The sequence below is a fragment of the Anser anser genome (assembly GCF_964211835.1).
Source record: "Anser anser genome assembly, chromosome: 7".
In the NCBI taxonomy this organism is placed as follows: domain Eukaryota; kingdom Metazoa; phylum Chordata; class Aves; order Anseriformes; family Anatidae; genus Anser; species Anser anser.
This window is the reverse complement of record NC_139727.1, coordinates 22,889,869-23,178,226: the sequence shown is the minus strand read 5'-3', so window position 1 is coordinate 23,178,226 and position 288,358 is coordinate 22,889,869. Positions and strand designations below refer to the sequence as shown.

The 288,358-nt window shown below is 42.0% G+C and overlaps 6 protein-coding genes and 1 long non-coding RNA gene across 28 annotated transcripts; 5 read left to right on the top strand and 2 right to left on the bottom strand.

The window, feature by feature from the left end:
* The first annotated feature begins 51,131 nt into the window (after positions 1 to 51,131).
* ERCC6 (ERCC excision repair 6, chromatin remodeling factor) lies at positions 51,132 to 101,285 on the top strand. Of its 8 annotated transcripts, none has more exons than XM_083843157.1 (22): positions 52,212 to 52,327; positions 52,872 to 52,967; positions 53,354 to 53,787; positions 56,193 to 56,313; positions 58,561 to 58,669; positions 60,579 to 61,305; positions 71,115 to 71,240; positions 75,634 to 75,792; positions 79,521 to 79,656; positions 86,400 to 86,570; positions 87,040 to 87,216; positions 88,556 to 88,672; positions 89,457 to 89,552; positions 91,330 to 91,548; positions 92,375 to 92,485; positions 92,991 to 93,110; positions 94,187 to 94,281; positions 96,142 to 96,287; positions 96,372 to 97,100; positions 97,706 to 97,907; positions 98,251 to 98,329; positions 98,703 to 101,285. In XM_083843157.1, the coding sequence occupies exons 3-22, from the start codon at positions 53,357 to 53,359 to the stop codon at positions 99,135 to 99,137; spliced, it is 4,506 nt and encodes a 1,501-aa protein (XP_083699283.1). In that variant the 5' UTR covers positions 52,212 to 52,327; positions 52,872 to 52,967; positions 53,354 to 53,356; the 3' UTR covers positions 99,138 to 101,285. The 8 variants fall into 8 exon arrangements, with proteins under 8 accessions (XP_083699277.1, XP_083699276.1, XP_083699283.1 ...); XM_083843153.1 differs by having other exon boundaries at positions 52,872 to 52,973; XM_083843155.1 differs by lacking the exon at positions 52,212 to 52,327 and adding an exon at positions 52,357 to 52,669 and having other exon boundaries at positions 52,872 to 52,973.
* A 2,044-nt stretch (positions 101,286 to 103,329) lies between these two features.
* Positions 103,330 to 106,628, bottom strand: LOC310902142. The gene is made up of 3 exons (XR_014586515.1): positions 106,495 to 106,628; positions 105,944 to 106,101; positions 103,330 to 103,735 (listed from the first exon to the last, which is right to left on the bottom strand). It is a non-coding gene; the product is annotated as an uncharacterized lncRNA (long non-coding RNA).
* Positions 106,629 to 106,747: 119 nt separating this feature from the next.
* On the top strand, positions 106,748 to 112,561 carry LOC310902141 (bone morphogenetic protein 2-like). Its single transcript, XM_083843171.1, has 4 exons — positions 106,748 to 107,243; positions 107,995 to 108,111; positions 109,344 to 109,545; positions 111,221 to 112,561. Exons 1-4 carry the CDS (start codon positions 106,755 to 106,757, stop codon positions 111,664 to 111,666), a joined length of 1,254 nt encoding a protein of 417 aa, XP_083699297.1. The 5' UTR covers positions 106,748 to 106,754; the 3' UTR covers positions 111,667 to 112,561.
* Positions 112,562 to 124,392: 11,831 nt separating this feature from the next.
* On the top strand, positions 124,393 to 145,267 carry DRGX (dorsal root ganglia homeobox). Of its 3 annotated transcripts, none has more exons than XM_083844536.1 (7): positions 124,393 to 124,433; positions 126,763 to 126,879; positions 128,507 to 128,604; positions 128,807 to 128,908; positions 131,481 to 131,653; positions 131,863 to 131,975; positions 142,011 to 145,267. In XM_083844536.1, exons 2-7 carry the CDS (start codon positions 126,846 to 126,848, stop codon positions 142,271 to 142,273), a joined length of 783 nt encoding a protein of 260 aa, XP_083700662.1. In that variant the 5' UTR covers positions 124,393 to 124,433; positions 126,763 to 126,845; the 3' UTR covers positions 142,274 to 145,267. The 3 variants fall into 3 exon arrangements, with proteins under 3 accessions (XP_083700662.1, XP_083700661.1, XP_083700663.1); XM_083844535.1 differs by lacking the exon at positions 124,393 to 124,433 and adding an exon at positions 125,504 to 126,164; XM_083844537.1 differs by lacking the exons at positions 124,393 to 124,433; positions 126,763 to 126,879 and adding an exon at positions 127,892 to 128,224.
* A 10,493-nt stretch (positions 145,268 to 155,760) lies between these two features.
* On the bottom strand, positions 155,761 to 268,763 carry LOC310902209 (cardiac-enriched FHL2-interacting protein). Of its 8 annotated transcripts, none has more exons than XM_083843367.1 (4): positions 185,902 to 187,525; positions 175,140 to 175,306; positions 164,258 to 164,423; positions 155,761 to 162,459 (listed from the first exon to the last, which is right to left on the bottom strand). In XM_083843367.1, exon 4 carries the CDS (start codon positions 162,281 to 162,283, stop codon positions 157,640 to 157,642), a length of 4,644 nt encoding a protein of 1,547 aa, XP_083699493.1. In that variant the 5' UTR covers positions 162,284 to 162,459; positions 164,258 to 164,423; positions 175,140 to 175,306; positions 185,902 to 187,525; the 3' UTR covers positions 155,761 to 157,639. The 8 variants fall into 8 exon arrangements, 5 of the variants coding, with proteins under 5 accessions (XP_083699493.1, XP_083699494.1, XP_083699497.1 ...); XR_014586560.1 differs by lacking the exons at positions 155,761 to 162,459; positions 164,258 to 164,423; positions 175,140 to 175,306; positions 185,902 to 187,525 and adding exons at positions 253,332 to 258,789; positions 260,995 to 261,153; positions 262,842 to 262,938; positions 268,352 to 268,763; XM_083843368.1 differs by lacking the exon at positions 185,902 to 187,525 and having other exon boundaries at positions 175,140 to 176,760.
* TMEM273 (transmembrane protein 273) lies at positions 203,323 to 227,130 on the top strand. 4 transcript variants are annotated; one of them, XM_083843406.1, is made up of 7 exons: positions 203,323 to 204,045; positions 207,264 to 207,372; positions 212,295 to 212,345; positions 213,167 to 213,277; positions 213,875 to 213,899; positions 224,723 to 224,749; positions 225,407 to 227,130. In XM_083843406.1, exons 2-7 carry the CDS (start codon positions 207,318 to 207,320, stop codon positions 225,450 to 225,452), a joined length of 315 nt encoding a protein of 104 aa, XP_083699532.1. In that variant the 5' UTR covers positions 203,323 to 204,045; positions 207,264 to 207,317; the 3' UTR covers positions 225,453 to 227,130. The 4 variants fall into 4 exon arrangements, with proteins under 4 accessions (XP_083699532.1, XP_083699531.1, XP_083699533.1 ...); XM_083843405.1 differs by lacking the exon at positions 203,323 to 204,045 and adding an exon at positions 205,756 to 206,994; XM_083843404.1 differs by lacking the exon at positions 203,323 to 204,045 and having other exon boundaries at positions 207,020 to 207,372.
* Positions 247,123 to 283,845, top strand: VSTM4 (V-set and transmembrane domain containing 4). 3 transcript variants are annotated; one of them, XM_083843401.1, is made up of 8 exons: positions 247,123 to 247,619; positions 252,927 to 253,325; positions 259,402 to 259,470; positions 261,012 to 261,119; positions 264,256 to 264,289; positions 269,763 to 269,869; positions 270,703 to 270,764; positions 270,987 to 276,173. In XM_083843401.1, exons 1-8 carry the CDS (start codon positions 247,565 to 247,567, stop codon positions 271,044 to 271,046), a joined length of 894 nt encoding a protein of 297 aa, XP_083699527.1. In that variant the 5' UTR covers positions 247,123 to 247,564; the 3' UTR covers positions 271,047 to 276,173. The 3 variants fall into 3 exon arrangements, with proteins under 3 accessions (XP_083699527.1, XP_083699528.1, XP_083699526.1); XM_083843402.1 differs by lacking the exon at positions 270,987 to 276,173 and adding an exon at positions 278,001 to 281,242 and having other exon boundaries at positions 247,126 to 247,619; XM_083843400.1 differs by lacking the exon at positions 270,987 to 276,173 and adding an exon at positions 281,249 to 283,845 and having other exon boundaries at positions 247,146 to 247,619.
* Positions 283,846 to 288,358: the final 4,513 nt, after the last annotated feature.

Below are 288,358 nucleotides of genomic sequence, written 5' to 3'. Positions count from 1 at the left end.
GGGAAGGAGCCTGCCATGACCTTCCCACCCCAGCGATGGAGCCTCCAGGGCACCATTATCTACCTGTGGACTGTGTCCTGAATTTAGACCACACATACCCTGCTCACTCTACAGTCCTAGCACATGTCCCTGACATCGCAGTAAGGCCTGCTGGGGAGATCTCTAGCCATCATAAAATGCTAAGAATCATGAATATATCCCCCCCACATGAAACCCTGATATGTTCCCTGCATAGGTCCTTCCACTCCACACTAATTCTTACAATTGTTATTTATAAAACTCTGTTACTTCCTGCCTGATCTGACTGGAGAACGAGGAGACCCTCCTGTGTGCTTTGCCAAGTGTTCATACAGTTCCTGGCCTTGAAGTTTCAAGTCATTTGAGCAATTCTTAATTTGATCCATAATAAATCCAGTTTGGGTTGGCAGAGCATGGCAAATACTCCCTGAGCTTTCCTGCTACCCACGGGGCTGAACTGAAAGAAAACCCACAATCTGAGGAGAAGAAAAAAATGCAAAGCTTGCTTTTGGGCAGTAGAGAGAGCAGGATCTATTTTGGGACTAACTCAATGAGAAATTTGTTTATAAGGCTCTGGGGAGGAACAGAAGTTATGTGCTATAAACCAAAATAGGTCCTTAACCCTCTTCCCAAGTAGTGGGTATTTGAAGGCTCCTTCAGCAAGGAAACACATACTTGGAGACAAACCATAGGAGCAAGAGTAAAAAGAAAAATAACAGAGCTCTGCCCACCCACCCCCTTAGCAATCTCTGTGAGACACCCAGCGCCCCAGGGCAACGGTTAGGAGATTGACCAAACGGACTTTAGTCGGGGGAAAGCTTTGGCAGTGTAAACACTACTGTGGCTTGAAATACAGACCTACAGGGTTGAGCTTGAACAAGAGGCTGTTGGTGCCTTGAAATCCTGGTTTCCATATTTCCAGAGTGACTGGGGCTGGCTACCTCCCATCCTGAAGGAGATTCACGCAGGGTACCTGCATGGCGCTGTCATCTGAAGATCTGGCTATCAGCTATTTTGGCAAGCAGACTATGCTATGATTTACGATGTCAAATATTTGCTATAGAGAATACAGTGAGGTCTTCACAAGGGAAGCTGAAAGTTTCATCGAGGTCTTTATAAAGGCTGGGTTTTTAGCTTCCTTACTGCATTTGTTTCTCCCTGAAACCTCATAAAGCAACAAGCTGGCAAGTATACACCCACAAGAAGTCTACACACATTAACGTATCCTGTTCTATATTACTTGGACTACAGAGACTCCATTGCTAAGTTCTATATCATATGCCCTCTTTCTGTTACAGATCAGATCATATCCTCAAGGGAGCTTCACAACTGCTCGCAAGATTATGTCAAATAGTTTGCCCCTCCAAAAAAATAAAAAATAAAAATAAATAAAAAGCTCTTAATGACACCATAATGAAAGATCTTATTCTGAAAATGCTGAAACATTTCATGTTGACATGTTAAAATTCTGTTTACAAAATGGAAATTTTCATTTTAAATGACCTAGACTTAGAAAAAAGAGGTGGAAAGTTTTAACATAAGCAAACTAACTCAAGAGCAACTTTGTTGCAGTTAGATCTCAAGTCTGATTGAAATTAAAATTTTTCCTTTTTTTCCCCTCACTGTATCTGCTCACAATACTCACAATGGCTTAGCTGAGTCCCTGCATCAGAAAACCAACTTGCTGCTCCAGCCCTGTGATATTCATCCTTCAGCTATCAGTGAGGTTGGTGTTCTGATGAAGTTACAGGTACTTCAGGGAGTGAGGTCACAGCCAACCTTTGTGAAGACCCAGGGATGTCACAGAACAGTGCTCTCATGATATACCATACCCGATCCTCTTTCTTTTTCACCAGAGCTCAGCTATGGGTGGGAAATACACTGAGTGCCAGAGGTATGCAGAATACTGGAAGGATCCCAAAGAGCTTCATTTTTCATCAGGCTGCACTAAGGTCAATCCCAGCATCGCTGTCAGCTCCCTTTTCCTGGCTCTAGGAGGGTTGCAAGAGGAGCCATCTCAGTTGATCACTGCCCAAATCACATTCAAGAGCCCATAGAAAAGCAACAAAACTTTGGTAGGAAGCTGAACAGCATCATCTTAAAATTCTTTTACTGGCCTTTTTTTACTCCCTATTCAGCATAGTCCCAATGGCCTTCGCACACTGCCTTAAATAATCCCCCACTATAATAAAGGTTCCTTTCCATTACTCTAGCGATAGCCTGTCAATTGGCTATGGCTCAGGAAAAGCAGGGGCTGGACACCCTCCAAATCTGCTGAACAGAGCACCAAGACACTGATTACAAGAGATGACTCCTCATAGCCTCTCCTTCAAAAGGACAGAGGCATCTGTGTGAGGGATCACACAGAAGGGTCTTACAGTCCCAGAACTGGAAGAGTTTGCACTCTGAGGTCCCTTTTCAGCCCCATCAATTACCCTTCATTACAGGGGCGATGATTCTCTGCAAAATCTGATCTGCCTCTTGTGAAAACCAGAGCTGCAGCAGCTCACTCCAGAATGAATTTCCACTTTACTGTGTTTCACTTAGCCCTGCAGAACCAAACACATAAAAATAATTGTGCTGGTGAGTTAGCCAGCCCAAGAGCAGACAACCTGGAGTCTATTCCTGCTTATGCACTGGCATGAGAATTGTCTGTTCAGTTTCGGTCTGGAAGAATGAGGAAAACCTGCCTCAGGAAACTGGCACATGTGGGTATAAGTTGTCTGTGCTCTTTTGTTGGTAACCTCTTTGTGCAAGCAATCAACCTGCTTGACTTTCAGCTCTATTTGCCTGGCAGGTGGTTGGAAAGGACCATATTTTCTTCCCAGTAAAGGGGACACAGGTGATTTGGGCTTCCTGGGAGCCATCCTCGCTGCCTCACTTTTCCAGGCATAACCTGAAAGCAGCCTCGATACCCTAGCCTCTCCCATCTGGAAAAGCCATAGAAGGCTCTGCAGGAAAACCAGCCACCCCACACAGAGGGAGTTGGTCACTAAGAGCTTGCAAGTCACAGGACCTGCCATTCCTGCTGCCCCTCCTTGGCTATATTAAAGAAGGCCGCGTCTGTCTGCTCCTCTGCATGCACTCTGCACTTGGCTGCTGGCAAGTTACCAGTTGAAGCTGTGGTGGGAAAGCCTGAAATTCCTCCTTTCCATCTACATTTCCCCTTTGGTTTCTCATGCTCTCCAGACAGCCACTCCTACAGCTTTCCTTCCCTTTTGCCCCGACCCGCTCAGCACCCCGCGAGGTGGTGACGGCACTCAGCCAGACACACTGAACCTGAAGGCTCCCCCCCTTGCCCAGCAGTCGCACAGGGAGGGAGGCAGTATTTATCACCACTCCATCGGCCTCGGCCAGACACTCGTGCCATTAAGATGTCAAAACAGGTTTCTCTCTGGAAATCCAACAGCCCTGCAGACTTACCCTCACAGGCAGCAGCCCCAGTTGGACATCTGTTCCCTTTCAACCTCACACGTGCACTTAAAATGCCGGTACTGTCCACTTCTTCAGGGCTTAGGCTCCTATTAAAGCTGCCTTCAGCATGATTCATTGTTATCTCCCGGTGTTGATCTGATTTATGGATTGGCCTGTGTTAATTAAGGTCATAAAATTGGGAGCAGGAAAAGGCTTCCAGCGCTGCGGTGCTGTTTAACGTTGTGTTATTTTCCAGCCCCTATGTTATTTTACAGGGAATGGGAGATGGCAAAGCTGACAATCTGTGGTCAGCAATGAGACTTCAGTGGGATGAGCTGTCCTCAGCCTCAGGAGAGGAGGCAAGACACCAGGAAGGTGAAATCATCTCTGCTCATCACTGATTTGCAGACACCAGTGAATTGATAGTCCAAGCTGTTGTTACTCAGATTAGCCTTGTGACTACAGCCTCAGCTGAGACTGGAGCTCCGTTGAGTTAGGCACTGTACAAACATCTTGTAAAGATTATCCCTGCCCTATGAAATTTGCTATCTGAGCACATGAGAGCCCATGGGTTCTCTGCAGTCTCCCCTCCTCTGAGACTGCAGTGCACCAAAGACCATTTTGGTCAGCTTAGGAGTGACCAGCAAAGCAACCCTGGCCAAACACAGCTCCACGCGGGTTCCTGCTGCGCTCCCAGGGCACGGTGGACTCTGAGCTGCCGTGGCACAACTGTTACTCCTTCCTGAGCCACACAGGTTCACACTCGCTCAAGTATCTAAACTGGTACAGTAGCACAAACCTGGCTGATGGACATTTGGCCTCCTGCTACATATGAAATGGACAGATAAATGCACACAAAAAGAATTGCTATGTATTTCTAGTTGTTTCACTAACATGTTATAATTTATATCTATTGTACTTTCACGAAAGTCAGTTAACATTAATTAAAACATACTTGCACTCACTGGGAGTGCAGGTTTACTTCTGTCATGTGAACCTGACTTTCCCAGAAAGCATGATGTCTTCCTCTGTTTACTTTCCTCTTCTAGCCAATTTCATTACAAAGTTCCCATGAACTGGCTCAGAAATTCATGTATTGTGGCCATATTAGCCACTAGGGACTTCCTAAGCATATTCGTGTTACAATTTTATTTTAACATCAAACTTGACCACTGTAAATCTGCTATGGTTCCACCGCCAGCTACAGCAAAAATGTTTGCTTGATGCAAGCATGATGCAATCATATATAATTCCAGTGCTATAAACAAATGCTTTATGTCCCAAAATAAAAATTAAACAATGCTAAATATTTCTATTTGTAATTTGTGAAATTTATTTTGTTTTTAAATCAAAAGCAGCATATAAATAAACTTAATTCTTCTGTTAAGTGTTTGCTGACTTTATCAGAGTAGGAAAACTAAACATGATAAATACTTCATCGCATGAAGTCTTTATTTAAAGAGCCTATATCTTTAAAAAAAAGGTACAATTTATAGACTTGTTGAAGGAATTTCTGGGCGAGCTTCTGTGACCTTTGTTATGCATGAGGTCAGATTGATTATCATAATGGTCCCTTCTGGCCATGAGCTATGAATCTGTTAATTTTAGCTCAATATCCTCTTTCTCTGAGGGCGAAGCTGACTGAAATGATATCACATTTTCCACTTTAGGACTAAAGGCACACATACGGTCACTACAATCGAGCTGGTGTGCACTGCTGTATTATCACACACTAACTTCTGTGTATATCTGAATCTTTACTCAGCTAGTTGGTAAATCACGTTGTCCTTATTGGAACATGAATTATTACTGATAGCCCAGATGATCCTATCCTCCAAAAACTAGGGCATTTAAAAACAATTAAATATTCACCTTCCTTCTGACACAAATGTATAAGTTCCTGTTCTGGAGTTTCATTTGTATTTAATTCGTATATTACCATGGTTTCTTTCTATATTTTAACAGGACCCAAAATTCTCTCAGTCACCCCATTCCCATAAGTGGAACTTTAAAAAAAAGAGTAAACAAATACAATGGCACTTAGCAGTGCTGCAGAAAGCATTACAACTGCAGGTTATCAGAAAACAGATAGAACAATATTGCAATTTAAGCACACCAATGTATTTCATGGCAGCAAGACTTCTCCGTGGCCAAGTAAAAGCCACAAATTTCATTTCCAGATTCAGCTGTTCATATGATACAATGCTAAAAAAATTATTTTTCAACACAGATAATCCACTGGCAGTTAGCTGAGAGCTGACTATTCCATTTCAGGCTCATTAAGCTGAAATCAAAACATTTCATCTTGGCCAGCTGAACAGAAGCATTCTGCATTAAGTCAACTTAATATTCCTTTGCCTTTGGCCCTGGTGCTTCCCAGCTGTTGTGCAAAATGGGGTGCAGCATGCTGAATGCTTTGCAGACTGCACCCCTCATCCACTTTCAGGTTTTTGACTCTGCATTTTCCCTAATAGTAATTTCTGCGGGAAACAAGTTAATTATTTGGTCTCTTTCTCCCAGCTTTGAATGAAAACTAATATTGATATATAAGTATTTCTCTTGAGAGAAAATATCCAATTTTTGCACAGTGTCTATCCAAGATGTTGAACTTGGATAGGGAAAAGCTTTGGTGAAAGCAGAGAGGAGGTTTTTATCCCAGCAAAATTATATAATATTTAATACTGATCAGTTCCCCAATCTACTCCTCTGCAGGGACATACAAAGAGCTGTGCTGGTACAAAGGAAGGGAGATGGAGGATATGTTGGGGGCAGAAAAGAGTGGCATGAAGCCAGGGCAACTTAATCCACTCATGATACTACAGCCTCAGCAAAAGAAGGTCAAAACAGGGTTTACAACAGAAACGCAGACACAACATGATGATGGGGAGACAATCTGCTCTCCATAATATTCCTATTATCCTAAGCAAACAGAGGACAAGAATGAAATGTACCACAGGGCTGTTCTGTTGTGTTTGTGTAAGAATGCTATTTTAATTCACTTTCACCGGTGCCTTTAAGTCAATACTTTTTTATAGCTACATTCTCACGTGAAATCTATATCCTGGCAATTTGAATCAAGATTGCCCCAGGTCAGACACCTGTAAAGCTGAACTGCAACAGGAAAGAATGGCACTTTTGTATTAATAGGCAAGAGACAATTCAGAGTCATAGTTTTTTCCTGTTGTACCTTTAGGAGGCAGAAAGACAGAGTTGTCATGTGGTTACATATGTCCATATCATTACACAATTTTTCATGAACTTTCCTCTTTCACTCGTCTCCATACCCACTTGTACAGAGGCAACTCAAGGTGATAGATTCCAGGGCAACAGGGCAAAAAATCAACTTCATGCTAAACATGTCTACAAACACATTTGTAGATTCAATCAGTTTTTAAAGACTTATGCTCCAGGTTCTTTCCCTTCTCCAAAATTTGGTCTCCAAGACTTATCTGGTGGGATTCCTGTGGCTTAGTCACTGAAAGCTGCAATCAGGCAGGGGTTTGAGAGGAAGGAAGAGGCTGGTCATCTCCAGTTTATGCCAATACAAAACTACTGTAGATGTCCACAACACCCAGTAGAAGTCTGCCTTTATATTTAAAAAGCCCTGCACTTTGACCTAATGATCCACAATTCAAAACATGTGCAGTGAATTCCTAACCATCTTCATCCCATCCAGTCCTTAAAGGATGCTCTTATGCACCCTGAGCCCCTAGATGTTTTAACAGCCAAAGTTAGGAATGCAGAAATTAGCCTTAGTGATGTCCCTTTACATCTGCCACCATCCCTGATATGTGTGGTGAAAGCTGGGAGACCTCACTCATGAGCAACAGCAAATGGGTTGGGGTGGCTGAGTGGGTTGTCCTTCCCCATCTTCCCCACTTTCCCACCCCCTCCTTCTCTCAGAGGTTGCAGCCACTGCAGTAGGAGTGGCTTAACTGCTCATGAAACTCTTCCTGAAGCACTACAGTTTACTGTCTGGTGCCTTAAAGTCTTTTCCAGATGCACTGGAAACAGCCTCCAATAGAGGGATGAGACAAACAGCTGAAGACAGCAATTTGACCACCCATTCCAGCTGAACCCGTGGGTGCCTATGCCTTGAGACCCACCCCAAAGCTGTTCAGCTTTGCTCAGAGGCAGGGGCATCCCAACAGACAGCCCAGCAGTGCTTTAGTTCGAACAACAGCTCTTGAAAGAGCAGACAGGAAGGTGGCCCAGTGAAGTGCCAGTGACACCCTCCTGGTTGTGCATCTTCCAGAAAAAGCTAATGCTAATGGTTTGCAGGAAGAAGCTGCAGGGGAGTGAGAGGCTGCTGCTCAATCTGTACATCTTTGTAGCAGCTTTGAGGGCGCCTTCTCTTGCAACCAATGGCTAGGATCCTCTGAGCAACTCCACTACAATTCACAGGAGAATTACTAATTCTCTGGAAGCACTAAAGTGTTACTAAAGAGATCTTAAGGCATAAAATATCTATCAGCCTTAATTCAAACAAAAAATGCTGTATGTTAGTACATAAGCTGAAGCCCTGTTATTTTCCCCGTGCTAAGCGCCTCTTAACTGAAATCTATGATCATTTTTTTCCAGGCCCCTCTCCAGCCCACGACCCAAAGATTAGCGTTGCATGTAGTAATGTGTCGTTAGCATGCAACACTGTGTGGTAGGGATTGCCCGTGATCATTCCACCAATTCCCTCTGTGGCCTGGTCTTCTTACAGAGGCAAAAGGGTCTTGCCAGAGCTAATTAAAATTAAATAAGAAGAAATTTTTCCAGAGGCCTCCCTCCACAAATTACAAGTCATATATACAACACTCAATTTTGCAGCCCATAATCACATTAGTAATGCCACTGAAGTGAACAGAGCTCCTTGGGTGAGTAAGAGTTACTTGTAAAAAATTGTACTTCAGATTTGGTTACAGCCTAAGCTGGACTCAGTCCAAACTGAGAGCTTCATACACCCTACTCCTATTCATAATTTTGGGGCAAAGTTCAAAGGACAAAGTTCATCCTTTTAAGAAGTGAAACCAACTCCATATCTGATGAACATTGCTTTCTATTTAAAGATATGTGAAGTGTTTCTAGCAACTTGATGCCACTGATGCCTTATGATTACAATTTTAAAATGCACACTGTTTTTGCAGCTGACTGATCAGAAGTGAAATAAAACCAAGGTATCTCTTCAAGGATGAGTCTTTTGGGCTGCACTGGATGGCATGCACACACAGCTCCATGAGAAACAGTCAGAGGTACATCTGCTGAACAGAACAGGACAGAGCCAGCTCTGGCACCAAATACTATTTGGCATAGTTCAAGTCCATGGAAACGATCAAGCTGGGATGTTCAAGCTAAAATGAGAACTGGACACCTTGTTTTCAGTGCAAATTTCAGACAGCAGAGCGTCCCAGGGCTGTGGGTTCAATGCTTGAAGCAAAGGCTTCTATAGGCAAAAATCTTCTAAAGGCAGGATGCCTGTGGCATGTTTTGGGCCTGCACAGAGGAGTCATTCATAACACCAGAAGACATTCCACAGCATTTCAGTTGAAAATGGGACACTCATCTGGAGTTTGCTGACCCACTGAACTCCTTTCCTGGGCTTTGGCAGGCACCCCAGCAGCCCAGTAGTTCTCCTGCGCCACACCACTGCATATGGAGATGCCGGGGAGGTGAACAGGATGCTGTGATATAAACACAAGCCCTGTGGGCAAGATTCCATCTCCCTGAAGACCTTAAGTCCCATCCCCGTCATAAGGCTTAGAAACCTTCTGACAGGGCTAACTGGCTGGCACTGTTGTCAGCAGTGGCTGAAACAGGTCAGAAAGGAGCACTTGGCTGTTTTATGGTGTGTTGTGGGGAGGAACTAGAGATACAAGATAACTCAGAGTGGTATTAAAAGCTAAAGGTAGTACAACATTACACAGAAAAATATTTTAAAGTGTGATTTTCATGAGAGCATAAAGGAGTTAAGTACCAAAGTCACACAAGCAGTGGGTCTTCTGGGAGCTGGCATCCTGCTCCTTTGGGATCTTTTTGTTCAAAGACAATGCTGAAATAACTGGGCCATCATGGCCAATACCAGTGATTGTACAGAAACCAAACCACAAGGTTTCAGACTGACTTGAGCCACACAGTTAGTCTGCACAATGAATGCCTGCATACACCACACATATCCACAAAGGGTCAGAGCTGAAGGGCCCCTGGAGAGTCATGAAACACTCCCCTGCTCACACGGACATTTGACTTTTGGTCTTAATTCATGTGCTCTTGGGCTAGGCCTGGTTGCTCTCTGAGGGAGAAACCCAGCACTGGCTCACACTGAAGGGAACCAGGCCCCCACAGTGTGGTCTCCCCTTCAGCACGAATTACACGTTATGCTACAGTTTTGGCATTCCTTGGTGGTTTGCCATACTGACATCGTATGGGAGCTACACATAGTTTCAGAAGAGAAGGGCTTTCCCCCACCAGAGGCAGACAGAATGGCCAGTCGGAGTTTCCAGAAAACATACTACCAGGAGTGTCCTTCCCACACCCCAAAAGTCCTCCGTGATATTGCTACCTCCAGCAGAGCAAACTGACCAGCAAACAATAAGTAAAAGTTTACTTCCTATGAAGGATCTTTGGAAGTCCTTTGGGACTACAGTACAGATCAGGACAATATAAGTCTTAGGGACAGCAAGTGCAGGAAGCAATGAAACAATGTTCATTTTTTAATTATTTTTTAATAAAATGAATTCCATATTGTATTGCAATATTTCTATGAGACTGCTCTTCAGCCACTCATGGCCCTTAGCACACCCTCTTCACCTTCCCTGGGGGCACCTGACATTTTTAACATCAGCAAATTTGAACGTGATTTATTCAGTTTCTTAAATATAGCGCTTACCTAGTTATAAAATACTGCCCCAATTCTTTTATATACAATAACCATTGTGCTTACGATGACTTAAGCCATGCATATTATTTTTTTTAAAGAATTATATTTACATGGAATGTTTAAGAAAAGAATTTGCCAGATTCCGGAAGTACACCTTCCTTTAGAACAGGAAGGAGATCATTAATTTTTACCTTAAAACCCAACAAGTGTAATGGTTTATTATCCAGAGGGAAACCAGTGAGAGAGTTTCTTTTCAACTTGATGAGGTAGGTGTTTATATTAAGAGATTGTTCTGAAACCCTGGTGCCACCAGAGAGTAACAACACTCAGATCTTACCTCAAGCTCAAAGCATTTTAACGATGAAGTCAGTCATATCAGGGGGAACACCTGAGGCACAAAGAAAGACAGCGACTTACTCAAATCCACCTCAGAGGTCAGTAGCAAAGCTGAGCTTAAAATCAAGGCTCCAGTCCCTCTCTTCTACTTGTCTAACCATGATTCTTTCCTCACTTTCAAAGCATCAGTCAGAAAGCCTTTTTCTATAGTGATTAACTCCTCCTTAATGGACTGAGCTTTAGGGATTTACTCTGTCATACTGTGAGGTTCTAGTATGCATTGTCCCTGGATTTTGAGCTCAGTACAAGGAGATTTGAAGAGATTGCCCGTAACTCAGAATTTGACAGCATTTTGGAAAGTCCTATTTAGAAATAAAGAGGAGAGGACAATAAAAAAGATCTATGGCCTTGCTGACACAGAACCACAATTTGCTCACGTCTATTCATGTCTCCCAAGTGACCCTATTTCTGGAAATGCCCAACAAGAAGTACAGGGATCTGAGGAGGGTGATATAACAAGGAGTGCATTTTTCAAAATAATTTCCGAATTAGTTATTGAAAAGGTGAACTGACCAAACTCCAACACAAATCAAGACTAAGAACCCATTCCTCTTCAGCCCTTGAGGATCCAGCCCACCATTAGGAGACTTGTGCCACTGCAAATACCTTCTTTCTGCCAATAAAGCCTTAAGTGTGCTGTCAGTGATCTTTTGACTCATGTGAGTAGCATGACACCAACATTGATATCCTGGCCACGTAATGATTAGGGAAGTGCTGTCTAGCCCCTTCCACATTCCTGCTGGTGATTCAGTTCCCTTCATACCCCTCCTTTGCTGCACAACCTTGCTGGTAAATAGGCTACCCTGCTATGTCCCACAGGTGGGGCTGCATTTCAACAGTGGCAAAAGTAATTCCTGAACATAATTGTTTTCTTTTATTTCCAGGCTTCAAAGCAATTTGGGATCCCTCAGAAGCTGGGAAAATATTGCTCCTTCTATAGAATGTTACTTCTCCTGTAGACATGCACGTACGTACCCCTAGGACCCAATGGCAAACACAGTGGGAACGTCAGTCCTAGAGCTGAACTCCAGCTGCATTCATCACCTCATCTGTTATTTGATGGACTTTTGCCAATGGGCATTGTCCGCATGATAAAAAAGGAAAACAAGGAAGAAAAAAAAAAAAAAAGAAAAAAAAAAAAAAAAAAGAAAACAACTTTCCAGCTAGTATTTTAAGGTTGTGAATAATATGCCATTTCCAAGAAAGGAAAAGTACAGTCTTTTTGAGCATGTGTTTTGGCTCTAGTTGGACATGGAGAAGGTGTGCCCACATATGACTGATCTTCCAGTATGGTCATTGCGTTTAGTCAGTGGGGAGGGTGGGAGAAGGGGGGAGCTGCAGTCTCTTGGGCCACATCTTCTCCCTTGGCAAATCTTCCCCTCTGGGAGAATGCAGCAAAAAGATAAGGAGTAGGGAAGAAGATTTGATGACAGTGTCTCCTTCACATCCAGATATCATGACTTTAAATGATCTCCAGCTGATATGTGCCAGTGAAAGCAAGCTCCATGCTGGCAGTGACCCACCCTGCACGAGATTCCTTGTGTCACCACTAACATCCATTCACTGCTGGGAAATGGGTTGTGCAGCCCCTAGTCCCTACACTCAACTCTCAGACATCACTTTTAGAGAAGCTTTCCCCTGCCTTTAGGGCAAAATTGAACTTATAGCCCAAACACTTTCCTGGATGCTTGTGTTCACTAAAAGCAGCACCTTGACAGATTTTTTCCATTGTGAACACCCCTCACAATTTGTCACCTCGTACCAGTGAGTGGGCTGTCTTGAATCTGGTACTGGGCATGTGCATGCAGTTACAGACAAGAGCCTGCACCCTGGACTAGATGAGAACAAGTCCAGAGAGCAGGGGCAAGTAAGATCAAACATACATTAAACTAGTGAGGTATAATAGCCACCAGGCAGAGCTGAAGCCGCAGAGCAATATCTGCCTTCTTTTTCCCCCATCCAAACTGAGGAATTCTTGTCCAAGCAGAATTCAGATTCTGGGCAGAGACTAATCCATATTCATGACCCTCTGGGCTGGGGCAGAGTGAAGCAAGCTGCCAGATGCAGGGTGGAGGCAATTCCAAATGAGCTGCTCTGGGCCTCAAGGCCCCACAACTGTGCCACGGAGGTGCATGCGCTCACCTAGAGCTGCTGCTGCGAGCATGGTCACCCCTGGGCTCCCCGGGATCTAGAGAGCTGGAGGAGCACCCTCTCTTCTGCACTACAGAGCAAGTTGCTTGGGAGCTCTGAACCACTCCGTTGTACTTCTTCACAGGGTGGGAGACGGAGCTTGGTAAATGGAGGGGGGCTTAAAATGGGCATTGCCCTTAAACGTTGCTCCCATACCCTGTTACTAAACCAAGAAACGCTTTCCCTTACCACGGTCCAGTTTTGACTCACTGTGGAACCAGAGGAAAGAATGTCTGTGCTTTCACTGGCAGATCCTTGAGAAACCACTGGGAAATACGTTTTCATAAATACATGCATTTTTCACAAAAGTGATAGGAACGTCTCCATCTAGTGGTCTGCCCAGGGAAGCCTGACTTCAGGCTCTAGCTTGCTCTCCAGGCAAAGTCCACTCTGTTTCATGTACTTTGGCTTCTCCAGCTGTACATCGATACAGCAACATTTCCCAAACTTCCAGGGGGTCCCGCTAATGTCGGAGAAAGGCCTGGAGATTCTTGGCTGGATGCTCAGCTGTGAGCCGCAGTCCAGATTCCACCCACTCGGCTTAGCCAGAGTAGAAGGGGATCAAATTGTCATCCCAACATCTGTTTAGAATCCAGCAAGAAGGACACTACAGTGTCACACACATGCACACACATCCTTGCGCAGATATAATGCCTACAAGTGTCAGGCCGTGGTGACATCCCAGTGCTTTCAAAAGGGGGAGGTGTGGGTGAGGGGGAAATTTACCTGTCCATTAACCTCTAACTACGATTCGCTTGGTTCTAATTAACAGTGAGTACAGCAATAACGCCAGCATTAATGCATTTATCTCCTTAGCATCCCTAAGAGGCAAGGGCAGTACTGTCAGCCTCGTTTTACAGGGGGGGAACCAAGGGCCAAGAGTAGCCACAGTCAAGCCACACAGCAGACCAGAAGAGGTGAGTGTAGGCCCTTCATGCCTCAGCCTAGCCCGCTTGCTGGCTTCACTTTTACCGATATCCCCGGAGCCTGCCAGAGGGTCCAGAGCAAAGCTGCAGCCCAGTATAAATAGAGCAATACAGCTTAATTCCCCAAGCTTTGTGTAAAGCAGTATCTCAGCCAGGGGACGCACTCGGATACCTCAACAGGAGAGCTTTGTGTTGTCACCAAGTACAGTGACGGATTGCCTGCTAGAAGGTAGATTTCATCCTGCATGGCAGATGGGGAACAAGCCATAAAGATAGCTCACAAGAGTGCAGAGGGGAGAAGGGGCCAGGTCCTCCTGCTGACCAGGCAAAGCGCATCGCCTGCCGCACTGTCTTGGCCCCAAAACTAAGCATTTTGAGGGGCAGCCAAAAGGGGAGAGTGGAAATGGACAGGGAGGTACAAAAAATGGCAGGGACTTCACACAATGTAAGCAGACACGTTTAAGATGGAAAAAGCAGCTCTAATCAAACGGAGCTCTGAATTTCCCTCTAGACACAGGGTATTAAAAATAATCCCAGCTGAACTTTACCCACCTCTCTCACAGCATCTTCCAGCAGCTTCAAAAATAAACAGCTCTGTCTGGGTGGAGCTGCAGCCGTAGAGGATTACAGGCACTGGGCTAACCCGACATGAGTGCAGGGACCGTGAACAGCGCTTCCCTGGCCCAGCTGTATGGGGGGTTCTGCCATGTACAGTTTGTGACTGCAAAGGCAACGGTCCCGAGGATAAGACACAGTGAAATGAAGCACGAGGAAAGGGCTGTGAGGCTACTCGCTGCTCCTCACAGCCAGCCCAGGCTGCAGGCTCACTCCTGCCCCAGCCCCAGCGCATCATGCCTTCCCACCCCGCTATGGGGCACCTCCGGCCAGTGCTGGGGAACACTTCATCCTCCCCTAGGACATTGGCCTTGTTTGTTCTTGCTCCAAAACCCACCTCCTGCAGAAGCCGCCTCTGCTCTGCTCCCACATGCCCACATGCTCCCCTTCACACAGCGTTTCCAGAGCTCCCCCATCACGCCGGCACTCACAGCTCCCCGCAGCCCTCAGTCTCACACCTCCCTCCTTCCCATGCACACATGCCCATGAGCTGTCCTCGTGCCCCCAGCCTCACAAAGTCACACTCATCCCCCTTTCCCTGCAATCTTCACCTCATGGTGCCACTTTGCCTCGAAGCCACGGACAGTGCACACTTGCTCACTCCCTGCACACCTCTGTTTCTTCCTTCTCTCCTCTTCCCAGGTTTTGGCATCTTGTGCAGGTAGGTTTTATGGTAATCCTGTGTTTTTCCAGCAGTGGTGCTCCCCTTCATCCCACCCCAGCACCCACATGGGGCAGCACCTCGCCAGGTGTCCCAAGAAGAGGTGGCTTTGGACCTTACCCACAGTACCCCATGATACAACCTCCACATTACAAGCTGCCAGGAAACACACACATCACATTTTAAGAGGCTTTAGCACAAGTTGAATAAATCCCAGTGCCCCTGGGGTTCTTTTACCCACAGGCTCTCCAAGCCCGGTATGAACATTTCACCAGCAGGGCTGTGGTGCTGTGACATCAGGAGGACAAGGGTGCCTGGCGGAGTCAGGGCCAGGATGGGGCACAGGCTTGCTGGAAGACCCAGGGCCTCTCAAAGACAACATTTAACCACAAAACAGTTGTGACAGGTTTTGCATCTCTCCTCTGGAGTTGGGCCAGCAGCACATTCAGGCTACGTCTGGCTGGGTGGGAGTTGGGGAGCACAAAACGGGAGCTGTATTGGCGCCAGGGAAGAGGACGCAGCTTTGGGTGTGAAACAGTTCCTGCCTGGCTCCTGAGTGGCTCATGCTTCAATCTCTACTCTTAAGCTATCTGAGGTTATTCAGGTAAACACAATTTCCTGCATTAGGCTCCACTGATCTTCAGACACCAGAAAGCTTTTCACTTCTCAACAATTTCTCTCCCAGGAACTGCAAGATCTAAGAGTACCTGGCAGATGACAAATTAGCCCATCCCGGGCTAGCACACTGCTCTCCATCAGTTGTCTTGCTGTTCCCCTCTCAGTCCAAAGACTGGAATCCCTTCCACCCTCGAGCCCTGCCAACTCCTAACACTGTACAGAAATGCCCAGGGGAGGTGGGAAGCACTGTCTCCAGCAGACTCCAAGTCTCTAGCAAGTTCCGAATTTTTAAAGGTGTTAACCTTGTTTGAAAGGGGAAGCAAGCAACAGGGCTAGGCTGCAGCAGAAATAATCAGACTGGGTGGGAATTACAGCTCCTTTTGGCTGGGCCACACAATCCACTCAGCAACAAAACCTTTGTTAATCTCCCACATATTTCCTGCCGTAACATTAATTGTTGGGTATTATTCAGGGGAGGCAGCAGGCATTTGGTAGGAATTCTATTCTGATCGAGCAATGGCCAGCACTCCCTCATTGTGCACAAACAATGCCTTTTTGGAAAGCTCCTTTCAAAGGGACTTGGCCAAAAGATTGTTTTCTAAACTGCCCTCCAGGCCAATTTTGACTGCTCTAATTCAGGCAAGACTCAGGCACTCACCCACTCAATATGTCATTGCAGATATCACCTTTTATCTCTCTCAGATTCTGCTCAGGCAAATTCTCATTGATTTCTGTCCTCTGGTACATCCTTCTCCCTTCTCAGAGGGGAAATCAAAGCTTACTGTTGTTCTCAGGTGTGCCTAGGCAGCCTATGCCCTGCTCGAACTCAAGCTGCCAGGCAGCAATCCCCAAGGAGGCATCAGTTGGATGTGCAGCCACATGCTCCCACCCTGGTCTGCCTTGGGTTCACAGTGGGGGACTTTTTGCAGGGGAATCCCCCAAAGGAGGCTGCAGATGCTTCTCCTTCCAGGCTGCCCAAGTGCTGTGGGGGACAGGAACTAGGCCAGAAACCTTCCTGCTTCTAGAAGAGGTTTCCCCAGCACAGACATGGTGAGAACACAGCTGGGCTAGCAAGACTGACCCAGCACAAGCATGCATGGATGTGCCAGGCCCGGCAGTATTTTCCCTTGGTATTTTTAGAAATGTCTTTCTGGCATGAGTGAGGAGCTTTTCGGATGGGACAGAAGGGGCATGGGAAAAAGCAGGCTTACACATGAGAGAGAGCCCTCAGGCGGCATCTGACATGGGGCTTGGAGAATGTGGCAGAGAATGAAAATCTAACACTGGCGAGTTCACGAAGCAACAGAAAACCACCACTCACTAACAATCAGTTCCTTCAAGTCCAAGGCCTCACAGATGTTCCTGAGCCTGTCAGTCCTGCCAGCTGTATTCTGATGTGACAAACCCAAATTTTTAACATACCAGTGTGCTTTCCCCACCTTTCCTATACGGGTTGCTCATTGTTCTCTCACTCCTTGTGACAGGCTATTGCTCCTTGCCAGGCAGTGTTCAGTAGATGTTAAAGAGTCACCAGTTTCCTGAAAACTGTAGCGAAGACTGTGAAACTAAAGAACACGTGCTGCACAATAAGTCATAAAGCATGTGTGAAAAATAGTTGACACAGAAGCTGCCATGGAAACCAGTGCTACCAGAGAACACACAGTCACAGAGCTCCCATTAAAGGCTGCAAAGCTGAACTCCAACTCTAATCACTAAGGCAGAATATATTAAATTTACCCTCATGTCCCATTCAGCCTTCACAGCAGGTTAGCTGAAAACTGTAACCGTTTCCGTTAGCAGTGCTGGATGCTAGTTATTAGTAATTAAATTACCAGAAATCTTCTTATAGAGAAATTCTTTTCATCTTGCGTACCCCAGAAACTGTTTTTACTGACTCGGCACAGCTCTTCTCCCAGCAAGCGAGCCTGTTTCAAACAGACTGCATGGTTTCCCAGGTTTGGGTCGTATTCTACTTGGTTGCCCCCCAGCTTCCCCCAGCAAAAACACCCGGCAAGTGAGAAAAAGCCCAAGGTGGAGTAAGAAACATGGTGAAACTAGATTAGGCTGGTCAGGCAAGACAGCGAGCGACATCCTGAAAACTACACAACGCCCTGCAAGTATCACAGGCATCTCCCACACCACGATCAGCTGCGGTCGTTAGATATTAGTTAGAAGGAGGTAAGTGACATCAAAATATTTGCATATGTACACAGCCTTTAACATCCAACAGGCAGAGGAGAAGTGTGGGAGGCTTTTGGCTGGTGCTGCCATCTGTAGTGGAGAAGAAGCCCTACAGGCTGTCCTCATTCCCAAACCTGGAAGATTTCTCGGATGGCCTCGTTGGCTGGGTTTCGGACATGGCTGTTGCATATTCTGAAGCGATGGGGATATACCAGAATTTATCACCCACGGCAGCAATTATAGATGAGAACAACACCGAGCTATTTGGTGTGGTCTGGATCTAGACGCGAGATTCTATTTATTCGCTCTGCCATTTGCTTCAAAAGATTTTGATGTATCCAAGGGCCAGAGCCATGCATTTAGCATATTTTTTGTGCTCTCTCTCAAGGCCTGGTCTTTATCTCAGTGACTTCAGAGAGCTTCAAGACTGCACTGGTTCAGTCTATGAGGAAAGCCAGCTTTTTTGCTGACTCTACAAACTTATAACAAGGCTTTTACTGACCTATAAAGGAAGCGTCTAGGCTAGACTTGTCAAAAATAGGGCACCAGCAAACTAATTTCACCTTATTTTTAATCCACCTAAATACCATAGGTTAGAAAGTTCATCTCGTACTCAGATGTTTATAGGGATCTTATTTTGCTCAAGAGGTTATAGAAACAGAAATGGTGGAGGAGAAAATAAAATCCTGACGAAGAAAAATTAGGACTGACTAAGAAACCCTGATGAAGAAAAATTAGGACTAGTTAAAAATTTGTAAAAATTCTTTTTTCTGGACAAAAGTTAGATCTTTGAGTAAGTGGTATTTTCTGAGTATGTGAAAAATGTGTGCTTTCTGCAGAAAACAAAGTGTTTGTCATAACATTTTGACTGAAAAGAAAGTTGGTCTGCAGGATTCTTTTAGCTAACATTTTTTGGTTTATAGGTGAAAAACAGACTTGTTCCAGAGGGAGAAGCAAGAGGAAGAGGAATGGTCAGGTAGGGAGGAGTCCAATTACAGCTCTGCAAGAAAAGAATTAAAAATAAACTAGAGAATGCCCCACTACATATGAGAAAGGATGACAGATCCTGAAAAGGGAAAGAAATGTGAAAAACTAAAATTAAAGCACAGGTTCAGATTTAATGAGGCTCTTAAGAATGACAGTGTTCTTATAAGAGTCAGAATAAGGTCTTTGGCCAATGCTAAGGCCTTTTTTACACATTCGAGATCAGAACTCAATTTTCCCACAGTGCTGTTCACAGTACATACCTTGTTATTATGCTCCAGCATATCAAACTACAATACATAAAGCTTTTAATGACATGTGGAAGGTGAAAGCTTATATAAAAGAGACGTGCATGACAGTCATGATGGGAAAATAACAATATTTGCCATTAAACAAATAGCCCTCAATGCATAAATATTGTGATATGAGATCAAATTGCAGTTCATCAGCTTGGGAAGAAACATTCATGACATTCATGCAGCTTTCTCTTAGATTCACTGAAATCCAAAGTACTGCTGCTGACTCCAGGTTAGCCTAGATTTGTTTCTTCAAATGAAGGACATGAATGTTATGGCACCAAAGAAAGCAATATCTCTTCATTTGCTCTTTCCTCATATGAGAAGATGGGGAAAAGGTTGTATTTTTGAAATTATCCATTTAATGTTAAAATACTTCCACTCATGCTGCCAGTACCTATATAGAGCATATGACATCAGGTCTACTGGTGTCAATTCAGTGGAGCAAATTTACACGTAGGGAAATTATGATCCAAACTGATTCAGACCTCAGCACCTTTTTTCCTATGAGATGGACCTCAGAATGCCAGTTTTATCTCCCAACCTTGACAAAAGCAGCTTAAAGGCTTTCCCATCACACTCAGAGTGAGAGCTGATAAGGCTCAAAATCCAGAAATTGCTTACTTTACAACTCTAAGTCCCTTTCAAGCTGACCTTCTGCCCTGAAAGCCTAAAATCCCTCACCAACAACTATATTTAGGCAACTGAAGAGCTGGAACATCTGGTAATAATAACAGCAGTCTCACTTGGAAATGACATTTATATACCATTGTATAGAAAGCATCACAACACTGCAAAAACTTTGGAAAATCCCCTTTGTAGATTTCAGACTGGAAAATTACCTGCTAGACAATTTGTGTGTCACCAGAGGTGCAGAGTGACAATCATGTACAGGAATAATCCAAATATACAAAAAAATTTTAAACAAAGCTCAGCAATATGATCTGGCATAATAATAATAATAATTTTTAAAGTATTTTTTAAAAAGCATCTGAAACTTTATTTAACCAGAATGTCTTTCATGATCTTTCGAAGACGTATTTCAACACTTCTAGCACTGAAAATACAAAGCCATCAGCAATTAACCAATGCCTGAGAAAGGAAATAAAACTGACGGGTATTTTCACCTCCCAAGCTGAGCAGCATGTGAAAAAACAAACAAGCAGCCTTCAGGATCTCATGGTACTTTCTTTTGATTGCTTCCTTTTAAAGGGGGCTGCAAAGCTAAATGGAGCTCTGGGTCAATATTAGCAGCATTCATTGTTTGCCCTGCCTGCTCTTCATCACAGCTTGCCTAGGGCTATGCATGTTCAATACATAAATAAGCAAAATAACTAATCTCAGATAAAAGTTCTTTGTAGATATCCAGAATTCTGTTGGTCTACATTCTGATTCTTTGAGAATCCTAACAATGTTTTGGCAGTGTTGAAAAATAATAATTAAAAAGTCTATTTCATACAGCTGTGGCAGCAGAAGTTAAGGTGGGATCTAGTGTGACCAAACACTAGATGCTCAGGAATGCAAGCTGGGTGCAGACATTGTCTGCTGGACCTCTAACATCCTTGATAAAAATTTGTTAGGCTTTCTTTGCTATGCTGTCCTGTACCAGCAGTAGGTGATGATTGGCTGCTCCTCTAGACAGGACATCATATCAGTTGGCTCTCAAATGCAAGAGCATCCTTCTTCAGGTGAGGGCTAATGGCTGTATCTGAGATACTCAAACAGATTTACATCTCTGGCCCTGCCTGCTTGCAGTCATAGCAACCCATATGGTAATTAGGTGCCCATTACACTAGTGCACTAGTACTATTTCCTACACTAGTGGGAACATCCTAAGTTTAGCAGCACAGTATCAACACAGAGGGCAAACAGTGTTAAGACTGTGCGATTAGTTAGCATTTGCAAAAGTCAGCACACAGGCACTTTAACGTAGCAATATGTACCACATCTGAAGGTAAAGGCTGTGCTCCTCAGTCCAACAGGATGTCCACACTGATAACTAGGATTAACTTCAAGGTCACTGTTAAACTATGATCCAGTGACAAGCTGAGCTGGAAACCCCTATCTATATCCTTTGTCCAAGGCAGTCATGGGAGTTTTGCTGAATTCCCACATGTGAAGTTAGTACCATCCCCAATCTTGGTGCTCTCTGCTGTATTTGGAATTTACTCAGGAATGCAGGACCTCAGGCCAAGAAGATCCCCTGCAACTTCACCATCCCGGGTTCTCACTCCCAACCCCGCTGTACCTCACTTCTTTCACCACCCCACAGGCAGCAGCAAGTCTGGGAGGCTAAGTGCAAGACATTCATAATTGCTTCCTAGAGGACAGCACAGACACCTTGGTGACTGTGTAGTGTCTGCGTGCTTGTTACATGCCTGGCAAGTGCTGAGGTCAAACGCAGTTCCTGCTGCCTCTCTGATTTCAGCTCTCGACTCACTTAAAAACCCAAAGCTGTATCATGTAGCACACGTTCGTTAATTTGAAAATTAACTTCTGGGGGACAAAAGATGAAATAAAGTAGGGAAGGGAAGAAGGACGGGGAAAGGGAAAGGAAATTGCTTTACTGGACCACATTTTATTAATTTTTGTGCTGTCTCTTTTTCAGCTGGCCAAATAATTGTCAAGGCTGTTGCAAATCCCACAGAGGAGGTTGGGGAGCCTGGAGTGATGTGCACTTGTCACAACTCACCCAGCAACAAAGAGTTCCCAAGCACTGGACTCTGAGCCAGCCGGCAGGACACTTTATGACTCCACTAACAAAACCAATAATTAGACTTACAGAGAATGACAGCTATGAAAAATAAACAGCAACAAAGATTAAAGACTCCAAAGCTGCCCAACCAATGGGAGCCAAAGTTTATGTACTCAGACCTCTTAGAGCTCCCCTGTGGTCTTTTGGCAATTTGATTTAATTCAGTCTGTACTTCCAACAAATAATTTTAAAATTAAATGAAAAAAAAAAAAAAGGAAAAAAAAAAAGGAAAAAAAAAAAAAAAGAACAACCCAAACACCACAATACTTTTGTCCAGTATTCACGTTTAGTTGATTACAGCTCTACAGCTTCCAGGAAATCTTGGAAAGCTTTAATAGTCAGACAACTGTTACTGGATCCATTAATTCCTCTTTTTTTTTTTGCAGATGTTTTTTCCTTCACTTATAGCACAACAGGACTCACCACTTCCAGTCATAGTCAGCTAGGAAGATGGGAGTCCCCTGTCCCTGTGGGAAATGAACATACACACGGCCAACATACAGGACTCCACACATGTAAGGGAGGAAGAACTATTCCTGGTCCCGCCTCCAGCACCACTAAAGAAGTAAGAGAAGGATTTAAACACACATTTTCTGGCACCAAGGGTGCTAGCCCACAGTTAGCAATAGCTTTGAATTTTCATGCAGCAAATTGCATATTGACTTTCATCCTCCCAGCCATGTTTTATGGATAAACACCAGTCACTCAATGTTGGATTGAGAAGTTTCACCTACCTGCACTCCCCCAGATCCTCCTTCAATAAATTTTGAAATATCTATCAGTATACCATTCTCCACTAGATATCAAAAATTCTTGATCTGTTTTGAGAACAATGTCAAAAGGTACTTGTTTTTTTTTTTGTTTTGTTTTGTTTTGTTTTTTGTACTAATAGTTTAAGAGAAGGGAACTCCAATGCAATGGATCTGACGAAGGAAATTTAAGAAATGAAAACCCTGAATGATTTTTTTGTTTAACTGGAATACATAGTATCTGTGTGACTCTATAGTAAATTGGTGGTATTTAAATGATTGCTCATTTTATGATAGAATGTACTTTTTTATATACTTTTTCTTATCTCTTCCTGCAAAGGAGATTCTCCACCCTTCCTTGTACCTTTGGTGATTTCAGGAACTTACTTGTGAGGATCTTAATTCTAGAGAAATATTTTATCACGAGACCTTTCTCTCTCTCTCTCTCTCTCTCTCTCTCTTTTTTTTTTTTTTATTCTCGTAATTTCCTTTTACTTAACTCTGGGTTTTCACACAATGAAAGGACAACAAGAAGACAAAAAAAAAAAATTATGTTGTCTTCCTGGTATTCTGTATACGGAAGATACCTTTCTACTTTCTAGATAACTTGGCAGTACTCAGAAGGCTTGCTGCTTAGATGCCAGCATACACACACACACAGCTACTCTTTACATAATGGACCCAGCCCCTGTGTGTGGCCAGCTCCAGGCCAGCACAGGCTCAATGGTGGCTCTTAGGATTCCCACCATCCCTTGATTCTTACAAATTTATGTGTCTGATCCATTTGGTTAATGTTTCTTATAAACACATTTCAGATTCTGGTCAGTTTGTGAGCAAATTGCACTGACCTGTTTTTTTAATCCTTTGGTATATCATCAGTCTCCTGAATCACAGAGCATTATACTAGCTACAGAGGGCAGAAATCAACAAGCAAACTCATGAGAAATTTTATCAAAACTTATTTAGCATGGATATTCAAGCAAATAAGGCTATGCTTTAAAAAGTGTGGTTTTCTTTCACCAGAAAAACAGGACTTAGGTGTTTATAGGTCTACCAAAGCAACTTCAGTAGCACAGTGACTGCAGCAGTTTTCTGGGACATTGATTTAATACATAAAATATCTTAATAAACCAACACCATTTCCTGAAACACCTGCTCTTGGCTGCTTCCCATCCAAGTTTTGGCGGGATTGACTCTTGCTTAGCATTGAGATCAGATGAGATAATAGCCCAAAGCAGTATGCTGAGAATTCAAGGGAAAAATCAACCAACATCATCAAAAGCCCTAAATTCTCATTCAAGTCGACACTGGTGGCCTGCATGCCCTTTGGAAGTAATTAGTGTATAGTTGTTGGCAAGGCACTTAAGAAAACACCTTTTGTCCTTCAATTCATTTTTATCAGGAAAATAACCAGAAGAGGAATGAGTTTCAGTTGTTCCAAGTCACTTATCTTTTTCCAGATTAAAATGGAATAAAAAGTGAAACAGTCATTTTTTTGCAGCTCTTTGAAGGCTGCTCCATGCAGCAGGAAACAACGCCATCATTTTGAGGCAATGTTACAATAATCAAGTCCCTCACTATAGGAATGACTTGCATATAAGTATCACATTACATTCTCCTTCATATATTATATTCCTTACACCTAATCAATTCCACTGTGACCTCAATACAATTTGTAGAATCCCTTACTATTTGTTGGTGGGAGGGAAGGGCCACAGTCTCTGGGGATTGCTTTGTAGGCCATTAGAATACACATCAAGTGGTAACATTTAGGAACTATTGCAATCAGTCTTTATAAATTCCACACTAATTGCTGAGCTGCCATTGAACGTGCTGCATGCCAGCAGTTCCCCGTAATAGGCTTCTTCACATGAGGAGTGAGAGAGATCTGGCAGTAAGTGGTAGTAGTGTCAGTGGCTTTCCTGAGTAATTTCCTGAGTTCCTACAGAAAATGAACCTGTAAGACAGCTGTCTTAAAGTTCAAGAGACGTAATCAGACACAGATGTGAAACAAGGCCAGCTCTTTGGGCTCAGTGAAAGGAATACATCATTTTGAAGACACTCTTCCATCGACAGCTAATTAGTTCCAATAAAATTGGGTGTGTGCTGTTCGTCAGGGCTCTGAAAAGTGGTTCACTCCCTAGCACATAGACAACAAAACATTCTGCCTGACCCACCTGTGCTGTTTTGGGGGAAAAACTGCTCAAGCTGTGATTAATTTTTAAAGGTGTCTATCAAAACAACTATTTATTGCTCATGAGAACTATCTCCACCACTCTTTCTAACTACATCAGTCCTCCTCTGGCCACTAGGTACAGCCCAGTCCTGCTGCTGCTTCCTGTGTGGATTTTCAAAGGCCAGACATAGCTGAGATAAGCAAGTCCAGTCCCAAGTTTTCTGAAAAGCCACCTTCACCTCTCCCAGAGATGGTGCACTGCTGAGTCAAATCAAAACCCCTTGGAAGACAGGGCACCAGGGTCAGAAACACCACTCTAACAAGGTCAAGCAGGCAGCTGCAGGGTCTTCCACAAGGGTCAGCTGAGAATTGCTTCTCCTTGTCTTAAGAAAATCTGCTATCCAGCATTTAATCAGGAAAATCAGAGGCTTGGAATGAGGGGAGAAAGGAGGACGGAAAGGACTGGTTAGAACTCTTTGGTATTTTATGGTGGAATTATTTTGTAGATAGGACCAACAATGTTCTATTTCCAGTTGCTCTCCAGCTGTCTATGTGGATTCCATTTGTCTTTTCAACCATCCTGACAATGATATTGTAAAACAAATGGAGAGCCAGAGACACAGGACAGGGAGCTGAGTCCCTCATATCACACATTTGAACACGCACTTCAGCTAATTCCACTAGCAGGCACCACTAACAGTGAAACATTAATAATCTTCATGCAAACTGGCTGTCCTCCAATGAAAGCCACCTGCAAGAGCAGTAGAGGAGAGGCTCAGACAAACAGAATACACAGCGTCATACTTGGGAGACCCCTGCTGTCAAAAAACAGTGCTTATGACCTCAGATAGAGGGTCTGCAAGCAATTCAAGTGTCTGAGACAAGTGTTGCCCACAGAATTTGATTTCTGACTCTCTATGCATGGAATGCTAATATAGCTGTAGCAGTAAGACTCATTATGATTGGGCTTTAAGCTCCTTTATATTAGTACTTCGGAAAAACATTGCTCTTCAAGAGCTGGATGGACGAAGCTTTTACAGAATGCCCAGAGGAACTTATTCTCTCAAGCAATTCTGATACTGAAGCAGTGTAGGAGGGAAACAGATTTTTTTTTCCCCTGGTTTAATTTGAGCAGAAATTCACTGGCCTAAAAGGAGTGATCACTGGAGATCACTGATCACTGATCATATGGGTAGTGAAAGATGATGTATGATAATAAGGATACAGAGCATCCTTCTGGATCCATGTAATAGAAGGTAAAGGTAAAAAGTTTCAATAAAAACAACAAAAAAAAGTAATAAGTTTCAATAAAAAAGGTAATAAGTTTCAATAAAAAATTGTTATATAAAAAAACAGACTGCCACTTGTTTTGCATAACCACCATACGTAGAAGAGAAGAAATAAAAAAACTGTAACAGAAAGATTTCGAGGAAACATCTGAGAGGAGTAACTGTAATGGTAGAAAAGCTCTCAAAAAGATGGCAAAGGAAACTGTGAAATCCTTATTAGAAGAGGTTTGAACAGCAGTTTAGCCAAATACTTTGAAGGGAGATGAAGGCAAACTTGATCCAGTATACAACCTGAGAGAGAAAACACAGCATTTTCATGCAAGCACTCAGTTGGTACACGGGAAGTTCAGATCCCGCTGCCATTGAACTAAGACCAAGCACAAATACCCAATGATCCAGATGTTTAGATTCTACACATACATGAGCACCACGTTTTCACTTGAAATGATACTCAGAAAGTTAAAACTTTCATCCAACAAAAATTTCCCTAAATTTGGTACACCTACAAGATAACTTGGTTGCTACAATATTTTTTCTGAAAAGTTTACGGACAGCTCTAGATTAAAGTTTGGCATAGAGTTCTGCACCAAAACTGATAGCTTGTTTTCATTGGGGTGTTTTTTATTTTGCCTTTTCTGTCGTTTTGTTCTGCTTGTTGCTCATCCTTAATTGAAAGGAGCAAAGATTTTTTCTAAGACTTGTTAGATCAAGAGAGAGAATTCCACTGAATATGAAGATTAAGGCATTTGGCTTTGTGCTAGGACACATCATTGGTTTGATTCTAGTAGTATGAGCAGATTGAAGGTGCTTAGTTAATATTTACAGAATGGTCTACTCCTTTGAAAAATTCCTGAATTAATCCTGTAATGCTCCACCTTTCTATGAAACTTACTTTGACATAAGAAAATTACTTTGATATAACCCCATAAAAATGTCTCTTCCTTACTAGAATAACCATAGCCTTGAATAAATATAATGAATTCGTACTTGGAGAAGAGATTAAACTTAGGTGTTTTGCTCTTGTTCAACCAGCACATTTTTCCGCAGCATTCCCCCTCCTCCCCTGCCTGTAGGTATAGGGTGGGATCTCTTTGCTGGGTTCTCTATTCACCAAGGAAAGGCACTGTTCAGGCACAGCACCCTGACGTTCTGATCTTTTCACTGCAGAGATAAATAAGAGCAGAAGCTGCTGGCATTCCCTCCACTCAGTACTGCACTCCCTGAGGAGTCTAGAAGCAAGCCAGGTCAGAAGAGAGAAGCTGTGGTCATTGCAGGTCATGGGTGTACTTGGTTTCTGGCTTCCTCCCAGAGCAATACCTTTTCTTGGACAAGAGCTTATTTTGCGTTCTGAAAGTATTTTCAACAGCACCATTTCCTTTTTCAAGTTATTTTTTGCCCAGCCCTTTGGGAAACAGTAGCATGCCGGCCAGCATGTGTGCGTGAGCGCGTGCATGCCTGGTCTGACACCACCGCCCAGGACAGCCTCAGAGCTTTCCCTGCAGCTTCCGATCTCTGCAGTCCCTGTTAGGTTTTGAGTAGCTGCTGAGTGCCTAGGCAGCTGCAGACATAACTAGTGGTAACACAAACAACTGCTGCTTTAGCAGGTCTAGGCCTCTCCTTCAAACCATAATTTTTTCAAACATCACATACAGTTTATTGCACTGTAAAGTTAAATCATGCAGAATACTTGTTGCAGTGATTGAAAGAAAAGCAGTGGTACTACCAACACAGGGCAGGCCTGTCTGGCATTCACAATATTGCTGTGTGTTCACACAGACCACATACACAAAGGGACACAGCACACCTTAGCCTTTCCCAGAGGTCAAACCACAGATACCACGCAGGGAGTGCAGAGAAGAGCTACATGCCCATCTGACATCTTTAATCTAGGATCTGCAGGTCCATTGCCATGCTCAAGCACCAGAGGATCCAGTTGGCATCAGCTGTGATAACTGGATCCCATCCTTTCCAATTCTGGTTGAGACACTAGACTTAGTAAACAGTCTCAAATCTTCCAGATGACAATAGTATTGGGTCACAGCTGAACACTTCTCCATTTAGGAAACAGAAGATTGAACAGCACTCTGGTTCCCTCAGCAACAGAAACCCAGGACATTTCCTTCAGCCCCATGCTCCATTTTCTCACGGGATGTTTACCCATGTGCTGCCACATCTAGTGCTGTACTGCAGGTACACGGGGGCTTGTCAGGATCCAATTGCAGAATGAACTCAAGGAGCAGACTGCAGCCACATGGTGTTTCTGGAGGCAAAGCATGGCTCAGTGCGTAGGAGCAAATGGTTCTGATTAATCTTACTTTAAAATGACATGGCTTACCTGTCCCTTTTAAATATTTTCCATGCCAGAAAAATCACAGTTTTACATGAGACATCACATTCTGTATTTGAAAATGCCTCTCCTCATATTATTTTCTGTCAGCATAGGGCTAGATCAGTCAATGTTTTCCATGGCTGTTGGACTGAACTTAAAATGCCAGGGATAATGACTTAGCTACTGCCCTCTGAACAATGATCTGTTTCCCTTTTAGAAAATAAAGAGAAAAACTGAGCCTAAATCCAAAAGTTCATATTGATCCAACTTTGACAAGTATAACGAGGCTTTTAGGTCAAGCAGCAGGATGAGCAGGGCCACTGTGGCATATATTCAGCATTCTACTGTTGGAAAATGTAAGTTTTTTGAACTCTAGATTTTCTGTTGAAAAAGTCGTTAGTAGGACTGACCGTGGAGAAAGGAGGGAAGCATGAAGGGAGTCGAGGAGAAACATTTCACTTCAAAAAATTCCCTGCACCCACTTGGTTCCTCATATCCCGTTTTCTCCAATGGACGCCGTTATCTACCCAACTATCTGTCAATTCACTTTAGTCAGAGACACTGTGCACTGCAGCTTCCCTTATTCTTCCCAGCCAAAAGGACCAGTTTAATGTAAAGCTGGAAGTATGATAGAACTCTTTCATATACTTTCCTGGTGGTTTATGTGTGTAGCACTAGTCTGAGTCACTGTACTGAAGAAGGATTGCATAGCCTGCATCAGTTCAGGACCCTGCATGGTCTCTATCTCTGGCTCTGTTGTGTCACAAATGCCCTTATCAGAGACCTTTCCCTGGACACAGCCCTTTTTCCAACCGCCTCTCAACTGCAGCTCAGTTGTGCTTTTTTTCTGTTCTTGACTCTACCTTAAATGTGTACAAGTATTTCCAAACTGTGAAGAGCGACTACAGCAAAGGCTACACAGGTGACTGAGCTTGGTTCTTCAGATACTCAGAGTGCCCCAGCCCAGCCAGACCAATGGAGAAGAGTGCAACAACTTCATCAAACGAGCCATGTAGAAGTACTGCACCTCTTTGACTGAGCCCATCCCTAGAAAGGACAAGTCCCACAAATGGCTTTAATTTCCTATGTCTGTGGGCAGCTTCTCAACAAAATTAAAATAAATAAATAAATATATATATAGATAAATAAATAGATTTGGTTTTCTTCAGAAAGAGTGGGTGGGCAAAGTGAGGAAAATATAATTTTAGGAAACCAGTCTTCAGGACCACTGCAGAATCTGCGATCCATTAAGCTTTCTAAAAGGAACCACTTCCACAACATTATACACCTTCTGGAGAAGGAGTTTTCCCCACCATGCAGACTGCTCACAGGTAAATATTGTACCTCCTTCACTTCCCAACCTCCCTGCCTCTGCATCCACACTGCTGCACAGGGAGCAAGGGGAAGGGCTGTTAAGTGACAGAAGAGGTCACACTTCTACTCACAGACCCTCCTGAAGTGGCTGGCACTTCTAAGTATCTGAGGAACAGTGAATTCCTTCTGCTTGATAAAAATTTCTTTAGCAACTGCTTTACTCGTATACTCAAGTGTACAGTAGAGGGTGGCCTTACTTTGACAAATGCTTTCCCGCAGCACTCCCAAAGCTTCTCTGCCCAGATTTATGTTCGTTCTGTAAAATAAATACAACAACGTGCACCTCTAATAGTTGTTCTGTGTTTCAGTGAAGGTATAGTTCTCCACAAATGGAGATGGTCAGATTATTATATATCTGGTGTGATCTGGGGAGTAATGCAATGTTAAATGGCTTAATTATCTGGAAGAAAGCAAGCTCTGCTTAACAAAGCTGTTTTTGCAGGCTTGCTATAATCTATAATTCACCCAAATAATTGGCAGATAAATGATCTATAGCAGCCAAGTAATTCTGTTCATTCCCATCTGAGTAGTAAAAAGAAATTAAAGATTAAACAAAAAATGTGAATCTGTAGGTGGCAGTAAATCTGTCTTGTGTGTTGTTACAGGATCTGAGCTAGCAGAGCCCATGGAGACCAGGGACACTCTATACTGGGTAGGACGTGCCAGGGCAAACTGTGGTTGGGCTGACACTTCACGTAGATACAACACTACCCTCAAGAATGAGGAGGTGGCAGAAAATAAAACACCAGTCTTAAATAGATGGCTTCACACTCTTGCTTGTGTATGGCTGCCTGGAAGGTAGAGCTGTGTAGCCTCCTCAGCCTGACCATGTAGGCTATCACGTGAAGTTCTGTAGAGATTGGGCTTTATGGAAAGAAGGATGTGCCCCCATGCCCCACAACTAGATTCCAATAAGAGAAGCTTTTAGTCTTCCTTGAAGACTAAGATGAGGAAAAAGTATGTCAAAGGAAAATAAAACCATCTTCATTTTAGTGAAGCCTTTTTCTTAGGGCTACCACCCACTCGGCTTCAGGGAAATAAACACTACAAAGTGGACACGCAGCCTCCAGTACCCAGACACTGATGGGGTGCTCTGGGATGTATTAAACTCTCTGACAAAGAACAGCAGCACCAGTGAACTTACAAGGTAACAGCAAAAATAGACAGAGCTAAGCACTGGTTGTATGTGCTGTTCAGACAACCAGGGCTGGGGTTCCCTTTCTGGCACAAATCCAAGCCTTAGAAAAATGCTGCTGCTAGATGCAACCCCAAGACAGCTGTCAACACCACACCATCTAGCTTATGTTGCTAACATCTGCCTCTGAACAGGCGACCTGAGCCTCTATAAACTCTGGCGAATCTAGATGCTGACCAACTTTGTGCCTAGGACCAACCTGCAGTTACAGTTTAAGAGAAGCACTAATGTGCTTGTCGGGCTAAGAGCAGAGTTTGCCATTACCAAGGCTCCATGATTTAAATTCACAAGCAAGACTTGACACTGCAAAGAATTTCCTCTCTTTGCATAAATTATCTTGTATTTGTGATCCTTGAATCATTTCAATTACCTCTAGCACATCACCAGGGAATCAGGTGTATGTGAACCTTTTGGGCATATAACCAAGTAGGAAAAAAAAAAAAAAAAAGGCAGGAAAACCAAATTGATTTCATTGCGATCTATTACTTTTGCAGCCAAATGGAAACTAAGGTATTCATCTACATGCCTCCTCTGAGGTTTTCAGTTGGCCTAGACGACCTCAGACCGCTCTCTAGAGAAGCCCATTCCAGGGTTACAATGGTGCAATCCAGCTATCTCCATTTGTTCCCACACACGCTGTTCAAAGCAATGCTTCTCCCTGTTCATAGCAGCTTTCACAATGGAGGAACAAAGCATCATGGATGTGATGTGCACTTTCAACATGTTAGTATTTGTTTTGAAGAAAAATCTGCACAAGAAACCTCAAACACTTCCTAAATAAGTTGCGACTCTGTTCTCTCCGCATCTGGTTTACACTTGCTTTCATTCCAACTGATTTCAAGTTAAGCCTCCTGGTTATTAACCAGAACAAATTGCTCTCGTGTTTCTTTCAGCTCGGTAATCAGAGGAAGATTTCATACCCATAAAAATGCATTAGATCGTTGTGATAACACTTTTGGGGGAAGGGGAGTTAACAAGAAACTCCTGCCAGCTTGAACACAGTGGATACTTTCTCCTGAGCTAACACAGGAGGATGTGTTCCACATCTCCACTAGAGTGATTCAAGCTAGTGCTGTCCACATAAACCACCACCAACACATGAGGAAACATCCTGTCATACTTCCTAGCTTTGCATTAAACAGGTCCTTCTGACAAGGAAAAGTAAAGGAAGGAAGTTGCAGCTCGCATGCCCTTGATCATAAGTAAATCAAGAGGCAGCTGGGAAGTTAATCTCAGCTGTAGCATTTGCAGAGTATTGTCTTTGATGCAACACATCCCTCCCCTGTGATATACTGCTTTCCTGTCAAGCAGCTGTGAGTCCTTTAAAATATTGCTTTTCTAAGGGTGATGTACACAGACAACAGGTAGCTATTTGAAGCACATATTGGTATGTTTAACTCCGAGGAGGCCTGAAAGCTGTGCCTGTTCTATATAACCACGTGCAAGACTGGAGCCCAGAGGTAGCTCCTGCGGCACTCATGTCAGGTGGAATTTTGCTGGCAGCCTCAGGGTGAGCAAGATCAGGTATCTGGAGGCTCCAGGTACAGTTCCTTGAGCAACTAAACCAATCTCCAGGCTCACTGTTGCTGAAAGAGTGAAAGGGTCTCTCCACAGATCATTTTCACCTAGATTGGTGACATGAATCGGGTCATGGATGGACCCATGAAACAGCAGAATGAGTAGAAGAAAGCGGATGGGATAACACAGCTGGGCACAAGAGCAGGGGATGCACAATACCTCCCAGTAAAAGTGTGTTAGCTGAAATACCGTCAGAGAGGACTTCATGAAATTTGGTAAAACTGGGGAGCAGTTGCATAGCAGCCAGCGTAAGCCCAGGCTGCTGAAGAAAAAGAAAAAACAAACAAACAAAAAAACAAAAAAAACCAACAAAACAGGCCAATACAGTAGCAAAATACCATTTTCCTCTGCTAGGCCAGGCAATTGGGTGTCTGTGGGACAGACTGGGCCAGCTTGCTGATCTAGCAACTCTGCATCCAGCTGACCCACCCCGACCACTGGCTGCAGCACCAGCACTGCTCCCACAAGGAGGGTGCAGACACCCAGTCAGCAGCAGAGGCATGCACGACGGCACCTTTTTCACCCAGAGCACAACTCTCAATTATCTCAAGTCAGCTGCGAACCTCTATCTCGAATGCAAGGGTCTAAAGGCCAAGGAAGGAACTATTTCTGCTTTGATTTACCTACCACCTGGTTGTATTAGTTTGTCACAATCTGATTATTTAAGGCCTCGGTAAGTTTAAGAGCATGCTTTGTTCTTATTTGGCAGTAGGTGTAGAAACGTGCTCCGTTCCTGTTTGGTACTGTAATGCCACGGGGTCGTCATTGTGTAATTTAAGAGTTACACGTTGTCAGGCTGCCAGCAGCACACTGTACATGGGGGACGGTGTTTTTTTGTTGTTTAACCATTGTTTAAGTTTAAATAAAATCTTAATTGCAAATGGAAAAAGATCTGCCTAGTTAATCAGGCCAGGTCTGCTCTGAAGAGAGTTTCCGAAGCCTGTTCTGAGTTTTATAATTGGGTAGTTCAACTCAGTTCAGAAAAAAAAGCACCAGAATTAACAATATGAAAGGGTTTGCCTCAAACTGTTCCCAAACTTCCAATTCAAGCCACAAAATCAGCTGGAGAGCACCATCTGTTGGTCAGAAAGTTGCTGTATTGCCATTTTATATGCCTCAAATTGAAACACAACTCCCTCCACTGCCCGAAGCCATGGTGTCCTCAAGCAGTTCCCCTAGCTAAGCAGAGCCAGGTCATGCCCAGCTGTGCCACAGCCCTGCAGGGGGCAGGAAGGCAGAAGGACCGGCCACAGCTATAGACCCCATGCAGAAGCAGCTCATTTACACCTAAGGAAGAGGTTTGGGCTTCAACGAATGTGACCCAAGGGCCAGCAGCTGAGGGAAGGACAGCCCAGGCAGTCGCCATGGTTCATTTCTATGTTATTTTTCCGCCCTGGTGCCCACATATGGGTTTGGTGACTTCATGGCACAGTCACACTACTGGTGTTCTCCTGTTCTGGCTTTACACAGCTGCTGGCCCCTCACCCAATTTCCATCCCACAGAGGAGCAAACATCCCAGACCAGTGATACCGATGTCAGGCTGCCACCCGGCCACCTTCTGCACAGTACTGAGCAAATTCTGTGCCCTTCTGTGAGAAAAAGCTTCTGTGTTTTTCTACCCTATGCATACAACAGCATTTTCCTATCTGGCTCAACACAGACATGGGAAGAGCAGGCTGTTATTTATCAGCACCTGTATTTTTGTGACACTCCATGAATGACCACATAAGCTGGCTAGGTTTTTCTGAATGTCTATTTTTGACAACAGAATCATGTTTCTGAGGATTCCTACTCCAAACTGGTCTTATCTTTAGACTACCTCTATTTAGATGCCTAATTTTAGATTTCAGATGTTGGCCCATGAATCCTAGTTTTAACCATGAAAAACAACTCCCTCAGGAACACTTTTATGAGAGCTGGCCAAAACTTTTGGCCACAGAAACAGGAAAGAAATATTAAGTAGTTTTTCACTACTTTTGCCTAATTGCAATTTGTATTTATTAGAAATGCCATGAAGGCCCCAAAAGAAAATTAATGCTGTCCTTGTAACAAGGGAGGCTGGCCCAGGTTAAGTCCAGCAACACAGACCACCACCACACTCGGCAGCACTGTGCTCCCCCTAAAATAGCTCCTTAGAGCTCAATCAGGATGAAAGGCCTCCTTCAGCTTCCACTACCAGCAAGGTCAGGACCTGGCTACGGTACAAACATAACGGGGGAGCACAGCCCTGCAGCAAAGGTACTGCTGCAGGTAACCTGATTGCAGTTTTCCAAAGTGACAGCAAAGGTTCAGATCCCCAACAGCCTCCAGCAAGGCTCTTAAATTCCCAAGAAGTGAGTCACAGGGGGACGCTCTCTACCATATGCATGCCTCTTTGGAGCATTTCCAGCTCCAGTAGTTTTCCAGAGACTTTTTGCAGAAGTTGTACAGCGTAAAGTGGGATAAATAAAAGTTATTAGTGATAACTATGAACTAAAATATCAGTGACAGCAGTGATTCAAAAAGCCAGCTTTGTTTCTGTTTGAACTAAAATGAGTTTCCTGAGAAAGAGAAACACTCTTCTGGTCAAATCGGTATATTTCATACATATTTTTTCTAGAAGGAAATCTGTTAGGACATTTTTTTTATTATTATTTTTTTCTTTTTTGGCAGCGAAGGAAGGGGATTGATTCATAGCTAAATTCTGAATGGATACAAACATTTTACTTCAGAGCAACCAAAATCTGGATCACAAGCAGAACATTTCAGCTCAAATCAAACACTGGCTGAGAAAGTAAACTTAACAGTGGCAACAGCTGTAGCCCCAGAACCTCTGGAAATGTCTGTCCAGCAGAGCAAATTTCCTGATCTAAAATGTTTATATGAAACAATACAAAGCTAACTGGATTCTGGGTGGGGGCTCCTCTTCTGTCACAACTCATCTTTGTGATCCCCATGCAAACTGGCCCAAGATCTCCTTTCAACCAGGACACAGTAAGAGATGTGGCAGTACAAAAATGGAACGGAGGCTGGTGGTAAACTTTAACAAGTGCTCAAATAAGTTCCTACCAATAAGCTAAGTCCTACTACAAATTTCTGTAGTAGGAGACAATTAAATCAGAAACAAAATTTATGGCTGACAAATAGCTCGCTGCAATTAGCAGAAAGATAAATCAGCCTGTCAGCTAATCCACAGGAGGTAGGCGAGGGAACCTCAGGCAGACAGCACCCTGTCTGAGCTGCTTAAGGGGAATTCTCCTGGGGGAGGGCGGGCAGGTCTGAGGTCTCAGAGCCCAGTGCGTAAATTGGAAAATAATGAAGCTGGTCTGCTGCGATTGCTAGAGAGGTGACAGCGCTGAAAAACAAAGGGATTCTGGAGCCTGAATTAGGGCAGTGGGACAGATCAGCTTGCACATACGGCGAGGGGTTGGGTTACTTGTAATTGCTCCTGTGAAGAGTGGGTGGTTTGCAAGTGTTATGACAGCTGCAGAGCAGAGGATGTCTCTGCTATGAGACAATACAAAGCTGGACCAGAAAGCAGGGAGGCACAAGTCACTGAACTTGGTAACACAGGGCAAGTACTTTGTCCCAAGGCACTTGCAACTGTGCTGGGACTCCAGAAGCAGTTATGTTTGCCAGCACTTAAGCTCATCCACTCAATCCCTCTTTGCATCTAAGCAGCACACACTGACTCTACACAGACAAAGAAATAAACCGTGGGGTAGCTAATAGGTCCATTCGCTGCACAAATCTATGCATTAACCATATGAGTGGGACTTTTTCTTCTCACAACTTGCAGTGCTGGGCTGGGAGACAGTGATTTTTTAATCTTAATTTATTGTCTTTATTTGGTTTTCATCCTCATCACTTGAAGGCAGAAAGGCTTTAATTGCATGTTCTTAACATGACAGGTTGTCTTGCCAATATAATCAGTATTCAGAATTTCCGGGAACTGCACAGCTAATTACAACATGATTTTAACCTCTAAATGACTGACGCACTACCTCACCTTTAACTCCATCTTTACATCTTTTATCTAGCAATGCATTTGGCAACCAGTCCCTCTCCTTAACTTGTCTGCATTTTCCATTCAAGTTACTTAATATGAATGAGTCAACAGCAGGGCAGCTAGCGCATTCCTACCCTAAAAGCTCCCCCGCACACAAGAGCTAGCCTTAAATCTCTCTGCTTTAAAACAGCTCTATATCTGCACATTGGTTTGGGCACAGTCTTCAAAAAGCTTCCTCTCCCATCCCAATAAACTGGGCGCTGGTGCCTTGCAAATGCACACACAGGCAGCCTGGCACTCTGCCCTCGGCCGAAACACCAGCAGGCTCCTGGGCTGGGGCAGGCCAGCTGGCAGTGCTGTGCAGCCTGCGGCGGGCCTCTGCTTGTCCCCGCACCGCTGCTGCTACCACCCGCTGCTCGGCCAGCCCCAAACAGCCCCTCTGCTCGGCCAGCATCTCAGCCCCACTCCCCCTAGCAGCATCCCAGCGTGCTGGTTTCATTCCCACTGGCGTCAACAGCCAAAACCCTTTGGAAATACTCACAGTGGGTGAGTACGTGGTGTGAGTAGGGCACATTTTTGCCCTCTGATTTTATTCTGCTCCATCCAATTTAGCCTGTGCAGTGGTTAATCTCCTAAACTCTGTTAGGGTACTACTCGGTTTGCCTGTTCTGAGGAGACTGGCAATTGAAAAATGGAATTGATCAAAAGGGGCAAAAGTTATCCTGAAGTGCACGTTGGCTGATAGCTTTCCCTCAGCCAGAGGGAAGCAGGACAGCATTTTTAACACAGAGAGAAAGATGAAACACCAGTTTTGACACTGCAGCAACAAATGCTCTTCCACAATGCTTTCCATCCCAAGGGCTGGTAAGATTCCTGCTACAGAAATGAAGTGGAGACCCTTACCCCCACCTTCTTGTCCCAGGGCCCAGGATTCCCAGCGCTTGATGCCTGGGTGACTGTTTCCTATAAGGCACCGTTTGGCCAGACTTTGTTCAACACCATCCTGATCCCTGTGGTCATTTCCCCTAGGATATAAGCCCATTACAAACCCTAATTACAGAGCCCACTTTAGCTCAGACTGGACAGACACAAGTTTTCCAACAGAGGAGGCCTCTCCTTTCAGTCCTGGGGGAACTGGCCTAGACAACCACTGCCACAAAACGAGCAGAGACAGATTGTGCCTTTAAGGCCTGGGACCATATTCTCCACCAGGTCACTCATGCAAACACTGTGTGGAAGGGAAGGTGAGCAGGGAACCTGCAGCCTCAGGGCCATGTCTGTACAGCGGTGTGGCCATTTCTCCCCCCTACCCACCCCATCCCACAATTATTCAATGGTGGCTCACCAGGTGTGTTAGAAAAAACTATTTGACCCTCACTGAGGAAAAATCCCCTTGCCTCTGATTTAACAGATCTAACATTTTCAGCACAGAGATTCAGGCTCTTTGTCCATTTTACATTTCCACTTAGTTCTTTGAGAGTTTACCTATGTAAAGGCTGAGAAATTTGAGAAATTAACTTCCACTGTAACCCAGTATGTACAAAACAGGCTCCACTAAGAGCCATGGGAGCACTGTTACTGATTTTGCTTGGGCCATCATTCCACACTTTTTTCTATTGACAGAGGAGAGAGAAAGCCCCCACTTTTTCCCCTGCCCCCATTCTCACTAGTGCTTACATGTTCTCCAAATCTACAGCACAATTTGCACGGGAAATTCTTTGTTATTTTTCCTTTCCTGTAGTAGCACAGATTTGACATGCAACAACCTTGGCCTTTTTGATGTCAGATATGACTCATGAGATAGACACTGGCTTTACTGATTAATCTTACTTATGCACATGTCTTATTTCTCCCTTATGACTTGCCAAGAGCATTTATTTCTGCTACACTAGGAACAAAATCTCAGCAATGTCTCCGGAGCATTACATATTGCAGACTCTGTCTCTTTGGCCCTCTGCATTAATTTTCTTCAAATGACACCAAGGGGCCAATATGTTAAGTTTGCACTATTGGTCTGACAAAATTTTGGCTTCTATTTATAATCGTTTGTGTAAAATGCATCAGTTTGGGTTAGCTTAGACCTATTGTGGAGGGAATTGGTCTAGCACAGATCATTCTAAAATTGCTTTCACTTTCTGTACTTGCTGAGGTTTGTGTTTTTGATACGGTGCAAATTGTATCAGGGATACTGACAACTCTCTGATGTGCAATTGGAGGTGTACACTAGAAGGCTCTATTAATACTAGCTTTGGTCTCCTCTCCTTCTTAAGAGGATTTCTTTATAGAATTAGGTATTGATCCTGCCCTGGTTATTGAGGTGGATTCACAGCTGCATGACTCCATGGCCTATTGGCATAAACAGCCTAAAATCAGATGAATACTATAAGCAACAATATAAGAGATGCAAGAAGGGCAATTTCAATTACAGATGTGGGGAAAAAATCACAGAAAGGATAGTCAAACATTGTGGCAGGGATCTAGAGGGGCCCAGGAATCTCCATCCCTGGGGATATTCAAGGCTCAACTGGACATGGCTCGGATCTAATAATATGCTTTGAGCGTAGATAACCTTCAGAAATCCCTTCCAGCCTCAGCTATTCTGTATTATGAGAAGGGCCCCTTAGTTAAATACAAACTGGAGTGTATTAGGCAGTGTATAACACCTCTGTTCCACAACCGCGCTCAGTCTTTGTAGTTTTGTCATGTCTGAGGAAGGCCCATCAGATGTGCAATCTTTATAAACATGTGCCATCATACAGAACAGGGAAGACCCAACTCCCCAGATTTGCAAGTCATACACCAATGCACATACCAATTCCTACTCCTATGAACCACAGGTTACACACCTCAGAAGGCTCTGCACACCTCTGCACTACAGCTGGACAGTGCTGGGCTGAGTGACCAACGAATACAAGAGCACCCTCTGCCTCAAGAGCCTCTGCTGGCCTCTAGGCAGATGAGGTCTTCAGGCACCAGCACAGCCCTGCAGCCAGTCACACAACATAAACCCCAGCACAGGAGTCAGGCCTGAACCACTTGTATGCTGCACAGAGGCTGGCGATTCCCCACTGCCTGAGTAAGACTGCTCTGGAGCAAAGCAGTGCCAGGCTTTATTCAGATTAGAAGAAAGACAGGGTAAAAGAAACAGATTTGGCAAATATGCTGTATTTAAAGATAATATTTGTTCTATTTTTCTTAAGCATCCAGGTACAAAAATCTAAGATCACTCCTTACACAGTCTTCTCCCAGGTTTGGGAATATCCTATTTGTATATGACCCATGCTGCAGGGCTTCTGACGTTTCTTTAGGCTAACTAAACTCTAATAAATTTAGCTGTCATGAAGTTCTTTGATATTTAGTCTAAGCTTTGTTTTTGTTTCACTTTGTCGTAACACTTCTGATTATAAATGAATGCTGTCCCCAGATATTCTACAGGGAGAAGGACTGTAAAGCAGTGTGCTTTTATCCAAAACATTAGGAGAACACCAAAGTTCCCTAACAGATAGAGGTACAGGTTGGATCCGATTCAATAACAGAAAAAAATCCTCTCCTGCTTACATGGTTGTTTCTGGATATGTCGAAACAAGTCTTGCAAGCTTCCTCTTGTTGCCAGAGCTGTGAGGAATTGCAGTCAAGTAGATCAGATTGCTCATCTTGTGGACACTTCCAGGACAATTTATTCAGACCATTCCTGGAAGAAACTTGGAAGCCTGCTGAATGCTGGCAAAGTCATACTGGTGTCAGCAGCCTACCCACGGACACTTTCTCTCCAATACTTCTGTACAGTGCATGTGAAGTGCTGCCATCTGCGCTAATCCAGCAGTGCTGGGAGCACTGTGTTTCCAGCACTGCCGGATTCCCTGATGGTAGGGAAAAAGTTGTGCCATGCTACCATTCCATTACACAGAAAGGATACAAATAAAACATCAGATAAAAACCTTGGGCTCGGTAAGCCAATCCCAGATCTACTTTCAATTATTCTTGCTACAAGATGTAGGAATGGTGAAGAGTTGTGCCAAAGTCCTGAATGGACTGAATAAAGACTTATATTTTAATACAGAACTTAACGGCTTACAGTTCCTACTATGTGGCCAGACAGAAAGCAGAGCAATATCTTTTGTATCCAACTAATCAAAGATGCTACTCTGCCTTGCTTTACTTAACCAAATAGCAAAATACAAACCAGAGCTCCTACCTCCTAGAGGTATAAGACTGTATACCCTACTGTTTATCGGGAATTAAACAAAGTAAATCTAAGTTAAAAACATGGGACTATTCACTAAGGAATCTTGATCTAAAGCTTTGTCTTTTGATCACTTCACAAGTAACTAAGAAAAGAAACTGAAGAAGTAAGTGATTGATCCATGTTCAGAAAAAATATTGTATTTATACATACAGCAAGAAAATATAGCCACACTAGAACTCTCCCTTGCAAAAATATACTGACATGGACAGGGTACCCAACACCTCACCCCTTCCTCTTTCTTGCTACATCATAAATAATATTTGGCAGCTTTTGGTATTTAGGAAATAAAAGCTTTTATACGTGTGCTTATGAAAAGCCCAACAAATTTTTGGAACTTTTAACTGGATCTTGCCATAAAGAAAAACCTCTTAGCAGAGACTCTATAGAGCCTGGATCTACTCCAGTGAAGTCTATGGAAGGTTGCTTATAGAGTTTAACTATCCGGGATCAAATCTAAAAAGATTCATTCACACAAAGAGCCTCAGTGAAGCCAAATAACTAGGCTTAATCTAGGCTGCCCTGAGATATTTCATTATAGATGTGACCAATTCCCTTTGAAGATAAGGGGATACTTTAGCTGATGGACTCTATTTTGCTTTTGGCTAGATCTGTGTAAATCTGGACTAATGACATTGACTTCATAACAATCTCAACCCAGATTTACAGTGATGTCACCAGGAGTGGCATATGAGCCCTGGTGGATTGAAAACGAACACTGAACCTTTGAAATGAAACAGAATCATAGAGTAACAAATGGGAAGATATTTTCTCAATTGCACTTGTGATTATTTTTAATTTGTAGTTAATTATTAATGTAGCCACTAAAGTCTAAGCATTCAAATAAATCAGCATAATTTATGTGGGGAGGTAACCATAGCTAATTAACTCCAATTGTTGGTGTGTTTTTCTTTCCTGGGTAACCAAGGCCCCTAATGCCTGGGTGAGCCAGAAAGTCTGGTCTGCTTTGATATTATTTAGATATTTGGAATTTGTAGCATATTGAAAGGCCCACATTTTCCTCATTATAGGTCTTTACAACTCAAAAACATCCAAAAATGAGGTGCATGGAAAATTCTGCTTTTTCTTAGGTAGACTCCTAATATTTTTTTCCAAATTGTTTGAATTTTTGAACAAAAAAAAGCACCAAAAACATATGGAAAGAGAAAACTTTAGATGTAAAATGTACATATCCTTGAAAAGTCTCTTCTTCAGAGAGAAAAGCATTTCTGAGATACCTTTTTTCCACCAGATTTGTAATGCCAAATTATTAAGCCAACAGCGAATATGTTAGGGTTATGCCATACTTCTGAATGTTATTTAATGTACCATTAAGAAATCACTTGAGTTCCTGGCAAACTCTACTCATTCCTTTACAAAAGTTTAAGGCTTAGGGGGACCATTATCATAATCTAATCTGATCTTCCACTAAACAGAGAGTCGAGCATTGAGAGGGAATATTTTGTGGATATCATTAGTAGTGAGGCTTTGTATATCCAGTCTGGACATTGAAGACTGCCTAGTGCCATTTGGAAGTTGTACTATTCTTCTACTCTTAACCTACCAAACTAAATTGGTGGTGATTCTTACAGTAAATTTATTTACTCAGTCATCTTAGGAAATTAGACGATAGGGAGCTAGAATTATACAACAGAATAGCCATTTACCTCATGGATGATCTTCACCTTTTCACCCCACTCTAACTTGAATCAGATACTGCCTGCCATTAGATCATTGCCTCTAGAGGCACTTGATGGAGGTATGGTACCTTTTAAACCTCCCAATACATGTAGTTAAACCTCTAGACTGAGTGAGATCCCTCACTGAGGCTCACCTTGGGTCATTATGGCACAGAAGGCAGTCTACAAGGGCATTACTATTTCATCAGAGGTGTCAGTAGCCAGGACATTTACCCAGATCCTATTTCAGCCTCCAACAGACTCTTTGCCTCAGAAGATGTCATTGTGTCAGGAGATCCAGGGAAAAATCCAGAGCTGAGGAGAAAGCCAGCCTTAGAACAGATCACACAGGGGCGATACCAAACACATTCTATCACAGACAAAAATATTAGCAAGCCATTGTAAAGCAGCAAGATAGAAGATGTTTACCAATTATTCCTACAACTGATATTCTGGGCCTAGCCTGTAATCATGAGCTTTACAACAGTTTAATCAGCCTCTTGGCCTCATCCTTCTAATTCCAACTTCATGCCCCCAGATTTATTTTAAACAGTCCAGCTGAAATGATTTTCTTGGCCTGTTATTTGACCATGTCATGTACATTAAACCTGAGCCAAAGTCAGATCCAGTTCCAGACTGGTTTTAGGCCCAAAGAATGCTTGTGCTTTCATTAGACAGAACATTAACAACTAATAACAATGCAATAGTTTGCAATAACTAGTGAGCTATTCAAAAACACAGTCACAGATGAGGCAAAAGAAGGAACTAATCCTCTTGCTGATATGGGCTTAGAATTGATATAGTATGAAAACAGTTTGATCATCAGAGACATGCAGACTGATCCAAAATGCAGCAGGGTTTGTTTGGCACCAAGCTTCCAACTTTGACTTCTTCCTAATGAAAATCAGCATTGTATATATTTCTGTATCTTTCCCCTAGCTTACATAAACTGATTTTAACCAATTTAAAGAACAAAACCCTCTCAAACTACCAAAGTTCAGGGGCCTCTGTTTTTGCAGCTCCAACATTTTTACTAACTCCTACTTTGTGACATTTTAATTATTCACAGCACCAGGGCTCTGCAAGAGGAACATGCGGTGTATTCTCCATTCACTCATTCATTAGTTTTAATTAAACCCTTTAATTTTATTTATGCTGTCATGGACTGATTAACAATTTGCAGCACAAACCAGGAAGTTTTAAACAGCACCTTGAGAAATCTTCCTTGCTCTAAACAGAGATCTGCTGTAACTACAGATCTGCAGGATTGTGTTCTGAAAGGGAAAAGGAACCACATCAGCAGCTTTCCCAGCGCAATTTTCTTTTAGCTGTTTAACAAAACATATCTCAAGGCCTTGAGGTGCGAATCACAAATGATGAGGTGTCCAAGGAGTTCCACAGAATGAAACTGCAGACAGGTGCTGTGCAAGCTCCTTTATTAGAAGCAGTGGATGGCTGAGTTGGCGCAGCAGGATGCGTCAGGAACAGTGGATGAAGCCCCACTTCAGCAGAGACTCAGGACATTTTAAGCGTTGCCAAAAGGACAAAGAGCACTGCCTGGAACTTGTTAAAGGATAAATTCAGACAACAACATAAGACACTCTAAACAGGATCTTGATAGCTGTAACTTACACATTTTATTATTCTTTTAAATTCCTGCCATCCATTTGAAGAGTCTGTAACTTGCACCTTCTGACAACAGACCTGTCTCTTAAGACCTCCACTGTAGTGATCTTAGAGCACCTGGGCCCATCAACATGTATGCTATACCTCACTACAATTCAAAGACTTAAATCCACTGAAAAGAGCCACCCATATACCTCCGCACTGCCCTGCTCAGCAATTAATTCTGGTCCCCAGATCCCGTAGCAGCCCTTCTTTCAGTCTTCACATCTGTTCTCCCCTCTCTGGCCACATTTCCTTCTCACAGCTGCTTCTGTTCCCATTTGTGCACCTCAGCTCTGCCTCTCTTGCTTCTTCAATGGTGTTTCATCTCTGCTACCTGCCTGGAAAATACTACCTCACGGCACTTCTTTCCCCCTTTCCCTGCCAGGAGTAGCTGTGTTCTCCAGCTGAGGGAAGGGGATATAAATGTAGGAGAACAAAAAAAAAGCATCTCCATTGAACAGAGCTTAGCAGATAGTTTAGCTCCTGGGATTTTCCAACAAAGCTACTTCCCTTCTCTATGAACCATCTTTACTCCTGTGAGAATAATGCGTGAGGGAAAGGAGACGCAATCATACTCCCTCCCCACCTTGGTGGAATTAACTTGTAGGATTTTTAGCTACCTTACTTTACTTTACTCCCTTACTTTAGAAATGCAACTCTCCACTCGGCAAAATACATGCCTTATACCCCACTACGTTACACCCACCGCTGTGAAGCCCTCAGATGAGTATTTAAATTTTTGTACGGTCCTTTCAATCGGCCTAGCAGTATGTAGTGTACAGACGAGGAAGCAGTCCTACTATGGGTGAGGAAGCCATGCACTATCTACCTCTTACATGGTACAGAATCTGTGCTGTAACCGGAGGAGCTAATAGGATGAAAGGGGAGAGGGAAAGCCTCCTTAGGGACCACAACAATCCCCACCTACCCACCTCCATTAAGTCAATCACTATAATTTTGCGTAGAGTCTTGCAATTAGGGAGAAATAAATACAGAGCGAGGCACAGACATCTCATCTTCTTGGCCTCTGCTTTGAGTACAAACCGAGGCCAGACAGGGAGATCGGTTTGAGTGTGTCAGTGTAAAGTGAACTAAAACAACACAAGTCTTTATCCTCTGGCACAGCCTTCAAAATCCGCTCACACAAGAATTCAGCAACGAGCTATTTATAGAGGCTGAACTACCTCCAGGCCCTCTGCATACGGCTCTCCCGGGAGCGCCCAGCTAAGACAAAGCAGAGCAGGGCGAGCTGAATCTGCCTGCCTCATCATGAAGGTTGAATTTCACTCTGGCCGAGAGCATTCTGGGCAACAAATGAGGCCTCCCATAATGTATTCCAATAAAAACAGAGGCTTTAAAAAGAAATCAGTGTTTTGTTCCTTTCCAAGAGACATAAATCGTTGCAAATTGCGCTATTTTAGAAGCCTTTGTGATTTCTTTTAGGCGATGACTCCCTCTAGTGTCAAAGCAGGCAGATGGATGGCCTCTATTGGGTCTGTCTCCCAGCCTGGTTTTGGAGGTGACAGAGTTACCTGAATATCTATACCCTTCTCTTCCTGACACCATTTGAGAGTTCAAACATGGTCTCAGCATGTACTTAAAACTAATATATGTTTTCTTTTTATACAGGGCCTTAAAAAGTGCTGAGAGCTATAAAAGATAGAGAGCAAAGACAAAACATGAACCAGTGACCTGGCTGCAAGCTCAGGAATGTTCCTCTACAAGCTGATTTGGCTAGGAAGTCACTTGTTCTCTTCCCCTGCAGAAACATGCAGCCCAGATAAGCAAAAAGATGGAGTTTTCCTAAAAATCTGTTATTCTCAAGAACTTTATTTTTATGTCCCGCAATGGACATATATTCCAGCAATGCCTGGTGGTAACATATCCAGGAGGAAATACAGATGAGCAATTTAACTAGGGTAAAGTAGTAGGAGAAACCTTGACTTCTGGAATTTGTTAGGAGCAGATTTCTGCTATTTATTTCTTAAATACACCACAGTAGGAAGAGGAGGGAGAAAAAAAAAGAAAAAAAAGAAAAAAAAAAACAATAAAAAGATTAAAAAGTTGTATTTCTCTGCAATATAAAAAGCAAAAACTACTGTTGCTTGCCAACTACACAATTATTTTCAAAGGGCTTAGCAGCTCTCTTAAGTTGATATATTAGCTTTATTACACTGGCGTGGCTCTGAGAGATACTTGCCACTCAACTTGCTGGTACAAAGAGATCCAGATGCTTTATTACTGTGGATGGAATTCCCATTTCTGCCAATGCTGCCAGCAATTCTGTGTCCTCCTGAGAAGTAATGCAGCCCCTAAATCATTTATTATCTATTTCCATCACAACTCCAGTGTTAGCATTTTGTTTTAAAAGTGTCAGTGGGCCTCAGTGTACAGCATTTTCACCGCTAGAACAGAAACCTCCTAAGGTGTTGGCTCAGACCCACAGCTGATAGTTCATCGAGAAAGGACTGAAAACTAGAGAAGCTAAATCAATATGCACTAAAATCTGCCACTGACATCTGTTTTTTAAAAGAACTGTGCTGCCTTTGTGCACTAGGATACTCCATACCTGCCTAACCGAACCCTTTAGCATAGTGTTGGGATTTTCAGCTTTTAAAAGTTGTCTTAGGAAGGACAAGTGTTCCCAGGTGATCATCTCAGCTGCAGTGGCAGCATTTCTAGGAACACGCACAGCACAGATAACTGCTCAGAGAAGTTCCAGCTGGAACCATGGGTGTCCATGCCACTGAAGACCTCTAAGCAAGTAAGGGAAAGTTTGTCCCTCTGAAATTCAGCGTCAATATTTTACAAAGTTGCATTTGAGATTTCTGTTAAAATTCCATTTGAGTTTTTCCCTCTACTATTATTTAAAAGGCCAACCTCTCATTTAAGCACACTTTTTTTTCTTTTTTTTTTTCTTTTTTAAAATCTGCTGTGTTTCAGGCTACTTGAAGTGTGTTTTTCATAGCAAGGGGAATTAGTCCCTAGATTAACTTACCAAGACTTGTAGCGGATTTTCTGCTGTTCAGTGTATTGAAATCAAAATGTCATGTCTTGCTAAGCCACGTGTGCTACCTCCACTCCAAGACACAGGCTTGATGTAGGAATTACTGAGTGAGAATTTTTACTGTGTGTCATAGAAGAGGTCAGAAAAAATGATCTAATGGTCCCATCTGGCCTTAGGCTCTATGAATCTATGAATAAATGAAAATCTTAGGCCTAAGCACTCTGGGACAAGGAAGGTCTTTAAATATTTAGCAAAGCACTGCCACCACTGGGACTGCTCCATAAATAGGAGTAGCAGTCGCATGCCTGAGGCTCAGCTATCTCAGATCACCTTAATGCATGTATACAGTTGTGTGATGACAGCTCAAAGAAGATGTTCAAATGCTGGGGTCACGTAATTCTGAAAATATAAAGGTTCAGGTTAACTTTTTATTGGCTGGTCAGTCAAGCCTTTCTGTGTGGTGGCTCCTTTGCTATTAATTGTAGTTCATGTACAGGATTTCCTCAGAACAAAATAAATATCATGTCCTGTCCCAAAGTCCTTCCTTAGTCTTCAGTTTAGCAAAATATATACTGAAATCTGTGAAGGAAAGGCCTAATTAAAAAATCAAGAATGATGATTTGGCCAAGTGTCAGCAGGGCACACCCTTAACAGCATAACCAGGCCACTTAGGGACCTGAGAGGACCATCGCCTGCTAGGAACCAGGGGTTTATACACAGCAGGTTATTACTGGGTATGTTAGGTACATTGCTGGAACATGTATATAGGCTGGGTGGTGAGTGGGTGGAGAGCAGCCCTGTGGAGAAGGGCTTGGGGGTACTAGTGAATCAGAAGCTCAGCATGAACCAGCAACAAACACTTGCAGCCCAGAAAGCCCGCCATATCCTGGGCTGCATGGCCAGCATGGCCAGCAGGGCGAGGGAGGGGATTCTCCCCCTCTGCTCTGCTCTCATGAGACCCCATCTGGAGCCCTGCGTTCAGCTCTGGGGCCCCCAGCACAAGAAGAACGTGGACCTGTTGGAGTGGCTCCAGAGGAGGGTCACAAAGATGACTGAAGGGCTGGAGCACCTCTCCTATGAAGAAAGGCTGAGAAAGTGGGGATTATTTTGCCTAGAGAAGAGAAGGCTCTGGTGAAACCTCATAGAGGCCTTCTAGTACTTAAAAGGGACCTACAGGAAAGCTGGGGAGGGACTTGGGGAGTGTAGTGATAGGACAAGGGATAATGGTTTTAAACTATAAAAGGCTAGGTTTAGATTAGATATAAGGAAGAAAATCCTTACTCAGAGAGTGGTGAGGCACTGGACCAGGTTGCCCAGAGAAGCTGTGGATGCCCCATCCCTGAAGGTGCTCAAGGCCAGGTTGGATGGGGCTTTGGGCAACCTGGTCTGGCAGGACGTGTCTCTACCCAATGCAGGGGGATTGGAACTAGAAGGTCTTTAAGGTCCCTTTCAACCAAAACTATTTTATTATTCTATGATTCTATGTTTCTTATAGTATTCCCATGCCATGACTCTCAGGATAACATTTTAGAATAGGAAACTGAATAAAAATGATAGAATAAAAATTAAACCACTGCCCCTTTCCATCTCATCATTGACAATAGACTACAGAACCTGTTTTTTCATTACCCAGTTCAGAATCACAGAAAAAAATTGCTTCCTTTCCAAGTTGTTATTCTGTTTGAGCTTTCTTGGAAGCCTAGTTGCTGGTCCTCACAGACCACCAGAAGTGACAGCTGAGCACTGAGCTCTTGCTTTACAAACTCTGCCAGGATCCTTTCCAGCCAGTAATCCTGCAAAGCTGACAGAAAGGAAGGAGGTCCACACAGTCTAATTTGCCAGCCGTACCAGTTCAAGTAAAAAAGCCTAATTACTGTATATCAAAAGCTGCCAGAACCAGCTCCAGCAAGGATTAAGTGTCATCATTAATGCTTTCATGCTAGAGGGGTGAAGATTTGGACTACATTAACAATATTTTAAAAACTAACCAAACAAGCAGAACTTGTCCAGCCCAAAAAAAACACACTGCCAGTGTAGCAGTAGAGTACACTGCAGAGTAGCTGCACTGCAGCTAGCAGTCGTCTACATGTAAAAAAAAAAAAAAAAAAAAAAAAAAAAGAAGGTAGATACAATGGAATGCTATAATAAAATACTGAGAAACATGGATTCATGGGACTCCACCTGCGACTATGTGAAAGGATTAGAAACCACACATGTATGTAGCTGACAGCAGAACTGAACTTGCGGTTCATGGGAGGATAATTTTCTCTGTGAAAATGACTACATAGGAAATATAACTTCAAAGCCATTCTGTTATATAATACAGATTTTGTAGTTTTTTAAAAACCTTTTTAGAGGACAGCTCCAGGAAATAGTTGAGGTTGGGAACACATTAAAACTATAGATCTCACCTGTTTAGGCAGAACTATGTGTTAAGGTAAGAGAAAGAAAGGCATAGTGTTGTAAATGCACCAAGGATGAACCACCACAGAATGAACTTCAAAGGTCTATAGGAATCTATCCTTTCTATGACTTTAATGGAACCACATTGATTTTCAGCTGCTGGGAGACTTGGTTTCGGCAGACTTCAGTCAAACAGACTACATACACACCACCTGGGAGCATGACTCAGTTTGCAAAAGACTAGTTGCACAACAGGTTTATTAATATGCTTATTATTTATATGTCATTGCCAGCGTATATGGCATTTCACAGACAGATGACAGTGATCAGTCTCTGCCTGAAAGGCCTGCTACATTTTTATACCATGGTTTCAGAGCACTCTCACAAAGACCATATATCCCCTCACTTACAGAGCATAATAGTGCTCTCGATGAGCAAGCTCTACCAGGGATGTTTGGAGTCCTAGTCAGGACAACAGCATAACTGTTTTGTTCTGCAAGTACCTGCCTCAAAGCCATAGTATTTAATGTTGGATTATAGCCTCCCGCTTCTGGACTTAATACTAAGAACATCAGCAATCCGTTAATATATAACAAAATCTTTACTCATTTTCCTCTCAAGCTTGAGAAAGAAGCAGCTCTTCATTTGAAAATTCCTCTCCTGGCAAATAATACAACACTCTTATTTTATTATTCCACGACAACTTGTCTTTCCCCCCTCACTAATCAGTTTCTGGAGAACTGAGCCTACCCCTCCATAATGCAGTTTAGTTTTGACAACAGTTTGATGTTGCTCTGTCCTTAAATGTCCCCCGGTTGCTGCCTTTCTCACTCTGCTGGAAGACTTTGCACTCCACATTTTCAGTTGTTTCAGCAATTACAAAACATCATTCCTTGTATTTAGAACACGGCAACAAAGGTTAAAAATAAGCCTCCTCATTCAAGTCTTTAAATGCTAAGTAAACAATTTTTGCGGTAGTAGCATATTTCAGAGCAAAAGAAACAAAGGAGTATTTAAATTAAGCACTTTTTTTTTTTTCCTGCTGACCTTTCAGGTCTTGGCCTTATAGACCTTAAACGACCAGTTCTGTCGAATTCCGGAGAATTCCGGAGATTGGGAACAGGATGGAATAAGGGAATAGAAGGATGGGAAAGGAACATCTTCAGTCAAGGTCTTGTAATCTTTGTTCAGGATAAAGCCAGGCCAACAACAACTTTGAGAGTTATTCATTCAAGAGAGTTATTCATTCAAGCTTGACACCAGTGGCTACTAAAGGAAATGGTTTAATTTCACATAGAGCGGGCACGTGGAAACTCAGTAGGATGTAATATTTTTTTTATGCAGCTGTCAGTGCTGGTGATTTATGAGAAAAAGCAACAGAACTCCTACTCTTGGAGCTAATGTGTAGGGACTCTGTGGGTGTGTTAGATATGCGACAAATTTGTCAAAAATGTTTCAAGGACATTTGAAATGCTTGAATCACTCGGCACTTCATTTATCAACAGAGTTTTACCACAGCAGTGGTAAAACGCAGCTCCATCAACACGCTGTAGAAACATGGTTGAGAAAATGTCAGACAACAATTGCCTATAGAGACTAGGACTTTCCCAGTACAAGAGACATCATGGAGCCACTAGAGAGTGCCCAGCGAAGGGCCGTGAAGGAGATGGCTGAAGGACTGGAGTATCTCCTGTGAGGAAAGGCTGAGAGCTGGGACTGCTTCGCCGCGAGAAGAGAAGGCTCAAGGGTGACCTTATCAATGTGTGCACCCTAAAGAAAGGGTGTAACGAAGACAAAACCCAAAGTCTAATGAATATCTTCTCTCCCTGTACATCCTATGTCCTTAAGCATTCATGATTAAACATTACGTCATCATGCACAAACATGACTTTTGCTACTCCTCTAAACTACTGTAACATTTCTACAACCCAATCTTGACAATCTTCTACACGCAGGGTGACCAATTGGTAAGAACCAGGATTTGTTTGGATCAAAGGTGCACTATAAATGCATTTCCAGTACCAGACAAGCTTTCTTTCCCTGCTGGTGTGTAGCATTTTGTTGAAGTTAAGTGTGGGAAGGATAAGGCATTGTGACTTACTTTTACCCACACCTGAAAAATTTACAAAATTTTTCTTTAAACATCTGCATCATTTCAAGTCACTGCAAAGAGACGACACTAAGTACACACAGAGCAGGGCAACTAACGGGCAGCCGAAGAAAGAAATTCTGTGGTCGATCTGAATGGCAAATTGTTCCCTGAAGCTGAGTTCAGCTCTTAACTGCTTCAGTATGTATTTACCAAAAAAATAAATATCCAAATCTACTACGTATTTGTCCTTTCTCAGTTGGCCCAAGGCTGAGAGGAAAATAAGTATAAAAATAAATGAGTAAATCGGTCCTGCTGGCCAAAAGAGGAGGAGCTGGGTGCAGGTCCCTCATGGCACTGCGGTGGGGAGTCTGAAGGAAGGGGAAGAATGGACAGAAAGCCCAACGAGCCCCCCAAAAGGTTTTTATTTTCTGCTTTTGTCACTGCCAGAGGATCAGGGAGAAAACGGAAGGGCACGAGGAAGATAAAGGACACCTTCCCCCTACTAAGGCTTTCTACCCCCCCAGCTCCCTGCCGGGGCAGGCCCGGCAGCGCGGCGCAGGCGCGGCCGGCTGAGGAAGTGACGGCAGAACGGCGGCAGTGGGCGGCTGGCGGTGGCGGAGCGGCGGCGGCGGGGGAGGTGAGCGCTGCGCCGGGGGGTAGGGGGGAGCCCGGCGGGGGCGGCGGGGCCGGGCCCCGGGGCCGGTAGGAAGAAGCGGGGGGAGGCCGCGGAAGGCCGCCTGCATGGGTAAGGTCTGCGCGCAGTTGAGCGCGCCCTGCGCCCGCCCGGAGCTGAGCACAAACGCGTCCTGGCGCAGGCTGGAGGGCTGCGAGCGGCGGCAGCGCCGGGCGCCCCGGTCCCTGTGCCGAGGTGTGCCGTCGCCTCTGCGGGCTGCTGCTGCTCCGGGCCGGGTCCTCGGGCTGCAGCCTGCGGCGGCTGTCAGCGGTGCTGGGCTGGCAAGTGCCCTGGTCGGATGTTCAGGTACCTCTGTCTTCCCTTGGCTGCGTTTCCTTGTGTTGCAGCACTGGAGGTTTCTCTCTTCTCCAGTCGCTTTCTTTGGCTTCTCCCTCGTGGTTTCTTGTCTTGTCAAAAGGTAAGAGGCTGTGCCCCAGAGATGGACGTGGGTTTCTGGCTGTATTCTTACCATCAGCAAACAGAGAAACACAACCGCTTTTCCATTTAGGTTTGACGCGTCTCCACGTCTGCCTCCAAGAGTCAACTTGACTGTTTTGCCATTCCGTCCCGCTGAAAACTTACGTCAGGCTGTTTCACATACTCAGTAAATGTCAGTGGGGTTGTTGTTGTTTGCTTCTTGGTTGGTTGGTGTTTTTTTAAACTAGAGTCTTATCCTGTTTTGAACGCTTATATTTTTGGTTTTGGGGTATGTTACGTTGCACGTGTTTTGTTGTAGTCTTCTGGAGCATGACCGTTCAGGCAAGACTCAGTTCACTCTCTGATAACGAAGTAGTAGTTGCAGGCAAACTTCTTAATACAAGCATTTTCCAGGACTATTCCATGTTGTACTCTTATTTAAGAAGTTTAAGAATTTCTCAGAAAGAAATATGCATATTGTTTTGCTTCTATTTGGTCGTAACCTTTGTGAGAAAGTGTGCAAATATTCTTATGACAATGTGGTTCTTATCATTCTTTGTTGCCTTTGAACAGAGGATGCCAACAGAAAACAGCCACCTAGCAGACAATATTCAAGAACAAGACAGTGGTACTACTGTAAGCAATAATCACCTCCATAATGCTGAAGAATCAGGAACTGAACAAGAAAATGGCGTGTGCAACAGTGACCTGGGTAATAGTTCTGGAATTCACAACTCTCCCAGCCAACCATCCACTTCTATGGCGGTTCCTTTGGAGGTGCCCAGAAGAGGACAACCCCTGTTACATATCAACAGGCAGCAGATTCAGTCCATTTCTTATAGCGCACAGGCTGCTGAACTCAAAGGTTTAGGAGTTGATGTCTATGACCAGGATGTATTGGAGCAAGGAGTTCTTCAGCAAGTAGATAATGCAATTAATGAAGCTAACAAAGCAACAAAAATAGCTGATGCTGAGAAGGAGTATCAGTCGGTGCTGGATGACTTAAGGTAAGTTTTGTGTCTTTACTTAATGTTCTTTTCTGTTACTGGCAATCAAATGAGGCCCAATATCTCATGTTTTAAAAAATCAGAGCATAAACAGGTGTTTTCAAAGCACTAGAGCACATGTACTTTTCTGAATCATCCACCTTTTGGAAGAAAAAAACACACATCAGAACAGTGAAGCATAGCTCTTATTTGACTCGTTCAGTCATGCATCAAGGCAGTAGAGACATATGACATAGAGCGCATCTCCTTTTTCTGCTTTGTTGCCTACCTTGCCAAGATACATGTCTGTTTCCTGGCCAGTGGAGAGCTGCATTATACTCTGTTATTCAAAGTTATATTCAGAGAAGTACCACTTCTTCAGTCCTGCATGCTTCATGTGGTTACCCGCTTCTGGTTGCTTTCTGTAACTTGTTACAGTTATTTTCCATAGCTTGGATGAATTGGTAACATCAGTGTACTGCATCTAAGACAACCTTACAACAAATGTTTGCACAAAGTACTTAAGGACACCTTCAAATAATCAAATGCTTAACTAGGAGCCACAAGTCTAATAAGATTATCCAGTTACTGAAAGAGGGATGCACAGCACTGTTACTTGGTATTGTCTTGATTTTCTTTAAAAAGTGTCATATAATTTTTTTCTTACCCCTCTATTTTGAAATTCCATGTACAGTCTTAAAATTAGATTTACATGAGGATGCAAATGGTTTGCACAGACCTGCAGAACCACTGCTGTAGAAGAGTGCAAGTCTAAAAGTTGATTTTGAGGAAAAAAAGCAGAGATATAGCTGACTTGTTGAATAGAGGGACCAACAGAAGTGAAAATGTGAGTAGAGCATGACAGAGTTGATCAGAGTCCTCTAACGCTGAGTGGTTTTTTTTTGAGTAGTTGGTATAGAGTTCATAGTAGAAGCAAAATTTGTGTGAATGTTATCTCATAATGTAAGTAGATGAAGGAGAAGAAAAAAGTTGGAGTTAAATCCCACAGTTCTGTTAAATAACGCTTTGTGGAAGAGGATAGTAGCAGTAAGTGGTAAGAGACCTTTGGGCCAAGGAAGCAAAGGCCAATAGGTCGGACACCATCTGCAAAAGGATGCTGCACCTAAAAGCAAAAAAAAAAAAAAAAAAAAAAAAAAAAAAAAAAAAAAGGACTGAGAAGGGGAATGGGATGGTTCAGTAGTGTTGAAGGGGAATGGAAGGCTGAAGGTGTGCAGACAGCACTGATAGCTGGCAGAACGCATCTCCTAGGACATCAGTGGTAGAGTCCAGATTAAAGCTGAAGAGGTAAGTGATCTAACAATTAAGGAAGCTATATAGTGCATTTCTTTGCATACAAGGGGAATTACGGCTGCTTTACAGGTGTTGTTAAGTTTTCTATGATGTTTTTCATAATGCTTTGAGATGCTTATTTGTATATCTTTATTAAATATTCTGCTGTTTCAGTCAACAAGCACAGGTTTATTGCTTCTGACAGTGGGGCGGTACCTCATTCTTGCAAACAAATTCAGCAGCAGTAACAGATTATACTAGATTTTAGTATGTGGTTCAACCGGAATTTCCTATTGTATGGAGAGAGATGGAAAATGGTTGTGCATAAATAAAAAAAAAAAAGTTTAATGTACATGTGCTGTTAATTCTTTCAGCTAGTTTGTCTTCCGGAAACTGTATAGGTAAAACAAATGGGCTTCCTATATAACAGCGTGGAACTATTAAAACAGGTTTCCAAAACGAAAACACATTATTTCCCATTTAGATTATTTAATGGTATCATAGAATCATGTAGGCTGGAAAAGACCTTCATGGTCATCAAGTTCAATCATCCATCTGACCTACTGAGTCCCATTACTAAACCATGTCTTTCAGTGCTACATCCACAGTGTCAGGACAATGCACGGAGTGGAGGGAGCAAGCTCCAGATCCATCTACTGAGTTCAAAAATTCATTTAATATTAAGTCCTCTCATCGAGAACTTATCTAAGAGCAGATACTACACTTGATCTTAACTGATCCTGCGCCACTTCCATCCCTGGCACTTGTCCCTGCAACCTGTGTTTTATTGCGTTGTATTTTGTTTATCTTTAATGATGAAATCAACCACTGTCACTTCCTTGCGAGCATTATCATATTTGTAACTTTGAATACTAAATATTGCAGTGGTTTGTCCTTTCTTTTGAAATTTTAGTGTAAGCAAAACTTTGTTTATGAATATTTAATGATGTGAAGTTTTTAAAGTGTTCAGTATTTCTAGTGATGTTTAACTATAAGATGCTTATTTAGAAACTTACCTTTAGTCTTTTTTAAATCTTCCCTTGAACATTCTGGAATTTCTGAACTGTCTGAATTGCAGATGTTCTATTTTTCCTTAGTAGAGCTGAACAGTACATTGCAATCTTTTTGTTTTTCAGATCATGCACATCATCTCTGAAACAAATAAATAAAATTATTGAGCAACTTTCACCTCAAGCTGCCAACAACAAAGATATAAACAGAAAACTAGATTCTGTGAAACGGCAAAAATATAACAAGGTGATTAGATTACATTAATTTCCTGCTGACAATACTTACATTTGACTTAAGTTTTGGCTTATGTGATATACTTCCTTTTTAATGATAGATGATCAGAGTCAATCAAAAATTGCTGTTCCTTCCCTTTGTACGTGGTTTAATTTTCTACCAAAAAATGTAAATAAGTAAAGATGTGAAAGAGAGAGAGTTCTTTTTGGGGGGGTGGGGCAGGGTGGGAGTGATTGTAAATTTCAGATCAAGCTGTAAAGCTGATGTTCCAGGGCTTGCTTGGATTTCTGATTTGCATTAATTTTAATTAATCCTTCCCAGTAGTATTTAGAGAAATAGCAATGCATTGTTAGGGTATGATGTAGTTGATCTAAATCTCTGCTCCCGTGGTCTTCGTCCCCCATCTTCCTTTCCCTAAGTCCTCTCTCACTGTCTGTATCTTTCCTGTACAATACACATCATTCCCCTCTGTGAGCTGTTCTGACTTACTGACTTGGCAGAAGCTGCTCTAGCTTTCTCCTGCCAGAATAGTAAGTCAAAGGAGCTTGTAGAGCAACCTAGCAGGCATCAGTGTAATGTAAGCAGTAGACCTATACAGCTGTGAATAGGAAGGAGACTTGAGAGAAGGGGAACTTGTCCTGGTCAGGAATATAGCTCTTAGATCTGCTCACTGTCTCATGGAAATGCACCCTAATAATTTCTCTAATGACCACCTAACTGAAAAGCTTTCAGACACTTCTTCCCACTCTCAGGCCATCTGCCACTGACTCCATTCAGTGTTTTTTTTATATTTTATTATTCTTTTGATCATTTCAGAAACTTGGATAATGTAGTGCTCACAACTTGTCCATTAAAGAGAGTGAGGGGGGACTGTACTGAATAGTGGTGCAGGACTAGAAATGAGTAGCTGGTAGTAGCAGAAAGAGATGCATTAAACTGCACTTAACCTCTGAAGTGTTATCAAGTAATTGTACGCTATTTTCTTGTTTTCATATTACTTGAGTAATTTATGCAAGTGTTAGTTGCAGATGAAGTTCATATCTCGTTGGAAATCCATTGCTAGCCATCTCTAATGGCGTTTGAACGATAACTATCAATCCCTGTATGAAAACTAAAATCTGTAAAAGTGGTTCCAGTAACCTCACGAGTCTGGTTAAATTACAGTGTGTTTGAAGGCAGGCACTGTATTTGAAGCTGGTCTCCGACAACTTGCATGTGGAAGTGACTTTTAGTACTTGTCCTTTCGTAGTATATTGTAGTATAGAAGAATACACTTACACTTTGTGGTTTGAAAAGTACTACATAAGGGCATGGGAAGGCTAGTGATTCTTTATTCACACACAAAAAAGTACTCTTTGTGCTGTGAACTTCTTTTTTTTACCTCAATTATGTGCCTATGTAGGTGAGGAAATATTTTGGGAGTGGAGTTACACATGTGGAAAGTTGCATTGGCTATGTCTTTGTTTTACTGTTTGGAATTTCTTGTTTATAAATGAAAGTTAGCAATACCAAGGAATTGCAACATTGCTAGTAAATACCCGGTTGAGGATATTGCAATCAGATAAAAGGTGTAGCAGAAGAGCTAGGTATGAATCATTTTCTTAGTGTTAATGAGCTGTGCTTTTTAAGACATCTGTAATGTTGAATTTTTCACTTATTTTTCAAAAATATCTAACTTTGTGGGTTTTGCTGTTAAATTAGCTGTGATCGTTCATGAATTAACTATAGAAATGTATATTGACTGATGGATTTACATTTTCCGTTTCTAAGCAAACATTCTAAAACTTCTGGGATGATAAATAAATCTTATTAAATCTTACAGCTGATTTTAGTGGCTGATTACCCAGTAATCCAGTCTTGCAAATCATGAACAAATTATTTGATATTCTCTGCATATCTCGCAAGTGCAATTAATGGGCTTCCTTTGCTAGTATCAACATAGTTATAAAATGACTTTGAAAGATGGACATAAAAATGCGTAACGAACATGTGAAATCTGTGTGTTAAATAATCTGATCATACTGCATGTGTATTCAAAGGTAAGTTACTCACAAAATTGTTTGTGTTCTATGAGTCAATGCCCTACAGACACATGGTGACAATTTTTTGCACTTTTTTTAAAATTGAATACTTTGAACATTTGAATATGACTTTCTGTTGGAAAATACTGCAAATATTCTAACTTAAGTATTGTTTAAAAGGATAGCAGGTCTATGAATCAGACTAAAAATTAAATGATGTATCTAATTCTCATTTAAGGAGCAGCAGCTAAAGAAGATCAACGCAAAACAAAAACGTCTCCAAGCAATTCTTGGTGGAACAGAGATTCTTGATAAAATAAATGAGATTGAATTTGAGGATGATGAAGGTATGGGAGAAAGCAGGAAGTCCTCTTTTACTTTGGTGTAATGCCTTTTGTTGTTTGAAGGTAACTTGCAAGATCCTTGTCAATAAGGACATAAATTTCAGTGGTTTGTTTTCAAAGAGAGACTTAAGAACGCTTATTCTCTGCACCTGCAGAATTGCAGATCTTGGCATATTCATGTGGGGAGTTTTAAAAAATGGATGTTAATCCATGTTCAGCTCAGTAGGGATGGCTGATGCACATTAGAGTATTGGGCTTAATAAATTGGAAATCTTAACATTTTTTTCACAGCTAATTTGATAAAGATGACTAACATCATGATTGAATTACATTTTATATGCTGTATGCTATCAGTCAGCATTAACAAAATTGTTTTTTCTTATTGTTGGGAAACAGCATTAGAAATGGAGGGAGGAAGTGTTTCATTTTTTTCAGGCTGCATTACATTTAGGAATAAAATAAAAGAAAGAACTTCTTCCAGAACAATATATTTGTTCTCTCAGTGTTTCTTATGCAAACGATTTTCACTGTTTACTTTCTCACTGCCCTCTGCAAACTGAGCTTGGATTTTGTAACTCCAGCTTGGCTCTATCTTGCCCACCACTGTTATCTGCAGTATTCGGCAGGGCAAGCTTGGACACATACAGTGTTGTTGCCCTGTACATTTACCCCCCTTCAGCTATCCTGTTGCAGAGGTGTAACACCTGTCTGCTGTGTGTCCACCGCAGATGTGGATTCCAGATCTCACAGAGCTCTTTTTTTCTCTCCTGGCTCAACAAAACTTACTGGGTGTGAAAACCTCAGTAAAGTTTCTTAGCAGAAAATCATCTTAAGCCTTTTTTCTTGTAGCAGGCTCATGCAGTAAGACTCAGGCACCCAGTGTGCTGAAATGTAGTTAGAAAATGAATGGAGTCCATGACAGAAGAAGTGGGGTTCAGCAGTTCCAGGGATTCAAGAAACTGAGGGGCTGGAAAGGAAGGGGTTTCGTACCTGATGCATTATTGTTACTCATTAAACATGCTTTGGTGATAAATATGGTGTTTTTAATGGGACAGTAGCATGCCATGCTGATGATTCTGGTATAGCTACTCTGGAATTTTAGACCTTTAACACATTTCAGGCTGGAATTTCCCTTCAGCTTCTTGAATTCAAGAGATTTCATTCCTCTATAACCATATGCTTCAGATACCAGTTATAACTTCAGTTAACTGTGTTAATAAGTATAGTAACTGTGTATGCAGTTTAACTGAAGCGTTCTTTTATGGCAATGCAATATGCAGCCAATCTGACTTTTAACGTCGTAATCCTAACGTTAGCCTATTAGTATTGTAAAGTAGGAAGATAGTGTGTTGTTGGTTGATTGGTTTGTTTGTTTGTTTTGAAGCATGTGGGAAGACAATCTTTTATGTCTACCTTAACATTTGTGTCTCTGTCCTGGTATGGTTAATGGAAATGTCAAATTTCAAGTTTATGAATAGGACTGAAAAGTCAGTAATAAAAATAGAAATGGACAGCGTTGCTCTGTATGCAGTCTGTGGTTTCTTGCAGTGAACATGATATGTTGAATTGAAAGCATAGGGACACATTAGAGTTCATGTGGTGTTGAGGGTTATTCATTTATGGTTGGTTTTGCTGCTGCTGTGGTAGTTCCAACGGTATTAGCATTTTGATAGTGGGTGTAATGTTTCCTATAAGAATTTTTAGAAGAAGTTTGAAGTTTAAAAAAAAAAGTCCTTTGGCTTTCTGTTTTATTGCTTTCTGGCTTTTTTGAACTTCTTCTATTGTATGTTAGCTTGGAGTTGTGTATAAAAACGGAATCGGTTTAAAGTTTGAAAAAAAAAGTTGTTACTGTGTTTGAGTTATTCAGGACACGTGAAAGGTATGGTGGATGTTCTGATTTTTTTTGTTCCAGAACCTGGTCCATCGTCTCTTGGCAGCATGCTTATGCCCGTTCAGGAAACAGAGTGGGAGGAACTTATTCGTACTGGCCAGATGACCCCTTTTGGAACTAAAATACCTCAGAAGCCAGAGAGGAAGGCACAACGATTAATGCTAAATGAAGCATCTGATTTCGAGAAGTATTTAGCAGACCAAGCTAAGTTGTCATCTGAGAGAAAGAAGTTATCCCTTCACAAAGGAGCAAAGAAGAAAGTTCAAGCCAAAAATGTTCAGTGCATAGCTCCCACGTCTACTACAAAGGAAAAAAAGGGTAAATCCCTGTCAAAAACAGATAAGCGGTTAAAAAAACACTTGAAGAAACTTCAGAAGCATGCCCTTCAGATTCAGTCAAAAGCAGGGATTCCAAAAGAAAAGAAATATCCTGAGACCAAGAAGTTGAAGCGTGAACAGGAGGACGATAGTGGAGAGTCTGAGTATGTACCTGATGAGGAGCTCTTTGATCCAGAAGAAGTCGAAGAGGAGGAAGAATGGGTACCTTCTCATGCTAATAATGATTCTGATTATGAACTCAAGAATTTGTCAAGAAAGGGAAAATATTTGGTGAAGAGAGATTCTAAAGAAGCTGAAGAGGATGCTGACTACTTTCCAAGTTCTGAGGAGGAAGAGCCTACAATAGGGAAGCGCAAAGTAAAGAGATGGAGAGATGATGGAGATGAAGACTATTATAAACAGAGACTAAGGTTAGTCCTAGACGTTTTATTAGTAACATTAACAAATGATATTGCACATGTGAAAGGCAGTCTATAATACACAGGTAGGAATTGGAGTAAGGAAAAGGAGAAGGTCAGAAGGATCATAGCCTTCCAAAAAGGAATCAGGCTTACCTCTTAATTATAATGACTTTGCTATTTAATTTTTCTGATTGTTATAGGGTCCTTCAAAAATAAGTTATTTCAGTATTCGATTTGTTTGTTATTTGCAGAGCTGTGAATGTGCCAACAACAAAGTGTATATATAAAGCGACATTTACTTGGCAGCGTTACTGTTTACTTAAGTGGTACTTTTGTCTGCAGGTCTTTATATCTACTTTTCAAATATACATGATTTGTTCTGTTTGATAGGCAAAATTACATGGAGACTGACCTTTCAGAGGGAGAGCACTTTTACAGTGTGAGAGAAATCTTTGGCTTGGTTTGGGATGAGGTGGTTTTTTTTTTTTTTCAGCTTTAGTTAACAGCTAGTCAAGAAGAAATTCCTTGAACAAGTCATGATTATGTACTATTTTTGTAGAATCCATTCGTTTATTGAAATATGAGGCAAATATGTATAGTGTATCTGGCTAACAGGTTTTTTGAACATCAGTATAAAATGGATCTTGAATTTAAACTTGTGAAAATTCATACTAGAAAGGACATCATCTGCATTATTTGATTAGCAAGTGATATTTCTTGCATAGTTTAGGTAAGTAGTAAATGGATATTCATATTGCTATGACTCAAATCTAAGAAGAGCTGCCCTGTTTGACAGTGATTTTTACCTCTTCTTGCTCTTAATGAGGGTGATGTCCTTATCTAAAGAGGTAGTGGAAATAGTAGTAGTAGTTTTCTCTTGCTACAATAACCTCAGGTTGTAAACTGTGTAAGATTTATAAGGTAAGTCAGCATCTTCTATTAAATAGACTAGTATAATTAGGTGGTTAAGTGTAGCTAAAATGTCAGGAACACAAGTTACTTCTGAAAATGGCAGTTGAAACACCAGCTGCTTATCTGTAGTTTATGAAATTTATATAGCCTGGGTGTCAATGGTTTCTCTGTAGCTACAGTGTGCGGATGAGATGTCTTCTCTATGGATAGCATAGCTGTTGAGTTCCTAACAATAAGACTGCAATGTTTCCATTTTCACTACTGCTCGGAAAACATTTTTAAGGGCCAACAAAGTGATGTGTAGTTTGTTAAGCTCTTAAAATGCTAACTAGACATGCCAGTAAAGTTAAGGAATAGTTTCTACACACTGGGAGCCAAAAGATCAAGATCAACTAAAACAAATAAAACTATTTTAGTGTTCTCTAACTGCTGGCATGTTATCTCTTTTCTGCTGTAACTGTTGAGCTTCATATAATGAATGTCAGCCTGTTGATAGCATGCTTACTTTTAATTCGTTGCTTTTTGTGAATGTCCTTCAAGTAGTTTATAGCCCTTCATAAAAGCATAGATTCCAAGCTGAAAACAGGTGTCCTACAGTGAAAGGAACAATAGATATTAGGGCTGTTGGTGCAGAGTGACTGATGTAGTGAAAAGGCATAGCATAATGCCTAGTTAACGGTTGGGAGACTTAAATTTTACTTCTGTAAAAATATAAAACCCTACAGAGTTAAATGAAGCTGTATCAGAGAAGCAGATGTATAAATATCTATCTTTTCATGTTGTGAGAGCCTGAGCTGCTTGGAGGAAGAGGTATATTCTGATAGCAGAAGTACTTGCTTCAGAATTGTTCCTGGTGACAGAACTGTAAGTAGGAAGAGCCCAACTTGACTTTCACATCTGAGATTACTAAGGCAGATCAGGAGCTGAGATGAGGTGTTAGTATCCTGGGATTGCCAGCCTGCTTTTCAAAGTTAAAGCATAGTTTTATTGCTCTTGAATAGAAGATTTCAACAGGACCCTAATCTGAACAGTGTCCATAGGGTCAAAAAGAAATGTGTTTTTATTCGATGCATTAAAAAAAAAATTAATTGTATTTAATTGGTAAAATATTTACTATTTTATTGAATAAAACTATGTTCTTCACATTTGAATTAGACCAATATTAAATCATTTTTAATTCAGTGTTTTCATCAAGAGTAATTTATTTTGATTGAAAGTTTTAATATGACTCTCAGTTTAAATTCATTCAAACACGTTTTTTAATAACGTTAAGATTGTGACAATTTATCCTTAGCAAAGTCATATCGTAGACTACATTTCTTTTGGTTACTAAAGTTACAATAAAAGCCTAAATGAATTTTAGAAATATCAATAACTGTAATTGCCACCAAAACACTACATCTCTTAAAAATTTCATAGCTACAGTTATTGTGGCTGTTAAGCTGCAGCTGTCCACATTGACGTTTTTATGCTGACACCCCCAGGTAATCTTCATTATGGGAAATGCCATGAGAAAATAAAGTGTAGTGAATTAAGAAACATATTAAGAATGCTATAGAAATTCTGTCATTTGCTTACATTTATGTCTTATTTCACATCAGTTTTACTTTTGAATGCAAATGAATGGGTGAGATTATGGTATATTTTACCCCTGAGATAGGCAAGGGAAAGTCCTTTAGGATTACTTTAGTCCTCCGAACATCTAGTCTTGTGCTTGGCGCTGAATAAAGTCCTACACTCCTAAAGATTGAAAATGAGTTTCCTTAACATTAAAACTTTTCAGGGATGGGACTTGAAGAGATTGGTCTGTGTCAAGGGGAAAATACGGTGATGTTGTTAAAGCATGATAATTAGCTAACTGCAGGACTGCTCAGCTTCTCCAGAAGAGACTGACTGCTTCCAGAAGAGGAGCTGGTGCAGCTGCAGGAAGCAGGGCGGGCAGGAGAGCGCCCCGTTCCTTGCTTGCCTCCTAAAGGCAACTTGCAGCAGTCAGCCTAGTTGTTGCTCAAAGCAAGGCGTGATCAGTGGAAAGGGAAAAGGCTAGCTTTTCACTAGCTTTACAGTACACATACTTAGTAATTTAAATTCTCTTCCCTTGCATGGGTCTTGCCTTTGTTTGCTTACCATTACTGGAGCAGCAATGGTGTGCAGAGACACAGGGAAAAATCAGAGGATCACAGAATGGTCTTTAACATCCCTTCCAACCCAAACCACCCACTTCCAACCCCCCTGCCACAGACAGGGACACCTCCCACTAGATCAGGTTGCTCAAAGCCCCATTCAGCCTCACCTGAAACACTTCCTTGCCTTAAACACATCCACAGCTTCTCTGGGCAACCTGTGGACAACTACAGTGTCTCACCACCCTCTGAGTGAAGAATTTCTTCCCTATATCTACTCTAAATCTCCTCTCTTTTAGCTTAAAGCCATTACTCCTTGCCCTATCACCACACTCCCTGACGAAGAGTCCCTCCCCAGCTTTCCTGTAGCCCCCGTTAGGCACTGGAAGGCTGCTGTAAGGTCTCCCTGGAGCCTCTCTTCTCCAGGCTGAACAACCCCAAATCCCTCAGCCTATCCTCACAAGAGAGGTGCTCCAGCCCCTTGATCATTTTTGTGGCCCTCCTCTGGACTCGTTCTAATATGTCCCTGTCCTCCTTGTGCTGGGGGCCCCAGAGCTGAAGGCTCCAGGTGGGGTCTCACAAGAGCAGAGCAGAGGGGGAGAATCCCCTCCCTCGCCCTGCTGGCCGCGCTGCCGTGTGGTTGACCATACCACACAGCTTGCTGCCATCAGCAGACTTGCTGAGGGTGCGCTCAGTCTCACTGTCCATGTCACCAGCAAAGGTGTTAAACGGTGCTGGTCCCAGTGCTGACCCCTGAGGAGCACCACTTGTCACTGACCTCCACCTGACAACTGAGCTGTTGACTGCAACTCTTTGAGTATGACCATCTGGCCAATTCCTTACCCACCAGGTAGTCTGTCCATCAAATCCCTGTCTCTCCAATTTAGAGACAAGTATATCATCTGGGGGACAGTGTCAAATGCTTTGCACAAGTCCCGGAGGATGATGCCAGTTGCTCTTCCCCTATCAACCAGTGCTGTACCCCCATCGTAGAAGGACACCAGATTTGTCAGATTATTCTTTGTATTATTCTTATTGTCAGATTATTCTTTCGAGGTTTTACAGCTGTGGAAGCTGCAAACGACACAGGTTTTTTACATATTAATCAACATTCTGCTTTGCTGTATTAAAATGGAAAGTGTAAATATAATCAAATAATTTTAGGTCTTTATATGTAGTTAACGTGTTACACTGTTAACATCGCTAATACAATAGCTGCATGAGACAATAGCTTGGAAATAAAAAAAAAATAGCTATCCTAAGGTCACTGTTCCCATAGCAGCTGCCAGTATGTATAAGCCCACTGCTTCAGGGAAGGAATTATATCTCACATTGGGGGAGATAAGTGCTATATCTATGTTTTCTTGTGTATTTTGTATAGTTTTTGGAGTACTTTTATCTGAATAGCTCTTCATTCAAGTGCTGTCAAGTGCTGCGAGGAAAGGCTAGAAAAGCTGCTTCTTTCCATGTCTCCCAAGTGACATTCAAGCAGCTGAGTTGCTGGAAGTTGTGGCTATCAGTGCACAAAATAGTTGATAAAAAGAATCAAACAAAAATAAAATTAGCTAAAAAAATAAGTTGTGTTTTTCTCAAGTCAGATCAGTTTTCGTATGGTAGCTGTCTTTGAAGTATCCGTATCACTGAATCTCTCATTGTTTCAGAGTTATAAATTTAAAAAGGATTAAATATTACCTTTTGTGGAAGACATTTTCTTAGAGCATCCTAACTGCTCTTTAAAATGACAAATCCAAGACACAAATGAAGATATATTTTGGCTCACTCACTGAGTACACCTTTCATTCTAAGCTCAAGTGTGTAATTGTCTACATCAGTCTTAATTTACTTTCAGAGACTTGTGGTACTAACTGCATTTATTTCATCTGTTAGGACGTACCAATTAAATCCACCCATACAGACCATAAAAAGTTAGATCAGAAAAGTAATGCTGAATGCTTCAATTTAGCAAATTAGAATAATCTGTAAGGGGTTCTTAGCTGTCTAAAATAGAAAACATATTGTGCTTCAAAAATGCAAACTATATTAAACACTCAGCTTGGTTCCTGACTGTATTTTAAAAAGAAAAAAAATCAAATTGTGTTCATTACTGTTTTGGATGCAGAATTTCTTTCTAGGGTATTGCAATAAGTGGGAAATGGGCTTAGTATCTGAATGCAATCTTACAGTAAGGAAGATTTAATTGTATGATATATGGCTTTGATACTGTACTTGCAGGATGAAATTGTACTTACATTAGTGACCCATGGACAGCATAAAAGTAAATTTCTCAAGGGTCATGCTTCTGTTCTCAAGAGACTTTGGTGATACAATGAAACCTGTGTTTCCTGATTGTTAGGCACGTTAATGAAATTTAACTGAGATTCATAAGGATATTTTTAATTTTGTCAATATATTACGTAGTAATTAAGTCAAATTATGAGCTACTGCTGTTTCTCCCTCTAAAGTTTGACTTAAGGGAAAGGGTACAGGAGCAGACGGGCCAACTGGTATAGCAAATACTGTCTTCCCATTTCTTTGCCCATTTAGAATATTTTCACTTTCCTAAAGAAAATAGTGAAATGTTACTGTAAAATAGCTTAATACAATATCTTGTATCAAGTTCACAGCTTTTCAGAAACTGAATAACTTCTTCAAACTGCAGTTTATTATAGTGGTGGTAAAAAAAAAATGCTGCTTTCTCTTTAAACTTAGGGGAAAATATCAAAAACCTCCAGACCTTTAAAAGAGATGCAATAGCAGTCTTTAATTCTACAGTTTGTGTTATTACACATTTCAGTAAAGTAACAAATACAATGTGTATAAAAAATGAAAATTTGGGTCAGAATTTATTAGTTCAAATTCTAGATATACTTATTTTCTAGGTATCTAATGATTTCAAGAGATATCTTGACATTGGCCAAAATTACTGCAGAAAATGTTGGTGGAATTCCTGAACGGCTTTGAGCTTTTTTTTAACCTGAAGAAGTTTCTTCTTGGTTGTTTGTGGATCATTTTTTCTAACATACACTAGAGGGCAATCTGCTTCTTCCCAGGGGAGACTGAAGCTCTAGCGTTGGCTGGTGGCGATTCTGACATACGGAATTAGAGGCAGGCTCTTGTACAAAATACTGCTTTGCTTGTCAGTTGTATTTGATTTGAATTTAATATGGATTCTTAACCCAGCTGTCACTTCAGAAGCTTTGTGATTTGAAATTGTTTTCGTCGTAGTGTGATAAGTAGGTGTTTTCTTTCTTGTTTTGAGTCTTATCTTAACGCAGTCAGATAAAGTAACCCAGTTCTGACACGTGTCAGTTGTTTCTGGAGCTCAGAACAATAATTGATAACAACTTCATAGTACTGGACAAAAATAAATGTGTTTTTATGCTGTGCCTCTAGAATGTATCAGCCTTTTTGGATGAGTTAGCCCGTGAGCATGAATGCTGTTTTCCTAAATCAAGGACTACCAGACTGCTAGTCTAAGAGAGAGATTTTCGTTCCTATGCTAGGCTATTTATGTAAAAGTATTTGTGGTGAAAAATTTCTTACACTTTTAGTAAGTTTTTTTTTTACTACTTCACTGGGTACATGATTTCATGTAATGAAATAACAACCTGAGAGCTTACAAATAAATATTTGCAACTCAGTCTCTAATCAGAAAACTGTCAACAGTTCCTCATATTTTTCCCTGCATATGCTGCTTTTGCATATGCTCCATCACAATTTTTACTTCTGAAGGTGACTGAACGTAAGAGATCAAAACACATTGCTGTAAAGCTGGCTCTCTGAACTTGTCCAGTATTGTGTTTTCCTAGTTAATTCCTCAGTGTAATTTTTTTTGCAGTTATTGTAACTTTCATGTATTTGGAGATGGTGGTATTCATTTTCACTTCATAAAACAGCACCACGGTTCCACGTTTGGAACTGCTTCCATAAAGGCAGGCTGTAAGTATTTTCCCAAGATATTGGTATAAAGCTGATTTAGAAGGCTACCGTAACTACCTTTATCCCATGAGAAAGTATGTGATTGCTGTTTGTGTATCCAGCGTTGAATTTCTTCCCTGTTCCTAATCCGAGGTTTTTATACAAATTTGAGGGACACGGAAGCCTTTAAGTGAAGCACCTGAAAGTTTTGTCAAAGTAAGTGGTCAGAAAGAGAGAGAAACTTACTAATGCTGCCCCTAGGGAAAACACAGCTTGAGGTTAAGTCTTGCTATGAGCTCACAGGTCCTGCGGGAGACGACTATGAATGACCTAAGACGAGCCTCTTTTACGGTTTTCACCTTATTTAATACTGGAAAATGCAGAATAATGTCCCTAGGAAGGCAGGCACCACTGTTTTCCTTGCCCCCAAATCTGCTTATTTGTTAAAATAAATAAATAAAATACAAGGGGAAAACTAGTCCTTCATTTTCATTTCGTTTTTTCTTTCAGTCACTAATCAAATTTTATCTTAAACTGTTTTAACTGGGAGGGTTTTTCGCTCATGGAGAAGGCATTTCTCATATCAGCTGGAGGGTGTCACAGTACTGTACGTGTCATTGTGCCAATAGTGTCTGCTCTTAATGTGATAGAGATGGGTAGCATGGGTGAAGTCTTAAAGACTTAGAGCAATGTGTGGAATGTTTCATAGTGTCTTCTGGATTATTTTGCCAAGTTTGAAGTGCAAAATACCAAGAAAGAGCAGCAGTTTTATGGGCAGTTGTTTGAGAAGTTCTAATGGTAACTTGTGTCTCCATCCTTTTGGGTGGTTAGGTCAGGATATAAATCAAGGTAATGACAGTGTGTTTAAATTTTGTTTCTGCAGCTGATGATACTGCCAGCTATGGGACAGAAATTAACCAACGGCTTTAAGATTGTTTCTTTTTTCCTGACATAGATAAAATTGGACCAACAGCTTTGAAAACGCTCACTTAACCCATAACCTTAAAGTGCATTGTGTTGTGTAGCAAGGCTGAAATTAAAATACTCTTTACATCTCCATTGATGCAGTTTATGTCCTTTCAAGTATTCAGCTTTGAAGATTATATACATTTTTTCTCTCCCTAAAAATATGTACTTCTTTTTTGCATATATTTTACAGAAAAATCAGAATTAATAACTTTAAAAAAAAGGTAGTGAATCTCCTCACTTTTTAAAATAGCTCATAAATCCTTCTTTCCAGAAGATGGATTTTTCTTTAAGAACTCTGATAGTTCATTTACCTTGCCATCCTTCTGCTGCTACAGCTGTCCAGCCAACAGCAGGAGCCTAGGCCGTTTTTGTAATGGGTAAATGGGAGAGGTAAGTTGTTACCAGGAGGGAAACAGGACTGTGCACTCAGCTGTAATGTTTGCCATTTGGAAACTGGAGGTGTACTGGAAAACTGCGGCATCCCACTAAGCCCTCCTCCATCTAGATATTGCAGGATTGTTCTGGAGTGTATTCTCCAGGGTTTCTTCAATGTGGAGTTAAGACTGGACAGATGAGCTTCTCATCCCATCAGTGCTATTTATAGTTCTTTGGGACCTGAACAATTTCCATCCTTATATTTTATGTTTGAGATGCTTTTCGACTGTCAAGGCTTCTCTTTCTTCTTCAGCCTCATTCAGGCTAACACCTTTATGTGTGAATTAATTATAAATATGGGAAAAGTATTCAAATAATGATGGCTTAAATTGGAGTGCACACTTGATTTGAAAGTATTTTGGCTGGTTTGGGAAGGATGAGGCTGTTCACTTGGGAGAGGGTTTCAGTTAGAAGAAATTTTACTGGTCCATATATCTCGGGTATCTGAAAGGAGGTACACAAATCATTTCATCCTTACAGATGCAACGAACTTTTTATTAGATGAAATCTGTCTGCTTGCAGAGCAGTAGCACAAGGACATTTTCCATCTGTTCTATAACTTACACTTTCTGTAGGGATTTTGTCAGGTTATACAATGTGTTTGTATTGTCTGCAGTGAATACACTTTCACGGGAGAATTCCAGCAAAATCCAAGTTGTCTGTGAAGTGCTGTTGGTGGTTTGGTATTTACTTGTTTTGGTACTGCAGTCATTTCCTCCCAGCTGGCAGTAAGCATGCACTTTGCTATTACAGGTAGATGGGTTTTTGGGGGTCGCTAAAACAAATGCATCTTGGACGTTGAAGATCCTTTGGTACCCATTCTAAAAGGGGGCACAGGGTGGGAAGGCAATTCTGTAGCCTGCCTAGAGTCCAAATACAGCCGTCAGGCTGCATACCATAAATCACTCTGTAATTTCAAAATGTTAAAATACTCAGTGACTACTTAACAGCTTTTAGAGCACATCATCCCTAAGACAGTGATGTTTCCAGCTGAGTCCTCTGTATACAATTATATGTTGCTAAACATTTCTCTAGGTGAAAGAAACCATTTTAAATATTTGTTTAAATTGAGAAAAATAACTTCAAAGTACTTCAGCTTTATTGCTTTTTTTGTTGTTCTATTGTTGATTTTGATGTTTTTTTTTTTAAATGGAGGTTTAGGAATTTAAGGTAGCCAGTTTCTTTTAATGGTGCTGTTGATTATATTGTATTTAGTATTTCTGTCTGTAGATGATTGTAACTAGCTATAAAACTCTGAAAGCTTTTAACTAATCAGGATTGCATGAACATTTTCATGTAAAATATTTTGAGTTGCATAACTCTGTCCTCCAATGGATTATTATTTCAGATCATCACATCTGAGAGTGTGTGTATATATATATATTTAATTTATTGTTTTCTACTCAATGCAAAATTCTGTGTAGTATTCACATAGGTTTTTTTCTATTCCGTGTGTAACTCTAGGAGGTGGCAAAAAGAACGCCTGAAGGACAAAGAACATCAGGTCTCTGAGGAAGTTTCTGATGAAAGCGACACTGAATTTGAAGAGGGTTTCAAAGTTCCAGGATTTCTCTTCAAAAAGCTTTTTAAGTATGCATTGTATACTTTATTTTAATGTTAAGTTGCCCTATGCTGTTAGTAATGATATTAGTAACAGTGATGCTGATTTCCAGATACCCTTTGCTGCAACTTCTGGTACAACTGTTTCTGTTAAAAAAGCTGCAGGAGCAAACCTCAGAGGTTATTTATTGTAAGCACAAAATGCAGCTTTATGAAAATAGAGTTAATAAGTGACTTGTGAGCATTGTGTTTATTAGCCAAACTAAGGATTGAGAAGCTCTCCTCGTCTCTTTTTGTAAACTTTTTATTAGCTTTCTTTTAATCTGTGTGCAGAGTGATAGGAGAATCACTTTACTTTGAAGATGCAGTGTTGGCAAATTGTGATAAATGAAAGCAAGGAATATAGGTGTTTCTGTGATTGGGTAGAGAGTGATTGAAATTTTCTGCCAGCAAAAAATATAGTCAACTTTTTTTATGAGTAGTTCTATGATCATATTATAAGATCTTTAAAACATTACTGTGGTGTCCAATGACGCTTTCAAGCAACTCATCTTGATCTCAAAAAGCTGTATACAAGAGGCAGCCCAAATAAGTTAGCAGCTGACAAGTTAACTTTATCCATAATCTTTCCCTAACTTTCAAGCATCATTGGCTTGTATTCATTTTTGTTGGCAACATTTCACACAGAAGGAAAACCATCTCCTCTTTCAAAAGCTAACTCTGAAGTCTTATAATTAGTCCAGTAGAAAGCTATGGTTTCTAACAGGCACGCATGGAGTCCCTTCCAACAGGACCACTTAGTCTTAACCTCAGAGAAATTATTACTGTTGTCCTGCAATTCTTCAGAAGGAAAGCACTAGCTCTGAAATGGAATTGAATTAATGACTTGGTTGCCAGGACCATACACAGCCAATATGTGGTTTCCAGTTGTTTATGCGAAGGTACTGCAGGAGTAATCATCCTGAGAACGGATGTGTGGTCTGAGCAACCCAAAGGGAATCGAAATAAGGCAGACAACTAGAAATTAATCTTAGAGATATCAGCCTCACTAATGAAGGGTATCCCTGTAAGCATGAGTCAGTTGGCAAAACTTCCTAAGTGGTTAGAAAGATCAATTGAGTTGAATGATTTTTCTGACTTCTAACTTAAATGCTGAAATCTCCAGCGTAGGAAGGCCCATAGTCGATAGGCATTAAACTTTTGAGTTCTGAACAAGTTTAGTAGAAAACATGGAAGTATATTGACCCAAGCAGGAGGTGTATAGCTCTATTCTGTTAAGTGACCTTTCTGCTTATTTGAATGGAAATCCAAAGAAGTTATATCACAGTAGAAACAGTAGATCTTTAAGTTTGTTGTCGTGGTGGTTTGGTTTTGTTTTTTATTAATGCACTTCTCTCTGCTTTGAGGAACATTCATCAAGATGTACTTAGCTAGTATCAGTGGTGCTACTATGGAGCAGAACTAAACACAGTGAGCAAGACTGACTTAAAAGCATTGCCTTACACTGTCTGCACTTAGCCTGAGAGAAGTCTGTGCAAACATGAAACAAGCTTTCTTCCTTACATGCTTTCAGTGCATGATTTCCCTAACATGACTACTGCAATGCAATTTTGTCTCAGCAGCAATGCAAATAAACACTGTTAGCTACAGTGGTAAATTTTGAGGGATGCATCAGAGGGTAATTGCTGATGTGAAATGCAATGCAAACATAACTGTCTAGAAAACTGGGCAACATTTTTCTTCGACTGTATTTTTTCAGTGAAAAACAAAAAAAGTCTAATGAAAGCATAAGATTAAAGAGAATTGATTATCTCTCCATATAACTGTAAAAAATTATTTGGGAGAAACTTTTTAAAGTTTTTCTTAACCTTTTCAATTGTTGCAATTTTTGCATGCTTAGATGTTTTTACAAAGAATTGGCATAGCAAATCACCTTTATGTGTTCCTCACAAGCTAATATTAATGTTTTTCTGTGTACTTTCATAGCCATTTAAATTAATGTTCTGTCCCTGAAAAAAAAAAAAAAGAGCTTTAGAAATGTATTTACAGGACGTTATTTAAAAGTATGTTCCTGTTTTTGTTTGTTCCATGTTCTAAGATACTTATCTCTGGCCTTAGCATACAGCATTCTTGTGTAGGAAAGGTTCTGGGAGTTGAAATCATCTATGTAGCTTCATGAATGCTGTTTAGTATCATATCCAGTAAACAGAAAATAAAAATCTATGCAATTAAAGTTTCATATTTAAGTAGATGCTTGAAATCTCGTGTAGGGCATTGTTCCTGTGTAGGGAGTGGAAAGACACCATAGGTGGATACTGTATTTCCTTAATGATGAGTAATATTCAGAGCTATTGAAGTATGAAAGGTTAGAAGAAGAAGAAGAAAAAAGTCTTAAATTACTCTTCAGGCTTGTTTGGAAAGCCTATGGAAGTTTGTCTTAGTGCATGAGATTGACTTAGGAAAGGGAAGCACTTTGTGACCCAGAATGACTGAGAATTTCATTTCATTGCAGAAAGTTGTGTGATTTTTTTGCTATTATCTTTCCATCCTTTAAAAAAATAAAGCTTTTGCTTTTTTTAATCTCCAGGGTCCAAAGGTTTTCCTGGTAAATTTTAATCTATTATTGTGCCTGTTTAAACCTGTTACGGTTAGTAATAGCTAATAATTTGCTCTTCACATTTTGTTCATCTGAATCTGTTTGGTGAAAGCGCCTGTGTCTTCTCTATTTTTAGATATCCTTGGAGCAGAATTTCTCCCAAACTTTATAAACGGTATTCTCTTTCTTTTTGAGAAGAAAGGGGAAGATGGAGAAAAATGCTTATAAATGCAGCTGACTTTTAAACACTAGATGTAATCCTAAGAAATAATACAAAATAACATCAGGAAATTATTGAGTAGTTGTCCTCTGAAGATATATGCTGAAAATTAGTCTGGAGTAGCTTCTGACTCAAATTAAGATTCTTTTTTTCTACATTTTTTCAATATTTCCATAAGAAAATGTTCTGACCTTCATAAAATATTGTAACAAGTAGCATCTTCACCTGGTTATGGCCAATCCTGAAAACAATTTTGTAGTTGTTTAATTTAGATTCCTGCGTTCATTAAGGTGAATTCATCCCTAATAAAGGGATTTTTAAGGGCTTCTTGGTATAATGCATTTGAGATATCAGCAGTTAGAATGATGTCTGAACCATTAGATGTGTTCTTTGATCATCTTTTTCTAACTACTCAGGCTGTTTGTTTGTTTCCTTTCAGCATTCATCTAAATCCATACAGATCACAACATAAATTGATTTTAATAGGGCTTTGTAGATACTGGTGTCATTAGCTGTCAATACTCCTAAACATTCTTTGTTGAAAGAAAAACACTTGAAATATGCATACAAGAGAATGCCCCCAAAATGACCAATTCCTATTTTACAAAAAAAAATATGTTTTGCTCTTTGCTGTGCTTGGCACTCCAGCAATGCATGCCATCAAGAAAATAATACTGGTAACCTTGGTCTTCTAAATTACAAGACACAGAAATGCTGAAACATGGATTTTCTTTGAAATTATTTAAATATGCTGTTGCTTCACTTTTTTGTTGTTTTCAATTTCACCCCCTTCCCTTTTCCAAAAGGTTCTATTCCTGCTGCTGGCACTATTTCGTATCATTGTAAAAAAGCATGTTTTAAAATTATTCTCAGTCCAGCACCCTACCTCCACCTTTTTAGCTTGCCGTTGTAAATGTTGGTTTCTAATCTACTGCTTTTAACTAGAATGTATTTAACATTGTTGCTTGTACAATTTCCAGTGGGTGACTGGGAATAGAAACTACCCTGATATTCTCACACGATAACACACTGCAGCATCCTGTTCACTGGAATAGCTTCTATTGTTTTGCCTTCCTAAACGTTTTGCCTTGTTGACTTATTTATTCATTAAAAGAGATTAAATGTTATTAAATGAATTTACGTAAAAAGAAAGCGTAGTGTGACAGATGTGATCAGTTTCGAGAGTGGAGAGTGAAGTCAAGCTGTAAGTCAAGCTTCTCCTTCAGTTTAAGGTATATGTTCCAAATAATATAATTCATGAGACCCATGCATGTCTCCTCGTCTGAAAAGATAATTATGCTTTGTTAAGAGTAGCTTTCCAAGTTACTTTTAACACTTAAAATATACATGAAATAAAATACCCTCTAATTACCATGACTATCAGTTTAATTAGAAATGTTTTAGCATTGCATAAAGAATGAAAGTCACATGTAATGTTTGAGCACATCAAAAATGTATGACCTAGTAAATACAGCACTCATGTAAAACATACATCCAGCATGTTACTGTAACTAGTATAAGAACCTTGCCAAATGATTAATTCATGAGTACTTTCTGTTACGATCTGTATTATCAAACATTTGCCATCTTCTTTTCCTTGTTTTTAGGTACCAGCAGACAGGTGTTAGGTGGCTCTGGGAATTGCACTGCCAGCAGGCAGGAGGAATTCTGGGAGATGAGATGGGATTGGGCAAGACCATCCAGATAATTGCCTTCTTGGCAGGTCTGAGCTACAGCAAGATCAGGACTCGTGGTTCAAATTACAGGCAAGTGCTCCTCTGCAGACTGTCAGTCTGTGGAGCTCAATTAATATTTCATCAGATGTATTGCTGGTGGAGGAGGGTCCTGTGAATTATTAATGACATTTCAATTACAATATTCCTTTAATTCTTTTAGTGGGGGACATCAAAGGAAAAATTTTACGAGACAATGGAGCTGTAGGGCAGGAAAAATTAAACATGTAACACTTTTAATGAATTCCAGGCATTGATGCTTCATTTTGCAGATGAGCCGCACTAGATATTTTGGGTCAATACAGTGTCTAAGGTTAGCTTCCACAAATGGATTGTTTACAAACTCAATTACATTAATATCAATAGTTTACACAATATGGAATTTTAAATTAGATGTAATACCTTTAGTTTCATTTATTAAATTTTACATTAAAATATTTGTTCTGGCAAGACACCAGGTGAATGCTTTACAGGAAGCAGCAAGCTGATTTGCGATGAAAGTTAGAGTTTCTGATCGGCAGGGAATTATCTATGCCAGAAAAATAGTAGTAGTAATAAAAACTGTAACTTACACAGAGGAATTTCCATCTTTGTTGTTTTCAAAACTATATTCAAGTGACTGGCTTACAAAAGCTATCATATTCTTTTTTTATTATTGAACAATACTATGAAATTCTTTCTTTATAGGTGAAATTACCGGAAAGGATACTTGTTGGCATTCTTGGATTTACAAATGCATGCATGAATAATACTTGAATTTTCTAGTTTTGGTAGCTCTTTATCTGATGTGAATTATGACATGCAATTAAGCAAATATTGCAGTACTATACTGAACAAAAATGTTAACTATATATAGAGGGACATTCAGATTATGTTCAGCATGTACTTGAATTGTAAAATAATGCTTTAAAGAGAAAACATTACTGTCTTTTGGAAGAATTGTATTCTCCATTTGCTTTCAATTGTAGCCTTTCTATACAAAACTGCCATGTTGTACTCCATCACTCAAGCCAGTTGATTTACTTTGATATGACTGCCTGTTTTAAGGATGCTGCTCTACAGATGACTTTGTGCAGGTATATTACCTGCCCTAGTTGGAGGCCCACTGAGTTGATAAAATTCCTTCAGGAACACCTCTCGACATGGTTACACAGTTAGAGTCACTAGGACAGTGCAGTGAGACTACAATGAATCTTTGAAGAGGCCAAAATATAATTAAACCCCTACGTTGCAATGTTCTTTCTGCACATGAAAGCATGCGTTCTGTTCTTTCTGGTGCATCTAATTAGCAAGTCCACCACCAGAGTAACTCCATGGAAGAAAACAAGCTTTTTTATTATTATTATGAAACTTTTTATTCTCATTTTGCCTGTGTGTCTAAACAATTTGGTCTTTGCATGTTCAAGTAATTTCCACAGCTGCACTCTGAACTAGGAAAGTACTAACACTAGGTGGTTAGCTTCTGTCTGACAGTTGTGTAGTCTAGTAAGCAGAAGACCTCCTGGTCAGTGTGGTTGAGAAGCAGGCTTTTGTTAAGAGTGGGCATAGTTGTGTTGTTAACATGTCCAAGGGACTTGATACCTCATTGCCTTGATGTGTAGAGGGAGCTAGTGTACTGCTGTATGAATCTGGCACTGCAGCCTTTCCTGTAGTTTCTCTCTGCCTCAGCTCTCATTCTGTAAAATGGAGACGGTCATAGTGTCGTTACTGTGCAGAAGAGCAAAGATTGTTGTATTTGGTAGCACTTGGCTATTAAGACAATAGGGCCATTTTGGAACGTTCGAAATACACGGCTATATTTTTTATTCATGAAATTTTCTGCAGAAATATCCTTCAAAATAAAGGAGTAGAAATTTCCTTTTGTAAACTGATTCTGATTCTGAGATTTATAGAGGGAAATGTCTTCTATTGAACAAGTTGAGGTAGGTGCAGGAAGCAAGGGGACTTTCACACCAATGGTCTGTTCACAAGAACAAAACACCAGCAAGCTTCGCATAACCCATTTCTAGCTGTATTTAGATTGAAATCTGTTGCTGAAACCTGATGAACAGCTTATGGGTCCATGAGCTTGAGTGCTTTTTTCCAGGTACATTATTGTGTCTAATGAAGAGATCGCCCTTCACTAGACCCTCTTTCATTTATATGAGAGATCAGATGAGAAACTCTGCCATAAAGTTTAGACATGGATTGCTTACTCATATGTGCTCTTCAAGATACTGAGATATATAAACATTAAGGCTTGATATGTACTATGAGTGACAGAGAGATTGATTTCCACAATACTGATACTGAAGTAAATATGACACAATACTGACACAATACTGAAGTAAAAGTCTATTGCCCCTGATTTTTTTTATTACTATTTTTTTGCTCATGTTGCTTGTTCTTTGAGTACTTGTAAACACAGAAGGTTTACAACTTTCTTTTTCTTGGTAGTAAGTTGCAGGAGTAAATCTTATGTGCAACTTTAGGTAAATCCAGTTAAATAAGAGCTAATAAAGAATACTAGCTATGAATTTGGCTTTTATAAATTAGAAGCAACAGAAGAAGATTTGAGTATTTTTTGCGTTTCCAACTTTTAACCTCCCCTTGGATTGCTGGGATTTCTCATCTTTAATTAGACTTTGGAAAGCTTTTATATAATACTTTTTTTGATGATTAGAGAGATGAACAACATCCAGGTTGTCCTGCGCATGTATAAGCTTTTAATAATCAAGATTATTTCTAAATGTCAGCAGTTTCTGAAGGTGCTAACAGTTTTGTTTTGTTTTTTAAAGCAGAGCATTGCAGGTGTTTGGGATTTTTTTCTTTATTGCTGTATGTACGTGATCTTTAATTTAAACTGTGATCGTTCGAAATGCTTGTTTACTACCACTTGAATAGTGCATAGTTGGCTCGTGACTATTTTGTATCATATGAAGACACAGACCAGGATGTGGTAATTGTAGCTATTGCCTTTGTTTCCAAAGTCATTTTGTTCTAGTTTTTAAGCAGCAAGTATTTTTGAAAAATAACCAAGCTTATATTTTTGTTCCTGCTCTAATATACTTCCTGCATGGTTGATGGTATTTGTTCCTGATGGTAATATTTCTTGTTTGGCTGTCATGCAAGAGATTTTGTCCTCTTTTTAACCGTAAAAGTGTCTCTGAAATTTACATACAGAAAGACTTTATTTCAAACATTTCCTCAGTGAATCTCAGAAACAGTTGTCTGAGTATGAGCAGGAAATGGATGAGATGGTTTTAGCCCAGCTCTGACCTCAACTTATTTGGATGTTACATTCTGTTTCTTTATAGTCCTTGTATTATCTTGTGATCTGTAAATTGTGATGATAATAGTATAGTATATTATCACCATGAAGCAAAACACGTGTGAGACCATATGTGCACTTTTTTTGGGTGTAGAAGTAATAAAATGGTTGTTAATAATTTCTTTTTCTCTTAAAGAAATATAGTCACCAAAACCTGATTTGTATTACCATGGGATGCAGTATGAAGTTCCCTTATGCCTTATTGTTTGGAGCTTTTCTGTTTCTGTGTTTATGTTGATAGATTTTATCCATTAACTGCTCACTGCATTCAATAGATAGGCTGTTCTAGCTTTTTCCTTGTTATCTACCTCTGGAAAAAATTATAGAAAAAGAGTGCCAGTTAATTTCCGTAGCTCTTGTATTCCACTCGAATAATCAAGTGTGTCAGATTATTTTAACATAGGGTATTTATTTCATGTTGAAGGTTTGGTTTTTGCTTGTGTGCTTTTAGGTACCAGGGATTGGGTCCAACAGTCATTGTTTGTCCAGCTACTGTGATGCATCAGTGGGTAAAAGAATTCCACACTTGGTGGCCTCCATTTAGGGTCGCCATTCTCCATGAAACTGGTTCTTACACCAACAAAAAGGTAATAATTGACATACATTTTGTAATTCCAGAAACTTGTATTTTTATGTGCTAGCCAAAAAAAAAAAAAAAGAGTATCCTCTGTTCCTGAATGTTTCTGTGCAAGCTTGTGATCTTCCTCTAATTGTTTTAAAAAGTTACAAAATTCACTGCCTTGTACAGATTTGTTAGGAAACAGGACAAAACGGGAATTGTCATTCCTGGAGTACAATTACATTATAATACATAATAATGTTACTTGAACAAGTTAAACGTAACAGGTTTGTTGTTCAGAGCACTTTGCTTGTGCTGAAATCCACGCTGCCATGACTAGACTGCTTGTAAACCAGATTGCAAGTAGTTCAAGCTTGCTATGGGGCCCTTGCAGGGTTAGACATAGCTCAGCTTTTTATGGAATTGAAGTGCATAATTGTTTTAACATGTTATTTTCCTTTAAAAGTCTATCCATTTATAGTAGCCAACATAGTATGATACCTAATATACTTTTACAGTGGTGCTCGTGTACTAGTAACTGCCGTACATGATTTGGTGTGAGAAGGTTTTTAGTCTTTCTGCTGAAGGTAGACAAGTCAACAGTAGAGTTGGTAACTGAGAGAGCCTCTCTGAAAGAACAGAAAAGCTTCAGAAGACTTCTTGAGTTTAATGAGAACTTTACTGCTTTATCTCAATTTCCATAAGGCTTTCCTTGCCTACTGGTTATTTAAAAGCATGTAGTTTCTGCTAGCCGCCTTTACAGTTCAGTGAAAATTTAAGCCCATTTATTCTGTAAATAAATAAATAAAATAATTGGATGCAATCTGTAGTTTAGATACTTAAACCAGAAAGATGCTATGTATCCTCAATTCTCTGAATTCATTGTGGAGAGCCCTCTATACTATTGATTAGTTTGCAAAGCTTCTCTGTAAATTTCCATGAAGTTTCTCTTCACTATGTCTCACTGTCACTCAAAGACATGATCCATCTATTCTTAATGTCCACGTTATAATTATGAAGCAGTTTGCAGTATTATCAGCTGCTTTTGCTGCAGCTGATCAATGTAGGAACCTATTAGTATACATATATGCTTCTAGTACTGGTGAATTCTTTCCTTGCACATTCGTGATATTGATAAATATTTAATACTTTCTGTTTGCACAGGCAAACTAATTTCTTTTCAGTTGACCAATATGTCAGTTAATATCACCTGGTCTCCTTTAATGATAGTGTTACTTTGTTGGTTTTATTTTCCTCAAGCAGTGCTTTTTCCGGCTTTTAATTCTATTGGCCAATGTCTTTATATGCATGTTCTTATTCCATTTCTGAAGTTGAAGCTTCAGACAAGTCGGGATTTTCAACCCTTGGTACCTTGCTTGAAGAAAAACAAGGAAAGCTTTTTATTTTTTTCTCTTGGCCTCATATTTCAGGTACTTAACTGGATTTGCAAGATTCAGCAAAGCATTTTTTTAATTTCTCTTTAAATGTTTATTGAATTTCTTGTAATAACATTAAAATGATATGGTGCTTAATTGCACTTGATTAAACATATCGTGAGGTAATCGATGCAGTTACAGCGCATGGCAAAAAAGGAATAGCACACTCTAATGTGCTAATGGCTTCCTGATATTCAATTAACTTGGTATGTCTTCAAGCCCTAAAAGTCTGTTGACCTCAATAACATGCTTGCACATCTTCCTAAATAAAATTAGTGTGCATGTATTTTGGGGGTATTTGTCAATTAAAGAACTTGACAAACTGAATCTAATTTTTTCCGTCTGTGGGAATAGTCAGGTTTTCATAACTTTACCTCCCCATTGTGCTCCTACAAATACCTACTCAGTAACTTAAAGAATTTGGATACCATACGATCACTTTAGATAGGTTCGGTTCTCTTATCCTGCCCTTTTGACAACTGCAACAGGATGCTTTAAATGAGAGTCACTGCTAATGGGGTCATCACCTCATGCACATTTATTCAGTTATTTCTTAACCAAAAGAGGCAAGGCTTATGACTAAAGTAAATTAAAAAAATAGGATCATTAAATGATCTATGTCAGAAAAGACCTTCAAGATCAAGACCTTCAGGTTGAAGGTTGGACCTTCAAGTCCAACCATCACCCTGATCTACTGAGTCCCCTTGCTAAATCATATCTCGTACTGTCACATCCACATGTCTCTTAAATACCTCCAGGAATAATTCCCTGGGCATCCTGTTCCAATGCTTGACCACCCTTGCCATGAAGAAATTCTTCCTAATATTCAGTCTAAACCTTCCTGGTGCAACTTGAGACCATTTCATCATGTCCTGTCACTTGTCACTGAGAAAAGAGACTGACACCCTCCTTGCTGCAAATACTTTCCCATCCTAGTAGTCGTCTTCAGAGATAGCTTGAGGCCATCTGGAAGAAATGTAACACTTGATTTTATTTTATTTTTTTCTGCTTGTGGTCACAGAAGATCGTTTGGTTCTTCTGTGATGGTTAATGTGTGTAAGTTTAAAGTGGAGAGAAGAATCAAACTGAAGTAGTAGTCCTCCACCATGAAGTCAGCTTTCAGTTTGAGTATGGTACAGCAATTGTGGCTGAGTCCTTTGGTGATGTTTTATACTATTAACCTCTCGCAGTAGTTTACACTCAAACCTGATGTAGCTTAAAAGTGACTTGCAAATACCAAGTGCTCTGACGCCTCTAAGAATGTGAGAAAATAAAGAAGTAAATCCAGCTTCTTGGATTTACACAAAGACAACATGAACTTCAGTTATCTTGGCTTAACATCTCAAATGTGGGAGGTGGCTGCATTGCTAAGATCAAGGCTGAATTTTTAATATCTTGATCTTTAGAACAAGTATCATTGTGGTTAATTATTCTTTCTGGTGGTAATCAGATTCAATCTGTAAAGCCTTAACTACTTATTTATTCTAGCCAAATGCTGGACAAAATGCAGCCCTCAAAAGCAATTGTCTCTTCATGATGCTTGCACCTATGGAGCCATCTGTTTGAAGATGACTTTGCACACCGTAGATTTTAAGCCTTCTACCCTCACAGTGGAGTACATAATCTACATGCAAAGAAAATAAACTCAAGAGATTACAGTTCTTGGCATGACTGGATATAGAACCTTTATTTTAGCCAAAGACTCTCTTTCTGTGTTACAGATCAAACTTGGATAAACTTTTTATTATGCCACAACAAATAACATTCCTCCTAAATATGTAGTAAGTGCTCTAGCTTTTTTTATTGCAACATTTACATTATTAAACATTGTAATGTGTTCTTGTGAAGCTTCTTCGTGGTGCCATTTAGATTGTTTTGTTGGGGGCAGGGAAATGATAAAGAGGTTTTATAGGTTGAATTTATGGATCTCTGGACTTAATGGTTGGTTATGAGATAGTGAAAAGGCTGCTGAACAATGCATTTTTGATTGACAAATTATATATAGTTGTGTAAGTGACCAGGTAGGTATCATCTTGGTGAGTTCACACGTGCCTTAAAGGCATCTGAAAGTTTAGAGAATTTCATGGCTATCGTTAGTTAAGTTCTTTAAGTTCAGTCTTACGTGCGTGTTTCTATTTAAGAATATTACCATTATAATGCATAATGAGTACAGGTTCCCTTAATTATTCTTTTAAAAGGACTACTTTAGCTGCTAAAAAGATAAATATTATTTCTCTATGCGTTAACAATTGTGGGTTTGTATCTACAGCAAGGTAATCAACAGGAAGAAAAGGTTTGCTTAAAGGCTTGTCTGTAGAAAACATCAGTGAATTTTTTTAGCCTTAAGAAATGGTACTTGCTGAAAATCTTTTAGCCTTTGTATGTTGCGTGTGTCACAGTGAAGATGGAGCAACACAATCTATGTAATGACCACAATGTTAGGTGAAAATACTGTCTGTAAATTGCAAAGGCCTAAACTATTGTGCTGAACAAATCTGTAAGATCAGCCTTATTCCATTCATTTGCATGTTCCTGTGTTCATTAGGAACACTAGGTCTTCTTTTTAAAGACCAGAGTTCAGAATTTCAAAGCTCAACAACAGCTGTGTTCTTTTGTCATTAGTAGGATTTGTCTCTAATCTGAACTTATTTTTATTTTTTTTTAGTTTAACAGCGTATGCCCTGAAATACTTCATTGAAGTGTATCCCTAAGAGAGAAAAATAATAATAAAATAAAATTTCTGAGTCTAAACAAATGGTAATTGTGAATTAAAGACTACGTCATAAAATATTGCAAATTCTGAAGTGACATGGTATTAAACAGCATGTCCAATATTAAATCCATTATCATATTTTAAAAGATCTGTAATTATTCCAATAACTGCAACTAAAGCTAAAGCACCCTCTATCAAAGTCTCTAGTACAATAAAATGATAGTTAATAGGTGTTGTAGTGTGAGTTGTTAAAATTGTGGTGTTGTATTTCTTCATTGTCAGCACAAATCCTTGTTTATTAAAAATTTAGCTTGAAGGAAACTTTAATTAATTACAGGTTCAGTAAATCCTGACTAGGATTCTGCTGTGGTGTGTTTACAGTGAATGGCCTTCATGTGCCTGCGTTTCACTTCTGTTCTTTCTGCTACCTGACAGCGTGATTTATGGCTGTTGTTTTCTGCTAGTCCACTGCTTGCCCTCTAGGAGGGATTGGTCTCTTGAGCCTCCATAATAACAGCAGCACTTTCACAAAACATCTTTTAATGACAACAGTGTAGCATTCTGTAAGTCAGGCTAATTGCAGACATACCCTATTAATTGCAAAAACTAGGAGAGGTTACATATTTTACAAGCTTTTAATTTGAAATCGCCCGAGATGATTTGTCTTAAGTGTTTGGGTAGAGATGCCTACGATATTCTATGATAGGCCATCGCCGAGGCTCCAGGACACTGTTGCAGACTGTGGGCAATGCACCAGCTCGAATTAAGGTTTAGATGTTCACACCTGCCTAGAACTCCTGCTATGTCTGTAATACATTTTGTTGTAAAGGTTGCATATCCTCTTGAGAATCACAGCATTGACATTAGATGATGTGTCATGTTTTTACCGGGAGATGATAATCAGAAAGTAAAAGTTTTTGCACAGTTAAATGCAGAAAAACATTTTGAATCTTGGGTTATGTCTCTGAGCAAGAAGTCATGGTAAGAAATTTTACAAGATCATGTACTCTTAACACCATATGATTCTTTCAGAAATAGTTTTTTTTTTCATTTAAAGCACTTCTAATAAGTGTTCTTAATGTTTTTGAATATGCAAATATTTTAGGAATGTGATTTTTTCATTGTTGTCGTTCTTTCCTTTAGCAAATTCTGCAGTGGTTCTACTTTAAAAAAAAATAAATATTTATTTATTTATTTATTTTCTTTTTACACTCACTGTACTTGTTTAATACAGAATTGCCCCCCAGCTCATCTTCTGCTTTTGCCCCTGCATGCTGATACGGCGTACATTAAATCAGTGATAAAACTCCCATTCATTTTGCTCAGGTCCTATGTCATGGACTAATACGTGCAGCTCTTGGAAAACTACTGAATAAATAGTCAATGTACTCTAGCAGTGAATTCATGTGTAAAATAGGGTATGAAATTCATGAAACTGTAAATACGGAATGGGCTTGAGCTTCCACAGATTTTAAGGTAGTTTTGACATCCTCTGACTAAAAGCAGGGATTAATTCTGGGTGCAGCTTGACTATTTTGAGAGTAATCTAAAGCAAAAGTTTAGAATTGGTGGTTACCAGTTTATATATCTTTCACACATATGGGATTGATGCTTTTATTTTTTATTGGCAATAAGGTAGCAGCTAACAATAGTCCTATTTTCCTGTTTGCTGTGTAAACACAATATAGCAGAAAGGAAGATTATCTTCATAGTTAGGATGCCCCTCTGGGAAAAAGGAAATTTGGTTTTGTTTTCCCTTCCCTATGTAAGCTTCAGTGACCTCATTTATGTCCTGATATGCAAAGATGCTTAAGCACCTAATTCCAGTTGATTTCTGTAGCAGTTAAGCACCTTGATCCAAGTAACCGAATCCATCCAAATAAATAAATAAATACAAATTGGTCTGTGCTCTTTCCCTTCCTGTATAGCAGAAGATAATATCAATCTTCTATTAGATTTATATGTTGAGGACAAATGCAGGAAAGATGCAGTTCTCGAATACTGTGGATGCTGTGAAAGTATTCAAGGAAGGTGATGTAGACTGCTCCTGCCCTAGGTAATTCACAGCTAAAAAGGCTAGTTAAAGACATGGGGAAAGGATATAGCTTACAAGAGAAGCATGCAATTTGGTGGTTAAATAAGAAATTATTAATTCTATTAATGAAAAGAGTAGGACAGAATTTAGGATTAACCAGATAATTTTTTGTGATTGTTTTTGTTTTTCACTTTATTTATTTCTAACATTCTATTATATCTTGGATGCAGTACACAAAGGTAGATTTGTGATGTGAGTATAGGAGAACTTGAAGAAACTAGTTATTTTGATCAAATTTCATGTTTGAGTTTCATACGCTGCCTTTGGAAACAAAAATACTGATTGCTTCTTACCAGGCTTCAGGTCAAATTCTGATCTGTTATACCACAATATTCAGGTGCTTCATTCTTTTATAGATAAGTTGAGAGTCCTATGATCAGTTTATTTTACAGTGATTTTCTTTGCGAAATAAATTATTTGCTCTTTCAAAACTTTTTAAGCATACCTTGGACAGCAAACCTGTACTTCTGCAAGTCTGAATTTTCAGTCTTGCTCTGTTACTGACAGCATGCACTTTTTGCTTTTAGGTGAAACTAATTCGTGAAATTGCTTCATGCCATGGAATTTTAATTACCTCTTATTCATACATTCGACTGATGCAGGATAACATCCACAGCTATGACTGGCATTATGTGATTTTGGATGAGGGTCACAAAATCCGAAATCCAAATGCTGCAGTAACACTTGCGTGCAAGCAGGTACTTTATCAAAAACAGGTGAAAGATTTTCAGTGTGGCGGGGAGGAGGGCCAAGATCTAATAGCCTTATTAAGTTAGCATAAAAGCACACATTTGACCATTAAGTTAGAATAAAGCATAAATCACAATGTTCTATATTTGACTATTTAATTTACTTAATATTTTAAATGAGTTTACATCATTCATAGAGATTTGTAGAGAAAAACATCAGAAATGTTAAATGGAGTAGGAATTTACCATTAGGAACAAATGTTAAATTAATGTTAGTCTTTATTTTCTGCTAACAGTTTGTGGGCAATATATTACAGAAGGTTGTGTATTTCAGTAGCATGGGACCATATATTATAACATGAGAATTCATTGGTGGTAGAATTGAGAATCCTCTGAAGCAGGAATCACGTTATACCATAAGCCATGAAAATGACTTACTTCTGTCTTTGTTTTAATTTTGCTTTGTTTTAATTACTAGTTCCGCACACCCCATCGCATCATCTTGTCTGGTTCTCCTATGCAAAATAACCTAAAGGAGCTCTGGTCCCTCTTTGACTTTGTATTCCCAGGGAAACTGGGAACGCTACCTGTGTTCATGGAGCAATTTTCTGTTCCAATAACCATGGGAGGATACTCCAATGCCTCTCCTGTGCAGGTAAGTGCATCAAATATATCAGTTCAGTAGAAAAAATGTTATGTTGTTAAGAAACTGACTTTTAAATGTACCTCATGATTTACATTCTAGACACTTTTTCAGTAGAGTCACATGTATATGTTTTATTTATGCGTATGTGAAAAAAAATATTCAACTAAATGAGACCATTTCTTCCATAGAGAGGCGTAGCATATACACAGTTGTTTCTTGTCAAGAAAGTTGAAAAAAATATAAGTACTCTCTGATATAAAGTAAAGTTATGCAAGTTGGGGGAGTGGAGGCCTAATCTCATATTTTGATATATTTTAATAGAACTTTCCTCCTTGATTTCAAGCTTCAGCAAATTGTTTCAGATGCTATTGAGGAATGCTTAAAACAGAAAGCTATTTTCATTTTTTAAAACAAAAATAGGTATCAGAAGTCTGAAAGTATATAAACTAATTTGAAAACAAAAATTTTTTGGAATATCTTCTGAATAAATGTTCCTATTAATATTTGCACTTACGGTTCTCTATAACTTCGTAAACACATTTCAAGCTGCCTAATAGATAAATCATATAGTAATCTGTAGACTAAAGTTGTATATAAATGCTAACAAATTTGCTTTCTATTAAATATTATTTTTAATGTTTTGCACATACGCATTTCTAAAGTTTTTTCTTTGAGCTTAAGTGCCTCCCTTGTCCGAAGCTTAGTAATTTAAAATTGGACAGCTAATTTGTTTTTTTACATATCAATAATTTATTGTATTCTTTGTTTTGCTTTAAGAGAAATGAAGGTATTTTTAGCCATTATGTACAGTTAATACCCATCTCACACATCCATTACCCATTATAGAACCATATGCTCCATTTGAGGCCAGAGTGACCTTTAGTTTCTGTGATCATGGAGATTTTCTTGTACCGATTTTTTTTTAATAGTCTCAAGCGGACACTAATCTTCACTTATTGTCTAGTAACCACCATTGCTTCAGGCCTTTTTTTTTTTTTTTTTTTTGATCTTTGGTATGTATTAGCACTTATTCATGTGTGGTTTTGGTTCTGTGCAAGTTTATACTCAGGTCAGTTTTTAAAAGAAATCTTATTTCTGGTCTCAGATTCCACTAACTCACTAAAGATAAATGAGTGGTATCTGAGAAAGAGTTATTTATTCAGTGTTATTGTTGCTATCATGAATTTATTGCAATTCATGTTGTATTGAGTAAATAACTGTAGGTCTGCATAAATCATAAAGCATCTCATTTTATGAGGACTTTCCTATTACTAATTATTGAATTTTGCTTTTTGCTAAAATTAATATCAAGAACCAAAGTAGTTTTTGCTTTTTCTTCCTTTTTCAGGTAAAAACTGCATACAAATGTGCATGTGTGTTACGGGACACCATAAACCCCTACTTGCTGAGAAGAATGAAGGCTGATGTTAAAATGAGCCTTTCGCTTCCAGATAAAAATGAACAGGTTTGCTTATCGTTACTATTAAATCTGAGCCCTCTTCCTCCCCCAAATCCAGTCTCTCAAGAACATTTGTCAATAATTTGTGCTAGTAACAGTTGAAATGCTATTTTAACTGTAGATAACCAAATTTTGAATTTCCATATTCTTTAAAGAGTCTGGGCTACTGTTAAGAATGCAATCATAAGCAGATCAAACAAATTATGTTTTTGTTCTTGTCAGTCACAGGGACCTATGTAAGTTTGACATAAAGCATAATATTGTGTGCCTTTCAGGATGTAAATACGTGATTTTTTTTCCATTTTAACTCATCAAACCACCTGAAAAATCATTTTAAGCTCACACTCAAATGCTAGTGACAGTACAGGTTACATGTACTAACCTGTTGTTTTCACAGGAAGTTCTGAAAATTTGCAATTTGTAAGGGACAAATTTGTAAGGCACCGTGAGAAGTGTTTCCTATAAAAGTAGCTTTGAGAGAATGTCAGCACTGCACAGTTACCTCATTAAAACTGAAAAATGGCAGCTCCTCCAAAACTAAAATTTGAGAGGAAAAAACAACTGGGAAGTGGCACAGAAAATATGATGAAACCCATCTCAGTGTTTGTATTCATTCTCTAAAATTCTAACAAATGTTTATTTCTAGTGGTGTCTATACATTATCTGTTAATTCAGTATTTCAGTATGTTAGATGTTTCTGTGAGGTTTATTTGTAGCATTGTAAAACTTTAAAACTTGCTTAGTCTGGAGTTTACAGGTTGGGCTTGAGCTGTTTGTTTTGTTTTGGTAGGTCCTCTTTTGTCGTTTGACAGATGAGCAGCGTCAAGTCTATCAAAATTTCATTGACTCTAAAGAAGTCTACCAGATTCTCAATGGAGACATGCAGGTTGGTATTAATTAAGGTTGATGACAGGTAGAGATTGATGGATTAAGTCATGGATTGACTTCCACATTCTTTTAGCTGGATTCTGAACAGAAAGGAAAACACATTCATCTCAGTTCTGCTTTTGTGGATGTTTGCTTTTTTTCTTAGAACTGTTTCATGGAATACATAGAGTTAGTGGTTCCTATGTAATGGCATGACCAGGTAAAAGTAGGAATGGAATGGGCTTCAGGATATGTTTGTGGTCATGGGAACGAATTACAGCTTGTTAGATGACCTGCAGTAGTTAACTGTATGCATGCTTTCATCCAATTGCAAATGCAAAGCAAAGGAAGAGTAATTTGCCCTGAAAGTACACAACAGGTATGGTAACTTCTTGATGCAACAGTTGATGATTTCAGTCTTAGTATATACCAGAGCAAATAGTAAACATCCTTGTTATTGTCTTCATAGTCACTTCAACATAGTTTGACTCAATCCTCACAACGCAGATGTTGAAATTGCTGTGGCAAGGATGACAGCAGTAATAGAAATACAGTTTCAAATGCCTGCTGTTGCCTGTGTAGAAGGTCTGCTATTCCTTGTTACTCTTACATTTCACACATTTGGTCCGTTTGACATTTGTATACGTGCAGTGGACACTTTTCACTCCCATTTTAGCTGTAGGGCACAGATATATTTTTTTGTAATAAGAATATTTTGTTGTTGTTGTTATAATGCATTATTTACTACATTTACTTGTCTTGTGAGCTGTGAAATCTTTTCTCCCCTCATCCTCAGTGGCTCCAGCCAGTTGCATGGTCATTACAACCTTGTATATTGCAGTGCCAAACAAAGCAGATATTTACCTGACCCTTTTTTTGACTTTTTTTTCCAGATCTTGCAATGGTACAGGGGACAAGTTTCATTGAGTGGCTAGCAATTTTAGTTATCACAATGAAAATTATTTTAAGGAGCTTGATCTTCAAGAGGCAGCTTATACAAGACTATCTGCAGAAATTTGCTAAGGTGTTACAAAATAGGCTCTCATATTTTCTGGAGATTTGAAAATTTTGTACAGTGAATGTCAGTGCTTTTGTTGGATGTTTTTTTGACGTCACCTGTGAATCCCAGCTGAAAAAACAAAACCTCACTGTTGTACAGATAGACCATAGATTATGTGCTGGCTCATCCAATTTTTAGTGATGGAAGATTGATTCTTTCAAACCTTTTTTTTTTATGAGTGTCCATTCTATCAGATGAATTAATAACACTTGTAATATTATCGAATAAATAACTGAATAGAACTCTTCTAACATGGCATCAAACGTGATGGTTTTCAACATCATGTGTTTGTTTAAATGTGTTCACTCACCTGTTCTTTGTTACATGCATTCTGGTGGGTATGCTTCCTAGTAAGAATTTTAATATGTTCCTTTAATAGAACAAACTTGATAGATTTTTTTTTTTTTGAATAGGAAAAGTCTGACCGTGAGCTGCAGCTAGGGACTGCTTCTGCTAATGTGGAAATTGTTGCAGAATACACTTAACCTTGTCATCAGAATAGGTTCACTGTTATATATTTTCATTGACCTTCTCTTGTACTGCTTTTTCCCAAGAAGTTCCATGATACAAGTGTTGGCATCCATTGGTCTCTCTAAAGAGCAAACCCCTATTAAAAACACTCTTCTTGATGATGATTAGATTAATACGTTATTATTTTTCTTGTTCTTAGCCACAATTCACATAGCTACAAGTATTTGTCAAGAAATAAAAATATTCTTTCTCCTGTATTCTTTAGGTTTTCTCAGGATTAGTAGCTTTGCGGAAGATTTGCAACCACCCTGACCTCTTCTCTGGTGGTCCCAGGATTTTGAAGGGTGTACCAGATGCTGAAGTGGAGGAAGCAGATCAGTTTGGATTTTGGAAACGCTCTGGAAAAATGATAGTGGTAGAGTCTTTGCTGAAAATATGGCACAAGCAAGGTCATAGAGTGTTGTTTTTCACTCAGTCAAGACAAGTAAGAGGACCTAATTGTTTTTAGTTTAGTTGTTAGTAAAACTGAAAAAGTGTGTATTTCTTCCAACAAGGCTTGTAATTAAAAACAGAGTTGTTCTTTTTTTTGGTGTCCTTCTCATAAAATTAATATTATGTTATTGGGAGAAAAAAAAGCGTAATGTCTTTGGAATAACTGGAGATCATCAGTTCCATAGCTCATAAGCTTTACTGGAATGACAGTGTTGTGGCAAGTGTTGCCCAAATTGAATATACTGGGCCAAAGCTTCCATCTTCTATATAGCTTCTAGCTATATAGAAGCTTCTAGCTTATATATAAAAGCTTCTAGCTTATATATAATACCAGGCTGAAGCAGTGGTGATGTATTTATTGTCCCTTCTGAACAACTTCAGGATAGAACTGGTAGTCTGTTACATCTAATCCTGAGAATTGCATCTTTTGGGCCAGTAGCATAGCCAGTGACCTTCATTCATTTTCCCTGTATATTCATGATTTTGTCTTGGTTCTGTGGATTCCCTGGAATGCTGCACCACTTACTTATTTAAATTATCTTGAGACCACAGCTCATGGTTTCCCACACCAAGTACAAACATTCCAGTCTTGTATTCAGCAATGAAATAACTATTCTTTTCTTTACCCCAATTACATATGTTGATGAATTTTCCGCTCACTTTATATTCACAAGTTGTTGGTTATTTTTCTTGTTTATTTGATTGGCACTGTGATTCTTGTGACTTAATTCTCATGACAGAAATTCTCATGACTTAATCAGAGAGTTGCATAGCCTTCACATCTGGATTTTATTAACTTTTTTTTCCCATCACAACAGATGTTGCAGATCCTTGAAGCCTTTGTGAGAGGCAGAAGCTATTCCTACCTCAGGATGGATGGCACCACAACAATAGCTTCCAGACAGCCCCTTATAACAAGATATAATGAGGTGAGATGTTGTATCCCATGTGCTAATTAGTGGGTATAATACCTAGGCTTACCTTGAGTTCTTGGCACTCCTTTTTGATCTGTTTTTAGAATCATAGATTCATAATATCCTGAGTTGCAAGGGACCCACTAGGATCAAAAAACATACTGCTTCAGGTTTGAGACACAAAACTGGGGAGTTCGGTCAAATGAAACCACTTTCTTAGTGTAAGGGGAAAAGCGTCATCTTTTTTTTCATACAAGTTGGGTTTTCTGCTAAGAAAAAAGGAAAAAGAAAAAGGGTTGAAGGAAGAAAAAAGAATTTTTGTTGGGCAACAGTAAATGAAATCTAGATCAAACTACTTTTATTTGTCAAAAGAGATATTAAATAAATGAGGAAACTTCTTCTTCTTCTTCTTGGCTCCCTTTGGATTTTTGCAAATAATAATAATAAAAGAATCCAGGAAATAATGAAAATGATCTCGTGCTTTGGTAATTCTTTTAGTAAATCCTATCTTGCATTATAGGACAAATCCATATTTATTTTTCTTCTGACAACTCGTGTTGGTGGTATTGGAGTTAACTTAACTGGTGCTGACCGGGTTATTATTTATGATCCTGACTGGAATCCCAGTACAGACACACAGGTAAGTTTGGTCCATTGCATTCCATTTACTAGCTAAGTTGAAATAAAACTGAAGGTGATATGACGTCTATAGCGTTAAAGCAGTATGTTGCTCTTCCCTAAGTTGCTGTTGCCAGCAGTGGTCAATTAGGGGACAGCTCCACATTATGATTGCTCTTGTGGCAAAGCCAATTTAAGCGGTTCCCACCACATCCCCTTTATGCTGTTAGGTCTTACCACTCTTCAGTATTGTCGATTCATATAATCAGAGTTTAGCAAAACAAACAGTTGAAATGGACTGGAGGTTTTTGTATTTTTTTTTCCCAAATAAATAAACAGACTAGATGTTTCTCAAGGAAGAGTACAACTGTTCAGCTGTTGAACAGGCATGACTGTTTGTGGTGGCAATGCAGGGTAAGAAAAGGAGAACAAATAAATGTTGCTTAAATTGGGTTTGTCAATCAATAATGATATGTAGCTGTGTCCTTAGGAGAAGCTGCTTTTAAGCCAACACTTTAACGGAATTGTTCTTTATTTGATGATGCTACGAGACTCTGCATTATCAGATCCCTTAACAGTATGTGGAGCTTACACATACTTTTTTGAGAGTTAAAAGTGATTTCTGGTGGAAATCCTGCATAACTCTGAGATCTGCAAGTGTGCAGTCTGACCTAGAGTGGTCTGTTTTAGTGGTTGGTTCAAGATGTTCAGTAAAAGCTTTCAGTTGAGAAAAAGGAGTAAAATTCAAAGGAAATATATATAAGTAGATCTCTTTCGGAACAAGCTTGTATAAAGTATATATCTGGGATATATACTCAGAACTCAGACGTGAGTTCTAATTTTAAGATACTAATTTATTCTTTGAGATTCCAAATAGAATTCTTGGTACAATTGGATTCTTGTCTTTCTACATAGGTAAACTTTCTAAATTGTTTTCCTCTCCTTCTGAATTAGTTGTCCTAATGCTGTAGAAATACCACAGCTATTAACTTTTTGAACTATTTGTTAAATGTCCAAACTAGGTTTGAAACAGTGGTATCCCTGTCAAATACTTGTCTAGGAGGCTAATGTCTGGTAACCAAACCTTTTGGGTTTCAGGCTCGGGAACGTGCTTGGAGAATAGGCCAAAAGAAACAAGTGACCGTGTACAGGCTTCTCACCGCAGGTACTATTGAAGAGAAGATATACCACAGGTCAGTCAAAATGATTCCTTGAATACAGACCTGTGCTCAAGAAAATGTTTGCAGCTAATCTGAGGTTGTGTAACAGTTAAACACCTGTGTATGTGCTCACACGGAATATAACCCCCAACTTTGGTCATGATAGTCATGGAAAACTTTACAATTTCTGCTGAGAAATAGGCTTTCAATATTATACACACTGTGATACTGCCTCTCTGGCTCCGAGACCCCACATGCTAAATACTCCTCGTAAATCTGTTCAGGCAGCTGTGTCCCACCCATTTAGAATTCACTGTAAATTAGAGTATGAGGCATAGACAAGAAAAATGAGCTGCTTATTCAGAACATGAGACTTGAAGAGTCTGAGGTGCAATTTGAAATCAACAATTTTTTTGTTATCCAGAGGATATGTAAGGATGTATGCGGTATGTATGTGTGTTTGCTACTCTTCAAGCCAATTTGATTTTATTCCCAAATTGTTCCAAAATGCAAGAATTAAACCTCCAGAACTGCCAGTCATGATTGTTATTTATTCCAAAATATAGCTAAAGCCTTAAAGTGCTTGCATTTCTGAATCAATTAAATCTTTTTGTTTGCTCTCCATTCAGCTTTCTTAGTAGTTAGCTTCACTCGTATGAATTCCAAATGAACAACATACATGGGAGTCCTCTGGCTAGGCATTGCTATTTAGAACAGGAGTATCCTCTTTGAAAATGCAGATGAATGGAAAGCTCTAAATAATGAAGTACCAGCACTTATTGAGTTCATTTTTTTTTTCTCTGCTTTACCACATTGACACAAAGCATCCGCTGTTGGTTGGCTTGCATCCCTCTGGCATACACGTGTTTGAGCAACACTGACCACATCAAGGAAGTGGGTTCTAAGGGTCAGGACAGCCGTCAGAAATAAAATTAATTTCCAGACCAGTCAGTGGACTTCATGCTTTAAGCAAGTTGTCTTTTCCCCTTGCCTTGTTTTCCTCCTCGCAAATATTTGATCGCCCTTGCAGGAAGCTATGAAGCTCAATTAATTCTGGAAAACTAAAAAGATGGGTGCATTACAGTACCTGGTACCTATATTTGAACATAGTTTTTGCCAGTTGGATTTTAAAATAGCTTCCCTGTTTAAGGCCAGCAGAGCTAAAACAATAATAAACATTTTCTGAGAAGTGATTCCCATCCCTTTTTGGGGATGCATTTTTTTTGTAGAGGAAAACAATGCTTATTGTAATCAAAAGTTACATAGTATAAACATGGCATAAAAGTTGATCTACCAATACTAGCAGACTTTTTGCAGCTTAATTCCCTCAGAATTTGTTTTGTTCAGTCCTCTATAAATGGGCTGTTTTTTCTCTTCCTTGCAACCCCAATTCTCCTTTCTCTTTTCACTGGTTATCATCCAGTCCTCACCATCAGACTGTGAACTACACTGCTGCTCTTGATTCCTTCAACCAACTGAACTATGAAAATGTCATTTTAACAAGAAATTGTTTTTCACTGAAAGAGCTTTTGGATAGTTTTATTGTGATATATGCAAGCTTTTCAATTTTAATGGACAAAAAAAAATCTAGCTGTGAAGTTATTTATTGCTTAGTTAATGGATGCCTCACAGGACATTTCAAGATGGTGGTTACCTGTTGTGTTATGGGATTGTTGTGAAACAGTAAATCCCCGTGTTTAACAATTTAGTTGGTTGTTTGAAAGTTACTAACTCAAGATTGTCTTTTGGAAACTAACATCATCTTCCCACTGCTTAATCATTCTGCAGGGTAACATTAGTGCTTATACAGTTTTCTTTTTAAGTACTATATTCAGTACTTAAACATAGCTAGACATTGTTTCATGCACAAAGTACTTTTTTTTCTTTTTTTAGACAAATCTTCAAACAGTTTTTAACAAACAGAGTGCTGAAAGACCCTAAGCAGAGGCGCTTTTTCAAATCCAATGATCTTTATGAGCTTTTTACTCTGAGCAGCCCAGATGTGTCTCAGGGGACAGAAACAAGTGCAATTTTTGCAGGTACACTCTTTTCTAATCTCTTTAATAGAAAAAAAAATGTTTGAAGTGTTTGATAAATTGATATTAATTTTATTCATCCCTCAGGTACTGGTTCAGATGTTCAAGTCCCAAAACACCAACTGAAACGGAAACATGAAAAGCCATCTGATGGTGACACTTTGAAAGGTGGTCTCCATCTTGGAAGAAGCAGTTCACCAAAGTACAGCAAGTCATCCAATTCCTACTCAACCAGCCACATGACAAATTCTTCTAAAGCGACAGAAACAAGTGAGGAAACCAAAGGAAATTTGGAAACCTTTAATCAAAATAGCTTTGCAAAAGATAACACACAGGCTGCTACTAATATAAATTTATCAGATAAAAACAAGGAGGAAAACTTGGAAACAGATGACAAATGTATGTCTCAGTCATTGCCAGGTGATGCAGGGTCTTCAGAGAATGCCAACTCTCTAAACAGCATGGTGACTGATGAAATACACGGAGCAGCTAATGTAAATATCAAGGGAGATCTTACCCTTGCATGTAGCGCAGCTGGCTCTTGGGAAAAGCAGGTTGCTAAAACTGAAGATGGGCAATTGGATAATAATCATTATAAATGTACCTCAAAAACAAAGCATAGAGTGGATGTGCTGTCACATGAGAGCCACAAAGATAAGTCTAAGAAGAAACATCACAAAGATGCCAGGTTTGAAGGGGAGCGTATTCCTCATCTAGTGAAACAAAAGCGCTACAGAAAGGAGGACAGTGAAGAGAAGGAGGAAGATCCAAAGAAAAATGATGATTATGTCTTGGAGAAACTATTCAAAAAATCAGGTAACTGTTCAATAGTGCCAGACTATTTAAACAGAGGTATACAAAGCTTATGCAAATGAGGAAGGGAGTCATTCTGTTACTGTGGTGGTTAGAGTTAGAATACAAAATGTATTGTATCTGTTCTGTTACTCTAGTGACATGTTAAAATGTTCATTGTTGAAATGCTCAGGTCATGAATTGTACTCATTACCTTGGCACAAACAGACAGCCTTCCAGAAACTCTTTTGAATGTGAAAGTAATACAGTGGTTCTTCTGGAAATAAGCGAGTAACCAACCTTCATTTAGACAAGAGTTTCACTTCTGTCTGTCCTGTCCATAACAATAGTAATGATCAATTTACCCACATAATTGCTAAGTCTTTTGTGAATAATGACCTCATCAGCACACCAGAAGTGGTTTGCTGTCAAATTGATTGCTCAACTGATAGAAGGGGGATCTCTTACTAGAAATGACTATACTGAAGTGCTGAATATGATCGATCTGAAAATGAAAAAAAAAAAGTGATTGTGGCTTTCACTTAAATGGTAAATATTTAATTTTACAAATTAATGTGTAAATTAGCAGGTGTCCTCCTTCACCCTTTTTTGTGTGCTCTGTTTGGTAGGAGTGCACAGCGTTATGAAGCATGATGCCATTATGGAAGCTTCCAGTGCAGATTATGTGCTGGTAGAAGCAGAAGCAAACAGAGTGGCCCAGGATGCCCTGAGAGCCTTAAAAGTCTCTCGACAGCGATGTTTAGGAGCTGCTTCTGGTGTGCCAACCTGGACAGGCACAAGTGGGCTTTCAGGTGCACCAGTAGGAACAAAGTAAGTTCACTTCTCAGACTGCTTACCCAAAAATCAAAGAGTTCCTTAGAATGCTGTAGATTTAAAAAAAAAAAAAAAATTTGCACCTGGTATTTGTAGTAACATGCATCAATGTCGAGTTTCATTTTTTATGTTTAATAAAGACAAAATAATGTATTACTAGGTTAGGAAGTAGTCCATCCTGAGGTACAAAGAAGGCATTCCTGTTGCATGGTAGAGGAGAGAGAGGTTGGCAGAGCACTCTCGAGAACCCTAGAATGCAAACCCAATTGGTGGCTTTGGCAAAAGAATCTTAATCATTTTGAGAGGGATGTTTATGGAGTTAATTCTTTTGCGTGTTTAGGAGTCGGTTTGGTCAAAAAAGAAACCCTATGCTGCTTTCTTCGCGTTCTACTTGTGCGTCACCTGGGAGGAAGAATAAGGTAAGAGACAAAAGCTAGTATTTCTCTTTTAATAGCTGATCTATGTGAAGTTCTGATTCATGCAACAAATCTGATTTATACTGTAGGTGTGTGTCACATGCCTATTTGTCACATGATTATGTATACTTCTAGAATTTTTAGTGTCTCAAGAATGTGATTTTTCATTTTTTGGTATAGCATCTTGATAAGGTCTAATCAGGTACAACAAACTGCAGCATGCTCTGAGATGAGAATTATACTGCCTCTTTATTGTGTATTTCAGATGTACAGCTTCTGTGTACTCACGTGTGTTGTTTAAGTCTAAATGGCAGGCGGATTTTGTTCAACAGATTCAGTGTATCTCAAAATCCATAGTCTGTATGTTTATTTGCAGGATGCGGATACAATAAAGAAAGAAAATGTAAAGAGTAGTAGTTCCAGTGCGCACTTTGATGGAAAATCAGAAATGGGAGAATCGTCATCCAGTGCACTAGAGTCTTCATCCTTATTAGCTAAGATGAGGGCAAGAAACCACCTTATTTTACCACAAAGGACAGAGAGTGAGGGAGATGAGAATTTTCATCAAGCACCCGCTCCAGCCACAGGTTCAACAGAGTACGATGAATTGCTGGTGGATGTGCGGAACTTCATAGCATTCCAGGCCCGTGTGGATGGTGAGGCTAGTACTCAGGAAATACTGCAGGAATTTGACTCCAAACTGCCTGCGGCACAGTCTTGCGTCTTTAGAGAACTTCTGCGCAATCTCTGCACCTTCCATAGGAGCCCTAATGGTGAGGGTGTCTGGAGACTGAAGCCAGAATTCCGCTGACCTCTGTCGAGAGAAGGCACCTATCTGCGCTTGGCCAATACTCTGCTTTCAGAGACTTGGTGTTTGTCTCTTGAAATGAGAAATTATTTCATGTTTGTGATTTAATAATTGACTTGAGCGGACAGTGAAGCAGCATTCGTTGCAGGCTTAGATCTGACTTCATTTCTGATTTAAGCTATTTATATGAAAGTGCCATCTACCTCATAGGTGAAACAATACAAAATATCAGCACCTTTTCTTTAAAAGAAATCTTAATATAAACAGGATGAAGAACACCTACTGACATTTTACTGCAATAAAAACCATGGATGTTGCCGTGGGCTATAAGACTTTTATTTGATTTCTGTGAAATTCCAAGAACTACTTTCTCAATTTTCTATATGTTACTTGAGTAGTCATTAGGCACATAGTGTACCATCCAAATTAAATAAATAAATAAAGATAGTGGTCAGCATGAGAGATTCACTTGTACTGACAAAGGTATCTAAATCATTAAGCTTTCATTACTAGTGAAAATTTGCTTTTAATGTTGCTGCTTTCATTGTTGCCAGCATCTAACAAATGAGTGTAACTTACATCACTAATTAACTTGGAAAATAATTTTTTTGCCACAAAGGTTTAATCACAGAAATGGAAAGTCTGGCAGGATATTGAGACGACTGAAAGTTGCTAATTATGGAAAACTGATTAGATTATGGAAAACTCATTTACCTCGTAATCATTGATTTGGTCACAGTCCTGTACACAGTTAGCAGTTGCTTGGTACAGTACTTCTTACCAGTGGGGTAGCAGTAACTATTGTGTTTGTCACAGGTTGTGGACTGATAATTGAGATCCCATGAAACGTTTGCAGGTCTCATTGTAATTGACACTGAAATTTTTCCAGTTCCCTGTTAGCACTTAGTCTTCATCAAAGTACGAGATTGTGAAATGTTATTTGGTCAGAGAGGGAACGATTTCACTGTATTTTGCTGCACATAATCACTTGTGGTTAGGCAGAGTCATAATAGGAGCATACACAGAAGTCACAGGTCATACCTATTCTGTAGATAGGGAAAAATCTTGGTCTTCCTGCCAGTCAGACAAGCTCTAAGTCAATACCTGTTTTTTTCCAAGGAAGGAAACAGTGGATTATTTGTAGCAAACCCAAGTACTATGCTGGGTCTGTCTTCAGAGTGCTGGTGTGCTAGGTGAAGAAATCTTGAGGGAAGAAAAAAAGGTTATGAGAGCAAAATGATGGTCTTACACATTTTTGCAGCAACATTAAACTACTGTGTGATTTAAACTAGCAACAGTTAAATGTGCCTAATGCCCTTCCTGTCTCTAAACTATTGAGAAAAGGGAAACCTGAGTTACCTTTATTTTATTTTGTACAGTATGAAATTATCTTGTTTATTTCAAGTACAAATATCGAAAGGTGAACGGTGAAGCAAGAGTACAAATTGGGTTCCTTTGTGCTAAAGAAAGGTGGTCTTTAAGATGGCTTCCAATGGCTTTTCTTCCTTTTGCTCTGTGTTAAAGGTTCTGTGAATATTTGTAAAAAAGTGGCCCCTCACTGTTTCAAAAACTGGTTAGTTATCTTTTCACAGACTGGGATCGGAGAGGACAGACAGTAGAAGAATCTGATTTTCTTCCTGATGGTATTTGAAAGTGGGACTGTTGCACCTTTTCCTGACATCTTTTTCTGTTTCCATTTGTATTTATTTATATTCTTTCTTTCAGGGGAAAGATGAAACCAAGAATCTAAATTGCAATCACAAAACAAAAAATGCTTAGAAAATTGTAGATCTGTTGATATGACTTAAAATGGATTAGTAAAAGAGTAAAACCACCCCAGTCTTGCTTTTCTCTCCAAAGCTACAGGGGATTTCAGTTGGATTTGTGTAACATTCCTCCCCACACACACACACATCCTTATCCATGTCCCAGGAACAATCCAGGAATTCCGCTGACAAAGCTGCTGTTGTCACCTTAGTTGTCAGTTCTGGTGTCCTGTTTTATTTACTACTTTCAGTCTTAAAGACATAGTTTCTGTACTAAGGAAAGTTTGGAACTTCTTACTGATGATCTGTTGATGTAAATGGACTTGCATGTGCTTTTATAAACCCTTGGCTTTTACGGACTTATTAAAAAAAGCAAAAGCAAAAATCTGTTCTAGAAGTCTTCCTGTGTTGTGGGGAGGATGGAGTGGGGGAGACATCTTTTCCTGCAGTGTGGCTCTGTGACTAAATGATTCTAATTATCTTTAAGTACAATTCCATTTTTCATACAACTTCAAATTATGCATCCTAGCAACTAGATTTTTCCAGTACTAGTGGATATTTAAAAGACTGAATGAATATTGGTATAACACTCAATTATATGTGTATTTTTAAGTGATTCATTTTTAAAAAAAAAAAAGTGTAAGATTAAAGGTCTACAGACTGATTTTTTTGGTGAAAGTCATTCTGGAATAGCTGAGGCACATTTACAGTAGAAGGGTTATTTAGAATAATCCTCCTCTTATTCTAGAATAGGTGTTTTATCTCTTTTGTTGTTATTTCTTTAATTTACCTGTGTAACATGAATTCCCTTCATATCTTTACAGAAGATCTGAAGCAGTTCCTGACTAATATGATGTAGTCAATGCGTTTACCATCAAATAGTTTATAAATATGTAATATTTTCAAAAGCTTGTACTTCTACCTTTTCAGTTTTCAAGTATTCAATGCTGCAGTCAGGAGTTGTTAGTTTATTTATGTTATATTTTTTCTTACCTCAACAAAAAGGAGATAAAGATCAAAATACAGATGTTAATTTAGGAATGAAGTTGAAATCATTAAATCTTATTAAGGAAAGCCATTTCAGCATGCAACAGCATAATCTTCAGTAACAAACAAACAAAAAAAGCTACACTACAAGGAACTACTGAAAATTTATTTCCTGTAAAGACACTGAAAGCCGCTATGCACCATGGTACTCCAAAATTGTCGTGCATTTGCATGCATGACATGTCATGCCAATGTAGATAATGTGACTTACTAACTACACAACTCAGCAGGGGAAAAATAAATAAAAGGCTAGAAAGCTAAATAGCAAAAACTTAGATTGTTCCATAAGCAGTTGTGGGGACTGTGTACACACTTTCCTGGATAAAATGTTCCATATTGGTATCTCAACCGCAGAAGTTAAAACTTATAATTATTCTCCTTCGTATTTCAGGCCATAAGTATCTGTAAGGGAGGTGAGCTCTAGTGTTTTTTTATGATGTTTTGCTTACCTCTCTTTCAAGTATTTATTCTCATTTTTTCATTCTTTTGCTGAACAGTTGAGTAGGTTGACTGTACAAAAGTTTCTTGGTGTAAGAACTAATGCCCCACCAAACAAGAAAGGTTAGCAAGATGCTGAATGCATAGGATAGAAATGGTAATTAAAAATGGAGAAGAGTATTTTTAAATACTTAACTTAATGCTCTCTCAGCCTCTTCTCGGAGGGCTACACCACGTGGAGGACTGAGTCTACTACAGCTAATACATGTTATCCTTGGAAGTAAAGTGAGATGCTGCATGTACGTGATTGAAATAGTCATTGTTAATTTTTCTCTAATTTCTGTGTGCTCATGGATACTGCTGTATGGAAAGGACAATTACAGGTGAGTTGTGTTCCTGGAAAGAGAGTCTGTTGCACAAGTTTTTTTGTTTGTTTTCAGGAAGAATAATCGTATGGGCTCCACTTTTGGCTGAACTTCAGATAAAATTTGAGATGTTCAAAAAAAAACAAAAAAACAAAAACGTGGAGATAGCTGATGGCAACACTTTTGGTAGCCATTTGAAGACACTTTCACGTCTTGGTTTCCTATTCTTGGTAATTCCAACATAAAAAGCTAAGTAGGAAGTACTCTTGGTCATACTGATGTTAATCTGCAGTTGAAGCGGGATGGATGTGTGTGTGTTATTTACCTGTTAACTCTGATGGTGAATGAATACTGCCAGGATCAATAATTCCCCATTATTAGTATGTAAGGAAAAAAAAAACAAAAAACTTTAGGAGGAAGAATGTTTGGCATTTGCTAAGATTGCACAGACATATAAGATCTGTTCAGTACACCATGATACCATTGTATAACTGAAACCAAGAAAGGAAGCCTCATAACAGCATTGGTGAAGAAGTAGGGAATTTTCCAATGTATTTTAAAATACTACATACTGAGATCTTTTTATATGAGATCTTTTTATTGATTTTTTTTTTAAAGTCACACTTTCTCAGTGGAGGAAAAAAAAATGCCCAGGCAGGCATCATACAAGTAGAAAAAGCAGTGTGAAAGTTACTGTTACAGGTTGTGTCCCTCAAGGAAAGCTGTCACAAGAAGCAGCATTTATGCAACTAATTTGACAAGTCTTTGAGAAAACAGCAACTTACGTTTTTCAAAATGGTAACACTTTGCTCCAACAGTTATCTAGCATGATGCAGTTTCTCATGTTGATTGTAGCTGTGCTTTCTCAGATGATACATAAAGATGGTGAAAAGATGAGATGTTAAGAGACCCTGTAGAAATTTTATCCAAACTTGGCTCACTCCCGATGTATTGTCCAAGAAATTACTTCAACCACCAGGAAAATCTAGGAAGGAATAAAATTTGGTAGCATAGTCACTGAGATAGTTTAAAATGTGGCGTAATCTGTTTGGTTTTGTAGGAGCAGGGAGATCTGGATTCTACTGCTATAAACTGCCGAGTGACTTTGGATGAGATACTTTACTGCCCACTGCATTGGCTTCATCTGATTGATGCAGTCTTTAGGGGAAGGCAAGAAATCTTTCACATCCTTTGGAAATGGTTCAGGAAATGATTGCAGAATACAAAGAAGTCCTAGCTGGAATAACAAAGGTAATATGGCATCTTATTGTCTGGATCATGAATTCAGCAACTGTAGTTCACACAAAACTATCATACAAAATGCTGACAGTACAGTTTTTGGAGGGCTTGAGTAGGACACATGCCTTGGAGTCAGGATGTGCTGGCAAGTCTGCACTTGGGAGTTTTTCTCCCCCTTGGGAGAGGTATTTATATATTAGATACATGGCAAAACCTCTCTGCTACTTAGGTCCATTTATAATTTCCCTGTTCCAACATTCAAGCTAAATGCTGAATGCACATTTACTGACTCAGTGGCTCTCTCCATCTATCCATTCCTCAAGGGACTGCTATTCTAGGCTCTGAGGTGACGTCAGCGCTCCTACTTCACACGGTATCGCTGATGTGGTACAGTTCCGTTCCTTAGCTGACACTGAGAAGATGAAGTTTTCCTTAGTAATTCTAAACTTTGGTTGGTGGCCCTAGTTTTGCTCCTCTACTAAGATCGGAAGTAAAGGGGAGTCTAAACCCGCCCACACAAAGGTCATTCCTCTTTTCCTTTCAAAATGCGTATAAGGCAGCTGCTATGAAGCAAGTAAAACAACTTGGTGTTCCTGCTCCCTGCCTGCAAAAGCCACAGGGAAGACTGCAGTGTATTATGCTGTGCTCAGGGCATGGAAAATTACCCTTTTTATCCAGAAAGAAGAGATTATTGTGAGTCACTCAACCAGGAACTACAGAACCTAGACAGAGAAGTGTCAGGCAGCTGTGCTGAGAAAGATACAACTTCCAAGCTGCTCTATCCACTGGTTATGAAAATTAAACAAATACTGGTAACTTACAGAAGAGAGGGAAGTATATTCAGAGCCGAGCTCTTTATTTCTGGATGTCTGGGTTGGACTTACATTTAAATCTAAATTTGCTAAGGCTCTGAAATATGCAATGAAGACTTCCAAGTAAACTTTGCTCTGCCCACCAGCAATACACAGGATAACCACACTGTTTCAGTATTGACGTCCCATATTAATTGTAATGTCATCACAGATGAAACAACAGGCCACATAATAAATCCCACTGCTCTTACCCATAAGCTATGCCTGTAAGTCAGACAATTTTGAACTCTGCAGACCCTCCAAGCTGTTTATCCAGTCGCTTGAGAGAGGGAGAAGGAAGAACAATGCCAATGCTGAAATCTTTAGAGAATCCACCTATAATTTTATGTTGTTAACTATCTATCATAGTTCCCTACAGATTCCCCACTTTTCCCGGGCTCCCAGAGCCACACTGCTCACAACATGTAAGTTGAGAGAACGTACTATTTTTATGATACAGTATAGGGAGGTTGAAGCCTTGCACTAATTGCAAACTAGTATGTAGTATCATCAGTGGAGCTATGACCAACTCTTCTATAAGGCTTACATAAGTGGTGAGTCATACAGTCTTACGAAAGAATAGGGAGCGAGGCTTTCATTATGTTGTTTGCCTAATCAGAAATGTGAAAATAAAAGAACACAGCACTCAGTGGGTTATCTTTGGCTAACAGTAGGCTGGAATTTCTGCAGTTGCACTACTATGATTGAGGCATTTCATTGTTTGTGGTCCCAGCTTATATTAAACAGAGAGGATTTTTTCATAAATCTTTGCCTCTAGGGCAGAGTTAAGGTTGTTTGGGAACCCTAGCTATGCGTTTCCAGGCATTAATGTCTAGAAGCAGCACCACGGGAGTAGAAATGGAGGTACATGCCTAGGGAGGATACTAGGAGTAAATGAAGAGGCCCAAGGGCAGGGTAGGGTTTGTGAGGATGAGCATGTAAAGAAGCAGTGGAGTGGAAGCTGAACTATTAGGATGACTGAAAAACTGTCTAGTGATGATTTCTTGCATCTTACTAGTCTTTTTTCCATGCTCTCACGCAAGTAGTTGCAATAAATGGTATTTCAACCACCACCGCTGTTACCCATGAGCCGAGATACCTACAGACCATAGCAGACAACTGGAGAGTTCTGAGGATCAAAGTTGGCTGTAGCTTTTCGTGCAGTAATAGCGCTCTTTAAACTGGCCTGGTTAACCCATTGCAACTTCTCATTTTCCTCTGTCAGCCCTCTGCACTTCATGTGGTGAACTGGACCAGCAACCTGGCAGAAAATAAATAAATAAATAAATAAAGCATAGCAGCAATAACTATCCATTTTTTTCCAAACATTTGGCTGCAGCAATCGCTGAAGACTGGAAGGAGTGACAGCAGGAAGGAGTCTGGAGCTGAAGAGCCACACCACTAACTGGCTCGGGAGCTTCAGAGCAGCAAAAGGTGAGTGTAGCAGAGCTGTTTGGATGATCCAGGTTGTACCTTTTTATTATTATTATTTTAAATGGGTAATTTGGGAGTGGGTGGGGAGCCTAATTAGCGCAGCTACAGCCTCTTTGACACCACCTCCTTCCCCCGTGGGCCCGTATTCTTGCTCAGTGCCAGCGCTCCCATCCCACGTAGCCTAAGCAGGGAAGGCCAGACCTCTCCACCTGCCCCATACCTTTCCTCTCCTTTCTGCCTGGAAGGGGAGCGATGGCCCAGGCGGCACAACCACCACCGGCAGCGCGGGGCGAGCCCTCAGCGAGGTAAAATCGCCCCGGGGCGGCCGCTGGGCGGGCTCGGGCTGCCCGTGCCGAGGGCGGGGGAGAGGCAGCGCCGCGGGCGGGCGGCCCTCCGCCGCTACCGCCCCCGCGGCCGTGCCCCGCGGAGCCGTTCGGGGCCTCGACGGCCCGGGCGAGGCGTGGGGCCCGTCCGCCGGCCATGGCGGGCCCTCGGCCGTGGCTGGGCCTGGCCTGGCTGCTGGGCATGGCGGCGGCGAGCGCCCTGCCCCTGGCCGCCGGCCCGCGGGACGAGGTGCTGGCCGCGGCGCTGCAGCGGCTGCGGGAGGTCTTCGACATCGAGGAGCTGCCCCCCGACGTGCTGCCCCGCAAGAAGCCGCCGCAGTTCATGGTGGATCTCTTCAACAAGGTGGCCGACGCCAACGGCATCACCCGCGCCCCCGGCCTGCTGGAGGGCGACGTGGTGCGCAGCTTCGAGGACCGGGACGGGCCGGGGGCGCCGGGGGGCGGCGGGGCCGTGGCCCGAGGGGCGCCTCGGGAAGGGTCTTGCGAGGTTCGGCTGCACCAGCAGCGCTTCTACTTCGACATCAGCGCCATCGAGAGGGGCGAGCAGATGCTGAAGGCCGAGTTCCGAGTTTTCAAGCTGAAGAGGAAGCGCGTGGCCAGGTCCGAGGGGCAGCACTTCTGCAAAGTAAGTGGGGAGGCGACCGGCCGGTTACGCGTTTACTTCGGTTTTGTCGTTAATAATACTGGGAGAAAACGAGAAAGGAATGGCGAGCGGAACCACTTACTACATAAACCTGCTTTATTTTTATTAGATTATTGTCCTCAGTGTGGAATAACACGTTCTCTTTGCCTCAAGCATGTGAAGAAGTAGCGGCAGGGGTTTGGCTTGGCACTGTTCTGGCCTTTTGTCCCTGTGGCAGTCAGCTATCCCTAAAGATGCCCTTGTCAGACCTATTTCAAGCCGCACCATGCTTTTCTGGGGTTAGATATTTTGAAATTCAGATGAAAATTTGACTGCTTGTCTCTTAAAATACTGCTACTACTAATAGCAGCATAGGATTCGTGGGAAGATAAGGTTTTATAGAGGACTCTTGTTAATGAGTGTATCTGTACCTTTGGCAAAGGGCAAACGTGCAGAGTAAGGGAAGATTTTGACAGTATCAGATGTTCCAAGGAGAAAAGCAAGGGACAATTGGGTTCTTCTTCTATAGTGTCAAACATCCTACTAATTGTTTTAAACAGTCCAGTGTCCTGCCTCTGTACACATCTCAAAGTAGGTGTACGGACTGATACTTGTTTTTCTGTTGAACTACCTAACAACAACTTTTTGGTATGATGTGACAAAAAAAAAAAGTGTATAGTCTTGATCCTTCTTGTTTTGCTGGAAAAACAATTACCGTCACCTCTTACTGTAATATTGTATTGTTCTTTTCAAGGTGGAATTGTACGAACTCTTGGAGGGTGGAAGTAAGCCACAAAAAAAACATCTCATTGCATCAAGATTATTGTCTCTGTACACAGAAGGCTGGGAAGTATTCAACGTCACACAGACAGTAAGCAGCGATTTCTGTCTTCAGTTTTTAGTTCTAAATCTTCTGCTACAGCAGCAGTCAGCTCATAACTCCAGCATTGCCCTCAGTGCTGGGTTATGTGCTCAATTCAAATGGAAGGACAGCAGAAGTGGGAGAAGCTTTCTCTCTGTCTACTTCTGAAATACACATGGTGCTGCCTGGATTAAAGAAGTGTTTATTTGCTGCTAGCACCACAGACATGATGAGAATTGAGTAACCCAAACCTAGTCAATAGGAGAGACATCAGGCCAAGTATGTCAGTGTGATTAAAGCATGTTAGTCTGTAGGCTGTCAAAGGAGATGGCATTGATTGTGGGGTAAGAGTAGGTTTTAATTTCTCTCTTTTTATCCTTGTCAAATTATCGCAGAGCAGAAGTACAGTGTACTTTAACATTGTGTTTCTGGAATTTATAATGGTTGGAATACTTTTTGTTTTAACTTTGTCTGAAGAATTCAGTAATTGCTAGTTTGAAGATTTGTTTTGTAGATATCCATAAACTATATCAATATTTGAATGCTTTTCCATAGCAAAAACACAAATAAGGTTTAAAATAGCTTCTGAGGTTTAAATCTTGTATTCTGACCATGGTTTTAGTTGCCTAAGCTTTATAATCAGATAGAACAGCATGCTCGAATGATTGGTTTAAGTTGCATCGTAGTTCATAATAGCCTTGCTTGAGAGGGGCCTGGCCTTATCTATTGGGCTGTAGCTGTAACAATTAGATTAAGTAAATTTGCTTCAAATATGTTTTTCTTCTTTTTTTTTCTTCTTTTCTTTTCTTAAATTTTCTTCAAATGCCACGTTTGTGTTAAGATTTAAATGAGTTTTAATAGTATGAAAAGTCTGGAGAGTTCATATTATTCTGTTAATAAGATTACTAGGAAAAATAAGGTTCTGGCTAAAGTCAGAGGATTTATTTCAATGTTAATTTTAACTCCTAGACTCATCTATTCAGTAGTAAATTTCCCTAAAATTAATTATTTTCATATAAATGCATCTTTGGAGAATGTATATGGTATTTTTAAATGCTGAATTATTGGTTTAAATATTTAACTCAATTCAGCCTTTACTATACAGTTACCTCGCTTATATGATAATAAATGTTCTTACACTCCCATGGACTGTTCCCTTTTCTTAATACAAATGATCCTTAATCATAATGCAGTAGTAAGATTATTGAAACAATATTTTCTCATTTTGTTTTCATTACCAGGTTTCCAAGTGGGTCGGAAACAGCAACTCCAACCACGGCTTTTTGATAACTGCAACACATGCATTCAGCAATAAAATTGAGCACAACCTGGTTACATTTGCGAAGAGCCAAGGCAATTTGCAGGAGAGTAGAAATGCTCTCCTTGTCCTCTTCACCAACAGTAATAAACGAAGGTCTTCCAGCTTTGTACCCTCTTCCACAAGTAAGTTCACACAACAGCAGTTCTATTTTAGGATATGAGCTGTTATCTTCTGTTACCTTCTGTTGCCTCATGTATACCTCATCTCAGTATTTATGCTCAGGGTTGAGCCTGGTGGAAGTTCATCTTTATCACCGACCAGAGTTTGCTTTGATAGTTCTTGCTTGTAGTTCACCTGACATAACTTCTAAGTCACCTCTACTCAAAGAAGTTGTGTTTTCAGGAAATACTCAAAGCCTAGAGGGAGCCTGGTTTATTTTGTTTGTAGAGAGGTGGGAGTTCTCACTCTTTTATAATTATTATTTATTTTACCTTTGTGGTGAAGTTTGCACGAAAATTGTAGTTTTTTGGCTTAGGCTGAAAAAACTCAGTGACCTGGAAAACTGTGAAAATGCTGGTAAAGCAACTGTTAGTACAGTTATTAAGTGCAGTTTTCAAGAGTAGAAGAGGTTGTTAGGTAAGCAATTTAAACCTTTCTGTCCTTGGCTTGGTTTTTAAGGACCTGTTTAACTTCATTGACTAATTAGCATTGTGACTAAAGGCTTTTTTCCATCAAAGACAACGCCCTCTTCCATTAAATTACAAAACACTAGTTTTACCTCTCCCACTGGTCTTCTAGTAAAACCAGCTAAGGCTGTGTTTTAGAGTCTGAGATAAATGTGAGGAGCAAAAGCTGGAAGGAGGAGGAAAATAATGATTGTTTTGGGTTTGGAGGGTCTGTTTGGTAAATCATTGCATTTGCACATTAGAAAGAAACTAGGTAGGACTTGTGTCAATATGAAGAACTAGATGGTGAAACGGATACCAAAAAGAAGTAGGCTGGACTGTTCATTTTTGTTCTCAACAGGAAACTATTGTAGTGGAATCCTAAATCCCAATTTAATCAATGTCAACCTCTGTTGTATGTGATACTATGCCAGAATCAAAAAACCGATTACTCTTTCTCAATGAGAAAACTCTGTAAACCTACCTGTTGCTTGTGATCAGTGCATCTACAAAGATTTGTTCTAGCAGCCTATATGTCAGTGGTTTTCAGCCTGTGTTTATGGATGTTGAGGTCTCCATGAATATTTATCAAGGGTTCTCAGAAGATACCTTAAGAAAGCAAACCAATTGTCATGGAGCTACATTCTCTAGCAGAGTTCTCTAAGCCTAGTTTTATTTTTTCAGATCTGAAAATTGAAGGAAAAAAAAATTTTTCAAAAATACTCCCTTACAGGAAAGCACCATTTTGCAAGTGTATGGGTAGTTACTGGGAGAACACCAGAGAGAGAAAACACCTGTGATCTCCGCCCTTTGTTAGCACTTCTCAGCACGTGTGATGTAGGAGTAGCCATACAAAGGCCATTAATTACATTCTGACCACAGATAGCCCTGAAAGGGGCCTGTGAAGTTTAGAGAATATAAACTTAAGTATATCAGTAAGCTTTTATGTTTCTGTTGAATTTAGACCTTTTAGGCCACAAAAGGAACAGAGATTCAGCAGTTTCTGAAATGTGTCTGAAATGGCAATTGAATACACACCTCTTCCAGTACTTTCACAATTTGTCATTTTAAAATCTGCTCTGAAGGCTTTGATGTAAATTTCTGAAATAGGTTTTCTTGCAGAATGCTGTACTTAAAGAATAAATGAACTTACTGTGAAAAAGATTAACGCACAACTTCCTTTCTGAACCAGAGCTGAGCCCTGCCAAAAATGACGCTTTGTTAGGTGTGCCTCATGAACCTCAGATCATTGAAAACAACAATGCAAGCAGGAGGAGGGGACCTCGGGCTGCAGCAGCATCTTCTACCAAAAGCCAGGTTACAGCATGTCATCGGAGGGAACTCTACGTTGACTTCCATGCTATTGGCTGGTCAGGGTGGATAATTTACCCAAGTGGATACAATGCATTTTACTGCAGAGGATCTTGTCTTTTCCCCTTGGGGGAAAGTCAAAATGCAACAAACCATGCCACTGTTCAGTCCATAGTCCATACGCTTAAATTGTCTCAAGATGTCAGCACGCCCTGCTGTGTTCCGGATGAACTGAAATCCCTCAATCTCCTCTACTTTGATGACAAAGAGAATGTGGTCCTTAAGAATTACAAAGACATGGTGGCAACAAGCTGTGGTTGTCATTAACAGAACATTTTTTGGTACATATTTGGCATGCACTTGGATTCAGTTTCCCATTTGCCACTGAAGATACCAAGGTAAATGGCATTTCAGATTATGGCTCGGGAGAGCCGGAAGCTCACCAGTGCTTCAAACCCTTCTCTCTCCGTGGCAGTGCAGAAAGGAGTTCAACACTGGCTTTCCAAGAGCTATCGGCTTCTAGTGAGTATGCTGACCTGCATGGAAAGCTCTGTGCCTGTAAACCAGAGGAAACCATTAGAAACAATTTGTTATGTGAAAGAGTCCGAACACATTAAGATCCTGTCCTGTATGTGGAGACTCGGAATATCCTAAGTAATAGGTATGTCATCCTGCCTCAATCCACTGTGGAGGTGCAAGTCTCTTAGTAACATAACCTTATTTAGCTTTGGCTGTTCATGATCCAGTGGGGATGTATGTTCCTACACAGAGCTTTGAGGGTAAGTGTTTGCCCAGAGCTAACCTCAGAGGCCTCTTCTGAGTAATGCATAAACTACAGATGGTAATGCACTTCTTCCCCCTTTTCCATCTGCAGTTCTGCCAAATGCAGGGACCTCCTTGTAAGTCCTTCTGGGACTTGCTAGTGCTAGGCAATCCAAGGGAAACAGGTCAGTATATATCTGGGCATCAGCAAACTTGGCTTCTGACTCAGTGCTGCAGCTCTGTATGATGGAGGGTCAGCCAGTCCCATTCTGAGTCAAAATTCTTCCACCATGGTTTGCTGTGGCTGTTACGCTCTCTGACAGCAGAGGTTTCCCTTGAGTGTGCATTGTACAGTGAGTGGCTGTACAATGGGATCCTAAGCTTGGGCTGGAACTTCCCTAGTTCAGTTGGATGGAAAAAAAAAAGATCAAACCTCGGAGGTCTGAGAACATGCTGGATGCTGCCCTGGTCCTGCGCCAAAGGCAAGTTTGATGGAAAGTACTCAACCGATTCCCTTTCGTTCTTCCTTAAAGCATAGGACACAGGCTTAGAAGGGGTTCCCTGAGGTCTTCAGGTCTTGCTACTACTTAATGCAGGCAAACAGCCTGCAGTTCTTCAGTCAACTCACTGAGTTGTAACTTAAGCCTGTTCAGGTTTCTTGTCTCTATTAATCCTTGAAGGAGGCCAACATCTCGCAGAACTTAGATAGAAACTTCATGGAGAATATTTTTACTCCGATATGATACATGTTAAAAAAAAAAATAATAACAGAAAAAATATTTATGTAAATGTTTTTTCTTTGTGTAAATACTGATGACTGTAATTAAGAAAATTATTTAAAAACAATACTTGGAGTATATTAACTTAATCTGTAATACAAAACATTAATTTTCAAATAAAATTATGCAGTGTAACATTGCATTTGTGTGTGTGTGTCTGTACTGTATTTGAACCACCTTCCCAAAGGTGGACCCAAAGGTCCATGAATAAATGCTTTGCCAGAAGAGAGGACATTCTCAGTGGCCTTGATGGGCACTGAATCAAGACCTCTGACTCCATGTCAGGAGTAGAACAAATAAACAGAAGCGTTTCCCTTCAGGCAGGATCCAGTAGTTATTTCTGATGTGAAATTGGCATTGAAGCTTCTTGTAACTCTCACTGTAGTTAGGTGCAGATACTAAAGCTCTTCAGGGTTCTTCATACATGGTGTTTGTAACAAAACCTGCCTGAAGTAGGTCTTGACCTTCATACCTGAGATGCTTTCAGTTTTCTTGGTCTGTAAGGCCTTATTTGTGGGTATGTTGTGATATCTTGTGATGCCTTTATTAACATTTCAGTAAATTAGAAAGCTAAGATGAAATAAATGCTGTTATTCACATTATAATATATGGATGGGAAGACTGTACCCCCTATGTGTAGACCAGGCACGTACTTACCAGAACTACAGCCTGGAATGGGTGGGGTAGAGGGCCCTGAGCAAGACAAGAATTTAGTCAGGATGGCATGCATGAGTCAGTGTGGAGAGAAGGGTTTTCTCCTGCCTAGTTACTTCTGTTAATAAAACATTGCAGAGGTTGTTTTAAGTGGCCAGCGGGGCTTAGATACTGATGTCAGAACAGCTCTGAGAGTGACCAAGAACAGAACTGCCGCTCTGAGAGCAGCAGTAAAGGCGAAAGTGCTCAGTCCAGACTAGAACAGGCAGTGGAGCGTTCAGGAAGCTCATTTCTGTTGGGGACAAAAGGCTCGATTCCCCCAAGCTAAGGGAAATAAGCTGTGATGATGGGGTTCCTGTGTTTCCCTCCAGCAGACTGCGGGATGAACTGTGGGCGTATGAGCTATACAGTGCAGGCACAGGGAATCCAGTAGAAATGAAGGTTTCAAATGGACTGTGCGTACCCAGCATGACAGGACAAATGTGTTTATGCTTTCTGCAGAGCAACTTTTCGTTGCCACTGCCATGCTGACCACATCGCTGCATGTTCAGAATTCCTAGAGAAAAAGCCAAATCTTCCTAAGTAAGATTTGTGGTTGTTTGTTTGTTTCTTTTTTTAAAAAAAAAAAAAGTTTATAGTAAGCCTAGTAAGGTGGAATAAAAGTCTGATAGCAGGCTGGTGCTGCCTGCTGCATTAGCCGCTTTCAGCTATTGGATTCAGTGCCACTGGCAAAGGCACCTTGGAAAGAGAAAAGGGTCATAATCTGGCTTTACTGGTTTATTTCCCAGGTTGCTCTTTTGCATTACTTCCATTTCACCACAAAGTATCTGTGGCATTTTAAGTCTGTAGGAACCACACCTTGGGAGTGGGAAAACACACCTATAGTGAGAGTCCAGACAAGGGTGTTTCTGAATGGTGACTTCAGCTGTTGTTATCTATGCTTGTTTTAGTAGGGACCCTAGGAACTGAAGCCAGCAGTTTTCACTGCCAAGTAACACTGGGAGAAGGACTGTATGTGGAACAAACTGGCTGGGGCAGCTTCGGCATACAACATGCTCCAGTCTTCTGTCCATAACCTGACAAATGTTTATAGAACCATAAGCTGCATAGCAGCTGCATCATAGCAGCAAGCTTTCATTGCTCAGTTCAGAGAATTATCCTTTTTTTTTTTTTCCAGGATATCCTAATGAGTTTCCTTGTGTTTCAGATGCTAGGAAAAAAGGACAAATTTTCCATTGAAATGAAGGTAAAATTGATAAATAAATGATGGCCACACTGAATATTAGTTAACACAGTGCTGCACCACAATAGGTTAAATATGCACAGTCAAGCTAGGAGCGCTCAGTAGTTTTGCACACATTAAATTATTATTTTTTTCTGCGCCACTCAACATAGTCTCATTATGCCCCATTAAACCCTGATAATTAAAACAAAATATATTGGAATTGTTTATCCTGGACTTTGTAAGGAAATGAGGTTCATAATAATGCCAGGGGAAAAAATTTACACTGCACCGAAACTTGTAATTAGAATAACAATTAAGCATAAGTATTCTGCTGCTTTTTTTTAAAATATATATATATTTTTTTTTTATTTAAGGGTGCATTTTCTTGCTATTAGTCAACAGAAATAAATAAGAATTCTGGAAAAGAAATGCAACAAGCAGAACATGGCATGTTTAGGTGGCATGCCAAAAAGCAACAGCTTCAAAGGGAGTGTAGCTAGTCTTCAGAATGGACTGTCTGGAGCAGGACTGGTGGCACAGATTGTGTTGTTACTTCACATTACATCGCAGCAGCACCAAGAGAGAGCAAGATTGGGAGCAAAATTCTCTGATAAACACTGTACCGGTACTGATGAGGAGCATATCTGCCCCTGACAAGCTCACCTTGTAAAGAGCTGAAATAAAATGGAATGACTGCAGGTTTTATATGCAGGGTGCTATACCTCACTCGCCCAAATTCAGAGGTATGCAGAGGAGAGCCCTGCACTGAAAGAGTGAGAGCCTGGCAGCATCGCCACTGCCGCCAACTCCAGGCCTCACCAAAGGCACGGTGACAGCACACGTAGGGCTGTCTGCACTGGTTCAGCTGGTGGCTGGAAGCAGTCCCCACTTTGCCATTCTTCGTGGTGCATCTGTATGGCATCCAGCTCTGCAGCTTGAGGTTTGCTGGCTTGGGTCTCTGACAGACCATTGGGCTCTGCATCCTCTCAGTTGCACGGCATCAATGTGATTCTCCTCTGGTAAATAACACAACTTGTGTTTTACTTCCACAGGCATGTGGAAAGCAGGATTTCAGAGGCAGAAATAGATCATGAGATCCATTCCTGAGACGATGCCTAGGAAGTAAATGCAACCACATGCTAAAGCTGCAGGGTTGGGCTTGATGCCATGGCACAGAGTTCCAGATTTGGAACTGAAGAGGTCCGGGTGAGTGAGGTGCACACAGTCATGCTCGTTATTGTGTGGCATGGGGAGGGCACCAAACCCGGCCCAGTCACCTCTGTGGTGGGATGTTAAGCAGGATCTGGGTATGTTCTAGGGGAGAGCTAATGGTAAAGAACACAAATCCATAAGAGATCAGATTTCCACAGTTCTCTGTAGAACAAGTGGTTCCACAAGTGGGATTTTCTACAAGTGGGATTTCTGTGGTGCTCCTGTCATGAGGAATAGAGGAAGGTGCTTCTTGGCACTGAAGCAAGAGAGGGGTATGCTGTGCTGGGGGTGTCCTGTGGATGATGAGGCAGAAGGGATTGGCCTGGAGGAACTGGTCAGGAATGGTTTCCTTTGTGAGGGCAAGATAACTGAAATGTGCCTGGCCTGAGGAATCCGGAGCACAGCGGTGCTGCATGCAGCTGCTAGGCCTCTGCTCTGCAGGCCTTTAACATGATATGAGGCACCCGGTTAGGAGTGAGCTGAGTTGTCTCTGCTTCGCTTGGGGTGTTTACTATGGGCCCGTTCTCCTTGTAGGAAAAGTGGCATTTCTGTGTTTACTTAAAAGATCTCCAGAAGTAGTACGTGGTTCGTAGTCCTGGAGCTTGTCTCCTGAAAGGAGAGGAGCAGAGCTGGGTGCCTGGGCGTTTCCACAGGTACTGAACACTCCAGATCATCTCCAGTCCAGCTCCATTAAGATCCTATGTGCACCATTTTACAAATACATACATGCAAATACTTCACATGTGGGCTCGTTTTTATACACACCCGTGGGTATATTACATTCCTGTTTGCACAGAGGCAGCCTTCCTCCTGGTTCATGGACCAGGATGGTGTTACTTATCTGAGGTGGGGTGCTCAGGGCTGATTCGAGAACATTGCCACTTCCAAGGGAAGCATTTCAATGGCTTTGAAGAAAACTATGTCACACCTAGGCCATTTCTCCCCTTCTGGTGTTGAGTGTAGCTCACCTTCAAGGAGAGTAGTTAGCAGGTGTGAAATGACCTGTTGTGAATGAGACTATTGTGCCTTAAAGCAGCTAATTGAACGTTTTCTTTCTTCTTACTGGCTTTATTGCTAGAAGCCATTCAGAGAACAAGAAGGACTGCTAACTTCTTGTTGTCACAAGGATGCGTGCAGTTATAGATTCATGCAGATATTAACTGCCCTAATTCAGAGCTAGATCACAGCCTGCTTTAGTTGTGGAAAACAAAAGCTTTGCGTCTAAGTGGGAAAATGACCTGTTTCTGAGAAGTGATTGACCTTTAACTGACACCAGTGATGCTGTAAATCCAGGCCTCATGACACAAAGCAGTGTTATGGCATAAGTCCCAGTATACTGGTTCGGATCGGCTCACAGAAATCGTGCTTGGTTAACTTTGAACTATCAGGTTAGACAGAATCATCAGGCGGTGTAAAACCAGTGTCTATAGCTGCAAGTCAGTATAGGTTCTGTTCCGTGTCTTCCAGGTCGCTTGAAAGGAGTCATTTGTTCCCTCTCAGGTGCAAGACTTTGCATTTCTTGAACTGAGCGTGGTGCTTGCTGCTTCCCATCCTGAGTAACTTTACATTTCCTAGATGTGGTATTTAGTTTTAGCACTGGGTTTTGACAGAGTTTCTCCGCTTATTTTCTTACAAAGATTTTGTCTTGTTAAAAACAAACAAACAAAAAATAAACAAACCTCACTTTTCTTTTAAGATTATGGCAATGCAAAACCATTTCTAAATTCTCAAGACTCTATAGAAATCCACTGTTCCTGAGTGAACCTATTTACGTTTATGTATTACCCTGGGAATTTCACACAGGTCAGCTTGGTAATTGCCTAGCTTGTGAAATGAAAGTAGTTGACTTATTTTATTTTCAGTTGGTACTGTACAATTATGCAAAATTTTGCTTTCTGTTTTTCTGGTGGAAAATGGGTCAGCAAATAACTAATACATCCATATCACTTCTGAGATGTCTTGAGGTCTCCTAGGATTATTTCTCCCAGAATATAATAATCTCCTGCTTCCAAATATCATTTATAGTTATTATTGTAGTAAGTCTTTCTGACTCACAAGGGTACATTTTGTGAGGTGCTGCATATTCAGCCCTTGTTTTACACTCGTAGAGTCGAACCCAAGACTGATTTCCGGTTGGTACAACCCTGGCAACGAGCTGTCCCCAAGTGATGTTTTCAAACAGGCCTTAGAGCCTTGGGAGCTCAAAATTGCTGTGCAGGTGGATGGGAGTCAGAGGTTGCACACCGTGTCCATTTCCAGCTGCCCACCAGCTCCCTCCTCTGGAGGATGCTGCAACCACTGATGTTCTGCACATGAGGCAGGTCCACAGCCACCAAGTTTCCATCTGGTTCCTCCTACTGGTTTACAGACGTGTACAGAAGCAGCTCAGAAGCTGTTCAAAGACAGCAGTCTTTGGTGAGTGGACAGGACAGAGCACGGCATGGGGTCACACCTGAGGGCACCACTGGCTTTGTGACTCCACACCTTCCAGCCTCACTGCTTTCCTCCTGGGCGCAGGTACCTGAGGCTGTTCAGGGTCAAGCAGTCAAATCAGCTGTCATAATTTTCGCTTCACAAAAAGCTAAAAGAAGCACTTTACACATTGAAATGTTCCAGAGTTCCATAATAATTTATTTTATTTCAACAACATTATTTTTACATTTGTAATTTGAAGTGATTTTAGCATTTTCTTCATTGCAAGTGCCTTTTGGACATTTGCAAAAGTTTTATGAATTTTGGAACAAAATGTCAAAAGGGCTTTTTTCTTTTTTTTTTCTTTTTTTTTTCTGTGAACAGTTTCAGTGTTCAGAGATCAACATTAAATCTTCAAAAAGAAAATAAAAATATTTTGAGCAGGTTTCTACTAATTTTGGGCTGCAAAAGAGATGCATTCTAACATTTGTGATTGCAAATCAAATGCACCTATAAAATGTGAATGTAAAGTTTGAAAATATAAATGTAATTTGCTCAGGACAGGCCAAGAAAATAAACCTAAATTTAAATAAATAAATAAATGATGGATGGTTTGAACATTGCAAATCCTAAATAAACTCCAGAGAATGTCAGGCAGTGTAAATAAACTGATTAACAGCAAGACCATGGGCATTCCACTTCTCCTCTTGTTTCTCAGATGGCAGCCCATGCATATATCACTTCCTTCTTGAGCAAGGCCAGCCGTAGGTACAAGAAGTCCATCAGCTGCCCAGAGCTTTGTGCTCCTCAGGGTTACCCAGCCTTGCCTTTTTCACCACACACTGTCTTGAGATCAGCACATCTTTGTAACTTCTGTGCGCTATTTATCTATACATAAGACCACAAATTAGTTTATACCTCTTTCATTGATAGGTAGTGACCTTGCAAGTACCATGATGTGTGATAACTTGTTCCTGTTTAAAGCTCTGCCTGAAGCCTTTCAGACTTATTTCTTATGTAGACCAAGTGCTACAAAGTGCCTAAAACTGTGAAAGGACCTGGATTTTAGGGTAAGAAACTGAGACAGAGGGCACAGAAGGGGTGGAGGGAGGGCTTTGTGGTCCTGATTTAAGAAAATATGTTGGGAAAGATAAGATTCATTAAACTAGAGCTGAAAGATGGCGTGGATGGTCTCTCAAGCTGAATTTTTTTTAGAATGCTGTAGGACCCTGCCTCTAAATTTTGCATGGCACTGCATTGCCTAATTCATAAGCTCAAAGAACAAATTATGATTTCCTCCTTTCCTTCATTCATGTAATATTCAGCTTGTTTAAATGGTTCCATCTCATTCTCTGAGTCAACAAATCTCTGGATATCAGTGAATACCATTATCAGTGTTTCAGCAACGCCTTTCCTTAGAAATGTCTAGTGCAGAGCATCCAGATCATTGGAAATAACTCCAGAGGGATTTGGATGGAGAAAGGCCTAGTCCTAGTTTCCCATGAAATCAACTACTAAATATTAGAGCAGGAATGAACTTGGCTTGAACTTGAGAATGGTTAGAAGGGTAGGGCTGAAGGACTGAGGAGGTGTTACATATAAACTGTCACCCATCCATCATGAGAAGAAGAAAAAGGGGGAGAGGAATTTCATCGAATAAGCACAAGGGTTTACCTTGTTGATATTGAAATGAAGATTTGGCTTTATCCCACTTGTCGAGGAACAAGGCCATGACAGCAGCAAAATACCTAAGTATCATAAACACAGTGCTGGGCCATCTCCATACTAACCTAAAGATCTAAGGCAAGGTTATTCTGACAGAAGTCCAATTATCCTGTCCTGTTCACATAAGGAGTCATGGAGAAGTAAAGAGACCATGTCTCTGGAAAGATGTTTTCAGGGTGTTTGTAAGTCACAGATAGTTTCTTGACAATAGTCAGCATCTTTGAAAAGCAGGTATTTGTTTTATGGGCTTTACATGGATCAGGATATACTTAAGAATATTATATTCCTGTTCTTAAAAGCACTTCTTTTAAACAAAGCAGGAATAAACAACAGTATGAGTGATGTATATATAGGTCAAAGGCCAGTTCTTTCCAAACATCTGAAAAATTACAGATAAATTGTCAAGTTCATGGTAAAATAAGGACGTGTCTTTCAATTTTTAACTCTGACCTCCATAGCTTTCAATCTTCTATTAGTTCTGTGTACCTTTTGGGATAGGAAATCACTTTTCTGCCTTTGACCAGGGTAAATAGTATCAATAATCATGTCATCCATATTTATGTAAAATCTGTCGAATTTTAAAAAACAATGGATTCTAGCAAGCCAGAGCAGCAGCTTCTAGGGAAAAACAAAAAACAAAACAAAACGAAAAATTTTTTTCTAAAGCCAAGGTCAAATGATTAAGATACTGACCTATACACTCTGAGTCCACTGCTCTCTTCTGCAGTATTTGTCCATTATGGACAACTTGAGGAAAGTGTCAGTCTTTCTGTACCTCATTTTCCTACCTTCAAGTATTGCTACTACATTTTTTCACTCTTATAGCTGTTCCCTTGGAAGTCTTTTCTCACAAATCTTGATTAGAAGACTCATTTTAGTGGGAAAGAGCACATCTGGGAAGAAGCATCTTCATATGATGTTTCCAAAAAACAAACAAACAAAAAAAAAAGAAAAACAGACAGTCCCCCTGAAAACCGGTGTTGTTTTGCCTCAACAAATCCCGGCATAGTTCCAGCCTCACTGAGTCACTTCAAACGGTAACAAGCACAGGGACCAGGCACAGGTTGGGTGAAGGCACAGCCCCACGTAGAGAACTGTTGCTATTGAATGGGCCTCCTGGCAGACAAATCATCTGTGCCTCTAGAGATGCCTCAGAGTATTTTCTTGTTCTCTGTGTAGTGTGAAGGCAAAGCATGGGTTATGGGCTGCCTTCTGCATGTTTTTACGGTGCTGGCCATGGGGTATAGTTCTGGGCAGAACTGAAAGACAGTGCACAGTTCTCTCAGATACAGTAATGGCATGGAGGAGGGAGGGTTGGGAGAAGGTGTGATAATGTTGGTGTGACCAGCATTGAATGAGTATAATACTTGTGGAGACATAAACCAGGGAGGTCATGGAATCAGGCCTGGCACACTGAATGACTTCTTGGTGGTATGGAATTTCAGCTAATATCCTTCCCTCCCATCCGCTTCCTCTGCCATGTTCTGAAATTTCTATCTAAGTCCATTGATTGCTCAACCCTGTCCCACACCTTGATTAGAGACTTTCCTCTTCTGTGTTGCGTGTTCCCATACCTAAGGATCATGTAGTTTCAGTCCAGACTGAAGCTCTCAAATGAGAAAAAATATATCCATCATATGCGCTCCCCATTAGAGGGAAAAAAAAAAAAAAGGAAGAAAAAAAAAAGCTTACTTTCATTATAAGTGGGACCAGGAACGTAAAAGTTCAATTACCAGAATGCATTTGCTTTGTACATTTTAAACCTGCCATAGCTAGTATAACCGGCACATGCAGTTCTGTCTAATTGCTGCTTTCCAGCTTGGCCTAATTGATGCTCTGATTTGCAGTCACCTACCTCTACATGAGCCTGTGTTTCATTACATTTTACCCTTGCTCCCGAAATCCTAAAATCCCCATGGGGAGAAATAGATTACAGCAATACAGAGCTTTTGTGTGTGAACTGACAATTCTTTCTCCCCTATACTTTTCTTCATCTACATGTGAACAATGAAAACACAGTGGGCTGACTAAGGGATGTATTTGTTACACTCAAATGCTCCTTATTTAGGCAGGCATAACTCTTCTTGAACTCAGTAGGAGTTTTAAACTCTGAATGAAAACGGCAGTGGGATAAAATCAGCTCAGAGATATTTTAATAACCTAATTGGGATGTTTATGTTACAAAACTGTGTTATTCAATCTCTAGTCATAACTAGAAAGAAAGTTACTTGCTGAAGAACGTGTCGGTATTTTCCGTGGAGAATGATTTAAATAAAACCTTTAGAAATATGGAAATCTCATGGTTTTAGCTTTAAATAAGCATTTCAATCATAATTTTTTAAAGAAAAAAACCACCTAATGTCTCCTGCAGCTTTGATTTCAAACACGTCACATTCTTCATTAAAGCAATCATTGTTAAAACAGAGGGACATAAAGCAACATAGGATTTATTCCTTCATTAAACTGATGATCCGTATATGAAGCCAATTAACATTATGAGTCTGGTGAACATCAAGTGTAAAGAGGTTACAGAAAATTAAAAGCAGTCACCTTGGTCTTTAGATAAAGAAAGAACACTTTTACATTATAAATTATAAGAGTGTCCAAGCGGGACAAATCGGCAAATTTGGTTAATTGGAAAATACATTTTACTGCACATGAATTAGGGTAAAATAACCTTTTAGCTGCTAGCTTTTTTTGTGGTCAGGTATTGAGAATCATGGGAAAGGAAGTGTTTGGACATGGAAAGACAAGAGAGCCATTTCATCAAACTTGAGCTATTCAGACTTTCTTGAGTGTTACAAACGATCCCCTCAAAGCTGAGAGCTCTGAAGGAAAACGTCCATTCAGTTCCTGCGCTGATCAGCCCAGTGCTGGGTTTTACTGTCACGGGAGGAAAATGAGAAGAGATGTGTTTGTGTATGCAGCACAGGACAGTTTTACTGTAAGACAGACACAATCACCAAAACATCCATCCAGAATTATACCGGGCTTCTCCTTGCAGACCTGTTACCTAATACTGACAATAGCAATGACGACGGTGATGATAAGCGTCAAAGCCTGGGGCAGACTTTAACAACTTTGCAAAGAAGGGGTTTTCTGGCTGAAATACAGTAGCTCACCTCTGTGTGTTATTTCCTGCTTCGGACCGCTTTTAATGCTGCCCTTTGGTAGCGAGGAGAGAGGAGCTACCAGAGGAACGCTGCCCACGACTCGAAGCGGTTTCTAGTTATTTTCGGGGGTCCCAGCTTCGCAGGAAAGCGTTTATAAAAGGGGGGCACGGAGAGAGGCAGCGGCGGCGCTGACAGCGCTCCTGCCCGCGGGGAAGGGGCTTTCCCCGTGCTACACCCCGGCGGGCCGGGCCATGCCGTGCCGTACCGTGCCGAACCGTGCCGAGCAGGACAATGTCGTGCCGGACAATGCTGGGCCGGACAATGCCGGGCAGGACGATGCCGGGCCGGACAATGCCGGGCCGTGCCATGCCGTGCAGTGCCGGACAATGCCGTGCCGGACAGTGCCGAGCCGAGCCGAGCCGAGCCGAGCCGAGCTGAGCCGAGCCGTGCCGGGCGCGGAGCTCTCCCGGGTGCTGAACCGCGCCGCAGCCGCCGCCCCCGGGCTCCGGCCTCCGGCGAGCGGCAGAGCCCAGCCTCCGAAGCGGCAACTTTTAATTATCGTCAACCCCGCGCCTCGTGCATTAAAATTAAAGAGGCACCGAGGTGGCGAGAGGTGGGGGATTTTATATTGCTTGGTTATCTCCTTGTTTTGCAGCTGCTGCTCCTTGGGAGAAAGTTGAGCCGACCGGCTCCCTGTCCTCCTGCTTCTATTTAAAAAGCAGCACTTGGAGCACTTCCCCGGGCTCCATTTCCCCCTCGCTGCCTCCCGTAATGCGCTGAACTTGCAGGCTTCAAACTGCCGGAGAAAGTGAGTCTTGGAGCCAAAAGAGCAATGCAGCCCCCTGACTAGAGCAAGGCCTGAGAGTGCCGTAATGAAGTTATTATTATTTTATTAGGGGTTCTTATGATAAAACACTCACTTTCACTCTCTCCGCGACGTCAGAGGAAGGAAAAGGCACGTCTGTCTCCGTGCAAAGGGATCCTGCGGTACTGGCCCTGCATGGATATTAAAGGCTGGGATGCAGAGGCTGGCAGGGGAGATCCAGGCGGTACCTCTGGGTTATGTTCTTCTTTTTAAGGTTAATTGACCTAAAGCATGTGCTGCTATTTTAAGGAGTGTGGTCAGATTCAGAACATTGGTCTTGCGTGGTGCTGCTGTAAAAGCCGGCTCGATTCATAGCAGACTTCGCAGTTCAGAGACTTGCCTGGATGGTAAGTCAATAGTATTTGTTGTCAAACAGTGATTTCCCTAAAAGCCCTTATGTATGTGTATACATATAAATATATATAAGCATGTATGAATGTAGCTTTCTAAACCTATTACTGGTATGCTAAAATTGTAGGTGAATGGGTAAGATAAGATCAGATCTGTTTGGCTCTTTGCTTTTGCCTTGTTTTGCTAAAATAATTCTTTACAAGACTGAAACATAATTTCAGCGTGACTATATATTAAAATTAGGGGGGATTAAAAAATTAGGGGGATTTCTACATCTATGCCTAGTGTGACAGGCAGACAGAGCAGGTGATATTTCTAGAGCCTATTAGTGTTTATTTAATGAGATCATATACGCAGAACAACTTTCCAAAGACATCGTCTCTTTAAAATCTCTATCCATTTCTGCACCTGTATCGTCTGTATCCATCTCCTTTGCTCTGGTATGAACGTGCTACCTCTTTAAACTCCCATCAGATCTAAGAGAGCCTGTGTAGATTTGCTCGCCCTTCCTGCACAGAACATTACAATGTTTATAAAATATTAAATTTGTGTAGTCTGCCGGAGAAGCAATTGTTCCAAAATAAAATCAGCAGTCTAGACGAAACATAGACACCAGAACTTATCAACAGTTGTCTGACTTACATCTTCTGATGCATCTTGAGTGGGTCATAATACCAACTTTATTTTCAGTGGTGCATAAATTAATTACACGCATTTAATAACCAAAATATCATTATATTCCCCCTTTAATATCATAAAGGCTTTACGCCAGGGAAGCACTTAATGTGCAGGGGGCCATAACAGGCTATTATCCTTGTGTAATGCTATTACAGAACCAATTATGCGCCATTATACTTGCTTTTTTTGCAGTTTATGTGATTTGATCCAATCCCGCGTCCCTGACTTGAAAATTTCATCTGGGTACTTTAAAGTCTAATTTTCACCCGGGCTGAGGCAAGGGCCATCTCTCTCCGCTGAGCCTATGCCTCGGATGCATTTTAAAAGTAATTGCAAAGGGTCCCGCCGCATATCATTTGCAGACGGGAAGCGAGCATAAATCCAGAGACCCCTCGCTGTGAACAAAATCAAACTTTGCTGCCGTACGATCGCTTGGAAAGGCAAGGCGTGTGCAGAGCGGCCCCCCAAAACCCATCCAGCGGCAATTAGCCGCCGCTTTGTCAGCGCCGGGGTCCAGGCAGGGCTGGCACGGCTCGGCACGGCTCGGCACGGAGCAGCACGGCACGGCACGGCACGGAGCGCTGCATCCCCCCCCGGCCCCGCAGCCCCGGGGCACCCCGGATTTGGGGGGGCGCCGGGGGCCGCCGAGCCCCGGAGCGCGAACGCTCGGAAAAGAATGGGATTTTGTTGCTGCTCCTCGCATTCCTGGTGTTTGCTGAGAAATGACGGGTTTTTTTCTTTTCATCTTTTTTTTTTTTTTTTTTTTCTCCTCTACACACCACGTGGGCCATTTGTAGGGCCCAATAGACCTATCCAAGTTACTCACTGTAGACAGCGCTGGAAATAATCAGATTAAGGCCAATTATGCGTGAGATTATAAAGGCAAGTGCTGAGAGGCAGAGCATGCTGTAGACAGATATAAAGACATCTGGCCACTTCCAGAACTCCACAGAGCCCTTCTGTCTCTGCAGCCAACAACTCACAGCGCCTTATTCCAGTGCAAAATACCCCCAAACCTTACTGGTGATTTTTACTTCTGTTCGGTTTAGGTATGGATTGCTATTTTTATTTGCCTTCTGGATTTTCTTACATGACTGCATAGAAATTTGAATAGTTTGTTGTTGTTGTTGCCGAAGACATTGGTTTCCAACCCGAACGCAGCTCCCAGCATGTTGGATGCTTTTAAAAGAAGACAGCTTTTAGGTTTTATTGCTGTTTCATTTAGGCAAAATAGTTTAGATTTTTTTAAAGCAATTCATTCTTAGCTGTAAGATTATTTTTTTTATTATTTTATGTAATGTAATTATTTGCTCTGGAAGTAAATACTTGATATATACATAGATAGATGTGTAGATAGAAGAACGGGAGATAGATGATCAGCTATCTGGAGGGGAAAAGAAAAAGAAAAGAGGAAAAAAGAAAAGAGGAAAAGAAAAAAATAAAAAGAAGCAACAAACTTTTACTGGTTCTGGTCACTGTGCACCTACCATGGAGTTTTCTGCCTTTGGCTTTTGTAGCGCGCTGCACGCAGCGTTAGGCACGACTTTCTCGGCCTCCTCTGGGACGGGCTCTGGGCTCGTCAGGGAGTTTCTCGGGGTGCTTTCTCCTGGTTCCTCACCTTTCTTTTCTCTCCCTCTCTGTCTCCAGGTCTGCAGGAGACCCCTCGGCGCTGTCTGGCAGGGAAGCCCCTCGCAGCGCTGGGCAGCGGGCGGCAGCCCGGCCGCGGGGCCATGTTCTACTTCCACTGCCCCCCGCAGCTGGAGGGTGAGTGCGGCTGGGGGCTGGGGGTCCAAGTCGCAGGGGTGCAGGGGCTGGGGGCGAGGGATGCTCAGCACTGGCCTGGCACGGGCAGCTGCCTGCCGGGAGGAGAGCGGAGCTGTACGGAGGCGCCTCATCTTTTTCCAAGGGCAAACACAACCCTACTCCCCCCCTCCCCGCGCGCCCAGCTTTCCCCTCTTGTCACAGGGCGGAAAGAAGGATTGCATGATTTTTTTTTTTTCTTTTTAATTTGATTCCTGTTGGAAAGGCCTTGTTTTTACACCCCCCCGCCCTCGTTTTGCCACCTGCCTCCCCTCTGTGGATAGCGATCCCGCAGTTGAGCCTCGGGCGACGAAAGAGATGCTTTTCTCCCCTCCCAGCACAGATGTTGGTGTCATGGCTGTAATCGGGACACTTTCAGGACGTGGTCACGCCTCCTCCCTCCAGCCAAAGGGACCGCATAAATCTTTAATGTTATTTTACAAACATTCTGCGGGAGGATGGGGAAAGACGAGAGGCACGGCTGAAAAAAAAAAAAAAAGAGAGAAAAAAAACATTTGGGAGGGTTCTTCCTTGTGTTTTTGACCGGGGGCTTTTGTTTAATGTTTCTTGTGTTTTTGTTTCTTTCCTTTTCTTTTAAAAAACCGGCAGCCTGCGGGCTTTCCCCGGGTCCCCCCCGCATGTTTCTCGGCCGCGCACCTTCAGCCCTGCCCCGGGGCCGTGCCGGGCCAGGTCTGTGACCCCCAGTCCCTCCTGCCCGCCGTCCAGAAAAGGTTTTTTCCCTCCGAAGCGCTGCCAGGAGCCGCGGCGCTGCCGCCCCGTGTGCCCCCGCAGGAGCCTGGCGCTGCCCGGGGGGAGCCGGCCCCGCGAAGCCGCCCCGGCCGGGGCCGGGGTCCCTGCGGTCCCCGCCGTGCTGCCGGGCTCCTGAGCGCCTTTCTTCGTTAGTTTTTGGCCGAGAGCTTTGCAAACGTGCTTTTGTTCGCTCGGTCGGTTGTGGGGTTTGGTTTAGGTGGTTTTTTTTTTTTTTTTTCCTGGAGCCCGGTTTTGGCTGCGGGCGGTGGAGGGTGACACCGCCCGGCGTGGGGCATCCCAAGTGAAAACTGGCACAAATCCCAAACCGCCTCCTCTGCCCCCTGAACCAACCAAACCCCAGAGGCGGCTCCAGAAGGGCCCTTTACCGGGCAGCCTTTGGGCGGCTTGGGGCACCCCGGGGAGACCCGGAGAGAAGCGAGGGGGCTCCGGGGTCACCGGGACAGTGTTTTTATCCGGTGCTGAGCATCGCCCGGGGCCGCAGGGAGCCGTCCGTCCGTGCGAGGAGGGGTTAGGGCCGTTCTCCCGGTGATGCTGCGGGGTGAGCACGGCGTCGAGGCGCCCCCGGTCGCCGAGCGGCCGCGGCGGGGGGAGCGGGGCCGGGGTCTGGGGGGCTCCCGCCGGGCAGCTCTGCGGGCTCGGTCCTGGGGACCCTCAGCGGTGGTTTTGTGGGCTTGGGGACTTGTCCGATCCTGTTTGCTCGGTGGGCTGGGGGGACGGGGACAGGGACAGGGGAATGGCCAGGTGCCGGGGCAGCGCTGCCGCCCCCCTTGTCCGCTCCTCAGCCGCCCCGGCTGCCCCTAACGCGGCTCTCGGCCCGCAGGCGCGGCCCCCTTCGGAGCTCACTCCGCCGGCGACTTCGACGACGGGTTCCTGCGGAGGAAGCAGCGCCGCAACCGCACCACCTTCACCCTGCAGCAGGTAGGAGCCTGCCCCCCGAGCTGCCCCCCGGGCTGCCCCCGAGCTGCCCCCTGAGCTGTCCCCCTGCCAGCCCTCTGCCCGGTCCCCCGCATAAACCCTGGGTCTGCCGGCCACAAGCTCCCCGGTACGGCTGCCCCCAGCCCGCGGCTCCCCCTGCCCGCCTCCCGTGCCCTGACATCTTCGCTTTCCTTCCCTCCACCAGCTCGAAGCCCTGGAAGCAGTTTTTGCTCAAACCCACTACCCCGATGTGTTCACTAGGGAAGAGCTGGCGATGAAAATCAACCTCACGGAGGCCAGGGTGCAGGTAAACATTCCGGGGAATTATTTAACTCTCGGGTATTCAAACTGGCAAACTTTTTTTTTTTTTTTTTTGACATCAAGACTGCAGAGTGCACATTTGGCCAAAGAACGCAAATGAAGACGATCTGTCATTTTCATGATGCACTTTAATAACATCAACATAATGTGGAATATTAGATTAGGTTGATTAATCGGTCATTCATAATTAACTAGTGATAATGTTCTACACTAATTTGTCCGCGTCTCCAAGGTACTAAATTACATCAATGCACATCCATTTCCTTGCTTTTGGAGGGGGGTGTGTGTGGAGAAAAGAGCTGAGACGTGATTCTCCAAAGCAACTATGACCACTGTCAAGCAGGGGGGTTAGTCAACTGCGGGGAGCCCAGCTGCTAGCAAGAAATTGCTGCACCTCCTCAACTTTTCTCCCTTTTGCCTACTTTCCAAACACTTAATTTAGATGGCTAAAATGCTTGTAGAACAATTCTTACACCTTTAATATGATCCAATAAATGCCATTGTCCATGATCGCTCCCCCCTTCACCACACCTTCCTTCCTTCTTTACTTCCTTCCCTCCCTGTTTTTTTCTCCCTTTTTTTGACCCAGGTGTGCGTTTGTTTTCCATACTTAGAGATTAACTTTGTGTAAGTGCTTACAAGCTCTGCTCAGAACAGCAGTCCTGCAGTTGTAAGAGATGGATTCATATAACTCTGCAGGCATCCACCGCTGATTTGCAAGCCATTTTTTGAACACGATTATGTATTCATTTTATTTATGGGACTTTTCTGCATGCTGTTTCTGTGTTTTTTTTTTTTTATTTAGGTGCTCGGGGTTAAGACTATGCAAAGATCTAATTGTAAGAAATATAATAGCTTGCCTTTTGTTCCCTAGGGTCATGTTAGTATCTCTTAAAACCCAATGGCTGAAGAGAGATAATGGAATTCACTGCAGTAAATTGGGGATTGTAAACAAATTATTTCTCCTATAATCAGATTATGCGATCCTGATTATTAAATCTGAACATGAATCATTGGTCATATGTGGGCAAATTAAACTGATTATTATTTGGAAATGAAAATCTCCTTTTGCCAGTGCATTGTAGGTACTGGCTTAAAAAAATAATAAAAAATGCCATTTTAGCTATTGGTGCCTAAAGACTGAACTGCAAATTGAGATAAATGGGACAATTATTGAGCATTCAGAAGTGGAAGATCATAACTTCTTCCTGAAAGGTGCAAGGGTGAGATAGGGGTGGTGACAATTAGATTGCTGAGGACTGGTGTTTAGCCTTGTTGTTGGCTATTATGCAAACAGACAATAGATGCAAGCATTTGTTTAGCCTGCTTTCATGCAGGGACATGGGGAAACACAGAGGATGGGAGATATGTTTACATTTATACCCCTTGCTCATTCAAATATGATTAATGTGCTATAAAGCAGAGTCTTAATCGAAGATGATGTTGTCAAACAATAACTAAATAGGGAAATAAACGACTTCATCATGCTCTTTCCTCAGAAGCAGGCGAACTGTCAGTGCAAAGTCATTAAAATATGATAATGAAAAATAGCTCAATTAAATGTTGTTATAGCTGTGACCTTCATTCAATTAAGACGCAAGGAAGTGTCTGCATTTTGCTTTGCATTTAACTGCTCTAAATTTAGAATATAGATAAAATCATTATTCAACGTTTGCTGATACATGCAATTAAAAGGCAGCTAACTAAAATGGAGTTGTAGGAGGAGAATAATAATAATAACAATCTTGCCTATACTTGAAGTCATGTATTAAAACGTGGATTTCTTGACCTCAAGACAGGCTCAGCTTTTTCCACCTAAAATAAGATGCTTTCAGAGCATCAGCCCCAAGGTAAATGAAAAAAGTGTTTGGACTCAAAGTCAGGCAGCAAAATCAAGAGCATGAAAATTTCTATTGCGTAACAGGGAAAAATAAGGTTTGGAAAGTGGTGTGTATTAAAATGCAGGATGATCTTCCTGAAAGAGTATCTACCTCTTTTTGAGTCATCTAAATGCAGAGTGGACAAATACATCAGAGGAATAACAGCAAGTATCAAGCCTCTCCAGGGAATGGGATGGCTGAGATGCCCTAGTATGTACTTCTCATTTCTGACCTCCCTGACTCTAGCAGGAGCTCACCTAAAGACTTCCATATGGTTTTGCCAGGGTGCTTAGATACATATTTAAGTACTTCCCAGGATAGAAGGATTTTAGACATGTTAAAACATAGAATTCAGTGAGAATGAAATGTGTGTAAAGGCAAGCACGCGTTTAAATATTTTGCTAACTGGCACAGTAACATCAAAGATTTTTTTTCTCTTAAATATCTCTTTTGACTGTCTTTAGACATTCCTGGCTTGTTTTCCAGACACAGAAATATTCCGGATAGAAATATTAATATTAAGGCTCAGCTAGAATAACAACAGGGACACAAAATCAGAGGAAATTCTAGCCAAACTTCAAAATGACTGATCTCACTAGAGTAACAGTTCAGCAACAGTTGACTTGTTTTGCATACGGCTAAATGTGGTATTCAGCCTGGATTGCTCTCCTGCTCTAGGTGTGGTTCCAAAATCGAAGAGCTAAATGGAGGAAAACAGAGAGGGGGACTTCCGACCAAGAGGGCTCTAAGGAAGCAATGGCTGAGGTGGCACCTCCTGTCAGGAATTTAAATTCCCCTTCTCCAGCAGATCAAACCAGGAATAAAAAAGAGAGCCTGGAGATCCAGCAGAGGTAAGAGTAACACATGCCGTCAACTGCCTCTCTTTGGGGCAAGCATGCATCATATATATGTACATACGTACAGACTTGACTGATGCTAAGCTTTGACCTAGACAGTATCGTTTTCAGGCACAGCTCTGAGCATGTTTGTGTATATGCACATATGTTGTCTTTGGAGTCAGCTAGTTCTGTTTTGAAAGTTGTTTTCTCTTCCACATCAGCCTGAGCCGAGCAGTCGGTCCCACAGGACCTTTCTTCCCCTCCTGCCTGCCAGGGACTCTTCTCAACACGGCCACCTACGCACAAGCTTTATCTCACGTCGCCTCTCTAAAAGGTAAGTCACTTTGTTTAACTTCAGATATAAACTCAAAGAGCAGATTGTTCATGTTGAGTGGTATGCTCTCCCCTAAGCCAGCGGAGAAGCCTCTGGGAAATGTTGGATCCTTCTTTCTGTTGTGATGGGTGATAATTGCATTGACTGATGCTGCAGGTACAGAAGCTAGTCTCCTCTGGTAGATCGTAGTGTGGTTTGTGGTGAAGTTCTGTCGTTTTAGTCAGTTACTTTTAGTGAGATCAGGTTTTGTCTCAATTTGCAAGCCAGGTGGGGTTTGGTCCTTTAGAGTTTTCTTTGCATGAGCTTTTTTTAAGAGTCAAATTTATTCTAATAAATTAGTTATACACGTCCTTTTGCATTATACATTACCTGGCACCGTTGCTGATGCCTCATCCACTCTTTGCATGCAGTTTCCTTTGCAGTATGTTTTTGCACAACGCTAGACCTTTCTTTTCTTGACCAGTCAGTCCCCTCTGAGATCTTGAACACAGAGTGTATGAGGGGACAGGGGAGCATACAAAGCAATTCCACATTACCTTGGACCCAGGCAACAGGAAACTTGCATCCAGTGTCCATATCCTTTCAGGTTGCCAAAAAGCAGCAGTATGCATCTTTTAAAAATAAATCACCAGCTGATCCATTAGCTGTTCCTAGTCTAACAATTTCTTAGACTAAGGGTGTAGGCAGGATGAATTCAATTTATAGATTTATAGGATGTAAGGTCTCATAGCTCTGCCAAGCGCAAAGTGGCATATACCTTTGCTCTATGCCCCAGTGCAGTGCAATATATTGTGAGGAAAATTTCCTCATTTAGGACCTCCCGCTCTGAAAATTAAAGTCTTCTAAAATCTCTATGTTCCCTGCCATACCACATGCTCCTTGAGAGTATTTTCAATTAAATCAGTACAGTCAAGGTATAGTTCTGAAGCAAATGCTTGGAAGTGCTGAGATTTGCATTAAGTCCAGCATCTTGTCCCTGTTCTCCCCTTCTTCATGTCCTTCCAAAAAAAGCAGAAGACACAGCATAAGGCAGGTGCCAGTTAGGTAGGCGTAGGACCTGTGATTTTGAACCAAGAAAGGCCACAGAGGTGTGATCTGAGCCCTAGAACTTAAAGGATGATTGTCAACCTAAACCCTGTAAGCATGCAGTGGCTGTTGGACTGCGCAAAGCCCCTTGATCTCTGCCCTGTGACCGTGAGCTCCTGGGGCAGAGACTTTCAGCTTCTCCCACTGGACAGGAACAGCCTCTCGGGAATAGATACAGGTGGAATTCTGGGGGCAAACAGGTTAGTCACTTGCAAATACAGTCCTGGGAAGGTTGAAGGGTGTGGAAGTAGGACTGTGTTCAGTGAATAATTTCAGGTGGAAGTAAGGGCTGCTTTTTTCCTTAAAATTTACAGTTTAATTTGTTATCACTTTTCATGTTTAAATTTAGCTAAATTTTAAGAAAAATAATGCCAATAAATTGAAGCTCAGCAAAATGAAGTGAAAATGAACAAATGAAAAAGTTGTCACGAGTATTTTAAAAGTTTTATTTATTTGGAAGACTTCCCGACATTGTTTTCTGTGATTGTACAGCTTGGCCACCAAATTGAGAAATTAATAATTTGCTCCTTTCTGCATGATAGCAGTTTTACAGCTAAGGGCAGGAAAAATCCTATTCCTGAATCTCAGGCAGAGATGATCATTAGATAGTTGCCCAGACTAAGAGACATTCCCTGAAAAACTGGTCCTAAATGAAAATACAGATTTTTTATAATTTGACTAGAGATGGACAGTTATCAGGTGCATGTATATTCTCTTGATGAATGTTCTCAGCTATACATGCAGTTTCTTGCTAAGATGCCTGGTTTACATTTCCTGTGTGAAACTAGAAATCTCTGGATATATGCAAGGAAATGGGGATATTGGTGTGTATTGAGCTTTTAAGAAATCCAGTTACAGATTTTCATATCTGCATATCCAACTACCATGAGCTTTGTGGAGCTGCATATGCCTGTCGGCATGTTGTTATGCTTGCACGGAACTGGTATATTGAGCTGCTCCTTTCTTCTGCAGCTAGGTCTCAGTAATGTCAAAGTTTGGCTTTAGCGTTACGAGGGAAGAATTTTAGTGTTGTTCTGTAAGGTGGCAAGTTTGATTTATACAAGTAGGGAATAACTGTGTCATCTTTCTTGTGGTATTTACATGTGGAATACGGTCTCCTCTTTCCTTGGCTCATCTCCATAAGTTCCCCTTTCCCTGTTTCTCCAAGATCAATTCACCTGGGCTGGGACAGGGGCTGTGCACGGCAGACCTGTGCTTCAATCTCATTAATTGGCAGTGACAAACAGGACTGTTTCTAAAGTGCTGCAGAGACCAGAAGGAGTACAGACATGATTCACATACTGTTTGCTTTGGTATGGAAACACCAAATGAGTGGCGGTCCATCTAAACTATGCATTTGAGAGCACAGCCAAGCTCGCACGTAGGCCTGAAGGAAGAGATAATGGTTGTAGGAAGGAAGGAAAGGACAGGGAGAGACTCAGTGTTCACAAAGCCTTTATATGACCTTCTTCGTCTCACTCAGTTCAGTTAGTTTGATTCTCCCTTCTCATTTCCCCCTTTAAGGTAGGGGCAGATATGTACAACTTCAGGTCCATCGAAGAAAATCTAACCCTACATTTAGGCGGACATTACTTGGTGTCCTTACGTATCTTAATGAAGTCTCCTAAGCATCTCCCTTGAGAATCTAGTCTCATTTTGCAACTGAAATGCTGACAGAGCTCTGCCACAGTGAATCTGAGAGTGTAGGACTTTAAGCAACACAAAATCCTATCAAACTCAACACAGGACATAACGTTCCAAGCTGTTGGGTTTTTTGGATTACTTAAATTCAACAAGTAGTAAGATTTTTCCAAGATTTTTCACATTTTATTGAGGAGTTAAATGACCAAGAGCTCTTTCTGGCATCTCTCTTGTGCTGACCACAGTTTGAAACTACCAGGAATTCTTTGTGCTTTTGAAAGCAAAATAATTCCTCCAGAATCAAAGCACCATTTCACTACCCGTGAATGCATGACCCTACTTACTTCTATGCAAATTTCAAACGAAATGCTGACAAAGAGGTCCTCTGTGTGAATCCTGTAAATAGATACATATTCTCTCCATTGGGAGAACAATCCTGGCCAGTAAAGGGAACTGCATTCTCCAGTAAGACCGTAAAGGTTGTCTGCAAACAAAAGGCACTCTCAGGACGCCATATACCACTGGGAAGTTTAGGTTATTTTCTTTTGAGGAGATAAGATGTGCTTTGTTGGGCTTGTGAGCCAACACTTTGTTGGTGTCAGTGAGTAATATTTGACTGATGCTTTAGAAGGAGACAATTAAAATCAATACAGTGCATAACAAGTGATGATAGTGATGTAACTAATTAACAATTATTTTATGCTCTCAGGAACAATTTTCATTCTGCCACCTGAGAATTCTCTGTCTTCTGTAAAGAAACTAATACCTCTCTTTCTCTTTCTCTGACTTTGATTGCTTGGCTCCAGCCCCAGATTTCCAAGGCTGCATAAAGTGGCTAGGGCACATGCTATCTGGATCTAATTCATAATCTAAGGATATGATAAGCATAGTTTCCCAGATGAAGTCAGTCTAGTAAAGACAAGAAATCTCATGACAGCCTAGCACAGGGCAACAGGTTTGCTTTTGGACAGCCTTTGCTTTGGCGTGGCTCTGCAACCCTTCAGCAGGCAGCGCTCATCTGAGTCCCATGGGTGTCAATTGTAGGTAACTTCTGGATATTGCTGGAGCATGAGATTGGATCTGCTCTGGTGACTGAGCAGAAAACTCTTCTCCCTAAGTAATACGTCCCATGAACCCTGCTATCTCTAAAACTGAGATTTTTTTTTTTCTTCAAATGGCTGGTGTTACCACCATAAGATGTTCTGTGAAGAAAGCAGTCCAGCAATACAATAGAGATTACAACAGTAACTCAGAGCATAGACTGTTTCTGAGAAGGGTATATCACCATTGGGCAGTTTTTCTCTGTTGCTGTTCAAGATTCTCTATTCGATAATACAACAGACTTCTTTCTTCCCTTAGGTGTCCTCTCCCTTTCTGAAGTTTAGCACATCAGAGGCTGCTTTCAGTAGCAAGAGTCTCTGAACTACCATATTACCTCACTATATATATTTTTCAGGAAATGCAATTTCTCATTTGAAAAATTAGCATAAGATCGTAATTTTGTTGGGATACCTGGCTTCTTACTTCAATGTTTTAGTTCTTCACCACTGGCCATAGTCAGGAAGAAGTTTGGCTTATACAGAAGAAATTTCTGTTGTTCATTACTGTATGAAATTGTCCTAATTTGACAACTATGCTACTTCATTGTGGTGACTTTGACATTTCCATGATCTCCAAGATGAATCACTTACTGTAAACCATGCATCTGCAGTCCATTTAGTAGATTTAATTGCAGACCTCAAATATGAAGGGAAAATACTTGTTTTATTTATGGGCTATATAACAATAGAGTCATCAGGAGAAGCTAGTGTTCTGTGCAGAGAGAGACCTCAAAGTACCTTCTTAATGGATGACAGCATGAATGCAATTCATTAATGTAGAAGATGTTATTAATGGGTGTAAACAAGAATCTCCGGTTTTTAGCGGAAGTGTTCTACCATTCTGGTGGCTGAAGCCAAAAATGTATCTGTTTCATTCCGCTGAAATTTCCCCAGACCCTGTGATTCAAAGTGCAGTGTATGAGAAGAAAAATAATTACACTTGCCAGTGAATTACTTTCATAATTCACCCACAGCTCTGCTCTGTGCAAGTTATAGCTCCGTTGGTTTTCACGGCACCTCCACACCGCTCGCTGCTAGAAAAGCAGGACTGCATTATGCCCATCAAAGTGGATATTCCAGGGCACCATTGATTAGGCTCTTTTCTGGTTTGTTGCTGCTGTGGTTGCTGTTGTTCATATTAGGGAGGCTTAATTGCAGTATCCAGGGCAAAAACAAACAAACAAAAAAAGACAACTAGAGCTGTCCATCCATTACATTTCATTTTCTATTATGGAAAGATGAAGAGAATTTGCCCAACATCATTTGGTTAGAGAAAGACTGAGAAAGAAGTGTTCAAGGACCTGACTTACCCTCGAACTGGTGTTTACTGAATTGAAGCACCAAAACTCTGCAGGTCCTTTGTTTTCTTTGTCATTCAGTAGTACTTGATTATGGACTTACTGACTTTTCTCAACATGTGACCTCGGTAAATTCTTGTAACACAGCAAGTATAGCAAGCATGTTCTGTTTGGCCAATGCATTTTCCCTAGTTCACCTGCCTCTGTGACTTTAGGGAATATAAAACATACTAGTTCAGTGCAGATACTCAGACCTTGAGCAAGTTGCTTTGATTCCTGTACTATAAGTCCTCAACTCTGGCACTGCTGTACTTCACAGGTAGATTTTTTTCTCCTTTACCACAAATGATAGAGAATATGCTGATAGTGGGAGCGTCTGAGAGTCATATGAAGAAGATTGGTGCTGGCCTGTTCCTCCAGTCCAAATCCTGATTAGATGAGCAGAACTTAGCTGAGCAGGGCTTCCCATTGACCTCTTTTAGAGTGACACATAAGCAGCATTTAGGGTCAGATCATGTGTTTGGGAAAGGCTGTTGGTATGGATGGAAAGAATGGTAAAGGGTTGCAGAGCTAAGAGTATTCAAAGAACTGGTTTTGTTCTTCCAGCACTTATGGGCTTTACTGCCAGCTTTCCTGTCCAAACAGGCAAGGTTCTGGCTTCTGATTTTTTTTTATTTTTTTTTTAATTTTTTTTTGGAACTGTACTGATGGCATAAATAAAGGATGATGAAATCCACCATTTCCAGTGTCAAGTTATTCATACAAAAACGCTCCAGCTAGAGCTAGCTCCTTGTTTGCATTGGGCACATAGAGTTCACAAGCCAAGGAGATATAAAACTATAACATTTGGACTCTGCTGTCAGTTCTGCAGTGCTCTTCCAGCTTCTGGGCAGCACAGGATGCCTTCCACACTTAGCTAGCTTAAGCACTAGGAGGAACCATCTAGCACAACTTTAGCAGCCTTGGGGCTACTCTAAATTACACTGGGAGCATCTGGTGCCTCCCCATTTCAGTATTTAAGCTCATGCCTCTCTTGTTCTTCTGAGCCTCTTGATTCAGAGCTCAAAAGGTTTGGATAAAGCCACCTTTGTTTTTCCTGCTTGTGCCTCAGGCTTTAATAGACAAAATGTTGGCATCATATATGAAGAGCAAGAGGGAGATCCCCTTGGAATCAGCCCTCCCTGGTAAGTGGCACTGTGAACTCAAGGTTTTTGTTGACCTTCCAACCCTTGTGAAAATGACTTCAGAGTTTCTGAGGAATTAGAGCTCAAGCAAACCACTGTGACTACAGGAAACTTTATTTAAATCAAGCATAATATTTTCACTGCAAAGAAAACAGCATACAATGTCAGGTGAGGATTTTTAAATCCAAATTTTTCTTCACTTCCCTCCATGTTTAGCTTGCTGTTCATCTGTTCACATCAAATGCTGATATGCACAAATACTGAAAGAGGCAATGAACTGAGGTTTTGCGTTTTGGAAAGACCATCTATTAAATCCTTTAAACTGTTGAGTTGAAATAAAAAATAGATATTTTAAATACCCCACTCTAATCTGAAACTGAACCTTGGAACTGCACAAAAGGGTCCACAACCAAAATTGTAGATCAAATATCATTACAATTGAAATGTGATGTTGGCAGAGACAAGACAGAACTAATTTAATTTTTCCTGTCAGTCTCTGTAGTAGATCAATTAAACTGCCAAGTGGATCAAATATTTCAGACTGTATTTATTACATTAAGTATTTATGTTCAGGCTGAGCATTTAAAGTATGATCTCATATAGGAATACGAGGAGGTTCAGATCAATTCAGCAGAATTTGCTCTAAGTTAATGGAAATCTAATTGTGTATTTTAATTTTGTGTACAATAGGCAGTAAGTTCCTGAAAGAAAGAAAACAGTTCCTTGTCTGTACTGTAGCAATCTGATCCAAATCCCATTAAAGAGATATCAGGCTGTGAGACGTTAGCAGAAGCCGGATCAGGCTCTAAGGCTAAAGGTCTAACCCTCACTGATCTTGATGTGAGTTAGGTGCTTAAACTCTTCTGAGGGTACTAAGTAAGTAGGAACAATTCCTTCCTTCCCCACTGTGAGGTCAGGGCTACTGCAATAAGATGTAAAAAAAACCACTGATGTCTGCTACATGTGGATGCATCTTTCTTGGGTCACATCCCTGTCCATTGTGGGCTGACTGATTGGCAGGTGGAGACCTTGGGCTGCTGATTCTCATGTCGTTTGTCCTGGCTTTTGTGCCAACAAAGTCGAATAGATTTCACTGGATTTACTGCCTGCAGACATGGGCAATTGCGAAGTAGTTTCAACCCTCCTTTTGCATTCACAGGAAACAATACTAAATCCTAGTCTTTTGTACTCTCGCAGGACCCTGGAGCAAATGACGCTAGTTACTCTACATTTTTTCAGGTGGGAGCTGTTGTTTGCCATTCTTCTAACTTCAGTGAAAATGCAAGGAATGGTTTATGAGTGAATTAATGCTAGAGATATCCTGGTTTCCACCACAGGTAACTCTGCACCCTCAGGTTGCAGAGCCACAGGGTACTATCAGGTCTAATTATTAAGCAAAGAGCTTAGATTGGTACTGAAGACTGTTAAATATTTTATCCCCCTGTAACAATGGAATGAAAATTATTCTTGGGGCCTGGAGTTGATTTCTGCTCTTTAGAAAAGGCGAAGGCTCTTATCTACCTCTCCCCACTGCCTGCTTAGCAGGCAACGTGCTCGTTTCTGGTGGAGTCTCACTCTGTGTAAGAGAGCAGCAGTGCAAAGACAGCAGATGCGCAGGGAGGCCTCTATGTCCCCCATTACAGAACCTGACCTTAAGGTAGTGGGGCTTAATAGCAGTGAAAAAGATGGACTTTCTGCAGCTGAAAGACCTGCAAACTGCAGGGGTTCTGACGTGCCAATCCTCCTCTCCTCCCTCTTGTTAAAACAGTGGCCATCTAGCATCCCTGAAGTGGCTGCATTTCAACAGGACAAAAATGACTAAATGAGCATGGTTGTTGGTGGCAAGAACTATACATTGTGTTACTCAGTGGATTTTGTTATATGTCCTCCCTTTTGTAATGCTTAAACAGCCACAAAATTCAGGTTTGAGTTTCCTAGTTCTAAAATCAAAAAATGGAGGATACCATTCAAGTAGTAAAATTTGCTTGTGTGATTCATTCATATGCCTAAACCTGTGGAAGTGTTGTTGTGCTTATCAGATGCTTTATCAGGGGAGTATTACAAGAGTAACTATATAACTTTTCAGTTATATTAATAACTTTTCCCTTGTAGTATCTTTTTTTTTTTTTTTTAATACAGGGAGTATTTTCTCCTGAAACTTACCTGCAGAGTTTTGATTTCTGACAATTGTTGTTGAGAAGTCTTGCCAACATCCTAAAAACAAACAACTCTGCTTTTGTCCCTACCAAGTGGGTGCTGACCCATTGCTATCGAGAGCAGAAGTGTAAGAGAAAGACTACCTTCTCCCTGCAGGCTATTAGTACTATCACTTAGTCATGAGCCATTTAACTCAAATATTAACTGCAGAAATTAAAGCAAGTCCTTGGCTTGGAAAGAGCAGAGGAAGACATTGTGTCGTGTCAGGTTGTGTGCGGCCCCACTGTTGCCTGCTGGGGGGTTGCGTATCAGCAAAGGATGGGCTTCTGCCAGGGGCATAGAAGAGGATGTGGAGTTCGTGTGGCCGCTGAGACACCTGGATGTCCCCCAACATTTCTCACCAGAGAGCAAATCAAAGTGGTAGCTCAGCTGCCCTGCCCTGCCTCTCCTCCTCACTCTGACACATTCTGCTCTGTTCAACAGATGCATCTAAGCAAGGTGACTAGGGTGGCTTCTTGGATGGACTGCATGCCCTGTCTGGGGCTCACCCCGGACTTCCGGGAGTCCCAGCATTATCACAGATGAGCCAGAGTGGTTCAGCTCAGGCAGGTAGCTGGTGGAAGGAGGACTGCCCCTGGCAGTGGGGTGCATGCAGTACTTTTGGTTTAAAAAAACCCATTTCACACTCTTTCCAGTGCTTTGTTGCCTGCTTGAGACAGCCCATGTATCTTAGATGCCAGGTTGGAGATGGTCTGGCCTATCCCTCCTGATGGGACTCTAAGCCGTCTCAGCAGCAGCAGCAGCTTTAGGCGGCCTTGGTTCACTTTTGGAGGCCCTCCTCTTCGAGGCATCATCCCTAAGCAGCACAGAGTTTGGCTGGTGAAGATAGAACAGACTCATGCAGGTAGATGTGATGCCAGTAGCTGGCAGGGCCTCGCCAGGAAAAAGGCTGTCTCATCTTACAGTGAGATAGGAGAAGGCCATTAGTTCCTGCGTAACAACCGGGATATTTTCACATTTTTCTCTGCAGTAATCTTTCAGGTGCAGATAAGTGGTGGAAGCCCCATACTCACCCAACGAATGCTGCTGCCCAGATTGATCAGACTTGTGGAGCTGGAGGGCAGGAGATACCTCCAGCATGAGGCTAATCATGCTGCAGAGCAGCAGCTTGGGGTGGGAACTGGGGACAAGTTCAGCCTTCCTTGTGGGGAGATCTCATGTGATACAAGTTTCACCACTCGCTTCTGAGCCTGCTTGCCCTCACTTGCTCTATTTGTCACCCTGGATGGCTCACAATGTAGGATCCTTCTCAGTGGGCCTCAGCAGAGCAGGATTTGGCATCCACATACCCACCAAAGGTCAAATGGAGATGGGGCTTTTGCCATTTGAGACCCCAACCCCATCTCTGTCCTCTGTAGGTTGACCACTGAGGGAAAGGCACCACACGGTGTGATGCCAGCAGGTGTGGGTCACCCCACCGAGGTCAGAGAACAACCCCCACAAGGATGCCCTGCTGGTGGGGCCATCCCTTCCCCAGCAATGACACTGCCTTGTCTCCTTCCTCCCCAGGGAGCCCGCTGTGCTCGTGCTGCGTTCCGGACCCCATGGGCCTCTCCTTCCTGCCCACCTATGGCTGCCAAAGCAACCGCACCGCCAGCGTGGCTGCACTGCGTATGAAGGCCCGGGAGCACTCGGAGGCCGTGCTGCAGTCTGCCAACCTCCTGCCCGCCGCCGGCAGCCCTGCGCCTCCTGCCAAACCCGGCCCAGAGGGCAGCCAGGACAAGCAGCCCTCTCCAGCCAAGGAGCACATGGAAGGGGAGAAGAGCGTATGAGGCCGGACCGACACCGGCCCCGTGGCCTGAGGCAAGGAACCCACCGCCAGGGCTTTGCCACCAGGGGAACTGCAGTGTGGCCGTGCCCCAGCAGGATGTCACAGGGCCACCAGGGACCTGGCAAGTCCGAGTGGCCTCTCTGGCTGCCTTTCATGCACTTCTGCTTCTTTTGTGCCGCTGTAGGTTCGTTCTCCTGATTTATCGGCACTATCTGTGTTTGGAAATACTCTTGAAACTGTTTTTAGCTCCTCTTCCACATCCCAGGAATGCTGAAATGCCCGGGACCCTGGTTTCCTCCTGCACATCTCATCTCGCTCCCCAGGGCCATGTATCTCAGCAGCAGGGCCAACCCCAGACCTTTCTGGGGCTGTATCCCATGTGGGTTGGAACCATCTTCACCTGGTTTTGACCTTCCCAAAAGCAAGCATTACCCTTGTAGGGGTCAGGGCTCCTCCTCGGGGGGCCACCACCACCAGTAACCCACCATGCAGCATGAGATGGGGGGCTGGCAGCAGGGCAGCGCTACCAGATACGGGTTCTGGGGCAGCAGAGGCTTCCAGGCACTATTTACCCCCACCCTACACAGGTGAATGAATGTGCAGGTATACACCAGCCTTGCCTGATGTTTTCTGACAGCTTTTGACTTCAACCAAATCTATCCCAGGCAAGCCAGGTGTAAGAGAAGCAAAAATAGAACAAAACTCTTCATATTTTTTCCTTTTCCCTTCCTTTCCCTGAAAGTCAAACTTTCCATGGAGTAGATTACTGGGAAATTGCAGAGATCAGCTTACCCATGAATAAAATCCTTGCACTTGTCTCTATGTGAACATTAGTCTTGACATTCCCTGGGTTAGACTTAAAAGACACACAACTCCAGAGCAGCGCTCAGAGCTTCAAACGGTAATGCTGGCATTTTAATGGAGAGTGCAGTTATGTCTAGATCTGCACAAAGCTGGGGATGTTTTAGTGTCATTCTCTTGGAAAGAAAGACTGGAAAACAAAATCATCCTGCATTGCAATACTGCAAATATGTCCTTGCATGTCGTGTTTTTAATAAAGAGGAAATAAAGCTTGGAAGGATATTCCTTTATGCCATCCAAAATCAGACTCTTTCATTCACTGAAGGCTGGTTGGAATAACTCTAGATCTGAAAATATCTTAATTATTATACAGTGGACACAGTGCAAAGGAGAAATTGATGCCTCAGGAAATGCGCTTTTATCTCTGACCCAAAACTTCCCAAAGGAAAGTTGAGTAAGATCAGATGCTCCAAGGCAGGTGTTGTATCCGGGGTGCCCCACATTTCTTCCACGCGTAATGCAGATGCAGATTTAAGCTTGGTGATATGGACTTGCTTTTCTCAGTTGCCTTTTGCAGATTCCATAGAATTGTCCACAGACGTCCCTGGAGAAAAGGATGAAACCACTGCTCTGAGACTTGATCAACTAATGTGGAGGCCAGTGAAAAGATTCCTGTCAGCTCCGAAGGTCTTCTGAGCAGGTCTTTTGTGAGAACAGTGCTCAGGTCTGTCCTGCTTCTAACAAGAGTCCATTACAGTCCTAGGAGAGGTGGTTTTTATCCCAGAGGTTGATTTTGGCAGAGATCCTCTCCTAGCAGAGCCCGTAGGTTCCATTTAGCATTTCAGGTCTTTCTGCCACTCCCCATTCAGGGCTGACTCCATGGGTTGTGCCAAAGATCTCCTGCAATCCATGGTGCACACCTTTTTGTGCTGGGTTGCACTCAGCTTCTCATGGAGCCTGAGCTTGATGATGTGCTTGGAAAGGCAGCTCCAAGCAAGGTGGGCAGCAAAAATTTTGCCCCCCTACCCAAGTGATCTCAGCCCACAAATGTCACAGAGCCTGGGACTACTCCCGGGCTCACAGGAGCCTCTGGTGGTGCACACCTACCTTTCTCCAGGCAGGGTTTGGTGTCAGGTCCCATTCAAAGTGTGGAAGCCCTGGTCTTCAAGGGATGGCTTGACGGCACCAAGTACCTTCATTGTGCTGGGAGTGAAGGGTGCCAGGCATCCCCCCAGGGTGGGATTCATTTCCTCTGGACACGAGCCATCAGGGAGGGCAGCGCTGCATCTGTCCTCGGGCCCAAGTACAACAAAAAGCCAGAGAGGACCCACATCTGTCAAACGGAGTCATTTTGCTTTACATGTGTCACACCGTGTGCTTTTTTTTCTGGCAATCCTGAACTTGCAGGAGTGAACATGCAGCAATCTGTGTTCTTTTAGTGTGTTCTAGCTTCAGGAGCTGCACTGCTGAACTGTAAATGGAGACTGTTTCCCTGACTGCAAATTATGGCTTAGTTTGAACGACAGCAACAACCTTTTTCTTCCACCAAAATAAATAGATTGCTATGTGCTTTGTTGCAGTGGGCAGTTGGAGAAGAGAGAATCACTGGTTTCTTAGTGATTGTCCCAGTCATAATTTGTTTTTGAGATTTCCATGGCCCCCAAAAAAAGATTAGAAAAAATAATTCCACTCCAAAGAGGCAGGCCCAACTTCATTTCAACATAATTACCTTGCATTCAGTTGAACTTCAGCCCTTCTGTACACTAACTCTTCAATCTAATTGTTTGATTAAACTCGTATTTCCTCCAGAAAGGTACATAAATAAGTGAATTGTTGAGCAAATTAAGAATACTTAACAGCATTGCATCTGAAAAGTAGTTACGCTGATTAAATTTTCTGTCCTTGAGGATTTTCAGGAAATTACTTTTGATCGTCAATAACACAATTAAGTAAACTACACGCACATTAGCATGAATAATTGATAAGAAATTATGTATTACCACGAAGCACTGATTTAATAATTCATGATGCGACACTCTAGTGACTGTGCAAAACTGGATAACATCGACAAGTCTGCCTGATGTTGCTGGAAATGCTGCAATTACAAACAAGTCCATAGTTTCGTTGTACAATAAAAAAAAGTATCTGATGCATGCTGTAGTTTCTGTTTGTTTAATACATGAATAAATTTAGAAAGAACACCCTGAAAAGTTCCTGTCCTGTTTTCATTCAGATCAATCCCTCTGTCCAGTTGTCTCTGATGACTGTCCAGTTCTGCTTAGACCACAGGGATGTTGCAGAGTGATGTCGCAGATGTTGTCCCAGCTGCAGCCTGAGTGTCTCACAATACGCAAAATAAAGGGACTCCAAGTTTTGCAGAGCCTCCTTGTAGGAGCAAAGCTGCTTTGGCCACCCCAGAAGCTGGAGCTCAAAGTCTGTTGGACTCTTCAGTCTGTAATGTAGCTGTGATTACAATTGTTCAGTATGATTTTGTGGGTTCCACAAAAGTCAGCCACAAGTGAAGCACTCGGGTTTGTACATTTTGAGACTGCATGACATCCTGTTTAACCCTAGGCCAATTCACTAACAGGTCTTTTAGCTGCTCTGGTTGCAGAGCAGTGGCACAAGGGCAAGAGCAAAACTCAAGAGATGTGTTTCAGTCGTGCCCTCTTCTTGCCACCAGGCCCGGCTCCCTTCCAGACACAGTGCACGGGGTGAATGAGCCACCTGCCCTCTTCCTGTGCTGCCATATATCAGGGCTGTGCCACTTAAACCACTCCTGTAATGGCCATCTCGGTAGCTCTGATTAAGCCTGGCATTTAAAAGTTTATAACTCAGCTATAAAAAGCCACTCAGGCTGAACCCCAGCGTGCGAGGCCCCAGCCCAGGGGGATGATTTACAAGCAGACTATTCCGACACCAGCCTGCGTGACACTTTTTCAGTTCTGTAATGGAAAAATGGAAGCCCAAGGTATGAGAGACAGATGTAAGACAAAGATTTTTTCGTAATGTCTCACTGCATTCATCACTAGATCCCATGCAGTAATTCTCAGCATTTCCAGACAGGCATAAGCCAGGTGCAGCGTGAACGGCCTCTGTGCAAGTGCCACTTGTATGATTTTGGCAAAGCATCTCCAGTCCTGGGCTCTTTCTTTCCTCAGGCAGTCACACACATCCACAGAGCTCAGACTTCCTCTCATCTCTTCCCTGCATGGGCCAGCTCCCAGCTCTGTTGCCTCTGCTCCACAGTCCCTAATCCGCTCCGCACACAGCTCGCGGCGCCTGGGTCCTGCAGCACGTTGCTCTGGGTTTGTTAATGGGGCTGGTGCAACCTGCTGGGCCTTGGGGCCTTCTTTACAAGGCTGCATGCCATCGTCTCAGCCCTCCACGTGCTTTCTGCCTTGCACATCTGTCTAGGCCTCCTTATGCCAATCCACATTATAGCACGAAATGGGAAGCAGCGAATGCACCTTTGCTCAGTTATGCCGTAGGCTAGTGCTTCCCACGCTGCATGCTGGATAGTAATGAGATTGTTAGGCTAATTGGCTCTTTATTAAGAGTATTATTTACAATGATGCTGAAGGCCATGTGCATGCAGAAAAAGATCTTGGTATACCATCAAACTCTTCCCTCTTGCCATCAGTGCCCTCTCCTCTGTGTTCCCCCTAGGCTGCCGCCCCTGGAAAGCTGGGAGAGGCTTTCTCCCCACCTCCTGGGGGGTCGCCCTGTCCCTCTTCAGGGCCATGGACAAAAGCCTGTATCTGCAGGCAGTTTGTGCTTGCTTAAGCGAGGGCGGCATTCACTAGGGCTGTGTGTGTCACTCCTCTCCCCTGGAAGACCGAAGTGGGACCTTCCTACAGATCTAAAAACCAACGGGGTGTTCATGGGGATCTGAAGACAGGAGAGCCAATGCTGAATGCTGTCAAGCCCTCCTGTGCAGGCAGGGCAGCTACTCTCCCGAACTTCAGAGAGCAAATAAAAGCCTCAGTTCATGTCTCCTCCTCCACCACCACGCTCCCTGCCTCCCTGCAGCAGAAACCAGCCAGGGCAGTGCGGGAGGAAGTCATTTTCTGATGGGCAGACCACGAGGGAGCAGAGGATGGAGATGAAATGCTTGTGGTGTGCTTCTGTGGCACATTCTGCCTCTAAAGGAGCTGCCACTCAATAAAGATCCTGTTGCGCCTGATTGTCCGTGCGGTGGGAGCAGCGTGTGAACGGGGGGAAGTGAGAAGCCTTGAATTTATACCCGAGCTTTGAGTACATAATTCAGACCTCTCCACTGAGGAGTCTGACACCCCTGCCATAAATAAAAGAGCAGCCTCTGCAGTAAACAATGCTTTATTCTTTCCAGTTAAAAACTTCCTTTTCACTGCAGTGAAATATTGACTTCAGGCGACCATATTACCACAAAATACCATCTTTTCCTGATACCAACCAATGAAATTTTTACATAGATCTGGCCTGTGAGAATGAGACTCCCTTTGGCATATGGCAAATCTAGTCTTACTTGAGAGTGATGTGTCAACAATATTTTAATAATCCAACCACAATGTCCTTGTTGCCTTCCCTGAGCTCTCTGCCATGAGAGAAGTAGGTGCTGGTCTGATATCTCAGACATCTGAACATCAGTTTTTGTAACTGTGACAGGTCTCCTTTGGTAAAAAAGTAACAGCTAAAAGTCACCAGGATTTAAAATATTGGCCTGCATGACTTTATCAGTATTTAACCCTGATGGTTTCTTCTGCAGCCAGTGCTTTTGCAATACTGCTGTAACAACTATAACATGAAACAGAGAAAGTAAAAAACAACCACCTGAGTCATTTTAGCCCAGAAGAGTTCTCTCACATGCAGAACAACAAAATGCAGCTCTTTTCTGCAGGCTGAATCACTTCCAGCCCTAATTCCCCCCCAGCTCTGTTCTGATGGGGCTGAAAGCTGGGACCTGGGCAAATACGCCTCATTAGCTGCCAAGGTCTATTCTGGTATGCGAGTTCCTGCGTACTCTGGGCCATGCCCTTCAGCCCAGGTTGGGACCGTGGCTTCAAGATCTCTGCTGGTGTCAGCAAGTGCATCCTGAGAGCAGCCTTAGGAAGGCCGTCAGAAGGCAGCCCAGACACAGCCAGCCTGAGACACTGGTCCTTGGGAGCCAGGAAAAAAATTTTGTTTCTAATTACATTGTGTTTGCTTTGTCAGGTGAACTGGTTTACCTTTTGGTTTTCTGCTTCAGAATATTTGTTTATTAAACTCCAGCATTCGGTATTGGCCTCAGAGACTAACACTTGCTATAGTGGCAAGTTTATTAGGCCTCCCCTAGCTATTGAATAGGTTGAGGTTTTTTATTATATACACACAGCTTCTTTACACCCGCACGGTACATGAGCCGATGTGTTAAATAAGATCCAAGGGCCATTAAATGAAGAAGCCCATCTCTGCAAAGAAGACTCCCCAGGAACCTGAGCTGTGCCTGTTATATCACAGCTGGATCACCCTTGCTCTGTCGTGCTGGCTGAAGCCATCAGGCTTTGGCAGATGCTTGAGAACTGAGATGCAAGATGCTGCTGTGATCACCAGTCTTTGGCACAGCAAGGGATAGGAGTGTCCCTGGGAGTTGTTCATTTTTATTAGAAATTTTTCTGTAGCACTGTGCAAGAAATTGGCTGCTGGTAGGGAAGGAAGATCTACAGGAGAATGAGGCTGATCCTATCTCTCCTCCGAACCATTACTCCTGTTTACAGCTAAACCTAACTGGGACTGAGCCAGGAGTTCTACAGGGAGGATTTCACAGTCACAGTCCAACAGGGGTCAGAAAGGAAAGTTTCAAAATCCTACTCAGGAAGCCGAATACCTGAGGACTTCACCTGTGGGGCTGAACCCAGGAGTCATCCAAATCCACGGCGCAGCTTGTTGTTCGGACTAACACCAGCAGCAGCCAGGCATTCGTCTGCGTGTATGCATGTGGGCAAGGTTAGCAAGCCTCGGCTTCATCCATTTTTGGTGGGCTTTCCCTCCAGAGGGCTCAGGACCTGCATTTAGAGGAGTGCACAGTGTTTGTCCTTGCCCTGCTCTGAGGCTGTGTGACACAGCTCACAGCCTGTGGCCAGGCTGGCAGGAAGGGAAGGAGGATCAGCTCTTACTCAGCACGTAACTCATTTTTTTTCCAGTACAGACAAGCCAATGAGGATATCTCTTGCTAAAGGGTCTCCTCTAATAACCGCCTCCATTCCGTGGGAGCCTTGCTGTCCCCTCAGTGAGGGCTCACAAGCCACCCGGGACCCCTGTGTCACTCTGCTGCCCCATGTCACGCTGCCTTGGCTGCATTGCAGTGTCACCAGAGAAGAGGAGCAGTACATCTGAAGATACAGGTGACGCTGTTCGTCCCACAGAAATGGATCGTGAGATCTGTGCAGAAATTATCTTTTGAGGTAGTGGTAGTTGGATTTGATACATTTTGTTAAATGTCTTAGGTCTGCTGCTCTGCACAAATGTCAAGTGTCTAGAGAGATGCTGAGGCTGGGAAGCCTCTTGGTTATCGGAAACTCTGGAAACCTTCCAATTTCTATCCAGCTCAGATCAAATCAAGCTTTCTGAAAAATATTCCAGTGAGTTAAGAGCTATGCTTTTGCACCAGCTGTATGAATCAGCTAGATACAAATAAAAATGCCTTCAGTGACACCAGTTCTCCTCTGTTCTACAATACATCATTTGCCACACACTGTGAAAGCAGGAAAGGGATGAGCAAACAAGAGTCATCATTATTAATTAGATTTTAGAATCTCATTAATGAGCCAGGAAAGAGGAGCCAAGGTCTTGGATACACCTTGCTCCTACCCCCACCTTGTGGGAAGGCAACATCATGGTCTTGGTTCCATAGTCTTTGTGTCTGGGACATGTACATCCACAGCCAAAATAGCTCCTGCACGTCGGGGTGGATATATCTGGGCCACAGCTCAATAAGGCTCATGAGAAACCTGCTACAGAGGAGAGTTGCGTTGGCCAGATTTTTATTTTTATTTTTTTTATTTTTATTTTTTTTTTATTTTTTTATTTTTTTTTATTTTTATGTAACAACACCTGCTAAGTACACTGGTCTTCTGTCCCTCTCTCCTCCCTCCCCTGTCTGTCTGTGACCATCTCTTTCCCAGCTCAGCTCCTAGCATTGCTGTCAGTGGGAGGAACTGGGGGGGGGGGGGGGGTGGAGCTGGGGGAGGGAATTAAGAGTGCGTGGGGGTTTAGTTTTATTAGGGCTGGATTTAAGATCAGGCTCTATCTATGGCATCATGGGCTTCCTCTTGCTCAGCCCTATTGGGGTACGTGGCCTTGGCCTACATGGCTGTTCCAGCACCACCCATAGTATGGATGCAGGCACACATACAAAGCCTTTGTTTTACCACTTGGGTTACATTTATTTAGAGGGTGGGCTTTCTGCCATGGTACAAAGCTGATGAAGCTCTGCCGCCTGAAGGCGTGCTTCAAGCACAGTGTAAATGCACGATTGCCCTTACATCAGCGCCACTCTCACAGCGCAGATGTGGCCAGAAGCTTTTCAAAGACCAGGCTGTTGTTTGGGCTTTTCAGATGAGAAGCTTAAAAATTGACAAGTCTAAACATGGTTAGTGTCCTGCTGAGTACGATCAGATAACCTCACTTACTATACTCCAGGGATGCAGATATTGCACACCATTAAACACGTCTTGGATGCCCAGAAGGATATAAAACCACAACTGAGTTCCTCTACCACTTGAAAACACGGTTAGTTAGCAGCAGGAATAGCCCCCCAGCATTAATAACAAGACTGTCCTCACAGAGCTGGTCTCATGGCAGCTATACCCGATACGGACAGTCCAGCACAAGAGGGAGCTCTGCAGGGGCTCAGCAGTGGCAGCCGGTGCTGGGAGCCCTTGCCTGGGGCTGGGCCAAGTGCTGTTTCCTCCTCGCACAGATATTTTGGTGACAGCTCTTCCCCACGTCAAACTGAACCACAAAATTAACGATGCCAAGACAATTTTCAGCCCAGCAAACCACAAAATAACAAATCATTTTATATTATTAGAAATATCTTAAGATATTTGAAAACTTTTCCTCTAGTTCCGTTTTCTTAAATGTATATTTCTTAATGAATGATTTCTTTAAAAAATTTATTTCAAGCCAAAAGAAAGGTTTAGGGCTGTTTACTTACACATACATGTAAGCATGTATGCGTTACTTACGTACGTGTAAGCATGTATTATGTATACATTGCATACTTACATACATGTAAGTATGTATGTGTAAGTAAAAAATTAGTCAAGAAATTTCTCAGCTCAGAAGAGAGCAGCGGACAAACCCAAACATGGGCAGGAAGCTGAGGTTCACAGCCCACAGGGCAGGTACCAAGGCAGCAGCAGTACAAGGTAGCTGTGTAGTTAAGCAGGGAATTTTGCTGCTCCTAGGAAACTGTTGGGACCGGCATGCTGTGCCAGTAGGTTTTGGGGCCAGTGCTTTAGCTGGTATTTGATCTTGCTTGGTTTATGTGAGGGCTCAAGTGGTTGCTGATTTGAGAGGTTTGCCTGTCAGCCGAACTGGCTCTGGGGCCGGTCACGCTGCGGGGTTGGAGTGCTGGGGCTGAGCTCACTGCCAGGAGAGGTGTTTGTGTCTCAGGCTGGCGAGGCAGTGGCTTCATGGAGGGGAAGGGCAGCAGCTTGTTCCTCCACCAGGACAGACAGAGGGATGGGGGCATCCCAGGTACACCCCCCATTCCTGGATGAGAATATGGAAAGAGATAAATATTATTCCTCCCTGGGTAGGAGAATGTGCCCAGGGTACATGGGAAGCCCCAGGGAAAGTGGAGCTCCCCTGGGACAGACCCTGCAAGTAACAGGACACGCAGATCAGCAGGTGGGAGAAGGAAAGGACAGTTCAAGGCCACTGTTTAGATCATGTCCAGACATTTCGTTATAACATAAATACTATATCTATAACTATATATAGACATAGAGACATACCTAGATACGTCTATATATAAGCCTACATCCATGTATCAAAGTATTCTCAACAATAACATTGTCCTATATTATTATATATGATACTCTCCTATAATTTCTTTCCAACTTTTCCCTGTGGAAGAAGCCATAGCCAGCTTTGACACCAAATAATTCTGAAATGTTTCCATCCACATTCCTTGGGAAGGGATGCAGTCCCAGGAGACCTGATCCAGGCAGTGCTCGCCAGCAGAAACTGATTCTGCCAATGGACTTTCAGCAATCTTAGTGCAGTCACAGAATGAGTCTCCCTTGGCCCGGATTCATTCCATAACCTCTGCAGCTCATCAGTGCTTGGAATAGAAGGAAGGATCACTGCTTATTTGAGAGTCTGACCGTGCCATCTGTGGTCTGTCAATGTAAGGAAGATCCTGAACAAGGCCACCCAGGTCTACCTGAAACACTCCCTGTCATTGATGACTACACCTGCTGTTACTAGCATAGCAAAAAAGCAGGGTGCCCTTTTTATTGTGCTTTGAATGCTGTCATCCCCTGTGCCGGTTTTAAGAAATTGGAGGGGCAGTTGAGAGAAGACGAGGCTCTGACTCTGAATGCCAGTGGGTGGGAGTGGGCACACACTGGGAATTTCAGAAAAGGGGAGTCTAAGTGAGCATAGGGAAGAGTTTGGCCTGTGCAGGGCAAGACTGACTTTGACAAGCCCTGGCTTATGAAAGCATACCCTGGGTTTGAACATTTTTGACTTTTTACCAGAGTTCAACTTCTTTCCATTGCCAGAAAGATTTCAAAGATCAACCCTGCATCTCACAGCATCTTCCTCTTTTCCTTTCAAAGTACTTCAGGTCTCAATATATTCATCTTTGCTAGTGGACTTTGACATGAGAAGGTGCTGAATTTTTAGCACGGCAAGCTGCTTCCCCAAAGGTTTGAGTTAAATCTGCTTTAATAAAAACACAGAGCTTTAAGCAATTGGGACATAAATGATTTCTCTTCTGCACTATTGAAATGTTGCTTTCTAAGTATGTTGAGTAACATATTAGAAACAAGCCTCTAATTGCCCATAGAGTACTGAAGACCTGACTACCTAATGCAAAAAATCAACATCATGAAAACTTTGAGAATATCAAAAAGAAGCAGGGGAAGACCACAGGTCATTTTCATCCATTCCCTACCCATTTAAACCCCATAATTACATTCTTATCTTTAATACCAGGGGACAATGGTGAATATAAGATCATAATAAGACCAGAATAATCAGCCTAAAGACAAAATAAATTAATCATTGACCTCTGTTGTCATAATGGGCATTTCACAAAAATAAATAAATAAATAAATAAAATTAAAGTTCAATTTACTCAAGTGTTCCATGTTCTTTCTGTCTCCTGTAAGGCTCTGAAACAGAGTTTCCTTAATAAAAATGACTGATGATGCACATCAGTTTCTCCAAATTACACATTTGTGTGCATTCACTAGAGCTCATGTAGCCCATCTTGTACAATATCACCAACTTCTGATGCAGCTTTTGAGTGAGACTGAAGATCAAACTTAGAGGTCTTTATTTTCTCAAGAAGGAAACAAATTATACCCCCGAAATACAGACACGCAAATCTGTTGAAATATTTCTGGTAAATCATGGTAATCTTTTTTGTTTACGCTCTGTTATAATCAAATCACAGTAACCTTTTCATGGTCAGTGAGGACTGCTTGGCTAGTCAGGGTTCAAGGCAGGGAAGATCAGAATGAAATTGCCAGTCTGGACAAGGACTGAGCTGAAACCACTTTGAGAAGAGTCTCAGCTGTGTTTTATAATGCGTCAGACAATAAGAGAAACTGAGGAGAAATGCAAAACCCACTCTCTTTGGGAGAGTGCATATAGTCTGGAGGAGTGGTTGGTAGCGACAAACTTGAGTTACACCAAGCTAGACACCTGGTAACTTCCAGGACAGGGAGGTGTGAAAGCCTTGCTGCCTGTGGGTGGTGGCAGGAAGGCCACCCTCTTCCAGCACTGCTGGCCCGGCTGCTGGCACCTCACCACAGGGTTGGTGGCCAGGCCGCGGCCCTCACATGGCAAGGTGGCGGGAAAGATGGAGGAGTGCTGGTGTGAGGTGTTCCTGCCCGGCCTCCAGCTCCCTCTCCTTAGGAGGGCTAGAAAGCAGGAGGAAGTCCTGCAAATCATCTCCTAGGCCTTTGATTGTATACCACACACACACACTTCTCCGTTGTCGACTGTTTCTGTGGGCATGGCTGGAGATAAAACTACACTGAGATATAATTACAATGGAAGAGCTTACTGGAAGTCATTCCAGTATGTAAAATAAGTCCCATTTATTTGGTTTATTAATTAATAATGACGCGTTTTCTTGGAAAAATGGTTTAGGAAGTCCCTGAACACCTAAGGAAGAGATGGTAAAATCCACACATGTAGGCCATTTCAACTAAACTGCACTTTCTAAAACAACTGCAGCATTTCACGTGAGGAAAGCCAAGCTCCTGGGACAGAGCCATGGCTGTGGGACAGCAGTCCCCATCTGCCGTGTGACAAGGGGAGTGAAAGGTGTTGGGGCTGCCCCAGAAAGAGAAAGGTTCAAAGAGAGGTGGTTCAGGGCCAAGCCAAGGGACACCTGGGACTCTGGGCCTGCATTTGCCTCTGTCACGCCTGTAAGGAAGATCAACCATTGCAACCAAGTCTCAGAAATGCAGCATGCAACTGCAATAGAAGGGAGCAGTGAAAGCAATGGCTCCTTACAGTCTGCTGGGCTTCCCTACATGCCGAGCCACAGGCTGCTGAAAGGCAGAAACCAGATTAGTTTGCCTAGACACCTTTATCCTGTGATTTAATGTCATGGTCATTGGCATCACGGAACAGTGCTTTTTAAAAACTGTCCTGGTGGCTGTTGCACATTTCCCATGGTTTCGTCTCCCAAAGAGGTCAATTCACAGCTGTTACTTTGTCCATCTGACTCAGATTTCCCAAAGCAGAAATTAAAACGAAAACAAAACCAAGAAAACAAACAAAAAAAAAACAGAAGTGGACAAGGAAAGGTAAATATTTGTTATTTGAAAAGATGTAATTTGGCCACCTTTAATGCACATTTTGTGTTCACCAACACAAGCATTACTGCTGTCTTCTTATAGCAGCAGCTTTATAAGTACATATATTCATGTATGTGTGTGTGTTGTAGCCTAGCAAGAAGCTGGCCAATAGTGTGATCTAGGCCAGAGACAGGTTTGCTGATGGGTTCGTCCTCAAACGGAATCATTACCGAGCTGGGACCTAGCGCAACACTTGTATAACATCATTCACTCCCGGCGGCAAATCACTCTGGGGACAGCTCTGGTTATATGATGAGAAACACATTCACATTTGTTTTTAAAGTTTCCCAGTTCTGGGTTCCCAGCTACAAATTCTTTAGGCCAAAAGTCCCTCTGGAACATGTGCAAGTTCAGAGAGCCACTCTGCTGTGAATGCAGCTCCCGTAAGCTAACAGAAAGGATTGGCCAAAAGTATTTGGTATCCAAGTCAGGACTGGCTCCTCTTCAGACACCCAGGTTTCAGTTTGCCTTCACAAGAAGTGAAAATTGCTCCCTGATTTCCTAACATGCCTTGAAGTTGTATACTGGAGGATCCCCCTTTCCACACTAAGAGAAGAAACTCAAAAGAAAAGGGTGCAGAAGGGTAAGTGTGGACATCTACAAAATGAACAACAGTTAATCAAACAAAAGGTTGGTTTGTTTGTTTGCTTTAATGCAGTTATATATTTTGTTTATCAAATTACCATTTTTTCATGTCTGTGCACAGATACTTTGTATCCATAGTCTCCCCTTGGACAGCATGCTTTTATTATGTCTTCTGATCACTTGCCTGCTTCTTGACTTGTGGCTGTTAAGGGCATTTACATTTGTAATATCAAATCAAAACCATGGCTTGCACACTCTGCTAGGGTTTCAGATTACATAGTCTCTGTCTAAATGTACCACGGAAAACTTCAATAAATCCATTTCTCAGTATTTTAACATGATGACATTCTGCCCTACGCTGGATAGGCATTATGATATACAGTGAAAGCAGGTAACAGTACAACAAAAATGGCCCCATGTCAGTTTAGTAAAATATTTGTGACCAAAATAGAAGAAAAACATTCATAATAGGTGCCATTTCTCTTAATATAACAGCCTGATAAGCCATCCTTATTCCTGAAACACTCTTGATTTTCATTTTTTTTTTTATTTCTTTCAAAACAAACCCTGTCACAGGGGAGACTGCATTTTCTGAATTCCAAGTCAAAATTGTTTAAAAATTTTAATGTCTGCAGACATTAATGTCTGCTCTTTGAACTCCTGTACTTCAATTTTAATTAGAGAAAACTATGCAAATGAGATGGGAAAAAGGGAAAACAATACTCCAAATTTAGATATTTATAAGCAGGCACATTACATTTTTCACCAAGGTTCTTCTACTATCTATGATGATAAAGAAGATCTTAAGCAAGGATGAGTTATAGTTTGATATAGAGCTTTCAAAGAATAGTGATAATTCAAAGAAGCACTTTTCTAGAAATTAGTACTTTGGATGTGTTGTATCTTTTTTTTTTTTCCTTTTTTTTTTTTTCTTTAAATCACAGACTGCATAAGACCAAAATTAGAAACAACTTTTTTCAGGTTTTAAAAGTTAGCACTGCATTTCAGTGGGAGCCTAAAACCAAACCAAACCAAAAAGCATTTCAATTATAATAAGCATAAGTCTTCTCATCCTAACAAAAAATTAAATAATGTTAAGGGATTTCATTCAGCCTTGCACCTTTCCAAAATATTTCAGGCCAAGTATCAAGATAAGTTGAAGTTTAAATTTTAATTATAAATAACCCCTGATTCTAGAAGAGCATATTTGGAGATTATCAAAAAATATAAAGAATTCAGCAGCTTGTTAGTGGATACTGCAAAGGTATATGAGAAGTCCAGAGCAGCTGCAAATGTATTCTGGTTGTTTAAATGTTTCTTTAATATGACTGCTGTATAGTGCATCCAGTATACAATCTTCTTGTCAATAACATCTGGGTAATCAGTGTGTGCAAAAAATGACTCTCAGGTTTATTATGGCATATTTGTAGCCATAGGCTTTCCACCTGTCAATACACTTCAAAGGCAGGGAGTGAGGAAAGTTTGTGAGATGCAGACTCTTTCCTAGGTCTCATAGGATGGACAGGATGGTTTCACAGGTTTTACTTTCTGTCATACATCATGCAGCCCATCTGGGCAAAAGGACACTTGCTTTGGCAATCCCAGCCACCATAATGGCAAAGCAGCAGCAGCAGCAAGCAGTGGCTTCATACTGTTGTATTCATTTTTTAGCTGGCATTGCCCCTTTATCTCACTGATGATTTGGGGCTTACTCAATTTCACACTTCTTAAGAGTGATCATCACCTCACATCTTTCAACACGGTGAGCTTTCGTTTTCCTTCCCACCCAAACCACAATGAGGTTCAGACATATAGTGTTGTACAAACATAAAATCTGCATGTGCTTGTGTGTGCGTGTGTCTGTCCAAATGGATCTTAAAAACACTAGCTGGCATGTTTCGTTATTTCAGTTTTCAGGATACCCCTTCAGCAACAAAATCATCTAGATCAGTGAGGGGCACTAGGTCTGTATTTGGGGTTGGGCTCACGTCCTTTCCTAAGTGAACTTGAGTTTCTTCAGCGTCTTGGCCGTAGGAGTAAGAGACAGGTTCAATATAGGGCTGGGTATCCACAGTTTCAGTGCGTCTGTAATTCTGTTGGCCATCTTCAGGTGGTTCTCCTGGCACAGTCGGCATTAACCACGTAGGTTCAGAGAGCTGAGAAGGTGACTTCAGCACTGCTACAGATGAAGCTGGTAAAGGCAACACTCTAGGGTAGGAGGCATAGGGAGAATTCCTAATTTCAGAAGAGGAGGGCGGGTATAAATTCCCTTCCAAGGAAGGGACTGAGACTTGAACATATTTGCCAGTTTCTGGGTCATAAAATGTCTTTAAATTAACTTCAGCTGGTAAATCAATTACATAGTATTGGCCAGAGTCAGGGTCTTGGAGGAGTTTACGCTGGGTTAAAGAAGGTGAAGGGCTTACTGCTGATGCACCACTGAGTCTTCCAATACTGGTTTCTGTAGGAGGAAATGCTGAGTGAGGGGCAGGATAGAGAGGGGAATATCCCAAGGGCGAGGGAGATACTAGTGCCTGTCCAGAATGAGAAGGCTTTCTCCCTACAGCATCTGTATGCTCTGTCTGATGTTTTTTCTGCTGCTCTTCCATTTTCTTTCTCCTGCTTGCCAGCTTTTTGGCCCGCCGCAGTGCCTTTTCTGTTTTTGGTGGCACAGCGGGAGGCTTTCCTGCTCCTCTCTCCCCAAGTCCCCTGAGCTCCAATCTCTCAGCTTCCCCTGCAGAATCAAGTAGAAGATGTCTCTGTGTCGAATCAAGTATCTCTTCTGCAGAAATATCAGCTTGGCTCTTCAGTGTCATGTTCAGCAAGGCAGGGTTTATTGCATCCTCTGTTTCTCCAAGGCTAGAAATCGTTGGTTTATCTGATGGTAAACTGGCAACTAGTGAGTGCATCGTGCTTCCCGACCTGGGGCTTGTAACAGCAGAGCATTCGAGACTGTCTAACAAAACCGGGCCACCTTCCATGTGTAGGATTTCCTCTAAAACTTCATGGGATACAGGAGAATATGTGTGGTCCTCTGATATGGAGCCAGTCACAGGGGAAATTGTCTCCCTAGTTATTATTTTTTTCGCACAAGAACCACCTTTGCGTTTAGATAAATGATGGTTCTTAAAGTAATTTGTCTTTCTTTCTATGGGATAGCTGGGGTTGTTTTCTGCTTGGTCATTTTTCAGACCCAAATTTGGCTGTGTTAAGCTGTGTCTTGTCTTCCTAATCTGGGACTTCTCTTTACTGCTGCAGACGCTTTCCTCATTCATTTTCCCACATTTATTTAACAAAGCACATGTCTCTTCATCTTCTTCCATCAGCTTCCCTAAGGAAAAGCTCTCTGTATCTTCCAGAAGATTGGGGTCCAGTGCTGCTGAAGTAGATTCAGACTCCCTGGCATCTCTCTCTTTATCAGTTGCTCCTTCCCTCACATTCTGCTGCCCTCTGCGCCTCAATGCTGACCAGCCTCGCTCCTGGGCGTGCAACGTGTCTCGGGGCTGCTTGCTGTGTGCTGCTGAGGATGCAAGTCTACCTTCCATTTCCTTATAACTGTTGCTCACTGTATCATCCAGGGAAAAGGACCTGAACAGGGGCAACTTGACAGCCCTTATTACCTGAGGTGACCTGAATGTGTTATCTTTGATCATAAACAGACAGGGTTTGGATGAGCTTGAAGATGGTTGTGTTTGTGTCTCCTCAGACCTCGGGGTGGAGGTGTCCTTTACGCTGTCGGAAGCAGAATCCATGCCATTGGCCTCTTCCTTCTTCTCTTGCCTTATTTTTTCTTTCATCAAGCTCCTTTGTTCATTCCCAGTAACCCTACCCTCCCTACTCTCTGCTGCACCAGTACCAGGGCTGATAAAAGCATAATATTGCAGTTCATCTTCCCCAGCTGCTTTCACTCTCTCCTCATGGCTTTTCTCACTGTCTGCACTCATTTCAGCCTTACTCCGCTGGCTTTCTTGAAGGCTTGACTTCTGTATCAGGGGATCCAGTGGAAACGGCTCCTCCTGAAAAGGCTGCTCTACTGTGGAGACAAAAGATTGCTCAGAAGAGCTGGGGCTTCTTTTGCCTTGTGCTTCATGGCCACTGACTGCCACGTTGCTTTGGATGTCACTGTAAGGCACGTCCTCTGCCGGTGAGAGTTGGCTTGGAAGGGTTCTGAAAGCAAAATTTTCATCCTGATGACCAGCCTGTCTCTCAATTTCCTCAGCTCGGAAGCTGGGTTTTTGCACAGGTTGCCCAGCTGTTGTATCTGCATGGCCTCTACTGTATGGCTTCAGTGCTGGATACGGCAGACTTTTTCTTAAATTGGGTTCTTCTGATTGATGCCTGAACATGGGGCAGTTTTCATTATCCCTTGTGTTTTTAACCAGATCTTTGTGTTTTGAATTATCTTGCTGCAAATTGTCTCCAGTTTGGTGAAATAAAAGGTCCGCTGTTGTCTGGGGTGAACTCAAAGTCAGGTAATTGTCTGTAAAGTGTCCAGTTAAATCAGTTTTATTGTCCTTTTCATGAACACATTCAGACAATACAGAAGTTATATCATTCGATTCGTCTTTCTCTGCAATACTTGTGTTACTTATTTCTTGCAAAGTTGACGATGAGGCATTCACTTTTATATTCTCCTGTATATTTTCCTTAGTCTTATTTTTATTCTCCAGGGCCCTCAACATAGGAGAAGGGGTATAAATGCTTTTAACACGCTTACGCACATCCTTCAAGTTGAATAACAGACTTGATGCTTTTGCCTTGTAACTATCCCGAGACCTGTAATCACCAAATCCGGACGCCTCATCGTCCCTCTCTGCCACGCTGTCAGTGGGAGGAGGTGTCAGTGGGATCAGCTCACCTTCCATGGGGTCCACCTCCTGCTTTGGTGGTATGATGGGTGTTAAGAGTTCGGTGATGTTGAAAGTGGGACTGGCTGATCCAGGGGAGTTTGCCTGTTTAGCCAGAGGAGTCACGTCCAGATCAGTTTTGGCTCCAGTCGTCTGTTCAGACAATGAGCATGTCTCATCGCTGGCTGTGAACTTCTCCTTTGAAGTCTGTCTCCTCTCATATGCCTCTTTTGTAGTCCTTGGTCTCCTCCAGGGTGGACAGACGGTGTCCTGTTGGGGACTGATGTCTTCCTCTTCAGTTAAGGTGGGTGGGTGACCTCGTGGAGGTGGGAGAGGTGCCTGGGACACAGGTGAGGATGAAACCATCCTGGAGGACACAGACTGGGGTGAGACGGAGGCCTGGGACATGGCAAGGGGGGAAAGTTGTGCTGGCAAGGGGGGCAGTGGTACAGGAGGGGCTTCACGGATGGGGGGTGTTGGGGGATGGCTCTGCTGGGTGGGAGCTGCAAGAGGAAGCGCCTGAGGGACTGGGGGTGGCCGAGGAGGACCATGGTGCACATGGATCCTAGGTGGGGGTGCAGGAGGAAGAGCAGCACGAAATTCAGTTCCTGAATGGAGGGTGCCCTGAGGTACAAATACAGCTGGGAGGGGGGTGCTGAACGCAGTTTCTGGTGGTGTTGGCTCCATCTGAAAATCTTTCTCCTGCTTCTTGGCAAGAGTGGTCTGGTCAGGTGGCAATTTATGTTCACTTGTGTGGGATCCTTTATTAAACGGTGCTTCTTCAAGGTATGTAAGACCTTCCTTTTCTGTTATTAGATCAACAAATTCCTGTTTTTCAGTCAATTTTTTATGATGGACTTTCCATGATTCAAAAGCACTATTCTCACTGTGAAGAAAATTGCCTTTTTTTGCTGGCTCATTAACTTTCATATTTTTGTTTTTCAAAGCCTTTTTAGAAGAACGGGAAAAATTTGACTTGGCTATTTTTGACATCTCAATCAGCACAGGATAATAACCATCAGAATCACAATAACTCAGATCTATTTTATTACGTCTTTTCTGTGGCTCGTGTTTACCAGTAAGGCAGTGGCTATCTTGACTATCCTCAGAAAATTCAGAAAGTTCCTTGTGGATGCTCAAAATAGCTGTGTCATCCCCGCAAGCCATATTGTTTCCATGATTTAATTTACTTTTTTGAAAGCTATTTTTAATGGGCTGCTTAATGGCTATCAGGGAACCTCCTGACCCTTGGTTTGCAGTCTTATCAAATGTCTTAATCAATGAGGACACTTTTGAAACATGTTTATTGTTCCTTGGACCAGGGACTGGCAAATTCAGCTTTTTCCTTTCTGTGCCAAGGGTATTGTTTTTAGCAATCTTTTTCTCCTCCGGAGCATACTTTGGTAACTGCTGGAATGTCGAAGCCCATGTTGTATGTTCATGGTTTTTTGCTGTTAGCTTGTTACAGCTTGCTGTTAGCTTGATGGCATGGTTTAATGTCCCTGGATGAAATTTAGCAGAGAACTGGTGGGCAAGGTCAGGTGAAATGGCAAGATTTGGTTCATTGTAAGAGTCTTCAAGTTCTGCCACACACAGACTTCTGAAAGCCCGGTCTGTGAGGCTGCTCACCTCTCGGTCTGCATCATCCAGAAGACTCCCAATACTTGAGGAGTCACTGTGTCCTTCTGTATGTTTCTTATTTCCCTGCATTGTTCATGGGAGTCATGAATGAATTATCCAGACAATTAATTTCAGGTGTCAAACAGGCAGATGACTATGTTGGGTAGCTCCAGCCGTTTGCAATTTACAAGCATAAGGGAATTCGTCCAGACAGTGCTGCTGCACATTGATTCATCTTATGGAACAGGTGAAGGAAGCTTTCTCCTCTGCAAAGCCAAAAAACATGAATTATCACTTTTATACAGTAACACTATTAGACAAATAGCATTTTCCAGATATACCAGTCACTGACTAATTTGCTCCTACATGTGCTCTAAAAAAATGCTAGGAATGCATTAAACAACATGAAAAAAAATAATTATTTCAGTCAATTCACGTAGCTCACAGTAGATAGTTTAGTTACTGGAAAGTGTCATTAAAAATTATTTCACATTAGATTATTTACTCTAGTTCTTAAACGAAGACTTAAGAGCCAAATTTCAAGTCCTTTCACTTGCATACCTCTAGCCACTAACACTTCCGAGTGCTGTGCAAGTGTTTGGCTAAGGAGGTTGGCCTTTTTTTTTTTTTTTGCCAGAAAAAAAAAGTAAAACAGTAATGAAAGAAGAGAAAACCTATTTCAACAAAGAATGTCGTAGTACATCCATACTATGTCTAGAGAAATGAACTTCCTTGTGTCAGGCTGGAGCTTTGCTGTGACTAGTACCCTGAGCACAGCCGTTGCTTGAGAAAGCAAAATGGCACTGCAGCTAAAGCATAAAGAATAATAAAAAATAATTTACTGTGCATTAGCATGTTCCAAGCAAATATTGCTGAGGTAAAATGCTTTAGCCACCCATATCCAGATATGGTTGGGTCGGTATATTGAAACCGAAGAGCCTGCTAATATCAACTTAGCCAGCAGAAGGCAGGAGTGCCTAGGGGACTCTAGCAGTCCCAGTAAAGGAGCACAGAGAACATTTGGTTTCAGTTCCAGAACTGATGAGAGCAAACGGTAACCCGTTCCACACAACTATAAAATATCAGAGCCTTCCATTAATCCCTGGATACAATATCAAGGCAGAGTCCACAGCAATATCTATCTCCACATCAGCCTGAAGACAGGGTGGGGGAATCATCGGATGGAATGAATATAAGCAAAATAGACCCTTCAGCTATACTTGAAATGTATATTCTAAAACCCTTTAGAGTTTACTCTCTAAACTCTTCAGATACTTATTCTCACACTCAAGGGCTTGAGCAGACTATTGACTAGACTGCAGTGAGATTCAGTTTAGAAGCATATTCAAGAACCATATAAAACCCATTCCCTAAAGAAAGTCTGATCTGTATTTCCATTTCCTGGTAGAATTGCCTCATTTACTTGTGATGATCTGAAACAGCAAAGTTCACATCTACAGTAGCATCCAGCTTCTACACAGGTGGAGGTTGTCCCCATCTACAGGTTGAATCTACTATAAAACTGAGTAATGAAATCCAGATTTCAGACCCTCCAGGTGCCCAGATCCATGATTCCACTTTGTCATGTCTCCATGAGACTCTTGGAAAGGGCGCCTTTTCCCCATAATGACTCAGTGCTAGTCCAAGTATGAAAAGTCAGAGAAACCAGGCTTACTCAACTGAGTTTACTCAGACAGTTCTTTCTTGAAATGAAAACACTCCTCACCTTCCTTTATTATTAAAAAAAAAAAAGCAACCTATTTATAAATTTAAATTATCGTAGTGAATCTTGATTCCGTCCTCCCAGCTATACAATTCCAATGACTTATGCAGAACTACAGTAGATTTACACCAGAATAAAAAGAGCTTAGTAGAGCTTCTCCATTTTATGTTGTACAAAGATTTTTCAAAACTGAGCTTCATTTTCTCCACCCTACATACATTTTTGTGTATAATACAGCAAGGAAAAAAAAAAAGAAAAAAAAGAAAAAGACCAGAGAAAGGTCATCCTGCTCTTGGCTGGGATGTTTAACTCTTATATGAGAGGGAAATACAGGTGCATACCTGCCATGTAATTTTGCTTCTCATCTCTAGAACTTCCTCTCATGCTCGTATTTGGCTTCATCTCTGACCATCTTTAGTGTGGAGGTAAAAACAGTCCAACAATGTAGATTTGACAGAAGTAGTGTATTGGGATGTTTCCAACCTTCAGCATTTTTGATCTTGAGTTCTACAATTCAAAAACAAAAGCATTTGTTTGCATGAGCTGAAGATTTTCTCACATGCTCTACTCTTTCACTCATTTGTTCATTTACATTTTACAATGATTTCAGGAGTGACTTACAAAATTTCTAGCCAAAAGAGACAGGTATCCATCCCACACCGATAATTTGAGGGTTTGGTAGCTTGTGGAGTGCAGTCAGGTTCCTCACAAAAAACAGTCACAACCTTCAACACTCTGGTCGTCCCACCAGAGACCAGCTGCTGAGTGAGCAATGATTTCCTAGCAGTCTGCCCACTCCAAAGGGTGGGCAATTTCTCCAGGCTAAAAGGAGGGATTGGGACAGATGACTTCTTTCCTGCTGCTCTCTACCTCCCAGATGTGCTACTCTTCCAGAGGGACTGCAGAGGAAAATGTGTGCCTCCACTCCAGCTGCATCTGACTTCCTACTGGCAACAAGGACAGACAGATGTCCATCTGCTGGACTGGGAACTGAAGCAGCTGAGACCTGAAAACCCATTGTTTTTACTGCCTCTGTTGTAAAGGAGAGCAAAGGTGGACAGCTGGGATGGTGAGGGGCAGTAAACAAAGCATCTTTTTGCCTCTGCGCATGAGTCAGAATCAGGAGATGCTAAAGGAAAGTTCAGCTATGGCAGACATGCATTGCTGCTGCCCATTCGCTGGGGACACTCCCAAGGATTTCAGGCTAGCTTGTCTAATACTTGCAAGACAATAGTTATTTCCTACAGGGAGTACTGCCTGGCACTAAGGTAGTGCAAACAGGACATAGGAGTAGGTAGGGTAGATTTTCCTGAAGGAAGAGGCTCTTCTAAGGAAACCTCTGTGTCAGTCAGCAGCAGTCAAAACACACTGGCAAAAGGGGCAACAAGGGCTTGCCCTCTGGGATGGTCTCCTACACCTTATCTGAGGAAGTAAGGCTGTCTTTGTTAGTCTAAGGACAGGCTTGTACCAACTGGAACTTTCCACAGTCTTTTTTAAGATTTCTGGAAAAAAAAAAAAAAAGTGAAAGCAAAGAAACACCAAAAAATGCTACATTTGGTTGCAGAGAAATGTAAAAGGGCATCCTCGCCACAGAGATGTGTACTTGGTTATCTCTTTGCCCAGAGATTAAATTACAATTTTACTGCTTCTGTGGTACTCTTAACTGTGCGAAGCCAACACAGCCATGGGAGCATGTGATTATGTTCTGGCACACTCATCAACGGAGCTGTTGACTGAATTCCAGTGGCACAATGCTTATCACTATTTATTGGTGGTGATGCCTGAACTAGGAGGAAGCTTGGCTTTCAGATATCATGGACAGAGGTCTGAAGAAACATCTTGTCCCTTGTAAACTGAGAACATTTGCTGAAAAGTGAGTAGGGTAACAATAAACATGGGGATTGTGATGTAATCTCAGCAATTATTTTCCTAGATGGAGTCACTGTTACAAAAACAACTCAGCGCCACTGATTAAAGTAGAATAGCGACTGTCACTGTCTCTGAAACCCTTGTGAAGATCCTTGTCTTGCCTGGACATAATATTAGCACTTGGGTAGTGTAATGTTTCAAGTTGGAAAAGATGTACCTACACCAAGTGTTCAAGATGCAGATCATTACAAGGACTGAATTGAAATAGCAGGACTGTACTGGTCTAACTATTCCTTATATTTGTATAACATCAGCTTCCAAACTGCTGGGCAAAAAAAGCTGTTTATAGCTGGTTTAGTAACCTGGTGAAATCACATTTCTCTATCTATTTGGACAAGTATGGCAGCCTGCAAGCAAGGTACAATGTCTGAACTTAGCTCCAGATTCAGCTAGTTCTAAAATTTGGGATATGTGATTTTAGTCTATTTATTTTCAATATAGAAGAAAGCAAATCTGAACATTTGAAACTGCTTGGGAAGTGCTGAGAAACATCTCAGGTGTTTGCAGTAGGTACCATCTGATACAAGCTACTGGAAAAGCTTTGATGAATGCACAGATTTCAAGGAGCTTAATCAGAAATCAAACTCCCTTCCCTTTTAAAAAGGAGGCTTTTTTCAGGGGCTCTCTTACATGCCTAGCAAGTTGTGATGAGGAGGTTAAGTTACAGAGACTATTCCTGGCCTGGCACAAACTGAATGTCAACTGTTTTCACTAGGCAGGAGCTGGGTGAACCAGCAAAGTTGGCTGCAGTGTGTGACATCAGTGCTGCTGCAATACAGAAAGGGATGGTTGGTTCCTCCACCCCCCTTGGGCTGGTATTTGGCTGAAATGTTTTGCCGTGAGACATCGCGGTGGCATTTTGGCAGTGCCTTTGCAAGTTACATAGCAGTCTGAAGTCAGCAGCACTGCATTCCCCTTGAGGATGGGAAGGGAAGGGAGAGGGAGGGAAGTTTGGTATTTTTTTTTTTAAATCTTTGCGAGCTGCTTTCTTCATGTGGTGTTCTCTGTATGGCATCCATCCACAAGGAAGCTCAAAACCCAGAGCCCTGCGGTGACTGCTAGCTGCTTGGACTGCCAAGAGTGTGTGGGCTGCTCATACTGTGCTGCATCGTAGCCAAGTGCTCCCTCTGACCTGCCCTAATGCATGGGCATCTCCACAAACACTGTCTTTTCTAATCAGTACTCAGGGCACATGGTCTGGGAGGAAGACCACAACGTCCTCACCAAGGAGTGGAGTTGCCTGGCAAGAGAGACAGTGATACTCTATCCACATTTCCCTGAACCATCAGGAAAGGCATTTCTGAGGCATTTCAAAGGCATCCTGATTCTGCATTAAGACGGTCATAAGGTAAAAACTGTTAGCACAAGTCTCCGTTTCCCTCATCCAGCAAGATCACTTTCGTTTATGCTTTGTGGTCATAATGGGCAGCCACAGAGAGTTCTCCTGCTCAATGGAAGAAGAACCACTTTACTGAAATAAAAGCACCTGCTCCAGCTGATGGTGGATGGAGAACTGGGGCTATCCGGCTTATATCGAAGACCCCAAACACTGACAGAAATGACTAGCACAGAACAAGGTGACTTCAGGTATTGTGACAACTGGTCATTGCACTGGACAGCAAGGTGAGGGAACTGTGTGTCTGGACCACATCAGTGTAGACCGGGGTCCATTCCCCTTGTGGATCTGGCCCAGCAATTGTGTCTTGAACAGCTTGTCCTGGGCCAGAGAAGAGGAGACACTGTTCTTGACTTTGAGCCAACTTGTGTTCTCAGTTACACTGGTATAAATCTAGAGTCATGTTACTGACGTCAGTAGAATAACTGAGAACAGAATTGGTGACTCAAAATACATCTACTTCCTAAGCCGACACCGGTGCATTGTCCAGAAGGCTACATGAGTAACTGTAGCCACAGTAAAGAGAAATCCAACATCTCTGCAGAGACAAACCTCACCCCCGTGTGGCATTCAGACCAACATGAGAAGGAATGGGACTTGGAACCTACATGGCTACACCACATGGCTAGGCCACCAAATCATGTCCTCTGGGCAATGCTGATTTTCTAGCTGGCTTCCCTCACCACTGACAATAGCAGTGCATTTGTGACACAGTGATTTTGATCTTTCTGCAATTATAACTAGACTATCTAGACCTAAGAGTGGTGTGGCAGACATTGTTCAATCCCAGACTGCACCAGCAGAGATGGCTGGCACTCTGAATTGCCACCTTGTGGACAATATTAGCATCTGGAAATGTGTTTGCTTGTGTGTTTGTGTGCATGTGCCTGTGTGTGATGGGAGAATGCTCTCATTTAGATTGTCTTAGAAATTTCACATAGAATAAGATTCTGAAGAGAACTTTAACTACAAATTTCACAGATTTTTACAATATCTTTTAATTTCAGATAATTTTATTATTTTACCTTACAGGCCATGAAAAATAACATGTAATATATACGTTACTAGTTAAAATAGTCTATTATTACTGCCACAAACTCAGAGATAGCAGGTGTTATTCCACATTAACTGAAACTATTCATTTTAAGTTCTGCATCAAACAATACTCTGATGGTGTTGTAATAGAGAGTGTGATCTTGTTTTGAAGTTTTCGTAACTAAATATTCCAGATGATCATAAAAATCTATTCCAATTACATTTCTAGAGGAAATATTGTTAAAATGGATATGATTGTGATTTTCTTCGTTTAATCAAAACATATTTTTCTGAAGAAAAACAGTTTTTTTTTTCTCCCAGTGAGCTCTTTTCAAGCTGGTGCGTTTGTTATTATGGGAGCTGGAACTAGAGGCTCATCAGATTCACAACCGCAACCTAGTATAAGAATGGATAGTCACTACAATCTAGTAGAAGCGTGAATGTAAAGAAGGAATATATGTAGCTGAGGACCATGTGTTATGTATCCTGCTCTGTGTCCTATCCCCAGAGGGAACCTCTTCCAGGCCCCAGCTGGAATGCTTACCTCTTCTGTTCAGACCGCAAACCTTCAGCCACTGGGAGATGAAGACCTCATGTGAAGAAAAATGGAAGGAACAGAGACTCCTTGCAACAGCCATGGAGAATCATGGCCAGTCTCTCTACCTTTCCCTTTCTGGTTCAATGGCAAAGACCCAACAGTTATTTCCAGCTGCTCTCCGGACTGCCTTTCCCAATGTCCTCCAAATGCCCCATCCTGCCAAGAGTCCTGTCAAGTCTGGAAGAAGGAGATGTCTCTCAGAAAGGGTCGTGTTTGGACTGAGGCTTCCTTGCCACTCCTGCTCACTTCTTCCGTTGCCTGATCCCTACCCACTGCCTTTGTAGAGTCAGTAACACACAGAAAGGATGGGGGGAAGTCAAAGGCACATAGTACATGACTAACAGAGGCAACAAGCAGGTGTAGCACTTGACAAACAGCACAACTCTGCAAGAATCACAAGGCAAAGGCATGATGCTTCTCCCATGACTTGAACTTAGCACAGACAAGTGACATTTAAGCAACTGAACCCAAACAGTGCATTTCTTGGCATTAAATGTCTGAGTGGAAAAGGCCACTGTCTGTAACTAGGTCAGTCATTATACGCTGAGATATTTATACAGCTCCCCAGTAATATGGTACATGTACACCTCATGGCTATTTATCCATACAAATTCTCCTGCTGCAAGCAGGATTTATGTCTCATTTACACATCAGTAGCAAAGACCCTGCCTCAACCAACTGATTTGTCCAAGTTCAATTAAAGCATCTGTGGTTAGCCAGGGAACCTAATCTATGTTTTCTGAATCCCACAAGAGAAGCTTAACCTTCAGCAGTTAAGGTAAAAAATGTCTTCGCATTGCCCTTCGTGCAGTGTGGTACTTTACCGCAAGACTCTGCAGGAGCAAGGAGGAAGCTTTATGCTGTAAAACTCTTCAGCTGAGTACGGTGATGTAGTTTGGTATTATATTATATAGCGAAATCCATGCAGATTTGCAGGTGACTGACTTACTGTAAAGCCCTCAGCTTCTCCTCAGGTTCCTGACACCTCTATCTCTTTCTGAGAAGACTCAAACCTTCCTCACCAGTTTGAGGTGATGACTGACATTGCATTGGTACAGTCCCTCCACAGAGCACTGACAGGATTTTGGCTAATGAGATAGGTATTCACCTCCTTTCATTTAGTCTCAAGTGTGTCTTAGAAGATGAAAGCTTGTTTTTACTTTCTGAGTGTAGGAAAGGAGATTTTTCCATAGCAGAGGGAGAGTTACAGAGTGCTGCAGCATTGCAACGGCTAGAGACAGGAGAGGACAGGGAGGAAGGGAATTAGAAACAGGGACAAGAGAACAAACGCAATGGCCTGGTTATCTTGTAAAGGAGTGTGCTGGACAGTCCCAGCCCTACCCATGAGAAAAGTCTAATGATACCAGCAAGTGTGCTAGACACAAGAGGGAACCAGGTGTATTCTCCTCTGTGACCTACACAAAGAAATCTGCAGCTTGCATCCAGCCATGCTGCACTTCTCTCTCTGGGCTGGGGAACCTGAAACCACCCCCCACTTATGCTGGCCCTCCCCTCAGCTCCAGCACACCGATACCATCTGCACTGACAAGTTTACACTTAGACGGTTTAAGCCTCTTGACAAGAAGAGTCTGACCCACACCCACTCACACAGGATGCTCAGGAAATAAGGCTTGCAGAAAACAAGTATTATTCTTTTACTGGTGGTCTCACCTACTCCTTTCTTTTATATATTCTGGTTATTTGCAGTGTTTGGACAGGGATTTTGCTGACTTTATTTTTTATTTAAAAAAATCAAGCCATTTGTAGGTTCAAAATTGTTTCAAGTTCTAAGTGGTTTTATGACCCACTGAATTCCAGAGGATTTAGGGACATGCAATATCCTGAAATACCTGGCCTATGTTACCAAAGAACACTTCCAGATACATCAGTCTTGACTTTGGAAAGATGCAGAACTTCCTAAAGATCTTATGAGACACAGAACTTTACAGACTTTTACAAAATAAAACTTCTAATTCAAAACAGACATCAGGGTTTATAGCCTAAATAGTTTCAAGAGTTAATCCAAAACAGTTTCAAGAGTTAATCTAAAACAATATGCAACACATTGTCCCCAGAGTCCAGTGCAACTAGTAGTACCCCAGAGAAACACACATTATGGACGACACACCTAAACATGCAACAGGAGATCAGAGGGGACACAACAAGGCATTGAGGAGCATGTCAGCACGTGGCAGCCTGCGGCAGGCACAGTGCTTGCCAGCTGCACTGTGAGCCTTGCTACCCATGGCCAGTCTCCCTTGACTTGCAGCTAAGGCAGTCCTTTTGGATGACAGGGTGCAAGTCACTGAATAAACTGTCCATAACTGGATGGCAAGAATTCACATACCCTGTTTTATTATCTTCACACACCCATGAAGCAAAGGATGATGTTCATACCCTGTGAGCTGCCTAAGGACATTAAAGCCAAACCCAAATTTAATTTTATTTACTCCAGATTTGCACCAGAATGAATTCATCAGCTCAAGTGAACCTTTGCTAGATTTACAGAAAATTAAGGCAGGGCCAGGACTTCATTAATACAATCTGTTAACAATATCCAGCATGATGCAATATGAGTCTAGAGAAAGAGATTTTAGGAAAGACCCTGAATTTCCAGGCTGTCTGAGCTCTGCTCTAGTAACATCCCTACATACAGAATCAGACCCCAAGAGCTCAGATGGTGAACATCAGGCCAGCAGATAGGGATATGCACCAGAGCAGGGAAAAGAAAGTGGAAGCTTTTGTTTTCAAGGTTTTCCAGCTCAGGCTACAGGAAAAGAGAGATTTCTTACTTACACCTTGCTGCAGCTTTCAAATGTAGTCAAGAGAGCTCAGTTCTTGAGCAAGACACGTGGCAAGCAGGATAATACATGCTTCTAGATAGGCCAGAGTGTATGACTTCAGCACAGAGCCATCCCTATGCTTAACATTTTTCCTGCAATGACAAACTGCACCTCAACCATTTGTGATGGTATCAGAGGCATTCCAGCTTAAGGACAAAAGCTGTGGCCTCCCTTACCTGTGCCTGCCACCTGGAAGCTGGCTATGGGACAGCTATCCACCTAGGGGAAGACTTTGAGAGCACAGGAGGGAGCCCACCCACCTGTGCCCCATGTATTATCCCAGAAGGCCACGCTATTTTCCTTCTTTTCAGCAGCAAAAGCCAGCCAATGTCTCCTCCTGAAAAAGATGGAAGCTCCTTCCAGTTTCCGCTTCAATGTGAAACAGGGGTTCGTTTATTTTCCTGGGAAACGAAGACTCCCTATTCCTATTCAGGCATTGATTCATTGCTGTGGTTTAATGGTGTGTCCCTAAGGTACTTCCTCATTATTTTACAGTTAATGCATATACTAAGATGTTTCTTGTGATTATCCTGTAAATGATATACACAAAAGAGAGAAAAAGAAAAGAAAACAACAAGAGTTTGAAGCAGAATCCACCCTTGTTCCCTAAGAGAGAGGCCAATGGTTGGCTTGATGCAGGGTAGCCCAGGGTAGCCCCCTCACTCCCTCAGCAACCTCAGTGATGTTGTCATCACACCTGAAATACACCTCAACAGAGCAGAAGCCGTCAGAAGGGTGCAGAATTGTACAAGGGTCTGTAATGAAGCTGAAAGGCAAACGAAGCCGACGTTAAGGTGCAGCAGCTTATGTCTGACCCAGCTAACGGTGACAGAGGCGTATCTGAGACTGAGGATCTGCAGTAGCTGTCAGCTGCCAGATACTGCTGACTGCGTGGTAAGGTGTATCCAAACGTTAACCACACACACTTCTTTCAGAGACACTCCCCAAACTTGCAGGGATTTTCATCTCTATCTTTTTCAAGTGGAAAGTATGAGTTAGGTGGCCTTTGGGTACCTGGCTCTGTCATAGCCCTGTCACAGTTCCCAAAACAGCTTCAGACAGTGTGTGTAAGCAACAGGGAAAGCACCCCTGAAACTATTGCGATGTATCTAGGTGAGAGACTGAAAATAAATATGCATCACTATTTGACCTGACTGGCTCATAGGAAGGTTGGTCTGACTGTTACTAGATGACTTAGATTAATCATTACTAGCTAATGCCTTTGTGTATATCATTATTTGCAAGCACAGAAGATGGATGATAAGGAAACCCAAGACTATAATTAAATATCTGTTTTCTATGCCTGTCCAAAGAGGATCATTTGGTCAGGGTTAGGGAGACCTTGCTCCTAGAGAAGGGTTGTGCACATGGATTCAGTACTGCCTCAGTTTCCCTGGGGCTGCCAAGAGACAGGAGTCTCAGCAGCACTCTCTGATCATACACACTTGAAAGACATAAAAGCCTGGCAAGCAGCAACATAACGACAAATCACCAAGCTCAGTATGTGCACACACACACATATACCTACTGATATGTATCGGCAGCCACTGACCCACCCAAAATCTTATATGGGCTTTATCAAGAGGCACGACATTCTCTCCAATGTGAAGCTGAAGCTTCTGTACCAGTGCACACATGCGCCCGCACTACGCTCCTCTTCACCACACACCTGTCAGCTGGCTCAGAGACCGCAGGTCCCAAAACGAGACCCTACCTCAAGTGATGCATGCTAGCTCTGAAAGCAACGAACTCACCCACTTGCTTATGGTGGACAAGGCTGTGTGTGCCCTGCCTCCCCGGCTGCATGCAAGCTAGCACAGCCAAGCCTACAGCTAAAAAAATCACTTGCAGATTTTCCCTCTGCCAGCAACTTTGTGTGTGTGTGTAAAATCAGCTTGACTAAAGAAATGAAAGATTGATGCAGAGGAGTGTTATTTCTCCCAGCCTGGGTCATAAGGTTAGTTGGCTTTTTTTCTTGGAGGGATTTGCATTTTCCTTTGCCTTTTGCACAGCTCTAGTAATGCAAGCATAGACGAGACAAACATTTCAGAGAAGCAGATGGGATTAAGAGGCTACAGAGTGAAATTTCCATGTGCTTTTGCTTTGTGTTGCAGTGACACAGTTACACCTGCATGCCTCCACCTGGCTGAGGCCTTCAAGTACATAGGTGATTGCCTGTTACAACTGTTTTGTTAAGTAACTTGTGAATATGCATGTAATTTAAAAGCCCTTCCAGTGACATGCACAGAAGGACAGAGATTTAGGTGTTTTGGGCCCCCTAGATACTACGAATCTTTAATTTGTTAGTATTTTCCACAAGTCTTAATCTCTAAGCAATTAACCGAGGACATTTGCTTTTTACATGGTCAGTTCTCTGCAGAACTGGAGGAAAAGAGCCATGGGCTTTGATCCTGACCAGAAAGCTTATTTCTCCTTCTTATCTCTTCTCACTTCTTCCCTCCCGCTTCCCCCCCAGCAACTGCAGGACACCAGCAAGGGACCCTCTAAACAACAGCTGTTATAAAGTCAGCCTCAGTCGGCTGCTTTGGCCTGGTGCTAGAATGCTTGTCCCTGTTCAGAGCTAATTGGATTGCCTGTTCACAGACCATTAAAAAAAAAAAAAAAAAGCATAAGTGATTTGGATTCTCAAGCTCTATTTCAATTATTTCTGTCATTTTGCTGCTGAGTTCTGCGCTAGGCTAACAACACGTAGTTCCTTAGGATGGCAGATTAAGAAGTTCTGCAACAACTGGACTCAGAAAAGCTTATGCCATTTAAGAAATTTTCCAGTGATTAAAATTGGATACAAGTCATAGTCACAGTCATTTATAGTGACCTCTTAGCACTGCCTAGGTATTTGAAGTATTTTACTTTTCCAGGCTCTATAGCATACTAATTGCTGCCTATAAAATATTTAAACTGTTCTCTTCCTATTTGTTCAAAAAAAAAAAAAAAAAGAAATAAAAATGCCTTCAAACTCCTACACAAATCACTAAAGTTTGTAGGAGTATCTTATCTCTAGGCAGTAATCATCTGGAAAATAAAATCAATGTATATTTGCTTAAAGTTGCTTACAGCACAATGTGCGGGACAATTAAATGGAGCTTCATAGCAATTTAGTGGTCTTTTAAAACAAAAATCATCCCCCTTTACCAAACAGTTGTGTTATAAACAGTAATCACTGCATACAGTTCTATATGTATGTCTCTTTCCATACACAGACTTTTAGAGGCTATCCTGCATTTCTGAGAGCAGAAAAGAGCTGGACAAAATGAAAGGACTTTCCACCTCTCATCTCTGAAGAAAAATATAAAAATGCTGTTTGATTTTTCTCATCGGATCAATTACACATTCACACGCTCAGACACCGTCATTCGTCACCATTTCCAGGTTTTAAAAATGCCCATATGCCTCCCCCTTACCTTTGGTGCTCCAGCTTCCTGATCAGGGGCAGTACAGTGCTGTGCTTTCTTCCTTTAAGTCAAAGCCCCAGCACATTTTACAGCAGTCTGCTTACTATTAGCACTTCCCATTATTTACGTGTTTCAGACTCTTCTTCTGAACATGGTTATCTTAATAGGAACAGTCGCTGAAAAATAAATAAGCGAAAAATAAAAGTGGAGGAGCTAACCCTTGAGCCCTCACAGACCTGCCCAGCCAGGTGAAGTGCAGTGAGCAAGGAATCCAAAGTTAGTAAAATGTATTTAAATAGTTATCAGGCAAGGGGAAGCCAAACGGAGATCATGGTGGGGAAGAGGCAAACATACGTATTGGAATAACCATGCGGTGTCAAGTAACAGACAGATGAAACAAACAGTCATCAGCTATTTTTACATTCAGATTCGCCAGTGGTAATGCTTCAGAGATAACTAATACAGAAAGTAATGGCGTGCGATCGGCTTGCTGCTGCCAGTGATTCAAGCTTGAAAGCACCGCATTTTTGTGTCTCCAGGTGGGCGTCAAAATGTTTATGAAGGTCACCATTAAAAATACCGTACAAGAAGTATGGACATGAGTAACACATTACTGTCCTACCAGTGCCTTCTCATAAATAGCTCATTTCATCATCAGGGCTGGACAAATGTGTCCAGTGTTCTTAGAGTAAGGACCCCATTCCACCCTCCTTCCAAAGCAAACAACATCAGCAGCCCTCCTGGGAGGCACATGCCAGCATTGGGTTTCATTTGGCAAACTGCAGTAGGATATTGAATAATAGGGGAAATATGCCGTGAAGTCGGCGAGCTAAGCTTTTGTACAGCAGATATAAACAATGGATTGCCCCCCGTGCCCTGCTGAGGGCACAGAGCTCCTTACTGAAGTCGTGGGGCTCTCCTGGGGCTCAACATCACCCTGGACTTGAGCCACAGCCCGCAGCAAAATGAAGAACCTCCTGTGATTATGGCCCAGCTCCTGCTTCTATGGCAGAACAGGGCTCCATGTGAACCCAGTGCTCATTTGCATTTTAAAAAGAGCTGCTAATTACATTGCTACAGCATGGGCAAGGCGACAACTACGCCAAATCTGCTGCCTGAGATTCTCCAGGATCCGGCAGGCTTGGGATGACCAGCAACTCCCTGTGACCCAGGAGCAGTGTGAGCCCACCTACCCTTGGAGGGGCAATGGCCTGCCTTCCCTGCAGCAGCCTTCAGCTTTGATTTCCTCACCTGGGAGAGGTGTATTGCTCCCCCCATGTATCCCGGCAGGAAAATGTTGCAAAGCCCGCTCTCCTGGACTCCTGGTCTATGCTTTTGGTGCTGCTCTGCTTCTCCTAATTCATCCTAAACCAAACACATGCATTGCCAAACATCAGGGCACTTCTGTTAAGTTCTGGTCCCAAACTGCACGCTCCAACAGCTCCTTATGCCCTGCACCATGACAGCACTTACACACTGAGATCTGGTGAATGCATGCATCACAGCACCTTTGAGCTGAGCCATCTGAGAGAACTGCAAAAACATGGGGTTTGGGATGACAACAGGCAGTGGAAAAGCAGTTTTCGGGCACTCACTGACACGAATCTAGGCAGAACCGTCTGTATACGTGTGCCTGTCTCTCCCACACATTTCTGAAGAGGGGTGGAATGTATTTCTGGAATACTATTGCTAAAAATAAACCCATCCCTGCTGTCTATGAAGAGAGGCAGGTATAGCCCGGGTTTCTGTAAGCCCGTGAACTTGTGAACTGCTTAGAGGCTGAGGCACAACTAAAAAGACCCCCATGGAAATTGATTGGAGCTGCTTGTGCAGAAGGGTGGCTGGTTGCTTGGAAAAGCCAAAAGAGGCCTCTCACAGGAAAGCAGCTGGAGTTAGTGCTACCCAGAATGATGAATGTGCTTTTCAGACTCCAGCTTTGAATGGGCTTGAATCTTGGGACAGGCGTTACACTTGTTCAAATATGACGATAATAAATACATATATTTGCAAATTCAGTGCTCAGATGAGACTCTGGGATCAGATGGCCTGCCATTAAAATAAAACCACTTCTGGGGAAAATTACTGAATAGCACACAGCAAACACAACCCAGTGGCACATAGATGTTGTTACCCTGCTCCCAGGAAAGTTAGAAAGCAAAAATTCCTGCTGCTTCCTCTCAGTGAGTGTAGAGCAATAAGATATCGCAATGAACTTTTGTAGACAGCTATTTGGACTGAAATTCTAAATTTATATGAAAAGAATATGCAATTAACACAAATATATCAATGGAAAATGAATGTATGTAAGTATAATGAACTCCATCTTTCACACACAGACACACAGATTTGAAACTTGGTATACTTGGCAAGGCTGAGAGTACAGACATGAAAGCCTTATGCAAGAGAAACATTTTTCAGGATTTTCTGAGTTGTGTCCCACCCATTAACACTTTTTCCAGGGAAATAAAGGGAGTTCTGCCATGCTCAGAGAGCCAGGTTTTTCCTTTTTTACCTTAGCTGCAAGTCCCAGAGAAGCAGTACACAGACCCTGATGGGTCGAGGTACCGACCACATGCAAAAAGTCCCTGGTACATGGAAACCAGAAAGTGGAACTGATTATAAACAGAAATGAAAGCATGCCACCCTAGACTAGGAAAATGCAAGCATAAAACTGCCTTGGTTGTAGAAAGTAAATGGTTTCTATTTCTCTTGGAATTAACAAACAAGGGGCCCACTTAATAACCCACCTGAGCAATGGCACTATACTGAGCTTTCAGTTGTTTGCTTACAGCCCTTTTTGCCCAGCAGAGCAATACAGGTTCAGTCCTTACCTCGCAGCCACAGACTGAATGATTTGTTGAGGGCTGCCACAGTCAGTGTAATAACTTGGTCTGGGGGCACTGGACAGACAAGAGCAGAGCATGGGCTGGCCAGAGAAGCCCCAGGGGCAGATCAGCTGAACACACTTGACAGAAGTGGTGAACCAGGGACTAGAACACGTCCCACTGCAGGACAACACTGTCACCTGCTCCACATGTTGACCGCCAGGCTTGCAGGCAGGTATTGCTGTGCTCTGCCTGAAGACTTGCAAGCCTGCATTTCTCCAGGGGTGCTGCTAGCACCTACGTGTCTGTTTTTGCCCTGGAGAAATGCAGCATTGCAGTACTGAGCAAGGAGTCACGGTGGAAACCAGGCACTGTTCCACCTGCCTCCTTGGGACAGCCCAAGCCCTTGGGGTTGATTACCAGTAAGGGGGTCCACCTCCATGAGACATGTCTGGATGGGGAAGTGTCTGCCAAATTCTGTCCCATGCCTGCAGCATGTCAGCAGCCTGGACCCAAACCCTTCCATGCTCAAGCTGATCTGAATGCATACCTCCCCTGATGATGGAAATACAGTTTCTGGGGAGGGGGTGCTCAATTTGTTCCTCCTCTTGCAATCTCTGAATTTCATACCTTGCTGGAGGAGATAGAATGCCTGATGGAAGTTGAAGTCTTCAGCTTTGTAGTCTCCTGTAGGAGGCATTGGACTTGCCTGAGCATCTGCACATTTTCTCCTAAACAGGAAAGCACCACTGCTTCCTCCAGCAGCTGGATTTTGTGCAAAAGGTCTGGTCAGACCAGCACCACCCCCCTTCCCTGACTGCAGGAGGCAGCAAAGGCCTGAGGGTCCTGAGGGAAGAAGGTGCCTCACTATAGGAATTTTCTCACACAGAAAGAAACCAGATTAAAGAAGCATTTTCTGCTCAGCACCTCCTGTTAGCCTATACAGGCTGTGCTGCACCTTGTATCATGGGAAATGACAAAGAGATCTCATTGTGGTCCTCTGTGCTGCATCCAGCCTCAATCCACATTGAGGTTCAAACCACCTTCTGTCCTGACAAACCCAGCAGAGCAGATGGAGGTGAGGACAGAAGCGAACCATCCTGCAGCCTCTTCCCTTGTAGCCATTTCTCCACCTTGCTAGAAGGGCTGTTTATCCTCACTCTGTGCAGAATTTGGGCAATGAGGCAGGTGCAGGGCTCATCCACAGCCATTCTTCAGGACTACTCCTCCGTGTTCAAACCTTGCCAGCAGCTGGGTTTTATCAGTCTTAGCTCTGGGGACTCCTAGAGCTCTGACAAGGAGAGAAATTCAGATTTATGAAGTACTTGGAGCTTTCTCTATCTGCCCTCACTGCAGCTTGGAACGAAGCCTGGCAAACTAAAAATTCTCTGCAAAAGGAAGCTCTGGAAAAAATTTCAGCATGAATCAAGAAAAAGAAGTATTTCCTTGATTTTACAATTCATAATTTTACAATACATTTTTTAATATAATACAGTATCAAAATCATTTTTAACCTACCTCTAAAAGTACTGAGAGATTATTTTCCCACAAACAAAAAGCTATAATTTTTCCCTCAAATCAGACTTCTCCTGAAACCAACAAAACTTACTACATCTCAGCTTTGACTGCATTTGAGATCCCTGGCAGACATTGTTTCCACCACCATCTATCTTTTAAGCTCTACAACTATGACCTTAAACTCAATTTTAGAAGAATCTCTACGGCCTGATCTGCTCTCTCTCTCTGCTGCTGCCAGTATCACCCAGCCTCAGCTGACTCAGAGATGGCTCTCCTGGATTCCAGCCCTGAACTCCCAACCGAAAGCTCTGGGAGATTCCTGGCTGTGGCTGCAGACCGGGGCTCAGCAGCCCTCTTATGGCTTTTAGGGACAGAACTTGCACTTGAAGGACTCTAGCGAAACGAGCCGCAGTCACAGTTTTGGCAAGGATGTCAGTCACAACCACATCCTATCTATTTCCCCCAAATTAAACTGACTCTGCAGTCAGGAGCAAAGTTTTGCTCTTGGCAGTAAGAGACAGTGGTGTCACATACATTGATCGTATCTGCAGAACCCCAAAAAGATGTTTTTGCGCAGCTGTTTCATACTAAACGCTCTGCCAAGAGCAGGAGACACATGTAGCAGAACAGAAACCTACTACAGGAAATGCTAAACATCAGAAGATGGTTAAATTAACCTGCAAATAAGGGTCACAGCAAAGCACTGTACTACCTGGGTCAATCTAAAATAGCCAAAAGACGCATCAGGTACCTATCTGCTCTCTGGGCACCAAGGTCACTTGGAAATCTTGCCTTTCTGAGCCATCGGGAGTTGTCAGTGAAATCAGCAGGAACTGAGAGCCCTTTGCAGTTTGGAAGAGTTTCAGCCTGTCCCAGGATGGGCACCAGAGCAGATTTTCAGCTAAAGGTTGAGGAATGATCACACTTGTCAGATGAGGGAAAACATACCTGTGAATAGCGTGAGTGATCTAAAAATCAGTCCTCTGAAAAAAAAACATTACGGAAAAGCCAGTGATATTTAGAGATGTTCAGACAAATGCATTAGGCATTTTATAAACATAGCTCTAATCCCTCTGAGTTAAGAAAAGAGGTGGGAGGAATGTGGAGTTACTGGCCTAGCGTAAATATTTCCTATTTACACATCACAAAGCAAAAACCAGAGACCACAGGCTAATTAAAATAGCTGGACGGCAATGATGGGAAACATAAGCTGCTATTTTTAGGGAATCATATGAGAGCCCAACCAGCTAGAAGTCTAGTCAACTTGGAGGAGTCACACGGCTGCTCTCAGAGCCCTTTGCACTGTCTCACCCCCCCGCAGGCAAGGTGGACAAGCTAGTGGGATTTTTTTCAGCCCCTCTCCCCACCTCACCCAGATTTCACGAAGTACTTTGCATTTCACACAACAGCTTGGATGTTTTTTGGCATTTTCCACTGGACCACTGACTATACTCTGCCAGGCTCCTTTGCAAGGGAGAGCTGGGTTTGGGGCTTGCAGGGCTGACCACCCCACAACCCCTGAGCTCCGATTCTGGGGAGTGCCCGTATTTTATGAGGATCCGTGTTATGCCTCGGTGCAGCTGCGGTTCAGATGCAGGCTTACCTCTGGGTGGGGAGGAGTCAAGAGACGAAAGATAAAACAGAACTACTTGTTTCAGGCTCATGAGTTTGCCTGAATTACAGGGGTTTTCATTTTGTGGTTTGCAGAATACACTTGCTGGGGGCCAGAAAGAGGAAACAGTGAAACACAGCAGAAGAAAATATGAGAATTTTCTTCCTCGGCAGTCAGTGAAGTTTCAAAGCATATTTGCATGGTCTCCAAAACTCAGAGCACTGCAGAATGTGCTCAGAAAATATTAGGGTGCAAACAGTCTGTCTGTGTGGCTCTGTGCTTGAGCACCGGTGATGGAACAACCAGCTTGGCATAGGAGAGAGATTTCATCCACATGTGAACTGGACAGGGAAGGAATTTCAGTTTGTATTGCCTCCTTCCCAAACCAACTCTGTTCCAAGCCCAAAACCCTCCCCAGAAAAGAAGTACTGGAAACCACAAAAAGTTTTAAAAATATTTCAGTTTTGCAGGTCTTGGTAACATTTCATTGCATGAGAAGTATTCGGGCTGCCTAATGGCAGGATTTCAGTCCACTGAACACAAACACCAAAAAAAACCATGCCAATGCCATTGATGCCCACGGCTCTTTTAAAAACCACTGGGCCTGAGAAAAGACGGGGTGCCTTGCCTTCCCTACATCCCCTCCCTCTATGCCTGGGACTGCTGCCACCCCACCCTCACTGCCAGGACAGGTTGCTGCAGAGCCAGCACAAGGGGCCCTGCTAGCATGCAACCCACAGCAGGCACAATTGCCCAGCCTGTTTCCAGCCCATTAGCAGCTTAGAGTGCACAAGCTAACTGGGAAAAGCTGCACAGCTTTTTACCTTTTTCCCATTCCAGTAATCCAAGGAATTAGAATATGGTATCTCTGAAATGGTTTGATTTCAAGTTTTGCTAAAGGAGAGCGAGCAATCTAAAATTGGCTTTCAGTAATACAGGAAACATGAGAGAGGGAACTAGAACTTCATAGCCAGCCTTTTAGAAAAAGCCCATGTGTAATTGTTCAGGGTTTCACTGCATGTCCTGAATGGAAGATTAACAAACTGACAGATGGTGTTGATGAGATTATCAGGGTTAGCGAGAGGAATTCACGCAAACACAGAATGGCCAAGAACAGCTAAAAACCTGCTCTGAAAGACAGCAAACATGCTTTCTCTGCAGAACAGTGCTAAATAATACTGCAAAGAAAGGAGCCAAACAAGGAACAGAAAGCGACGGCTGCAGAAAAGCGAGAAAACAGAAATGCAGCCATCAGAAGAGGAACTCGGTTGTAGAGACTCACTTTAGACACCAGCTCCTCTGCCTGCTGCTCACCTGGGTCATCTGCCACGGCCCTGGACCTGGCTGCAAGGACCTTGGCACTCTCTGTCTGGGAATTCGGGTGGACTTGAAAACTGGGGATGGGTCATCATCCCGTCCCTGTAGCTGAACCTGGAGAACAGGGCCGGTGGGGTACGTGGAGCAGATAGACAGCATCAGAGAACCCCCTAATCACCAGTCCCAAATATTATGTCACAACCCCTTAATGAGGATTACCCAGATGGGTCCCAGGTAATCAGAGACTGCTGTTAGCATTAAAGTGGTTCCTGGGACTAAAATTCACTGTACCAAATGAACTAAAATGGCTGATGTTAATAGACTGACGAATGCAAATAAAAGAACACTTCTTTAATCTCCTTCCATTAAGGAAAGGGCACGTGGTTTGAATTATGATCATATAAACCACTGACTTCAGGCACTTTTTAAAGGGTTGTAGTCTGCAAAACTCATTAGAAAATGTATGCTATCAAATATTTGAATAAAATATAATGGGAGTAAAGAGTTAAATACTGTCTTAAAAAAAAAAAAGTCACAAATAGTTTCCTTTAAATTTTACAAAGGTAATTTCAGCAAAAAGATTAATAAAATGATTACTGGTGAAAGTTCTAATCCTGCAAACATGTATGTGATTAATTATCTTCCTGCAGAGACCAGGGGCCCTGTGAACAAAACTAAACATGTTTGCAGAACCAGGGCTGTAAGCAAATCCATAACTTCACTCATACAGATATCCTCATTGATTTCAGCAGAAATGTTTACACACGAAGTAAAGCACAGACTGAAGCATTTAAGCACTGCAAGCTCAAAGTGCATTTTTATTGCAAGAAAGTATTGCTGTTTCGAAATACAGCAGTAATTTTCAGATCCAGGGTGTATCTGCAAGCCATTAACAGAATGGCTGTGTATGCAGGCAGGCCAAAGTGAAGAGGTAAAGTTTGATGTCTCCATTGACGACATTTTCAAGTGTCCATGTCATTTGGGATCACAAACCCATTGATTTCAATATTCTAACCCTGCTGAAGGAGAACAGCTCCCCAGACATTTCAGCTTATTTGACATGCTGAACCTGAATATTTTGGAAATTGATATTGAGTGCAGAAGCTGCCTGGCGTATACGGCTGAGCCAGCTCCAATGAAGAGAAACCCTTCTAGAGACCTGGGTGGGAGCTGGAACATGCTCTATTTTCCTATTGCTTTAAAGATGAAGCTTGTGCTGTTCTCACAGAAGGGATGCTAATGAAACCTTGGGCTAGTCTTTTTCCAGCCAAGTTGATCATGACAAGTATGGAACATCTCAGAAGAAAAAAATATATTACTGCATATCTAAAAGTGTGCAAGCGTATAGGAAAACAATTGAAGAAACAAATATAAAAGTTCCATGTTAGTAATTTAAAACCAGAAGACAGGAAGAAAGCAATAAAATGGTTGTGTAGATAGAAATGAGTAAAAAATAAATATTATTTAAAGAACTATATTTTTACATTCTTTAATTTTAGATATTTTGGCTAATTCTAGTGTCCTGATTCACATTTGTGTTTGTACATTTCACCACTCTGTCATTTATGTTGGCATCGATACCAAACATGATAGTCACTAAATTCTCATAGTTGCCTATATAAAAACATCTGCAGACTCACAAGATGCTTCAGCTGTTTCCACAAGATACTTCATCTGTAACCATGCAGTCCTTATGTTCTCTATGTGAGTCACATTAGTTTGTAAGGTCTCTTCTCCATTCATGAGATTTTAACAATAGACATCAAGTATCTTAGGGGTCTCCAGAGTAAGCAAGTGCCTAATTTTGCACTTAGAGTAGATGATCTTTAAATCCAGGCTCCAAGTACACCTGGTCCTGTAGCTTAAGACAAAACAAAACAAAACAAAACAAAACAAAAATGCCACACCCAACAACTGTCAATTTCAATTAAATCACTCTGCAAAACACATAGAGATTTATATCAAATACTTGTATCAGAATGATTTTCTCATCCTTAGTTGAACAGCTATGACGTGTTTGTGTAGACCTGTTTTGAGATTCAGAACAACTAAATTATATGCTCAAGGTTACACTGGGAACCTACAGAAAAGCCAGCTCTCTCCTCTTCCAGCATTATGGACTATTCATCAGATTATGCTGAGTCTTAGATGGGAAAACCTCCGGGGGAGGATTTTTATTAGCACATTCTGCCTTCTGCAAATTACTGTGGTATGATCATAATGTCTTTGTGCTTTTGTCTACCTACTGGTAGTATTTAGAAAGCGCCTATTGCTCTTGAGTCTAGAGCTGCATAAACAACAACAATAATAATTAATAACTTTTGCAATTATCTTCTGCCAAATGAAATCTCATGTTCAGCTTCAACTGGATACATTCATCTGTCTTAAGTTGTTGTCTAGGGTTGCTGTGCAGTATCTAACTGGTGGTACGTTCCTTCCCAAAGGTGGCTCTTTGGGAAACTTTGAAGCTCTATAAATAGAATATATTAGTATTATTATTACTGGGAGGGGGGCAGGACTGCAGCATTTCACCCTCAGGGGACAGAGACACTCAAGAACACTTGTTTCAGCATTTGAATGTGCGGATGGTTCACAATTGGTTATATGAAGGAGAGAAAAGCTCTAGCACAAAACATCCTGTAAAGGTAAGATGAAATTCAGCAGATGGAATTCATCACGCTCAGCCCTGGCCTTTTACACTTTTAAACTGCCCATTTAGGCTTCCTTTCTCAACAGTGGAGGCTGGCAAACACCTCTAGGATGTCTGAAATGTCTTTCTTCCTGCAGGAGGAATCATGGTCTCTAGGGGCTAGGTCCTCCTAAAACCTGGAGCTGAGACACCTAAAGAGAGGTGGCAGGGCTCTGGTGCCCCAGCGAGGGGACTGAGCCCCAGCACTCTCCAGAGCGAGGAAATACAAGTGAAAGATGCACAAGAGGAGAAGAGATATAAAGGGAGAAGGGATACTGGGAAAGTCTTACAAAAACAAGGAAAGGGAAAACTAAGAGCAACAAAACAGCAACAGGCATTGGTTTTCTGGCTTCTAAACTTTGCAGGTCTGATCCTGTTTCTGTTGGCTCCTGGCAAATTCTCTCTGACAGAAAATATGAACATGTTAAGATTATACAGGCTTGGAAGAAGGATGCTAAATGAATTAATTAGGCATTCTCCTCTAGGTTCCTTCATTTCAGCCTCCTCAGCAAGCCACAGTGAGCCTTCACCTGCCCGGGCGCCTCACAAGCTCTGGGAGCACAGGACAAGCATGGTACCGCTGGCTGCCTTTGCTGTGAGCTTTTGCCTTCACACACAAGTGTCAATCCTGACCACTGCAGTGCAATTAGTTTGGAGCTAAGCTAAAAAAAGGAATAGAGAAGGTGGGCAAGACAGATCGCTGCCTCTGGTTAGCAATAACTTCACAAAACCAAAGGGCGTGATATCTCACTTCAGAATCAGGCAGGAAGCAGTGTTTTACCCAGAAAGATGAACAGAAGAGATACGTACCCCGCTGTCCTTTCAGAGAAAACGTGCCGGTGCAGACAGCCTCCTGCCCCCACGCCAGCCAGCGCTGCGTGACCCCTCCGACACAACGAGGTGCTTGACGGGCCCTCCAGGCGGGGCCCGCGCCGCTGACAGGGCTGACAAGCAAAGCCTGCTCTCGCCTAAAAAGACAGGTGCTGTTTTGAAGTTAAATGAGCCTTTAGGCCTGCTTCCTGTCACTGTCGGTTGACAGCCCTGGAGAGGGTACATGTCCTTGGCTCTCGGTCTGCTGAGCACAGGGGCTGGAGGACGGAGGCGAGGGTGGCAGAAGCTTCACGAGCTCTCTGTTTGGATGCTGTGAGGGGGCTGAGTGGTTATGGTTCAGCTCTTCATTCCTCCTAATGAAGAATTGGCTTTAATCGCACCTCATTCTTCTCCAGGAGAAATCCAACACAGGGCTGGGGCTGTACAACCTGCCCCTGCCCAGCCACAGGCAGCGCCAGCCAAACTCTCCTGCTTGTGCCAAGCACCAGGGAGCAAAGAGGTCAGGTAGAGGCTCCCACAGCAGCCGGGAGCCAACGGTCTGACCAGCAAGGCCTGGAAAGGGGGAGAAATCAATAGCCATGAGACGTGGCCATTAGCAGTTCGGCTTCTGGGAAATGTTACTAGATAGGAGATCTTTGATTAATAGTATTAAAGACAGGAATCCTGCCCACCTAGAGCTAGACAACTGCTGCTTGGTGGAAATGCCACAAGGGAAACCATGTATGCAGCCACTACCAAAGAGCCAGATATATTTTGCAGTCACCAAAGGGGGTGGGTGGAGGTGCAGTGATTCAGCTCAACCTTCCTCATAAGAGTCTGTTGTCTATCAGGATGTGCCTCTGCAGGTTAGCCAAAGATAAAGTAGTATCTTTCCACTGGTATTCACTGCATGGCTTGTAGTTCCTAGATCATGAGAAACAGTAAAAATTCACCCTGTCAGTTGTCTTTCTTCTAGGCTGCCAAGTCCAACTTACTTAATTTCTTCTCATGAAAAAAGATATTCTGTACTTCTCCACTTCTGCTCTCTGTACCTTGTCTAATCTCCTCTTACATCCTTATTGAGGTGACAGCAATTATCACAGACATGGATTCAGCATGGATTTATGTGGCGACACAATATGATTCTTGATCATTTTCCCAGTCTTCTGTTTGCCTTTCTGACTGCTGAGCACGAAGCAGACATTTTGGAGGCATGAGTCTAGCCTACCAACACAGAGAGACAGACATCAAAGCTAACACAGCAATACACCAGCAGTGCACTTCAGCAAGCATCTTTGAAACCCCTGCTGCTCTTAGCTCTCTGCCAAGACAGCGTCTCCAGGCTACCTGAGGAGCCTGTGCTGCATCCACAGCAAAGTCAAGGCCTCAGTAACTCCTGACACCATGTGCGGAATGTATATTCCCACCCACTTTAGCTTGTCCATGATCTCCTTAACTATACACATTCCCAGTGCCTGATATTAATCCTGGCAACTAGCACTAATAAATAAAAAACAGTTTCTTTTTCCAATGAATTAGCCATGCGCTGCCAAAGGCACACAGATAGAGAAGGTTGAACTTGTGCCCATTAATTTGCATTCAGTGGGAACAGTACCATGGGTGAAGAATGTGTCCTACAAGTGCTTAAGCACAGATGAGGAAAGTTATTTTTAGGTATCTGCAACCTAGGGTAGCATTGGTGAGTTCAGGGCTTGATGCTACAAACACTACGAAGAGCACCAACCAGTCAGTCTTTGATGACTTAGCTCATAGGTACAAGATGAACTTGATATGGCATTTCTAGATGCACATGTTAGTACTGGAAGTGTGTGCAGAGTGAGGGTATTTGCACTGAACCGAATTCAATCTCACTGAATGCCTTTGTGTTGGATTTTGGGTTATCCAGCTAAGACAGGTATCATCCAAGTCATTTAAGGGCTGAGATGACACCTTACCAAATGAATTCTGTCCGTGTGTGGTGTGCTATGGAGTGTGCATCAGGGACCTCCACCTGGTGCCTGGCACACTTGCTGTGGGACAGGACAACATCCAAGCACGCCAGTGGCAGTGCTGTTCACAGGACATCAGCTCTGCTGAGTGGCTGTGTCCCAGGGGCTGCAGCAGCTCAGGTGGGGATGTTCACAGGTGTCTGCACCATGCGTGCCACTGCAGAGACACGCTACTGACCTCTGGACTTCCATGGGCTCATAGGACCTAAGCTTACACATCACAGCAAGACACCTGGGAAAATGTTTCCCTAGAAGTCCTTGCACATCTGTTATGTTGCTAATCATTTTATTCAAAGTGTGATCTGGTTGCCCTGCACTTGGAAATGCCTTCCATTTGTGGAGTTAATTCACAGTCTTAACAACACCAGAAGGCAGGTTTTTGTGGTCAAATATATTGCCACATTAATAACTTCAGAATATTACATGAAGCACAAAAAAAGAAAAGAAAAGAATAAATTAACAGAAGAAGCCTTCATGGCACGCTAGAGAATTAAAGTGCCATTTTATTACACACACCTTAGAGTTAAAGTTTTAATTTCCGTTTAAAAGATAGCAATATATCATTTTCATCCTCCATGTTCAAAAAATACTTAGGATGATTTGTTCTTTGTTGTAATCTGCAGGACAAACAAAACTGTAGTCAAGTGATATTGACCAAATCCCTGCAATTTCACAGTGATAATTGAATTGTTGCTATTATTTTAATTCATTATTGCTCTAATAGGGAACTTTCCTCCAAGGATCCTGATGTACTTTAAATACAAATAAATGAGTCTTCCCCAATCCCTTGTGGGTTGTTATGTAGTCCTTTTTTACAAAGCGATTACAAGGGTGGACACCGAGACAGAGAGGGGTTACTGGCCTTATTTTTCATAGGAATTGGCTTTGAAACAGTTCCTAGTTAGTGGTTTGGCTCAGGTCAAGGCTCTAACTCTAAGTCAGAGGCAGTTCCAGGAATAATTCCCAGCCCCCTGCTCAGGGCATGCTTCTCTGTCCAGATGTATGGCTGCATACATTCATACAGTACAAGTACAGTAAGCACTGCCATGGGTTTCACTTGCTCTGCTGAGCCGGCGCTGGGGAGCCTTTAAAAGTGGAAAGGCATTCAGAGGCATCTTTTTCTTTTACAAGCTGCAGACATTTGCCTCTTAGCAAAGAAGGTCACCAACCAGGCACAGAGATCTTGGTGGATATCACTGCAGGGCAGTTTCCAAATGGCTCCTCAATCCAGCAGCTCTCCCCACTGCCTTATATTGCAGACCAGCAGAGCTATATTTGGAGACAGATACAGGGGTTATGTTCCCAAGAGCCTCTCATGCAGTAAGTTCAGGGTGTGTTGTCATGATGGACATGCACACATGTGCCCTAGCAGAGTGGAGGTCAGCCATCATTCATGAATGTGTGGAGACCACTTACAGCCCAGTTGCAGCGGATGCTAGTAACATGTGTTCCCCACCCACCCTGCTTTCACCCCAGTAAGCTGCTACATTTTTAATGCCTCCATTAGCTCTTGAAATAATTGACAGCTCCCAGCCTTTCCCTGCACTGAGTTTCAATGTGGAAATGCTGCACCACCCAGCTTTCAATCACAAATCAAATGGCTAAAGGTTTTGAGACAAGATTTCAACACCAGAAGAAGTCTACTGTGTCAATCCCACACCTTTAATGTAATTATTATTTACAAACAACTATAAATGCACCTAACGCAGTACCATTCATCACTGGAAATTGCACTTGCTGAAATCACAGGTAAATGCTTGGGTTTTTATTTTTCAGCGCATTCAAATCTAAGGCAAGGTTGCTGGTCCTAATGCTTCTATTGAGAGTCATAAGATTCAGTGTTTAATGCAGACACAGTATTTTATCCCCCAAACACACAATTTTTTGCATTTCTTTCAGCACAAGAAATGATTCTGTTATTTAAAGAGAGGACAGTGAAGTTGAATGGTTTCTGCACAAGGCAGTCAGACCTCACTCCCCCAAAAACATGTAATCCGTTGATGCTCACAGCTGCAGAAGAAAAACCTGAAGCTGGCTACGTTACAAAAGTTCAAAGTGCCAAGTGAATAGAAATAATAGGAAGCATCTGCTTTTCCTAAAATCTTGTGTTTTAAAGAGACACTGCCAGCCCCAAATGCCCTGAGCCAGCAAAGAAAGATGTGCTCTGTTATGAGATAAAATGATGTTTCTCTACGTGCCATGTGATTTACTCTGGGAGCAGAAAGTCACCCAAGGCTCTTAATTGAAACATCACTGACAATTAGGCTTTTGTTATGAAAAGTTGGCTCAGTTTTAGTGTAAGTGCCCAGCTATGAAGAGATACAAGCTTGTTCCCTCTCAGGTGGTTCAGCTCTGAAGAGCCACCAGGAATAGGAAGAGGTAAAATCATACTTCTGTCACTGAAGGAAGCTGCGCACACAGTTTGAACACCAATTTAAATCAATTTAGAAAACAATTTTGTTAATTCAGATCCATCCCTTGGTATAGTTACTTTGATTTTAGCTTGACAGCACAATTTTGGCTAGGGGACTGACAAAGCAAGAGCAAAGCAGGTCACTCTGAAGCTGCAATTACACATGCTGTGACGATTGCTGCCAAGCCAGTCAGGAGGTTAGTGCCCAGCAGTTTTCTGGCTTAATCTTCCTGCCCCGTCTTCCCACTCTGGATCTTTGGATTTCCCAGCCTGACTCTGTAGAAACAGCACAGAATGAAAGTCCTCCTGGTAAGAGCTTAAACTGAACTGCGTCTTTCTGATGGAACTGGGTTAGGAAGAAACCACATGTTGGCAGACCTAGGAGAACCCTGAGTAAATAAGTAGTAATATGTGGTAACCTGTATGTTGTAGGACCTCAGACCTCAGTCTGAGCTTTAAGTTATACTGCCTAAAACTTTGCATATTGTTTGACTTAGTTCAGTCGTCCACCACTAACCGTTGTATAGCACGCTAAGCCTGCAGTCAGATGTCCTCCTCTGGCAGACTGCGTTACAAGTTTATGACCACTACCAGCCATCAGCTGGACATTGCTGACTAGCCATGGCACGGCTGATTGCTGGAGTTCACAACAAATATGGTGTCAAATGTGTTAGCTTAAATTCCTGTGAAATGAGTGATGTTAAATTCACTCAAGATAAGCCACACTGACCTGAATGGACATATTCTTATCATTCAAAACCTTCCTGGCATGCTTAACCACGAATGCCAGTGGAAGCTAGACTGCTCTGGGTTCAGTTTTAGCTGAGGGGCACATTCACTGCACATGTTGGCTTTGGTGAACCATTTAACTTGAGATCTAGGGAGGCACCAGTAAGTTTCCAGAGGTGGAGACAGATGTTTACTGATAGGGAAAGGAAACTGAGTAAAACAGATATTTATCTGGTAAGCTGTGGCCAGCTGAAAGTGTTAAGAGAGCATAGTAAGATTTTTAATATTAAACAATGGTTGCATTTGCAGTAACAAATGTCTAAACTGCTCATTTCCGTGGTGTGGTACTGGTCTTGTCAGCGCTGGCAAGACATTATAGGGAACTCTGGCTACGTGAGACCTCGGGGTAGTTATCCTGCTGTTGCTGCTATTTTCCGTTCTTGATGGTGCCCTTCCCTGGCTCAGGAGAATCACTGGGACGTGGCGTGGCAAGGAGCTGTGCTTCCAGACTGGGGAAAGAGGCCTCCATCACAGCACACATACCTGTGGTGAACGCTGCATAACCCTGCTCCCGCTTGCAGGGAGATCTAAGCTCAGTCACACTGTCAGGATATGACCCTGGTACTGCTTTCAGTTCATGTGAGTCTTATCTCCACTTTTAGCTGCTAAGCAAGGAGACAGCATCCTTCCTTCCCTTGTCTCCTTCTCTTCCTCTTCTACTCTCCCAGAATTTCTGAAGGGGTACCATGTACTCTTGCTTTTCCCCACATGGGAGCAAGCAAGGTAGTGACCTACAACTGCCCAGCAGGAGTGTTTTGAACAAATACATTTCAGCCCATTGACAGCGTGCTTTGGTAGGTTACTGCTCACAGCTATAATCCAGCACAACAAATGAATGACAAACTCATAGCCATGAAGGAAACTAGCACAAAAGCACTACCAAAGTCATCTCACTGATACAAACATTCAAGGAAAATCTGCTGCAAAGAAGTGTTCTGGCAAAAAAAAAACTCCACAGATTGAGGTCTTTCCCTTGTGAAATCTCAAAAGCTAAAAAAATGGGTCATGAATCCCATCAGACAGGATACCTACCCACTAAAGTCTCTATTCATCCAGCTAGGTAAATAGTAAAAAACAAATAAACAAAACAAACAAACAAACAAAAAAAACTAAATATGGATAGATGGAGGAAGAGATTTTCATTTTCACAATTCTACATACCTGGAGAGAGCCATGGGACAACTGAGTGAAATCACAGCCCTTGGTACCCAATCTATCCCCCAGGTGATTCTCCCAACACCAACAGCAGCTGGGAGAGAGCTTGCTGATGCAGCTCCATTCCTGCACTTATTGAACTGCTTTGGTCCGTGGTAACATAAAAGTTTGATTTAGGCATAGCAATGTATATTTAGCTCACATCTGGCTGGCTGGCAACATAAGGGAAAAAGATTTGTGAGAACATGCCCCTTTGAGAAAAGGTGAGTTAGGGATGATGCACGAGGAAAGGCTGCCTACATCAGGCTCCCAGAGCCAGACCTCCTCAGAAGGCACTTCCAGCTCTCCGGTGCCTGGGCCATGGGGCTGGCGCTCTGCAATCAAGTCACTCATTGCTCTCTTGAACTTAGACCTTGCAGGCAGTGCCAAAACACACTATCAGACTTCACCCTTTAATCTTAATGCTCACACTCCAAAGTCCTATTTCCAAAAACAATGTGAACACTTACAAGTGTAATTCTCAATGAAAATGAATCTCTGAAAGTGGTGCTAAATTTCTTTAGCACTTTCAGAGCTGTATCATGACCTCTGCTTGTACAGTATGCCCAGGAAAACCCTTTTATCCAGTCACTGACAGTCTATCTGCAGAGCACAACTCCTCAAGTTCCTAGAAATCCTCCAGCTCTAAACAACACAAAGCCAAAATGGACCAGATCTCATGTTAGTCATAGACTGGCTCTGAGCAGAAAGTTGGTCAAGAGACTCCAGAGGTTCCTTGCTAACAATGTTCCCAGGATTTCTACAGCTCAGGAAGGAGAAGGTGCTGGCAATGACTCTGCGTCCATCCTTCAGAGCAGGAGAGCCAACTCCTCTCTAACATCCTTCAGCACGAAGATCCCCAAATTATACACAACCTGATTTATTTCAGTCTTTGTAAATCATACTGAGTCCAGAAGCTGAAACACACCAGAAGGTGCTGAAAAGACTCTCCTCTAAGTCTTCCCTATCATGCATTTCTGAGGGAAATGTGAGATGAACCTACTACGTTGTGGTAGAAGAAGACTGAGATAGGCAGTCTTTGGATCTATGCTTGGAGGGGTAGGATGAACTATTCTCATAGGGAAAAAAAAAGAGAGAGAGAGAAAGATGCTGTTGAAGACTAACAGATTATACATTTCTGCCGTAATACCATGCCGTTCAAGAGAGATTGTATGTGTGCTCAGTGGAGCGAGCACATCTTTGTAAATGCTGATACACTGTAAATAAATAAATGAAGTATTAATCATCACTGCCATCAAACTCTAGGAGAAATCTATCTTTGTATTATTTAGATGAGACTTTGTGATTCATTCAACCCTGCCATTTTTAGAAATTATTAGAGTTTTATAGCAGGTCTGAAACTCTTTGCCAATGAGATTGCGATTTTAATGCATATTAATAGGAAAAATGGGGGAGGGGAAAGGAAGTTGGTGCGATTCCCTTATAGAGCAGAATGCTAAATAAGAAGATTCCAGCTGTGCAACAGGAAAGTTAAAATGGTTTGTTTGGATCATTAATATTGCAATGAAAACTAATTAAACCTAGAACTACAAGGAGGAGCTCATTAGAGATTTGAATAGAGGCAGCACTCAGCAGCCTACCATTTTAGCAGTTTCTTTTATCACACCAAGTGGGATAGCAAGAGTTCACTGAGCAGACAGGGGATAGTCTGAGGCACCGAGGGGCTATGGATGCCCAGTCCAGGGGCTGCAACTACAAGAGGAGTCTGACTGCTACAGACCTTCCTTGGAAAACCCTGTGTGACTTTTGTAGCTCTGTAAGCTGAGGCAAGCCCTTCTACTGGGTCTCTGCACTGCTCAGTCTAAAGCCAGTGCACTCTCTGCTTTCTCCTTCAGCTCTGTCCTTGGGATGTTACCAGTTTGTCCTGTCTTCCCTGACACATGAAACTCATGGCTTTTCCTAAAATTTCCTTAGCCAAAGAGCCCCAAAATCTGCTTTACAAAGTATATCTACTTATATATATTATTGTTCCCTCTATGCCCTTGTTGCCAGGACTTTATAGTTTCAGCGTCACCCAAGCAAGTCTGCAAGGTATCAGCTCCAGCCTAGCCTGTATTCCCAGGCAGGTGCTAGCAAGGCATGAACTTCCTTAGGTAGCCAAGGAGTACAAAAATAAGAGGGAAAGAGAAAACACTGGAAACACAAAGCTCATTTTCAAGTATGGTATCACCTTGCAGAGTCAAACCTGTTGCACACCCCAGTCAGTGCCTGCAGCCACAGGGAGCAGCGACTTCTGAGCAGGCCCCGAGGAGGTGACAGACACCTGCTGTCTGTTTAGCAGTGTGTAATGAAACAAGCTGAAATGCATTTCAGAAAGGCTGCCAGGCAGAACTCAGAGCTGTGAGGTATAAGCAGAAAATAGCCCCAGAGGCTGGAGGAGTGGCACCTCTGTGAAGACTTCTACCCCTGGCCACCCAGAGGTGGATGGTAGCATCACCAAAGTGATGAGTATCCTAAAATGATTTTAGCATTTTCTGTGGCCAACAACTGCATTTGCAGAGGTGATTCTGTCCTTAGCCAGCCCTGCAAACCTTTGCTTTCATGAGCCCATGGAGATATTTGCTGTCTATAGACAGGCTCAGGTTACATCAAGCCCACAGAGAGCATAAGAGCCCAAATGAAGCAAGAATGCACTTCAGATTGCCCTTGAACACAGCAGTCATGACCTAAATTTAGATGCGTGCATGCACAATGACCCAGAAACATACAACAATCACTCCTAGAGACCTGAGGAAATGTTATCTGTACTGTTTGCACTTCTTCCCTCAGTGAGAAATAGGTGAGTTTGTGATGACTGCACTTCTGCCTCAGTGGATTGTAATCCTGAGAACCTACATTCCACTTTCTATTTTCCCCTCTCTGATGCTACCCCTCCACCAAAGTCCTCAACAACATAGCTTTGGGATGACTAATAAAAATTGGGATGACTGACTGCCCAGGCTTGAGTGACTGCAGTAACCTCACATTCCCTTTTCTGGTGCAGCCTGCATAGTACAAATTCACAGAGTTCAAAGTCAGCCCTTGAATACTTCACATAGTGGTTCTGCTTCTTCCTCCCCAGACATCAACACCTTAAAAAAACCCCATATTGCCCCCGAACTGGCGTGTCTGATACACTCTTGAATGAAGAGGACAGTGACAAATAAGGGGGAAGGAAAACAAGAAAGTTATTATGGCCACAAGCTTGATTTCCACAGAGAAAAGAAAACCAGAGAACGCATTACTTGACATAAGCTGTCATCAGTGGTCCCCTCTTATTTGTTGTACATCACATAAGGGCTTTTAGAGACTTCTTCAAATAAATCTGTTTCACAGGGTGCTCTATATTAAGGGGAAGAGGGGCACTGGGAGACTGTGGGCTAACTACTGATGGACAATACAGAGGAATGGTATTTGCCTGAATTTGTGGTGCTTTGAGGATTTAGTGGGAAAGGCAGTCTTGTTCAGATCCCTCCCATAAGATTAATTAGTGTTGTGATGCAGGCAGAAGTTAGCAATGTACTCAAAGTTGAATGCTTTGGCTGTCACTTGAACATGCATAGTGATGATTTTACTAGCAAAGTGTCTGTGCACTGAGATGCTGTTTCTACTTATTGCCCACCATTAACACTGTCTCCGTGGGAAAGATCTAAGACCTAATAAGTCAGAAAGACAACACTGGTTAGATTTTCTAACCTCACTGAAGTATTTAAACCCTAATGTAGGTGCATAAATTCCCACTGAAGAAGCTAAAACAGATCTTCACTTACTTAAAACTATATATAAGTGCTTAAAGAAAACTGGGAAGCAACTAGAAACATACATATATCTCATTTGGGGCATTCAAATTTGGACTTTGGTGCCCTTCTTCCTCATTTGTCCATTAACAGCTCTCCACTCACTCTGCTTGTTATGCCAGCGTGAGACAGGCACAGCCCCACCATGCAAAGAAACAGATTTTTGGGGAGCCTCTGAAATTTTTCAGCCTTCCACAATACCAAGCAGAGAAGCAAAATGACTACTTTCACAGGCAGACAATGTACTTGAAGAGAATCTGCATGGAAATGAATGATAAATGGTTGTTTGATTTAAACTTAGTGTTTATGAAGATTGCCTAGTGACTTCTAGTGCTTTTCAGTGTTTGTTAAATGGAGAAGGAGAAAAATCACATAATTCTAATCCCAAAGCAGGGCAACTGGATTGTTTATATCTGTTATATTCTATTAAAGATGCTGTATCTACTTTATCTATCTACTTTGTCTCAAGAGAAGTCCCATTTTATTTATGCTTAGTGTTAGGGCAAATATTAGCACCAAAATGGTATGCAGCAAAGTCTAATGTCATGTCACCAGCATTGCTCAAATTACAGACAAAATAAGTGACAGTTACTTTGAGGCAGAACTGGGTTTTTTGTTCAAGTAGCTCTCCTTTATGAGCATTCAAAATTTGCCTCCAGCAACAGGATTTCAAGAGTAAAGTGCAACATGGTCGTACATTTGAGGAAAAATATAAGAATGCTGGCTGGCTTGTGGGACCCAGTTTGCTATTCAGTAGTCATTGCTGCTCTTGACTAGTGATGCAACATCAGATGATTCCCTTATCATTTGGTACATAACCAGAGCTGGTCGGGATTTCTTAAGTCTTTTTATCATTAAAAAAATAATAATAATCCAAGTTGAACATCACTACTCAGAAACTTGCAACGTTTTCTTGTGGAAGCACTATATCACACGTTATGCACCCTTTTTGATGGCTGAATTCACTAGCCAAAAAACATCCTGGGATTCATCAAATCTTTGCTGTGCCAGTACAATGCATCATTCTGTGCTCTGGTTACAGCACATCATGAGAATGCAATTCAGCTGGTGAACCAGCCAAGAGAGGATAAGAGGGATATGAATTACCTGAATTACAACTCATATTGGGCACAGCATCTTCATTGTCAAAGAGGAACCACTGATTCTTCATTTCTGATAGAAGCTCAACCTTGCCATGTTTTATACAAATGCTTATTCTGTTGGAAACCCTGTTTGACACCTAGGAACAGAAGAGACCAAAAATGTTTCATCCAGGTGAACACCACATTCCTTACTTGGTCATTTAGAAGAACCAAGCTGCAGACATTTGGCCATAGAGAAATTGACTTCTTCTGAGGCCAAAAGCAGCAATGACCCTTAGGCCTCCATACATTGCCTAGCCACTAACGCTGCGTATTGACTTTTGGAAGAGCATCATGTACCCGATTGCTACGTACCTGTAGCAGCAGGTAGTAGCTATAAGCAGTGTGTTATGATACTTTATTAATTCCTGAAGATGCATAATACTTAATGCATTTGTCACATTTGTATTTAAGTCTGTCCCAAAATTTCCTAGATCATTGGTTTTAGTCTGACAAGTGGTGATGTCAGCCACGGCCACTTACACAAATTCTTATCGTAATGAATTTCTGGATTTGAGATGAGCTAGGAAGGCAAATTATACACAGTTTCCTTCCTGTTCTGCTGGAGATACGTAAGGACAGCTGTGCTTTCTGAGAGGTACCTTGGTACTAGGGAGGACTGCAGTCAGCACAATTTTTATGACAGAGATCAACAATATCTCACTGAAAGACATATTTGCTCCCCAAATCCTCTGCCTTCAGAGCTAGATGCCATACCTTTGACACCATTACTCTTGAAATACTAATAAACCACTTAATCAGCACGCAGCAAAATGCTGCTTCCCCCACATTCACCAACCAGCACAGCAAGTGACCTTTTCGCTACCCGCAGAGGCCAGCAGATGCAGATTCCCTCAGACCAGCGTGGGGAGAAGCCAGAGAAGAAATCCTCATTCCCTGCCCTTCCTCTGCAAACAATGAGCCCGTTGATTCTAATGCCTCCCTAGGCTGCAGCTGTTGCAGGGAAAGAAATGGTCTCTCCGGCTGCATTAGCAAAAATGGTTAGATTAAGTTTGGGTTTATCACAACTGAACCAACATTGGTATTTTGGCCTGATTTTAAAATGTAACAAAAGGCAATTTTCTGTCTTTATAGTTTCAAGATTCACTGTGAAAACAGTTCAATCAGCATAAAAGTACCTGACATACATAAAAGCTCTTTCTTTTGCTCCGGAGGTGTAAGCCACGTGTTTATAAGCACATGTATACCGTTTCAATAGGGCAAATGCAGACTTTCCAGGGTAAAAAGAGGCTATGAGGGCTAAAGTCAACCCAGCAGTCTCTGTTTCTTGCTCCCCCACAGTGCCACTTCCAATTACCACATGCCTATCTTTTCCTTGGCTCCTTAATGTGCTGGCCGTCAGCACAAAAGGGCCTGCTGCACAATCTAACACAGCTCTCATTGCATTTGATGAGACTGTGACCACCAGTTGTACAAAATCTCTCCTGCTTCCCAGCTCTCCCATCACCTCCAACACTGCATGCTGTCCTGTGCAGGACTCAGAGGACCTATTTAACTTTCCTGACACCAGCATCGTTAAAACAAGAACTCACACATGAAGACAAGAGCAAAGCACCAAATCACCTCCACTACAGCAATTGAAAGCAAGAACAAATCTGTCAGCTCTGCCACCTTCTCCTCCCATCTACCTCCCTTGATTCTTTCCTTCAAAGCCTAATTGATCCATTAAAAATAAGTATTATTACAGGTGTGCAGTTTACTTTGGTCATCCTCTTATTGTTCACCCTAAAGAAAAAGGATGCTCAGTACCTCTAGAAATTGTTAATAGCCAGAAAACCTTAAGAAGCTGTCAAACATGTCAAGAAAAGGCAAAGTTAAACACCGGGAACTCTGACTGCACTGGCTATCCTATCTTGCCCCTTTTTTTATTGTTTTAAATAAGGTGTATATATAAATACATATATAGAAATGTGTTTTAGAAAAACAATAGAGGCACTCGGTTTTGGCAATGGTACCATTATCTTCATATCATTTGACTTCCTCATTTCTTTCCTGGGTACCCTGAGGTTTACCATTAACACAGCTATTTACATTTACATTCTTATAAACACTGGCTAAAGATTGTGCTTTGCTTCCTGAGTTAACAGTAAAATGAACAGGATGATTTTCAGAAGAACAGAGCACCTCCGGAGAGCAGCAGATGCTGGTGCTCTGTATCCTGACAGCAGCAGCAGTTCAAGGTGAGCCCGACATAGCCTGAGCATGGCTGGGATCTGCCTCCCAGTCCTAGACCCCCATGAGGTGCAAAACTCTCAAGAATTTGAAAACAAAAACAAAAACCACACACACAAGTTTTCCTCTGAATTAGAATCACATAGTGTTTGAAGCGGGCTAATGCAAAACCTTTTGCCTTTGTAGTTCCTTCAAAATTTATGATTGTTTAGCTTCCTCTGAAGTCTAACTCCAGTGCCAGGTTTCCAGGCTCTCTATTGTTTAGCCTTTTTCCAATAACCACAATGCCCTTGCAAGCATTTTACTCACAGTGTCCTCACTGTCCACAAAGTCCAACACACCTGTATTTCTCTGCTTACACAGAGTACAGGTGGATGGGAGATGCAAGAATATTGGTGGGAATTGGGCATGCTTTTACCCTTTCATTCTCCTGCTTTGAATTTTCCTGGCCCTTCTATTTTGCTCTGTGCATGCCACCTGCAAAGAGTAAACAGCCATTTTCAGAGGCTGCTTAGCAGCTTTCTAACACTTCAAAGGTATTTTAAGACACAGCTGGGTGTATCAGAGTGTGCAACAATGACAAAGCTGGGCTGCCTTGGATGTTTTGCTCATGTCGTATGAAAACCTACGCAGGAAAAATTCCAGCAATGCTGCCGCACTAAAGGAACTTTATCAACACAGCACTCGCCAGCAACTGAGACACACTTGATAAGCAGAGGAGCAGACACTATCATCCAGTGAGTACTGCAGCCTTAGTTTAAGGTCACCCAAGCCTAAACTCATTGCACAGAGAGCAGAGAGCCAAGCTCGCCCCCAAGGACATCTTTAATGAGTAGGGGCAGCACAGCTTTGTGGCACTATTGCTTCACCCACAGCTTCCCAGCTCCTGTAGCATCATTCCCAAATTCCACAGCATCCCCACTGTGATTCACAGTGCTTCAGAGAACAAGCAGTACGTGGAGGAACCTCCTCCTCCAGCAGCTCACTCAGACAGACCTCAGCAATGAGACACATGCAACGTAGAGAGGTTTTCCAATGGGCTGCTGCATGTATGGAAATCCACGGGATCTGAGAAGAGGGTCCTGGCTCTCCCTGAGCAGACTCACAGCTCCAGTGCGGAGCTGACCTGTGCAGAGGAGCTGTTAGCTGAAGCCTGATGAAAAAAACTAGCAGACACCTCCCTCACCAGCCTAACCTTTCTGGTAGAGTTGGATCAAGTGGTGAAAGCCATTGCCTGTGACAGATGGGGCCAGGGCTCAGCAATGCCGAAGTGCTGCTCTCTGCTGCATGCCCACCCGCAGGAGCTGCCCGAGCTTGCTGGTCCTCATCTGCCAAAGCACCTGCTTATGCATACAAGCAGCTTTGCTGGGATTATACAAGTTTGTTCTGTGTTCAGCACGGGGGTTAGACAATAAATAAGGCCCGCTACTCCCACAGAAGGATGGGAATAAAGAGGTATGCTGAACAACTGCCTTCTTCACTCTGCCTCATTCACTGTCTGTTTGAGATGGGGAGAGGATCTGTTCTTGAAGCCAGGTGGGAACAGGACAGGGAAAAGGGGACAGGAAAGACCGCGCACCATAGCACTGTGTTACTAAAGACAGCCATGGAAATATGCAGCAGCTTGGATTAACAGAGTTTATTTCTGACATTTCCCATGGTAGCACAAAATACCATTTCCAAAAAGCTTGTTTTAGGGCACTAGAGTTCTTCTACTGTTATTTTTGGTAGTGTTTTCTAGGTGTTTTGTTGTTGTTGTTGTTGGTTTGTTATTTTTGTTTTTGTTTTAATAAAGAAAGAAAAATTCAGATTAGGTTCTTTCCATACTCTAATAAATACTTTCTACTCAATGCAAGAAATCCATCCATGCAGTAGAGGACATACAGTCAAAAAGCAACAGGTTATCCATGTGGGAGTATACACATTTTTAAGACAACCAAGCCAAAAATATTTCAGGATATCTCCAAAAAGCAGTGTAGGTGACAGGCAGGATCCGTAGATTCTCTATGTCATGTTTTCCTATAGCAACAAGGCTGACATGATCAGTGTTGCCTGTGTGTGTTCTTCAGTCTTCCCAAAGGTACCAGAACTTACTGAACAATTTCAACTAAATTTGAGAGAGGGTTGAGGTATTTACCAGTTGGTGAAGTTTTTGTAGTTTTAAAAGAAACTTCCCACCTCCTGGCCCTCTGAAAGATATTGGTGTGGAAAAATATTTTTTTCCCCTTTCAGGGGAAAAAGCAAGTCAGGTCAGATGGTCTCAAGTTGCTAATAAAATGTGAGCTGCTTCTATTGAAAATAAAACAAGATCAAGCTACAAAAACAAACAGAGCTGCTGTCTCCAGTGACAACTGTTTGCAGCCTTGCTTTTGGAGGGACACAGGACTTATGCTGTCTCCTCAGTTCCTTTAACCTGGTAAACTTATGCTCCGTGTGTTCCCACACGTCCCTCCCAGTGACTCATGGACTGCTCTGTCGAAGGCAGGATCTTGACCTCTTTCCTATTTCCTTAGCTAAGTGAAACACTTCCCAGTCATCTCAAGCAGCAACACATCCTCCTCATTCTACGCTGGCAGCTAACTGACGGGCTAGCTGGTGGCATTATGAGAAGCCTGAAATACTCTTTCTTATTAATCTTCTAACCTAAATAAACTACTTCATACTGGACAATTTGTCTCCAATGTTTATAACCATGTTATACAATGGGCTCCAGATCAGATTAGGGTTGTCTAAAGACAAATAGAATACAAGTCTCTGCCCTCTGAGCTGTGGGCTACAAATGCGCATGATGTTGTTGATTGCACGAGAGTTATGTTTAAGAATCACCAAAGGTAATCCTAAGAACAAATCTGTGGGCCTAAATGCACTACCTGGAGCTTAACACCTTTCCTGGAATATTTTTAGCTGTTCAAAACCAAAAAGGAATTGAAATTCTTTGGTGTAAAGCATCATTCCAGAAAAAGGGTCATCAGGTGTTCCAGGATCCAAAACTTTACCTATGGCATAGCAGCAGGAGTCCGAAACCCCATCTAGAATGAACTGGTCTGTTTTCACACAACACATATGCACCTTTAAAGCAAAAACATTAGCCACATAGTTTGCTATGTTGATTTTTCAACCCAAATTTTTGTCTGTCTAGCTGCATTTCATAGAATCACAGAATCATAAAGGTTGGAAAACACCTCCAAGATTATCTGGTCCAACCATCCCCCTACCACCAATACCACCCACTAAACCATGTCCCTTAGTGCCACATCCAAGCTTTCTTTAAACACCCCCAGGGATGTTTATTTCATCCCAGGGACTCCATTTCATCCCAGCTCCTAATGTGCTAGTTGGTAGGTGTAAACCCAAAGATAAACAGCTTCACAAAGAGATGCATAGGTGCTTTCCTTCACCAGAGAAGAAACTGCCTTCTGCTATACCGTTCTTTCCTGCTGCCAGCATAACTTAAAATCAATCTGGGGTAGAAATGTAAAAAATGCTTTTTACAGGGAAATGAGCAATAACAACACATTGATACAGACCAACTGAACAAATAATCCAAATCCACCTAGTACAAAAGAAATTAAGCTCAGAAAAAAGTTATAAATTCCATGAGGGACACTACGCAATTTTATAAACCTTGTGAAAATAGAGCAAGATTTGGGACAGGAGATCTGCAAATTGAAAAGTCTGCTCAGCTGAACTATGGACTGCTTTGGCATTTTCTTTCCTGATGTTGCATGGAAGAGACTTGAGTAGACATGTCCTAAGTTTTTTTTTTTTGTCTCCTTGCACCTCTCTGAGTTGGCAATAGCACTGAGCAATAGTGTCCCACAAGTAAAATCAAGAAAAAAAAACACGTTAAAACGTACAAGCACGTTCCTTCATAATGAGGGGGAAACAAGGGAGGAGGAAAAAAAGAGGAACACTGAAATGCTGAATGGTTTCCCATAGTATTCCTTAACATCAAGGGAAGAAGGCACTAAATAATTGGTGCAGGCGTGTTTCCCTTTGTTAACACACCCGACATCTGTGGTTCTGTTGCTTGCTGAGATGTGGAATCCCTCCCAGTTGTCCCAGCAGCTCAGAGTCCTGACAGAGGAGGAGTTGGAGAAAATAGCAAAGGAAGAGCAGCTGTGAGTTTTCAAGCATAGTTTCAATTCGTTCCGGATGCCCATAGCAAAAGACCCTTGATTTTTGGCAGTAACCAGCCTGAACATGTTTTACTCAATTTGTTCCATGATGTGACACTTTAGTGGAAGGCAGCACATCCATACACACCAGATCACCCTGAGGTTGCCTAATATCCATTGATATCCATCTAGCCAAGTACATAAACACTTTCCATCTTTCTCTTCCTACAGTGACTCTAACACTTGGCCACACTCTGAAAGCAGATTTTGAGCCTGAGGACTGGATTTGAATGGAACAAAAGAATCATACAGTGAACAACCTCACCCCATTTCTGCCTGCAGTGGCCAGTACAAAGGATGCTGTCAACGGTGGCATGCATCAGCCGGTGACAGAACATCTTGGTCAGCCTGGAGGTTTCTTTTCAACATCTCACTTTGAGACTGACATGCACCCCACTGCATCAGAGTTCATTATTTCTCTTCAAATAGGTTGGATTACCATTACTTAAAGAACATTTTTTTTTCCATTTGATTTGTTTTGCTGAAATTCTTCATTTCACAACACTTGTCGTCTGTCCTACCTTGCTCATCTCCTGTCAGACTCTTACATTCACGTTGTCTGTGGCTCTGCTTTGGTTCCTTATATTGTTGCCATGCTGAAAGTGACAATCTGAATTTTGTTCTCTCTACCTAAGGCCTCCATTTACTACATGCTTTGCCCTAATCTCACAAAATCATGCAGATAGTCCTGGCTCAAGCAACTACTCCCAGTGAGAAAACAGGCCCTGCCACCTGGGTAAAGGTTTTGGAGAAGTGCTCCAAAACACCCAAATCCCTTTTTCAGTTAAGCAGTATAAATCAGGGCATGTCCACTGACACAAATGATGTTACACCAGTTAAAACAAAAGGGGAACAAACACTTGCCTATCTAGGCCCTCAGAGTCTTTTTTGAAGATCCCATTTCTGAACCCACTACAACTGCCCTGGGACCTCACACAACTGCAGGCTGCTGCACTGGATTTCACTGCGCACTGTTTTGTGGAGTTTGATTCTGGTTTTTGCACTTTGGGACATATTCCACAGAGAATCAAAGTCTGCCAGAAGGACAGAGTTTTCTTTGAACCTCAGGTGGAAGAGAAGGAACAACATTACAGTGTGCCTCTAATTACAGCCACCATGACAGTTCATACGTGTAGCAATAAAAATAACCATAAACCTACCTAATCATTAAAGTAAAGTAAACAACTCCTCTCTGTATCATCATACACAGGTACTGGAGTTGCTAATAAACCAAGAGAGCACTGAGGCACTGGAGGAGCATCTTTCCTATCTCCACAGTTTCTTAAACAACTTTAGAGGCATATTTTTATTAAGTATATGCAAGGCAGATGATCTTAAACCTCAAAAAGAGTCTGTATAATAATTGTGTGCTCTTCTAATGCTCTCCAAAGACCTATTCAGAGTCCATTCTGAAAGACAATAATATATCAAGAACTTCTGCAAACTTCCTCCTAATGAACACATGCCAATTTGAGACCAAGAATTCTGGCCTCAGAGGACAAAATAACCACTGCTTTTAGTCTCTGGGTGTTTTGCTACTTTATTTCAGAGTGATTCAAAATCTAATTAAATTTCTAAACTCTAATGAAATTACAGAAGAAAAATCATTTAGGATTATATTATATACAATTACTCACAGCTGAAAATTACAGTTAGCCCTTTCACCAGGATAGGGTCTCCTGAGAAATCCTTGTTATTCATATAACGTATAAATCTGACACTACTCCCACTATTTACAGGTCGAAGGTAAAAGCAGAATTAATTAAACATATATATCCTGTCCAGTGGCTGGATGGCAGAGAGTGGGTAATAGAGGTCTGGTGATGATGACTGTGCTTGAAACCACATTTCCCAGTTTGGTTAAGAACCAGAATAAACCTACGACAAAGTAGGAGTTCAGTAAGCCTGGCTTACTCTGACCAGTGCTCATCCTCACTGGAGGTATGCAGCGAATGAGAATAGCGAAGCATACATACTCAGCAGTGCACAGCCAGCTGGCTGAGCTAGCTGAAGCATTTTGCGGAGAAGTAGAAACAGAATAAATCAAGCAGTTTGGAGACTTCAGCCAAACACTTGGATATTTAAATGCTTGGTTGTTTCTCTGAAGTAGGAGAGGCCCCTGGGACACTGAGTTAGGCGGGGAGGGGGGTGGTGGGGTGGTGGTGAGGACAGGGAAAAAAAAGAAAAAAAAAATAAAGAATGTTAGCATTCATGTTATTCCTTCCATTAGAGATTCTCAGCAACTTTGGAGCATGGGATCATTAGCAGATGAAACACATGCCATATAAAAACTTTGAGGGTTTCCGACTAGGATCCTGATATCTTTTCCCTACATCTGGTGCAGAGAACTTTGTCTGGTTTTGGTGTTTTCAACTCTGATCCCAGGGAGAGCCAGGAACAGTGAAAGAGCAGCAGAGAATTACACACTTGTGCAATCCATACACTCACAATGGGTCAGAGCATTAACAAATACTTTTTGTTACAGCTACCACATTCAATCTGTTCTACCTATGCTTCACAAAGCAAAACAAACCAGGAATTGAGGCCACCTCAGAGAGTTTATAGGTCATCTTTATTTACATTTTCAGTGCCTCAAGAGTCTTATTTGTTGTCTAACACCATGTTGTGCACATCCCTCCACGAACACCTGGAAGACATAAACATGATCCTTCACGCACATCTTGTCAGAGCAACTAAACATTTGTGAACACATCTTGCTCATCTGCAGCCATTTTCCTGCCAAGGTGGTCATACACCTGCAGTCACCAGCATTCTCTATAGACTACAGTGGTCCCATTAAAAACAGACTTCTGGAAGGAGGGAGGGCTTTATAGCTGTAAGCTACTCAGCAAGAAAGAGGTTTTGTCCAGCCTTAAGATGTGCAATTCTGCTGAGATATTCCCTTATCAAGAGAAGGAAAAGGAAGAAAAATTTGGAATTTTCTTGAAAAACAGAAAAATCTGTTTTTTGTTGTTGTCGTTGGTTGGTTGGTTTTACCGTGGTCTAATGAATAAACTGTACTCTTATCAGAGGCATCATCTGGATGTGACACTGCTAGGCCGGGAGGTTGAACTAGATGACTTCCAGAGGCCCCTTCCCACTTCAACCAGTCTGTGATTCTGTGATCTGCCAGTAAGTTACTCTTTTTAGTTCCTACTGTGCCCAGACATTTTTCTAAGGCAGAAGCTGGCAATGGTGGCTTTCTTTTCCAGGAACTGGCTTGCAATCTTTTTGCAGCTGTGGTGAGTTTCTTCCACTCTGCTCCCCCCCAAAAAATGATTATGGGCGGAATTATTAAGAACGTTCTTTCTCTAAAGAAGAAAAGCCACTTGCATCACTCCAGGCTTAGAAGACTTCAGCAGAGACCAACTCACTGTGGTAGGACCTTTTCAATTTGGTAAAAATAAATATTAGTATTTAAAGTTCCCTCAGAGAAAAAAGTAGCCAAACTAGGCTCTGACTGTTGGCTGTCCATCTTCTCCTCAAAATGCTTTCAAGCACGTAGTTTATTTATATGTTGAACTTAAACCCAAAAAAGGGAACTTCTGTTTGTAAGTGTAACTACTCAGGATGTGACTGTTGCTTCCCAATATAGCCACGTGACCTGGCTTAGCTTTTTTTTTTTTTTTTTTTTTCTCTCACCACAGAAGAGCAAAATTCAGAAAATTTGGGTGAAATCATTCTGTTGTCAAAACTTCACTATGATCTCACTAACAAGCTGGATATCAGTCCCAACAACATTTCTTCTTCTCTTACGTAAGTGATCGATCATATTTATTTTATTTATTTTCCATCTTTTTAGAGAGCTTTTTTTTTTTTTTCCTGACTTTGGTCTTTGTTGGGGTTATTTATTTCTCAGTCTGACTGCATGCACATGTATGTTGTTTTAAACTTTGTTTAGAACTCTCTTCCTCAGAGAAGAAAAGTTTGTTGAGGCAGTGGGGTATAGGTTGCTGGGTTTTCTAAACAAAATTTTCTACCTTGAGTGCTAAGGGATTGGCCACATGTCATCCAGAAGACACCCTGAAGTTAAGTACGTGCATCTTTGCATATTAGATGTCAAAGCTGCTGAACTTCCTGTTTGGCACTATGTAGGAAACTACTTCGCTGGAGTATAAGGAAGAAGTTGATCTGTGTGCATGTTACCTGCGAGCCGCTTTTGCTCTCAGCATCTCTTAGACTTTGATGCTCTAACACTTCCTGTCAACCCAAAGCAGAGCTTTGTCACCCTCACAACTTGCCTTTTCCTTCATGGTTTCTCACCTCCAGTCTGCACAAGGAAGAAGTGGGTCACGCAGATAGGAAGTGTCAGCAGGATTTATAATATAACATTGGGACTAAGGTGGACTAATTCAGGATGGAGCTGGCAGCAGCTAAAACACAGAAAGGTACGTGGATGCTGTGATCTCTGAGAGGTTAGGTAAGGGGGCAGGCACCCTCTGGTGGCAAAAATCTCATTGTCACCAAACGGACGCTTCCAATATCACCCTACTTCAAGCAGAAATTCACCAAAAATCATCACTTACCTTGGGGAATCCCACAAGACAGTTTGCCCCACCTGAGGCACACAGCTCAGCTCTTCCAGCTTGCACCCACTGCATATATGCTCCTGCCTCTGCTCCTGCATGCAGCACTATCCGTAAGTCTAAAGCAGTGCTCTATCCTCTTGTTATATTTCTCAGAGTATATGTAGGAATTTGTTGCTCTCACTGTCCTTTTGTTGGCTCTTGAAGATCTCTGAATCTTCCTATAGATGCTTCCAGGAGCCCAGAGAAATGGAGACTGCCACGTAAGGCATGGATAACCAATTGTTCTTACAGGAATAAAGAGAAAGTGCAGCCATTGCTCCCTAGTTACTGACTAGCTATTGCTCAGCAAGCAAATGGCACAAGTCCCATTAATTCAATACCATTTCCCTGGAGCAAAGAGGTGCAAAAGGTAACTTTGCAATAGATACAAGGTAAATACATTAACATACTCCAAGTGGCACAAAGAAAGGTGCAGGCAATGCCACATCCATAGGCCCTAGATGGAGAGGAGCCTGGCAAGGGCTAGAGTTCACCAAATTCCTGTCTCCTTGTGGGAGTGACTCCTGTCCTCACCTGTTACTACAGAAAAGGACTGAGGAATGACCCATTTGCCTGCATGCCAGCAGTGCTTATCTTACAAAATTTAGATGTAACTGAGAATTTTGCTACACTAAATACCTACCTATATATATATATATATATATTAACAGTGCATTCTGCACCACTTTTCTCCCTGTGTTGACCCACGGGCAAGGCACTGTCTGAGCACCCATGGGTAGCAGACAGAGAACAGGACATCCCTTGGTGGGGCAGCTCCTAGCATGGGGTGCTGGCCTCAGGAGCTGTGTTCTGCTTCACCCAGTTCTGCCCATGGCAGGAGGGCTAATCCTGCCCAGGGTTCACAGAGATCATGCACCAGGGGCTCCCGGTCCCCTCAGAGCCTGTTTTGTTCATATGTTGTATGGGCTCATTGCCTGCCTGGCTGCTCTGCCTTGGTAGAGGTAAATCACGCCTCCTGGTTTAACCACAACATGAATGATCAATGCAATGCAATCTGTCTGAATCACAGTGCAAATGCATGAGTCAGGCGCGCAGAAAGGCTGGGAAAACACCATCAGTTACGTCAAGACCCTTCGAAAGAGATCACAAATCACTCCGGTATAGATACCAAATTCATCTGCAAGTCTCTGTGACCCAGAAGCAAATCCTGTCCAAGTTCAGAGGGTTTATTCAAGAGTGGGAGTTAGTCTGAGCCCAGTTTGCAGAGATGCGGGCCAGACAGAAAGCTAGAACTGGGACTAGGGAGCTGCAGAGCATTAGGAATCATTTCTATCATCCTGTCCCGGGAGGGCTGTGTACATCCCCAGGAGATCTGAACTGACGATGGGACCTAGATCAAACAGCAAAACGTGTTTGACTGTATTGATCCCCTTCTTTCCACCTAAGGAGAAAGGAAAACAAACAGAAGCTAGCTACCTAACATGCAGTCCTCAAAAGCAAGGGGTATTTAAGCAGCATCCAGTAAATGATATTAAACGTTAATTAAAACCATATTGAAACTATGAATTGAAAACATTCTCTCCAGTCCTGTGGGTTTTCAGAGATTTCCCTCCCTCCCATTTTAAAAAGAAACTAATAATTAAATCTCAATATATTAAAGTGACCTACATAAAATATTCCATGTAAAATATTATTTCTGCCATAAAACACATAATCTGTCACTGGTTTAATTCCATTAGAAAGCATACATTAAGGTCTATGTATTATGACCATTAGGATAATAAAAGTAATACAATATCACTTTTATTATGTTTGAATTTAAAACATTCTTCATATGAGCACAAAGAATAATTAAGGGGATGGAAGAAAGTTTTTTTTTTTTTTAAATTTATAATGAAATAAATTCACAGGCAAGAGCAAAGAGACTGGTTTTTAATCTGGAAAATCAGAAGCATTGCTTTCTACACCTGTGTACTCTTAGACTTTTGTGATTGTTGTTTTTTGTTTTTAAATTTCCTTTTTGTTTGTTTTTTACATTGATTTTGGTCATGTAGAGAAGTCAGCTTTTGTGATCATATCTGCAACTGGATTCCCTATCCCTCCCAACTCCCATCTCTGAGTGTCATGGGATTTTTGGAAAGAAAACATTTCTGCCTGTATAAAATAAGTTTCCTGATATTTCGATTATGAAGAAAAATTTGGGAAAAAAAAAAAAAAAAGGACTTTCAGCTCAGAATTATAGCTCACTAAATACATATGGTTTAAAACTCAAGACTTTTTTAAGCTTGTCTCCAGGGTTTTGAAGCATGGTTCGTAATTTATGAAAATTTGGGATTAGAAATGTGACTAAGGCCAGGAAATAAAAACAAATCTGTTCAGAGTCACCCAATGTATCAGATTTTTCTGACGTAATGGCAGAAGCCCCAGAGCCCAGACTCAGCTCAAGAGATTTTCAGCAATCTGAAAAGCAGACTCAACACTGATGTCTCTAATGGGACAGAAATGGCTGGTTTGGAGGCTTTAGAGAATGAGAGGATTATGCCTGAAATTTAAAAACAATCTCATTTTTAAGTATTCATTTTAGCAGGAAAGAAATGAAAGCACAGCCCCCAAAACCTCAAGAAGGTAGGATTATTTCTCCATGAGGAGAGGCAATCTGGGCTTTACTATGTGGGCATTTTAGTCGAAGGAAAGCTGGATGCATTTAAGACCTTGAAATCCCACTTGAGTTTCAGTCAGAAATCCCCATTAAAGTGGGGAATGCCTATGAAAAGACAACGTGGGGTGCAGAACAGCAGTCATCCTGCCAGGTCCCGTATGACCAACCAGAGGTACCATCACCCAGGCAGCGGATTGCCGAGGAGGGCACCCTCAGGGATGAAGGTCCAGCACAGCCACAGAGGAGCAGATCATCCTGTGTCTGCCAGGGTAGGTTTAGTAATCTCACGTGCTGTGAACACTTAATGTAGGCTTTGAAGTTTTACAGGATAAGTACTCTGGTGCAGAGGTACTAATTCCATCTGCATCAGTCCACTGCCAACCACAACACAAGTTGTTGTTGGTTCTGGAAATAATAATGTCTGTTGTCAGCCAAATAATGTCTGTTGTCAGCCCAGCAATAGCTGGAGAGGACTTTGAGTTCCACCTGAAGAATTTGCCAGAGACAGAAATTTAATAGCACATTGTTTTAAAATGCAGGGGATATATCTGCCTTTAAGCCTTCTCATGCTCCAAGCAACTCATGCAGCTGTGCAACAGTGAAGTTATTTGGTGCTGCTTGAAAAGATTTTGGTGGGAACACCCTTGCATGCCCATCACTGGGAAACATTCAGTTGTACATTTTCAGCAATTTCCTACAATAAGCAAGCAACATCAAATATGACTTTTTGTTGTTGTTGTTGTTTAAAAAAAATCTACTTCTTGTTGTTGGAAAGTTTTGAGTCCATCTCCTTCAAAAACTACATGGGAAAGAATTGTTTTCTTCAAAGCCACTCTATCTTGAGGGACCCTGCACACTCCAAGCATCAGGCAGCCCAGCTCAGTGGCTTTATGGAAGAGAGCAGGGCCAGGAGCGGGGCCTTTTGATGAACAGGCAGCTTGGCACAGGAATCTCTGGAAAGGTTGCTTCCAGCTCACAATGTTTTCTTGCCCACAAGAGGAAAAGACTCTTCTCTAAATTTCTTTTTGAAGGCTGGGGCTACAGCACAGGTAGGACTAGGGTTTTCTGGAGAGGGATTTGTTGTGTCCTCTTTTGCTAGCATGTCTTACTAGTTTTACTGCATCTGTAGTCCTTTTTGTGATTTATAGGAACTTCTGTTTCAACTCTTGCACACAGCTTATGGGCTTGCAGGGAGGAAACCTTAGAAAGGAAACAGTGCTACAACAAAAGTTTTTAAAACTATATTTTCCATTCTGTCCAAAAATTAACACTCAGTGATTTGTTCCAAATTTCTAAGATTTCCTCATTAACTTTACCAATTAACTTTGCTAACACTTTGCTACTGCAGGAAGCCTCAGGTCCTTTCTTAACCTTTACCTGGATGTTCCTTTCCTTTGGGAATAGCATGATACAGCATTATTAGCTTTAGACCAGGTGCATACAGCACATTCTTCCTAATGTCTTAACAGACAAAAATATTTCCTTTTCAGATTCTTGGAGAGCAAAGGTCTATGCTTCTGAAAACTCAGAGGATGAAATAGGTCAGTTTATGGGGAGATTTTCACTTTCAGGCAGAAGGTCGGGGTGAGGGTGGGAGGCTTTGGGAGTGAATACACATAGAAGAATTTAAAAACTTTTTATGTGTAAAAAATTATTATCTGGTTGTGTGCTTGTACTTTGCCTAGCACAGCAGAGTTCTGTCATGTGACTGGAGCCTTAAAATGAATTTTAACTAAATATAATGAGCATAGGGAGGACAGAGCCAGGAGTATCACAGATCCTGCAGTCTCCAGCCTGACAGATGAAGGTGGATCCTATGTACACATAGTGATGCAAAATCACAATATGCTTCATAGTTTACACTTAAAATTCTCCTGCTTCCTCCCTGCAAAGAGTTACAGGCAGAGTAGTCAGGCAGAGCAGGATGATGGGGTTGGGAGGAGGAGATGAAGCTGTGCACGTGCAGGTAGGGGCAGCAGGAATGGGAGATTGGTAGGATACAGAGCGGAGAGGGAGTGGGGGTAGTAGAATCCACGTTGGCAAAAAAGTTAGAATCCTAGCTGTAAAACTCAGCTGAGACCTGCACACACAAAAAGCTAAACTTGTTCATTGTCATATAACTGCATTGAGCCCCTTAGCCACAGTTTCATATGGTTTCTTGCTGCACAGGGGTAGTCTGGTGTATGAATATCCTCACCTACCTGGTCTGGCTCAGCATCATCAGCCACTTCTGAAGAATAGATATGACTTTAAAAAAAGATGTATTTTAACTTTGGCAAATTTGTGTTACCACATCTGAAACAAACAGCTGTATCTATTACTTATTGGTATATATTCACTGTCTTGTTTTCAATTTTTGCAGATTTCACATATCTTATTATAGGAGTTACTCTGGGAGCCTTTCTAGCAATTGGTTTTATAGCAGTCATAATTTGCATGATCAAAAAACAAATGCTTGACAATGTCTTTGGAGGTAAGAGAAAATACTCCCGATTTCTTATCCAGAGATTTAGATCTCCTTGTGTTTCATGCTATTTACAGTAAATGCTTGTCTCTTAAAGGATAGTTTTGCAAACAGACTCCCCAGGTACCCTGTGAGGATACAAATGATGGCGTAATGCTACTTCCTGAAAGACAAACAGCTGATGCTTTCTTTATTGGCACCACATTCCCTAAGGGGAAATTGCTTCCTCCTAATTCTCATCAAGCATCTACACTTGAAGTTGTTTCTCATTACACTCTGGATATGTACTACCAAAACAAAACAAAACAAAACAAACAAACAAACAAACAAAAAACACAAAATCTCAAAATAGCCAAAACATTAGCAAAAATAGTTTTGAGAAAGTTGTTGTGAGATATTCCAGCTGCAAGAATTAAGAAGGGCTTTAGAAAGGTTGCATGGCACTACTAATATTAAAGAGTTTTGCCTCGGAAAGGATGGCTGGACCTTTACCTCCTCCAGCAGCTGTACTTATGTTCTGGTTGCATTCTCACGGCATGTGAACAGGCCTATCATCACTCTTTTCCTGGTTTCTTAACTAACTGCATTTTCCTGTTCTCTCTTTAGAGTCAGATGGCAAAATGGATAGAAGGTAAGAATCATTGCTCCCAGGGTTTTCTGAGAGGCAGCATGATATGCAAACTGTAATGATAAATTTCTCTTTCTTTACATATTATACTTCCCCACAACTGTGATTTGAATGATAATATAATGTACAGTTAGGTCTCTAGAGGACCATGATACCCAGTACATCTAGTGGAGCTGCATGGAAAAGGAAATTCCACATAACAAGGGTTTGACATTTAAGAACTAGGAAAGAAATCCCAGCAAACTGAGATTCATTTTCAAAAGAAAATACTTCAAAAGCTTTTGATTCTGCCCTTTTATTTTGCACTATATTTAACAGCAAGCTCAAAAAAAAAAATAAAAAAAATTAAAAAGCCTTAGATTTGGATGAAAGCCAAAGGTCTCATTTCAGAGGTGCTGAAGTTAGATTCTCTTTGACATTGGTAGAATTTTTCCATGTTTTCTCTGCAACAGAGCTTTTACTATACTGATATATTTTCACAAGCCCTTTAGATTTCCAGAAAAAAAAATAGAGACAAAAAAGAGGAGTCTGGGAAAAAAAGAAAAAAAAAAAAAAGGAGACAAGAAAAAAAAAAAAGGCCAGAAAGATATAAACCAGAGCAAATGGCTTCATCAAAAATTTCCCAGTCACTGTGACTGGACCTCAGTTCCAAGAATTCCTTTCACCCAAAGTCCTTTCAAATCAAGGTCATGCGGTGACCATTCCCACTGGAAAGTATGTATTTTTACCCTCCACTCTCTTTCCCACTACCCAGAACCAGTAAGCTTCTGGCCATTTTAGGTTTTGAGCACCTTATGGGCTCACAGGCACAAGAGGCAGTGTCAGACTGCTTAGGGGATAACTGCTCCTCATCTGAGGTCATTCAATAGGGTGGAGATGTAGAGTGGGGGTAGACAATGTTTTGTTTCTCCCTAAGACATTTTATGTGAGTAAAAAAAAATGAGATTACATGAATTAATCAGCATTCTCACGAACTGAAGGCAACAGCTGTTCTCAGTGACCTAAGAAAAGCCTTTTGGCCTCTTTCAGAGAGGTGGATAGAAGTGCTAATAGGCACGTCCTCATCAGTCATTCCTCACAGAGGCAACACAACATATGCAAACGCTCAGTTTAACATGAAGGCAAGGACACTCTTTGCAGAAAGTATTGTAATGTTTTGCCTAACAGAGAAAGGCCCCAGCATGGAGCATCTGTTGTTTGCCCAAGGAGACGCTTCCACAGCCTCACACAGCTAACCGTCACAAAACCCGTTTCCTTTCTCATCACACACTGTGTTCAGTCTCTTCTCTTACAAGACACTCCTTCTCGCTTTCTGTGTATCAGCCTAAAATAAATTAGGACTATCGTACAGCCAAAAGACGGAGCATAGAGCACCCAGTGAGCTGTTTCTGGTGCGGTAGGGACAGTAAAGACACAGCAACGAATGGGGAAAGAGAAAGAGCTAAACCAAAACAGAAATCTCAGAGACCAGAGTTAGGAGAAGAGGAGGAAGGGGACAAAGACAAGGAGAGACACGGAAGGCGGTGGATTTACTGCCTGGATCAAATACAGATGGCACTATCTGTAAGGTTCCCAGTTGCACGTTAAAATTGGGGTCTTAAGGCTGGAAGCATGACGCAGTACACACAGCACACTTTGCCTTAGAAATGCTGACACCAACTAGTGAAAAAAGTTGTAATTCCACAATATCTGGGAGCAGAACTAGGTATCCTAAAGATGACCTTTTTTCTGTGTAGTGGAAAACAACTAGAAATCCACCATCTCTTCTTAGTCCATTGTACTTTTCAACGCTACTGTGGCACTGAGTAGTTTATTAACAAATCTTTGTTCTTGTTCACTTCAAGGCATCTATGTACTACCTCTTAGTGGATTTTTAAGGGATTCTATAATACAGATGCTAAACTGAGAAAACAAAATAGTCGTTTACTGGTCTCAAGGAAACCATTGGTTTGTAGTACAAAATAGTCAATACATAATGTGATCCTCAGTAACTAACAAATACATAATTAATTCTTGTTTACGTACTGTAAGGATGGAGTAGTATGACTGATACAACAACGCTGCAAATAATGCAAACACATAAATTAGACTCTAAAGAATTTACAGGGAGATTATATATGAGAAAGTTATCAAAATTACATATGAAAATCAGATATCCTTGTAATAGCATCAATTTTTAGGAAGGAAGTTTGTATGGTGGCTTGTTCTATAAACAAATATATGCTATTCCACATCTCAGAGGATGCAAACCCAACCTATTTGTTCTTTGCACTATCATTTTTAAATCCAAGCAACCTACTCGCAGAAATCAAAGGGAAATACAGTATACAAGATCCAATGTCCTATTTCATCTTTCCTCCTAACCTTTAGAGGTAGGCTTTTCCATAGGACTCTCATCCACGTTGGCATCTCTTCTTTGTAGGACCAAACTTTAACCAGAGAACGGTGGGAAATGACATGTTTCAGTTTCCAGCATTCATCATTTAAATGGTTGAGGTTGCTTGTATACCTCTGGAATGAGATGTATGGGAGGTAGATGTTCTTAACAACAAAAACAAACAAACAAGCAAAAGTAACCCTCCAACAAAAACATCACAATCCCTCCAACCTGAAAACATCGATTTCCTGAAAACAGCATTGAAATATTACCTGATAAGTACTCATCATGATTAAGTGCTACAGTGTCACAAATACTAACGGGTTTCCTCAAGAATATCCAACCTATATGTTCATTTTTATCTGATTTATTTTTCCCCATAGGTCAAAGGGATAGCTTCCCATTTATTCAGGTCAGTGGAGAGAAGTGATAATTAGATCTAACCTAATTTTCACTACTTGCTTCACTACCCTGGAGATTCTAATTCATGGCATTTTTAGGACAGTGGCTCATCCCAGAAACCCTTTTGATAATGCAAAGTCCTCTATCAGAAATTACTTAGTCCTAGATTTATTCCAGTCAATCATAAAACCATCCTGAATCCCTCAGCTATACAGGCAACCTGAATCCCTCAATGATAATCAGGATATCACCCCTTTAGGACTGGAAAGGAAAGCTGGCATACCATCCACAATCAATTTAATTTTCTACTTCACCACTGATGATTATTAGTGTTTGTTCAGGGAAAAACAAAACAAACTCCACCACCTTAATCCACCTGACAGAGCACTTGCTGAATTCATAATAAGCTAAATTTTGTTTTAAATTTCACACTATTATTCCCATAAGTGCCTCAAGTCATTCAATTTCTCCCTCTAACTGGGATATACTCTGAATGGGAGTCTCACAGCCACATACGAGTTGAAAGCCTCCACGCAGAGAGTCTCCATTTATGCTAAAGCCCCCATTAGCTGAAACCTAACCTAACCAACACATTGCAAGATCACGTTTTCCACTGAAATAAACATCCTTTTATGTCCCCCTTGACGCTTTCCCAAATCCTTAAAACAGAAGTGTTTCTAGACCCAAATCGTACTGTCAGCTCACTGTGAAATAATTAACATTCACCACTCTATCCAGGTATATAACATTGTGATTTAAACAATCAATTCATAATTGGATGCCCTTAAACTCAATGGGATATTTACTAACACTTGAGAAGAGAGAGAGCCTTGAGGCAAGCTACTGTCAGCTAACAAAATAGTAATTTAGATGTCAACTGACTATTATTTAATGTCCTTTTTTTTAATTAATAGCTCATGTCAGTTTCAAATGCCATCTTGGTGTAAGCTTGGTAAATTATAATGCCTAAAATTTCATGCAAGTTTAATGTATTAATAAAAATGTCTGGGCACATTTAATGCTGGCAATATTTTGAGTTAACTACAGTGTATGGCAGCCAGATTTATTTTGACAGAAGGAGACAAAGAAAGAGGCATACATAGACAAGGAGAAGGATGGAGAGACAGAGAATGTATACTAAAAATGAAAAGGCATGCATTTTAAGCTTGCTGTAGTAGCAAAAACGAATCTATTGCCTCAATACGTCCTGGGGAACAACACATACCAAAACTCCTCATGCAGTTCTCTGGGTTCTGCAGGCCCCCATGGAAGTCACTCAGCATAAGATCAAGTTTTAAACGCAATGCACAAGGCATACTGATATATGAGAGGACAGAAGGAGCTTGGGAGCTGCACAGGCCCAGTGCCAAGTATAGTGCTGATTTTCTTTTGCTATCTGAAGTGATATCTAGATGTTCTCTTGAGTTTTACCACTGAATTTCTTCCAAGTGACTGACTTTTTTTTCCTTTCCTGGACTTGTCTTGTGAAACAGAAGGTAATCTTGTGAGTCAGAGCATTCTTTAAACAAATGGCAGAGGGCTTGGAACTAAACTAGGTACATCTCCTAGGCTCTTTTTGAATGAAAACAACTCAGCTGAGTGTTATAGCCCTTGCATTATTCTCAGCTAGTGGAGCTCTCCCAGTGGGTTGTAGCAGGCCATGCCTATTGACAGGGAAAGCCCTCTTCTTTCCTTATCCTGACCATGGAATATCTGTGCACTCCAGGCACGAGCAATGCACCTTTCTGGTCACGTCAGATTTTTGTAACCAAGAGTCATGCAGTGAGCAAGATCTGGATGATAATATACTTAAAGACAATAATTAAAAACAGCTCTGTGAAAGGAAATTCTCCTTTCTTCCCACATCTTCATGAAACAGGATGTTCCTTCACCAGTAGCAGATTTCATAATGGCACATGACAGTGTATTCCCCATGTGCATGAGGGTTAACCACAGTTCCCATGGAAATCCAGGATGCTGGTGTGCAGCCCACAACCACTCGCATCTCCAGCCCAAAGGTGTTTCTATAGAAGACAATGTACAGAACATCGTATTTAATTTTAGCCACCTCAGTTTCACTTCAATGAGTGGAGCCTACAGTGACGGGCCTGCCATCCTTCACTGGACATTCCTGTTTAACAAGAGAAAGACAATTGAAGAGTGCAACAAGTGTTTCATACAAACTGTGTGTAACTCTCCAGACTGCCAGCAATCTGCAAAGGGCCTTCAGCTGAGGTAACTCTTGAAGCCCCTGTGAAATGATAACCTTTGAGGCTGATACAGAGTTCAAAGTCATGGCTCATTGCTTCCATTTAAACTCCCTCTCTGAAACTAAGGAGAAGCAGTCATCTCATCTTGAAAGCCTCTGGTCTCCACACTGTCTAACTCTAAAAATATTGCTATGGATTAACAGGAGGTGAAACCATCCACTTGGAAAATATAAATATCAGAGATGGATGGCATGACAAAATCTAGGTTTGGACAATTAAGTGCAAGTGTGAATGTTGAGTTGCAGTTTCTTACAGAAAATGTATAGGTTGCAGAACCATCACCACCTGAGTTTGAATCAGGAAGCTTTTTCCCACCATTTTGTCATGTTTGCACCTATACCCAGCTGCACAGACAGGCAGAAACTGCACACAAAACAAAGCTGATCTAACCATTTCAGAGCTTTCAAGCAGGCTGAGAGTCAGAAAAAAAAGCCTCCTATTAGGAGCGGAGAGCAGTTCTTAGTTTCCTTTTGATCTAAATAGTCCAGATTGGCCTATAATGCTGTGAACTGCGGAATGCATCTTTTGCCAGACAGGAAGCCAATCAAGTAGACATGAGTCATACCACAGATACTATTAGCTGCAAATCAAAGATACGCTAATCACTGGAGTCTGAGCTCACAAACTTAACTGGAGACCTTGCTCTGATGTTAGGGTACAGAAAGCCTCTGTGAGAAAGCCACAAGGAGGAGACCTTTGGAAGACGGGGTCAAAGTTCACAAACCAAAATTGTTAGGTAAATACACATTTAAGAGAAGAGACCTTGCCCTTGTCCAAACGTGCCATTGAAAGAGCAGTGCTCAAGGAAAAAGGATTAAGACCTAGAACATACGCTACACAAGATGCCGGGCGCTGAAATGCATCGCAGCAACTCAGTGCATCAGCTATTCACACGTAACACTATACATTCGCTCTGCAGCCAGGGAGGGATACTGTCTCGGTCGCTCTACTATCCATTGAAATTGTATCTGCTTAAGATGCAAACACATACCACTGCTGTACTATAGGCAAGTTCACAGGAAAAAGTACATGAAATAGCAAGATGCTAAAAATACATCTGCAAAGCAACTCTCTTTTATATAGTTACTGATCAGAGTAACTACGATGTCTTCTCCAGAGAAGATTTTTATACAAAGAGAAGATGAAACAGGGATGGGTACTGGTTGTTTTAAGCCACACTACAGCAACTTTTGTGAACTTTTATTACTTTTCAGTGAAGTAATTTTCTCCTGTGGAAATATGTCAGCTTGGAGGTAGATATTTTCTTTACACTGATCTGACATTTGGAGGACATTTCCCAGTAGTGAGGTATTTCACTTTTCAGCCTAGTGATACCTGGTACAAGGCTAGCTCATTCGCAACATTTCATTCAAGCTGTGGCCCTTCTGCTAAGGCTCAAATTAAGAAGTTATTATAGGATTTGTTCGGACATCTTTGTAGATGTTACCAATCAGTGCTGCAGTTCCTCTCTAGAGAAGCTGAGACCACTTCAAAGTAGCTTTCTCATGCATGTTTGTAAACATCTTGTAACAACAGTAGTGACGCATCAGAGGGAAAGGAATTAGCCATAACCTTCATCTACCCCTGCTTTCTCTGAATTGCCAGTAATCCAGGCAGGCCTAACTTCCCTAGAGTCCCTGAGGTGCCTGCATCTGTTTTATTTTCCTAAAACAAGCCCCTCTTTTCCTCTGCCAGGAATATTCCTTTTAAACTCTGATACCCAGTGTCTTTTTCTGGAGAAAATCAGTCATTCAGTAAAATCTTTGACACCTCTGGGGTCACCAGTTTGAATGTTTTCTCTCATCCCTCAGCAATATATACCCTAAACTGTTGTTTCCCTTACCACTCATTTTTTCCTCCAGAATCCTTTCATTGTCCCAACTAATACATTCTCCAAAGAACCCAATCATTAGGTCAATATATAGTTTTCATAAATAATTAGAGGTTTACAAATAAGGAAAAACAAAGCCAGCAAAGACACAAAAAAGCGACCTCAGCAAAAATGGCTTTCTCAACTTTCTTGCAAACATATATTTTCAGAAACAAACTGTAAATACCTGTTCTGTGTTAAGGCAATGGTCACCAATAAACAGGACAATAAATTGGCTTTTCTACCTTGTTCTGTCACTGTCCTGTCTAGCAGGATTTGTTCTTCTGAACAACCTTGGGCAGGTTACTTTAGCTCAGGTTACCCTTTCCATAAAATGAAATTAATCTTTATTATTGCACACTTCAAAAGCAAGGACACTAAGCTTTACACTGTGCTGAGAACACTGAGCTTTAAAAAGCAGTGCTAAGCCAATCTATAGGTACTCTTCAGGCCCTCAATTCCTTTCAACACCATTTTTGAATGGCAGGTCTACTTCATATATAGACACATAGACAGAGAGGCAGTGTTATATATACACATACACATAGCCCAGACTGTTCGGGTGAGATTAATTCATTAAGCCCCTTTCCAGGATACAGCACTGATGCCAGCTATGAGCCTGATGGGCAGAGCCACACTTCTGGCTATTTTTTGCTCCTTCCTGGCCACTTTCCACATTCTCTGGGAGAGCATCTGCCCCAGGACGCTTGTGCTCTCATCAGATCTGGGGGCTGCATTTGCAGTTGACCTTTTCACAGCTGCCAAATGGGGAGGAATCCTTATTCCTTCCTCCTCCTCTGCACAACTGTTTGAGGCTAGTCTTCAATAGCTCTAAGTCATTTGATTGTAAGAGTTGGTCTGAAACCTGCTGAGTCAGGAGAATGCTTTCCTGGTAATATTCAGACACCTGTCAGAGGCAATTCCTTCCACAGCCATCGTGGTCTCTGCTGTCAAACTTGCTGGTGCCACTGACTCCAGCAATAACTGAGTAACTCTGCCTTTCCCTGGAGCTGCTGCAAATCTGGATAAAAGTTCAGAAGTGTTTCTGGAAGGCCAGTCTCTTGGCTGCTGCCAACATGCACCTGGAGTAACTCAGACCCCGGACACCACAGGGCAGAGGGCTCCTGCTCCCAGGGAGAGCCCATCCACCACCCAGACGGAGCAGCTTTGTGCTGACTAGGGCCAGGCAGAGAGGTGACAACATGGGATTAGCTAGCAATGAAAGCTGCTGTCATAGCTTAGAGAGAGATTTAAAAACAAACCGAAACAAGGCCTCCTGAAGCAGGAGGCTCAGCGTGCCAGAGGTCTCAACCAGAAAAGAACAGCATCACTCAGAGCTCCTGCATATTCCGACTCACAGGAGGCACTATATCCCATCGAATTTCTGGAAAAGTTCATACTGAACATCAAAAGAGGACTCTCTAATTTCACATGGATTCCTACAAACCTTTTCTCAGTGAGTTATGAGAAAATAATATTATTTATAAGTCCTTTTTTAAGATCATGTATATAGTATGTCAGGACAGTTTATTTCCATTCCCTGATCTCTCAATCTCCAAGAGTTCTGCCCTGAAGAACCAGTACCAGGTATCAGCAAAGCTAAGTCTGTCTTTCTTCTGATTGCTGCTTATAACCACCCACCTTCATTCTCCATGTGCACTTTCGTACCAGGTCTGGCTAGGTTCCAAAACTTTACAGCCTGGTGTCAGAGAGCTGAAAGAAGTGAGCAATATCACAAAATGTAATGCTGACCTCTGCCTTGCAGGCTGCAAATGCTTGGGGATCTGTGGACTGTTTCTGAGGGGTTCACAGAGGTTTAAGGGCCTAAAGAATTTTCATACAGGTTTAAACTGAGCTTAAATACATTTCACAGAGACCTACAGCTTCAAATGAAAATTTGTATGGGTTTGTAAATAGAAAAAGACAGAAAACCACTGGCTGAAAAGTAATAAGGTCATTTTTGGTGCATTAAAAACAACACCTGACCTACTCCCAAATTTGGTTTACTACACAGGCATTGCAATGCTTGTACTGACACAGGAGAGGTGGAGGAGCAGGGTGGGAGCTGGGAACAGCTAAGGTTTAGGTGACAATGCTGCTTTTCATGTCTTTGTGAACTCATTACTTTAAGTGAGCTTCCACTGCTCCCTGGAGGAGAGGAAAGTATGAGCTGTTCCCAAAGGATGGTCCCATTCCCAGAGTCAGTCCTGCTCTGCTCCCCAGTCACTCCCAGTGCGGCTGCATGCTCTGGTCAGGCAGCCACATATTTCCTTTCAGGGAACAGGCCTGGCCAAAAACTTCATGGCATAACAAAAATCATTTTCAGAGAGATCTGCCTGTTCAAGGACATCCAGCACAAGGGAAGTGGTGGGATTTTATGGGCAAGGTGCTGGAGAAGGCTGGATCATCCTTCTGTGGTGCAGCTGGCATTGTTGATTGTGGGGAGGCAGCCTGAGAGCATCAGCAAGAAAGCCATTCTCTTTAAGTGACTTACCAATTATGTTGGGCTATATGGAGAGGAGCATCAGCCTCTCAAGCAGTGTATTCTCTGCTCTTTTTGTATGTGGAGCATTAGTTACTTAGGGTGAGGCAGGCAGTCTCTTAGGAATGGTGCTGAAAGACAAGGCCTGTCCCAGCAGCTCCCTGCCACTTTCTTTCTCAAACACAGGCAGGGGATGGGATCAGGTGAGCATCCCCAAACCTAATCAGTTGCTGATTCACTCCAGTTAGCTCAGATCACTCTGCACTGGCCTCATTCTGCATTAATCTGTTATTAATCTGTTGTCAAAGTCAGAACAAGAGGGGGAAATTGTTAGGTTTTTGTTTGCTTGTTTAAACGACTACAGTTCCAGACAGGCAGAAATTTGTGTAACTTAGTTCACATGCTTAAACCTGTGAGTTTCTTTTTGTGTGTGTGAAGAAACGTTGACAAGTTCAAAAGTACGGCGCACATCGCGTCTTCTGATTGTGTTTTCAGTTCCCTCATCTCTCTGAGAAGAGCTGACACGATCTGTTAGGAGCAAGCTGAAAAATACTGCTGCTGGACACAAAAGAGCAGTGTCACTACCTGTATTACTTTGTCTGTGAAGTGCCAGCTTGGTGGAGGCAAAAGAGGGCTGAGACAGCCACCAGAAGCCTCCGGTATGGCCTGTGGGCACCTCTCCTTTTGCCCCAGCCAGACCCCTTCTCTGGACGCCCTGGAAGCTCCCCCAGGGCTGTGCGAAGCAGGGAGCAAGGAGGGAGCTCAACCATAAAAGCACCACAGGACAGTGCTGACATACCGTAGCCCCAAATTGGAGAAAGAAACAAGGGGAAAAAACAGAGCTGGAAAAGCACAGATTTTCATCTGATTCCAGCCTATATATGCCCACCATACGCTCTCCAGTGGACTTTATGCCCAGTTCAAGCTAGAAAGATACAAATGAGCTCTTAACTATTTCTTATGGCCATGAACTGTTAGTGCAGTGAATTTCATGTTAACAGAAAAATTCAGCACATCTTTCCAAAAAACACGTGCAAAAAAGTTTCAGAGAGAGAAGAAGACTGAGACAAATTGCAAGAAGCTGGTCCCTGGCTGACAAATCTCCTGTGAGGTCTTTCTTTAGCAAAGTTATCAGAAAATGCTTAAGTAGTATTGAAGGTGGGGGACCTGAATACCATTTCCCAGTTGAGTCATGAGATCCAAGAATATAAATAGCTGAGGGCTGCAAGGCAAGATGACATCTTATTTCCAAGCACTGACGCTAGATGGAGTAAAGCTGAATAACAGATTAAGAGCAGTGAAGGAAAGAGAAAGGAGGAAAAGTTCCTGCATTTCACCAGCTCCTAATGTGTTGATGTTTTGCATGATTATTTTGATTAATGCACTGAAAGTCACCGTTAATAACTCTTTCTTTATACTTTGCAGGTCAAATATGGGATCCAGTCAGAACAGGTACATTGCTGGGTACATGTAGGTCTGGGGAATCCCTATCCACCTTGTTCCTATCCCCATCCACCTTGTTCCACCCTGCACGGCCTATGGCAAGTCTTTTAGCTGCCTCATCCTCCTGCATCCCAGTTGTGACAGCATGACTGTGTTGCAGTGCAGTTGTCCTGCACAAGCAGCTCCTCCAAGCAGTAAGCTCTTAGAGCTGAAGCCACTATCAGGGTCCAGGAGCTGCTCCACATGTGAGAAGGGGGTCCCAGGAAGAAGTCCAAATAACAGTGACCCAGAGTTTGTAATGCAGTGAGAAATTCTCTTAGTAGGACACTGCCCTACAGCACATTGCTGCCTGCTGGGGGATTCCCTACTGGCAGCAAAGGGGACATGTGGAAGTCACCACCACAGCCTGAATCATACATTCATCCTGTTAGCTCACCGAGGAAAAATGGGTACCTTCAAAGAGACGAACATCTAGGAAAGATAAACTAAATGGGAGGAACTTCATGAATGTAACTACAGCCCCTCCAATAATAATTTTATAGGAACCCTGTAATTTTTATCTGTGTAGCACCCATCTCAGCTTTTACAACAATGCTATGGATCTATTTAGATAAAAGCAATGCCAGAAAATTATTGCTAACCTGTGATGTTTTCTTTTCTTTCCAGAGATGACATCAATGTACTAGGAAAACCAAGTACAAATAATCAATAATCCGTTTGCAATTGACAGCTACATGGTCTGAGGCTTAATAGAAGTCTTTTGTGGATGAGCAGGAATCTCACCAGTAACAATTCCTTTCTTTGCTCTTTAATTGAAAGACTGATTGATTGATTGATTACAGGAAGAGCTTGTAATGCATGCTAACTTCCACCACCTGTACCAAAATGCCTGCAGTCTCTAACAGCATGCACACATGAAGGAAACGTTTGAGGAAAATAAAAAAGATGAACTCTGCTCATTAATAGATCTTGTTTAGTTGGTGATAAATGTATGATTGATTTCCAAAATCAATTAAATACAGGGTATTCAAAAAGCTAGCAATACGTTTCAGCAGCAGAATTCATAGTCACACTCATATTTCAGGTTAGGTAAATAATGGTTAAAGTAACTTAAAAATTATTCATTTGAGTTTGAAGCCAACAAGGCTTCTCAAGGTTTTCAGGAAAAGTATGTTTTGTGTTAATGCGAAAACATATAATTCACTAAAGGTAAATCTTGTTTAGCTTTAGGATCAATACCTTTTCTTTAGCTTTAGGTGGTAATGTTAATTTCAGCCATTTTAAATGAATTGTGGTCGGTTATGAACCACGGTTCAACGGTTTTCCGTGTTTTATTTTTAGAACACTGAAATAAAAACAGTGTTGTATACCCCAAAAAAAAAGTTTCTGGACACCTGAAATGAAATATTTTGTTTCAGCTTTCTACAAACAAGCTAATCTGCTGTTTCCAAAATCCACCCAACCCTATTTTTTCACTGTAAAACAATGCACTAAGTTCAATCAGTCTGTGAATAATTTCAGTCTCCTATCCCTCCATTCTTGTTCTAGCCTTGTATATGCTGTTAAATTTGTAGTCATCAAAAATGTTTGCCTAATTCTAATTATAAGCTTCTTACAGTGCAAGTGACAAGAAGAGCTTTGTCTCAGAACATTTTTAAAGAAATTAAATAATTATAATTGTTTAAACCCCAATTATTTTGTAAAAACATCCCAAATTTTGCAAAAGTTGTGAGCCTGTGGTCGTAGTTAAGAAAATAATGCTCTGGATTCTATTCTGCTCATTTTAAAGCAAGAATATTGTCATCACAAGGTGCAAGAAAAGCAGGCAGATATTTGTATTTCAAACCAGGCTTTACTTTCAGCTTGTAAAGACAGGCAGCAAATGTCAGCTCTGGGTGCTCTGTGAACACTTGGCTGGCAGCGACTGTGTGCTGGGCATCCTCTCCTCTCGGGAAACCCAGCAGGAATCAAAGGCTTGGGAGACTCAGGTAGATGGCACATGTGACATTAAATAATGTGATGGGATTTCACTGGCATAGCTGTTACATCACAGCATTACAGGATGACTCCAAACAGGATGTTACTTGATTTTATTGCAGCTTACAAATAATTACTAACCAGACCACAAAATAAATAAAGTGGATATTGCAAAACTTTTATCCAAGGCCGAAGTCTGTAGACATATGGATTTGTTAAACTCTCATCTAACATCCATTCCCAAAGCCATTCTCTGCTAGCTTTTAAGCCAGTTAAACTTTTAAGCCAGTTTCTGCTCTCAGCCATGCTAGTCTCTGATCAGAATAAATGAAATTCTTTCCAGTTTTTCAGTACTGTAATACAGCTGAAACTATTCAACTTGGAAAAAAAAAAAGAAAAAGAAAAAAGAAAAAGTTTTTAAAAAGGAAGAAAAAGTAAAAAGAAAAAAAAAAAGAAAAGAAAAAGTGAAGAGAAAAAGAGAAAGAAAAAGAAAGGCAAATATTAGACTCGAATCCGGAGTCCGACCTGGAAAGTCTGTGTCTTATTAACAAATGTAACTTGAAAGATTCCTGGATACCAGTGTCCCCTTTCCATTAATCAACTTTCAGACTGAGAGCAGCTACAATTAGCCCCACATTTTGAAGTTAGAGCTGATGCCCTGAGTCAGAAGCTGAGTCACACTGTCAGAGCAGAAATATCAGAATTATATTTTTATGAAGAATAAGCTACTGTGCTAAATTCTAACTGTAACTGAAAGGATTTGAATATAATTTTGTTCTGACCTTAGCAAACCAGGTAATTTCCCAAATGTGCAAAGGAAACCTTGTTATTTATTTGGATTGTAATTTTTCTGCACATTTTGAACAACAAAATGTAAGGCTTATTTCAGAGAAAAGTGATATATTTGAATAATTTCCCTGGATTCCCTAGGTGTCTGTTACCCAGTTCTGTAACACTCCAGTTCATTAGCGGCGTTTGCAAACAGATAAACTAAAGCAGTAATGTGATACTTGCAAGTAATTGTGTATATGTACATGTGTAAGTGAATAAACCATCTTGTAAGGTATCTGTTAATTGATTTGCTTCTTTTAGTACCATTTTAATTAACACTTGGAACAGAAGAGAGCATGTGGTCAGGGAGGGAAGCTATTACCTTCCCTTATTTGTGTGAATAAATGTTTCTTTTGCATCATTTCAGTACACTACAGGAAATAAAGATGAAAATAAAATAAAACAACAACAAAAAAGAGTAAGTTGCAAGCAGTAGAGGAGAAAGGCCTGGAGAATTATGATTAATAATCTTGATCAGGCAAAGGCCCTGGGCTGGAAATTAAGAGTTCCTAAAACCTTTTGGGGTGTGCTTGGCTCCCTGAGCAGAGGAAAAGGATGGGCAACACAGAGCCAAAAAGCTGGAGCAAGCGGTCCCAGCGCTGCTACCTTTAGCAGCTGTCCCTGCTGCGAGGGGCCGTGGTGTCCACAGCCACCAGTGCCCCATGACGCCTGACTGTCCCACCCCACAGCTCCAGCAGCCAGGCTGGCTCTGCACAGACAGATCATGCTGCCATGACCGTTTTGCCACCCCACTTTGCCACCCCCCTGTTTGGAAATAATCAGTGAAGGAAAACTAGATAAAAGGAGAGCATTTTGGAGGCATCCAGTCAAAAGACAAAATACATTGTTAGCTCCGTTAATGCTTGATCAAGGGTACAGCCCAGGCACTGCATGACCAGCATCCATGGGATCTCTGCTCTCACCTGTTTGTCTGTCCAGCACAGGCTCCTCCTGCCCCTGCTGAACACCCTGAGCTCTCCCAGAGCTCAGTGGCATCTCCTGAATGGGTAACAGCAGGAAGGTCTTCAGGGGCAGGGTTTGGACACATGTCCCAGCTATGTCATGCTGGGCCTGTGGTCTCCTCATAGCAGATGCACAGCAGCATAATGATGCTTTTGAATTGAGTTATTCAGAAGAGGAGATGGTCATAGACACAAGGAGTGAGCTAAGAGGTACATACACAGCATGCATTTCTAAAGAGACAGCCATGCAGCGCTGCCTTTAGTTACAACGCATGTGCCACAGCAAGAGGGATCATCTAGGGCAAGTCCTGCTGTCAACTGCATCAGTGCAAATGTGGACGAACTGCAGGAGTCACACAGTTTGGTGCAGCTCGCTCACATGGTAATAAATCAGGCCAGACTCCACTGAGCTCTGTGGAGCTGCATGAGTAGAAAAGACATGTCTGTGGGAAGAGTCCTGACATAAATCTGCTCTGGGCGATGTAAGAGAAGAGCCTCATTCAGTCCTCCCAAACAGAAGAGAAGGGAAATTTCTTAATAGTCAAAAGCTGCAACCTGAGTTTGCTTGGTCTCTCTCATACCTGTAAGTGAAAAATCAGGTTGTTTTCATCAAGTATTATTTTTTTTTGTTTGTTTTAACTACACCTAATAATAATAAAAAAAAAAAGATAGAGATAATTAAAAATGCTTTGACTAACCAAACAAAAAAATGGGAAAACAGAAGCAAAGGAAAGAACCTACCTAATAAACTTGATTAAAAAAAAAAAGTGTTTATACTCACCTACAAACAGAAATAGAAATGAAGTGTTAATTAAAGAAAGGGCAAAGAAGTATAACACTCTATGATGGCATAGACCAGGTCTGAAATACCGAGTGTCTGTTAATGCAGAAGAAACAAAAAGGACATATAGAGGCTCTAGACTTTTGAAAGCCACACTCAGTATATACAAGGAATATTAGGACAGCCAACCTAAAAGTTTGTCATCTCCAACAGCCGCTTTGCCACAGTGGCTAATAGCAAATGTCTGCACCATGTCTAAGAGCACTGCAGACATGTGCCACTAATTTCTTAGAAGATACCAGGGGCCTCCAGCACACTTCTGCTTAGCATCACTAAGTTTACTATCTTCTGATGTACTTTCCTTCCATAGACAGAAGTAGTGGATTCTGAAGATACTGTATATTTACATAATAAAAAACCCACAGTGCCCTCCCTGTCACTACATCGATAAATTTGCATGGTCCCTATTCCCCGAGTATGAAAGCAATTCCCATACTCCTAAGAAGAAATGATCACACTTCATAGAGAGGGGAAATGAGACATGGAGGAGCCAAAGTGCTGTGCCAAAGGCAGCCTCAGCAGAACAGAGCATACAGACAACTTTTTCCAAGTCCAACGTGGGTGACCTAATTATTATTATGAGACCATCATTCTTCTTTCCTGCTGCCTCCAACAAAAATGCTGCTTTTGGAATGGTAAGGTGTTAAGTATTTCACCTTATTGAATATATATGGTCTTGAATCTCATATTTCAGGCTTTAGGCCCTGTAAGTTCCCTGTGCTTTCACTCACAGCTCTATCAATTACTGACAGCAAAGTCAGTGAAACTGCTCCGGGGTTGAACACTGCATGGAACAAAAACAAGCCCAAATGCTTCACAGGCAAACTGAAGCAGTGCACAGGACCTGTCTTCTGCATTCAGTTCAAAAAATAGGGAAAATAGGGTCCCTCCTATAATCCATGCAACGCTCCCTGGAGGTCAGCAATGTTTCATTTGCATCCCTCCCACTGCTGCTAACGGCAGACTGTCCTCAGGCAGGGAATCCTTACGGCATTTCACTTTATAGATCAGATTCCACTCATTGCTAACAGAAATCTTTCTGAGTCAATAGGCAATTAAAATAATTACCTTTAATCATATTCTTCAATTACTCCACAGTACCGAGGGAAGACTCGCAGGACTGGGACCAGATGCAAAGATATTCTGTTGTGATTAAAACTGGCTGAGATGTGCCAATGGCTATAAAACAGTGACTATTCAGCCCTTTGGGGGACCCTCCGTACTTTTTAAGCTGCCTCACATTTAAGTCATTAGAGCAGCACAAGGGAATGAAGGGAAACCTGGGGAGAGTGCACAAGGGCTCCTGCAGGGAACCCTCCAAAAGAGGTGCCACCTTGAAATGAATATAAAACACAAAACAGCTACTAAGAAGGAAAGGCTGCTGCATGTTCGCAGGACAAGCAGTTCTACCAGCAATGGGCAAAGCAATTGTGAAGGCCGGGCAGGCTGGCTGGTGAATCCTTCCCCCACACGCCAGCCATCTCCAGCTGCTTGCTGCCTCTGGGACCTCACTGTCCCTACCCAGGCCTCTTTGTGGGAGACTACTGGTGTCTTTGTCCTGGGGATAGGGGCAGGTCGGCACAACAGTCAAGGGGCTTGGCCAGGGGATGCCAGGGGATCTGGATTTTTTTTGATAAGCAAACTGATGACAGAAAGGAGAAATAAAAGAGACCAGACTGATGCTGGGAAGAGGGAAAAAGTGATTGCACAGGAACAGACAGGATACGTGAACTTACAATCACCTCAAGACAATGCTTTAACAGGTTCAGGAACAACAGAGCGTGCTGCCAACAGTCATTTTTTAACTCAGAGTTTTGCACTGGCTGATACTTTACTCGAGACACTAGGTCCTCAAAGTATGTGGCTGTGGCAACCCCCATTTTAACTTAAAATATACCTTGCTTTTGAGGCTGTAGAGAGTAGTTGGAAGCTCTGATCACTGCTGCATCACACACGCTCAGAAACCAGGAGATCAATAATAATAATAGTTTAAAACAAAACAAAACAAAACAAAACAAAAACCTGTCAAGATTATTTGGGGCCTGATTACAAACTTTTGAATTCTCAGGGTTACAAACACAAGCTCAGTAAATGGCAGGCCCATACCTGCTTGCTACCAGAGAGGCAGTCCCCTCCCAGTGACACATACCAAGCCTAAGTAGTTACTATCATCTACCCCTGCTTCTCCTCTCAAAATTGCTCCAAGATGAGGTGAAAGAAAAGCCCAGTGCATATTGCTCGGAATTAGAGGTGTACAGTAAATGAAATGTATACATTTGTTTTTAAATATAAATATTTCCTGTATGTCCATCTACGAGGCAGTCCCAACAATAATGTTTGCCCAGCCCCATTCTCTTTCCCCCCACTCTGCTGAGACCTCTCTTAAACTTACCCGACAAGATCACTGCCTCAGTCCTGCATCCACTGCCCAGAAATGATTCCCAAGGTCAGTTTCCCTGAATACTATCATCCATATATGAAAGCAGCATATTAATAAATAATTTATATCTAACTCGTAATTTGTAACATTTTCCAGATAATGTTTATGAGTCAAAAATTCAAATCTAGTTCCTGTTAAATACCATGATCTACACATGCAAGAAGGTGCAAATGGAAGCCCACTTGATATAACATTGACAAAACAAATAAACCCTTAAATCAGTTCTAGCACCTACCAGGCTTTTCAAGCAGGATGATAAAAGAAGACAACATTGTACATAGAGTTCAAACATTAAGATCAACATTTGACATCCTTGCCCTATGCTGTTCATGAATGGGACTGAAAGACTGTCAGATCACAGATGCTCATTAACTTTGGGGAAAGGCTTTAAATCCAGGTCTAAATGAGGAATATAACTTTTTGCACTAAAAAAAAAAAAAATCTCTTTATAGGATCATAAATAAACCTGTGTGCCTTTCCCACTGGGATGAGCAGCACTTTGTTCCTACTGAAAAAATGCTTGTGAAGAACTGACTTGATGACTTCAGTATCCAAATGTCTGCCCGGACAGGCCAACCCAGGCCAGGCTGAGAGCCTGCAGCTCAGTGCACCAGTGCACATCCCACCTTGGCTCCTCTCTTCTCAGTGTTGGAGTCTGAGCCACAACAGCGCCGTGGCCCAACAACATGCACAAAACCTGAGCAGTCTCAGAGCTGTGGTGAAGCCTTCTCCCATAGAAGCGTAGATTCATACAGTGCAGTCACCAGCAGTCCCTTAGGCAGGTTTTGTTGAAGGGTTTAGACATGCTTCGCTTTCAGATCTTGTCACAGCTACAGCTGGTTTCAACTTTTCAACTGTTTGTTGAGAGCAAGATGACTGGACCTTCTGTGTGAGCCATAAATGACTTCCCCCCATTACTAAGGAAAAATAAAAACCTCATCTCATGGACTTGATTATTCATGAAGTAAAAAAAGATCATTGGCCTGGAGGAATGTGGCTTTTCAGGCATCTTTCGCGGGGAGGTGATGCTATGGATCTGAAACAGAGAGGAACAAAGTGTGGCTGCTGCTGCTGCTGCTGCATGGTTTGTCCCCAGCAGGACCAAGGAAACCACCTATGGGTCAGGGTGAAGCCAGAAGTGGTACCAGGCTCAGACCAAGCAACAGCTGCTAGTTCTCTGCTCCCAAGCCTTCCTACTGACTTATTTATTATCTCCTCCTGCGTAATTTGTCATAATCTCTGACTCGTCAGGCCAATTAATCATGCTTCAGAAAAAATGAGATTTCTCACAAGGAGATTATCTGTCTCTGACAAACAAGGGATAATTCAATTAGCTTCCTTTTCTAAACATTTATTAACCGGTTTTGGTAAATTAGTCCTTTTTGTAATTTAACTATAATTTAGGAAGATTTAATATGTCATTAGGCACACCAAATTCTGTGTTAATATAACATTATGGCTGAGATTTTAATTGCCCCAGAGTCAGGAACTATATACATAAATGGCCTCATTCCCACATGGAAGCAGCTGATAGGAAGTACACAGGGCTCTACAGAAATTCTCCTTAAAATCCCTTCTTCCGTGAGTTGAGCACATGCTTAAGGACTCTGGAGAACAGGATGTTTTCTCTGGCCAAAGAGAAAACTGGGTAAAAACTCAGCCAGAAAGAGAAATATTTGCATATTTGTTTGCAAAGCTTCTACATACTACAGATTTTCACATTATACGTGGATTTACCTCCCCTCACAGTTCCTATTTCCCATAGTGCAGTTCCCTAGGAAAATCCTAGTATCTAGCCGTAGTAGCTGATAGTGGCCTGTCAGCTGAGAATGTGTTTTCCATTTCAGTTTGGAGGAAAACCTAAAAAGGGGTTATGCTGGTGAGTCCTTTTGGACACTGCCAGTTGATACTAATGTTGTGGCATTAAAGAAGTTGATGCTACTGAGTGTAAAAACTAGCCTCTTTCATAGAATCACAGAATATCCCAAGTTGGCAGGGACCCACAGGGATCATTGAGTCCAGCTCCTGGCTCCACTCATGCTGGGGGAAATCATAAGCAAATCAAAGCAATTGAGTTGCATGGATGTTAAAAGGCGTAACAGAAGCAGATTCAGTGTTAAAGCAATGTTAATTACTTTATCATAGCAGGGTCATACAGACTTTGTCCAAAGTTAAAGTGAAGAGTCAGCTGAGGCTGATGCATCCCTACACATTGCTGGCTGCAGCCTGACTCTAGCGTGGATTAGGAGCATCATAACTGGGTACTGGAGCAGCTGAACTCAGGGTATTTCCTGGTACGCCCACTGGTAATCTGCCCATGGCAGATCCTTCTAGACTTCATGTTTGAAAGCAAGGACACACTATGAAATGCTGGGATTTCTAGAATCTGTTCTTTCAGAGAATTATGGAGCTCCAGCCAAGGCAGCTTCCTCCCACCAACTTTTGACTAGATTGGCCAGTTCCTAGCAAAACATTCCTGTAACTTCCATGAAGTCAAGCAGGGAGAAAAAAGCTCTTCTTAGTCCTCTATACAGAGTGGATCTTGTGTCTAAGATGACACAAAACCCTGTTTGAAGCTTTTTCCAGGGCTGTTGTGTTCTCTAGATCACTCTTTACAAATTACTCGACACCTAAGAGTAGATACAGCTTTATTTAGCTAAAACATCAATGAAGCACAGAAACAAATCTTTTGGGAACCAGAGCCATTGGTTCTGCTGCCCTGCGTACACTTGACATACACATCTCCCAGCACACACAGTAGGAAAATGGCCACAATTTAAGACAAGGCAGTTCAGCCTGTCAGGCTGGCCTAGCCAATTCATGCCAATTCTGTGGTAAACCACATATAAGAAGAGATTTTTTATCGCAGGCAGCTGCCTTTTTGACTCCCCAGCTGGATGACTGGTATTCATTTACATCTGAGGTGACCAAGAAAAGCCTCGGAGCAGCATGATCTGATTCTCTACCTGTCTGGAAAACACTCATTGCTAGCATAAGGGAATGTATCTGGCAAAGAGCCAGATGTTGTAACCACTCTGCCATCACAGCCTCATTTAGGGAAAATAAAAACTTTCCTTAATTTTATTTTATGGTTAGGATACTCCAGGAGTTATTAGATGTCATGCTGTTCACTAGTTTAAAGCCATAAATTTGTATTTGAAATAAATTGTGTAAAACTGAGGCTTTTTCATGAGTTATTTCAAGTGGTAACAGGAGGCGTGATTCTGCACTCAGCTATACCAACAAAAACTGGGAGCAACTTGATGGAATTACTGCAGGAAAGAGCAGTACGGACAGAAGGAGAGCACAGCCCATGTATTTTTTAATTTAAAGAATTCCTATATTTAACTACAACCCCAAACTCAATAATTATTACCACTGAGGGATCTATTAGGCAAGGATTGCTCTGGAGAAAGCCCAGCCGACCTCAGTGGGAATTTTGCCTGAATAAACTTCCCATTGGAGCATGCAATACTACTCATATGCTCCCACTCATGAGCATTAGCAGAATCCAGACCTGTATCTGAAAAGTATTTCATTAACTCTCAAAGGTGTCATTAGCAGCAGGGGTGAAGCTTTAAAACTCTTGGGACAGATTCCCTCTGTCCCTTTTTGGCCTGTGCAGTGTTCATTAACACTCTGCAAGCAGCTGGAGGAATGCAGGGCTCTGTCCTGCAGGGTGCATTAAGTCCCTTTAATTTGTCTCCTCATCAGTGCCATTGTAGGGCATGGAAAAGAGGGGTAGAAAGGTAAGTCCCATGGGGAAAAAGGAGTGTTCACAGCACTTGTGGAGCTGTGCTGGTATGAGATGCACAGAAGGAAATGTTCAGCTTGACAAAGGTTCATGCAGAGCAATGCTGACAAGTTTGTACATCACGTTTACAATCTGTCAGACTGACAGACTTGGCATTATCTCAGGACAAAGTACAGTATTGGGGAAGAATCAAACTAGAAAACTATTCTGCAGGAATACAGAAAGGAGTGAGTAAACTCTCTTCCAGTGAAAAAAGAAAACTTGGAGAAGACCTTCACAGTCTCTACGGCTACAAACAATGCGTGCTATCAGAAGGATACTGGGCAGAACATCAATTTATTCCTGATAGAAGTTGGATCTGAACTGGAGGTTTTTTAATAGTTTTCAATTAAGATAGCCAAGATGCTCACAACAGAAATGGATTGCAGAAACTTACGGAGTACTGCAGTCCATGGAACATACAACCAAGATTTTTTAATGCAGGGGAACAACATGGATAAAATGCAAAAAGTGTTTGCAACTGGCCTAAGACTTGAAAGTTGGACATTTTTTTTTCTGGAGCGGGGAGGAAGGGAATTGACTAACCAAGTCCCTGATAAGAGACCAGTTCTCCATCGGCATTTAAGACACACAGACACATAGTCAGAGAGACTAACGAAAGATCCAGAAATAAACTCTGGCAAAACGTCTGGAATCTGCCAAGCAAAGGAAGTCACCCAGACTCGACTGAAGCTTACAGAGTGCAGACTGCTCTGATACAGCGACCATGACAGGACATTAAAAACACCGTAAGTAAAGAAATCAACAGGGCCCATCCATGGAGCTCCAAGTCCAACACATCAGTACGTGACTCAGCACACAAGCCATAACCATGCTCAAAGCTTAAAAAGATGCAAAAGCCATAATTTTTGATGAGTTTGCAAGCAAAGTCTGGCAAGTTCAGTAATGGCAACACCAACACTGATACTTCTGTGGACGTCTGGACAGCATGGCTACAAACTGATTTGGCTGCCAGCTGTGGGATGCTTACTAATTTTGTCTCTGATGCACAAGGCAATATGCCAGAAATGGTTGTATTTGCACTACAGTAACAATAAAATAAGTCAAAGTCAAGGCCCCAGTAAAGAACCATATGAATTAGATGTATTGACAGTTAACAAGATAGAAATGATGGTTTTCTGAGGCTTGGTGAAGAAGGAAAATCTTATTGATGATCTTAATGTGGCAAGTGTGATCAAGACAGAACATTCATTGGAAAATCAAAACAACTAAGGAAGACTTTATGTGCTGAGCAGAGCTGAAAGAACATGGTGCTTCAAGGCACAAGCCCCCAGGAAAGCTACTTCCAGCTTCTCTGGGAACACAGGGCAGAAGGACCAGCCCAGTTGCTGAACATCTGTCTGGTTGCTGCAGAGGGGAAAACACACACACAACTCCTGGAAAGCCAGAAAGCCCCTAACAATACATGCTGGTGTAACAGAAATCACAGTATGGCTCAGGGTATTATCATTTTTACATTTAAATGTTAAAAGTGCTTTTGCACATTTTATTAATCCACAGAATGTGCAGCATTTAAAAATGGAAATATCATAGCTAGAAAGAACTACAGATGTTAGTAATTAGTGGCACATTACTCACATTTCATCGTAAAACATATGGGTATTATTTTAATTATAATGACTAATAGAACATATGCCTTTTATATATAATGTTTTCAGTGACTCAGTTCTTTAAGTATGGTTTTAATTTCATTTACTTTCCTAAGCTCAGTGTTGGAGAGGCAAAGTATAGTTGTTACATGCTAACTGATCAAAAAAAACCAACAAACCAGAGAAAGTCTCTGTGTATTATTGGAAACCTGTGTTTTGATGGTACGCGTTTGCAACTGGTAAGTGGAATGTTATGATCTCCAGCTTCACTAAAATTACTTCTTCCTAATGATAATATTTCCTTACCCTGGGGATATACCACATACAATTATGGAACATTTTGGAGCTTTCATTGTGTGCCGTGACTTTTAAAAGATAGTATCCCACTTCCCTTTTTTTCCCCCTACAATCTCTTTATTTAGAGCAATGTTCAAATGTACTCCTTTTTGAAAATTACTTGCATATGCCATAGCCCGTATTATGGTTATTTAGTGGTGGTCATTTTACAGTCCAGCTAGCTTTTTTTTTCACTCAAATTGTTGGCTGCCTTTGCACGGACAGTCAGAGAGGAGTCTATATAAAAATAATAAAATTAAAATAAAATAAAATAATATAATATAATAAAATATAAAATAGGACTTCAAGAGCAGAATTACTGGCAGACATTCAACAGCTACTAATAACCTACATGTGCCACCCAGGCAGAATTTAGGTACTTTCACCCACATTTCCTCTTTAATATTTGAGGTTCCCTAGGTTCAGATACTGACTTCCATAAAAGATTGGCATGATGTCTGTTGTGAATCCCAGCGAAGGCGCCAAGTCCTGCCTGTTTCCATTTGTGTCTGCATGGCCACGCAGGCGTACACACACTTTTGAGCACCTCCATTAGCTCCGTGAAGTCAACCCCATGCACGGGACACCCAGATTACCCCCTCCAGCAATAACCTTCCCAGCTGGAAGGCCTTTGCTCAATGTCCGTTGCAGACAACAAACATTCCGATAAAATTGCTGCTCCAAGTAAAAGCATTGATTTTGAAATATAATCCCACAGACCCTTCAAATGCTACAGAGAGGTATTGACTATGCTTACCAAGTAATCCTTCCTCTGACCAAGGGAATATTAATTTGGAGAGCCTGAAGTGCTTCACCTGAAAGTGATAGGTTGAACTTGGCAGCACAAGTTTCACCCTCTGATACCCTCCCTCTTCCATTTTCTCCTGCCAGATCCCCAAAATAAAAAGAGGATGAAGTATTGTCATGGGCCGTCTTCTCAAGGATATAGCAAAGCACTGTGGTGGCAAATCAGTAAATGGCACCCATCTGTCCCAGTTGCTGTCCCGAAACTCCCAAAGCATGAGGAGAAGCCCCCATCCTGCTGCAACCCCTAACAGGCAGCAGAGATGCAAAGCCATGGATAACTGGCCTAACAGGATAACCTGGCATGTGTCAGCTCTGCTGCTGCTCTCAGTGCTGCTGTTGTAGCCTTTGCTGGCAATTTCCCAAAGTTTTTAATTTCTGAACTTTTTGTAATTTCACGTTTTAAAGCTGTATCGCCTCTGTCACTGCACTCAGCCATTGCTTATGGTACTTTCCATCAGCAATCTCCATCATAACCCTCGACTCCTACTATTAATAACTTTTGACAGACTTTAACCATCAGTGCAAAAATGTTCTATGCATGGGCTCTCCACCAGGAGTTGTTTTCTTTTTTCTTTTTTTCTTTTTTCTTTAAAAAGAACTGAGCAAATATTAGTCATCTGTTTGAACAACGGGGAGCTTTGCCAACATCTGACTTTAAATCAGCACAATAAATTTCTAATCTTCATAGGTGAAAAAAAAAAAATCATTTGTGAAATCATAGGTGGAAAAAGTCATTTCCAGGGAACAATCTGGAGTTCAGAGCTTTCTTAACCAAGTTGTAGAGAAACATTCATATAGGTTTTCTGTCATTTAGAAAGTGCAGAGGAAAGCCCCTTTTTGTACTTGCTCAGAGGAATTTTGTGGATGCTCACTTGTAATTCTGCCCACGTTCCTGCTGCCCTGCACAGACTATTGTTCCACGTAGCCATGGAGCCCGCAAACCAGGCAGGACACAGCCAAAAGGGAGCTGGCTGTTGCTTCCCCACATCAAAATCACTGCATCGACTGGGTTGGGATCTCCCCTCATCCACCAAACGGTGCAGGTAATGTGGTGCCTGTCTAAGGCCCACTGCTGAGGCAGTTGTCCTCTCCCTGCTTCAGGAGGTATGCGAGGAACTTTTGCCTATTGCTTTGTCATATATGGAGAGGAAAGCAGAAAAAAAAGGATTAGTTTCTTTTAAGAGAGCAGAAATACAAGCTAACTCAGTGATATGGCAGCCCTGCATCTTATCCATGTGGCTCCAACACTGCTAAGAAAAACGTCTATGTTTGGTTAAGGGACGTATCCAAGCATACGGTATGTACGGTATGCAAGATGTGGCTTCTCTCATATTCTCTGCAAAGAATCATTTAACAAATAGCACCTGAACTTCTGTACTTTGAAAAAGAACATATAAAGCAATTCTTTTGCTGCTTATTTTTACCTTTAAGGGAAAGAGGGTGAAGAACACACAACATTCAGCAACTGACAACTATGTGAAGAAGATGCCTTTAACTTGCTACAGGACCAACTTTTATTTCACTTAAAGGCAGGCAGTATACATCCATATCTACAACATGCAAGAGACTATACCTTAAAATTTTCAATACTTGAAGGACTTGAAAGTCAATAATTTTGTTTATTCACAGCTGTGCCAAAAATTCTTCAGAGAGATCATCCTAGGAACACAAATGAGGTAACTGTTTGAGCAGTTCATAGACCTGTTGGATATTTGGATGGATATTTATTATTTCTCTGCTCAGCAGGAAACATAACAACTCATCTCATCCACAACTCCTCCTGAAGCTCAGAGGTCCATGTTTGACCACTACTCAACCCTAGATAGCATGCAAAATTTGACTGGAGCTTGTGGCTTGAACTATCTCTGGTAAAGCTCTTTACTGGGAGATTTCTTTAAGAAACAGTAGGTTTTTACTTCTGTTTAAAAGTGTAGAGAATCAGTTCTAAAGTTAGCGGCTGCCAAAGTGTAGCAACACCATTCCTGACAACAGAGCAAAAGGAGAGCACATCTTCCAGGGACATTCCTGAGGTTAGGGAAAGATTCCCTGCTTTTCTGACAACAAGCTCTGTGCTGTGGGTATGTGTGTGGGTACTTTGTTTCCAGCCTGGAATGTTTTTAAAAATGCAAAACAGAAAGATGCAGGATTTATTATCCAAATTTAATAAAAGCAGAAGCACAAGAAAGTCTTGGGGAACATGGTAGAAAATAGAGATAAGAGAGCAAGATGCTATCTATGCCTGAATAGGGCAAAGTAGGTCAGAAGCATTGTTATTCCTTGGGATGTGAAAAGCTTAAATAACTTTTCTATGAAATGTTCAAGGATTTAGTATTTCTACTATGGGAGAAAAAATACAGAGAGCACAAAACAATAACAACGAAGAAAAGGCTAGGAGAGTTCTTCAGATCTCATTTAGTCCAACATCCTTCTGAAAAGCTGGCTGGCTATTCTTAAACAACTTATGACAGATATTTGTGCAATCTATACCTAAAACCTCCCATAAGGAGGGCCCCTAAGCTCCCTATTCCAGCCCTTGATTAACCTTGTGGTTAGAAAGCATTTTCTGTTATCTTATTTTGCTTTCTGCAATTTAGATCTGTAGTTTCTCATTCTACTGTCAGTGGACATGGATAGTTGTTTGTTCCCTCTTTTTGCAAAAGCCCCAGAATACCTGAAGATTTATTACACCTCCTAATACTCAGCTATCCCAGCTTTGCAGTGTTTCCTCACAGGCCACGTTTGCTAGAGCTGTGACCTTCCTTGCTGAGCTCTCCAGTTGGTGCATATGTTTTTTTCCAGTTTGTAGTTGCTTTCCAGCTGTGACCTTCAGGTCTTTCCAAGGTGAGTTAGCAACTTCTGAAGTGCCAATAATAGTTTGGTTCCACTAGCTAGACAACAGAGTTAATAAGAGCTTCACAGACAATTTTCCAGACTTACTGAAAAAGGCAGATTCTGAATGTGTCATAGCTCTGTAGGTAGGGGGAATAATAGCTAATGCATACAATGCATAGGAGGAAAAAAAAAAAGTATCAGAAGCAATACTTGAGAAGTTTTGGTTCATATCACAACTATTCTTCACCTTAATTCCCCTTCATCCAAAACCTGCATTTCACAACCATTCATTTCCCTGCTGGACACTACCTCCATCTTCCTCCTCAATGCATGGTGGGGTATGGCCCGGTCAGAAACAGCAGGCACAGGCAAGAGGAGCATTTCTTGTGATACTTCTGGCCTGAGCAGAAGCAGGCTGGAGAAGGAATTCATGTGGAGGCCTTTGTTCTTAAGACCCATCCAGGATAAATTTTCTAATTTGTGCAATTTGCTGCGCAGAAGTTTGAAAGTTTAAGACAATAAATCCAAACATAACCAGACAAATGGTGGACACATACATTGAACCTTCTGATAGGAGGTTCACATACATAGGAGGACACATACATAGAACCTTCTGTTTTTGTCAGTGTGACTTTTCATACGAACCACGTGGCACCAGTTGACAGCAATGGCTGTTTGAGAATCCCCATGTGGGTTCAGTGACTCTTTCATGATCTGCTTCACCCCAGGAAGCTTTCCCTCTACAATGCTTTATTCCTGTCAGGGCCACAGCCAGTATCACCCTGAGCCACCCTGAACAGGGAGGAGGGGTACGCTGGCAAACTTCATCTTGCTTGATGTTAGCACAACATCTTGCCGAGAAAGCAAGTGCTGTAAATCATATGAAGCTGGAAAAGTCCCCTAGGAACACAGTATTGTTTGCTTGCCCTGCTCGTACTACTCTTCTCTAAGCATTTGCTAACAGCCACAGCCAGGAAGAGGGCACTGAGCTGGAAGGATCACTGCGCTGTCCCAAGAGAGCAATTCTGACACTCTTCCACGTGACAAAGAGGCCACAGGATGTCTCAGAGTGATGATCCAAAGACAAGTTATGAACACAAAGCTTTAAATACACTGCCAGCACAGGCCGTGAAGAAAGCACACCCCAGATCCCACGAGGCAGGAGACCTCACAGATAAGCCATGTCGCTGCAGGCTTCAGGAGGCGGTTGTGCTGCCCCAGGCTCAGTCACAACATTTCCTGGGGAGGCAGATCAGCAGAAATGGGCCAGCACAGTGCAATGACAGGGCAGCTCTCACTGGCCATGCAGTGCTGGAGTCTGTACCCCCTCAAAGTCAGGCAGGCTGGGATGAGCAGGCTCCCAGCGAGCAGCTCAGGGCAAAGCAGCCAGGAATGTTTTAGCTGGGACATGCGCCTAATGAGAATATGGAGCCAGAACATATTACTGTACTGAAAAGGCTTTGAAATCCATCTTAGCGTGACATTTGCTCACCTACTGCCAGAAATAAGGACATCTAAAAGCTACATTTTAATGTATTTGGAGAACAGAGGTGGAAATGTAATAGACTTTTTAACAAGCCTTAAATGATGCTCTTATCTACAGTTATATGAAGCTGAGGCTATACCTTTGCGCATGATGATGCACAGTAAGACACAATAAGACTTAAACAGATTTCAACATCTTGCACACATCTAAGGAAGCAGAAAATACAAAGGATGTCTCACATTACAGAGGCTCTTAACACTTGCGAAACATCCCAAAGTCTCATGTTTGGGGGGATTAGTAGTGCCCTGCAAATTGGAATGACCAAACTTGAAGCAGGAGCTAAGAAAAACATAATAAATCCCCTTTCCTCTTATGCAGTCCCAAACATAATCATAAAAGTAGTAACAAAAGGAAGTTCCCTGGAGACTAAATAATGTGCTCTCATTGGAATGGAAAGAAAATGGAAAAAATGCTTGTTGCAGCATCAAATTTTAAGGATGGGATTTCACCTGTCCAGGAAACATCCCACAAAAAAATCAGATCCTACCCAGGTATATCACTATCATTCGTAACTCTGAAAAAATAAAAAAAAAAAAAGGAAAAGACACAGGAGCTCTTACAGTAGTGCCTGTCCTGTTGTTGAAGAGCTGGTTGCCATAAGCCAGTCCACAAAGTAGCTAGGGGAAAATACAGGAGTAGAATTTTTAATCCCAAACCGCGTTATTCAGCAGCTCTGGGCTGTTACAATTCAAAACTAATTTTGCCCATTAAAGGGATGGTAAAGTCTGGATACAGATCCAAACTCCATCCATGCTTGGCAACACTGAATCAGTCTGGATTTTATCCATCTCTAATCACTGAACATTCATTTACAATTAAGATTGCACGGGCCATGGGAGCTACCTGCTGCTGGATCCTTAGCAGAGCTGGCTATAATTGTCTCTGCTGTAAGGTTCAGGCAGGCAGGCAGCATCTTTGCAGGAGGTGTGGGAGGGTTAGAGGCTGCAGCTGCCCCGATCAGTCCAGGTACAGAGGAGAAGTCCAGAGAGACAGAGTTTATCACTAGCAAACTTCATCCATCACTCAGCAGAAGCACAACTCCCCTCAGCAATCGCATATGAAAGCCAGCAGTCAGCCCACCCCAGTCCACCTGCACTGACATTTCTCTCAGTGCTACAGCACAGCTGAAACAACCCCGCGTTGTGGCAGATGTTACTACGTCCCTGTATGCACTGAAGTACACGCACACAGCTGGTCTGGCCCCCTGAGACGTGTGATTCCTCGAACACAACCCCAGGGAGCAGGGGCTCCAGGCTCTGTGGGAAAAGGCAGCTGAGCTGTGTCAGCTGCACCGAAGTGCTGAGCAGGCACTTTCCAGCTCCGAGCAGACCCGTTCTGACAGGAAACCAGGACACGTACGTGCTGCCAAAGCTGAGGAAGCCATATCCTGCGGGGCAGAGGCTCAGCTCGCCTGCATCAGCACACGTCCAGCAGAGCGAGGGGAGGTGCATGGGCTGACAGCCCTGCGGGTGAGAGAGAAGGGGAATTGGGATTTCTGGTGTGCAGACCAACTGTGACCCTACCAGGTGGGAGGCATGGACAAGCTGGAATAAACATTTTGCAAAAGCAGGAGCATCTCAGCTGTTACAAATGGGTTGAAGGGGTGAAAGGTTTTAAGAGTGAAAGAATGCAAACCATATCATTGCAACCTTTCATCCAGGTTGCCAAAATATTTCCAGTCCCGTCAGCAGCCCTTCCCAATCCAGGCCAAATAAGTTTACGGATCACCCAGCTGCAGTCCAGGAGTTGGGACCCATTTGCATAAAATCATCCAAGAAGCCTGCAGTACATCTGAGAAGATGAGAGGCAACAGTTTGTGTTTCTCCACTGCTCAGTAGCCTGACTAGTGCTGTCTGGCCTGTGAGTATATCCCAAAACATTGGTAAAGATAGGTTACATGCTGCATTGCCTAGCAAATGCGGCTGGAGATCCAGCTTAGTGGCAAGAGAGAGGCCCAAGCACAGGAGCTCATGGGTCCTGTTCCTAGCTGTGCAACGGAGAGCTCTCCTTTGGTAAAGAACACACAAGGTCAGCATTACCTGAGCTCATTTGTATCATGACAAGTACAAAAGAATTTCAGCCTAAACCACTTCTAAAAGTACTTTCTGAAATTTAAAAGAAACACTCCTGTGAGAATAAAGAGCACTTCTCATGCTCTTTCGTTAACAAAGGTGTTTCAGTGGGGGAGAAACCAACTAAATGATTCTATGCAAAACAGCAAACCCACAACACAGGGAAATGTCAAAGGCACAGAGATCACAAGCTGCAGAACAGAAACAACGTGGCAGTAAGCTGGCAGGCACATAAGGCTGGAGAAGCCCAGGTGGGCCTCTGATGTCTTCTATCTATTTTTTGTCATGGGCAAATACCTCTTAGGAAGCCTTCTCCCCAGCTGATTGATCCAGCTCTGCCCCAGAGCTCATTAGGGTGATGCAACTGAAGGAACTGTTAGTGCCACCAGTAACCGGAGTGGTTGCAAAGACACAAATACCGATACCGATTCTCATAGTGCACCATTAAGCTATCCAGGGCCCAGGCACTCACATGAGAGCTTAGGCAGTCCTTATTGATCAGAATTTTGTATGCACCCTTAAAAGATTAGTAGACTGAAGGAATCTATGCGAGACATGGCATGCAGAAAATGCTTTGGAAAAGAGTAGGCAAAATCAGTCATCCCTGCTTCACCTTTCAGCCAGCAGACCCAGGATTTCCTGAGCTAGAGCTTCAATCAGGACCATCAAATTAAATAATTGCTGGTGCACCTTTTTTTGTGTGTGTGTGAATTTGTCTGCTTCTTTATGAATTAACTTCTCTCTTTGATAGGATGTTCCTTTCCTGAGTTAAAAGAGTAGATTTGAATCTACAGATCTTAATTAGCTCCCCAGGCAGTACATTTTTTAACAACTCTGTCTGTTTCCTCAGGTCTGCTGATCTGTGCATAACGCAGACCTGGCATTCTCTTGTGAGGAGTGTTTGCTGAACAGACGCAAAAGCCTGTCCCTGAAGTAAAAGAATTGCCCAATGGTCCGAACAAGCCATGCACCCATCAATTCATGTTCCTGCACCTTCTGCTTCCATCCATGTCTATTAAAGGCAGGGTTCAGCCTCAAAAGGATCAGATGAAGCACATGCTAATTTTTCTGTGATGCATAAAAGCAGACATGTATTATCCTGCCTCAGGGATTACTAGGAGAGGGGTGGAGTAGCTATATTGGTACTAATTGCACTATCCATGAAAGCAGGAATGCCAATGTGTTTGTATCATCCACACTTCACACAAGATGAATACTGAAATCAGGCATAATCCATCATACCTGCTGGTAGAAGGATTAAGTCCCCCTCTCTGGAGATTTGTGGGCTTTAAAATGATAAATATCATCAAAAGAAGCAAAGGGGAAGGGCAGAGGTAGACTGCCTAGTACCATGTTCCCCGAAAGACCTTATGCCATGGAGATTGAATGCAGAAGCCATCACAAGATGAAAGTGCTGGATTAAGATAATTAATGAAGTGGTGATTATGGTCCGTTTTATGAGGCTGAACCCTGCCATTAATAGACATAGAAGCGATGCAGCACTGCAGTACTTCGTCTTCTGCCTTCTCAGGGGGCAGATTCTGGACAGACCTTCACTACAAAACCAGTTCGGTTAACTCCTGCCCTCTGATACCATTCAAGGTGGTGACCTGCAACCTTCAGCAAACACTGTTCTCTCTGGTTTTAGATTTTTACAAGCATAAGGCATTCCCATAGCCTCATCCACTGTGACTGCCATCCTCGCTGAAGTTAAGGGTGGGTTATCAGACTGCACACAGAAGATGCTGAGGCAGGGACACATCACTTTCCACCACCACTGCTGCCACATTGCCTGGCACAGAGACACCAAGCAACTGGAGGGGGTGATGGCAGTAGCAATGTAAAGGAGCCCCATGGTGTATTTGGTCAGTGGCCTTGGAGTACTTCACAAAGGGGTTAAACCAACTGGTCCTTTCTGGCTCTAGGGTGTTGTATCACTTGGCAAAATAAGAATGGTATCCTTGGAGTGATGCACCTTAAGCAGGTCTCTCTATTAATTCAGGACTTTTTATGGCAGAGGGTGAATGTCCATGGTTGGTAGTTGTGCTGCTACAGCAGAGCAAAACCCTGTCACCACCAGAGCACTGTGATGTCCCAGCACAGGCACCCAAACAGCCTAAGGCATCCATCCCCATGCCTGCCCAAGGGCCACTCCTGCCTGCCAAACCACCTCACCCCCAAGCTGCCACCAGCAGAGCCCACAGAAAGGGAGATGGCTGTTATCTGGAATCACTTAGAAACGAGGCTCCTGCTCCAGCTGAAGAGTGGGCTGTGGGAACGGGTGTGAGGACCTGCAAATGTCAAACACTTCCAGGGAAGCAGAGAGGGTGCGTTAACAGTCTGCCCAGCCCCGACACCCTGCGCAGCCTCCCTGAGCTGCTGGGCTCTCGTGCTGGCTCACAATAAGGATTTCCGTGCTTGGAGAGGGGAGCTCCCTGCTTCGCCTCTGCTCAGATCCCCGTCCTTTGGGCAGGGTGTGCGCGCACGGGGGGCTGCTGTGATGGCAGGTGGAGCGGCCCCCAGCCCTACCTAGCCCTAGTGCCACCAGGAGAAAAGAAAGGGGAAGAAGGCGAGAAAAAGAGGAGGGGAGTCGAAGCGGGGGCAGGACGGTGGGAAGCTCAGAGAAATGGGGAGGGAAGGGAGAAAGCGGAAAAAAAGGAGGAGAAAGGGGAGGAGATGAAAGGCGAGGGGAGAAGGGAGGACGGGGCGGGGAGGAGGCAGTCGGCTCGGCACGGAGGGACGGGACGGGACGGGACGGCCCCGGCGCCCCGCGGGCCATGCGGCTGCTGGCCGCGGCTCTGGCCGCCCTGCTGGCCTCGGCCCCGGCCCCAGGTAAGCGGCACCGAGGGCACCCGGGGCCGGGGGGGCGATGGTGGGGAGCCGATGGTGGGGAGCCGGGAGAGCGGGGCTCGGCGGGCAGGAGCCCGGGCACGGGGATGTGTGCGGTGGGGGGGGGACCGGCCGCCGGCAGCCCCAGCCCCGCCGACCCCTTTCGGGGGTGCCCGGCCCGCTGCGCCCCCCCCCCCTCCCCCGGGGCCGTGGGTGCGGGAGGAAACCCCGCTGCCCACGCAGGAGCCGCTGGAAGCGTTCCCTCGGGAGTTTTAGTCCCACAGGTGCCTGGATTCCGTAGGCAGCCGGTGGGCATGGGGCCCCCAGGTCGCTTGGTGCTAAGAGCAGCCCCTGCTCCTGCCTGCTTCGCTTCCAAAATGAAAAGCGCATCGGGCAGCGCTGTGTTGTGTCCCGCAGCTGCAGCAGTGGACGAGTCTGGCTCTGAACTTCAAGGCGCGGGGAGGGTTAGGAGGGTGGGGAAGCCCGGCTCCTTAGAGGGTAACCGGAGTTGGATTTGCACCTCTGCCTCAGCAGCGCAGGAGGTGGCAGAGGTTTGGTGTAAGTTCATCTTCAGTCACTGCAGGAGCTTTCCAAGGGAAGGAGCCTCTGACTTGTGAAAGTTGCAGACATCCGTTCAACCGAAAGCAGCTGGTTGCTTTTGGTGATCTTTCTAGCCAGCTCCTAATTATTTTCATTTAAACAAAGAGCTTTGCTTCTTCCTGGCTCATCTGCTCTTCTTACTTCTTAACTGAAGCGAAATCAAAATAAAGCAGGCTTTGACAGTAACACGGTTTCACAGAACAAACTACAACGCAGACAGAAGCCACCCCGTCTGCTTCTGCTCCCGCAAATCCAAGATGAGATGGGAACTACTGAGATGGCAGCTGCTCTGATGGCATGCCTCTTCAGTCCCTTGGCTATCAGCAGGGGCTGGGGAAAAAGTTCTCCCAGCCCTAAAGGGTGGCTTGTAGACGCTGTCCTTCAGTCTCCATGGAAGCAGGGAGAGGGACCTGTAAGTAATGCTAAACCCAGATGCTTGCAGCAGTTACAGGAGCAACCCTACTGGTGTGGGATCTCCACCGCAGCAGCTGGGCCTCTTCACAAGAACACAGCCCCACTGGAACTGCCCCCCAGACCCAAGAATCCAGCAGCAACTGTTTGTCTTTTGCTGCTGCTCCAGCACAGTCAGTGGGGCAGGCCCTGGCATGGACAGGTTTCTGGCTGCTGAAACTGTGGTTCCTTACTCCTGACAGTGCCATAAAACTGTCTTGGTATGTAATATGGCAGACAAAAGGTCCAAACCTAGCTAATACTTGGGATTGAACTCATGTGTAGGCACAAGTGGGTTATTTTCAGATTAGGATTTTTCAAATCGGGGTTTAGTTTTAGGACTACCCTTCTGTGACTCCCAACAGCCCCGGTGAGACATGCAGGTGGAAGGGACCAAAGAAACAAGCAGCTAAAGGCCAGGGATGGGGGCAACTAAATCAGCTGGTTGCAGATGGGAAAGAGAGACACGTTTGATGATTAAGCACACGCCAAAGGAATCCTCAAGCCTTTGACTCACTCTCCTCCCTTTTTCTATAAATAGTTTCCCTTTTCAAGCAGAAGCAAGACTAAACTCTTGTGGTGAGCTCCACCTGAGCAGCAACATCGTGCTATACTGGGAAGCCAGGAAAAGAAAACAAGTGATTCCTCACTTGGAGCAGCAATCTGAAGCCTAGAAACTCAGTGCTGTGCTGGCACATAAGCCTGATCTCAAGTTGTGGAGGAGTCTCCTGTCTTGGCACAGAGCCCACTACAAGGATAAACCTCGTGTTGGGGCTGGTCCAGCGGCCGCTAAAGACAAGGGAAACATTTCCACTAGCGCCTGGAGGCCCTCACTGAGGCTTGTCCTTCCCACATGGGAGGTAGATGACCTCTCCCCCAGCCATCCACCACTGCTCCTGCTCCAGTGGCAGTGGGAGGATAAAGTCAAATGGACACCATTTTCTTGTTTCACGTAAAGCATCACCTCACCCTGCCCAACATAAGATGAGGTGAGGTCACAGTCACCAGAAAATTTCCAAAGCTTTTCCCTCTTATGCACTTGTACAGCTGCCCCGGTTCGAGGTGTAGAAGATAGGACATATTTCCACTGCTCTGACAAACCTTCAGGCAACTGGCCCTCTGAAGTAAATGAGCTTTCCTACACAAAGGATGCAAAATTTGGTATTTCCTTACAGAAAGGCACATCCCCCAAGGAAAAGTAGAAGCCCTAGGTATAAAATACCGATTTTTGTATGAGTGTAAGCAGCTAGAAGGGAACCAGAGACTCCACATACAATGCCTCTTTATCTTCTCGCAGAGGCTTCCATCAGCACCATATCTGAATTCCTCAGTATTTTCTCTGGGGTACTTTTTGGCAATGTGTTCTGCCTAGTTTCGAGTTAAGCAATGATTCTTTTGCTTTTTATTTTGGGATAGTATTCCACAATTAATCCTAGCCAGCTTTTTCAAACAAGAAGTTCACATGTCAGGAAAATGACATAATTGTTTTTCTTTACAGCTTTTCATGATATGCTCATAATTTCAGTAGAGAAAGCTCATGTTTTTCATTTACCCAAACCACATTTTTATAATCAATTTCTTAAAAGTTTTATAGCATAAATAATTCTGAGAACTCCCAAAAGTGCTGAAATTCCTAAATTTATTTCTTATTTTCTGAGCCTTCAAAATTTTAATCTCCTTTTGATGGCGGAGGCAGCCACTTTGTCTTCACATCTGCCTGTAAAGCACTGAGGCCCTGTCACTCCAGCATGTAGTAAATGAAGTTTCATGCCTGGAAATCTTTGGTGGTATTCAGACTTAATTTTAAATTTCAACATCCTGTTCTACTTGTGTGCTTTCTATGATCCAAAATAATCTCTTGCTTTGGCACTCACATGAAGTGCACACTCACACAAACATAATGCACACACAAACATAATGCACAGATAATTATATCAATAACCTAGACCATTCTTAACTGTGTTTTCTTGAATAAATCTTTTCATCACACTACTTTTTTTCCTTCACAAAACGTCTACTTGTACAAAATGTATACTTCATGGTGTCTACTTGGAAAAAATCATACCAATCAGTAAAACTTTCTATTAAAATAACACAAAGTAATTATACTATTTATTTTCAGAGGGTTCTTCTCTCAAACAACTGCAATGTAACTTTTTAAATTCAGTAGGATTTACTTTAAGTAAGGTGATACATTTCATCACTCCATTTCACAGCTTCACTGAGGCCACAGAAGCAGCATCTCTGCCTTCAGTACTCCTTCAGAAATAGATGGAAATACTTTACTTGCTTATTTTGAGATAAATATATGTTTGTGTTTCAGGAGCTGATGTCAGACAAGAGTCTGCCAAAATGCTCATCCCTTTTGTTAAAATGTTCCTAGCTGATGTGCTAGAAAAGTGTCCAGAAATGAAAAAAATCCTTCTCCCAGAGTTGTAATTCTCATTGGTGTTTGAGTACAGTATACTCACATAACAGGAAGCTCAATATTCACATTTTAGAGGACATTTCATGCTTTGCACAGCGTTTTGCAGGGAGTGCTTTCTCACTGTTAAAATATGCTTCTCTCTAGTGGATGCCATCAGACCAGTAGATTACACACTACAAGTAACTTAGGAAACACGTTGCCACAATATACCAAAAAATAGATCAGGTCAAAAATAGATCAGTCTGTGATATGACTACCAAGGACATAATATACGTTGGGAAGGAAATAAAATGGGTGTTGATTCCCATGCCTCAGAAAATCTGTTAAGCATAAATCAGCAAGGTCAGGAAAGAAAAATCTTGCACTAATGAACAGCTATGGACTTCTTTCAACCTTCACCTATACTGACTATTGTTAGAAATAAAGCAGAGAGACAACTAGTCTAAACTAGATTCATGATGAAGAACAGGAAAAAAAAGTCAGAAATGAATGGAAAAACGAAATAACCATTTGCCCCAATATAACCGCATATCACACTTTGTCATGCAAGTAATGTCATATTAAATTGAATTTGTAGTCAGAAGGACTGATCTGACAGATTTAATCCAGATGATCATGTGATTATGACAAGAAGAATATTACTTAAAACAGAGGACACAGGGAACTGTAAAGTGAGGAGTTACTCATATCTGAGGAGTTACAGGAATGTAGGGAGGTTAGTAGTCCTTTAGTGACTCATCTAGGGAACAGTAGCATGTAAGGTTTGCACAAATTATGTCCAAAAGAAAGAAACAGAAGCATACACATTGAAATTACGTGACTTTATCAAGTCAGCATACGATTGTGGTAGCATGTGGAAAAACTGAGGACCAAGTAACAAAAGTGGAGCAGAACTTAGTAAAGCTAAGTCATGCACTTGGGGATTAGTAAGAATTTCTCTGATGAACTAGGAACTGAACCACAAATGACAAAGGAGGTAAAACACTCAAGTGTATCTAAATATAAACTGATATATAATCCCATATGAAACTATGATGAAAAAGGACAATGGAATTCTGGATACACAAAGTATTTCTAATCAAACCTGGAATGTACATTGACTATTTCACAGGACATTGGAGAGCTGCTTTTCAGAGCCTGTCTATAATTCCAAGCACCCATAATAAAAATAACAAAAACATTACAATCAAAACAAAAATTTAAGGAGGAAGCAATGCACAGAAGGGTTACCAAGGTGAATAGGGAAGTGGAAATACTACTTTACCAGAGAAGACTAACAAAGCTTGGCTTCTTTCGCTCAACAAAGTGCTGATTTGAGAGGCCAGATAATTGCTTTCTATATGGAGTCAGGAAGTAAACGCCATTTAAACGTAAAGGGTAAAGTTCGCACAGGAGCAAATGGGCACAAACTGGTTATTGAAAAAAGTTAGCTTGGAAATTGTAAGAAGGATGCGAGTCACTGGAAGATGCGAGTCAGCTGGTCAGGGAACAGCTTTCCAAAAGATATTCCGGGCTCTTACTCCAAGCCAGTTCTAGACAAGGCTTGTTCAAGGTGATGAAAGATTATGTGATATTGGGCCTGCGACAGCAAAGTGTCTACCTCAGCCCTATCTTATTTATTAGAGGACACAAGAATACTGGAGCAGATTGACTGAATGCCATCCTTAACTTTCACAGAGAGACAGAATATGTCAGGTTCTAGAAGCTCATTGAGTTGCTGCACACGGAACTCATACTGTTGGTTTACCTGCTGTGGATCTGTATGCTGGGACAGATTATGGTGCTGTTGTGCTGGCAGGGAGGATTCTCACCATCTTTTCTTTCCTTTGCAGATATTTGTGAGGCTTTAAACGTGACAGTCTCTCCAGGACCGACAGTACGATACTCCGAGGGAGATAATGCTACCCTTTACTGCCACATTTCTCAAAAGAGGAAGACAGACAATTTGCTGGCTGTGCGGTGGGTCTTTGCTGTATCACCTACCCAGGAGTATCTGATGATCAAAATGACTAAATTTGGGTCTGTCCAGTATTATGGAAATTATACTCATCATTTCCACAAGCAGAGACTTCGTCTTCTTAAGGAGAAACATGGAACTCTGTACAAATTCCTTATCCTAAGCCTCCAGCAAACCGACCAAGGACACTATATATGCAAAGTGCAGGAAATTGGCAAACACAGGAATAAGTGGACAGCATGGTCAAATGGCACAGCAGCTACTGAAATTCGAGGTGAGAAATCACTGATTTCAGTTCTATCATTTTTCTCGTCCTATGATCTTTCTGTCAAGTTCATCCGTAAGATATTTGAAGTTAGGTTATTTTTTTAAATGTTATCTGTGGATATTAGAAGAAAATCTAATACCCTGCTTCTTTACTTACACATTACAATTTAAACATTATTCAGCCCATAATAAAATGTGAACAAGCGAGATTAGTATATTTGTAGAAGATGGTCTATTTCCTTTGCCTTTCACCAGAATAGCAGCAATTAAGGTTCTGTTACATTCAGCTATGGGTCTCTACAACTTTGCCAGTGGGAACAAAGAAATGTCATTATTATTTAAATACAAAGAGACAGAAAGAGAGAGAAATTAACTTATTTTCTAAAGAATACGAAGTGGGTCAGCCAGAAATAGAAGATATTTTAGATCTGTGTTTTGCCTCTCTCTTGGTGTTTTCATTTCTTTTAGTTCTAATCCAGAAGCAGTTTACAAGTTGCATTTCTAGTATCACTCCTGCACTTTTGTTTATACAATTTGTAGCCAGAAAGCAGAGCTAGAAAAGCAGCGAACAGCCTGACTTAGATAAAGAAATGACCAGCAACAAGTGAGGGTTTTGAACCGTACATCTCAGCTGGAAAACAGGCCTTCTCTTTGGGGTGGCTCAGCTCAAACCTGACACCACCACATCCACGCGTGGTGAAACTGGATTTAGAGAACAGACTCCTTTGAAGAGCTGGCTGAGTTCAGCAGTTGTGCTGTCAGGGCTAGCTGACAAACAAGCCCCCTGCATGTGGTTTTACATACAGAAAAATTGATTTCCCACAGAGCCAGCTCTGAAGATAATGCCAAAAATCAAGGGGGACTGCTTGGTCCATAGGTCTGGAAATTCCAGAGGTTTATCTAGCAATCACAGAAAAACCTGTAAGAGAAAATTGTACTTCATGAAATTTCTGCCATTGTTGTTGATGCTAAATTTACTGTTGTGTTTAGATTGCACAGGTTATTCCCATAGCTGGGAAATCCCAATCCCATTTATCTAATTTTTGTTTTGGGGAAAATGGCCCTAGCTCTTTTCTAAAACCAATTTTGCACTAAGGGGACTCCACTGACTACAAGCTTTTTCCAGACAGATTCAAACACGTTTATGTAGACTTAATTCAAAGCACATTCCCTTAGTGCCACCTTCATTAGCATCATTCAGGTTTCTGTATCACTTTTGGATTATACACACACCAGGGGACAAATGTAACAGTGAAAAATAATCTTTGAGTGCATGATCTCCTCTGGAAAGCTCTCAGGTGTCACTACAAGAGCAAAGGTGGAAAAACAATATAATGAGATAAACAGCAATTTCACTTTGACCAGCAATGTTTAAATCTGCCTTGAGAAATTATGACATTAATATAATACAATTAGCTGATTATTACTAGCAATGATGAAAGACACTAACAATCCAAAGCTGAATCTCTGGTTGTTTTGGTAACAAAGGCCATGGGTCAATTTTAAACAACCATAAGAAAATCTTTGGTCTTACTGGTTATGTAAAATTTGTCCCTCTCTGAAGAAAAGCTCCAAGCTCAAAGCTGGTAACTGTTGTTCTTGCTCTGACCTGTGGCCAGTGACCTTCCACATTGCAGTCAATGACTGGGGCTCCTGGACATGCCACAGGAGGAGGTGGCCAGCACTAAGGTTATCGTGGAGAGAGGACACACTAGGATACAGGACACAGAATTCATTAGCTTCACAGTTCAAAGAACAGTTTCATGTTTGGTTTTTGTTGTTGCTTTCACTCTGTTGTTTTCAAATGGGGAGGAGTAAACTTACCAGGGCCCAACATCCCCTGAACTCAGCCATCTTGCATCTCTGGAGATCATTAAATTTTACAAGCACTGACCCCATGTTGGGTGGCTGGAGCCAAGGCACAGTGGTTAGTCTCACAACCACACGGGGATCTGTGCTGAAATGAAACTTTATGGTATGCGTGATTTAGCCCTGCAGACTTCAGGCATTAGCTTGCTTCATGCTCAGCAGTTATTCTTCCCTGCTGTTCCTGCTCTTGGCTAAGAACGGGGACTCCTCCTCCTCTCCCTCTCTCTTCCTCCTTCACCCCTCCAGATTTGGCTAAAAGGAACTGGGAAGAAGGAGGCCTGATCATCCCAACTGCCTCAGCCACCTCTGGGAAGGGGCAAAGCCGGCAAATGATGCAGGGGACAGAAACCAGGGCTTGAGTCTCAACCTACAAAAACATGGTGGTTCAAGTGCTGGAGGGGAAGAGGAGGAGAGTCTGAGTGTAACAATGAGGAGGCTTCCCCTGGTGGTTGGAAGGGATGGGCAGGGCTGAAGCTTGCAGACCTACAGGTAGAGCGAGGAGGTCAGCACACAATCCCAGAGTCTTAGACTCACCTTCATCCCCATCCCAGGCTGTCCCTCACATCAGAGAGCTTAAAACACTGCTTCAAACACTGAAATCCTCTCTTCATGTTTTCCAGTGCTTTGGGGAAAAAATGCTGAGGATTACTCGAGGGAGGAAAGCTAGAGAGAACCAGGTCTGATGCAGAGAGACAGTGAAGGAGAAGAGTATCATTTCCACTGAGGGAACTATGCTGCCCCATTGCCTATGATCATCCGCAGCAGACCAGTAGCTATCTTCAAGAGTGGCACACTGAAGGATAACAACTAGTGCATTTCTTGCACAAAGAACTTGCAAAATAAACCAGAACATAAACACAAGAAGTGCAGAACAAGTACTTCAGGAAAATGAAGGAAAAAAAAAAAAAGGAAGAAGAAAAAAGAGAGGAAATCGGATGTAGGATCATTTTTAGGATTTTCCTGTGATAGTGTAATTTCATAAGTCAAGTCAGTAGTTTAAAGTGTTTTCACATTCAGTGAAGGATAGAATTTCCTAAATGCCTGTACTGAAACATATGGATTTATCTGGAGTGTTTGTTAGGGGAACAACATACTGCAGGTAAATGGCAACAGAAGAAAAAGCAATATAAAATATTGATGGACCACCTGTCAAAACTCTTCTCACAGATGTCACTCTGCATGTTGCATTGTTGCACAGGCTACTGAAAACTATAACACAGAAATGTCTCTTTGCTCTTCCTAGCCAAAATCTGGGGTTCAGATTAATTTAGTTATTGCAAAGAAGAAAAATGAGAATTTATCAGTCTGTTCCTTAAATGCTAAATTAGCTCTTATTTTTCTGATTTCTAGTACTATTTATAAATACATGATCAGGGTGAGGATTTGCAGCTCATGAATTCATCCTTCTCAAACTGTCTGGTCATCTGTATTGCTTCTCTCTGCTTCCAGTGTAACCCAAAGCAGGGCAGGAAACTTGAGATAAGGAAGGAGGGCAGGACACCTGTAGAGTACACACACTGACAACACTCCACGGGGATCTCAGGCCGACACCCCCAGAAGAAATATCTATTCTAATTCCAAATCCAGGTTAAAAGATTGTGGAATCACAGAACCATGGAACGGCTTGGGTTGGAAGGGACCTTAAAGATCATCTGGTTCCGACCCCTTTGCTAAGGGCAGGGACTAAGATACTAAGAGACACTTGAAAAGTCACATATCTTTAAATGTCATAGCCACTCTTTTAGTGCTAAAAGCCCCTTTACTGGAAAATAACTGCCTTAGCTAGCATCAGGTAAAACACTGTGATTGGACAGGCCTTGCTACACACGGGAGGGAAGGCAACGATTTTCAGAGTGGTGATAAAGTCTCCAGTTTCCCCCATGGTAACACTTGGGCTTTTCAAGGAAATTTTCTTCCAAACACATTTTGTATTTTATATTATGATCAGTTACACTTTTTATTGCAAAGGGATTTGGTTTTATTGCAGTTAGATCCTGGAAAAAAAAAAGGAGCAATACAAATTGCCTGAAGCACATGGATACTTAAACAGTACTGTTTGTGCTTTATCAAATAAGGTAGCAGTGCTCAAACACATCACAGTTGCTGTCTTTTCTAACATTTTGTTCCAGTTAATGTGTCTGCAATTACGCAAAAATTCGAAGTGGTATCTTTATGCTAAAACACCAGATAAATTTCTTACAGGCTTGCACATCAGGTGGATGCAGAAATAGGAATTATTTTTGTTAACACAGGAAGATGAGGTCAGTGCGTAAGACAGAAAACTGCGGGGGAAATGCAGAAGGAAGAGTCATTCTGCACCTTCAAAATCTAACTTGCACTGCAAGCAGAAAAAAACAGAGGCAGTTCAGTATGTAGCCTTTGTCAGCCACAAAGCATAGCACTATTTCAATCAAAAGAACTTGATAGATTAAGCCTGGGTCTGTAGTATCTAACACTATTAACTTTTGTTTGGATTTTGTTATTTGCTAGCAAGTTTGCTAGTGTGAATTTGTGTAGTCCACAAAGAGGTTGCAAATGCATTTTTTTTGCAACACCATTTTTTACAGATAGACATATTGGAATTGTGGAAAATAAAAAAAAAAAGAGTTACAGGCTATAGTTCCTTAATGTTTAATAATGGCAATTAAAAGATTAGTTACACATCTGGCTTCTCCTCTAGGGGCTGAATAAATTTTTCAGAAATGGAGCCTCATCTGATGGGGATGGAGAGTCCTACATTTGTGAATTCACTTGTCAACTACAGCAACTTTGTGGTCTTTTAGAAAGCTCAGCTGAAATTTGAGATGCTGCAGTTTGCCCCTTTAGGTGTAATGAATACAAGACAGCAAACAGAATTCACAGGAAGGATATTGTTAAATCCTGGTAGTAAATCCATGTCCTCACATTGTCAAGAATTGTCTCCTACTTCAGCCATACAACATATTCACCCTAAGCTAAGGTGGATCTCTTTCCCCTCCCTGCATCTTCTCCTGAAAAGTATATGATCTTTTCATGGGTTTGTCTGGTCAATATTAGCCTAAAACCAAGTTAATCATCTTCATTGTAGTACTGAATACACCAGAAAACAGTTTGAGGAAAAAAAAGACATCGTAAAGATGGTTCTCCCACTGCCTTCCTATCAGAAAACTCAAAAAAGCGAGTGGTCTTCTACAAACAATATGCCACACCTCCAAACCACCATTTACAGATGGGTAATCCCTCCATCCCAGGTACTGCACATGGTTTAGGAAGAATAGTACATGTTCTAAATGGTTTATGATCCAAGAGAAGAGATTATATGTAGGAGGACAGAGAAAATTAGACAGTCCAACTAAAATCCTACTGGCATGGACAACAAGTAGAGATGATCACGTCTCGTTGAGAAGTTTGTGTATCAGAGTTTCCTACAGAAAAGACTCTGAATTCTATTAAGTATTAGTAGCCTGTGCTGTTTCCTAACAGTAAAAATGTTGCAAGATAAAGGAATGCAAGAACTTTTTCCCCCCCAAAAATAAACAAAAGCCCTTTTTTCAGGGAATGTATTCTAAAATACTTGCCAAAAAGCCACTCGTGTGATGCTTTCACCCAACAAATGAGTAGACCTGTGAAAAAAATGTTCAGGATAAGCTTCCCATCACAACTAAACAGCAGATTTCGTTATTTCTGAAAGTATTTCCATATCCACTGAGTTAGGCCCACACATCACATCCCTACAAGACAGGCCTTAATTTCCTTTTTAAAGGGATACTTTTCTGTAATGATTTGCCACACAAACCTCTCTTGGAGGCAACCTGGAAGACATCACCAGACTCCTTTTCCATTGTAATGACAGCTAACATAAGAAATCATGGATTAACATAAGTGAGATCATCTAATCTGATGTCATGAAAATATGTCAGCATGCTTAAACAATCTGACTGGGAGAGCAGAGAGGGTTTTGAACAGTGGGTGATCCAGCAGTCAGAGCATTTGGATTCTAGTACCAGGTTGTACAGTTGTTATGAAACAACCAGATGAGATTTGATGGAAGACATTTTTAGTAATGCTATTTTATAAATGAAGTGTTTCATTGAAATAAAACTCTTAGTTAAAGTAAGATCTTGATGCACTGATGTGTAAGGCAGAACTACATTTACTCTGAGAGATCCCAACACTTTCTTCTGTGTATTTTCAATTCTTGTTATGTCCTCTTTGTTGGTTTTTTTTTTTTTCAGTGATTTCATCAAAAACTTCCGATGATCCCACTTTCAAGAAAAACCATGAAGCTTGGAAGTTTTTTGAAGGTAAGACACATCTAACTGCTACTGGTTGCATACAAGATGTTAGTTTGGCCAAACTCTACAGTACAACTCAAGTGCCCCCCAACAGGCCTAGTTTTGCACGTTCCTGTACAAACTCAGGCCTTGCCTCAGAAGGCATCCCACAGACTACAGGGGGTGCTGGCAAAAAGAGAACAGAAGGCTTCAGCTCCGCTTTCCTATACATTTGTTATGGTCAATGGAAAAGTGGCCTATACCTGGCTGATCATGCAATGCAAATGCAAACCCTCATCCAGGAGGGTGCTGAGCATGAGGTACCAAGCCCTGTGCACTCCCACTGGCCTTAGAAACTGCTCACAAACCATGCTCTGCACTGCGGGAGCAGCTTAAAGCCCCCTGGAGTTTCAAGGCAAGCAGTACTTTCTGTGTGTATTAGGGCACATCTGTTCCAAGAGACTGAAATCCAGAACTTGCACGCAGCTGGGATTCCCTCCTCCTCCTCCCACCCCAACCTGGGGCACCAGTGAAGCACCAGCCCAACATTTGCAGCCGCTGTGCTGCACTGCCTGACGGGCAGCACTGCTTGCTCAGTTCTGCGGAGAGCCTTGCTGCTCAAACCACAATTTACAAACTATATTGTTGTACTGTGTATGGGGAGATGTTGTAAACGAAGCACAGAACTGTAGGTCAGGGGTCTGGTTCCAGCAACGCTATTTCCTACAAGAACACTTGACCTCTGAGGCTTGGTTTCCTCTCTGTAAAGTGGGAAAGAAGCCAATATACATCCCCAAGGACATTTCAAGGCATTAATGGGTAGAGCATCCTTGAAGTGCTCTATTTAGAGTTCTAGTAAAAGCAGAAATAAGTCATCAAAGACTTGTCCTTCTGAATAAAATACTCTGTCTTGATCTGCTGTGGTAGAAGTCCTGCCCCCCCCCAAGCAGGAATGTGTTATGGGACCTGACTGAAAGCCACAAAGAGAGACTGAGGCTGTAGTTTGAAAAATACAGAAAATGTATGGATAAAAATTTCAAGCCAATGCTGCCACCAAAAAAAAAAAAAAAAAAACCTAAACAGCAATCACAGGCTTCCTTCCTTCTTCCTCAGCCACTCAGCACTCCCCCAACTCTCCCTACTGCCACTTTTAAAAATTGTTTTCATGTCTTTATTTTTAAACCAGTACAGCTGTTTGAACTGGGAAATAATCCAACTGAAGTTCTTCTGGTTTTGTTAGCCACACCAAAAACACACAAAAACAAACCCAAACAAACAAACAAAAAACCCCACCACCACTACAACAACCAAAGAAACCAAACCAGCCTTCTCCTCCCTCCCAAAAGCAAGCCCTCATAAATACACCTATTAGTGCTTATAGAGACTTCACCCAAATTTTAAACTGAGCAGGATGCCATATGAAAATTTCAAGAATGTTAATTATTTCTGAACTGTTACCTAATTCTTTTGGGTCACGCTCTGTTTAGGTCTTGTTGAAATAACATTTTTCTATCTTGTAAGCATGAAGCACACAGCAGCAACATTGAGCATCACCTGTGCTTGCCTTTCAGATTTGTACGTGTACGCAGTGTTTGTGTGCTCAATAGGAATCATCAGTGTTCTCCTTTTCACGCTCGTCATTCTCTGTCAGTCGCTTCTGAACAAGAGGAGATCCACAGGTGAGTGAAATGTCATTCTTGCTGGCTGCAAGACCTTTACCAAAGAGGGAAAGGGGGACAAGGAGAATGGAGAAAATGCATGAAATAAAAATATTTCCTTGCTTTTATTTTAAACTAAAAAAAAAAAAGATAGGAAAGACTGCTTTATTTCTGCCAGAAAAAAATGGAATTTTCCTCCAGAGAGTAACTAGGACAAAGGCCTTTTGCTCCCCTTGAATAGCTATTTCACTTTAAATTTGCATTGTACTTTTTCAGAACCCTTCAACTTTTCTTAAACATAAATTGCAGGTTGTTAGGACTTTCTTCAAAGACTACCAAGTTCTATATCATTAAATTGCATTCTGACCAGATCTAGCCAACATTTTGCAGGAGTGACATTTCTGCATGCATGTTTAGAGGGGCTTCAAAGCAATTTTCTTGTGTTCCATTTTCTTATCCCTTCCTTACTAAGCTGTCAGTGTTCTTGAGAAAGGGGGGCTGTTATTAGCACTCTCTCATTTGTAGCGTACTTTGAACCTAAAGCATCATTTTGTCATTCAGATATGTATATTCACTATAGTCTTTCAAGACCAAGGATTACCATTTCATCCTTCTCTTTCTCTTCCTCAGAGAGGGTTTTTCAAAGAGGCTAAACCTGCGTGAAAGCAGCCCTGTTGTAACCAAAAGTGCTATTTCAGATCTGTGGAGTAACCAGTGCAGACTCTACTTTCATTTCAGTTTAAGAATGGTATTTTTTGGAGACCTCACACTGTGATAATTAAAATAGCAGCATGTTTAGCAGCCACCATGCTTGAGGAGAGCATAAGGACCATCTCTGAACAGAAGCTTTGAAAAAGAGTTTGGTTAGTGATTTGTCCTGTGAATGACAGGAGAGAATTGTGACTTGTTGCCTCTTCAGCACTACACACGTACCACAAAGGAATGCATGACTCAGATACACATGAAAGAAGACACATAAGCCAAAACATGGATGTGCACAGAAGTCCTTGCCTGACCACAACAGTATTTCAAGCTGTGGCTCTGTTTTCCTGGTAGTGCCCTCAGTAGAGTAACTCCAGTTCTATCTGAACCCAAGAACTGTGCTTGCCCAGAGGAAGAAATAAGATCAATGTTATTCTTCCTACCCTGGTAAGTGATGACAAGTGCTTTGTGCCAAGGGAGTACCCACACTTAAGTGTGTTGGTCATGGTGAGTCACCCTGAAGCCACAAGCACTAGACACTCTCTGGCAGACATTGGGCTAGGTTTTGCTTCTCTTTGTATTTATTTGTAGTAGCATAAGTGAATGACCAGCTTAGAGAAAAGCTCTCTTCACATCAAATCAACACAAGTTAATTATAAAAAGAATATAGAATAAGCATATACAACAGATAAAAAATAATTTATTCTGAGCTAAACCCTTTCTTCACTACTCTAATATCTGAATAATTGTGGTCTTAAATTTTTATTTAGATTTTGTACACTATCCAGTAAACACCATCAGCATTAAACTTATGGTTTCAATTGAAATGTAACAGAATAAAGCTTAATAGACAGGCACTCAGTATTCAACAGGTTATACCTATCTATAGGCCTTTCATCCAGGGCCACCTGGTCAGAGCATTCTCCCAAAGCAACGTTAATCAGCTCAGCATTCAGTTAAGCAGCAGGGAATTAAAACAGCAGTGCTCTCTCATTCAGACTGTTAGAATAAGGCACTTCTCCTCAAAAAGCGTTATCTTACCTTCTTTCCATCCGTGGTACTCTGTACCTCCATCCTGGGCTGGAGTAGGCAGATCCTAGTGTTCAGGTGAAAGGAGCCTTCAGCAAAATCCTGAAGCCTGTCATTAAGGAAGGGAGAAGGGCACAGCATAGCAACCTCCAAGAGCTTCACCCTGAGCCTTCAGGCCAGCTCCAGGCACAGCTTTTTCCACCTTCGGTGTGGTGATTGCCACACCATCTTCCTCAGAGGCCCTCCAAGAGAAGCCTGACCCTCACGGAACAGGGTTGTCAGGGGCCCAAGACAACCAAAACCATCTCCATACCTCACCTTCTGGGTAAATTTCCATCAGAAAAATTACCATTTCCAGTCACCCCACCCATCATGGGAACACATCTGAAGCAAAGCATGGAAACACCAACAGCTCCGTCCACTCTCCCACCATCCCCTCTCCAGCTTCCTCTCACTTCCTCAGCCCTAACACCTTATTTATTTAAGTCCAAAATACAGCCCGTGAGGAGCTGTTCAGCTTCCTTGGAATGGAAAATTTAGGTAAGACCAAATGTGAAAGTTTTCCTGCACAGAGGGGCATAATTTTTAAGTGCACCATTGTCTGGTTTTCAAAGCTTTTTAAAGAATGGAGAAAATTAAGATGCAGGGGGTTACCTATGTTACATTACACTTCACACCATGGCCCAGGGTTGCTCCCTCTTTTCTTTTAAAGATATAAATTGGCTGTAGTTTAACTAGAAGAGCCAAAGCCTCTCCTCCTGCCTGCATCTCTCCACGCGGCACAGCTTGGGCAGAGCCAAGCCACAGAAGAGCATCTTAATAACCCTGGCTCCTGAAAGGCTGCAGGAGGGAAGCTGCCCTTGCTCAGGCTACTGATTCAAAGCAGTGTGAAGTGGGAGGATTTAAACAACTCACACACACGCAGTCAGAGATGGCACTGGCCAGACTGGACCTCCAGTCTGATCCCAGGAGGCAACCCCTAAATGCCTGAGGCTTCAGGCTAGCCTACATTAGGAACAGCAGCGGCTCCTGTAGCTGCATGGTATATTTCAGGCTTCTGGAAATAAACAGAGGCACCACAGGGGAAATAAAAGTCCTCAGAGTAAAATTACTGGCCTGCTGTGCTTTTCCTTAGCAAGATGTCTCTTGTCTGGGCTGACCAGGGCTGACCACTGGAATGTAAGCTGCCCAGCACTTCCACAGCAGATTTTTGCTGTTTGATACATTTCCCTCTCCCAAGCGTAGCTGTCTTTGAAACCGACTACATTTTAATTCACAAAATATGGTGATCGTTAGCAGCTCTCCCAGTGTGACAACCTGGCTCCTCCACAGTCCCAGGAGCACAGGTCTACCTGCAGTGTCCATTTGTAATCCATGAACAGTACCAGTGTGAAGCCACATTTTCTTTCTTTCTTTTCTTTAACAGTGAAGCATTACCTGGTGAAATGCCCCCAGAACAGGTAGGAGATTACAGTTCTCTTTACTATAACCCAAGGCACCAGTTCTGTTTTGGTTTTGCTGTGTATATTGAAGATGAGTAATGTTTTCCAAAATGCCTGCATGACGATAAAGAGTCCCAGGTCCATGACTCATGGATGTGCCTGAAAGCCAACATCTGCCGTGCATGACAGGGGAGATCCACCTGTGCTGTCTTGCTGTAGGTCCTGCTTCAGTGACAAGCCTTTCCTTGAGGCTCTGAATTGCTTTCTGGAGAATCCTGTTGGGTTTCCCAACACCTAACCAGATGGTAGTGACATAAGCCATCCAACTACATAAAGCACACAATGTTACCCAATAATTCCTGCACCCAGAACTGGGAGTGGGGCTCAGAAGCATATTTTCTTGGCCCACAGTCTAATCCTAGCCGAAGACTCCGGGTGATGGGAAAAACTCTACTTCTGCTGTAGTCATTAATCACTGTCCCTTTAAATACCACTGACTGCCAAAAGTTTTTGATTGCGTGGTAGTATAAAACTGATGTCCAGTGTATGAGCTTCTTGAGATATAAACTGTGCTGGAATGGCAGTAAAAGAAAGATGACAAAAGTATTTTACAAACAAAAAAAAAAGAGTAAAGAGGGACGCCTCATAATGCAATAGAACATCTGTTTCCCAGTTTTCAGTGACATAAAACATGTTTCTGGCCTTGTAGTTTAAATCCAGTATCGCTTGGTATCACAGATACTATTTCTCATAGTATCTTTTTAGCACCAATTCATTGCCAAGTATAGCATGTCCTAGATCCTAAACTAGTGTAATTTTTGGTGCATTCTCATGGGATAATCACTGTATTCGTTCTAACCAACACTCGGATGTAAGCGAAGTCAAAATAAAGCTACAGAGAGTTCAGGCGAGGTCAGTACAAACTGAAACTTTCATGTTATTCTTGAAAGATCTTTGTTTTGTGACCCTGACCAGCCATTGCACCACACCAAAAGTTTACAGAGACAGCTCAGCAGTTTTCATTTTTCCCTGAATGTTTTTTTTCCTTTTCCTTCTTTATTAGCCACTAGGACAAACTTAGAACTAAGGAAAAAAAAAGTGGGGGAGGAAATCAAAGGAAATCAAGATTGTTAGAGAACAAAAAGATAGGAGTAAAATGAGACTGATTGAAAAGATGACAGTCAAAACCGGTGAAAAAATTGAACATGGCAGTCAGATAAAAAGACTCATTATATTATACAGAATCTGCCTGTCTGGGCATACGTGATGTGGTAGTGATACCACTAAAAATGCTAAACTTGGGAGCTGAATAGCAGGGAGGAAACAAGCCAACATGATTTCTTCACCTTAAAATGGAATCTTAGGAAGTGAAAGAAGTGCATGGCTCTATATGGATAAAAAATGTGGCTTAATGTATTTTAGTCTGACAAGGTATGCTAGTGAAAACCCTGATCCTACAAATGCATGTCAAGTCCTACAAGATCCTACAAGTGCACTGACTTCAGGGATTTAAAATAAGTACCTATGAATGCGTTACCAGTATTATGCTTTCTGCTGTGTTTCACAATTAGTACCTTTTATTTTCTACCCTCTACTAAAAACATAAACCATTAATTCCTTTGAACTTGTTAGGACTATCTCTATACTTGAAGTTAAGCAGAATTGATATTAAACATGTTATGATCCACGTCTGATACAAAACAGTTTCCATTCTTGTGCTTCAAGGCATCACAAAATCTGAATGGCAAGTAAACCTGGTATTCTGGCTTATCCAGATGTGCTACTGCTAACAGGTAAACCCACTGAAAGGAAGGAAATGCAGTTGCATAAGCTGGCACCGGGCACTGGTTACTTCTAGCTGAATGCCAGCGGTGCGCCAGCAGTGCTATGGTCACACAATGACAGAATTCAGAAGCTTGGAGACAGTTTGAAGTGTTAGAGGCTATGAGAGGTATGTGACGGCTTCATCCACCTACACTGCAAAACCCGAGGAACCCCATCAGTGTTGCCAGATCAAACCAGAATCTTAAAAGCTTGACCAGATCTCATTTGTGCACTTGGCACAAGGGCTGCATTTCAAACCATCTTCCTTTACCTGCCCATTCCTTTAGAACTGTTTGTTAGCTTGTCTTGGAACTTAATTCAAAATGTTCAGGCCTCAAACCCAGTGTCTAAATGCCCATTAGGTCAATGTGATGAACAAATTTGCATGAGATTCTTGCCAGTCAAAATGGCTCAGCCTTGCTCAGCTCCAACTCCCTCAGTGATATTTCAAACTGAGAGCAGAATCAAGTTTCCAAATTACATTAATAGTCTGGTGTCTGGGAACCGTCAGCACTCCCACTGCAGTTATACCTAAGCATCTTAAAATATTTCATGTCTTGACATCATAATGATGTTTTTACTTAATTGGAAACTGAAGCACAAATTGCTAAGTGATTTGCCCCGGGTCTCACAAAATGGCCTTGGTAGAAAAGAAAATGCCTGAGTAGAACAACGTGAAACAAATGTTTGGGTTTTGGTTCACTGCTTGACCAACAACAAATAAAGGGGGAAATGAGTTAACCAAAACCCATTTCTAAAAATAAATAACTAAATAAAAAGTACAGCCATTATGGGTTTTCCAAACCACTTAGTTTTCTTTTCTGGGGTTTTCTTTCCTTTAAATATCTTCCTTTTTATTATCTGCCTTATTATTAGATCATTTTGTCAGTTTTCAGATCCAGAAACCCACAGGAGATGTAGCTTTGAAAACAGGACTTTTTTTTTTTTTCCTGTATTTTATTTGTTTGTTTTGGCCTGAACACTCCAGTCCTTCAGTGACTGCTCTTCTGGAGACAAATAATTTGAAGTGAAAAAAGCACTCACTTCGCAAAGCTGTCTGTCCCAATGCCTTGGTCCCACACCACCACTCTAACGGTGTAGGAACAAGTTCTGCCAGACTGAACCAGAACCAGGCATCCAGCCCACCCCAGGCACCTTCTTACACAGCTCCCCATTTGGAAAATATCAACACAGTTCCAAAGCCACTCGCACTTTTGTCACCCCAACCCACAGACCCTTGACAAGAGGGAATAGCTGACCTAGACAACCACAGGAAGAGTCCCACATCGTTGACTCTGGTAAGGATAGTAATGCCCAAATTGTAGCACTTCGCCCGCTCTCGGGACAGTATGCTCCTGAAAGAGCTGCCACTATGTCCAGGGAAAATTGCCCTGGTTGTCAGATACCTTCCACAGGCTTCCTTTTCCCCAAACTCCTGTCTTTTTCTCGCTCTCTCAAAACTCATCAGATCCTTCAAGAAAGGCACAATGTGACACTGTTAGAAAAGAAGCCAGGAGGCTGGAGGAGGAGCTGCAGATAAAAAAGTAACTTTCTTCTTCAACCCAGAACAAGACAAGCTCACAAAGAGACAGTGTTTCAGAGCCAAGGAGTTATTTCTGAGCCTCCTTGTTTAGTTTGAGGAGCTCAGTTTGGAGACAGCAAGTACAGTTATTTTATCTCCCAGAATCAGTTAACCCTGTATAGGCCTGGCACTTAAAAGTAAAGCATAAGCCACAAATACAGGGTTCTGTAGCTTCACTTTTTCAGTGGCAAAACAGTGCAAAAAACTAATGCAATGAACTAACACTAAGCCTTTTAATATATTGCACCTAAAGTAACAATATCAGGACAATAATATCTTTAAGCTACACATCTATCTTAATGACCAAAAACATTTTCAAAAAAATCACCTCCTCCCCCCTTTTCTCTGTCCTTTGCAGCTTGCTGTGTTTGAGTGATGGAGCTAGGCAGGACAGTTTCATTTCCTGCTGGTTTTAAACAATTTAACATTTTGATTTTAATATAGAAACAAATGGTTGTTGTGGGAGAGTTTCACAATTGTGCAGGCACACTTTAAAATCACTTTAATGCAACCCTCAGTTTACATAATTGATGTGATTTATTTATAAATCATGAAAATATTTTACCTCTTAAACACTTTTTTAAAAGTTTGGCAGCAAACCTATGTCTTCAGCTGAATACAAGGAACAGAATTTAGCATAATCAGCAAACCAGAGGTTTTTTTAATCTACTCACGTGTAAATCCAGAGTGATTTCACCAATGCTAGTGGCGTTCATTTGGATGTACAGCTGTGTAAAATGATAACGGCTCCTATTTTGTTACTCTTGTGTAGGCAATAGCTGAGACATCTTAACTTTCATTGAGACTTTGGCCTAATTTGAATATTTAATTCTATTAATAAAAAGAAAATGTTTCTTGATACAAAATAACCTAGAGAGGAACAGCATCTTGGGACAAATGATTTAAAATTCAGATAATTCAATGTCACCTATGTTATTACCACAAAGCCCCCAGCTGGGTCCCACTGCATGGTGCAGCTCCCCAGGATGATCCCCACAGCCACCCTGTGCCCTTCCTAGGGCTGGCCCACATCAGGTGCACCCAACAACTGCTGCTTGCCACCCCCCCCCCCCCCCCCATCATTTAACTGACCCCTATACGCTGTCCTCCCACCCCAGCTGTAAGATAAGATTCCTTTCACTCCCAGTTAAGCCAATACAATTTTATTTCACGTTAGTTGCAAGCGAGGAGCACCTGCACAGTCAGTTGGCACAGCTGACACACGGTGACAAGATCAAGTCTCTGCAGCCTGGCCGCATATCCGAGCCTCTAAATGTTCAGAGCAGGTTATACTGCCTCAGGCTTGGGACATGCTAAGGGTAAAACAGAATGAAACAAAGCATAACAAAACAGCTGCTGCAGGATGATGAGCTATAATAGTCCAGGCACAGAAGCCCTCTTTTAGGACCCTGTTTATAATACAACTGTTGTACTCTTCCCTCACATCTACCACTGCTTTCTCAGCATGGACATACTGGAGCATGCAAATTGCCGGAGTTAAGAGACTGCAGCACATATTATACACACTGAACCTCCTGTAAAAAGCTGCCTTTTTCAAACGTAGCTTTGTGAGCCATCTGAAGGACCAGCTACCTCAAGGCACGCTGCACACTCTCCTGTCCTGCTGACCACTCAGCCCGGCTTAGCCCCTAAGATTTTGCTTTGCCATGGGCTGCCTGTGTGATCTTATTCCAGCCCGCCCATGGCCCTGGCCCTAGCCAACAAAAGGGTACAGGCATAACCTGGGGACAGCAGCAGGATCATGCGTGTTTTTAAGGAATAGCTGCAATGAACTGAGTCTTATGTAAACCCGGTTTAAGGGCACTTTGCTTTTTCTATGTCAGGAAAGATCAGGCTCCAGAGTTTCTCAGCCAGGCTGCACGGTTGAAGAAATGCAGGACCCAGAACATTTGCAGCCCCCTGTAAGAGGTTTTTCAGCATAGCCCCAGGTCAAAATCCAAGTTGTTGGGCAGGGGCTTTCTCAAGTGGAAGGTGATGAGTCTGCTTGCATGAACTCATTGGGACAAGGCATCTTTCCCTGCATTGCCTTCACCTGTCCCTCACACCCGGGTCTCTGCGTTGCAGCTCCGGGGAGACTGTTACCAGCGTGACAAGCATGTCCCCTCTGCAGCCCAAGAAGGTAAAGAAGAAGAAAGAGAAAGTGGAGCAGCCGCCCGCCATCCCAGCAAAAGGTATGAAAACAGAGAGGCAGGGGTATTTCAAACCCCAGGCACAGCCACAGAGGAGAGCAGTGTGCGGGATGTCAGGCCTCGGCACTCTGCAACCACCCCGCCTGTGGGCAACGCGTCCGTGGGGGAAGACGTGGCCAGTGCCTGCTGCTGGGACCAGGCCCGCACCCCCGTGGCCTTAGGTATGGAAGGGTTGTCACCCAGTCTAGGCCAGAGGCCTCAGCCCCCTGTAACGGAGGGGAGAGCAGGACCTCTGCCACAACATTCACACTCAAATGGAGGATCAGAGGTAGGCAAGATGAACTCTCACTTTGGTGAGGGAAGCCAGCATATTGCTCTCTTAAAAAGTGGGGGTGCACTTGAGCAGTCAAGCAAGATGAGCAGATAAAGATCAACCTTTTGGGAATCTCATTTTCAAAGAGGATTTGGGGTTGCCTCTGGGGTCAATCACACAAAGTCTTGGGTGTGCTTTCTGAGCACTGCCACCAGTGCTGACCCACTGGCAGAGGGGAAGGAGAGGAGCCAAAAGTTTTCTGTGCATCAGATCACAAGCGACCAGTCCTCAAGAGGTGTCTTTGCTCTCTGGCTTCTGCACACGACAGCATGATTTGTATATCAGATTCTTTAATCATGATTTTTTCCGATTCATAAGCCCTATGCTTCATTGTAAAGCAAGTTATCTGAAATACAGTTAAGCTTTATAAAAGTGTAACTACATATATTTATTTACTCCTAATCTGCTATAAATCTGTAATTTATAAATTTCTAATGCATATGTTAAAAATGACAGTGAATTATAATAACATGAAATGACCCCTTAATATTTATTTCCACAGCTCCAATAGCCAATAATTTTCCTAAGCCCAAGCTCTTGAAACCTCAAAGAAAATTGATCCTGGTAAGTAATTTTCTATAACATTTTCTCCATACTATTCTCTCAATATAATTGCCATAATGTTGCCAGAACTCCAGGTTCAGAAGCTATAAATTAGCATAAAAATTACACAAGTGTTTTTTTTTACTGTTGTTGTTTTTTTATAAAGTAATATTTCTTAAAGTGATAAATTGTCTTGGCCCTTTTCATTTGGAGCATTAGGTTACAGTGGATTATGTTTTCCAGCTTTCTTGCAGTCATTGTGTCTACAAATTTAGCCTGCTCTTAAACGAAACCTGCTATTGATTCTCACATGCTGCTGGGAGCTGGCGCTTTGGAAAAAAAACATCCGTTACTGGCAGAAGCACAACCACACCATCACACTGCCTTTGAGACATTTCAGGTCAAAACCAGGGCCCTGATTCCGCCCCACAGTGGTGTAAGTCAGTAATAGCTGAAGTTGCAGGAATGAATATATGTATAGAGCTTGTATGAAAGAAAAGAAAAACTCAGATGTGGTTTCTGTTGGATATGAGTTTCTGTTAAAAAACAAAACAAACCCCCAAACCTGCGGGTATTTGCCAGACAGATCAGATAGATGGGCAGATTTTTCTCTGCTTTAGTAACAAAGCAGTACCTGGCCAAGACATCTAGGGTAACAGAGACAGTTTTATACCAACTAACCTCAGCTGCCCTATAACGAGGCTGGCTTGCAGGGCTCCCTGTGCAGTCAATAGGCAGAGGTGAGTCAGAGCAGGAGCCTGATGAGATGCTCCATGTTGCCTTTCGGGGGGATCCTTTCTCCCTTTGCTGGCGATGCAGAGCCCAGGGTGACTAACTCCCTAACTTTGGCACCTGAGTGAAGGTGGCTGTCTAAAGTTAGGCGGTGTGAATAACACAAATGCCTCTGTGATGGCTTCACTTTCAGATGAGGACTGGAACTGGGAACCTTCCCACCAATTGTCAGCAAATGTTCTCTGCTCTTTTAACATGGTCAGGGTACAGCCCAGGGTACTTGGGCACAGTGCCAGGTGGCTCCAGCTCAGCTTAAATCTCGTGTGATGCTGCTTCTTGGGCATGCTGCCCACCTCTCCTCCCTGGTCACACCGGGGTTGTGCCTTGGCCAGCCTCCATTTGTACCAGTAAGGTATCAGTAAAGGAAGAGGTAAAGTTTTAAAAGCCCATGAAAAAAAAACAAACAAAACTGTGTTAGCCACTGTGTCCCAGCACATGGCTATGCCAGAGATCCGCTAACCTTCGGCCATCCTAGGAAAAGCTCTCATCGCTTAAAGCACTCAGACTCTGCCTGCAGGTCAATAAAGCACATCAACACACTGAACTTGAGGTAAATCTGTTTCCAGATGCTTTTTCTTTCTGGAATAAATCCAGAGATGGGGGCCACAATAGCTATTTACTCTTCCCTTCCCACCATGGAACCCCAGACAAGGTTCAAGCTCTTTGGAGGAGAGCAGCAATAAACCCTTCTCAAACCCTGAGATCTGCTTTGTTTTCCCTAGCGTGACTGAGCACCCGTGTGCCACCAGCAGCCTCAGTGTTAGTGCCTTGCTGTCAGACTCGAGTCTGGCAGCTGCTTCCATACGTGGCTCTTTTCCCTTTCACACGTTACCTTGGAGTGCACCTGAAGAAACATCACAGCCTCCAGAAAACACACAATCTATGGGTGAGAGTTAGCTTTTAGTTGAAAAATAATTCAACAAATGTTGTCCAAGGGATTTTCAAGACACAAACTCAGCTAGTGGTACTTAAAAGGCAGAAAACTAAACCCAAGACAGTCCATAAGGCACATTCAGAAGCTGAGCAGGACACTCCCCAGAGCTGTTTCCCATTTCTCTTGCCTCTCTCCACAACCCATTTGTTTAAACCCCCATGTTTTAGTATTCTCAGGGAAAAAAAAAAAATCATTCTTTTCTCTTTTAAATTTTCTTTTAGTGAGAAACCTAAACTAACTGAAGTAAAAAAAAAATTCAACAAAGATATGAAATGGTAACAATTACAGAATTCAAATTCATCAAAATGGAACATTTTGTTGGTTTCAGCATGTCTCCTCATTTTCTTAATTCACAAAAATTTCTCAGATTTAAAATTTTCAATCTGCTTTGGGGCAAGAAAAAATGTTATCGCCACCCTGCCAACTTTCTGCAGGATAAGAGATTTTTTTTCTTTTCAACTGCAATTATTTCAGAGTTGCTGTCTGCACTAGTTTTTTTTTTACAGATTTTACATAGTTGCTAGGTAATAGCCCTTGGAAAGCCAGACTCAAATTGCTGAGTATCTGGACTTCTTCTGCAGCTTCCCATTGCAATCCAAAGAAGATACCACACTAGGAGAATATTCTAGAAAACCTAAGCAAACAAGCTTGATTATAAGGGAACATTACAAAATAATTCCAGTGTTTTGGGAAAATTTTTGTAATAACCTAAATACCAGCAAAATTATTTCCAGAGGACATGTGCTTCTGGTTTCCTGAAAGATGTTTATAATAAGCTAGAGAATTTCTTTTGTTGTTAACATGCTAGAGTGGATTGCAGTATAATTTTACAAGAATACAATAACCTGGATAAAATATGGACATAATCTCAATGAAAATTAAAAAAAAGAGAAAGCCTAATATCATGTTCAGTTGCACAGCCTTGAGTAAAGTCTTTTAAAAACTCCGCTTATGTCATATTGCTTTTGCTTTAGCCAGAACAAGAATTCTATGCTCCCCTTGTTGCAAAAATATTCCCCATCAGTGTCATTCTCTATTAGCATCAATGAGAAATGTGTACAGATCAAAGGAAATAGAGATGCTGAAATGCAAAAAGGGATGGTTTTTATAGCATGTAAGAAGCACAGAGAGTCATTAGGAAGACGAAAATTCTAGGGGCTCACAAATCTGTCTCTCTAAGGGCTGTTCCACCACAGCCTTAAGTACTTAGCCCTTTGAGTTGGTAGAGACAAATCTTATACTTCTTCAAACGAATTTTCTGGTAAGCCTTTCATTGCCTCCTAGAGATTCATTGTCATAGTCCAAGAGTTTTAGGTGCAGAACATCTAAATGAAAAGGTTTCAGTGTCTTCATGAAGGTTTGCATCACCAAACTTTTAGAAGATCTTGTGTGGAGCTAGTGGAAATAATTTGATTTCAAGTCAGACCAAATTCTGCAATCTTTACGTATGCAAAATTTTTGTTGACTTCATCATCTTCACATTAAACTTTAAGGGAAAGACTACCTGCACAGATAAGGCAGGATACAGGGAATCTTCCTGATTCTGCCTCTGACTTTTGCGGCCTCTGCCAAGTCAGAAATCATCCCACTTTGAAATCAGATAAATGCATCCCATATTATAAATGATCCCCTTGGGTCTAGTTCTTTCAACGTGTTGTAAATGTAAAGCACACAGTACATACAATTTGGCTTCAGCAGCTCCTGCATTGATGAATCTCCTTACCAGAGCGTATCTGGTTTCTCCTGTTACCCAGCACAGAATATGCATTGGTCCTGTGTGATTTCTGGATCAGAGGTTTTCCAGAGACCATATTGGAGCTATTTCTGAGAAGCATCCCACTACCCACAGCTCATGCACCACAGACAGCACTGTTTGTCTCAGCATGGTTTGGATCACTGGAGGCCTGGTGCTACATGATTGCTGAGATTTTCTTTTGATGATGATTATGTAAAAGCTACTTGAGAAACTGGAAGAGCTTATGGTTATCTAAGATTGAGGGAAATTTCTGGAAGTCATTTTGGTGACAGCTCAGAGATCTGGATTCCCAGCTTTTACAGATGTATCAGAAATGAAACACTCAGATTTTTTCTTTTTTTTTTTTTTTTTTCTCTCTCTCTCTTCCCCACCCACCCCAGCTTTGAAAAATCCATCCTTATTTATCATTATAGGCTAAGTGCTGACAATGTGCTGAGTGCCAGCCAGTGCATGTCAGGACAGTCCCTGCACTGGAAGCGCTTACTCAGCAGAAAAGCATGTGAAAGCCTGGGATCTGCAAGCATTCAACCAAAGCACAGCTGTCCTGTGTCTGTGAGGCAGAAGGGTGTTGTTTTGAGCAGGAGCTTGACGGGTGTTTGACACTTGTGGAACTGAGAAAGACATGATTTGGTCTCTTCTGCATGTATTCAGCAAAATTAAGCTTATTTCATGTTTAGCTCATTGTTCTACATCAGTGTATACGCCTGAATCAAGCAATGAAGAAGGGTGCTCCTAGAGCTGCCCAGAAGCTGAAGTTTCCTTCATCAGAAAAATCGTTTCAACATTTAGGTTTCAGGAGTGCAAATAAGCAAGCAGACCCACTGTATACCAGAACCAGTGACTTAGAGTCCTTCTGGGGAAGGGTCTAGATGTGCAAGTGAATGATCTCTTTTTCATCTTACAATTAAGTACTACATCATTCAAGCCAGTCTTATACCTATTCACCAAGCTAGCTAGCCAGGAAAGGTAGGCTAGTCAGCTTTTTGCATGACTAGTAGAATTCCTGAATAGTCTTAACATGCAGGTACCACTCCACTGTCCCTTTCCTTAAGAAAAACAAAGAAAGTGAAATACTGTTCAGTAACCTCATATATTTCAGATCTGAGAACAATCGGGTCTCCTTTTCGCCTGCATGATTTTAAATTAAAAGCTATGCCACCCTCTGTTAGAAGAGTTGTTTTCTCCACAACATGTAACAATCTGTGATTTAAGTCCTCAATTTCTCAAGGCATTATTGATCTCCACAGACTTCAAGTAACATTTTACATATGATATACAAAGAAGAATTGAACTTTTTTTTCTTGACTCCCTGCGATTCTTGAATATTTTCATCCAGTCCACATAATTCTTTTCTCTGTCAGATAAATAATCCTTTTTTATCAGTCTTTCATTAGGATGTGAGAAGTCCTTAGGAATATTTATTCACGGATATCATTTACACATTCAAGTTGAAACTCAGAATACAACATATTCAAAACATCTGAGTTATGCCTGCTTTCACATTCAGATCCTTCATTGCTATCTTCAGCCCCAAGAAGGAACAGTTTGTGTAAATACAGAAAAGCTCTTGCTTGAATTGAGCCAAGGATTGTGTATTTACAAAGTCCCACAGCAGATGATTTTTGTGCGATAACACCTTTGGAGTAAAAAATGTGTCTCACTAGAAAACTAAAGTCCTTGAACCTTTCTGAAGGATAAAGAGAAATAATCCTGATTTCCAGCAATGTTGGTTTGGTTCAGAATCTAGGAGTAATTCTGCAGCTGTAAAAGGAATAAAGCATTAACAAAGGGACTATTCTGCAAAAGCTGTTAAATCAGGCTGGACAAACTTCTGCTAGGTACATTTAATTCTGTTAATGAAGAAAGATGGACTGACTAACTCCATATAAACACTACCAGCTCTATATTTATGGGATTCTGTTTCTTTAAAATAAAATGATTCAATGGGCCTTAGTGAATCACCTTTGTCTTTGTCCCTGATGTTGTTATCGTAACTTCTGTGGGATTTAAAAGCAAAATTTAGATGCAGTGCTGAAAGAGGGTTCACAAATCGACACAGACATTGTTTCCAGTGATGAAGCCTCTTCTAGGGATTAAAAACCAGACATCTTAGTGGAAAGAAACTATCCTTTTTAACTGATAGTGCCACCAAAAATCATACTTCCTACTCCACGATTTTCCAATGTAATATTTTTCAGCCTTGGCACAGAGAGCACAATGGCTCTGTTGATATTCCAGAGCTCTTACTAGCCAGCAGTTGCATTTCTGAGGAATAATTCATCTTGCAGATCTAGCTTCGGTTTTTCGCAAAAGTCTGCAGAAGTCATTTTGAAGTCCCTCTCTTCCAAAGCTAGCCCCTGTTCCTTAGGCAGCACATAGTTCTCTCCCATCAGGGTATTCCCACAGAGAGCAGCAACAGTCTGCCCCGATGCCTGAGCCCACCCCGTTGGCCTGCAGAGTTCTGCCTGGGCACGGTCTGATTCTGTGTGCTCAGGCGTTCCCGAGCCGTGCCATCAGGACAGTATCAGCACTTTCCCTGGGGAGCGATGTGCAGAGCATGAATACAAAACACAGTGTCTCAGATATGAAAAGGAAAAGGCCCAAACTCTGAGTTTGGACTATGCAAAAGAAAGGGAGAGGGAAAATGGTAGTTGCAGCATGTTGTTGCTAAGAGAGACCTACATCGTGTCACTGCAGCGGGCTGTGGAGTAACCTGGAGAAAGGCACAATTGCTAGAGACTGTGCCAAACAAACCTCACCACCACCTCTTGACTCCATACTTTTCCCGTTTGCGTTTCTTGCAGCGTGCACCCAACAGCAGTGTGGCTAGCCCATAGGCGACAATTTCCCCTGTACCGGTATTCAGAGCAGCAAACATGCATAATTGGCAAGGCTTGACCTAATCCATTCACCCACAAACACGGGACCTGGCAGTGAGGGTAGGGTTTCGTTTTTAATGTTTCTGCAGGAATTCTGCAGGAATTGTTAAACTCTTGACTGGAACTTTCTTGAAATATGCCTGTTAAACCCCAAAAACGTAAAAGGTGACAAGTCAATTTGGTCTATAAGTGTAATTTTCTTACTCTCATCCCTAATTAAAGTCATTCTGCATCATATCCCAAACAACTCCATCACGTGCAATCATATAGACACTGAATTCCAAGGCAAATATCTGCAGCAGTAGTCAATTAAGTATTTAAGACTGAAGTGAATAGGCAAGCGAGCCCTTGTCTGCTTATTTTGATAGTAAGCTAGAATCAGGGGATTATTATTTTTTTTAAATTAGAAACTCACATTCATTTTGTCATTTTCACAATAACTGTTGAGGTCATGGAAGAGCAAAGACTACAGCAATCCATGAGTGAAAGCTGGCAGCAGTTGTTTTTCCAGACAAGTTAAAATTATGAGGTTATTATTTGCTTGTTTTATCTATACCTATTTACAAATGTGGATAGAAGTGGTTTTAGTTAAAACTTAAAAACTTTCAGTCTGACAGTTCTCACAGTAAACATCCTCGATGCTGCCAAGAAACAACCCAGCTAAGCCAAGGAAGAGCAAAATTGACATTCCTGGTAATTATGACATAAAAATCAGAGTAATTTTCATTAAAATCTCAACCCTTCCAGGTCTTTTCTAACACATTTATATACTGGACAAACCCAATAAAAACAAAACTGAGTATACACACATTTAAGTTTCTTTTAGATATTCTCGTGATAGACTTTGCAGATTGTTTTTTGAGAAAATGTTCCTATAACTGAATTATTTCACACAGTTGCCCAAGGGAAGCCCTGTGACTGGAATAAACTAAAATTAAACTGGAAGAGATCTGGAAGAAGAATCATTTTGCATTTGCCAGAAGATACACTGGAAAATGATGACTCTTCCTAATTTATATTTCTTCAAAGGGTATGATCCCAAGACAAGATGAAAACAGATGCACAAGATAGAAGTCTACATCTAGAAATGCCACTTTGGAAAAGAACTCTATTTGAATAAATCATTTCCATATAATTTAAGAACAATGATGTAATTTTTCAGGAAACGACACTGTAGCCATAGAAATCCCAATGACCCCCTAGATGAAGAGCTGGGATGGAAAGAAAGAGGCGAACAGCCAGTCATTTGCTGTCTCTTCCTCTTCTGTCCTAGTATCAGTCCCACCTCTAAGATCAGTTATTAAAGTCACCCTGTTGTTCTAAAAAGGAGGTGGTGGCAGGATTCCAGGCTGACATTGCCAAAATGGTATCCAATCCAAATGAGAGATGAAATCATAGAATTAGTTTTCTTTCCCTGCCTGTTCAAAAAAATTGTTTTTGGACAAACAAACTATCAAAATTAAATTAAACATATGGTTGATAAATGAAGTACAGAAAAGCGCACGAAAAAACAACCCTGGCTACCATACGTACTTTATAGTAGTGTTGGCTTCCATGCACTGTTATTACACATCCTTCGCTGAAAACTGTATACCCTTCACAATTTTGAACCTCCTGTGTGTTTCCTCATATTTTCAATCAAATTATTACATACTAGAAATATGCATAAGGGAAATTATTCTACACATTTTATGGTGTGCTGTTGCTTGTAGCAGTAATTGAAGTACCTTTTCCACTTATGAAAGTACTAATTTTATTTGGTTTTATTGCTTTTCTAGATGCAATTATTTATTTAGTGTGTTTTGGTTTTATTAAATTATGTTTACTATAGGAACATCATAAAAATGTATGAAAACAACACATCAGCCACTACTGCCCAATGACCTGTTTTGGGGAATCTAGTGTTATTTTTCATATCCAAACATAAATAGAATAAAGTAAGAATAAAGAGATAATCTACACTGGAAAACAATGCAATTTTGAGTTAACACAATAAAACACCTGGCCAATATGATTTCATAAATCTTAGTTCTAAAATTTACATGAGCTGGGCGTTGAGGTGGCTATTTTAGGATGTGACATTTTCTAAATGGAAACATAATATGAAATGCAATTAAACAGCAAAGAAGAAAGCATATACAGATTTAGCATGCCCTGAGCAACTGATTTCTACAGAACAATGAAAATAGTTCTACTTCAAAAGGTGTACTGGGTCAGTCCTAGGAAATGTGGAGTTTTACTCTGGCAGTGATCAATAGTTGTTTGGAAAGTTTTATCAGATATGTTTTTAGGATGCTTTTTGTGTGCATCATATCATGATGTTCAGGGGCTGAGATGACTTCCACTAAAGTCAGTAGTAAAACTACTGTTACCTTCAAATAGAGGCTAGATCTGCTATCTCACACTGAGAATAAAATCTTCAGTATTTGCTGTTTTTATTGCAATGTCCAGCATCAACTTAGCTTCTACATTTAGCTGGCATACTTCCTACTGGAAAGATAGGTAGATATAGCTTTGAAGTCTTAAAAGGAATCTTTAACATATCAAAAAGGCAAAACCAAATGCATAGATACTTTCAGGATATAAAGAAGAGAGATGTAAAAAAAATAATTAATCGGAGCAGCTGACAGATTTTCTCTAACTTTTTATTTTAACTCTAAGCCAGGATAGCATGGATGTCTTTCTATATGTGTTTTAGTTCACTCCGATTATTTGAACAAAGAAATGTGACTTTCTTTCTGTGTTACATATGAGATCAGGTTGCAGTCTACAGGAAGTCTTTTTACATCATAACAGCAGAGAAATCCACAAAAACAGGAAGTTTTGTGTGGTTAACACTGGAGCATTTAGTAGTGAATGAGGACCAGAAGCGGAGAGCAAATAGGACTACCCATGCAAGGTGGGGAAGACAATGTGAAGAATTGCATAGATTACAGTCCTGCAGACACAGAGCCCTGCAGATGGTCTTTACTCACATGTACAATCAGCTGACTTCAGTGATACTCCTTGCAGCAGCAGCTGCACAAAGTATTTCAGGATCAGATCTACATAGAAGAAATAAGATTAAATTCATGCTGGAAAATTGTAAGCTGATCCACCCAGAGGGAAACAATCTGAAATGTAGAGAGTCAGCAACCGTCAAGGCAAAATGAAAGGATTCCAGAAAAGTGCAAAAGACAGGAAGCAGGGGAGCACAGGGACTGATTTCAGAGGATATTAGATGTTTATCTTTTTAGCCAGAAGACAATATAATAATTACTCAAGCACATTTCAAGGAAACAGAAATCATTTATGTTAAATCAGAAAGGAATAAATAGCGGTAAATGAAACTTAAGGAAACTTGCCATTGGAAAATACTTTTTTTTTTTTTTTTCATTATAAGGCTTAAATACTGTATGGAAACCTTGGTTTATGAACTTTGAGTTAGTTTTCAATTTACAACTGGCAAAGCCTTTCTTGGTCTTAGAAATGCAAACTTTTCTATAAGGTAGAACTTTGTGACTACAACAAATTGCATGGCTGATTTTTTTGTATATATGTATTTTTAAATAGTCCATTTTAGTCTTAAATTTGAGGACAACAGAGCCACAGCAATTTACGAAAGTGAAGAAATCCCCCTGGAATGACAGTAACAACTCAACCCATTTTTTTTGCCACCTTATGCAGAACATTAACACACTTTTTCTGTTAAGAAACATAATGAGAGGTACTGTGACTGTCAGTGATTAAAGATGTAATTGGCAAGCAAACCTGGCACATATGTTTCAAATTGTGGAATTTGTGAATAGTTAAAATTAAATTGGGAAATGTAAGATAAAAGTGACCAAACATGTTGCTAATAGACATCTTTCAAATGTGCACTATTTGAACTGTCAAATTAAAGCGATCAATGTTTAAGAAACAAGGAGAAATTGGACATGAAGCTAAAAATCCTATCTCCTATTTCCTTAAATGTTTCCTTTTTAAAAAATATTTTTATTTCATCATATTTGAACTAACTTTGGTGCAGAGTAAGCTTATTATGAGCAGAGTAGAACTAGCATGTGTGAGAGAAGAAATACACCCCATTCTATAGAATATTTGAAGTGACTTTTACATTCAACGATAATGACATTGTAACTGTAATTTGTTGTTTGTTTCCTAGCCAAAAATTGCAGAGGAGAATTTAACATACGCTGAACTTGAACTTATGAAGCCAATTCAGGAAGCCAAAGGCATTCCCAGTACGACAGTCTACGCACAGATACTCTTTGAGGAGAACAAGCTGTAACAGTTCATGCCTGTATAAATGTCCTTTGTCTGTGTTCTATTTAATTCTTGCTGTGCTGTTTATTTATAAAGATCATACAAATGTCCATATTTTTTTATTGCCGTTCATGTGCTTCTATAATTCTATGAGACTTTTATACAAAATGTAGTTGAAAGTAATCATAGAAAAAGCAGCTGGTCTACAAGTGACACCCAGAGACACCCCACCCCTGTAGTGTTTGCCCTTCCTCTCCCCCATTGAAAAGGGAACTAAGTTCCACCTGGGGCATTTTCAATGCTAATCATTATTACTTCTTTGACACTAATGCAACAAGTCCAGCTGCAAACATGGATATCTGAGCAAGCCTCAGAAGGACTAGTGGCAGGATCCATGCACATCAACCTGCTTCTCAAGATGAGGACCATTCATCAGGAAATTCATCAAATTGCTGCTGTTTATCCCATAAAAAATAATAATTCAGTAAAGCTGCGACTTTTTTTTTTCACAGTAAAAGGAAAGCTAGAATTACTTTTTCTGCCTTCTATCCCCCCAAAATAGTTATCAAAAGGTTTGGTTTCTATATTTTCTTTCTAAATGACATTGCATTTAACAACTTACATTACCTTTAATAAAGCCCTCCTTCAGTGCTTAAAATCAAACGCTTCAAAATAATCCAAAGGAAACATTCCTAGGTAAACCATATCAATTTGAGGAAGAATATTTATAGCTTGGGAACATTTTCCAGGATTTGATGTTTTTTTTTAAGTTCTGGTTGGGGATAGGAAAAACTTGATAGCAAGAGACTTCCACAGAACCGGGACGCTTTTTGGCCTTGCTCTAGACTGGTGCTTCTAAACCTGCAAAAGAGTCCTCCTGTGGCCTACCTTAGTGAGCTGCTATGATGTGAAGTGACATGGAGGAAAAATCACAGAGCATCTCCTTTAGTATGGAGCAGACTCTGTAACACCCTGCTCACTTATCTTGGAGCTGTTTCTTTCGAAAGGCCAGGGCTTGGGAGATAGGGAACTGAGTCTACCGTGAGAGCACAAGATACTCTTCCTCTCGCTTCCCCTCTTGTTAACTGAGAAGGGATTTTTCCTTTTCCTATGATACACATTCATGAAAATGGGATGTTCTCTGGCATCCCAGGCACATCAGCCATGAAGGATAGCTGGATTGGTATTTTCAAGCTCCTAAATTTGCAATGCCCAATTTCCACTCAAGGTCAGGGATTGGACACCCAACGCCTTTCAGCCCTCGGGAAGCTTTAGCCCTTGAGTAACCGCAGAGTTAATGCGGGAAAGAGAAAAGCACGGGCTCTTTATCTTACTATCAGCTCCTCAAGATCTGATGTTCAGCATGTGCCGAGCCCCTTGACAGGCCACAGATTCAGCAGCATAAGTGTGGATTTTGGAATAGTGCTTGCAGCCCTTGCATTTTGAAAATCTTAATCAAGGTGATCCAAGTAGGTTCCTCCTTCACAGGTCAAGCTATTTAGCGATACAGCAACTTCATTCCAGGGCTCAGAGCACAGCTAGGAACCCTTACAGTAGCGCTCATGATGCTACTCTCAATTAGCATGTGAGAGCAGAGGGCAGCAGTAGCAATGCAGGAAGGGGGACACATGACAAAGGGACAGAGCACACCCCTGCCTTTTGGAGGGTTCCCCCAGAGTAAGCAAATCTCTATAAACTGCTTTTTAACTTTTCTTGAATGGAGGTGCAGATTACGTGGCATATATAAAAAGTTACCTTGCAGTCAGGGTGGGTAGATATAAAATGTAGTCATTTGCTTCCATGCTAGTTAAAAACATCTTCTATAAAAGAATTTAAGAAAGGCTTGGCAGGCTGGCCATTATGCATAGTACTAATTCCATTCTTACCTCCTCATCAAAGCAGTTCTTTCCAAACTAAAGCCAGTTTTTATCAATAGGTTTGTTGCTAGTAATTATTTGCATTTTAAATATTTGGGTTTGTTTCATCTTCTCATTATCCCAGGAGTTTAATCACCCAACAAAATGGCATAATGTCTTTCCTTATTCTCTGATGAGCTCTCACTGGCAAGAGGAATCAACTCATTGACCAAAAAATTGGTGCTAAAAAGTCATCAAACATTCAGGGACCAGACAGAGTTTGACTGAATATTCAGAGAAAACAGCATCTGTTAGGTAGACAGCTATAAGGAAGAACTTAGAAAGGTATAGAACTTATTAGAAATTCCTTTGGAATTAAAAATACAACCCTAACACCTTAATAATTTGATCACTTAGTTGTAAAAACTTTTTAAAGTTTGGTAATATGAACATTGCTTTTACATACAACTGGCCAATACGCCCATTGTTCAGAAAAGTCCACTACTGTATGTTTATAGCCAGTATTTTAATGAATACTATTCTTTGTGTATTAATATTTTATATATTCTTGTTTATGCTTCATATCTAATTCCCCGTAATAATAGTTAATTGAACTAAATAAATTACCTTTTTTGCTGAGATAAGTTCTCTCAGTCTTTGTAGGATTTATTGCTTGCTAGAGAATGATACAAAGACATGTTTTCATCTCATACTTGACATTTAGACAATCCAAGGAGATGGTAATTGACTTTTTCATTCTGCAGAAAATCTCAAGATTTTAAAAAGTTTGTGACTGACTTCAGATGACAACAGAATCCAGAAAGGCAACAGACCATCCAAGTGAAAGGAGGGTCATATTGTTGGAGAAAGTAAAACATCATCCTGTCCCTTAAAATTAATTGTACACCTTTAAGTTTAAAACCAACTCACTTGAAAGAATACAGAGAAGAAAGTTTCACCAAGTGTAACGGGCTTTAATGGAAGAAATGTAGAATGAGTTGGGTTTAGCTCCTTTTAGCAGGAAACACAAGGCAGAATTCACTCTGGCCTAACTCCCTCTGGCTATAGCAGAACAGCAGCAGAGCTGAATGTGGTCCACTGCTCTTTTATGACAGGAGCTTCCATGAAGACTGTTAATACCATATTTAGTAACAATTGGAGTCTGCTGAGTCACACAATTTTGGTTACTCCTTCTGTTGTCATTGGTAAAACATGGCCCAGTGCTGAAATTTTAACAAATACAGCTCTATTAGCTTCACACAGACTTAGTGTAAGATTGTTAAACGTTAATGTACTGCACCCTATAGCTTTAAACAGAATTAGAGATGTTTACAGCTTTGGTTAAATGCACCTTGTTCCTCCACATTAAATTTTATTGCCAGAATTCTCCATCAGCAAATAGGAGTAAATCATATTAGTGTCGCAGGCTGCGTGGGGGTTGATTCTGCAGCCCAGGGAAGGGGTGTTTTATCACTCTTTATTACAACTTTCTAATTGGTAGGTGTGGCTGGAATGTTATATCTGTAATTACAAGCAAATTATTTGGTTTAGAATAACTGTAACTTAATTGTGGGGTTCTCTTTATTAAGAAGTTCAATCAACTTGTGTCCTTAGCTAGGGTTTGGCCATAGCAGGACTTAACCAGATGAGGTTTTATTTGTTATTTGATACGCAGATCAAATTCTTTTTTTTTTTTTATTTTGTTTTGGTTTGTTTTGCTTTGTGTTGTTTTGTTTTGGTTGGTTGGTTGTTTTTTTGTGTATGTGTGTTTGTTTTTAGGACTTCTCCAAAACACCTCTGGTGAGCAATATCAGGATGCAAAAATCTTTTGGGGCTTCAGTCTAAATTGCCAGGGTGAAAACATAAGAAATCCTAAATTCTAGCAGATAGCAATTGTTCTTTGGAGTTTCTTGCACATCTGAAATATTCTTATTTGGTATGCTTTGTTCAACACTTAGTATGTCTCCATTTTATTTACCTTGGTTGTGAGGTAAAGCAGATAGAAAGATTGCATGTCAGTTGAAGAACTGAAGACACCAAGTTTGTATTATTTCTCACAGAAAAAAAAAAAACGAGAGCGAAAGAGAGAAAGTAAAGTAAAGATGAAACTCAATTTGAGGTGTCCGCTAGTCCATCACTTGTTCTCAAGCTTGGACCAACTCAGCCTGACTTAACTTGACTCAGTGTGGTAAAGGCTGCTCTAACCTGTTCTCTGAACCTTAAAGTGATAGGGTTCCATATTCTCCTCATGAACTGTTTCCACAGCCCTAATCATTCAAAATGTTTCCTAGCATATAAGCTATATCTTCTTGCCTTTTCTGCAGCAGACACACAGAACTTCTCTCTTTCCTTTTACGAGCCTTCTTCATATTTGAAGACTGCTACGTCTAGTGTAAGGAAGGTTGAAAAAAGAATTCTCTCAACTCTGTCAACCTCAATTCTGTCAGGCTTTCTTCATATAAAGAACAAATGATTCCTGACACTACTTTTCTGGAAACGAGTAACCAAATTATTCCAGAGGAAATGCTTATTAACACACCATGCCCTGGAAATTCAGGCAATGGGTAGGTCAGGTTCTGAGCTTGCTTCTAAATCCCATTTGGAGCACCAGCCACAAAGGAAAAAGCCTGCTGAAACACCCGCACAAAACATGCCATAGCTCCAAAACAACCCCTCTCTCTGGCTATCTCAGCCCCTTTTAGTAAATTTGGCAGCTATTGCATACTCCAGTATTTCTGCTAAGAGGCTAAATTTTGAAGCAATGTGCTCTGACTGAATAACAATAGGTAGGCCGAGAGTCCTGCCGCCATGTTATGTTAACTCTGGCGTTCCTCACCAGCACTGCAGGGAATTTGCAAAATCCTCAGAGTCTTTTCAGTCTTTGACAGACCCAGTCAAAAATTAAGCCCTTGTAAAGCCTCCAGCTGGTATCTGCTCGGTATTTCATTTCAGTAGCTAGCAGCTAGTCACTACAGTCACATTTCTCCCTGATGTGCAGAGCCTGGGGCTCTCCTGCATCTACCACCAGGGAAGTTGGAGGTTGTGTGGAAGCTCAGCTGCGTTCTGGGCCTGGATAGAGAAAAACCCTGGGGAAAGGCACTTCTCACCTCCCTGCATGCCTGCTGTGTGTGGCCCTCTTCAACACAAGCTGTTGAGTTCAACTCAAACTTTCCTTCTTGGATTTTGTTTGAGTTGTTAAGCCAAGTTAAAATACAGCAGTAATATTTCACAAAAAGGAAGTGAATGAGAACACTACAGCACATCATGGCTCTGTACATTGAGAACCCCGCATGAGAAGACAACCTTTGGGGGCTTTTGCCTTCCTCTGAATGGCATTTGGGCACAGTTGACAGCAGATACAGTACATAGGTCCGAATTTTTCCTTAAGAAATTAAACATCGATACTTTTGGATTATCCTCAGGAAAAATAAGGCCTCCAGGAAATTCTCTGACTGCTAACAGTTTTCTCTTGACACTGGAGGGAAGCACAGCACAAGGACCAGGACACCACAGGAAAAGGAGGAGAGGGGAGAGGAGAGGAGAGGAGAGGGGAGGAGAGGGGAGGGGAGGGGAGGGGAGGGGAGGGGAGGGGAGGGGAGGGGAGGGGAGGGGAGGGGAGGGGAGGGGAGGGGAGGGGAGGGGAGGGGAGAGGAGAGGAGAGGAGAGGAGAGGAGAGGAGAGGAGAGGAGAGGAGAGGAGAGGAGAGGAGAGGAGAGGAGAGGAGAGGAGAGGAGAGGAGAGGAGAGGAGAGGAGAGGAGAGGAGAGGAGAGGAGAGGAGAGGAGAGGAGAGGAGAGGAGAGGAGAGGAGAGGAGAGGAGAGGAGAGGAGAGGAGAGGAGAGGAGAGGAGAGGAGAGGAGAGGAGAGGAGAGGAGAGGAGAGGAGAGGAGAGGGATGGGAAAGTTATCAATTTCAAACATGGTTACTGGCGATGTGTCCTCCCCCTACCATAAAAGCAGACAAGGAGCCAGGAGCTGGTGAATACCACTCAGAGGTGCTACACCACTTCCTCCACGTCCAATTCTCCTCTCCAAGTGTAGGAACTAGAAGGGAAATTGCGCAGCACTGTCTGTGAAGAGGTTTTTCAGGCAGGCAGTTAAGCAGCTTTACAATCCTCATTCCACTGTACTAGCCCTGTGGCAGACAGGCAAATGGAGAATCCTGGCCTAAGTACTCAGAGCAGAGAGGATGAACAAAGTTGTTAGCCAGCTGTTATTATTCTATAAGGCACCTCTATCCCTTAAATAGTCCTGCCTTGCAATGGCACTCTGCTTTCACTGCAACATGTGCCCTTCAAATCCCCCAGGGAAAAAACATAGCTACACACATTTCTACCTCTGCTTCCTCCTTGCTTGCTCTCAAAGAGCAGAGAATAGAAGAGCTGTGTCCTGCCAGGAAACTAACTGAAAAGCCAAAATGAGTAAATCACTGTGCACATGACAACAGCAAATGGCAAAGGCCACTTCTATGTATCACTATAAAAAATAACATTAATTGGGATGCTTTGCAATTTCCTGTACAACCCATAATTAGGTTAGATAAGAAACTAGCAGTGTCTAAGTGCTATAAATGTCTAAATTAAGTTATTTTGAAAGTGCCCAGCACTTTGACATTTGAGAGTTCGGAGTAATTGGGGTATTGAAATAAAATTGCTTCTGTTATTTAAAAGGTCATTATCTTCTTCGAGTAGATATATGAGGACTATTTTCCACTCTACTGAGCCGTTCTATTTGGTACAATTAGACCTGCTTGAGTAGATTTCTAGTGGGCTTCCTCCCACTTATCATAGTCCCAGCATTGCCACAGGGAAGGGCCTGTAAATATACAGCCCAAACATATAGTACATATTCAGCTCATAATCAGACTCTGAAGAGTCAAAAGCTGCACAGAGCCTCACACCCACCATGAAAACCACATGATGGTAAATCCCTTAAGGCAGCGATCGAGTCCTTACACAACCAAAGTCAACAAAAAACGGGTTACAGGCAGAGGACAGCTTGCTAGGTAGACAAAGACTTTGGAGCAAATAAGGATTTCACCTTCCAACCAAATTAATTTTTAGGCTGGCAGCAGCTCTGGTTATTTCAACAACACTACTGGAATCCCTTGTTTAAAACATGCGTGGTCCCACTGTTGCAATAGATAGCACGTTTG

Bases quoted from the DNA above. Each gene is read 5' to 3' on its own strand.
- LOC310902141 (XM_083843171.1), top strand. From the start codon at position 106,755: ATGGCGGGCCCTCGGCCGTGGCTGGGCCTGGCCTGGCTGCTGGGCATG. The intron at 107,244-107,994 runs GTAAGTGGGGAG...GTTCTTTTCAAG, and splicing joins AGGGGCAGCACTTCTGCAAA to GTGGAATTGTACGAACTCTT. The intron at 109,546-111,220 runs GTAAGTTCACAC...TTTCTGAACCAG, and splicing joins CTTTGTACCCTCTTCCACAA to AGCTGAGCCCTGCCAAAAAT.
- ERCC6 (XM_083843150.1), top strand. From the start codon at position 52,076: ATGGACAGAAAGCCCAACGAGCCCCCCAAAAGGTTTTTATTTTCTGCT. The intron at 61,306-71,114 runs GTTAGTCCTAGA...GTGTAACTCTAG, and splicing joins TATTATAAACAGAGACTAAG to GAGGTGGCAAAAAGAACGCC. The intron at 75,793-79,520 runs GCAAGTGCTCCT...GTGTGCTTTTAG, and splicing joins ACTCGTGGTTCAAATTACAG to GTACCAGGGATTGGGTCCAA.
- TMEM273 (XM_083843406.1), top strand. From the start codon at position 207,318: ATGATCTCACTAACAAGCTGGATATCAGTCCCAACAACATTTCTTCTT. The intron at 213,278-213,874 runs GTAAGAGAAAAT...TTCTCTCTTTAG, and splicing joins GCTTGACAATGTCTTTGGAG to AGTCAGATGGCAAAATGGAT. The intron at 224,750-225,406 runs GTACATTGCTGG...TTTTCTTTCCAG, and splicing joins ATGGGATCCAGTCAGAACAG to AGATGACATCAATGTACTAG.
- VSTM4 (XM_083843400.1), top strand. From the start codon at position 247,565: ATGCGGCTGCTGGCCGCGGCTCTGGCCGCCCTGCTGGCCTCGGCCCCG. The intron at 269,870-270,702 runs GTATGAAAACAG...TTATTTCCACAG, and splicing joins GCCCGCCATCCCAGCAAAAG to CTCCAATAGCCAATAATTTT. The intron at 270,765-281,248 runs GTAAGTAATTTT...TTTGTTTCCTAG, and splicing joins CTCAAAGAAAATTGATCCTG to CCAAAAATTGCAGAGGAGAA.
- LOC310902209 (XM_083843370.1), bottom strand. From the start codon at position 162,283: ATGCAGGGAAATAAGAAACATACAGAAGGACACAGTGACTCCTCAAGT.
- DRGX (XM_083844536.1), top strand. From the start codon at position 126,846: ATGTTCTACTTCCACTGCCCCCCGCAGCTGGAGG. The intron at 131,654-131,862 runs GTAAGAGTAACA...CTTCCACATCAG, and splicing joins AGCCTGGAGATCCAGCAGAG to CCTGAGCCGAGCAGTCGGTC. The intron at 131,976-142,010 runs GTAAGTCACTTT...CTTCCTCCCCAG, and splicing joins TCACGTCGCCTCTCTAAAAG to GGAGCCCGCTGTGCTCGTGC.